This window comes from Hermetia illucens, chromosome 1 (genome assembly GCF_905115235.1).
Source record: "Hermetia illucens chromosome 1, iHerIll2.2.curated.20191125, whole genome shotgun sequence".
Lineage (NCBI taxonomy): Eukaryota > Metazoa > Arthropoda > Insecta > Diptera > Stratiomyidae > Hermetia > Hermetia illucens.
The window spans coordinates 57,344,711-57,609,451 of record NC_051849.1 but is presented as its reverse complement, the minus strand read 5'-3'; the positions used below and the strand labels follow the sequence as shown (position 1 = coordinate 57,609,451).

The 264,741-nt window shown below is 41.4% G+C and overlaps 2 protein-coding genes across 7 annotated transcripts; one reads left to right on the top strand and one right to left on the bottom strand.

Moving 5' to 3' along the window:
- Window positions 1-30,517: 30,517 nt before the first annotated feature.
- LOC119647207 (syntaxin-1A) lies at window positions 30,518-243,287 on the bottom strand. Of its 4 annotated transcripts, none has more exons than XR_005248812.1 (9): window positions 243,188-243,287; window positions 122,729-122,918; window positions 101,241-101,314; window positions 100,993-101,176; window positions 100,836-100,909; window positions 99,478-99,615; window positions 93,389-93,499; window positions 54,190-54,478; window positions 30,518-43,669 (listed from the first exon to the last, which is right to left on the bottom strand). XR_005248812.1 is itself a non-coding variant. In XM_038048029.1 (8 exons), exons 1-8 carry the CDS (start codon window positions 243,218-243,220, stop codon window positions 76,293-76,295), a joined length of 882 nt encoding a protein of 293 aa, XP_037903957.1. In that variant the 5' UTR covers window positions 243,221-243,287; the 3' UTR covers window positions 73,623-76,292. The 4 variants fall into 4 exon arrangements, 2 of the variants coding, with proteins under 2 accessions (XP_037903957.1, XP_037903958.1); XR_005248811.1 differs by lacking the exon at window positions 54,190-54,478 and adding an exon at window positions 53,530-53,725; XM_038048029.1 differs by lacking the exons at window positions 30,518-43,669; window positions 54,190-54,478 and adding an exon at window positions 73,623-76,370.
- A 7,127-nt stretch (window positions 243,288-250,414) lies between these two features.
- On the top strand, window positions 250,415-260,222 carry LOC119647208 (GTP-binding nuclear protein Ran). 3 transcript variants are annotated; one of them, XM_038048031.1, is made up of 3 exons: window positions 250,415-250,570; window positions 259,064-259,506; window positions 259,598-260,222. In XM_038048031.1, the coding sequence occupies exons 2-3, from the start codon at window positions 259,075-259,077 to the stop codon at window positions 259,811-259,813; spliced, it is 648 nt and encodes a 215-aa protein (XP_037903959.1). In that variant the 5' UTR covers window positions 250,415-250,570; window positions 259,064-259,074; the 3' UTR covers window positions 259,814-260,222. The 3 variants fall into 3 exon arrangements, with proteins under 3 accessions (XP_037903959.1, XP_037903960.1, XP_037903961.1); XM_038048032.1 differs by lacking the exon at window positions 250,415-250,570 and adding an exon at window positions 250,712-250,860; XM_038048033.1 differs by lacking the exon at window positions 250,415-250,570 and adding an exon at window positions 250,739-250,879.
- The last annotated feature ends 4,519 nt before the right edge of the window (window positions 260,223-264,741 follow it).

The following is a 264,741-nucleotide window of genomic DNA, read 5'->3' as shown; positions in this document are numbered from 1 at the left end:
CCTTTCAGCTGAATTCTCTTTATTATTAAAAAAGAATGGAGAATGCTGGAAGATTTGCTTATTTATTAGAAAAAAACAGTAAACAGAAAAGATAAATTCACATATATACTGCCTTTGAGAAGAAAGGAAAAATAAGGGACTTACATAAATCAAGGGGTACGGGTGTAGGGCGTTATAGCACCTCGGAAACTGGAAGTGAAAATAGATATTGAGCCTCCACAAATGAACCGTCAAAAATCTCGATAATGTCAAAATTGGCGGAGCAGTCCATCAGGCATCAGATTGAAAAGGATAAAAATACCAACGGAAGTTCGACCTTGTTGCAAGTAAGAACAATTGGAAATACGGAGGTGAATGGGGTGGTCCACGCAAAAGAAACTCTTGAGGGGGGTCATGTGACTTAATCACAGAACGGCGATAAAATTACGGTACAATGTTTAAGACTCTTTTTTTAATTAGAGCGATGATGGATATCAAGGAGAGCTGGATCGAAATCAGAGCAGATTGGCAGAATAAAACTAAACATTTGAAAAGTACGATTGACGATATTGAGGGAATGATAATTGAACCGAAGCTTATCGTCGAAGGTTTCACCCAGCTATTGGAATGACCTTAGATATGATAAAGGTTGTTCACCAAGAGAATAGGAAACAGAAATTGAAAAGGATTTGAGCGAGTAACACATCAAATCCCATTTGCTTACGTTTAGTAGACAAGGATTAGCTTTTCTCAAACTACAATTTGTTTTAAACGTATGTACATATATTTCGGGAGCGACACACCCCCATCTTCAGTACAAAGCTACTAAAAACAATTTCGATTATAAGATTCTTTTATACTTAATTCATTTATTTATTACTTAACTAAAGAATCTTATAATCGCAATTGTTTTTAGTAGTTTTGTACTGAAGAAGGGGGTATGTCGCTCACTAGATTTATATATATACGTTAAAACAAAGAATTGTTGTTTAGTAAAAGCTAATCCTTGTCTATTAATTTCAGGTCGTACTACAAGTAGCAAATGAAAATCTAATCTCTTACGTTTAGTGTGAAAATATTCTTAGCACATAAGCGAATCGAAATTACTTAGTTGGATTGGCTCCTAGTCTAATGGGGAAAGCAGAACAGTTAAGGTTCATCAGCTTGGCGCTGGCGAAGAAAAACGGAGGTCATTAATAAAATGTAGAAATAAAAAGCGGTCCAATTGTGGAAACTTTAGAAAATATAATTAGGCGAGAAATGCTACTTTAATAGTTGATAAATTGATGAAGGGAGGTGGGGGCGGTCAATAGTGTCAAGCAGCTTTGATCACAAGTGTCATATAGTCAGCTGAGCCAAAAGCTTTAGAAAAATCGGAAAGAAAAGATTGTTTTTTGATTGAGACAACCCTATTGCTGCTTACAATCCAGATGCATATTGTAAGCACTGAAATAGGAAACAACTGGTTCCCGAAATATAGATATATGCTAATAGAAACAACAGGGTTGTCTCAATCAAAAAACAATCTTTTCTTTTATTTGAATTCTCCGCTCCGCTCGAAACGTCTTACCATAAGGGCAAAAATCTTCCTGTATGTAATGATGTAATGAACTTGTCAGTCCTCATATATGTTAACTCTTAGCCACTTTCGAAGTGGTTCGAAGAGTCCTCTGAAGAATTCAGAGAATGAAGAAATCCGGTAGAAAAAAAGACGAGGCAGACTTTGCCTCAGATGGAGCGATGGTGTGAACCAGGAAGCTAAACAGTTTTTAGGACTAACAAATTTGTAGACCACAGCGCAAAAACGAGATGCCTGCAGTTCGTTATAAAAGCAGACCTAGACCGTATAACGGTTGTTGCACCGTCGATGATGAGGATATTTTTGTCTTTCATGTTTTGCTTTCCTTTTGGCACACAGAAGGCGCATTATGGAGTTGCTAATGAGCGCCGAGGATTTCTTCGTGCAGTCGGGGATAGAAGTGTTGATAATTCTGCACAAATTCTGAAAGTGTCCTTCCGATTCTCTAAGGATTTTTGGAAATTATTAGGTTTGATAGTAAAAAAAAAAGTAATATTAGTTGGCGAGTAATCTGAAGGGAGGTCTCTGGTAATTTCTACTTTGACCTTAAGTTCCTCCTTCCATGACTGCAAAGACAATCAGGTCAGAAATTTTCCGATGGAAGCTTGCTTTGAAACCAAATAAATAGGCGACATGCCTTTGGGAGATGTTAAACGTGATCCCAAAGACCTCACTACAAGAGTGAAGAGCAGAGTGCCATGTAGGTGACGACAGATGTCATATTTTAAGTAGAAAAAAGTGAAGACTGACAAAATGTCTAGCTGGGACTGGGAATCCTAAGGAATAATTGATTAAAAAGCTGTATTCGTTCTTAATTACAATTATATTGCAAATAAATATAGTGTTCTTAATTACAACAATAAGGACGTTCCGGAAAAACCATTAATTATTATTAGAGCGACGTATGATGGCGGAAAATGTCACGTTCTGCATCGAAGTAAAATTGCAGCGAAATTTGATGTCCATAACGGATTTCGTCAGGGTCAGGGTCTCACCGGTATTATTTTTTCTTGTTATAGGTCAAGTTCTTCATGCTGCCTTGTCCGGAGGACGTGGAAGAGTTCAATGGACTATAGTATTTTTCCTCAAACATCTCGACTACGCTTATGGCATTGTTTGCTCTCTCAAGGGCTCGTTGATCTTAACCTCGATCTTGACCGTATGGGTCTGGATTTGGAAAGAAAGGCAAGCAGAGTTGGGCTGAAGATAACCACCAACAAAACCAAGGTTCTCAGTTTGGCGGATCATCGCAGTCTCTCTACCTCCCTATCGATATTAATGGGCAATGCATCGAAGGCGTCGATCAATTTGTATATTTGGGAAACGTTGTGCCTTATCAAGAATCTACAAATGCACTTCAACATCAAGATCAAGTTGACACTGTTCTGTGCTAGTGTTCTTTCTGTATTGCTATATGGGAGCAGCACATGGAAAGTTACTACCAATGTCACTCGAAAGCTCCAACCTTTGTCAAGTCTTGTTTGCAACGAATCATCACTTTGCCAAAGATGGCCAGCAAGTGGTTCGCCTCTTGGGCTTGGCGCAAAATAAGAAAATAGGAATGTTGGCTTTTCAGGAAATCCTGAAGGGAGTTAAACCACACAGGGAGTGAATGGCATATATATTGTGTTTGTACCAAGCAGAGTTATGTTACCTCCTTTGACTACATCTTCCTATAATACTTTTCGCAAACGCTGCGTCTGAGAAAAAATACCTTGACCAAGGTTTTGAGATGATGATGTGTTGGTTTCTGATGCTGCCTCGCAACTGAAGGAAAGTGAAATTCAGGATGACGAATTGATGGCTTGCCTCTAACATTCGGTATATGGTTGCCGTTACCGTGACTGCATCGTTCTGCTTCCGATTTTTTTTATTGTTGTCACACTTACTAGATGAACCTCGCTGCCGTTTACGCTATATATTGCCATTTACCTTTTGGTGGGGTGTAGCGTGTTAACCACAGTTACGGCCCATTGCTCACGGTTACCTGAAATGCATTACAGTTCCTCATGATACTCGTGTGCTAGAGAATCTGTAATCTGTTTTTGGGTGCCCACATTCTTGGTAATTTAGGCTTTAAACCACAGAGTTTTTTGCGATTCCAGTTTGCGTGCATCCAGCCTTTTGTTTCTTTGCTGGCTTGCGAGGTCACCCTGAACATGCGCTGCGGAGTTTTGATTCTATTCGCAACATTGTGAGCATGTTTGACTTTAAAACCTCGAAATTTACTGGAGTGAATCGTATGTAGGTCCGCACACTTCTATTACACTCCTCTCAGGCAATTCAGTTATCTGGTCCCTTACGTCACTTCATGCAACAATATCCAGTATATGGCAGTAGATTTAACGTTGCCTTCCCCATGTGTCCCGTTGTTAACTATATTATTGGTTAAGTAGATGTGTGATGACGTCATCATCACATATCAATTGGTCAATACCACACGAAGTAAGTTCGTATGAATTGGGTGGAAAAGAATTATTTTGTTTTAGTTCTTTAATCATTTGTATATGAATATCAATTATTCCAACGAGACATGTGTGTATGTATAATAAGTATATAGTATATGCGTGCTAATGAACTTTGCTGGTAAAGCTTAATTCGGATAGATATAAGAAGTAAATCGGAAATATGGGTACGATCAATTTATATACGTGCCTATATGTGTACAGTATTCGAAAATAGGCAGTTTGTTTGTTTAGGGTGAGCGTAACATCTACGGCTGTAATATGTACGTATGTCTCGTAGTTTTGTAGCTGTATACGGATAGAAAAATGTGCGTTGAAATTTCTTAGATAAGATGAACACAAAACCTTTATACCAGAAGCACGAGCTTCCGGTATTCCGACTTGTTTATGCTTCACGACATTAAATGTAACGCCGTCATAAAGAATCACTTTCTGAGCAGTCACCTTAAAAAATTTTACGAAAACTAGTGAGCTGTTATTGTTGAGCAGGAGAATATTCTCATCAAAATCTATAGATGACGAAACCGGTTTTTATTGACAATGGGAAAGCAGTATAAGGATAGAATACTACTGGGGCATAAAACGAAATCGGCATGTACATAATGGCAAAATCTGCAAAGGCAAATTTTTACCACAATTGAATCTAAACTGGTGTTCTGGTTGGTTAAGGTTGTCCTAGCAAAAAGTCCTCACACGCCCTCCTCGTGGCGGCCGCATGAAACTGTCTTCTGAGAAGGCAAGAATGTGTTATGTCATCTTTTCTTTCTTTCATGGATGGAGGTGGAAATTTGCTGCGCCAGATTACCGCAGTGTGTGGGATTCTCACCCACTAAATCCATCCCCACTTCTCCGCCCATATATCCGCGGGGCCACCGTGAACCATTACTTCACGAGGAGGGCTCTGGTTTACACCCGCACAACTAAGTCACGGATCCTTACCAGCTCTTTCACGGAATTATGGGATCCGTTAACTGCGTTGAGGGCGTCATCTAACCTCTCTCTTTCCTACGCGAATTTCTGACAGTGGAACATGTTCCGGGCCCTCGAGTGTAGCGGCGCATTCGGGACAATCTGATGACTCATCCAATTCGAAGCGATACGAGTACTTTCTATATCTACCGTGTCCCGTAAAAAACTACGTTAGGTAGTAATTCAGTTTTCCATATTTGCACTCGATCCATCTCTCAATACATGGGATCAGTGTATGGGTCCAACGGCCTTTTTTGGAATTATCCCACCGTTGCTGCCATCTCCTGTACAGTTCCTTCCTAGTGGCCTTTCGGAAGCCCGCAGTCACTTCGGCCGGATTTACCCTTCTTCACCGGTAGAGACAGTGTGTCTAATTCGCTAGAAGATCGAAGGGAATCAACCCTACGATGATACTCACCTGATACCGTCCTACATGCATTGCATACCCTCAACGCGATTGGCCGGTATGCCGAAGTTACCCTTCTCTAGCTCAGTGTGTTATCTAGTGCGCACACCCAGACAGAAACCGTGTATAGCAGGATGAATTCCACCACCCCTGCGATAAGCAGCCGGCGACTAGCTTTTCAAGCGCATAGTCTAGGCGTCCCTTGAAGCTCAATTTGACACTGACCATCGATCATTACTCCCAGGTGTCTGATAGATCGATTTTGAAGCGACCTCGTGATTACCGAACCTGATTTTGATAGTGTTGTATTTCTTGTGATTGGTAATAAAGACCGCCTCAGTTTTATTTTCCGCCGGGTCTAATTTCACCATTTGGAGCTATGCTTTGATAGCATGAATGGTTTCGCTTGCATACAGTTCCACGTCATGCGGGTGTTTCGCAACTACTACCACTGCCAGGTGGTCTGCCTCTTACCAAAGAAGTTCCTCCGAGAGGTAATTCTCGATTATGCGAGCTAAGCAACCAGGCGCATCAAATTTGGGTGACTTTAATCCATCCGAGTTGGCCGAGTTAAAGTCATTCCTGACATCCAGCGTCACCACCGCGATATGTACTAGGTTCATCTAACTAACGAGTAGGCTGCTAGTTAACGGATAGATAAACTGAAGCAGCTGAAGAACTGTTCCGCCTTGTGCTTTGGAAGGCGGTTTCACCGATGGATCAAAAATGAACTGTGGAGCAGGAACGAAAGTTTTCTCGGGTAGAAACAATATATCTTAACCATACGGTTGTTAAGGTATGGCTTCGAACGAACAAAATATTCTCAACCCTTCATTCTCTTTCCTCTGGATTCCCGAACCCAGGAATGTGGATGGGAACGAGCAGGACGACAAGCTGGGTAAAAGGGGTTGCATTCTAGACTTTTTGCAGACGGGCGCAGTCTGCGTCTTGCTGGCTTTAGTGAGGAGTGGAATTTGCTGACCCTATATAGCATATGCTAACTACTCGTGCTTAGTCATGGAAGTCAAAATGCGAGCATGGGGGCTTAGAAACCAAACACGTATGAATGCTTACAGGGTTACAGCGATCCGCGTGAACCACTGGCCAATATGGGCTCATCCCGACATATTCGGCACACTCTAATGTATGCCCAGCCGAAACCGCGGTAAGACAAGCAAGACCCTGTTGACATCTTTGCTGTTGCCTATCTCTGGCTAAAGATAACTTTTAAGACTCCGCAAAGCCTCCTTAAATCTAAAATGATATTCTTCAATGCGCGCATTGAGGGTTCACAGTTCCAATATGTAATGATATGAGTACAATTTGTAAACCAGCATCATCCCGAGCTCGGAGTGACGACCTGGGTAAGTCATTGTTTTTTTTTCTATTTTCTTTTTATTATTTTATTTCTTTTTGCTTTCACATATTTCTTTTGGTTTTCTCCTTTATTCTGACCTTAAATTTAACATATTGTTTATTTTTATTTTATTTTATTATAATTCATGTTTAGAAGTTTGTTTGAATAATGAATAATTATGTTTGAATAATCCAATCGTAATTTGAGGACTTCCTCCCTTTCTTGTCCTTCTTTCTCCCGCGGAATTTCTATAAGGGACATCCTCAAAATGAATAACTGGCCTGAGGATGTCGAGGAAGGGTGGGAACCTCAGGGGCCGCGCCTCATACAAGATCTGAGGCAGAAAAGGTCGTGGATCTTCCCCTACTTGATCGCGTCACTCGGGTCCGGAGACTTACGGGTCCACGCGCGCGGTCGAGCCGTTTTTTTTCTTTTCTATTTTCCAATTTTAGTTCGCGTTCTGTTTATCATTCGGTAGGCCGTCGCGAAATCCGTATTAATGTCTACTTTAGAATCCGGTGCGGACCTACGCATCGGAATAGACACGTTATTTTGTAGTAATGAAGCGTGAGTGATCACAGCGCTCAAAGGACTCCCCCCCTCATTCCCGAGCCTGGCTAGCACAGAGGCGTCCAAGAACGCGTCGACCGAGCACTTTGATGGTCGGCCCTCCCTGATCTCCTATTTCCACTCATATCATTACAAATATTTCTACCAAATTTGTGTCAATAAGCCAGGTAGACAGCGAGATAGTGATCCGATTTTAATAAGGTTTTGTTTTGCAGACAACTTTAAAACGCGTATAATCAAACTAACTAAAATTAGCTTTCAAAAGTTATGTATAACGCGACAATTACAAATATGGTATATAATATACAATCGTGATTGCTTTATTTTCACCAAACACTCCCCTAGACAGTTCTTTCGATTACCAATATTGGAATATACCAGAACGAGTTACTTTTGTTTCAATGGGCATTTCAAGTGTCAGCTTAGTTGGACAAATATAGGTACATTTCGTTCGCGCGCCTGTCTACATTTATGGTGAAAGTTTTTCCTTATTTTCACCGACGTTTTTTTTTATCAGTATTTCTCCAAAGGTTGAACATGACACATGGCCTAGTTAAACATCAAAAATCCCTCTATTTGTTGATAAGATAGTTCCCTCAATGTTGCTGGTTCCGCCGCACTTTATTGGGCTCACAACGTGTACATATAATAAATTGATAACCGAATTTAATTGGCTGCCTTCTATCTGGAATTTACTAGCGCGGAGAGCTATTGATTGAAATCAGTTCGACCCAATGATATGTAAACACTCACGCGAACTTGATCATGAACTTCTTCTTATACCTTCGACATGAAACCATATTAGCGCATCAAACAAACACTGGATGGTGGTGTGAAACAAATTAGGAAACAACCGCAGGTGCTAAACGTAGATATCAATATCGTTTCTGGTGCAGTGAATAAATTTAATTGTTCAGTTGGATATCACTAGCAAGGCAATTGCTTCAAGTTAGAATGCTTACACACGAGGTTACACGAATCTACTAAAGTCACGGTAGATCGTAAATTGCAATTAAATATATCTTAATTACCATTTGGAAATCTTTCAAAAAGTTAGGAGTCATTTTGAGTTGATTAGAATCCAAAAGACGTCAAAGATTTTTCTCAGAGTGTCAATTCGTTAATTAAAAAAATTGAAAACTTTTCCTCGTGCGACCTTCATAGATGCAGAGAAATTTTGTGATAAAATTAATTCTCTGAACAGGTTTCATAGTACTAAGCTTTGTAACCAAAAATTAGTCGAATGTTCTCAAATTAATATCAACTGAAAATTACATTTTTCTTTTGCTGAATGCTTCTCATTAATGTTTAGTGCTAAGAATACCAAAGCATCTTCCTATATACTAGCCAGCAAGGCTGGCAAAGTTGCAGGACTGTCCTTATATTCAATATTTCTGGCACAAGAACCATGGGTTCGTTTTTACAAAATCTGTGATATTGGATCAGTAAAGGGGACTAGGATCTTTTTCGGCGAGAGATCCTGGAGAGATCCTGATGTCAGAACTGATAGAGGAAATCATGCTGAGACAATTCTATTCCCAGGATCTAGTTGTAGTTAACTTACAATACCAGGGTTATGTCAAGAGAAGAAACCGCATAGTTGCCTCTGCTTCTATGCGGTACAGAGTCCTTAAACAGGAAGATTCGGCCAAGTTGGACTCTCTTAGAAAATCGGATGGAACTTTAACGAATTCCAGAGTTGAGTCTATACAGACTCTCTTGGAAATACTCCACCCAGGAGAACAGGTGTGAAGAAGTGGGAGAGAGAAAATTTGTGGTTTCTGCAAACCCTTCAGCATGAAGCATGAGCGGTTGTTACTAATGAAAATACGAGAGGTGCCATACTGTCCTTTGAATACATCAAAGCACCTGGCATGGATGGCATCTAGCGAGCGATGCTAAAGGAGGACATTGAACACTTAGAGCAGCTTCTAAGAAACAACAACAACAACAATTCTTTATCTCTCCGAAGAAGTCAAATATTTGGGAGTTATTCTAGACAAGAAGTTTCTCTGGATCAAACATATAGAGGCAAAGATGAAACGGGCTTATGGGCTGCCGACACACCTATGCCTCGAGATGAGAACTTCAACCACAGTTAGTAATATGGATAGACGCTGTTACCATTAGACCGATATTCATCTATGCATCCGTAGTGTGGTGGATTAATGAGAAACAGAAGGTTTTTCGCTGTAGACTAGCCACACTGCAAAAAACTGCGTTTCTGGGTATTACTGGTGCAGCTCAAAATGTATTACTCAATTTGTAGCCCTTGGATTTATTTATTCAGAGCACTGCAATGAGAGCAGCGATTAGATCTATAAGAAAACAATGGGCGAACAGGGTTATGAAGCAGAAATTTACCCCTGAAGTAAAAGCGAAAAGTGAGCTTTTCCCTTGCGGCAATATGAATCGGTATTTCAGGTTGCAGTGTATGCGACCCTAAGGGCTACAACCTGGGTGATTGAAGAGCGGTTGTAGGGCAAGCTTATCGCAATCTGTAGCGATATTCAAAACGGCATTAAGGGCGTTGAGCAGTTCTTTGATTGCTTGAAAAATTATCCAGCAATGTATTATAGAAACCGATTGAACTCTTCTAGATTCAATACGGTGGAACTACTCTGAGTACCTGGTCATTGTGGTGTAGAGGGAAATGAAATCTCGGATGCCTTAGCAAATGAGGGTTCAATTTCCTCCATGCCCGGACCGGAACCAGCAATTGAAGTATCAGTGGCATTGGGTAATGCTGGGAACAATCGTCCCAAAATGGCAATTGGCAGAGCCTTAATGTTGCTAGACACACCAAACTTTTCCTGTCAGAACTAAACAACGATATCGCAAAGTTTATCCTGTCGATTCTTCAATAGGACACGCGTCCATCCTGTGGCAAGGAAGCGGGATCCACAGAACATTTTCTATACATGAGTGCCCCGCCTATGAACGCATCAGACATCACATTTTTGGTGCTGATGTGCTGCAACTGCAACGGGTAGCGTCATATCCACTAACGGAAATCCTGTGATGCATAAACGAAATTGGAATATACCGTTAGACGGGGGAATCGAGTACAATGGATCACTAGGGCCTGAGTGCTCAGAGGCTTTGTCTCTCCCCGCCTCATACACACACACACACATAAACACGCTGGCAAGAATGAGCCCGGGATTACGAGAGGATCAGCATTTGTGTCCTGCTTCTGTAAACTTAACTCTTTCACAGCATTAAGTTTGGTGATACTAAAACTGAACCACCATGGTGAAACTGAACCACAATCTCATTGAAAATCTAATGAGGAAGGAGCAATAATACGAAAAAGAGACTGGATGTCGTATACTCTACAAAGGAGTGATCCTTAGAGTTTACTTCTTTAAATGAAAAACTTGTGTTGTCAATATTATTTACTAGTTCCATGCCTTAGTGAGGAACTTCAAACATCTATGCTTTTCGCAGAGGTCCACCAATTCGATATCCCTAAACGCTGTCTCGCGTCCTGGCCAACACCATCGCTCCATCTATGGTAGCAACTGCCACGTCTTCCTTTCTTACCATATAGACTTTCAAAGCTGGATTATCCTCACCCATACGAATTAAGTAACCCGCCCACCGTAACCAATTGAGCCGAATTTTATCCCCAATTACATGGTCGGGGTATCGCTTATAAATTTCGTCGTTAAAAAAATCTGATCTGTTACTGATTTGCCTGGAGTGAAGCCTCTTTAGTATTGGCCGATGAATTCCTGGACGTATGAGGCTATCCGGTCAAACAAGAAAGCAGAGAATATCGTGTAGATAGTACTCAGCAACGTGATACCTCTATAATTGCAGCACTGCATGATATCCTCCTTTTTATGTATGGGACAGATAATGGTTATATTTGCTTGTCATCTTCACTTGGCAACGCCTATAACTTGCCGATATTTTGGTTGTTGGGCAGTTCATCGAAATACTCAACCCATCGTTCCACTGGCCAGAAATCAGATTTTCCTCCTTTTTCTCGACAGGATGAGCGTCGAGGTGTAAAAGTCTTCATCCTGTTGACTTGTTAATAAAACTTCCGCGCCTGGTGCGGTTGCTCTCTACACTTTTCGAGTTCACAGACCTGTCGGTTCTCCCAGGTTTCCTTCTTCTGTCTGTGAAGTCGCTTCTTCGCTCGGCGTAGTTCGTGATACATTTCTGTGGTTGTTTGCGTTTTTTGAGACTATTCCATTGTCCGATATGCAACATTCTTCCATTTCATTAATAGCTTAAATTCATCGTCAAGCTAGTCGGTCTGACATTTTTTGACTGAGGCCAAGTATATTTGTGGTCGTATAAATGATAACGTTCTTCAGGTGGTTGTGAAAATGATTTATCAAGGCTTCATCCCCAGGACCGCTGTTAGCTGCGATTATTACGGTATCCATTTTCCTGTATGGATGTTACAGACGGCTTCCTTCTGGATGACTTCTATATTCAATCTCACCTGATTGTCAAATGTGCTTTAATTCAAGCTAAAAGCATTATACCAAGGAGATAGTGATCCGATTCTTTATGGGCTTATATGCTCTAATATTCATGCTGAGGTGTCGGAGTTCAATCAACAAGTGATCAATTTGCATGAAAGTATCGCTGAATACGGGCTCCGTTCCTACTTGGCTATTAAAATCTCCAAGTATGATTTTGATATCTACTACCTATAGGAGGCATCCTTCTTCAACTCTGCAGTCTTCTCTGTAAGGACGTGAATATTAATGAGGCTTACATTTGGGAATTTGCCTCGCAATCGTAGAGTGCATACCCTTTCGCTTATGTTTGAAAGCTAGCGCTCACATGGTTTATTGGATGGTCACTATATGGTATGTATATGGCGTAGTAGCTCTTCCCCAGTAAACCCTTTCCTATCCATCGCATCACCCTTATATTAGGACAAGCTATTGACTAGCTGAGTGGCTTTGCGAAATACGAGTAGGTAAAGTTTCACCGTACAGATTACTTCCCCACTAAGTCCTTCTCTGCGAAAACTTCTATTGATTTGCGAGTGTTTTTTGCGTGTCAGTGCTCCTACGTCTTATAATCTTAATTATACAATTGAATTGGCCTATGCACGTATAAATCCTTTTCTAGTGCTTCTTCTTTTGCAGAACGTTTCAGTACACTGGACCCTCTCAGTTCCAGCCCGCGGACATAATCGTCTCCTTAATCACTATTTTTTTTTTCAGACCAATTTCGATCCCACTAAGCGGTACACCCAGGGCCCTACTGTCTACTGTGGAAAACCTCCGGTGCGAGGTGTATTGTCCTGGTTTAAACTCACATACGTTTCGAACTGCTTCTGTAGCCTTTTTATGCCTATAGGGAGGTATAGACATCTTAGAAAGACACGTCTGCTCCAGCTCAATCACACGAGCATTTAAGCTAGAGCGACCGCATGTGGGACTCACGCCTATTTAAAACCACCCCCGGCCACTCTAGCACCAGCCCTGGGCATCATCATTTAAGTTATGTTTCTGCTCCTTTTTGCTTTCCTCCTTACTTCCTTCACCAATCCGTTCTGTATTTTTACAACTGCGGAGGAAACTATAACCCAGCTCAGACTCGACTTCAACATCTCCGCAACTATATTCCCCGAGCTAACAACCCTTCCCTGGGCTTAATTCAGTTTCCTTCTCTCTATCGCGAATCTTGCTACATGGGACTCTGACCTTACCGCAGCGCTATGTTCTGTGTACCCCTCGTCTTGCATGAGATAGCACACTCATTTCATTCATTAAAATGCCAATTGGGGCCATGTCCGCTACCACCAGTTTTGCTTCATCTGACGTAGTTCCAAAAGCGTTGCAAACCCTCAGGGTCATCAGCCGGTAAATCGAATTCGCCCGCACCCTTCTCTGGGCGCTTGCAAGTCCCAACACCCACACAGGGAAAGCGTATTTGACAACATTTTTCCAAGCACCACTTGGTGCTCAGACGGTGAGGAAGACGAGACAGTAACCCTTTCGGCCAAACCAAAACCAAGTGGCCGAGATGAACCTCCATAGTGATGACACCGGGAAACGCTGTATTCACTTTGGTTTGTTGGCCATGACGCAGTAGGCGAATGTTCCAAAGGCCTATAAGGGCGGTCAGACTCGAGTCTGCCCGAAGTGCATCGGTAATGGTAGCAGGTCACGAAACCTTACCAGGAATATACTGGTACCATGGGAACCGGGATAGCCGCTGAATTCACATGTTTGAGGAAAATTCCAGTGCCAGGCGTTTTCAGCTCGGTTGTTGCGGTTGGCACCCTAGTGGGAGTTTCGTGGGGGTTGTGGTTACATTCAAGCGACCAGAGATTTTCGGGCCTCAAACGTGGTGTTGCATCGCAACACGGGTGCCGTACTCCAAAGTTCGGTAAATATTTAGGTAGGTCTTGTATTCACCAATATGAATAAAATGTATAGACCGGTACCGTTATGCTTGCCTCAGCGGGCTCTGATTGTGGTCACAAAATCAATCCGTGTCTTAAGAAGACCCTGGGATTAAGTCTATGAGACAGGTACTTACGTTAAACCACAGAGACGTAACTGCAAGTACTGCAGTGGCAGTAGCCATCTTCTAATATGGATACTCTTGGGACTACATAAATCTCAGTTTAACGTCAATTATCACGACCAGGTACTGGATAGTAGGCAAGGTTTCCACAACTGAAGCACTGCTGACGTTGCATGTCCACTACCAAAAACCGTTGCTACTGCGTTTCCGAACTGCAGCACCAGAACTTTATCTCTCCTCCAAGTTTGATTTTCTTTCCGGGTTTCGTCCCCATAGTCAATTTTTATCTACTGGTGGGTGTTTCTGCTCCCATTTAGCCTCCACCATAACGAATAGCGGAGAATATGCAATGAAAAGTTAAATTAAAACAGTTTGGTAAACTAGAATAAGCTTTCTTGAATGGTGTACGGAAATATTTTTTCAAATCTATTATATAACTTTGTAGCGATTCTAGGATGAACTTAAGGGGGTTTTCTACTCAATTACTAAAAATTGTAGTAATATAATTATTATTTACTTTATTTGAGCAGATATCGGTATAAGGGTATTTCGGAGCCTAGGTAACATATAGTGGTAACCTATTCATTTTTTTCAGTTTTTTGAGTTGGGTAGTTTCTGAAAATGGGTCCGTGAAAGAAATGATCACTTTCTTCTCCCACACTTCCCACCTTTCCAACAAATGTCAAAACTAAGGCCGGTTTACGAAAGTACTAACCGAGACCTTTCATTTGATACTCCACACGACTATATTTGGTGAAAAAAATATACACATGCATGACCCCCCTTTAATTGAATATGCATGAGCTTTCGCAGTTCCCACCTTTCCACAAAATTTTATGTCAATCGCTATAACCGTTACTGAGAAAAACGCATAGGATAGACAGAGAGACAAACAGGCAGACAGTCAGGCTGGCAGACAGACCGTAAATCGATTTTAATACATAATGTTTTACACAAAACCTTAAAAATGGAAGGTGTTTTCATATACATATATCAATTTGTAATAGATAGACTACGAAATCCATTTTCCCATGAAAAATATTTTGGTCTCATCCACGTTCACTAGATGGCGCTGCGAAAGATCAACTGCTATATCATTCATATACCGCTATGAAAATTGAGATGGATATTGAATTTTCAACCCCTTCCCCGTCGTAGGGGGCGAGGAGTCTATGTATCAATCCTGATAAAAGCTCGTGGCTGTCAGCCTTCTTAAAAAGTTACGGCCGTTCAAAGTGGGTTTTTTCTGTTTAGCCGTGGTAATGTTCTAATTTTTCACTTTACGTCATTAATGAGAAAGGATGAAGGGGAAAGTCCTCATCTCTAGCATCGTTGGCAAATTGCAACGACCATCCTCCCTTCCCTCAAGGATGAAAGGAGGGTATGAATTGAGCAGCGGGTGATTTTCTCTCTCAAAGCCCATTGGAAAATCGCAGCGGTAATCTCCCTTAAAAAGTAAAGGGGGGAGGTATTTTGATATCATTATGATGAAATTAAATTTATCAGGGCCACCCCCAAGAGGGCACGCATCCTTATGAGAACAATGCACCCCTTTCTAACATCGTCAAAGAATTGAGGCAGTCATCATCCGTGCAAGTGTAGTTCCAGCGGGGGCGGAAGGGGTTATAAGGGCAAGGTGCAGATCTTTCTGCGATGATGATTGCCCTACCAATTAGCTGATTAATGTTGCGAAAATAGCCTCTTTTCAGGGCATTGTATCTTTTTAAGAAAATGCAACCGTTAGCGGGGGTAGAAAGGAAGATTTTCTTCCAGATGATATCAAAATATTTCCTATTTGTAACGACTTAACTTTCTAAGGGGGCTGACCTATGCGCTTTTTCGAACATTGGGAGATCAACAGATATGTACGGCAATTGTCAGCCAAAAGAGCTGCTGAAATATCTGAAAAATAAGACCCGCCACTGGAAACAGAACGAATAAAAGCCTCTATTTCGAGAGCTGCTGAAACATGAGGAAAGCAAGATGTATGATTTAATATCCTGCGAGTTTGAGCTTGTACTTTAAGTGTCATCAGTTTGGTTCACATCTTCCAGTACTTGATGAAAATCCGCAGTTTTTGCAAATATACACAGCCAGAACAAGGTCTGGCGATTTCAGCTAGTAATGTGCAGAGATTATATGACCCGAACGGATCCAGAAGTTCTACCAATTTATTTTTCAAAATCAAATTGGATCCATTCTCCACGTTCCTTTCATTTTAGCTTCAACTGACTTAGTAAGATCTGTACTTAGGGTTCGAAATTTTCACCTTAGCCTTCTCTCTCACTGGGAGATATACCTTCTTGACCTTAGGTCATTTGTTGATTGTCTACAGGGCCTTCCCGTAAAGCTCTGGTTGCGGATGCGGATGCGAGACGTAACACTTGTCTAATTCTTGAGACAGAACGGTGGGAGTTAGTTTGAGTCCTTCGAGTGTTTCCCTCCGTCTAACTTATTGGGAAGTGCCCTGATTATTTTTACGGTATCCTTAACGCAAAAGGGTTGAACCATAGAGACGGACGCAAGGCTTTAGCATATTTATATGTAAGTATGCATTTGGTGAATTATTTAGACATGAGTATGAAGATAGATAGCGATTCTCATAAAATATCTTTATTTAATAATATTAGATTACCTTGAAAGCATGGACATATCCATGTAGTTTTTATCAGTTATTATTGAATAATTGCTGCCCTCTTTCCCATCAAAACAACAATGATGAATAAATTATTGCGTTTTACTCTTGGACCAGCACGTTCATATGTATGTATGCATGTATCTATAAATACATTACTCTACACATGAATACCTTTACCAAAGTGAACAGAGAAGAAAAGATTTAATAGTGCTCCAGCTACGTAAAGGGCGTACGTTGAGTCATAGCTATAGTTCACTTCCATTTGGATGATCACCGACCTTTGCCGAGGGCCTCAACTTCCGAGTGGGAAACGGACGAACCGTTACTCCGCCATGTACAGCCTACTTGCATGCAATTGTGAATTTACCTTCCCAACGTGGGCATTTCTTCTCCATTTCATTGTGCAAACATGCAAAGTGAGTGCTCATGAATATTAAAACGCACATACAGACGCTCGTATGTAGCGTATGTATACGAATGTGTTCAACGTGCGATGAACTATCTTTCCCCAGGTAGTGCTGAGGTAAATTTGAGAGAAGGCAGATAAATAATAACTTCTTTTCGATAACACTTTTAACCCTTTGCTGCAAGCCCGGGAGGTTCCTATCTAAAAGGTAGTGTGATGTCTCAGAAAATAATAAACAGATAAATGGAGAAAATTCGAACTATTGATAAAAAATGTAATCTAGATCTATCTTAAGCTGCCGCTTCCTTCGGCGAATTTTTGCAGCAATACTTTAAACCAGACGATGAGCGGAAGTACATTCTTGATACCTACTTTAAGTATGTCTGCTTTTTAGGACGTTGTGAAGAACAAAACCTTTGTTTGTTGGTTGTTGGTTGTTCTTCATAAACGTAAAAGAGGAGTACAGTATTTGTTCCACCGAATGCAGCTATGTAGGGTGTCAAATGAAAGGTCTCGATTGATAGTTTTCGAAGCAGATGCTAGTTTGGACATTGATTTCAAAGGAGAGAAGTATTGGAATCCGAAAGGAGTCAATTACAGAAATACGTCGACTCACGACGCTAATTGGTGAAAGTGTGTCTTATGTCGAAAATAACATATATCGAAGCGTAACAAATACTTGTGTGTATAGGGAATAATGCTGCATGTTCTTTTTAAAGTACTAACATTAATATTTGGAAAATAAATGCGTATACCCCTTGTGTGCGTAAGGTGGAGGAGAAGCTACCGCTTCTGAGCACTCAAGCGTGTTGGCCCATTGTACTCACCACCCCCGTCTAACGGAATATTCCGGATTCGTTAACGTATCGCAGGATTTCCGTTAGTGGATGTGATGCTACCCGTCGCAATTGGAAAACCTCGGCACCAAACATCTGGTACCTGATGCGTGCATAGGCGGGGCATTCACATAGGAAATGCTCCGTGAATTCCGCTTCCTCATTACAGGAGGGACACGTATCATCTTCGGTAATTCCTATTCTGAACATATGCTCAGCTAGTGAATTATGGCCTGTCAGAATGCCCACAATACACCTGCAAGTCCTCCTGCTTTTCGACAGGATAAACTTTGCGGTACGCAAGTTCGATTCTGGCAGGAAAAGTTTGGTGTGTCGAGCAGCATTTAGGCTCGGCCACCTGTCATTGTGGGAATATTGTTCCCAGTTTTTGAAAACTGACTTAGCCAATGCTACTGATACTCCAACTGCTGGCTACGGTCCCGCCATAGGGGAGATTGACCCCTCTTTCGCTAAAGCATCCGAGATTTCATTTCCCTTTACGCCACAGTGACCGGGCACCCAGAGTAGTTCCACCGCATTGAATCTAGAGAGTTCAAACGGTTTCTGCATTCCTAAACGATTTTCGAGGTGATCAAAGGACTATTCAATGCCCTCAGTGCAGCTTGGCTGTCACTGCAAATTGCGATGCGCCTGCCCTGAAGGTTGAACCGGTCGTCAATTAACCAGTTTGCCGCCCTTAGGATCGCATAAACTTCGGCTTGAAAAACCGTCGCATATTGTCCCAAAGGAAAAGCCCACTTCTCGTTTTTATTCGAGAGGTAGACTCCGGCTCCAGAACCCTCTTCTGTTTTTGAGCCGTCGGTGTAGAAGACTTCCGTATATCCGTATATGGGACCTGAGTCCCCATGTCGAGGCAAAGGTCCGTCTGCACAGCCCATAAGCTGTGAGAGCTCGTTTCATCTTTACCTCTACATGTTTGTTCCAAAGAAGTTTTTTATCTAGAGTGACTCCCAGATATTTCACTTCTTCGGAGAGTTGAAGAGTAGTACCCCTCATCTTAGGGAGGCAAAGTTCATCCAATTTTCTCCTTTTTGTGAGTAAAACCGTTGTGGTTTTATTTGGATTAATTGAAAGACTACGTCTGAGGCACCAGCTGTCTATCAAATCAACGGCACGTAGTATATTCCTACACGCCGTTCCAAGATCCCGATCAACAGCAAGCACAGCCACGTGATCGGCATAAGCTTGAGCGTGTATTGGCAAATTTTGCAGTTCGCATAGTAGTGAGTCGATCAGTATACTCCACAGAAGTGGCGAAAGCACACCTCCTTAGGGGCAGCCCTTCGTTGCTTCTGCAGTCAGGTAGCGATCGACACCCACCTGAGCGCACAGCAATCTCTGTGTTAGCATGGCATAAATCCACTTAATTAAAGCATCATCAGCACCATGCGCTCTGACGGCATCACAAAGTTTTTGAAAAGGCACACAGTCAAAAGCCCCTTCAATGTTCACGAACACCCCCATCGCGTACTCACCATTCAAAGTTGCATCCTCTATCTTCGTGACCAAAGAATGAAGAGCAGACTGACAGGACTTTCCACGTTGGTAAGCATGTTGGTTTTCACTAAATGGGTATGACCTAAATGCGTTTCCACGAATGTGACGCTCCACCAACCTCTCCAAGCCTTTTAGCAAGAATGAAATCAAGCTGATATGTCTGAAGTTCTTTGGATTAGAATAGTCATCTTTTTCAGGATCCGGTATGAAAACTAGCTTAGCCTGTTGCCAAGAGAAACGCACGTAGCCCAGAGCAAGACATCCTCGAAAAAAATTTCTCAGAGGTCGCTCTAAATGCTCCACACCCTCCTTTAGCATTGCCGGATAGATGCCATCCATGCCAAGTGCTTTGAAATGTTCAAAGGACAGTATGACAGCTCTTACCTTTTCATGGGTAACAACCACTTTCGCAGTGTTCCAGTTCCCTTGCAGCACTTGCGTGTTGAAGGGGTTGCCAGAACCGTCAACTCTCTCCCTGCCACTTCTCTCACCGGTTCTCCCGGGTGGTATACTTCCACGAGGGTCTGTACTGAATCCAGTCTGGAGCTCATGAAAGTACCGTCGGGTTTTTTAAGAGAATCCCACTCCGCCGATTCATCCCTTTTTAGGACTCTGTACAGCCTTCAAGTCTCTCTTTCGCCTTCCAGTTCCTCACAGTACGGTCTAGAGGAGTCTCGTTTCGAACACCTAACTATATTCACGCTGTGAGTTCCTGAAATTTAACCAGTCTTCGTTCTAGTTACTTTTGCAAGCAGGGTTCCGAAGTTTCCTGGTTGATTTCCTGAGTTTTTGCAGTTCTCTGTTCCACCAAGGAACCGTTTTACCCATTTGGCCTCGGGAAATAGGACAAGCCTCTTCATAGCACTCTAAAAGTGTGCAGTTCAGAGGTTTCAATTCATCTTCCAGCACCAAAGGAGTCCTTAGTCGCCTAGGGAACTGTACTTTATTGCCAAGAAGTTCATTGAACTTTGTCCAATCCGTTTTCCTAGGATTCGCCCGCCATAGTCAGATTGAATTCTATATATCGGTGATCTGGCAGTGAGACCTCGTCTAGAACTCGCCAGCGTGTAATCAACTCTAACAATTTTGAGGTACAGATTGTTAGGTCAATTACTTCGCTTCTTCTCTTCTTAAAAATCAAATCAATTTAAACATTTTTAGTTTATACTATAATAAGAAAATTTTTTTAAGAGGTTGGAATCTTCAAAAGGCTAACCTCAGGGTTGAGAGTGTGGGATTTTTACCAACTAAAACCACCTCTCACCAAACTATGAGTGAGATTTCCCCATCCACCAGCTTTCTTTGCATATTTCGTTTTTATTGGGAGAAGACCCGGTGGTCCACCTCAGCACTTTGGTTGGCTTCGCTGAGGAACTGGCTGTTCTTTTATTTTTAGGTATCCTTTATGTTAGCAAGTCGTTTGGATTTACTCTTTTCAGTTGTCTCATTATATCAGCGATATCAGTCAATTTTTCAATTTTTGGGACTTCGTTATTCTCATGTGATCGTAGTCGGTGGCTACGTTTAATTGTTTGGTCTTTAAGACTTCACTAACCAACTTGACTTTCAGGTCCCTATGCAGATCCTCATTACGAATGAACAAAGGAGCGTCTACTATGCTTCTAAGTACTTTATTTTTTATTTTATTGTGTCCTTCTTTGTGTTCCTTTTATAGCTGAGCTTAGAATTGGGTGTCATACCTAAATATTTGGAAAGATGGAAACTGTGAACGCTCATATATACAATGAGTTACATAATTCTACACCGAATTTAAGGGGTGGTCCCTATACATGCAAAAAAGGGGTGTACGTCATACAGTTTTTGAAAGGCGCACATTCAAACGCGCTTTTAATGTTCAAGAACTCCACCATCGCCAACTAGACAAAACTCTAGGGAATAGTTTGACGAACAGACTGGGCAAGAATTGGAGGATGTCGGATGAGTCCTCTATGTCTGATCACAGTATAATCAGATTCGACATTGAGGGCAACTTCGATATAAAAAGGATAATACGTAATCCTAGGAGAATGAACTGGAACTCCTATTAACAATCAGGCGCAAACTGGAACTGGAAACGGTGGTGGAGGGCCTCAACAAAGTCGCCATTAGAGATATGACGCCAACTGTCCGGCTAAGATAGTGAAGTCATCAAGGGATGTTTTTTGGTAGAACTGGAACTTAGCCAGAATGAGAACAGACTTCCGAAAGCTCTTCAACTGGGCAGAACAAACCGGAGACTGGCGGAGGTATAAAACCGACTGCATATAGGAACGCGATTACGGAAGCAAAACGGAACAGCTTCAGGGAATTCTGTGAAAGAATGGAACACGCTGCAGAGCAGCCAGGCTATGCAAAGCTATAGCCGCAGACAGGCGAAATTTTCTGCCTATCTGAAGAAGTATATCTGCTTCTCAGAACTCATCTTCTGGGATCCTACCTCGTGACAGAAGGCAACAAGATTCTGTCTGGTACCCCAACAACAAACAAACGGGGAAAAACAAGCAAAACAAGCAAAAGAGGTTGGCTCGGAAGCTACAATAAGTTGGGTACTTGGAACCTTTAAACCACTGAAACCACCCGAAGTAGATGGAATCTTACCAGCACTACTCTAAAAAGACCTAGAAATCATCTTAAAGTCTCTTCTAAGGGTGGTAAAATGCAACATAAGGCTAATTGACTTTTAAATCTTTCAGACCCATTTGCCTAACATCGTTCGTACTCAAAACGATGGATCATGGACAACTGACAGAAATAAAAGAATAGCTCTGCGTGCGCTTTTAGGTATCGAAATCCCTGGAGGTCAGTCTGGGATTAACTCCTCTCCACCAGCACGTACAGATGCAGACAAAGAGCACGATCTTCAGAATGGCTTGGAGTATCAGTGAAGCAGGGAGCTGGCTAAATCGAAGGAAAATTAATATTCTTCTAGGCGGTACCCCGAATTACTAATATCAACGGATAACATAACAACTAGGCTTCATTTCGATAAGAAATTTGAAACAAATTGCAGAAACAGGGCAAACTGCGAGACAGTAGCACTGACGGATCCGTCACAGCAGAAGAGCGGGCGCCAAGCTCATTGGTCCCAGGAAAACATACTTTACACTAATGGGTAAGCACACTAGCATATACGCCATAGACAGACTTTACCTTCAAAACAGCTATAGGGGACAGAACATTGCATTCTGGTCCACACCCAAGCGGCGTTCAAGGCACTCAGGTATGAACAGATGAACTCCAACTCAAATTTAGTCAACGAATTCCTGTTTACACAAAAAATCAAAAGAATACCTTTCTTCCAGTGGAGAAAATTCTCTTCAAATGCAGAAAATTTAAATTAAGTTACGTTTACGTTATGATATTTTTAGGCTCCCTGGGACGGATATTTTAGGAAAAATAATTTTTAATATAAATCTTAAATCTTGAAGATTAAGGCGCCAGCAAGTCGGTTCTTCAACTGCTTTTCGGACCCTGCGGTAGGAGTCCATTCGCATCATGATCACTTAATTTTTGTATGACTTGATCAATCAACATGTTACAATTTTTTAAAGTGTCATTGATAAAATCTTCAGATAAGATCATTATTTATAAATTTCCAAATGATCTCACCATTGTTTACTTTTCATAAGGCACTACTATCAGAAAAATATTTCCATAAAAAACCAGTTTCGAAGTGAATCACGCCAATTAGTAAGTAAAAGATTATCTTCAAGATTACAAATATTCCTTAAGATAATAGACTTTCGGTTTAATTGCATTACGACTTTCAAATAATGAATCATCTAAACAGCAAGCTGGCATGAAATATAAAAAGTAACCGGAACACTCTTTGAACAAAATGATAAAAGGATCAATAATTATCACATGTCTTCCAATATTGAGTTTGCGGCTGCTTTTAATTTAAAATGTGGCCATGGTTTTGATTTAGCGGTCAAAGGGTAGTATTGGTTCCAGGGCGAAACGTGGATTGGTACCCACGGTGTGGCAAAAAACCTGGGAAACGCCTGCTGAACCACCACCAACAACTCTACTACCAAACCCTATCTCCACCTCCACGTGGTGATCACTGGGAGTTCTTTCTTCATGAAAAACTACAGACGAAAAAGGATGAAGGCGAGTCTCCCGCGCCTAAAAATGGGACAAAATGTACCAATTGATCCTCCAGGTTGGGGGTTGGGTAGGGCTGACAACCCTACATGGAAAACCGATGTTACGAAGCCACGAAAGGAGCCTCGGACAGGATGGATTTTACAACGACGAACCCGGCAACGACAACGGATTAACGATTTGCGCATTTTCTCATAGAACGTGCGCTCTCTGTACAGACCGAATGCTGCTGAGCAGCTAGCCGATACCCTGTCCCAATATAAGGTTGATGTAACAGCGATCCAAGAGATGCGATGGGCAGGGACCGGCTTCCTGGAGAAAAGTCACTACACCATATATTACAGCGGCCATCCAGTAAACCATGTGCTCTGAGTAGGTTTCTTAGTCAGCCAAAAAATGAAACCTGCTGTTATCGGCTTTGAAAATATAAGCGAAAGGCAATGCACTCTGCGTTTGCGAGGCAAGTTTAGAAATATAAGCCTCATTTAACGGTCACGTCACTACAGAGGAGACTGCAGAGTCGGAGAAGGATACCTTCTACGAGGCAATTGGGCGGACCCTTGAAGCCTGTCCCAAATATGATATCAAAATAATACTTGTAGATTTCAGCAGTCAAGTAGGGACGAAGCTGGTGTTCACATAAGGACACCAATGATAACGGACTGCAAATTGTTAACAGTATTGCACGAAATGGTTATCGGAAGTACCTGCTCTGCGCGGAAAGCGGAATTGACCACGTGCTGACTGAACGCCGCCACCTCTTAGCCTTGATGAAAGTCCGAACATATAGGGGGGTTAATATACTCGGATCACTATCTCGTTGGCATGGTGCTCCGAGCTCGAATAATGACACCCTCTGACAATCAGGTGAGAGTGAATACTGAAGCTCTTCACAACAAAGCCCTCCCTAACACCTATAAGAGCGAAGCGGATGCCGCACTAACCGCAGTCAACAGAGATCCTGAAGATGAAACATCATCAAATGATCTTCACAATCACGTAAAGAACGTTATCATTGATACGGCCGCAAACATACTTGGTCCCAGCCGCAAAAAAAGTCGGAACGGCTAGTTTGGCGATTAATTTAAGCTAGCAACGGTACGGAAGAATGCTGCATACCGAGTAATGTTGCATTCTCAAAGACTTCGGGCACGCGCAGAGACCTATCATGAACTCCGTCGAGATGAGACGCGACTTCACAGACGGAAAAAGAAAGCCCGGGAGAACCAACAAGTCTGTGAACTAGAAAAGTACAGGGAGCAACCGCACCAGGCGCGGAAAGTTTACCAACAAGTCAGGGGGATGAAGTACCACGTTGCTGAGTACCATCTATAAGATATTCTCCTCTATCTTGCTAGGCCGGATAGTCTCATACGCTTAGAATATCATTGGCCCATATCAAAGAGGTTTCGCTCCAGACAAATCAGCAACAGATCATATTTTCCTTCTGTGGCAAACGATGGAAAAAACTGTTGAAATATGGATATCAGTTACACTATCTATTCATCGACTTTAAAGCCGCCTGTGATAGCATAGCCAGAGTAAAACTATACACGGCCATGAGGGAATATGGTACCCCAACGAAATTGATAAGACTGACTAGGCTGACCCTGACCAATGTGTGAGGCCAGATACAAACAGCAGGATTACTCACGAGATCATTCAAGACCAACAACAGTCTAAGAGAACGGATGCCCTATCATGGGTCCTCTTTAACCTGGCCCTGGAGAAAGTGATTCGTGATGCCGATGTAATTGCGAGAGGCACCATCCTCTTCAAGGTCACCCAATTACTGGCTCACGCTGACGATATTGACATCATGGGAAGAACAACCCGAGATGTACAGTCTATCTCCATCCAGATCGAGGAGGCGGCGCGAGATATTGGGCTGCACACTAATGAAGGCAAGACAAAATATATGGTGACAACGTCAGAAAGAACGAACAACATCGCATCGCACTGGTCAGACGAAAGCAATGAAGATAGGAGGCTATAACTTTGAGACCGTTGAGAATTTCTCCTATATAGGGTCGAAAATCACAACCGATAACAGTTATGATGATTAAATCCGCGCACGGTTGTTGGCAACCAACGGAGCCTATTTCAACTTACAAAAACTGTTCCGCTCGAAACGTCTCATCTTAGGATCAAACCTCTTACTGTACAAGACTATGATCTTGCTAGCCCTTATGTATTCCTCGGAGATTTGAAATTGCAAACTCTTCGCCGCGTTCAAGAGAAGAATCCTCGGAAGAATTTTTAGCCCCCTGAGGATGGACGATTCCGTAGCCTACATAGTGTGAGCGGGTCATTTAACCCGTATGGATGAGGATGATCCAGCCCGGAAAGTCTATAAAGGCAATATCCATGGTAGAAGAAAAAGAAGACGAGGCAGACCCTGCCTGAGATGGATCGATGGCGTAGGTCACGACCCCAGACAGCTTTTAGGGATATCGAATTGGTGGACATGGGGGCGAAACCGAGATGTCCGGAGTGCCTTATTAAGGCAGGCCTAGACCGGATACCGGTCGTTGCGCCGTTGATGATGATGATGATGATTTGAATATATTGAATTTCTCGCGACAACTAACTATTTATTCTTGGGTGATTACTTCCATCTAGATAATAATTACTGTTAACAATCGTCTTATTCCTTGCCCATAAAATAAAATTACGGAAAATTTTTTTATTCGACTTGTTCATCGTGAAGGCGAATGTATTAATATAATTTTTGGATGTTCGCAGGAATGTAAAAATCAATACAATTCTGGAAAACTTACCCAAATTGTTTGCCAATCCTCGAAAATTATCCTTATTTATTTCGGAACTGGACCTTTTTTATTTGATTTGTATTTTTTTATTATCCTTATTTCGATCTGTAGCATTTGTATTTTCTCTTAAATTCTCATTCTTTTTTAATCTTTATTTTAATTTCATCAGCATTATTTTTTATTTATCCCCTTTCTTTTAAAATTTTTCATTTTATCTTTTTTCTAGTGTTTAGATTATTTACAATTACAATTACAACAATTCTTTTATTTTAGTTTAATTTATTAGATATTCATTTTAAGTTTTATTAAGTAATTTAAATTTTGCTTCTATTCTTCTATATTCTATATTTTTATCCGCCGCTGCAGAAAGTTTGTGTTTTTTTTTTCGGATTGAATAGGCAATCTCTCTTTGTTTTGAGGGCTTCTTCTCCCCTCCTCCTGTTTGACCACGCAAAACTCTCCTTATAAAGGAGCATCCTCAAATAGAATATCATCAGTACAAGGCGTGTGAATTTTTATATAATGACACGTAAGGGATCGAAGTGCTCAAAGGACCAACATCCGTCACATTCCCGAGCCTGGCTAGCATGGAGGCATGCAAGCACGTATCCATAGAGCTTCATTATTTGCGGGCGGAACTTCACGGTCAATTTCGTCATCTTTTTAGGTTTTCTTCTGTCCCTTAGAATGATCTTTGGTTATCGCTCTGTTTATCATTACACACTGTTTTAGAATCAAAATCGCATTTTATTTTTGGGGATCCGAAGGTTTTTCTAAACTATGTCTTCATCCCTAAATCACCTGTAAAACATTCTACGCCAACTAATACAATGAAACGATCCGACAATCATTAACCACAATAAGTACACATATGATTTATTTGAACTTCACTGCATTTTAAATGCATCAATCGGTTAATAATAATTAATAATAATAATGGTAATAATATATAATTATGTATATATAATAATTTTTCCTTTTTTGTTCTTTAATAATAATCACTTTATTCACAATTTTTTCTCCTTTTTTATCAATTAATATCTATTTTCACATTTAGATGTTAATTATTATATTTATTATTATTTATTATGTATAAATTAAAACAACTTCGATGTTTTTTTCTTGCCTTTCTTTTCATATGTATGGTATGTTTGCTTTTGTTTCTGTGTTTTATTTTGTTTATTTGCAGTTTATAGTTGTTCGCTCCTCACTTATTCATTTTTGTTGCGTAAAGGACATTTCGAAGTTGTTCCCAATTTTAAAGATTCCCTATGCGAATTTAAAGATTAAATGATGTTTTTTTATTTATTCATATATGCTTTTTAAATACCTTCTTCTTCTTCTTGTTTGTTTAGTTAGAATTGACACAAATATCAGATAAATTATACTATATAAGAGATAATATTTACTTGCTTTACTTTTTTTTGGATTTATAATATTTTTTTTCCTTTTTCGATAAATATACAGAGTATATATGAGAATAAATTTTATTGCAATTTTGTGTAAGGTCAATGTTGATAATGAAAAAACAGTATCTTCATCGTTTGTTTTTTTTTCCTATCGTAGAGTTTTTTTTCACATTTTGTTGTTAAGATGTGCGAAAGAGATTTAATTTTTGCAATTTTGAGAGTTATTTATATTTTATTCAGCGAAGGATTGTAATTGTATGTATAGGAATTTTAGTGCGCCAAATATTTCAAATAATCCTAACGATCAAATTAATTGAAAAATGGTTTTCTAGAATTGTAATATATTATAGAATGTACAGATGGTTTCTAGCGTTGATATTATTTACAATTGGTTGAATAGAACTCAAATCTGCCACAATCAAACTAGCAAGATGATACTATGGAGTAGGTAGTTTTGAATAGTCAGTTTCATAATGAACGGGAAATTAGTTTTATTGTAACTCGCTTCTTCTATGTTTAGAGTATATATCAGTTAGCTATTTGGGGATACCTAGTTTTCGGTGTATTTGAATTCCATTATTAGACCATTGTTGAAAAATGAATTATTTGTTTAGATCAATTTCGAACGTTGTCTACCTATTCTCATAGTCGCACTAAAATTGATTCAAAGTGTATCCTTTTCTCAATTCTAAATCTGTTTTAAATTCTAAATTTACAATTCATTTTCTTTTTCTACACGATGAGAGAAGAAAATTGAATGAGGTTTCTATATGATTTTTCTGCACTATGTGTAATTTTATGTTACAATCATAAAAATCTACATTACAAAAGGATTTCGACATCCAATTGAAATATTTTTAGTTGTTGTACTCGTATATAATCCATTTTTTCATTCCTATAGTAAAAGTTTATTTCACTCAGAATAAAAGTTTAGCCAAAGGATACGCCAAAACAATTGTGTCTCCACTTCCAATTGAAGTCTGTGCATGTTAACTATTATATACACCATTTGCAGGATGTGACATTATTCAAATTTCTGGTAGATGTTGTGCTAGAGCTTTGAATCAATTTTAAGATGCGTTACAGGAGTATATTATGGCTGAATTGATGATTGTATGATTCCTATTTTAGATTTTCTCATTTTCTATAGTTTGAATTATCAGTTTTCAATTGGGTTTCCAAAGTTTTTATCCGTAAGTAGTTCTAACAATGACTTGTTTCCAAAAGTCCGAACTTATAGCGATAATAATAAATCTTGATGATTGAAATGCATAAAATGCTTAATGGAGTGATATTGTTTAGTGTGTAGTAATCACAATTTATGCATTTCAAATGGCAGTTCAATGGGTGGCTCTCATACTCTTTTTGAAATTTATTGTATCAATGAAAACTCAAATACAAGATTATTCCGTTGAAAATCTCATCGAATTTTGCGTTTTTAGGGAAGACTAGAAGATTCTAATGTTATATTACATTAAAATAGCTTCAAATTTCAAAAGAATATAGTTGCAATACAAAAAAAAATATTTATAGACCAGCAATGGCATCAAAACTTATAAATCTAAAATGTATTTATATAATATAAAAACCATAGAATGTTCGGAGGAAGATTATATTCTTCAATCAACAGATTATTTATGAAGCATTTAAATTGTGTCATGCTCAGTTACTAAGAATAATTTAAAGGAGACTAATTCGCGCTTTCACCTTCTCATGAGTAACGCTATTTAATCTAACCACCAAAGGACCGGAAACCACTTTTGGTGTCAATCTACTACAAGCCCGTGCGCAAATGATAGCTTCATTTGCTTTTATTATCTTATTAAAACCATCTGGCAGTGGAACCCATTGACGATGGTGGGAGGATCAAAGTCTTTCCCCATAGGTAATACGGATGAAGCAATTGTGTAGAAAAATGCCGTCCGATTTACAGCCCTGTTACCAAAGCCTATTGTAAACTTCTGCATTGTGCCCGTGTTGGGAGGTGAAGGATGAAAGGCAAGTGTTCCAAAAATAATCAACGGTCTTATGTATGAGGCTGCTATTGGGCTACGAACAATGAATGCCGTTTTTGAATCCTGGATACTTGATTGCTAAATAGAAGAAAAGGCCGATAGCTGTGACCATAATGGTCCAGGAAATTGAACGCATAGGCAAACATAAAATCGCTCACAATCTTCAAAGTGTAAGGCCATCAGCAAACCTGATGTTTGAAATAACCTTAATAGTGAATAGGGAATTTAAACCAAATATCATCGACTTAAACTTGTGCACGATTAATGGTAAATATCTATGCGCCGTCAGGGAAAACTTTTATCACAGTCTGAGATGCCTATTTGATTTATTCTTGCCAAATAGTGTCAAAATACTGCTTGGTATTTTAAATACCGAAAAGATAGTCCGCAAGCATTCGTGACGCCACATCATATTGGGGCCCGGATTGGAACTCCAATCTCTACTCTACTCTGAGGTTCAACGCCTACAAAAAAGCCAGTACACGAGAAGTGCAGAAACAGTAAACTGAAGGAAATTCATTGATGACCCTCCCGGCACCATGTGAGAGAATGAAAATTAATCTATATGGAAAAAGTACATAACTCAAAACAGCAGCAAGGTTGGAAGCACTATAAAAATGGCAACAATGGTAGAACGACCACCCACCCACCAATGTCGTCCGTCCTGTCGCTCTCTATGGTTCTGAGTGTTGGCCGACTATAAATAACAATGAACGGCGCTTTGCAGTAATGGAGACGAAGATGTTGCCTTGGACTAATGGCGTGACACGGTTTGATCACATCCGAAATGAGGATATCCGCGATCATTATGCGGTTGCACCGATCATGAAAAAATTGGGAAAGAGGCGTCTTCGATGGTATGGTCATGTAATTCGTGCTAACAAGAATTCACTTGCCAAGATTGATCTGAACATCGAAGTTGAAGGTAGATGACCAAAAGGCAGGCCGAAACAACGGTTGCTTGATATGCTGGACGGGGATTTTAAAGCTTCGAGATTGCACCCAGATCAGGCATTCTATAGAGCTAAATGGCGAAATCGATCACGAAGAGCCGACCCCGGTTGTGAACGGGACAAAGGCTGAAGAAAAAGAAGAAGAAGAAGAATGGTAGAACGACCAACAAAAGAGCCAATGGCCCTACATTTTAATTTCCAGTATTAATAGGTAGATTTAGCCACGACATGTCGAATTGAACCATCATTTAACACAATTCCTGACGGTTTCTGAGTACACCTTAACTTCACTCAAATAAGAAGATACTCTGGAGGTTTGCACAACCTTGCAAAGCATTATGCTGAAGTCGGAGGAAACTGGCGCGCGGTGAATTTCATAATGGCAATGATTCATAAGGAGTTTAACAAGGCTTCGGTTTCATGTAAAACCTTAAAAGAGAAGCGACTACGAACGGAGAAAAACTGAAAACAATTTAGCGACTCAGAGCACTGGGCGAACCTACGAACTAGTGAAGAGACCAGGATGTGATTTCCAATATAAAATGTCATTTCGAAGGGGTCAATCTGCACTAGAGCATGCTAGACAGAAGTAAGTCAATGGTAGTTCAAATGGTGATAAGCATTCTGCTGCACTGTCGAGAAAAGGCCAAATGTAAGAAATATGAACAGCTATTGTACCGAATGCTCCTTGCCGTGACCACTCCATTCGTGATTATTGAAATATTAGGCACAGGATAATCGGGAGGAGTCTTACGCGCAAAGGGGAGATCAACCAAACTGACCTTGCAAGTTAGGAATTAGGCGAGAAGCTAAAACATCTTCTTACGAAAGGACACAGACTCGGATTAAGCGGATGATATGACAACGACTTGGACAACGAAAAATGGACCATACCTTTGGATCCTGGAATATGTGAGCCCTTTATCGAATAGTTGCTTGAAAGGAAAGAGTTTCCCCGTAATAATCAACGTCTTCACACTCCAAGAAATGAAGTGGCTTAGGGGCGAAGCTAACGACTGGGAATCTCATATTTTTACAAGAGGTTGCGGCAATGGTGTGAGGTTCGCTCGAGCACCTCGGAGGAGTCTCCGTTGTACAGCTAAAGAATTTCTTTCCGCATACTCTTTTATGTATTCGACCCTGAAAAAAGGGAAAATTGGTTTCCGAAATATTTGACGGAAATGAAACAAAACCTTTAGCCAAAAGGCTTTGACTCTCACTTGATACTTGATAGCAAAACTGTTCAGAAAATGACCCAAGAAAATGCCAGATTCTACCAGTGAGAAGAATGGATCTCTGCCTAAATTTAAAAGTGTTAAGAACGCAGTAGGCAGTAGGGCAAGGCTCAAAGCCTACTGTAAATTGTGCAAAGAGACCAGGGCACTTCGGGAGCGGATTATTCAAGCTATTTAAACTGCTTTGCGAAATGTAGGCCTGCGGACTTGAATGTGTAAATTTTAGTCTCCTATTATAAACCTACTTCGTTGAGTTTAATTTTGATGATAAATAAAAAAAGAGACACTTCCAAATAAACTCATTGTCAAAGTTCCTTTCCAATGATTCCAATGAAAATTTAAAGTAATTAAGATACTAAGTTTAAAAGTGGAAACAGCAAACTCAAACACATTGATTTTTAATTACAAATTAACTTTGAACAATCCCTGTCAAAACGAAGCTGAGCTACTAGTTTCATTTTCTGAATTTGGTAGCCCAGATTTCGTTTCCAATTAATGGCGAATCTGACCAGTTAGGGAGAAATTGTTCCCCATTCTTTTTGGTCTCCACGTTTCGGGAACAACAACCAGCTCTTCAAAAGTGAACATTGACGGTTCTGCTGATAGCAGAGGTAACTTACAAAAACGTCTACCTCACTACTGGCTTCGAAACAGCGTAGCCGAAAGTAGTTGCGACGTTCAGGATGAATCAGGCATAAAGCGATCGAAGTGCACCCAATTTTGTTTTAGGTATGGACCGAAAAAGTGAGAGGCATTTTCTCCTCTGTTGGTCCTGGCCGTCATCGAGTAGATGTATATTCCGGGGTCCCTTATTCCTAAAACAAAATTAGGTGTTTTGATACTGAATGGAATGAATTGAGTAGTTGCACGTCCATTACTTTACTATTTTTAATCGTATGGTGAATTTACAAAGGACCTCGATAAGTGGGCACTACATGAGTTGAGTATGCGAAATTTGCTCGACCGAATTTGCGCACACAATCAATTGCTGAAGAAGTCCAAAAGCAAGCACCTGAAACTTGGCCGACTGAAGGAAACATTTCTGATGCCAGGACTGGGAGTCTGACAGACTGACTCGCCAAGGGTCTGAAGGGGGAAATTCCACCCGGGGCGGCTAGAGCGGCCTGTTTATTGCCCCTTAAAAAGTGGGACATAAAAACTGTAGCAGGACTTTTAACGGGACGCTGTCCCTTAAGCTACCACATGGAAAAAATGGAATAATAGTCTCTGCTATATGCAACTAATATGAAGAGGAAGAAAAGACGGCCCTGCGCTTCATATGCAGCCGCCCGATTTCGTAAGACTTCAGATGAAGATACCTTGGTGAGGTTTTCTTCAACGAAGAGGCTCCGCATTCTCTATCTCTGGAGAATGTTTTCAAACTCATGAAAGCCTGCGAACGCCGTAGGCGAGAGGCCATTGAATAAGCGATCTCCGGGGGTAGTACAATAGACCTAACAAAGGTCTGATTGCTTAGAGCTGCGGTTCATCCACTAAACTAAACTAATAACCGCAGCTCACACCAAAGGAGATGCTAAGAGCCCTCAGAGCTAGTAACAAGACCACATCGACAACTGATCCACAGATTTTAGAATACTACTCCAAACTTAAAAGTCTATGTGGAGAAACAACAACATGGATCAGATTACTTAGATGGACAGACTGACGTCAGATGAAGTTAATCAAGCTTGTAGTGAAATCATTTTACTGCTCCAATCAACAGAATTTAGAGAAGAAATTGAAACTTCCATAGGGAGATTAAAGCAAATCCACCTTTTTTAGATGGAGAAGGAATTCTGTGAGTTGGTGGTAGACTCCGAAATGCAGACGTCTCGGAAGATGCACATTATCTCATTCTTCTTCTACAGAAAAGCAGATACGCGAGCTGAAACCATAAATTTACCTGCCTTCTGAATGAACCCCGCAAACTTCACTTATTGTGGTTTACATAGATTGTGCCGTAGGGCCATGGTATAATTATTTGACAGCTATTTTTCAAAATGAGTTTGGAATTATCAAGTTCCAGGACGTTTTTGAATAAGTTGTTTTATAGTAATAATTATCATTTTCCTTACTTTCAGTCCTTTTATAAAATTTTTAAAAAAATTGTAACTTATTTTACAAAAGTAAAGTGATAATGATATTTAAAAATTAATCTAAAATTTAACAAAATAAAAAATCTCCATTTAGGTATTTCTAAATTAAATTTGAAGCTTTAAAATTGTTGACACCATCGCCGCCGAAGAGGAAAAATAAAAATAAATGGCTTTCTTGCTTGATTTATACTAATTATATTACCGAAATTTACCATGTTGCTTCTGCAACACTTGAAATATTTGTTTCAAAAATAATAGACATTGTCGTAAAGCTAGTCAGTCATGAAAACGAAATTTCATGTATATATATGTATATATCTCTATCTTACTAAAGGACATTACTTTAAAGCCATAAATCATCCATTAAATTAATTACATACACATATAATTAAAAAAATGTGGCTATTTCGTTTTGATTTTTAAGTTATACTTATTTAGTTAACTATTCGTGTTTTACCTTCGTTCGTTACTATTTGAGATCATTCTCGCTTTAAATTATCTTTCTTTTTCTTGAGAAATATATGTTTTTGAGAGTATTGCATTTTTCTTGGACTTTCGAATGATTCTGAGATACTTAGGCAAATGGCTGTTAGTTTTTTTATTATTTTGGAATCATGATTACACTCCTGAATATAGAATTTTTCTGAGGGCAGAAATGAAATGAGATAGAATCAGTAGCTACAGAAATTTAGATTGTGTTGGATTGCACGCTAGTCGAGAAAATCAATAGGTTGATGCTACCAAGAGGATAGACAGAGAGACAGAGGAATATTATGATATTAATCGAATTCTAATGCTCTTGTTTCTATTGGTATGGAATCTCTATTTTAATCAATTTTTTCTTCTTGTAAACTTCAATTATATTATCTACAATATAAACAGTTTTAAAGTACAATTGTTGTTATGTTATTGCTAAATAAATGTACAATAGTATCATAGCATTTCATTTTTTCATTAATAATATTGCAATTGCCATGATAAACTTCCTAAAGGCTTTGGATAATATCACTTTTTTAATAATTTCTTGTTTTTACTTACTTCCGCTTTATCTCTTTAAATTTTAATGTTTTAATCACTGGTTTCTTCCTTTTCTTCCAACTTACTCTTCGCAAGATTGCGTATTTATTCTCAATATTATCTTTCAATTTGTTGATAACAGATTTCTTTCGCACTAATCGCTCCACTCAATTGTTTCCAACGTCTCTTATAATTGTCTAAATTAATTACGAGTTTATGCAAAATAATTGCATAATCATTATGTCTCTGTGTTGATAATGATCACTTTTCATTTAGTACTATTTATATTTTTTATTTTTTCTTGGTTTTTCTTGGTGTATGTAAATTTCATTCATTAATGCTATGTTAGCAAGAAGTTCTTATGAGGGTAGTTACAGTAAATAGCTTTCGTAGAACAGAATAGCAACAATGAAAAATGTTTTTTGTTTATACGAGTATATGTATATATTTTTTTCTTGAAATGTCTGCTACAAACATTCTATAATCATCCACGCATCTACTGTAACCGTTTTACGAGTACATGTGGTGAAAGCAATTGATGAAATCTTCAAGAAATCCACATTCTGTTCGCCAATCTACTATTTGTTTAGGGAAATGAAAAAGACCCTATGATTTGTTTGTAGTATAAAAAAGCCAATTAGATTGATGCCTCTACTGATTCGAATTAATTTCACTACTGTTTTGTCAATAAAATATCTTTCGATTCACTAAATTTACAAAATAGAACTACAATTATTTAGAAGTAAATCCAATTCAAGTTACATTTTGTACAACAAATGTAAATAGATAGTAGATAGATAAATAGATCAGTTTTATTTAATTTTAGATCTATATATCATTTTCTCCGTAGATTTTTTGTTTTAAATGTTACAGCCTTTTTCACAACGGAAAAGTTTAAATTAAATAATATATGAAACTACTGAATGTGTCTGTGCGCTTTTGTTTTATAGATTCTAACTTGAATGGCTAGCTAGCTACCTTATCTTTAGAAGACAACAAACATGTATAAGGTGTCAATGTTGCGATGGTAGTAATTAAAAGTATAATACAACCGACTTTGTTGGTAACAAAGTAATCATGTTAATGGGTGAAATCGATATCTTGTTTGATCAATCTACCAATTGTGGTTTACCTTTCAGACGAGTATTGATGCATTTTCGATGTTTCCGCCCAGATCGGAAATATATGACAGGGCCCGTGATTCATGTGAATTTTATTTTCAATTTATACCTCTTCTAGGCCAGAATAAGAAAATTGTCAAAAAAATGAAAATATCCGAATAGAATGTCCGTTTCTAAGATAGCTTTTAAATCTTCATACATTAGAAAGTGATCAATTTGATACTTTTCATTGAATTAATACCGCCAGGAATATAACAAAACGCCATAATCAGTTATTTTGTCAACCTTCTTTCACGCAGCCAGGCGGTGGTCATTGAACGTGGTTTTAATAGCAAAAGATGCTCAGACATTTTTTCTCTAAAAAATCGCTTTGCAAAGATAAATCATTATAATAAGTAAACAATTTCAACCACGAAAAGGGAGTATTTCTTTGGAATTTATGCAGAAGAAGGGTAATTTTAGTATAGTAAGGGAATAGGTGAACTTAGTTGCAAATGACAGATATCTTCACCCTAGCCCACAATATCTACCGGTGAGAAAAAGCTAATTATCTTATAAAACATCCGTCATGCTTATGGCCAACTAAACTTATAATAGAGAGAACGCAAGTCTGATTAATTTTTTACGTCAAGGATAAAATATTGAACGCAGATCCTGGAGAGGAGGGCATGCAGAAAAGGATCTAGATGCCATAGTAGACGTGAATAGAAGGCCCAGAGAGTTCAACTAACTGGTGGCGTTACAAATTTTAGGAAATCTAAGGAGGACCTTCGAATATGTTTTGGTTCGGGCTTTTACATTTGTGGTCCGATAATAATACCTCCGAGTAGAGAAGTAGCAATTACATATTTACCATAGAGGAATCTACCTGAGTTTCAATGATGTACCCTCTTTTCAAGCATGAATCCTAGTCGTTATTGGGGTTTGATGTGGATAGGGCAGTGACAATTACAGTTGGACCAATTGAAGTATTATTATTATTTTTAAACAAAGCAAAGTTATTGGCTGGCAACGATTTCTGTTTATTTCCAAACCTAGTCCACTCAGACCTCCTAGTTGGTAGTCTTCGATAGCCAAGAGGCAGACAAACCAACTTAACAATTTAACGTAACACAGATTTATGATTTGACAGACGATTAGAATTTATTTGGATATGAGCTAAAGTATCCCGTTGCCTTGGTACTCAGAATCAAATCTCATGGAAGTGATTCGTGGGCTAGTACTTTGTAGTTACCTCTGTGCCGAAAATATCCTTGGTGAGGCTGCAAGCACGCTATAGCTCCATTAAGTTCTTGGTACAGCCTCAGTTGTGACAGACTAGCTGAGCACAAACCCTCAGAAGAATTTGTGTCGGTGTGGACCTATGGGTAACGTACGAGCTCAGCCATATTTTAGGGGACGTATTTTAACATTGGAACCACAAAACTGACAAAGCCGAAATTTAAAAATAGGGGCAAAACTGGCGGATTTTATTACAAACCTCTATGCTCTTTGCAAAGTAATAGCGGTTACTTTCCTAGATCCCTTTGGAAATAGTAGACCACTGTACTAGTGGAAAAAAAAAGGAACTTGTGGTGAGAGGGAGAATAGCTCGATCAAAAATAATAACTCTGGCGGCCAAAAACTGGAGGCGCCATCGAGGTCGAGGTCTGAAAAAATGTCGTGAGCAAAAAAGCCAGATCTGAGTCGTATGATTCCTCTTGTCGAGCAAAACATAAAAAAGCCGTCAAATAGATGGGAAGCTATCTCATGGGAGAGGGTAGACCTTATCGTAGCAAGCAACCTTAAAGAAGAGGAAGGCTGCCACCATTGTTCAAGGAAATATAATACCTCCATGAACGGTAAAAACAGCTGAAACATATCAGTGAAGCTCCTGGTAGATTGCCAAATAGAGGCTAAGGGAAAAAGTAGAAAATCTTTCGCCAATAATGCAATGAGATAAATTTCGCGAGGTAGCAACTAAGCGGATCAAGAAGGGTCGAAAAGAAATGGAAATGCACAGCATCAATATAACCTGGAAAACGATCGTAGTGACTCTATCATAGCAAAATAGAAGTCAACTTCGAAAGCAACAACTGCAAAAAAAAAGATTCATTGCCCTAGATACCGATAGTAATACCATATGTTAATGCACTGGTAACGAGGGTACTGTCCTTGACTTGATCTTCGTTACAAAGTACTTACGACCAGCAGTGCAACATTGGAAGGCAAAAAAGGCAAAAAAGTTTACGCAGCCAATGATCAACCATGTATTTCCTTCGAAGCGACGAATGGCTCCAATCTACCGGATGGGAAGTTGAGGGAAATTATACGAGGTAAATTTCCGACGGTCTCCCGTTGTTAATGAGCCACTAGTTCCGGACACAAATGGCCTCCTCCCAGTAGCCTGCAATGTCCGCGGCGAAGGAGACCACGTCAGGAGAACTCCTCTATGTACTCCTGGATAACTAAAATTGCCAATTTGCTAAGAAATTGCTTCATATGTCGGGGGATCATACAATCCACGACAGACCAAGACGCAGTAAACCTTAAATCTGCAGAATATATAGCCACGAAAAAGAAACTACGCCATGTAACAAACAGGCGAAAAGTACAAGCTGGTCACTGAAATTTACATGTCTCTATGGGGCCTCAGGTATAAGCTGACCACTCCAAAAACCTAGAGTTTATTGGTCATCTTATTCCAAGGAAGCAGCTAAGATGGAAGAAATTGTACAAGCACTTTTTCTCTCCACCCTATTCAAGGTGACGTTATTGACAGGGAGTCATCGACAGTAGACTGCGCGCTCTTCACTGTAAAAGAATTAAAATTCATCTTGAGTCGTCCATGAGAAACAGAAAAGCGCCGGGACGCAATGATAAATCTTGTTACTAGGCAGAAGCCGGATCTGCTACTCAGTACAATCAATCTATGTTTCACTGCGGATCTTTCCCCCCTGCTAGAGGACTGCGAGACTCCTGGGGATATGGATTTATATTTAATGCCACTGAGGAAGCGGTCAGGCGACCTGAAGTTCACAATTTTCAATGTCGAAAAGAGGTGCTCTTCATAATGCTGCATTTAAAAAACGCCTTAAATTCTGCGAGATAAGCCGATATGAGTTAGAAAATCATTTGCATGTCGAGACTACCCTTTGCGTATGTCAAAGTCACATCCTTAATGCAAATCTCTAAAGCCCCTCATATAAGGATCTGATGTAGATTGAATTGTCTGGTCTGGTTGGATTCACAGATGATGTTACGACAATAGTCGTCGCACGTCCGGTCATACCAGCCCGACGGACCCTTTGAACGGGGATGCAGCAAATTAGTGCAAGTGATCGTCCTAATTAAAGGAAGGATTCCCATAGCCGTTCTTGTATAAGTTGAAGAGATTATAGCCTAAGCCGACAATAAAATGCTTCGGCATTACGACAGATTCCAGCATCAACTTCTTGAAGAAGATATCCACCAGTGTAGTCAGACTTTTTTAACCATCATTTCCTAGAGAAATAACAAAAATCCTGATTCTGTGGAGCTACAAACGGCTAAGCCTGGAAATTTTATTTTAACGGGAATTCCGGATAATAACATATATAATAAAAACCATTTTGAGATATGCTTGCATTGTCAAGGCTAGACTTTAACAATAACAGGAAACTGCTGGAGCAAATCCAAAATTTAATAAGATCATTTGTTGCACCCCCAAGACGTTATATATTTTTGGAGATGAATCGGAAAGCAACAAGGTAGATGCATGAGTACCATTTCAGCTTGAAATGAAGATCATTCGCATGGCTATGTGTTTCGAAATCTCCTAATAAATATCAGATGCTAAATCCCTCTTTGAGAAGATATATTCTTCCGAAGTCAACATAGTTGACTGACAAAGCTAGGCCCCTTGAGTTTAACGAGATATTTGTCTTCGCCGATGGGCCAGTCGTAGATGGAGGAAGAACGACCTCAGAGATATTTATGGGAAAATCTGGGAAGGAAACTGACCCAACTCCTCGCAAAATGGGGACCATATTTCGAATGAAGATATACAAAACAGCGGAATACTATCTGTGGAACGACTTGCATCCATTTGAAGTTGTGCGGCAGTTAGATAACGTCCAGTGCGCAATATGGCAAATCCATATCAAGCTAGTTAACCAATAATGAATTGACTCCAGGTGCTGCTCAAATTCAACCTACTGAATAAAATGATGTGATGTGAATACGAAAAGTTACGGCGAGCCGACTTGCTGGTGATGTTCTGCCCAACGTCAATCCCGTCTTTACCTTAATGGAAAAGTCCGTCCAAAACCCCTCGGAACATCTAGCACTTTTGTAGAATGATCTACTTTTGCATAATTTGAACCAAACCGTGTGAGCATTCCGGGACATTTAGAGAAACTGCAAGGGATTTAGGTACAATACCTGAAGTTGACCATATTATGGGAACTAGGATCAACCTCCCGAGACGACAAATCTGCTCGATTTCTCGAGCCAGTGGCTCATAATTCTTCTACTTCTCCACGTATTTCTGCCCAATGTTGGTATTATGGGGATGACAACATCAATAATATACGCGGAGCGCCCCGTCTTTTCAATTAAGGCCACGTCAAGTTGTTTTTGTGGAATATGGCGATCAGTTAAAGCAAGATATGCCGGCATCGGTAAATCACACATATTCCCGTGATTAGTTCATGCTTGTATGCAAGGTTTCGATAAATCACTTTGCATACAGTATCAGGCACAATACTGTATGATGAGATGATTCAACGTCTCTAACGCCGAACCACACATTCTGTAATGGAAATTTACTTAAGCCCAAATACATTTTCCCAGTTCGAAACAAACGAACCGCAGTGTTCCAGAGCAGCATGAAATTCTTAACAGTTTGCTCCTATTTTTCCATGAAATTTAATTAAGACCACCTTAATTTGGGGATTATTTAGATTATTTCTATATACTTTGCTTTGATGCTGGCTGTTGTAGCAGCTGTATTCAATCACCTATTTTATTTTTTCAGATGTCTATTTGAGGAGGGAACAAGGGTTCCTCCCAAGTTGATAGCCTAGAAGATACCGGAAAAAGGCTAAAACAAAAAAATACGGAATCATGCACTGATCTCCAGAAGCAAAATCGCCATAAAACAGCTATCAACACAGCGGCAATAGGTGGTCTATTTGTTGCCAATTTTCTTTGAATGCATGAAGTTAAACAAATGTGATATTATGGGTTATGTGCAAAAACCTCTCTTTAACGAAAAGGACCATAAGAAACACCGAACTTCCGTTAAAGAACATACAAATTTGTTTATAGAACCGATTTTCGAAATTTTTATTGATAGAATTTTTAGTAGCGGAAAGTCCGTTTTATACATGAATCGATTCAAAAGATATAATGGCGGGTAGCACGTTATTTTAAAATTGGCTGTACTTTGTCAAATAAGAGATCCTTTTGTGTCAGTTTTACCCTCTCAAATACGCCATACACAAATTATCCTGAAGAAATTTGGCTTTTGTTCTCTTCATCTGTTGAATAGAACGCTTGCAGTTCCCGTATTTTTTGCATTGGTAAACACTAATGAAACAAGAAAATAAATCAATAAATAATTTATTAACTTAATAAATGTAAAGCTAGATTACAGCAACAAAAATTGCTTTGTACAAATCTGGAAAATCATTTTTGACATCCTATTTGCGAAAAAGTATAATACTCGTGTCATTTGTTTCACCCTTCTTTATTTGAGGTTTTTCTAGAAAAAGAAGAACTGTAAAAAGTAAGAAAATTAAACAAATTATGAAATTGTGTCCAAAATATATTTACTGAGAGTATCCGTCCCCATTCCCATATAAAAACACGAAAGTTACCAACAAAGTGCGATGCTTTAGACTTGCTGTTGTGAGATTTTTTTAAATCACATATGGACTATGTTAGTAACGATCCTATCCCTTATCCGTATGTGCAGTGAATTGGGTAAAAGATGTTCCCTCCACAAGTGGGAAGATTTCGAAGCCTTACTGAACACAACACACTTCATGAAATCGAGTCAGAAGAAACAGAAGTCGGTTGAAACTAAATTTTGAACCCAACCGAATTTTGGAGAAAATAACCCAAATAAAAGATCACTATTTTTGTCACCTGCGATTTGTATATGTCTTTCATTTTCAATGTATTTATAACTAATCAGAAACTCAACGGCTTCCCTTAAAATTGAATACTTACCTCACATTTCAAATGAGATAGCTTTAGCTAATTGCAACGATTAAATAAAATTTAAGATAGAAAACCATTCAATTTACTAACTAAATTCGAGATGAACTTGGTAATTTTTATTCGAAAGATTGACGAGATAATCAATTAACTATCATTAAAATTTTGGAAATATTTTGAAACAGCTTCTGATTTGTTTCATTCATTACTTTTTCGTTCGTTTTGCAATCAAGTGTCCAATAAATTGCAGTTTTCGCCTATGAAATTGTTTTATTTTTTGTTCAAACTTCACTTCCAACACGTTTCAAGCATTTTTTGTCTTTTCAATTAACTAATAATTATTTATAATTCTTTAAGCTATTATTCTTATTCAACTCTCAACTGTTACCTTCAATTCTCACACGCAATGTAATGCTTTTGTATTAATTAGTAAAAAGTATCTAATTAGTATGTAATAAAGAGTTCAATTTTGTTTTAAATACGGTAAAACACTTTTGTTGATTACAAATTAATTAATTTAACGAAATTTACAACCTTATCTAATATATGTACTTATGTTTTTTTTAATTTATTTTTTCCGCCTTTAATCTCTTACTTAATAATTAATAATATATTATTTATATTTTTGAATGTTTGATTATATCACACATTTTCTTGAACAATTTTTTTTGTTATCAGAGAGAATTGATAGAAAATAATAATGTTTGTTGCATGATGTTTCGAATAATGTTTCTTTGGGTATTCCAGGTGTTTTGTAGGGTTATCTGTTTTAGTTGTTTCTTTGAGTGCTGGCCGTTTAAATGTTTGTTTGTGTTCTGTTTAAGCGTAGGTATTGGTTTCTTTCTTAGAGCAATGTTTATCCTGAGTGCGGTCTGCACTTGCTTTAACTTTCTTTTGTCCGATTTTGCATTTCGTCTGTATTATTAAGTGAAGTTCTATTTATGTATAAGAAGTATATCATTGTGTTTGTTTTACTGAAAGTACGAAGTTCGCAAGTTTCTGCTACTATGAAAAAAAATTATTCATCGATCAGAAAATGCGATTTTGCCTAAATCTATATAACAAATTTAATGAAAAATGAGTATTTGTAACGTACATTATATGTATTTGTTGTTTTGTTACTTATTTTTAAATGCCTTTTATAACTTATTATATTTATCAACAATATGAAAATCTCATTTTCTGATACAATTGCTTAATTTTCATTATATATATTTGTTTTTATTATAAATGTAATTTGTCGATGATGTTTAATGTAGCTGTGGTGGTTTCAATGATGCTTGACGTTGTTCCCAGCCCCTAACACTGGCTGAGTAACAAACTATTTAATTTGCTTGTATCTTATGAGCTTGGAATAATTTCTTGATATATTTATTTTTTAGCCAGATTGGCGCCATTGTTGTTATAGTTTGTATTTTATGTCTAGTGTTTACTAAGTCCTGATTGGGAAGTAGGTAGGTAGGTTCTTCGACTCTTTTTCTCCTGTGTTTGTTGTTTATTTGAAGCTTATGAAGAGTATGAGATAACATCTGTAAATATGTAAACGGTTAGTATTCGGAAAAAAATATGTTAAGCGAGTAGAAACGAAGCATAGTTGAAGGCGTTTGTGCTAATCATTACTCGGAGTGTCTGTGCATTTTGGAAAAGTTAATATAATTGCTCAGAGAAAAGTTACCCTAAAGTTATTCCAAATGTTTGCAAGATATTGGTTTTCCCTGAATATGGAAGTCTTTTCCCACTTAGATGATTAATTACTCAATTATGTAATTATGCGGTGTCTCCAGCGATTAATTATTTGAAATAATAAAAAACTTGTTTTTTCTTATTCGCTAGTGCTATTTTTGCAAATACCGATATTTCGGGAACCACTTGTTCCCTTCATCAGTGCTAACGAGACTTGCTGGGAGCAGAGCTTTCGGTGGAAAAATTAGCGAGGAATCTAATTTTGAAAACGAGACCGGTGCTAGTCACTTGCAAGCAATTTTGGCCTAAGGCAAAGTTACTCGCCCCCAGATGGTCCTATTACAGCCTCTTCCAGAAAAACGTTGACCAGATTTGGGAGCAGCGTTATGCACTCACATTTTTTCTCAAACTGGATAAAAACGGGTTGGAGACGCTCCAGATGCTTTGGAGATCCTACAACAGCGGGGAGCTGAAAAATAGCGAAACTTTCATGTGGCACAAGAAGCTTATGGAAGGTCTGGAATTCGCCAATGACAACGATCGCTCGGTGCAAGAAATGTGCCAAGTTTTGACAAAGACCGACTATTAAACACTTTATTTATTTGATTTAACCGACAACAGAGTAAATTCCAATTAATTATTGTCCTCAGCAGGAGGAGAAACCAAAAAGCTTATCCTACGTTTAAAACTACTTAAAGTAGAGAAGTTAAAAGGAGCTCTTCTGCGTTGTAATTTCGGCAAAGCCTAGGAATGGGGGAATGACAGTGGACTTCGAGCCCTGCGAAGGGCACGTTGACAATGTCTGTGCTACGTGTGTTATAAGACGCAGGACGGCAGGTGATGTCGTCAGCGGCGGAGCAGTCCATCAGACCCGAGGAAAGTTTGAAAATTGCGCATAGATCCAGATAGAATCTACGCTGTTGTAGGAAGGAAAGGTTCAGAAAGCGGAGGCGGGAAGGGTAGTCCACACGAGGGAAGCTTTCCTTAAAGAAGAAGGAACGGGTGAATTTACGTTGCACATTTTCAAGGGAAAGACAATCACAGTTACGGGTGGGTGACCAGATCACGGAGCAATACTCGAGGGAATTCCTCACGAGAGAATTGAAGAGAGTTAAGGAGGGTTGGATGGAGTCAAAATCAGAGGAGCGAAGTATAAAGCCTGAAAATGTTGCTGCTCGATTGATGACATCGAGGCAATGGGTGTCAAAGCGGAGCTTATTGTCGAAAATGACTCCGAGGTTTTGAGTGGAATTTAAGCCGGATAAGGAATGTCCGTTAAGAGAGTAGAAGAAAGAAGTGGGGGAGGATTTTACGGAGTAGCAAATAGAATGACACTTTCTGACATTTAGCGCTAAACCATTAGTCGAGCACCAACGAACCAGAGTGTCCAGGTTAGATTGAAGGGAAACACAGTCCATAGGCGACGATATAGCGGAAAACAACTTATGGTCGTCTGTATAGTGCAAACAGGGACAAGTAAGGAGGGGAGGAAGGTCGTTAATAAAAAATAAAAATGACAAAGGACCCAGAATAGATCCGTGTGGGATGCCAGAAGAGGGGGAGAAGGAGCGAGAAGTACAGCCGTCAAAACAGAGGCAGCAAGATCGGTCAGAAAGGTAAGAGGCAAGCCATAAAACAAGTGGTATGAGAACGTTTAGAGACGATAGTTTGTATAGAAGTATCTTGTTATTTACAGTGTCGAAGGCTTTAGCGAAGTCAGGGTAAATAGTATGCACTTCTTGCCGTGAATTTAGACATTTGGCGACAGAGTTGCTAAAGTCAAGCAGGTTGGAGGCAGTGGACCTACGTTTAACGAAGCCGTGTTGCTCTTTCACTATGTGTTGACTAATGTAGGCGGACAACCAGCCACTGACATACGAGTATCTTCCCAAAATTTCGGAACAGGAGGAGAGGAGGGAAATGGGATGGTAATTCTCGGCAAGCGTACGATCGTCACTTTTGTGAATGGAGACGATGAGAGCCTCTTTCCGAAAGGCAGGAAAATGATTCTCTTCGAGGCTTTTGTTGAAAATAAGAGATAGGGGAAGGGAGATGGACCTACCAGTTTTGAGCAAAAAGATTTTTGGAAGACCATCGTAGCCAGGTCTGACATTGGCATCAAGGTTGCCAATGAGGTACTCGACAAGGATGGGGGTAAGAAGTGGAATGGTAGGCGATGCGGGGCAGGCTACATCCTCTATCGAGAGGGATTCGGAGGAAGGAGGGGGAATATAGACTGAAGCCAGAGAATTTAATGGACGAAGGGGATAACTGGGCAGGGCAGCGGGAGTTGCGAATATGGGACCAGAAAGAATTCAGGTTTCCGCGCTTTAGTGAGTTTTCCACGCTAGACAAATATTCGTTTCTGGACGTACGTATTAAGGCTTTGACCGAGGAACGAAGAGATTTAAAAAAAAGTAAGTCAGCATCGTTTCTAGAAGACAGGAACTTCTTTCTCGCTGTCTGTTTTTGACGTAGTTTTTTGTGAATTTCAGTGGTGAACCAGACGGGGTAAAAACGTAAGCACTTAGGAGAGGAGGGAACGTAACAAGAAAGATAATCAGATAAAATGGTATAGAAAGTGTTGAGTGCTTGGTAACACGTAAATGGAAAGAGGAGAGGGACACAGTTGATTGATGTCAAGGATGAGTTCAGACCTTCGAAGTTCACCTTACGAAAGTTGAATTTGGTAGGCTTGCGAGCGACAGGAGAGGGGAGTCGGGATATCTGAACATTGAATTCGATAGCAGGATGGTGGGCGTCAGGGGCAACGTAAGACGGAGCATGAAGGGATTGGTAAAGACAACGCACAGGAAAGTTAGAGAGGACAAGGCCAAGAGTGCGATCTAAGTGGTTTCTAGAAAGGTTAAACTGGAGGGCGCCACAGATATACATGAAAGTGGATAGAGGAAGGGAAAGATGGGTCGAGTTATCGAGGAGGGAGGGAAAGTCAGGAATAATGGGTCAGGAGAGCATCGGAAGATGAAAGTCGCCACAGAGGATGAAAAGAAGTGAGGGAAACAAAACGATTAGGACCTCTGATAATCTGTCGAAGAAATCCTCGTACAGAAAAGGCGGGCTTAGGCAGGGAAAATATGCACACGATATGATAAAGGAAAGGGACATACGTGGAAAAGATGACTTCGGCATGGAGAGGGAACTTAACAGCTATTAGGGCTCCTCCACCAGTTGTCTTGCCAAGCACAGCGCAGTCTCTGTTACAATGAAGGACAAAGTAACTTTCGAGGAGCTCAGAATCTAAAATCCTGTCATCCAGCCAGGTTTCAGAAATGCAGATCACATGATGTTGGAATGCTAAGGCAGATAGTTTGAAATCCGACAGATTGGTCCTTAGACCCCTTACATTTTGATAAAATACCGTATAGTTATCGGAATCATTCAAGTTCGGCGAGGCAGGCGGGCCGGCCGGAAATTTTCACGAAGCTTAGTCCTCTGATAAGGCTTGACGAAGACCCCCAAAGCCAAAAAGAAAATTGGACGATAGCATCGAAGTCGTGGCGATATGTCACTTTAAAAGAAGCTATCACTCGGTCAGGAGAGCCATCCTTCGTCAGCTTCACACATGAAAGAGGTGACAAAGTTGAGTCAATTTTGCTTCTGATATAGGCCTATACTTGGACGATTGATAGGGAGTACGGGAAGTAATGAAATGGTTTTGCGTATGCTGAATGTTTGCTTAATTTCTGTGCGATGTTTATAATATGGTTCATTTTAGAGTCTTATTAATAATTAGAGAATTCATGCCTGATTCCCGTTTGAAGGGAAGGGCTCTTCGAAAGTTTCGACGTTACGGAGCCCTGCGGTAAATTATGTCAGTAAACGCGGTAGAGTCCAACAGGCCAATATAAATTTTAAAGAGAAAACACATATCGAGGAAGGTTCTGCATAATTTTCAATGATTAATGTTAAAAGAGGAAAGTTCTTCTTAATGAAGAAGGATCGGGTGAAATTGCGTTGAACATCTTCGAGGACAAGACAATCGCAGTTGCGGGAAGGGAACTAGATCACGGAGTTATACTCAAGAATGTTTCGAATGACGTAGTTGAAGAATGTTTAGGAGGGTTGGACACAGTCAATGTTAGCAATGGTACGTAATATGAAGACAGCATTCTGCAAGAACACTTGTTAATAAAGCATCATCGAGCTAGAGTGTTTAAGTTCGACTGTAGGCAGAAAAGAGGAAAGGCCCTTGATGAGGAATAAAAATATCAGTGAAGTCAGAACAGAATCTTGTGGACACCAGGGAGGGGAATGTGCAACCGTCGAAAGAAACACTGCAGGAACGATTAGAGAGGTAGGAGACATGTAATGAATGTTGAATGAGGGAAACGTTAAGAGAGATGCATTTGGATAAATACCGCGCGATTGACGGATTCTAAAGCCTTAGGGAAACCCATATAAATGACACGCACTTCCTGCCAAGAATTTGAACAACTCTAGAAGCTGTGTTACCTCATAGCTATAAGATGGTAAGCAATCAACTATTCGTTGACATATCCCACAAAGATTTTAGAACAGAAGGAGAAAAAGGAAATAAGATGGAAATTTTCGACAAAGTTGTCAATAAAGTACTCCACTGAGGAGAGAGGAAGGAGAAGTAGTACAAAAGATAAAGACAAAAGGACCAGAGGAGCCACCCAAAGGAAAAGTATTTACAAAGTAAATCATACGATAATTGAAGCGAGTCTGCAGAGCAGATGAAAGTTGAAAAAAGCTTCGTGAAGTAGGGAGTATTACAGATTTGAAACCAAAAGGGCTTGAAATTCAAGAGCAGGATGATAAACATCAGGAGCAACCTAAGGAGGAGGACCCAAAAACTGAGAAAAAATTCAGACAGATTGGAGAGGATAAATCAAGAGTACGTTTTAAGTAATTTCTGATGAACTAATAAGCGGACAGACATTCATGAAACTATGTAAAAGAATAGATGGGTGAAAGACGATATTTGATAGTCGTGGAGGGCCAAATTTTTTAGGGCCGTTGCACATAGGGACTTTAGAATAGCCGTAAAAAAATAGGAAACTACAGTTAGAATTTTTGACAATTTGTGCAATAATTCCTCGTACAAGTAAGAGAGAGAAGATATGTGTAGGAAATAAGAAATTGACCTTCGTTGGGCGGAGAAATACGGCAATACACAATCATAAGGGGAAGAGAAGGTAGAAAAGATAGATTTTACCAATAAGAAGGAATCCCAGTCACAATCTATAAAAAAACCACTTAATAATTTTTTATGAACAAAAAAAGAATTAATGGGATTAGAATTCTTTGAGGGGAAGGGAGTCTTGTCGTAGAATTGAATCACTTGTAGTCGAGTTCGCGATTAACCAGGCAGTTATGAAATCGATAAAAATGAAGAATGAACTTAAGAAATATTTACAGGAAATCGCCGAAATATATTCGAGGTTGGTGCCAAGTATGTGAATGGCATGTGGATTTATTCGTTGATTACCATCTTTGGATGCCAACTATTAGCTGAATTTATTCATTTAATTTTTTTTTAATTGTTTGGCAGCCTCTCGAAAACACGTACAAATCTAGCAGAAGTTTATTGCTGGCATTGCCTCCTTTATGTGCCGCGAATCGGATTTAGTAAATTTTGTCTGTCCAAGTTTCAAAGCACATCATTTCTATCACAGCGAAAGTACTTTATTTGTCTCGATTAAGGTCTGGAAGTGACATTTTATGTCGTAATGATGGACATATACCAAGTTTACAACCGTAAGGGCTTCAACTCTCACGTCGCAACAAAGTATGTTTTATCAAGGTTTTGACAACAAATAGCTACAAGGATTAAAAGATTGGGTAGGTTTGGAACAAGGAAAGGCCAAGTAAAAATGAAAAGCAAAAAATTAAAAACTAGTGTTCACAATCGGCCTAGATAATGCAATCTACTGACTTTTTGCCTCAAAGACGAACGGTCAACCGCGTCATTGCTACGATGTGCATGGAAAAAATCGTAATGCATAGTTCCGGCAGTGCGACAGTGCCCCCACCTATTTAGCTCTGTAAATTCACAAGTTTCGTGCGAAAGGTCGAATCACTATTCTCTTCTCAAAATCCTTACTCACTTAATCTTTCCCACAGATTTTGAAGGGGTCCCCAAAGCCTTTCATGAGCATTTCACAGTATGGAAATATCGTTGGGATGAGTGTACCTCTAGAGGAGAAGAACACTATGAAGAAAGTGAAGAAAGTAAAGACAGTTCTATTAAATCAGCTTTTTCTAACAAAGTTGGGTTACTTTTTGAATACAATGGGATCAGGATGCACGTCGTGTCTAAAGTATTCGCCGAGCTTAGGAGTATTGTGAGCACAAACATTTTCCAGGTAAGAGGCGCAGGGTCTATAGTAAATCTAATAAAAAAGGGACGCATAGATCGCCCAGCGCATTGGAAGATTGAATTATAAGAACTTTTTACGAGGACACGACCTTCAAACTTCACCCAATAGTTGAGTATAAGCAATTGCAAGGTAACCGTAAAAAAAGCATAGCATAACTATGTGAAGAGGCGGCAGGGTATGGCTTAGACTGGTAATAAAATCTCTGCGAAGAACAATATCATCACCGACATTCTGCTCGCTTCTTCCCGAAAAAAAATTGCAGCGACTCTCGGAATTTCCAATCACGATGAGGGAGCTGTAGAAAAGAAAGCAGTGAAGACTTGCTTCAACTTTTTAGCGAATACCTTCGATATCTGCCTAAAGAAAGGCCTGTTGGGTACAAAAAAAAATGTTGGCAGGCCCGGCAAGAGAGGGGAGGAGAGAGGAGGAGATTTCCCTCGGGACCTGGAATAGCGAACCGTTAACAGAATTATGCAATTTCCGGGAAATCTGAATGAGTTTCAGCCAGAAGACAATTTTTCCACCCTATAACCATGAATGATGGAAAAGGTTATTAACAACAGGTTTCGTTTCTAGCCATCTTTAAAAATAGCTGTGGCTTCCTTACATAACTGTATGGGTTTCGGGGGACCTAGCAGTAGAATCAGTCAATTCTGGCTAATTCTGTACCAGGTTGATACTGAATGAAAGAAATTGTATTCAACTCCACAAATTGCAGCACTTACAGGGATACCGAATATCAGCAGGTCGAAAAGCACTGTTACTCATAGCTGGAGTGATGCATGCAAATTTGGCTTATGGCCTGATGACTCTGGAGGATTTTGAAAAAAAAATCAGACAAGATAATAGTTGTGCCTAGAAGTAGCGCGCCCAGAACAAAAGCATATGGGTAGGTTTGCGTTGGATAATCACTGGTAGTACAGATGAAATGAAGGCGAGTAGGCAAGCAGTCGAATTCATCACTAATATGAGGAATAGAACGATGTACGGGGAAAAAACTACCTTCTTAGGCGATTTCTCATGGAATATGGAAGCTTTGAAGTAATAAAAACTTGCTGTTTCTTTTTCGTTGGTGTGGGTATTTATTCTTGCAAATACCGATATTTCGGGAACCACTTGTTCCCTTCATCAATGCAAACTTGTTTGCCAACTTGTTTGCACTGATGAAGGAAACAAGTGGTTCCCGAAATATCGGTATTTGCAAGAATAAATACCCACACCAACGAAAAAGAAACAACAAGTTTTTATTACTTCAATTAATTAATCGTTGGAAACACCGCATAATTTCACTCTGATATGGAAGCTGTCACTGGACTGCTTTGAAAGAGATGACTCTCTAAATTGCTCTCCCCAAATTTGACGCTGTAAAGAGGAGATTGAACGATGAAGGCGAACGTATGTCCTAAGCATATAGTTGGAGAGTCGTCCAAGTCGGAGGAAAATTGACTTGTAGTTATTCTCGCAACTGTAAAAGCTCAGCATGATCAGCTATTAAAGGAGAGATCGAATCATGTAGTCTCGCGCGTTGGAAGAGACAGGGGTGATCTTTAGTTGGTGCTACACACCCGCTCAGGTTCGAACATTGCCGATAGTCCCTCGAGCTGCCAAACCTTGAATATTGTTTATATTTCTTTATATGATTTTGTAGGCAGGAATACTCATTTGAGCGTCGCTGCTTAGTGCGGCATTCAGATTCAGAGAGAATATTGCGAAACTGACTGCAGTCCACATGGGACTGAAAATTTGCTGACATCTTTGTTATTTGCTGGGTTCTATTAAACTAGGGGAATCCGAAATCATCAGCTCGGAAGAGAAGCTATCTCAATTCGTGGATATGAGTTCGAAAAGATGGGATAAATCACTGAAAAAAATGAAAAAATTAAACAGATCAACCATTTTGCTCCGGAATTTCTTCGACAGTTTTGAGCAGGAAAGTAGAAGCGAATAACGATAAAGTATGTGATCTGTAGAGTGAATGGATGTTGATACTAAACTGCTTGCACAATAGATGAAGGATTGATGATTCATAAGTACGGCCAATCTTGGTATTCATTTCAATATTTTAGTTTCTTTCATACGGGGAATACCACTCTAAGTATGATCAAACCGTCCATTGTGGACGCAGCCTGACCATTTGCCTGTACGTCCGGATGACTCCAAGTAGTTAGAGCAATGGACTGTCATAGTGGAAGGTCGCGTTACAATTCTGACTGGTGCAGAGGGATTTCTTATCGTGACTGGATGTGGGATACCAGGCGACTCAGCTGTGAATGAGTACCTGAGTTAAATCAGGGTAACAATCTCGGGCGAGCGCAATGCTGACCATTTTGCGTCCTACAGTGTTCTGTAGGCCCTTATCTGTTTGGATTTTTGCGCGAACGATTATTATTATAGACTATCTAGAATTGGATGGACAGCTTTTTGATGTGATATGTCAATGTCCATTCTTCAAGTTCGGCTTTTCTGTGCTTAACTGCTATTTGCTTCGCTTTATTTGATATTTCAGCTCCTCATAAATCCGCTTCATAGAATTTGTCTGTAGAAATGAGGCTTTGTTTTTATTATTTGTCACCACGAAATTCTAGTTTTTTGCATGCCGTTAATATATACCTTTTGTTCCCTACTCCAGTACCGACGGTGGTAAAATAAAATTCGATGTGGGTAGTGTTGGTTTAATTAGCAGGCTGGTTTTGACTATGGTTACATCGCAATGTTTCTAAAACTTGGTTGAGAATTGCGTTTTTTCAAATCGCGTAGAATGCAAACTAAGTCGTGCATCCATTTGTAGATATGATAAGCATGTGCTTATAATCCCTTTTTCCATATAAAAATATAAGGATATTGACGAATATCTTTTATATGTTATTTGTATGCCCTCTCAAGTGATAGAGCGAAACTTCTCCCTGGGTATCAGCTTTCATTTTCAACTTTCCTTGTTGATTTATCAACAAAAAGGGCTTTGTAAAGAAATTTTGAATATTAAGCCATTTAAATGAATGCTAAAGTTGTCCCTTTTGTGGTTAGGTAACCAGTAGCGAGTTTTGTATGCTTCCGAGGTCCATTCTGTTCATATACTCACATCCAATATCTTGCAAACAATTTGATGTTCAATTTTTTGTTTTGAAATAACCTCAAGAACTATTTGAATTTATCTAAATTTTGAATCATTTGAAGTATATCACTGTGAATAATTGATATAATACAAAGAAAATACATTTAAGTGTCATAAGAAATTAAAACCAATAAAAGTGATCTTCATCTATCTGAAATTGAAAATTCTAGCAATACAAAAAACTATTGTTTTACTTTTGCATATTTTGAAAAAACTACTAAAATTTTACCCGATAAAAATTCATGTTATTTTTTAGTGCCGTTCTTTAAATGTTTTTCTTTTTTGTATCTTTTGCTTGACTTCAATGCGCACACATAAATACTGATTATTTCTTGGTTTTCCTAGATAAGTCCAAGATAGCCGGCTAACGTTGATCCAGCTACAATCAGTAGAATACTCAAACACACCAAGATAATGATTTTCTTCTGCACAATTTCAAAATTAAATTGAAATTTATTTGGAAAGATAGAATGAAAAGAAAAAAAAGAAATATTATTGTTTTTAAAGTTCTTTTGACGATTTAAAATGTTTTATTTTGACGATTTTTTTTTTATTTTATTTTAGATTCTTAATATATAATTTTTGGTAAATGTAATATCCACTGATAATCTTGAATCAAATGAATATAATTGCTGATATCAATTTTTGGATTTTGAACTGATAATAGGAGATGAATTCAACTAAAGTGTTACAATTAGCGATGATTCGAAATATGAGCAGGTGAGAAAGTCAAATTTTAGTGTATTTATATGTACTGTTTACTCGTCAAAGTACAACATTTTGCTACGTCTAGAATATAGCAATAAGGTAAAAAATGTATTGAGCGCTCTTAATCAAAGGACAGATAATGAATTAAATGCATTTTAAAGATAACAAAGTATAGCGATACCTGTAGCCATTTATTGTGTTGCGTTGTTTCTCTTTATCCTCCTATTACGATATTATTATTTTGATTTTTTTTTGTAGGACCATAGCAATATTTTGTCAATATTCTCTTTTAGATTTGTTTTTGTTTTTTCATTTTTTTATTTTATTATTTTAGAGTTTTCTTGTTATATTTTTATGATTTTCTTGAAGGTGGTGGTGGTGGTTGTTCGTGTTTACATAAAGTAACTACTGACGTATGCGGCCACAATTAGACCCAAGACAGTGAGACATATCAGAATCATGATCTTCTTCTGCGGTTGTGCAAATATTGTGCAAAAATGAATGAATATTACAATTAACAATATTATGAATGAGTATTGAGTATCGTTGAGTTGTACTTGAAATATTATTTTTTAAAGAACAATATATATTGAAAATATATCGGTTAAAATAATAAATTATTATAAAAGAAAGATTGGGGATATATTTGAAATAATTCAAATAGGGCACACTTAGTGGTCAGGGAAAAACAGATATACATGGAAAGAAACTATCAAACTCATTTTCTATATTTCATGCTTAAAAAAATAAAACTTAATATTAATAAGAACATTGGCAAGAATTCAACAAAAACTCCAACTTCCTTTAAGGATTATAAATATATTAATATATTATTAGATATTCTACTTGTAGTTTCATTCACAAAATTGTTAAATTGTTAATATTAATCAATAATTATTCAAATGCATAATTGTATAATTATATTTGTGTTTACATGCAAGTTATTGTTAGCGAAATGTTTTTTCCAATAATTCCAATGCAATGTTATCTCATTTCCCAAAGAGCCTCAGGATGCTGAGGCGACTTGCTATTTATCCAATATTATCTTATGTCTTAATCTGAAAGATTACTCGATTTTGTGTTTAACTTACAGAAAACATAAATTACTTGGGTAATTATAATTTTCCTTATGGATATCAGTTCCACTTCTACTGAACTAAAAAGCCAAATAAAAAATAAGTAGATGGCCGGAAAACTTTGCGTTCCGGAAATAACTTTGACGTTTCTTATCTCCATAGGCTTCGAATTGAATCGAATCCCTCGAATCAATCCATTGAGCTCTTGTTTTTATATTATTAGCAAACAAATTTGCTACATTTCATCTCGCTGTCCTCATTAAGCAAGACCCAACAATAAATGACATTGAATAAATTGAATGATATTCCCAATCAATTTTTGTTACCATGTCAGGAAAGCGCCTGCGATTATCTGAACGTATGAATAATTCTGGAAAGATGACTGTCATCCTTTTAGAGCTATCAGAGACTTTGCAAGGATTACTTATATCGTGGCTAAAGAACAAAAACTTCACCTTTTTTGGGGACCAGGTAGAACTATTACAGAATATTCCGACGAGATTCAGGAGCTTCTCCTCCTCGTCACTATAGCCTATTACGGTACGTAACATAATTCGCATTAGAAAGGTATTACTGTGATATAAACTTCTTCTTCCCGACTAAATTTATCGGTGTCAACTACACACTGTCAATGAAGCTATCATCGGCATTTATTCATTATTGCTGAAGATATTTAAGAAATACCTTTGCTAAACCGCATAAATCAGATTAAAGGGCAGATTTGTTTAGTTTCTATTATGTAGTATGTTAAATCAATTTCACCCCAGAAGTTGCACAAAAATAGACTTTCATGAGCTTCTTCTCACAGTTGAACCGGCTTTTAATTGTGTACATACAGGCATTGTTGACATATAAAGGCCATCGGCAGCTTACTCAGTAAAATAAAATTGCTAAGATTAGAGAAAATGGTCCCATGATGGGCCGACCAGAAAAATGTTGTTGGTAACGTTAAATTATGGAAATCCCACACAGTAGCCTTCGAAGAAATCCAGGGCATTGACAAGCAAGTAGCAAGCATTGTTGACCCAAAGGCAGCATATAAGACGTAAGCAAATCAGTCTAAAATGCAGGTCCTATGGGAGAGTCTGTATATCGGCCGCCAACACCCATGCGCAATGTGATCGGAGGGTCACACATTAAGGAAGGACGACAATTGTATTGTTGGCTATGTCATGCAGTGAAACCCACTCTCACAATATAGCCGGGAATATTACCTATGTCAACACAGCGTCAAAAAACCTAACAACGATAGTGATCCTTTCACCCCTCTTTAAGATGGGAGCTACGAATTTACCAAAGTACACTCTGCGTGTGGTGTGGTGTTCACTGAAGGCAGATAATAACCTATGACTCCTGCTCACTTCATTGTGGAGTATAGAACATCCGTACAGTTCTTTCCTGTATTGCTACATTTTTCCTATTTGATTTTCAATGAGACTATGCTTAATTTCATTATCACCCCACTTTGCAAGTGATAGACCTAGAGCAACGAGACAGCACAAAGACGAACACAAATATCCATAACCAAACGAGATTCGAACCCAGGATAGTGAAAGACTAAGAGGCTGACGCTTCGATATTTTTTGCTTTCTTCATGACTTTGACATATAGAAATCGGAGTATTCGAAGATGTGCAAGTCTTTATTACCGAGGACTCACGCATAAACTCCTATGATTCGAATTGTGGCTTATTCAATTTGTGGGTTCATAGAAATATTGTAGTAGCCACTAAAGTTACCATAATTGCGGTCATCACTGAGTAAATTTTGAAAGCGACTGAAGATTATTTCAGCCACCAAGATTATTCATATATTTTGTAGTGAAGCTACTTTTTTGTTTAAAACAGGTGTTTTGCCAAATTTAGGAAGATAGTCAGGATAATCTAGGCTCAATGTTTTTCTAGTATAATATTCCAAATAAGCAACTTGGCACAGTGAAAATTGGCCGGGATCGCTGCAGTGTTTTCAAAAACGCCACATCAGAAAAATTCTTTTGTAGCGTTCTTTTAAAACGTGGCAGCTAATCGCTCACTTCAGCTTCGAGTAAACATCATATAGTATAATCAGCAGAAACTACAAGACTAGAATCTATAATCAGAGTGAAATTATGCGGTGTTTCCAACGATTAATTAATTGAAATAATAAAAATTTGTTGTTTCTTTTTCGTTGGTGTGGGTATTTATTTTTGCAAATACCGATATTTCGGGAACCACTTGTTCCCTTCAATAAATACCCACACCAACGAAAAAGAAACAACAAGTTTTTATTACTTCAATAGAATCTATAACATACTCTCGTCAAACACGCCGATCAATAGAATTTTAGCCAGTTTGAATTTCAATTGTGTCACGGATATTTATCTTTGCCTTCGTGCTCGTCTCGTTTCTGGAAGCTTATGACGTATTACGACAAAGAAAAGAAATCAAAATGGAACAGAAGAAAAAAAAATAGCAATTAGATATATAGAAGGAAGGATCTTTTTCGGCTACATTTTTAAACGTTTCTTTTTCATGAGAAACATCTAGGAGTGAAGCGACTTCTAGAGAAATACTGGGAGAAAAGAAGAGCGCATATGTTATGTTAAACAATTACAGTAACTTTTCTGGCAAGGCGAATTATAATATATCACCGCCTGAAATGCACATGATCAGAGTAGAATAAGAGGATGCTCAACTAGAAGAAATTGCTGTGTTCGTTACCTTCGCTAAAAATCTGCTAAATTTCTTCGGCTCTTACTCGAACGAAGAGGAAAAGTTGATTCAACTCAAATTCCACTGAAAAATGTTGCCCAAGAGCAGTGAACAATTTCGAATATTCCTGACACTGATTCAGAGCTTCATTGCGAAAATTGCCACAATAAAACACCATATTTAATTGGAATCGATTTAACTAAAACGCTTTCAAATGGCTGAAAGAGGGGATTATAAGTCATCAACTTCTCATCCTTTTCGACCCTGGATTTCCGGTTTAACTGACATCTGATCTAGGTCCTCCTGGACTGGTAAGAGACCTGACACAAATAATTTACGATCAAGAAATACCAAATGTATTTACATCAAGAGTACTTGTGGCGCGGCAGGATCTGCAGCATTCGAAATTTATTTCGGATGTTGCGGATGCGGACGGGTAGCTGGCGCTGAACGCGGAAACTCTCCACTCACTCGTTTTCAGAACGCACCGGGGGAGTGGAGAGCCAGCGGTAAAAAATGCCGTTGGTTGGGACAGTAAGGACCGCATGGAAATAAGTCGGTCTCTTCTTTATCCAACCGTGGCGCGGAACACTTCGACTCGCGTTTTCCTCGTAAAGTCAAAATATTATAATCAAAAAAATAAGAGTTAAATAGTTAAAGTAAATCAAGTCAAATCATTACAAGTCCAACCTTTTCTTTGCTTTCGATCCGATCTCGACTTTTCTATTTACTGCCCTCGACACCCAAAAGTTACTACGAAAATTCCCCGGGCATCTCACAAGAGCGAGCTTGTCGTGCGAACGGACAATGTTCGATTCCAACAGTGAAGATTAATTAAAGTGGTGACCCCGATAGGAAAAAGTGACAAATTATCCGCCATCGCCGCCATTGGTGAAGTTCTATTGACGACAAAATTCGTCCGAGCAACACGGCAGAAATAGAACTTCCAAACACCTTTCACACACCGGACCAGCCATCATTGCCACGACCTTCCGACAATCTTTGCAGGAAATACTATCCGCGCTTCAGAAGTGTTCCCAAGGTGTGTGGGCGGATTAATGGCGTAAAAGTCTGACGACGTTCGTCAACAAAAAGAAAGTGTCTACGAGATCTCCATATTGCATTCCTGTAAACGCCAGAGTAGCGGACATTCTTGGTAATCGCTTTGAATTGTGGCTGTGTCGCTCGCAACTGTTCCGAGTCCGTGCCCAGCTCGCGCCGCTCTTTCGGCATTTTCTTTTCATCTTGGACAACGGCTCGTGGACAAAAGGAAAATCAGAATTGGGCAGAGTCCAGCCCGCGATCAGGTTCAGAGCAATTGGGCGCTGCAGGATTCGGAAAGGATAAGTTGAACAACCGCCCGGTCTCCTCGCAGTCAGTGGCCGCGTCATTGCCGTCGTCATTTTGCAGCAAACGGACGTCCCCAGCACCGCCAACGCCGCAGCTACAGCCCGGCGAATTTGATCCAGCGCCGCCGTCGAGGAGGACCCCAGCTCGACTGGAAATTATTAAATATATTTATCTCATCTCTATATTCATTTTATATTCAATTGTAGCATTAGTTGTGCAATATTTACACGAATTATTCATTATATTAAAAAGTGTTAATAAAATTAAAGCCGCTGCAAGAGACAGCGTTGAGGTGTTTCGAATCGCGAGTTCTCTGTTTTCCCGATGTTTTTGGTCTGCGCTGGAGAGCGTCCGCTTCGGTCGTCGTTTTTCTCGGTTCGTGCGTGCATTTGTGGGTACGGCCTGCCGTGTTGGTGTAAATTTCACCGCGTTTCAGTATAAACTCACCGCGTCTGCATCACAATCTCGTACTTCTCGGTAGGAAAAATGTCGTTTGACAGTAAAGACGCGGCAGGCCCATCGGACCCACAAGTGACCGCCCTCGCCGTACGCGTTCCTCCGTTTTGGCGTCGGAACCCCGAGCTGTGGTTCGTGCATTTGGAAGCACAGTTCCAAATGTCCGGCATCACATCGGACGCGACCCGTTTCAACTACGCGGTGGTCGGCCTGGACGAAGAGTCCATACTTCTGGTGTCCGACGTAGTGAAGTCGGCATCGTACGCTCAGCTCAAGAGCGAGTTGATCAGGCGCCTGTCGGCAAGCGAGTCGGCAAAATTAGACCACTTGCTGGCGGGTTTAACGTTGGGTGATCGAACTCCCAGCCAATTGCTTCGTGAAATGAGGCAATTGGGTGGGAGCAAGATCGGCGACGACCTGATCAAGTCGCTCTGGCTGCGTCGGCTCCCGGAGGGCACCCAGGCGATCCTAGCCTGCGTCTCCGGTTCCTTGGAGGAACTGGCAGCAACGGCCGATCAGGTACAGGAGGTGTACGTTCGCCCAACCATAGCGGCCGTTCAACCACCGTCGGATGAGGTCAGCGACTTACGGCGCGAGATCGCGGCCTTAACTGCCAGCGTGGCCGAGATGCGGGCGACGTTGGACGCTCAGCGTTCGAGTGCCAGGCCGCGAGCTCGCTCACGGTCTGCCACACGAAAAGGGCGTTCGGGTAGCAGGTCGTCAAGACAGCCTGCGGACCAGGGTATTTGCTGGTATCATCGTAACTTCGGAGATAAAGCGACAAGATGCACGCTACCTTGCAAATTCGCGCCTACCACAAAAAACTAGGTCCGCGGGGGGTCTTGGCGACTGCCACCCAGAGCGCAGCGCCACGTCGCCTAACTATTTTCGACCCCCTCAGCAGGCGCAACTACCTCGTCGACACGGGTGCGGAGGTTTCGGTTCTTCCCGTACCCCAGCATCATCGACTATACCCACAACCCCTCAAACTGGCGGCAGCAAATTCCTCCCGCATCAATACATACGGGTACAGGCAAGTGGACGTGAGTCTTGGCTTGCGTAGGACGTTTCCGTGGCGTTTCATCCTGGCGGATGTCAGCTTCCCCATATTAGGCGCAGACTTCTTGTGTCACTATGGGTTGCTGGTGGACTTGCAACATAAGTCCCTTATAGACCCCACAACCAAACTAAATTCGTCGGGCCAAATGGTATCTCACGCTGACAATAACCTTTCCGTTCTTTTGGAAGACATCTCCGACTCTCGTGTTCGGACACTCCTCCAAAAGTTCAGCCAGATAACTACCGAGTGTAGTCTCTCGAAACCAGTAAAGCACAATGTGCAGCACCACATAAATACTACTGGTTCCCCGATTTTCTCAAAGGTGCGTCCTCTACCACCCCAGAAACTGGCTATCGCGCGGAAAGAATTTGAACAACTTGTTCAACAGGGTATCTGCAGGCCCTCAAACAGCTGTTGGTCTTCCCCTTTACATATGGTTCCTAAGCCAAATGGCGAATGGCGTCCCTGTGGGGATTACAGAAGGCTAAACGCACAGACTGTTCCTGACCGATATCCGATTCCACTCATCCACGACTTTGCGCATCACCTCGCGAATTGCCGCATCTTTTCGACCTTGGACTTAGCCAAGGCATACCACCAAATCCCAGTAGCTCCTGAAGACATTCCAAAGACGGCAATATGCACACCCTTTGGACTCTTCGAGTTCACCCGAATGACTTTCGGATTGTGCAATGCGGCGCAAACCTTTCAAAGGTTCATTCACTCAGTCCTGCGAAACCTCGATTTCTGTTTCGTCTATTTGGATAATGTTTTGGTCGCTTCTTCTACTGAGTCTGAGCACTTAGCCCATCTCGAGTGCATTTTTCAACGTCTCCTTGAGGCCGGTTTAGTCTTAAACGTTGAGAAGTGCAAATTCCTTCAAAAACAGGTGAGATTCCTCGGCCACTCCATTTCCTCTGAAGGAATATAGCCCGACCCAGACAAGGTGCAAGCAATCACAAGCTTCCCGCGTCCAAAAACAGTGAGGGAGTTGAGGAGGTTCTTGGGCATGCTAAACTTTTACCGTCGTTTCCTGCCCAAGGCCGCCCATCGCCAGTCCGTTTTGAACGCGTACTTGTCTGGCCCCAAAACAAAAGACACGCGAGAGATTGTGTGGTCTGAAGAGGCTGTCTGCGCGTTCAATAAATCCAGACAGCAACTGGCTGATGCTACACTTTTGGCATTTCCTCATCAAGATGCACCCCTAGCCGTTTTTGTTGATGCCTCTGACATCGCAGTAGGTGCTGCCCTTCACCAAAAGGTGGACCAAGTTTGGCAGCCGTTGAGCTTCTTCTCGAAGCAGTTGAATCCCGCTCAACGGAACTACAGCACCTACGATCGCGAACTGCTCGCCGCATACCTGTCCATCAAATACTTCCGTTTCTCCCTAGAAGGCAGGCCGTTCACAGTGTTCACGGACCATAAGCCTCTCACGTTCGCTTTGAAACAGAAGCCCGACAAAGCGTCCCCTCGTCAGCTTCGACACCTGAGCTTCATAAGCCAGTTCACGTCAGACATCCAGCACGTGTCCGGGAAGGACAACATTGTTGCTGACGCTTTGTCTCGTGTCTCCGAAGTCAACATCCCCGCCTCACTCGATTTCTCGGCTATTGCCAAGGCGCAAGAGGATGACGCAGCACTTCAGAGCCTCAAGTCCAACCCCAAATACAAATTTCGGGAGTTGCCCATCTTCGGCTCAAACCTCTCGCTCTGCTGCGAAGACTCGGAAAAGGGACCTCGGCCATACATTCCGGCCACATTTCGCAAGGAAGTGTTCCACGCAGTTCACGACTTGGCGCATCCCGGCATCAGGACAACAAACCGGTTAGTCACCGGAAAATACTTCTGGCCCTCCATGAACAAGGATATCAATTCCTGGGCCAGAGAGTGCATCGCATGCCAGAAGTGTAAAGTCTCCAGGCATGGCTCATTCCCCCGCACTACCAAGCGTTTCCACACCATACACCTCGACATAATAGGGCCTTTGCGAGACTCGCACGGTTACAAGTATTGCCTCACAATCATCGACAGGTTCACGCGGTGGCCTGAGGCAATACCTCTGAAGGACATTACGGCGCAATCTTGTGCCGAAGCCCTCTGCCGAGAGTGGATACCTCGCTTTGGCGTCCCTGCAGTGATCATCACTGACCAGGGAATGCAATTTGAGTCCACCCTTTTCTCCGAGTTAGGCAAACTCCTGGGTTTTAAACGCCAGCGGACTACTGCATACCACCCGCAGTCCAATGGGATGCTAGAACGTTGGCACCGGACGCTGAAAGCCGCCATTGTGGCACGCGACGACCCGTCCTGGACTCAAGTCTTGCCTCTCGTCCTACTCGGCCTTCGTACAACCCGCCGAGAGGAATTTGCTGCCAGCCCCGCGGAGCTGGTTTACGGGGAGAACCCAAGACTCCCAAGCGATCCGGTCTTCGACAAGAGATCGGGTCTCACGGAGTCGGGGTTGGTGCGTCTGCTGAGGGACAATCTCCGACGCATCAAAGCGCCACCACCCATTCGACACTCGTCCATACCTGCTTGTTCGCCCAAGGAACTGGACACGTGCACGCACGTGCTGATCAGGACGGATGCCGTCCGGAAGCCGCTGCAGCCTCCATATGAGGGCCCGTATCGCGTTCTCGAGAGGGGAGAACATTTCTTCCAGCTCGAGATCGGTGGTCACAAAAAGGCGGTCTCTTTGTCCAGGCTGAAACCCGTGTGCGCCCCGAAGCAACGTCGTGTCCGCTTTGTGGATTAACGGCGAACGAAGTTCGGGGATCCGTCGCCGAAACCCCCTAGGTTTCGTCTGGGGGCGGAGTGATGTGGCGCGGCAGGATCTGCAGTATTCGAAATTTATTTCGGATGTTGCGGATGCGGACGGGTAGCTGGCGCTGAACGCGGAAACTCTCCACTCACTCGTTTTCAGAACGCACCGGGGGAGTGGAGAGCCAGCGGTAAAAAATGCCGTTGGTTGGGACAGTAAGGACCGCATGGAAATAAGTCGGTCTCTTCTTTATCCAACCGTGGCGCGGAACACTTCGACTCGTGTTTTCCTCGTAAAGTCAAAATATTATAATCAAAAAAATAAGAGTTAAATAGTTAAAGTAAATCAAGTCAAATCATTACAAGTCCAACCTTTTCTTTGCTTTCGATCCGATCTCGACTTTTCTATTTACTGCCCTCGACACCCAAAAGTTACTACGAAAATTCCCCGGGCATCTCACAAGAGCGAGCTTGTCGTGCGAACGGACAAGATTAATTAAATACTCAGAACTCTAATAAAAGTCGATGTCATTGACAGTTTTCTTCGGTATCTTTGCTAGAATATTCAAACTTATCACAGATAATTACCCCTCCGTAAGAAGTTACCACCAACACGTCAGAATTTTACCGATGATGGCAGGAAATTAGCTTTTTCGACCCTTGTCTAGTCTTTTGACTCAGGAGGAAAGCCAACAACCAAAATGACGGTTTGCCCAGAGCACCGATTTAGATAATATCAATTATCATCAACGCCATTACCTATGAATTACCTTAACTGTCATTTCTCATTTTTCGAATCATCACACATACCTCAAACCCGAGTCGACGCAGGATTGAGGAAAATCCTCATAAAGTGAGAAGAACCAACCATGGCCTGGTTTCACAATTGACAGCGGTGCCACTTTCAGAAGTCATTGCATCGCCATTCCAAAGCAACTCTAAAGCCATGTACTGCAAAACTTCGCCGAACTAAGGGTGGAGGAGGAGAGAAATCAGATGGAGCAACTGGCACAAGGATACGTATATTAGAAATTAACGGGCATGGGCAGCGAACGACCCTGGCGAAAGTGTATAGTCTGGACCAAAGGCCAAAATAGACTTCTCAACATCTCTAGCGGATCTGACGCAGATCAACATTCTTGAGTGGTGTGATGGTTGCTATTTATCCGCTGCCTCTTTAGTTGGAATTACTTTGAGGAAGTATCAGATGCAGTTCATGAATATCTATCCACCATGAAATAAACCCCAAGAAAACTCGCGGCATATCCTTACAAACTACACATACTTATAAACTACATAAGGCCTGTCATAAGACAGTCTTGCTCCTGATCATGCTAGATACAAAATCCATATGGTCAGAGATCAGATCATGTATATCAGCTCCTGTGTCTAGTTCCACAAGAGCATTGCTACAAGAAGTAAAACTCTTCAATAGGCCTGGTACCCAATTCACCTCTTTTCCGTGTAATGTCACAATTTTAACAAGCTTGAGATTTATGCGAGTAACCCGACATACATAGTGAAATCAATAAGTAGTAGGACTGACTTTTTTGAGCCAAACAAAGTGACGAACGGAGTCCGATCGGCCGGGAATGGCGACAGGAGCCTTAACAAACAGAACCCAACCTGCGTGTCGGTGTAGAGTGATCACACCATTTCTTGTGAACAGCTATTTAAAAGTGTCGTCATCTTGCAACGGAATCTCAAGCTATAGCGCTTTCTGCTTCAAACTTGGATCGTTCAAACAATCATCGTAGAAAACAAGTCTCAAAAATGTTGAGTGATGAACAAAAAGCGAATCGAATATTTTGAATTGCATTAGAGAAAACCCAAATTTCTAATATGGTTATCAGAAATGAAACCTATTCTTTTTTGTACGACGTGGAAACGAAACGCCACGTTTAGAATGACACACCATTAACTCTTCTCATCCAAAAAATCCCGAATTAGCGACTTCAAGGTAAAGACCATGCTTCTGGTCTCTTTTGATCTTCATGGTTTCACAAGCAGTTTTACCTCCTGGGCAAACCCTGAATGATCAGTTTTACGCGGAAATGATCAAGCAAGCAAGTTCAATTACAAACAGCACCAAAATTCAAAATTTAACTTGGTTATTTCAATCTTTTTGAGTTTCGGCATCTATGAAACATAACCAACAAGCAAAATACACCGTTAATAGTTCCGGACTATGTCCAGGTGCGCTACTAAAAAAACCATAAAAAGTTATCGAAGCTGGCGATGATATCATCCATGAAGGACTAGTGACGTGACACGTTTTGATCACATCCGAAATGAGGATATCCGCGATTGATATGGGATTGCACCGATCGTAGAAAAATTGCGAGAGAGGCGTTTTCGATGGAATAGTCACGTAGTTCGCGCTAACGAGAATTCACTTGCCAAGATTGATCTGAACATCGAAGCCCTTGGTAAACAACGGTGGCTTGATACGGTGGATGGGGATTTGAAAGCCTCCAAATCAGGCTTTTGATAGAACCAAATGGCAAAATGGATCACGATGGATTGGCCCTGCTTGTGAACGGGACAAAGACTGAAGAAAAAGAAGAATATATGGAGCTCAAAAATGACGCCATTATTAATACAGAACAACGATTTTGGGCTAAAAAACCCATTGCAATGATTCGCAAATTTATCAGACTGTTTTCCCCTTCATTGGACTCTATGCGTAACATTATGGTATTATTGATGGAATTGTTACCAAGAGAACAGTTAATAAATCGTGTGGGTAAGCAACACACATTATTAAAACTAAAATACCTATTTGTTTCTAATATAGTTTAGTTCATAATAATAGAATTTAATTTCATGCCGATCAACAATAATAAAATACACAACGAAGTGATATAACTAAAACAAATAAATAACATGCATCAAATGGAGTAATACTTGTATTTTTATTTGATCAATAATAATATTATAACGTCGCTTAATAAAAATTATAAAACAACTTTCCTAGATAAGTATAAATATAAACGTTCAATATGTTCCAATGTACTTAATATCGCTTTAGAAATATATAAATGTAATACTACGGTGTTGTTTGAAATAAATTATATAAATTGTAAAATAATCAGACAATTATCAAACGACGAAATTTAAATATCAAGGATTCAATAGCAGTAAAGCAAAATATTTTAAAACAATAGAATTCTCGTCGTTTGACAACCGCCCTAAGTGCGTATTATTTGAATGTTTTAAGGCTGACAGACATAGACAGTAATAGTTGAATAAATCTTTTCTTAAACACATCTAATATCCAAATGACTTAATGGCGAATGAAATATATGAATAATTATCTAACGGATAGAAACTAGTCAATTTCAATTCTAGATAAATCACAGAGAAATTAAATAAAATGATATTGCTTAAATTTTGAGAGAATTACTAGAGGCACATCGATATATGTGATCAAGAATTTTTGTGGAAAAATTAAATTGAATAGTAATTGCGATTGCTTTTAAAACGCACTCCAAGAAATATGCGAATTTGAATGAAATTTGGTAGAAGATATGAAGTTACCCTGAAGCGTAGAGAGGACTAGGAAGACCCCGTGGAATGCGTGGCGGGATATACGAAAGTCTTCTACACCGATGGCTCAAAAACAGAAGAGGGTTCTGGAGCCGGAGTCTACCTCTCGAATAAAAACGAGTCGGCTTTTCCTTTGGGACAATATGCAACGGGTTTTCAAGCCGAAGTTTATGCGAGCGGTTAAAGAGCAGGCGCATCGCAATCTGCAGTGACAGCCAAGCTGCATTGAGAGCATTGAGCAGTCCTTTCTCGAAAATCGAAAATCGTTCAGGAATGCAGAAACCGTTTGAACTCTATGTCTAGATTCAATACGGTGGAATTACTCTGGGTACCTGGTCACTGTGGCGTAGGGGGAAATGAAATCTCGGACGCTTTAGCGAAAGAGGGGTCAATCTCCCCTATGCCGGGATCGGAGCCAGCAATTGGCGTATCAGTAGCGTTGGCTAAGTGTGTTTTCAAAAACTGGGAACAAGCTTCTCATCCTGCCAGAACCGAACATACGTACCGCAAAGTTTATCCTGTCGAAAAGCGGGAGGATTTACAGGTGTATTGTGGGCATTCTAACAGGCCATAGTTCACTAGTTGGGCATATGTTCAGAATAGGGATTATTCAAGATGATACGTGTACCGCCTGTTATGAGCAAGCGGAATCCACGGAGCATTTCCTATGTGAATGCCTCGCCTATGGACGCATCAGGCATCAGATCTTTGGTGCCGATGTTCTCCAATTGCGACGAGTAGCATCACATCCACTAACGGAAATCCTTCGATACGTTAACGAATCCGTTAGACGGGGGTGGCGAGTACAATGGGCCAACACGGCCTGAGTGCTCAGAAGCTGTAGCTTCTCCCCCACCATACACACACACAGGGGACACTGGGAGATCGTCAACATATCGCTCATCGACGACCAAGCCGTTCCAATGGTTGAAACGGTCAAAAAGGACGTTGCCCAGAACCCAAAGGTGTCGTATCATCACCGCGCTCAGCATTTTGGCGTTAGTAGAACCACTTTGCGGCACATTTAGCGCAGTGGTTCCCGAAATATGCAAGAATAAATATCCACACCAACGAAAAAGAAGAAAAAGTTTTTTTATTATTTCAGATATTTGATCATTGGAAACACCGCATAATTTCACTCAGATAGTCCAGATAAATTGTATTCTTTTTAAATTATTTCATGTTTTTATCCCCACATAAAAGATGGCGAACCCTGTATGATGGCGCCATATTTTGTACATCAAGAATAAACTGAGGGGGGTTTTCAAGTAAAATTCTTAAATATGGCAATATGCTATTATTAACTTAATTTGAGCAGATATCGGAATGGGATGTATTTCCAGGCCTAGGTCATCATTGTGATTTTTTAGGGCACATTTTAAGCCCTCACTTCCCTATCAGAAATTAGACCAGTTTGGAAAAGTACTAATAGAGCTCTTTCATTTGCTACCATATTGTGGAGAAAAAATTTACCCACCTTTCGCATGCATGGCGTTGGATGTAAAGGGACTCACAGTTCATATATTCTCAACAAATTTCGTGATAACTACCTTAGCCGTTTCTGAGTAAATCGGATGTGACAGGCAGAGATATCTGACGAAACGGCTTGCGTGATCCCAGTTGATATTCTGACGAGAGAAAGACAACGCCTTTGTGATTGAGTGTATCTCACCAAAGAACCATTTGCCGCCGGCGGCAGAGAAGATTGATCGAATCGAAAAAAGGCCGATAGATCTACAAAATCATTTGGGATATTCGGAAATGGAGGGAGCAACCTCACGATGAAGCTTCTAACCTAACACAAGTTTTGAGCGGACACGGAGGTTATCGAGCATAGCTTTATCGATTTGGGCATGGCGATTCGCCTTATTGTCCAAAGTGCCCGAACATTGCAGAGGACACAGAGCACGACCAATTTCAATGCCCGAGATTCGTGTTTAAAGGAGCCGCATTAGAAACGCCAACTGGGGAGCACTTCACTCCAGAAAACATAATTAATTATATGCTGGAATAGAAGGAGATATGGACTGCTGTCGAAAAGGTGATCAAAGCTATCCGTAGGCACGAGTGACGAGTACAAACGTGAGCACAAATGCAGGATAAAATTCAGCCCTGCGACGGCGGGGAGTCCCGCGAGGAGAGTGGAAAGAGGTAGTTTTAGTTGGTAAGAATCCCACATACCGTCCATAACCGCAGGAGTCAACGGTGGTTTTTGAAGCTTTCCACCTTCCAACGAAAAAATACAGACAAACAAACATTGAATCGATTCTAATAAGATTTTAATTCACACAAAACCTTAAAAAAGTTTGACAATCAAGACATGTCAACGTGCCAAAGTAAAAATAGTGTCGCCTTCCGTGTGAAAAAAAATATTTTTGCGAATGATTTTACTGCAAGAAAAATCTGAAGCGTTTAATTTTTGTTAAGACGTTTAATTTTTGCGGGGGGTACCGAAAAAGTTTCGATATCAAAAAGCTGGATGGAGAAGTCCTTTAAAATCCTATTCAGAAATTAGCTGGGTTTATAGACTTATTACCAGTTACACAGACAACTTCTAACTGCATTTGGAAAGGCGAGAGTATTGAACAGCGTACAAACCGAAGTCGTGAAATGTTGCATTTTTGGGTCGTATCGTAATTACCGACGAAAAGTCGACATAATGCAATGACCAAGAAAAAGAGGTTGACAATGCATACTCCACATGGGACACTAATAAATAAGTTTAGAAGGAAACCTGCCAATATTGTATATAATTTTCATTTTTTCTGCTCCTGTAACTTATCTAAGGGCCATTATCATTCGAGGCATTGTGATGCGTTAATAAATTTATTAAGAGCAATAATTGGGGTTTTCCTGACAGGATAAGGGTTGAGTTCGAATTTTCTGATTTTTTAATGCACAAAATCCGGCAAGCATCATTGAATCTTTCCAACAGTTCGATTTGGTTCTACTTTCATAGATTGAACATCATTATCTAGATATTTAGTCCAAAAAGTGAATCAATTATTTGGAATAATAATTTTGAAAATCAATAAAAGTGAAAAGTGAATAGAGAAAACCCCTGAATCGCTCTGACGCCGTGAAATTTTGAAATCCCGGTTTCTGGCAGTATGTTTCCCTTCTTTCTAGAACTTAATAATATGCTACAAGAAACACCATTGAATAATAATCCCAAACATCAGGTACGAAAATCTGAAGATGATTTGAATGAATGTGAAATTGACAGCATTCAAGGAAGCACCGTGATTTTTGCTAATATTTTTTTTTAAGTCAAATTCCTTCTTTTTCTCGAATACAAATTCAAAGGATTCATCGACCCCATCTCTAAAATACGTCGAGCTCACAAGGACACCATCAAATAGTTAATTTTTCCAGAAGGAAGAAATGTGGAGGATAATTTTTGTAAAAATTTCAGACAATGAATTTTGGATTGCATAAAAAACAGGGGATAGCGCACAGCATGTGTCCCTTATAGTAAAATTATAAAAATTGACTTTTCTGTTTTCGAAAGAAAGAGATTAATAGAGTATTGTTGAAGTTATTCCACTATGCCAAATCCTACCTGATCTCTCTTGGTGACAGGTCCAGCGACAGGGCAACCAAGAAAATGCATACAATGTCGTTACAAACATGATGATCGGATTGAGTCACAAGCCTCGAAGAAATGCTAGGGCGTCCACCTCAGTCGACTCGGCAGGACGGGCCCCGGTCCTGTAGAGAAACGGGCAAGGGTTCTTCACGCATGGACGGCGTCAGGACGTAAGCAAGTTAGTCCGAATAAAACGAACAAACCAAATACGTGTCTGCACGTTAAATGTTGGTACCTTAACTGGAAAGACCGAGGAACTCGCAACAGCCCTTCGGAAAAGGCGCATTGATATCTGCGCTCTGCAAGAAACCCGATGGTCTGGTGCCAACATTGTACGCGAACGTGGTAAAAATGGCTATAAACTCCTCTATTTTAGTAGCCCACACACTCAATATGGTGTTGACATTGACATCTCAGAGGGTTTCCGTGATACCATTAAAGAAGTCAAACAATTTGATAATCGGCTAATGAAGCTCCCCATTTTATCAGCTGATCGCACTATTCACTTCGCACCACAGACAGGTCGACCTGATGCCGAGAAAGATGCCTTCTGGCAACTTCTCGATGAAAAGACTTGTCACGTGCCTGCTGACGACTATATTATCATTGCCGGCTACCTTAATGGTCATGTGGGTGAAAAGGCAGACGGTAACAGGTGCCATGGCGGAAAGGGGTTTGGAGCACGCAATGAGGGTGGCGAGCGTACAATCGATCTTGCGGACACACACGACCTCGTACTTATGAATACATGGTTCATCAAACGATTGTCTCATCTTCCTACATTTTATAGTGGGAGCGGTAAAACGCAAATCGACTATATTCTCATAAGACGCTGACATTTTACCACTGCCACTGATTGCAAAGCCGTTCCCCATGAGACCATAGCATCTCAACATCTCAACAACGCCGTCCTGCGAATTAAGCCGCCGGTAAAACAACGGGAGGAACGCACTGGCCCGCCGTGCACAAAATGGTGGCGATTTGGTGAGAAGAAAGAAGAAAAAGAATCGTGGAACCAAATGAAAGACACGATCCACAAAGAGGCCTCTCTCTGGGTTCACCAAGCCGGTTGAGCGGTACATCAACCGAGATACTTGGAATCTCTGGAATGATGATGTTGAAATGAAGGTCCGTGAAAAGAAACGCCTCTACCATAAATTTCTCAATGATAAAACGCCTGCTAATTGGCAAATTTATAAGAATGCCAACAGGGAAGCAAAGAAAGCAATCTCTGTCACCCGAGCGAACAATTGCAAAAATCTTTACGATAAACTGGACACTCGGGATGGCGAGAGGGATCTTTATCGACTTGCTAAAAGCCGTAACGAACGTACACAGAATATCGAACACTTCTGTTGCGTTAATGACAAGAACGGTACTTTGCTTACCAACCGTCGAGCCGCAACAGATAGATGGCGAGAATACTTCGAACAGACTTCAACTGAAGAATTTGTTCATCCTCCACTTCCACCACCATTGCGTCAGCGCAACTGAAGTCGAGGAGGCAATGAGACAAATGATATCGAGGAAAGCCACAGGACCTGACGACATTGCATCTGAGCTCTGGAAAGCGAAGAGCTGGGACCCAACACTGTAGCTCAGTGAATTCTTTAATCTGGTTATTCAAGAAGGAAAAACATCATCTGACTGGCAAGAAAGTACCACTGTTTCAATATGGAAAAAGAAAGGTAGTCCAGCGGAATGTTCAAATTACCGTCCGATCCGGTTACTTTCCAGATTTTTTGAACGCATTCTTGACAATCGTATTCGCGAAATCGTTGAAATAACCGTGAATCAAGACGGATTTACCAAAAACTGCGGAACTACTGACGCAATACACACTGCCCGGTTACTCATGGAGAAACACCTTGAGAAGCATTGCCCTCTTTACATTGCCTTTCTGGATCTAGAGAAAGCGTTTGACCGTGTGCCAAACAAACTCATCTAGTATTTTTTACGACAACACTTAATGCCAGAAGAACTCGTGCGCTGGGTTCAATTGCTCTACCACGATCCGTAAAGTAATGTTCGAAGTATGGCGGGTGTATGCAAACCGCTTCGTGTCTCTGTTGGTGTTCGTCAAGGAAGCGCCCTCTCACCACTCCTCTTTGTCCTTGTTATGGGCACCGTCACACGGGATATCCAACGTCCAGCGCCATATACACTGCTTTATACAGATGATGTTTTCCTAGCATCTGATAGCAAAAATGATTTCGAGCAACTTGTTCAAAAATATAATGATCGCCTCATGCAACACGGCCTCAGATTGAATTTAAACAAAACTGAATTTTTGACGACCGACCCCCATGAAACAGGCACATGCACTGTCAGCGACAGTGATCTGCCCAGAACTGAGCGATTTAAATACCTCGGATCAACGCTATCAGTAAATGGATGCGTTATGAAATTGTTTCACGCATTAACGCAACCTGGATGATGTGGCGTTCCACAACTGGTGTTCTTTGTGATCGACGTATCAACGAATGTCTCAAATCTAAAATTTATCGCAATGTCGTCCGTCCAGTCGCTCTCTATGGTTCTGAGTGTTGGCCGACTATAAAAGACAATGAACGGCGTCTTGCGATAATGGAGACGAAGATGCTACGTTGGACTAGTGGCGTCACACGTTTAGATCACATCCGAAATGAGGATATCCGCGATCGTTATGGGGTTGCACCGATCATGGAAAAGTTGCTAGAGACGCGCCTTCGATGGTATGGTCACGCAATTCGTGCTAACGAGAATTCACTTGCCAAGATTGGTCTGAACATCGAAGTCGATGGTAAACAACCAAAAGGCAGACCTAAACAACGGTGGCTTGATACGCTGGATGGGAGTTTAAATAAAGCCACGTTGGCTGCATCACCAGATTATAGTATGAAGTTTTCTTAATGTGCAGATTATAGAAAAAGATTAAAAAAAACAGAACGCTTTGCGGTTGAAGACTTTCAGATATCTCTGTATCGCAGCTGACTTGTTATGCTTCAGAGAAAGTATCCGAGTCAAATCAGAGTAATAATCTCGTCTTGAATGAAGTGCTCTAACACACTTCAGGCCCTGATCCAATTGGATTGTTGTGCCAACGTATATTAACTAAAGTTTACATCGATAAAATGAAGGAAATCATTATCAATACCGTTAACGGCCAAACAACCGATATCCGGTCTAGGCTTACCGTAATAAGGAACTCCAAACATCCCAATTTGGCGCAGAGGTCCCCGAATTCTATATCTTTAAAAATTATCTGGCGTCCTGGGATATATCATCGCTCCATCGAAGGCAAGATGTGCCACGTCTTCTTTTATCATAGATATGTATTGCCTTTATAGATTTTCCGGGATGGATCATCCTCACCCATATGGAGTAGGTAACCAGCCCACTCCAGGCTGTTCAGCCGGATTTTATCCACAATCAGAGGGTCGTGGTAACGCTTGTCTTTATGTAGGCTACGGAATCATCAATTCTCTTGTAGAGGACCCAAAATTATTCTGAGGATTCTTCTCTCGAGCGCGGCTAAATGTTCGCAAGTTTTCTGACCAAGAACCCAAGTCTCCACGGAATACATAGGTGAATGACTTCGAAAGGAGCTTACTTAAAAGGTCACACAATAAATTTGAATGAGTACTAAATATTTTATGTTTTATTGACCAATTCCTGGTATTTTTTGATAGAATGTATTTAATAGATAATATAAAAGACTCTTAACAAAATATCATTAAAGACAATAGGAAGAATTTTCACAATGGGATGATTGCAAAGTAGATGGTACCGAATGGAACATGAAAAAGTGGCGGTAACTTTAACTACAGGTGCCAAATTATAGAAGGCCATGTTCGTGATGTGATATTGTTGATAAATTTCACTACCGACCGTGACTTTGTTTCGCTGAATTGCTTTTTCGAAAATACTTTCACTGATTCGACAGAAAGTAAATCTATTTTGTTTCGATATTTGCAGTTAAAAAATATAAAATGCATAAAATAATGGTTTCAGTCAACAACTTGAAATAGAACATAATATATCAATCGATTTGTTTTGTTGATTTTTGGCTATGTATTTTTACTGTCGTCGGGGCTTTTCCAGGAGCTTCCAAACCTCTCTAACTATTCTTGGCTGTATAGACTTGACGCGCTGTACTTTTCGCCAGAAGTGAGAGCGAAATAAGCTGTTAGGCTAGCAAAAGCAGTAGCATGTCCCCCGCAATAGCCTATTATAATATATTTTTGTGGAGTTCAGGACAAAAGCTAAGGCCGAGCTTTTATCTCCTTCAGTGTCGTAACAATTTTACGAGTTTTATTGAATTTGAAGATACGAATCGCTGCAAAAGTACCATTATTCATATCAAGCTTCCTAAATTCAGAATAATCCATTAGCTTGGGACAGCGTTTATCGTTGCTGAATAAGTGTTCATTCCACTAAAACCAAATAAGACTACAACGTTTGATTTCGAATATTTTTACGAAATAAATCATATATACTTTTTTATTACTTTTAGCTATGAAAACAATGTATGTATGTATTATCGTTATATATATTTTTTGTTTGACTCTTTTCTTCTTCTTCTAAATATCAGTTAAGATTTTGCCATGCTTTATGCGAGTGCCATACTAGATGTAGTAAGATAAAACGAAACAAATACAAGACGGCAGTTGTTTCAGCAACAACAAAACTAGTTGATTGAAAAAACAAAATACTAAGTGGATTAGGTTAATATATAATTGTAATAATAAGAAAATTCTACATTGCTAAAAAAATTAAAGCTCTCATCTCAAATTTCAAATAACAAGATATGACAAATTCTATGAATTAATAAAACGGGTAAATTACGTCACTAGTCTGTGAAGTATATTATAAAAAATTTCTCAATTACTTCTAGTGAATTTTACTATTTGTAGAGAATAGAAAAAATGCATCGTTTTTAACGAGGTACTGATTTCGTTTTCCTCATGTTGTGAATTTGTATTTCTAGGAAGTATAGAAAAGGATGCGTTTTTCTTAGAACTACCATTTAAAAATTAAGAGGAAAACATATGTAACAATGAATTACTATAGTATCTAGTAATAAATCTTAAATAAAGGTATTTAATATTTGTATAAATAAATTAAGCTTAGCAAATATATCAAACATATCTGAATATGTATAACCTGTTTCTTGCTTAATTGTTTCCAAATACTCTTTACCTCTAAATTATTTAATATGTTATGATTAGTATTCACAATGATATTCAATCATGAACATTGCAGTTTTCCAATTATTATTAAATATATGACTAAGTTTACATTTAATAAGTAAAACTACTTATATACGTAGTCCGAATGCTAGAAATGTAGAATTGCATGAACACTGATTTATAAATATTGGACACGATTTTCAACTGGACCGCTGTTCTGGCAGAACAAAAATACGTTCACTAGTTCGCTTTTCACCTGGACGATAAGATTTGTTCGTGGCATTTCTGTTCTTTTTATTTTTATTATTTGTAAACGTGAATAGTTTTTCGTTTAATATTACAATAAAGTCGTCTTTAAGATAGTTATTCTTACAGCCATACGAATGAAAGAAATACACGTTTTAGCAATATAAGTTCTTCAAATTTACACATACGCTTGCTACTATAAATCACTGTTTTAGTACATTTCAATGTTTCTGCGCCTAGTCTGGCTTGTTTCTTTCATTCTTTCCTCAAATTTGTAAATCGCTATTACTATAATCCAAAAAACACTAAATATTCATCTATATTCCGCTTTATTTGGATTATGAAAGTGTGACGGCCAAGACAATTATTAAAACAACTAGGGTTATTAATAAACATATGGCTATCATGATCTTTTTCTGAAAATAAAAAAAGAGCGAAAAATATTTTTTTTAAAACAAATATCAAAGAAAAACCAAATTAAAATGAAATCTGAAGCCAAATTTGATTTTGAAAAACCACCAAAGGACAACATTATGGTGGTCGCATGGTAATTAGACTGAAAATAAAATTCAAAACGGAAACCGTAAAGCATTATGTGAGATATTTACAAAAAAATGAAATGAGACAGGTGAACCCAATTTTCCTATTTGAATTATAACACTTTCTTTTCATATGTACACACTTATAGATTTAGATTCTTAAACAAAAGTGTTTGCACCAGTGTTACACATTGGAAAGCCACTAGACAGACAATATCAATACACAGATCACACTCACATATATGGACAGCACTGTGCATCAAAAGATTATTCTTTACACAATATACACTACAATATTCCGTTCAGGGGGAAATTAATACATAATTTGGGACAATGCTGACAGATTAGTTTCTAATATAGAATGTAACTAAGAAAGTAAGATTTGTATTATAAGTTTGAGTTCAGTGTTTTGTTGTCTTCCTAATAAAACCTGGCTCTAATGGTCAGAAAGCAATCAATCAAAAATATTTCTCTTTTATATGAAATAATTGTAACAATTATATTTATAAAATGAGAATAAAACTAAATAAGAAGTATTAAGATTAAGTGAAAGGGGATTATTCCATGGTTAATTTAAAAGAGAAGCCGTAAAAATCGTTAAGTCAGTCTAGACAGTCAAATTAAATGTAGACGGCAAGAATGGAAACTGTAAAAACTGTTCTATTGTTCAGTTGGTGACATTTTTAACATCATTACATCAATAAATTTACTTAAGTAGTACATCTTCGTCTAAATAGAATTAGTAGTTGCCTCAACGATTTCTCCAGATTTAAACTGTCGAAAATCGTTTCGTATTCTGGAACGGGCACAATTATCGGTAACAGTATTAAGAGTTTCATCGCTTCTTAAACATCGCCATCCAACACCCATGCGTCTTAAGGACTCGGTTTGACTTTAACAATGTTCACTATTAATCCATTTCACTCGGCCAAAGACCTGCTCCGGATGAAGTCGCGAAGTTTCCAAATCACCATTCAGCGTATTTAGTCATTGCTGGCCGGGCTTTTGGTCGCTTCCTATCAATTTCGATGTTCAAACCAATCCTGGCAAGTACCATCGAGAAGTAGCAAACCTTCTATGTATTGGTGGACAGTGGAAATCGCAGATCTCCGGAAGGAGTGTCATAGGCTCCGCCGCTTAACACAACGTCTAAGCGACCGGGAGGGGGCATGTACCATAATGACGGAGTACAAATCAGCTAAAAGGCGACTCCGCAGTGCAATAAACAAGAGTGAAACTCGCTGCTGGATCTGGTCTGGTAACCCGATGGGGGCTCTGCGAAAACCCTGTTCACTCAAGACCGAGCAGTTGGACCGCATTGTAAGGGCACTATTCTCTGCGCACCCCATATGGGATGATAACGTCGGCACGGAGAACGCAGAGGACTGTCCACTTTTCTCTATAAAAGAGTTGGAACAGGCAGTCCTCTCTATGGAAAGCAAGAAGGCGCCAGGACGCGATGGTATTCCAGCAGAGGTATACAAACTGATATTTCAACACCGGCCAGACCTACTGCTCGGCGCATTCAACGCTCTCTTCCCTATGTTATAGTTCGTCGTAATGGATACCTTTCTGAGGATCCTGGAGGAGGAATGTCGGGTAGGGTAGCCATACGCTTCCCCTTTTAACCAGGGATGGAAATTTAGATGGTACAGTCAAGTATTTAGGAGTACATCTCAGCTCTGGTGTTGTAGACCTGCGTTAGGTAAGATCAGGTGGACTTTCTCCCGGGACGTTTCATTGGATATATATATCCATAATAAAACCCATTTTGATGTATGTATGTATTGTCTAGTGGCCGCGATTGAACTTTGCTAATAGCAGGAAGCAGCTGAAGCAGATACAAAGGCCCAGTTGCCTAAGTATTAGAGGAGTAATGAGTATTACACCGACCGCGGTACTCGAAGCTATCCTAAATCTACTCCATTCATTTGGAGTTGAAATGGAAGGCAGCCAACGACGCATATAGACTTGATACCATTGGCGCGTGGAAAGGCGGTTAATCATGCGCCCATCTTTCAGATTCGTCTTTGAAAAGATATATTCTGTCGTAATCACCAAAAGAGAAGAATGGTCGATAAATGGTCATGAGTCTCTCTTACAGACCTAACAATCTTCACGGATGGGTCAGTCATTGAAGACGATTCAGGCGCAGGGGTGTTCTCGGGTAATCTGATTATGGAACTAGTTGACGGCCATATTACATGCGGAGATATATGCTATTTCGTTGACAACAGAAGACCGCTTGCAACAAAAATGGGGGGATCGCACCATTCGAATCTGTTTCGTCAGTCGGGCAACATTATCAGCATTAAACAGCAAGAGCATATCAAACCAGTTAGTGTGGAGTTGTCATCCAGTGTTGCTGAAACTTGGCCCACTGAACGAAACATTCCTGATGTGGGTGCCAAGGCACTCGAAACATCGCTGGTAATGAGGAGACTGGTAGACTGACCCGCCAAGTGTCTGCATCTACAATGGTGTGACCAGAATCAGCTTTTGACATCCGGCTATCCACTGTTAAGTTTGCTCTGAAGGGTGAAATTGCAAGGATTTACGTAGCCGAGTTGATAAATGTAAACTCTTGCCGACAGGCAAAAATGTTTGTGAAGTAGCCCGAGGCCGCATTGCCGCATCTTTGTTGTCCCTTAATAAATGGGACATGAAAATGATAGTAGGTCTTTCAACGGGACACTGCTCCTTAAGCCACCGTATGGAAAATATTGGGATGATAGTTTCTGCTATATGCAGCCAATGTGAGGGGCAGAAAAAAAGGGCCCTGCATTTCATATGCAGCTGTCTGGCCTCCTCAGATCTCAGACGAAGACACCTTGGAAAGGTTTTCTTTAACGAACAATCTGCACACTCTCCGCTTCCGGAGAATGTTCTCAGATTCGCAAAAGCCTGCGAACACCGCATGAAGCCATTGAATAGGCGATTTACGGGGATAATACAATGACCTACAAAGGCCTGACTGCTCGGAGCTGTGGCTAGTCCATTTAACCTAAACTAGCTAGACTATGCTGCATCACTGAAGGTTCAATTTAAACAAATTTTGATTCCATAAAGTAAGAAACAGGCTAAATAAGTATAGTCAAAATAGTATAGTCAACCTAAGTATAGTTAAAATGGTGTGCGGTGAACGAGCTACCAAGCTATATAAACCATTTGAAGGTATCATTCCTCCTTCTTCAATATAGCAGAGAAAAGAAAAACCTGTAAACTTTACGTAGGAGAATATTCACGAACTTCTTCCAATATACAAACACGCTTCCGGCAAAAACTTGACCATACTCGTTCACATTCTTCCGAGTCCTCTACAGGAATCAAATTAGAAATACTCCATCAACTTTAAAGCTTCATCTCCCCAGTTTCGAACTAATTCGAAACGTAATAAAAGACTCATTACCGAAGAGACGGTTGAATTCCATAACTTGTGCTATTTGAGGAACAAATTGCCTTTATCAACGTTCCCAAGGCTGAAACGGTTCTCAAATTGCGCTGCAAAGGATTTTTTTTTGTTCCTTCCGACAAACGTCTCTAAATACATACAACGGTATAAGGACATTTTCCGAGTAGAAACAATGCAAAAACTTGGTGGAGCGAATGAAAACTATTTATTCTCCGATAGCAGGTTTAGCTGTAGTAGTAGTTCACCAAACTTATAACATTAACAGAGCATGAAAGTGCAGAGACTAATGTAAATAGTATTTTAAAGGGACTCCAGCGTTCTTGATGCTTTCCACTTCCCTTTCTTTGTTCCGTCGCTCCTTCAAATGACAATAGGGTAAGAGTTCTTATAATTATTATCCGATGCATTTCCACTTTATGCATTTTTCTTAAGTTATCCTTGCGAAGTTATGTCTTGCCTTTATATAACCTTTTGTAAGCAGATAGTAGATTACAAGGTGACATTGTGCGCTATTTATAGCTTGAAGTCGGAAGGACTTGAATTTCTTCCTTCGATACTAATCTTTTGGCAGAATAGGCAAGGAATGCAGTTGAATAGTTTCTTTTGTTTATCGGAAAAAGTCTAATTTAAGTTTTAAGGAAATTTTTGATTGATTGCTTTGTATTTAATGGAATTTGGATTAAAAAGTTTAAATTTATGATAGTTATGTAGATTATGGCTAGTTGGCTTTTTTATCGTACTAAACTTTAACTAACTTTTCAGCATATTGGATGAAATAGGTTTTTCTTATAAACTTACCTAAAAACGCGGCTATTGGCTTGAAAAAAATTAGATACATATACTAAGTTTTAATTTAACTTTTGTAGAGTATTTGAGGTAAACCCTAAGCTTAGTGTATGACATTTGCGAGAACATATCGGGATATATTTACAATCGAAATTCAGATGACCACAATTATTTGCAGAGGAAGGTTGATGACTATTACTGGACTATTCATTTGTCGCAATCGAACCGGTTGGCGCGTATGCACATGTGTAGTATACATCAGATCATCTAGGGGGTGAAGGTGCACGATTTTGATAACCAGTCCACAGTATACTACTGTCTTGGAACTCGAATTTGAACCTATGATTGGACCAGAAATGCAATGATGACTACGACAACGGGAAAAGATTAGATACGAATTCAATGCAAATGTCGCAGAGGAACTAGGTTACCACCGTGGAAGTATGTGGGGCGATATAACTAACGAAAATGAAAGCAGGCTCATCATAAGATTCAATTGTAGCAGAACCCTCAAATCTCATCGACTTGTTTCCGCCTCCTCAGGATCCACAAAAGAAGATGAGTCTCATCAGATGAAACGACGTTCAACAAGATTGGCCAAGTAACATTGCGGGGCAAATTACGACATCGAATAGTACCTCGTCAAAGCATGATATTGACACCGGATAGAAAATAATGGAGAAGAAAACCACAAACCGGCGCATAAACGATCCAAAACAACACCAGGATGGTCTGCAAAAGCGATGGATAAGCAAACATTCATGGAGGTGTTGTTGCCTAGCAAAGCAGGCATCTCCACGGATAGAGCTCTCCATGTCACACAAAGCATCTCTAAAGAATGTGACGCGTCGATGCTTAGGAGATGCTCATTCCCGACTAGGAAACCTAATTATTGGTGGAATAGTGAACTTGCCAGCCTTCGATCGATTTGCCACAGAGCCAGACGCACGGCTCAGAGGGCAGAATCGATTAAGAGCAAAAGGAGCATGCCTATAGGGAAGCTCGCAAGAACCTCAAGCTCATCATGCGGAGTAAAAAGGAATGTTTTAAGGAGCTCTGTTTGGAAGCGGACATAAATCCGTGGGGTAGCGACTATAAAATCGCTAAAATCAGGACGATTCAGGGGCCGGTCATCTTCACAGATTATGTGCCCTATGCTCTTGTTGAAAATAATCAAAGGATTATTTCCCCAACAAGAGGGGGGTTCTGCGTCCCCTGAATGTGACGCCAATTTCACCAGTCACCAGCGACGAGCTGCTGGAGATCTGCAGTCGAATAGACGACAACAAAGCCCCGGGTCTGGACGGCATACCGAATAAGGCCCTCAAACTTGCCGTTAAATGTAGACCGGATATGTTCGCGGAGCTGTTCGAAACGTGCTTGTCCGAGAGTATTTTACCTGCACCTCGGAAGCGACAGAAGGTGGTGCTGCTGCATAAGGCTGGCAAACCACCAGGGGAACCGTCCTCTTATAGACCCATATGTCTCTGAGACACTATGGGGAAAATGTTGGAGCGGATTATTCATAATAGATTACTCCCAGTCGTCGAGAGCCAAGATAAGATAGGCAGTATGAGCTCCGTAAAGCCAGATTAACCATTGATGCCATCAAAATGGTTACGGAAGGGGTTGTATCAGCAACTATTGCGTGGTGGTGACCCTGGTTTTGAGGAATGCATTCAACTTGGCCAATTGGAACCTTATACGAAAGTCTTTGGCGATGATTAGTGTTCACACCTACCTTGCCGTTATTGTCGATAGGTACTTGTATGAGCTAACACTCTGGTATAATACCGATGATGGACCCAAGGAGTACGTTGTCTCCGCGGGTGTCCCAGAGGGCTCTCTACTGGGCCCACTACTCTCAAGGATCCTGAGTTGTACTCAAGCGAAGCAATCAGTGTTGTTAATGCTTGGTTAGAGAGCGGTGGACTGGCACTCGCGGAGGAAAAGACGGAAGCGGTCCTCATCACTAAGCGCCGCAAAAGAAATTACACCTGCATTAGAATCCGGAATCGTATCATTACTTCCAAGCCGGCCATCAAATACTTGGGGGCGATGATAGAGGGAAAACTCAATTTTAAGCAGCACATAGAGCATCCTTGCGAAAATGCATCCACCACGAGTATGGATCTGGCAAAGATGATGCCGAACGTAGGAGGACCGCGGCATACTTACAGGCTGCTCATAGCCAGGGTGGTGAGTTCTATCATGCTGTATGCAGTCCCAGTTTGGGGAAACGCGCTGCAGATTTTAGGCAATGCATATAAACTGAGAACGCTTTACAGAAGAACAGCCTTAAGGATGTGTTCTGCCTTCACGACCGTCTCACACGATGCAGCGTTCGTCATCTCGAGAATGATGCCGATTGACATCCTGACAACCGAAATGATGAACATTTATAACACCAGGTCCATCTCTCCCTTATCGCAGGTGAAAAAAGCCGAAAAGGAGAGATCCATAAGCAGTTGCCAACAACGATGGGACAAGCCAGAAAAGGGTCGTTGGACTTACAGGTTGATCCCTTCCATCGGGGAGTGGCTGGAGAGAAAGCATGGGGAGATCAATTATAACCTCACCCAGCTTCTTACCGGCCATGGAGGATACCGTCAATACCTGTACAGGTTTAAATTGGACACCTCGCCTAATTGTCCAAACTGCGACGGGGCCCCAGAGAACCCAGCGCACGTATTCTTCCAGTGTCCTAGGTTCGTGGAAGAAAGGAGGAACCTAGAGGTAACTCTAGGTGAAATGCTATCACCGGAAAATTTTGTTCGGAGAATGGTAGCTTGCCAGGAAGACTGGAATGCGATCAATTCCATGATCGCAGTAATCCAGGATATACTACGAAAAGTAGAAGTGAGGAAGGGGCGGTTACGAACCCCCCGGGAAGACGGAAAGAGACCTAGCTTAAGTAAGCTAACTCCGCCCCGTGATGTAATACCTAAAGGTGGTTCCACGGGGTAGTGGGTAGTTAGGGGCGGTTTTAGTGGGTAAAAATCCCACACTCTGGCGTGCCCAGGCAAACAAAACCTTAAAAACAGAACACTGAACAATTACAACTTCGAACAAGTCGACTCTTATAAAAGACAATAACGAAATAGACGAAATCGACAGGCAGATCATGTTCAATCAAATCATTATCAAAAAAAAAAACATTTTACCTCGTCAGGCTTTGAGGAAAAAAATTAATGCTTTCGAACGTTGAGTCCTCAGAAGGATCTTAAGCCTAATATGGGCGGGACGGGAGATGCAACAACGAATTGCCCCCATTATACGATGCACCAGAAGCCGTCATCCATATTAAGGTTCGAAAACTCCAATAGGAAGGTCGTGTAGAAATGAAAAGTAAACGACCAATTGAAAATTCCGGAAACATATGGGGGACTCAGTGGACAATGTATGATGCACGATGCTCAGTTTTCGAAATTGGATAATGCCGTCTTTCCACCAAGAAGAAGGGAGGAGAAAACTTTGGAAGGCCAAGAGCCATCATCGGACTGCAGCGCCACTGACAAAAAAAAATCTCACCAGGCATTGCTGGAAATAAATTCAGATTCAATGAATATTAAAATGGGTCGAAAAAATGTTTACGCGAAGCTCTACTCAACCCTCTGAGTTAGTGCTTAAGAATACACTCAAAGTCATCTTGTCATAAGACGTGCCTGAAAGGGATAAAAATTTGTGGGCTAACAATCTGCAAATTTTGAAGCATTATTGCTACCGAAACGTCAATAATATCTCGGATAGGGACTGACATCCCGCTTTCGAAAACGGACTATGATTGGGTCCTCAGAATGCTCGCTTTCTCCATCTTGGGCGGGAATTCCAATGCTATAAGCTGGGCATTCTGCCTAAGCGAGGTAAGATAGTGGGACTATGGAGAGTACTCCTCTCCCACTTGCGGTAATGTGCTTCCGTACTTTGGAAAACCAAGTGGGTTGCCTCTCATGGCTGCTGCAAGGTGCGCTCTTGTCGTGGAAGCCGGTTTCAGACAGACTTCTAATTGCAAGATTCCGGTTCAGGTTAAGGATCATCACAATTGTACAATGCTGCGCTCCAACGGAGACTTTCAATGTAGTGGAGAAGGATGATTTCTACAAGGAACTAAATGCAGTTCAGAGGAGGGTTCGTAAAGGTGACATTGTGATCGTAATGGTCAATCCGAATGGCAAGGTGAGATTTGACAAGACCTTGCTCGGACATGTAATAGAGAAATATGGTCTTCGCGACCGTAACGACAATGGTGCGAGGTTCGTGGATTTATGGAACTTCCTCCGCCTCGTCATTGGTGGCACATTGTTCGAGCACAGAACCTGCCATAAGGTCAATTGGGTCGACCACTTTGCGATTAGCAAAAGATTTGGGAATTGTTTCCTGAATGTGAGTAACAAGACAGGCCTCGAAATGGATCACTATCTGATGGTGGCTTACGCTCGCTTGCGTGGTTCATCCGCAGCTTCTCGCAGTGTTGGGGAGCTGCGACCCTCTAAGTTCGAAATACGAACGATCGACTTTCCATCCACGATGACGAACAACTGAAGAGATGGAAAGAACACTTCACCACGATTCTTGAATGTATTACATCCGGTGAGGTTCCTCCACTCGTGAATGCCTTGTCACCGTAACATGCGAATACGGACTGCTCCTCCAAGCAGAAGAGAAATCATTTCGGCCATCAATGCACTCAAACGGAACAAAGCCGCTGAGCTTGACGGCCTCCCCGCGGAGTTAATTATAGCTGCAGCTGTAGTTACTGCAGTTCTGCTACTTAGACTCGTATGGAAACTTTGGGAATCGCATGATAGTAAAGATCCCAAAGAAGGGAACCGGTTTTAAGTGTGACAACTGGGAGGGTATCTGTGTACTCCCTACCGATAATGGCTGAAATAGTCCTGGAACACATCAAAGAACATCCTCCTCCATTGACCACATCAACACCCCACGGATCGATTCGGAACAATGCTGTTTAGATCAGCGCTGCACCTGCTCTTCGTCGATTCCGAAAAAGCGATGTTCTACGCAGGAAAAGCATTCCGAAGAAACTAATAGGACGCGGAAGGATTCAATGCACTATGACATCTTTCCTCAAATACCTCGTCTACGCCCATGACATCTGGTTGCACCGATAAAACCAAGGTTCTCGATCTGACGGGTCATCGTACTCCCCCTATCAGCATCAATGGGCAGAGAATCGAAGACATCGATCAATTTGTATACCTAAGAAGCGTAATTTCTGCCGTCGGTGGTATCGAACTGAATGTTGACCGATGCATTTTCAACCAATATTTGTATTAAGGGAAATTTTTGATATTTTCTAACATATTGCTGCAATTCGCTTATTATTTATGAATGAAAAATCATACATCTATGATTACTCTACGTAATTCAAGAAATTTAATTGGAGGCGCTCATTTGAAGGAAAAACCGAGACCCTGAAAAAAAGGATCACACAACAATCTTACAACTACTACAACTATTGTCTCGATGTGGTGAGAAATTAAAGATCCATTCTTTTTGCTTTACGATTGAAGAAGTCCCTAGTTCATCATACAAGTGATGGACAAAAACGCATAGCTATGGCGTCGTCGAACCTATATAAGGAAGCGAATAACATCTAGGAAGTACTTCGGTCACGCTGCTCCCAGGGCACAGGTGAGGCAGCGGTTGGTGAGTTGCCGCCACCCTGAACGAAACTGCAAATCGTCTGTTTTTTTAAAAACCCATAATCCCACTTGACAAAGAAAATATTCTTGCAACTCATTCGGAATTTTCGCTCCCAGGTGAAGCAACATCCGCACGTGTCTTTCCTAGAAAAAGAAGACTTGGCAGATCCTACTTACACAGCTTTAAGTGATATCGAATTGGTGGACCTCACTATGTTTTAAAAGATATTGAATAAGCAACAGAAGCCAGAAATTGTAAAACTCTCATATTAATCGCTATCCCTAATCAATCATGTCTAGTTGGTATATGCCCTGCAAGTAATTGTGGTAACCAAAATTCGCTATAGCTATCTATTTACAAAATTATTTAAAATTATCATTACCTCATATTCAAATCGTAGCCTTTTCTTCAAGAAAAGACTCAACCTCGACATCCTTATAATAAAATTATGTAATTTCTTCGAATTTATGTCCCTTTTACTATATGTAAGCTTGGCTTATGTGACATTTTTTTGTTATTATTGTATGGAAAATGTTCTTACATGTAAATCCAGGGGGTTTTAGGGTTCTATTCTATTTTTAATTAATAGTCATGCAACTAACAATTTCGTAAAATACTTAACGACTAGATCGGAACTAACCACTAGATATTCTAACATCCTGAAGGAAAAACGGGATACTGTTAAATTACAAGGACACGTTATTAAGGCAGTATATGTTTAAGAATATTCTGGGACTTTGAGATAGAAACGTAATGTAAGGACACACCAGTTTGCTTACAGTATCAATTCCAGGACAACTGAAAACCTAAAAAAGTAATTACCGCTGACAAACGCAAATATATATGGCAGGCAGTTCTATAGGTATGTATCTCTGATGTATTAATATGCCTTTTAAATCTAATTATTCAAACAAAATCGTGAAATTGGAAAGAAACTTTAATAATGATAAAACTAAAATCAAGGAAGGATTACAGGCACCAGCATTTCCGAATGGATAGTTTTTAAGAATGGCTCCTTACAATAAGCGATCTCTTTGAAATCTTTGAAAATCCTGAACGAAACACAGGCATTCGTTTGAAAAGTTTCGATCAGGAGATATGGGTCTTGAAAATGAGTCATGTGAACGACCTTAAGCAGCTATTGATAATAGTCAATTAAAGGCTTTCATCGAATCTGATTCAAAGTTTTAAAATTTGCACTGAAGTGACCACTGTGACTTACTATACTTTGCTAGTAATAGTGCGACTTCCACTACACGGTAAGATGTTTTAATTTACAGCAAAATTTCATGATTCTACGATGGCTTTCACTTTTCGGAGCCTAAGCACCGTATAGTGGTAGCTTCGAGATTTTTTTCAGATTTTTCGGTTGAGTAGGTTCTGAGAAAAGTACTAATCAAAACCTCTCATTTGATACCCCACAACTATATTTGATGAGAAAAAAATATCCACCGACGGCAGGGCTTCTATAGTGGACAACTTGGCTACCGTGGTACATAATGCCACAAGTAATTTGGAGAAGGAGATGCTCCAGCTTATCGAGAATTAGCCGATGACTGCTTTACGGTTTCTTACCAGGGCAGAAGCAAATCGTCAGACGCTGTCTCAACTCTGCCCTGGGAGCAGCGTGACCTAAGCGGCTCGCAAACGTGAAGTGCTTCTTATATAATTCGCAGAACACAACATGACTACGAATTATATTACTCCCTCTTTTTTTGGCCCATGGACCCCTCGTTTAGGGCAATTAGACAATGACGACTTTACCGTTTCTTACCAGGGCAGAGGCAAATCGTCGACGCTGTTTGGGTGCTAAGCCCTAAATGAGGGGTCCATGGACCAAAAAAGAGGGAGTAAGTTGCTTCCCATTTGGTTCGGTCCGGCATTAAGTTCATGCGGACTTAGGGCCCAAAAATTCTCCAAAAAAAAATTTAAAGAGAATACCGGTAATAAAACCAAACAAAGATGAGCTAAAGGCAGATCGTTGGATAACAAAAATGGTGATAACACCCACCACGTATATGCAAGAGGGGCGACAGCAGGAGATACTCCAGGATCAAGAAAGACACCCTTTCAGAAGAAGCTCGTCAACTCTGACGTCTCCACCAATGTCAAAGTCGGTAAAGAATAAGGTACTGGGAAGACCAATAAACGCCAACTGTGTCTAAATCCGGGAGAAATACTCTTCACCCAGCTTGGGGGCAAAATAGTTGAGCTGTCCGAGTTTAACAAGGCAAACACAAAGTGCATCAAACCATAAAGGAAGGGGCTAACGCAGGAGGTTGAAAGGAATACTAAGGGGACCTGTTGTCCCAACAATGTCACAAGTGGAGCAAATGAAGCTTAACAGTACTGGTATCGAATTACTTTAAGTAATGAAAAATCCCCTAAGGGAAAAAAGGCGAACAGGCGAGTCCGAAAATCGGCGCTAAAAGTTCAGAAGGGGAAAAGCCAAGTCAATGTACGAACGTCGGTGAGCGCTGTAAAGCCCAATCCGAACGAAAACAATCGATGGATTGAAGTTACCAACAAAAAAGCGAAAAGAAAAGCAGAATTGTGAATTCGTCCAGAGGCGATTGTTATCGTAGCAAGGGCAATCTGTCCTCCGCGGAGATACTCAAAAAGGTCAAAGCTAATCCCGATCTAAAAGATCTGAGCGGAAATGTGGACAGAAGCCGCAGAACTCAGAAAGAGGATCTCATGTTCGAGCTACAAAGATCCAGCGGAGGCAAAACCGATGACATTCGCACTCAAATTAACAACTGACTTGGGGGCAATGCCGTAGTATGTGCCCAAAAACATGAGATCCGCGTACAATGTAAGGATCTCGATGAAATGGCACCGAAGGAAGAAATTTCTACTGCCTCGAAGGAACAAGTCAAGTTGGAAGAAATTGCAAAGGAGTTCATTGTGAGATTACGAAAAGCCTACTCTAACGGCCACAATATGAGTACCAGCGGAGGCGGCGCAGAAGTTTTTGACCGCCGGAAAAGTTCGGATTGGATGGGTAGTCTGCCGTTTAAGAGAGCAGATTTACCGAAATAGGTGCTTTAAATGTCTTAGATTTGGGCAGTTCGCATAAGCATGCACCAGATCCGATCGATGTAAAAGTTATGGGGAGAAAGGCCATATTGCCAAAAAATACAAAAGTGACCCCAAACGCCTATTGTGCGAAAGAAAGGAGGAACGGAATAACCGGCATACTGCCGGAAGTGGTACATACTCCGAATTTAGAAAGCCGCTGACTGCAATGAGAAAATTAAAACCTCAATCATTGCAGGGTTGCGCTGGGTTTACTTGAGCTGGCCACCTAGGAATCTAAGATGTAAATGGAATAAGTTAACCGTGTAGAAACCGTCACATTGGCATATTGGTCACAGATTCGACTGATGGAGCGATGATATAAGAGTGCGTTCGAAAGCCATACAATGTACTGCGAATTAGACAGCCAGAGGCTTTGTATATGGAAATGATTTACAATCTTGTTCTTGACGAATGAGGACGAAATCCAAAGGTCATTGTCAATGACTTCAACGCATGTGCCCTTCAGTGGGGTAGCAGAGAAGCAAATGTAAGGGGGCGCAATTTATTAAAATCTTTTGCGAAGTTAAATATATTTCTGGCCAACGAATTTGCTGTAAGCACCTTTCGGAAAGGAAGGTCTTGCTCGAGTGTACAACTAACCTTTGTCAGCCCTGCACAGGCGCGTGGTATGTCCTGGTGCGTCAGGGAACGCTACACCCACAGCGATCACCAGGCAATCTTCTTTGAGCTGTGTGTGGAACCACCGGGCAGATAAATATCATGCCTGAAATGGAGAAAGATGTCAGGCTGGTCTGCTAAAGCTTTAGATGAGTAGACCTTCACAGAGGTGTAGTTCGACCAACCTGTTGCTCATTCACCAGTAGAAAGTCAAATTGCTGGTGGAATACTGAACTAGTGAGCCTTCGATCAGCCTGCCACCAAGCCAGACGAGCCGCCCAGAGGGGTAGGTAGAATCGATCAGGGGCAAAAAAAAAACATGCCACACACAAAACCCTCAAGTTCGCCACCTAGCGGAGCAAGAACAAATACTTTAAGGAGCTGTGCACAGTAACGGACGTAAACCCGCATGAGAGTGCCTATAGAATGGTGATGGGACGACTCAGAGATCGTTCATCTCCGCAAATCACGTGCCTTGTCCTCTTTCTGGGAATCATCCAGTTATTCCCCCAGCAAGAGAAAAATGCGGACAGCTTCCAGCGACCTCTAAATGTGACAGCAATTCCACCAGTTACCAGAAACGAGCTGCTGGAGACCTGGCGCTGAATTGGAGATAGTAAAAACATGAGCCTGGGCGGAATATCGAATAAGGCCCTTAGGCTTGCCGTAAAATCCACACCGGACATTTTCGCCGGAATCGAAACGACAGAAGCTGGTACTGCTGCCTAAGTCTGGTAAACCTCAAAATGAACCATCCTCATACAAACCCATATATCTTCTGGACACTGTGTGGAAAATGTTAGAGTGGGTAATCTATAATAGATTACTCCCGGTTGTCGAGAGCCAAGAAGGCCTTTCAGATCGGTAGTATGAGTTCCGTAAGGTCAGATCAACCATTAATGCCATCAAATTGGTTACTGGTTTAGCAATTCACGAGAAGGGTAGTGGTGGTGCCTCCGGACGTGAAACATTCAATTTGGTCAATTGGAATCTGATACGGAAATTCCTGGGAAGTATTAGTATTCGCGTCTACCTCGCTACTACCACCGATAGTTATTTAATAAAAGGGGACCCGTGGCCCGCATGGCTGCGTATTGGGCCCACTGCTGTGGAATATCATGCACAACGATGTACTTAATCTTCCAGTCTCGGAGGAAGCCAAGATGGTTGGTCATACTGACGATATAGCACTGTTTGTAGTCACAAGGCATCTCGAAGGTACTAAGTTATACTCATGCTAAGTAATCAGTGATGTTAAGGTTTGCTTAGAGAGTTTTGATCTGACACTAATATGTATTGTGTGTGTATGGTGGGGGAGAAGCTACAGCTTCTGAGCACTATTATTAGAATTTGTTTCACGAATTGTTAGTCAACAGATCAAATTCAGAAATACATTGAAATTTCATTACGTACGATGTGAAACAGGATCAACAGACGAAATAGTTCGAAGGGCTTATCCGAAATAAGGAGAAGAAAACATTAACTTTATAAAGTTACTGGCAGATATAGCTAAAAAGTTCCGATTAGAAAGCTCTTCCCAAAATTCTACGCAGGTCGTGACCTCTCAAATTTCAGAAGCCAAATCAAATTCCGTGACTAACTACACAGAAAAAGAGAAAATCTTGAAAATTATTAATACAATTACCATAGCTCACGTGCCTAGCAAGCGACCCGGAATAAGTGGTAGATATTTTCCACCCAATCTATAATGGGCGGGAAATGTATATCATTTTCTTGCTCTAGGAAACAAATGGTCTACCTCGCCAGTTCAGATTTAATTGCTTCCTGTCGGCTGTCGGTACATTACTTTGGAAAGTTACATTGACCCTTTCAAAGAATTTCTTTTGAAGAAAGGTCAGGTTTGATAGTTACTCTATGCTCAGAAAATTTGTTTTGCGAAAAGAAGCCTGTTAACAGGAAAACACTCAGGAGAATACTCATCTATTAATGATTACATATTTTAATAATCAAATAGATACTAAGAAGAAAACGATTTATTACTGAAAAATTCTAAGGAATACTTTTGACACTATTGGTTGGTACAGCAGATTTGAAGCCAGCATACCATAGAATTAAAGTCATATCTTTTTTTGGTAAAGTCCCAGATTTTTCTTAACATATACTTAGGATTCTAAGATTTCGCTTCGTTCATGCTTAAACCATCATGATTTTCTAGAGGGGACCATACTGAAATTAGATTGTTAATGTCACACTTATCTTAAGGTACTTTACGCGCATGCACTTTGCTGAAACTAAGATACTCTGCCTTCAAAGATATTTGAATTTTAATTTGGAATATAAAATTGTTAGAGTACATCTGTTTTATATACTTCGAATTATGATACACATTTATTATAAAATTCCTGTAAGAAAAATAATTGAAATTTACAACGCGTACCTTTCTAGCCTTTGACTGATACTCTCGAGCTTTCTCGAGTTCGAACTGACCGCTCGTAACGTAGCCGGCACTTTCGGCAACATGGTTTTCGATACGATCCACTAAATCTCCCTTTTTTGCAACATTATTTCATGTTGCAGTGTTGGTGAATGTATGTTGTTTATGATTGTGTAACATAAATGTTCGATGATCATGTACGGACGTTTCGGTATGACATTCGTTCACAAAGTGAATGAACCTTAAGGAAAAGGAGTAGGTGATTTGTGACGGGACAAGGGATCAATTTTAGGATTTCGATTTTCCAGTTTTTTAGAGACAGTGAAGTTTTAGCGAAGTACAAGTTTTTGTACAGTCCAAATTAAGTATTATTATTGGAGTGTTCGAAGAGAGTTTTTGTTTATTTATAGGAGAAATTTCACAAACGTGACGAGATTTTTACATTCCGATTTTTGTTGTTCAGTAATGGAAAAATATTATTATTTTCATACGAAGGAAATAGTTTCATTCAGTATAGTAGAAATTGTTTAAGAAAACATTTTAATGTGTCAATTTAAATAGCAATTTTTAGTGAGGTCGAAAAAAATTATAACACCAAGTGCAAGAAATTCGAAAAGTGGTTATATATCGATAAAGAACCCGTTCCGAAAGCAACATGCAACACACAGGCAAGCAATATCCAATCGAAGAAAATAAATAAAACAAACAACGACAATACAAACAGGCACCATGCATTTTTGGTATCAAATCAAATACGGTTAATATTTAAGTCAAAAAAAAAATTATTAAATTAAAAAAAACACCATAAATGGAGGATTGGAATTGATAAGGATATCATAGGGAAAATTGGATAAGGACAAAATAGTTACGAAAACAAACGGAAAAAAAAGAAAACGGAAAAAATACATTAGTAAATTCTGATAAAAAGAAACTTACCCGACGTGCTTTACTTTGATATTTGAGTGCTTTTTTCGTATCTTGTGTCGCCGTCTGGACATAGTCCATGGCGTGCTCAACATGATATTCTATACGATCTATCATTTCGCCCTGATGGCATTATTTTAATAGATTTTGTTTTGGATTTATAGAAATAAATAGATAAAATAATTTGATCGATTATAAAATTGTCTAGGAATTAGATATTTGTGTAAATAATGAAAATGGGCCATTTCGCTTCAATTTATTACGTTGATTCTGAAAACTATTGGAAGAGCAGTCTTTCCGTTAGATAGAATATATATGTCTTAAACTGTTTAAAATTATTTTTTTCCAAACTAGGATCTAGGGTTGAATTTGGAACCTAATACCGCTTGAAAATTCGTATTGTGTTGGACACATCTTCCCTCCTTAAGAGTAAAAGCTCGGGGACCGTTTTCTCTTTATTGTAAGAGATGATAATTAAACTTCAATACAAAGTGAAAAAGTACATGCCGGGGGCTACGTGGCCAAGGAGGAGCTTGGCCTCAAGTATGAGGACTCTGAATAGCTTGAGCACATTTAGTTTCAATTAACACCTTTACCCTGGTGGCCGGAACCGGATGAAAGATGAAGACGACGAAAAAGACTTTGCTAAATACCATGCAATTGTCGAGGAATACAACAACAAATGGCTTGAAAACCTCCAAAAGGAGAAACCTACCGAACAGCAACGGCCGTCAGAGCACGCATTACGAAACCCTTCAGCTACGTGTCACGTGCCACTTATGGGTCGTGTTGGTGGATGGTAATTATGGTAGCGGCAAACTAACACCGAAGGTGTGGACCAACGTTGAGGCCATGCTGTCGGAATGGCCTTCGAGCATCTTCTGGATGAAAAAGGGGAACAAATGGGATGTATCCCCTGTTTTGATTCTTTCCGTGTCCTAATATTACATATTGAGTTGGGGAAAAAGAAATGCCGTATTTTGTGAATAGATGGCGATAATTAAACATATCTTGTATTGTAATTATCGCATCGGGTCATACTATACGACGAGTGTAAAATTGCAACGAAGACGGTCGAAAAAATTTGTGAAGTTTATGGGCCCAATATTGTAACGATTCGCACAGCATAGCGTTGGTTCGATCGATTTCATTCTGGTGTAGTGGATGCCGCAAGTATTGCTAGGCCAATCGTCGTAGAAACCGATAAAATTGTCGAAATCATCCAAGTAAACCGGCATGTGTGCATTCGCTCGATTTGCCAGGAACTGGGTATAGACCATAAAACCGTTTGGAACCATTTGCAGAAGATTGGATTCCAAAAAAGCTGAATGTTTGAGAACCACACGAGTTGGCGCAAAAAAATCTCTCTGACCGAATTAACGCCTGCGATGCACTGCTGAAACGAAATGAATTCGATCCATTTTTGAAGCGGATGGTGACTGGTGATGAAAACTGGATCACGTACGTGAACCTCCAGCGAAAAAGATCGTGGTCGAAGGGCGGCGAGCCGGCCCAAACCATCGCCAAGCCCGGATTGACGGCCAGGAAGTTTCTGCTGGGTGTTTGGTGGGATTAGAAGGGAATCATCCACTGGGGCCAGACCCTCAATTCGGTCCTCTACTGTGAGCAACTAGACCGTTTGAAACAGGTGATTGACCAGAAGCGAGCATAATTGATCGATAGGAATGGTGTTGTGTTCCATCAGGACAACCCTCTGCCTCACACATCTTTGATGACCCGCCAGAAGCTACAGGAGCTCGGATGGGATGTCCTATTGCACCCACCGTATAGTCTGGACCTGGCACCAAGTGATTACCGTCTTTTCCGGTCCATGCAAAACGCAGCTATTACATCTTCATTTGATGATAATCGATATCCACGTAATTTTTTTTAGGCCTAGAAGCAGTTAGAAACCTAAGGCAGCTAAAGCTGACGAATAGGTTGTATGTTACAACAATTTGTACTGTAATTCCATGATTTTAGCTATGGTTCTCCGATCTGTATGAACAGGTGGTTTGTCTTATCGCGAAATTCGCTATTTTCTTCTGCAAACCGGTCCTCTTCACATCAATTTTCATATTCAGCTGGCCCAAAAAGTTACAGTAATAATCTTGGTTTATTGTTTAACCAGTTTGGAGGTAATCCACTAGCAAAATTCCTGTGCCATCCCAAAATACTGACCCTAATATGTTTTTAGCTGATTTCTGTTCACAAGCTCGCTTCGGTGCTGAAAATTCAAGTGGACACCTACCAATCCTTAGCCTCTTGTTTCAATTCAGAATCACGCCGATAGATCCATGTCCAATCGACGCACAAAAACCTGTTTTCTCCTTATACGATCCAAATTTTGCTGAAACTTGCACTGCTCACTGACACCTATAGCCTCCACTAATTTCTCAGTATCACTCAATGATTTTCCGAAACCATATCCTGTATTTTTTTTATGTCTTCTGAATTTGATGCACTTTTTGGGAGTCCTGCACGTGAATCCTCCTCAATGCTGGTACGAACTCTTTTAAATTCATCAGCCCATTTGTAAGTCATTGTTTTCGAAGGAACAAATTCACCTAACACATTTACCATTTAGGTATAAATCTCCATTAGCCTCAAACCTTTTTTACAAAAATTAGGACTCAGTCGTCGCCAACGAGATCTTGAAGAAAATGAAGATCGATAACTCGACCTGGACCAAGGATTTTCATACGTAAGGAAACACAACCGACCAGCCACTCAATTTGACGTTCATCATCGCAATAACGGAGGCCATTCTGTTAATAGGCTGCAACGCCGACGCGAGGCATATACTTTGGGCCAGCCCAAAATCATTCATACAAGCCCATGGGTAGCAGAGGTAGTACACCAAACTTCAATTTCCCCACGGACGGTTAGGTGGAAGTGCCTGGTGGATATCACCCTGCTAATCGATAACGGGACTTTCAAAGTGGAGAACTGGAGATTGTTTGATCAAAAATACAGCTGGATGTTTTTCAGCTCCAGTCCTGTGAAATTATCAATTGGCAATTACCGAGGATAAAATCAGGTAGGTTATAGAAAACTTCTCCGCATATAAGTCTCCTCTATTTCGTTTTCATACCGAAAGCAGACAGTCGCGAACATGAATCTGCGAAGCCCCACCTCTTCCGTATTGAAGACTCTAGAACGCTTCCTGAACATCCAATTAAGGATAATCTCGAAGAGGACGCCTTTCTCCGAATCTCAGCAACTCTGCCTCAAAGGCAAAACTACAGAAAACCTTCAACATACCTTAGTTGCTTTCGAGGATATAGAGGGAGCTTTCAAGAACTTAGTACCAAAGAAATCAAGAAAGTTCCAACAAGAATAAGACTAGAAATGTTTCTTACGAATTGGATGGCATCTATGTTAAGAACTAGAATAATAAAATCTGATCCTGGAAGTAGCCACTTAACCAAAGCTGTGAACAGAGGGACGAGCCCAGGGTGGCGGCAACTCTGTGGTGTTTTGGTTAATACTGATGGATGGCGTATGGCGTATGCCGATGACTTGGTGATGTTGGTGTCAGTAATGTTTCCCTCTGTTATGAGTGAAATTATGGACAAAACTGCTATCCTTCGTAAACGCTACGGATTGGCTCTGACGATCTGAGAAGATTACGCTCTCCTTGTCCTTCCCACAACAGGCACGATTTTAGAAGTTTTTTAATGCAAAGCTATTTTCATTTCACTCCAACAAAGTGAAATTTTAGAATTTTTTGAGAACAATCATAATCCCAGCTGGCTTACATTCAGAAATCAATTCATTCAATAATGCTGATAAACTGTCTCGCTTTACTTTTCGGGTGAGGACGAGTTTAAACAACAACTTGAAAAAATCCCAGATGTGTGTTCATTAGATCAATATTAAAACGACGTGTTCACTCATTAAAAAAAGACCCAGGCTTTTTATCCCCGATGATCTAAAAGTTGCAAATGCCAAATTTCAATGTCTAACAGGGCATCTGTAAGCTTTCAAAAAGTCAATTCATTACACTTAGCGCCCAAAAAGAACAAAGAGTGGAGGCACTGCGGTCTGTCATCTCTCCGAATTGGCACCCAGTACCACAAATCAAAGGTGCAAGATTTTTCAACCCTAGATCTTGTGCGGGCGTACATACTTATTGCCTCAAAATGTCTTACAAAAACAACCATAACAGCAAATTTTAGATTATTTCCACTCAACATCCAATCTACGTAACGCTGCAAAAGTTATGCAATGTCTCATGGACACCATACTATGAGTATTTATTTCGTGTTCGAAAGACTTATCAGGAGTAGGATCCCTGAAGTGATCCGCGCTGCTGGATACTTATCCCCAAGAAAGTTGAGAATAAGTTTAATGCTTGGCTCAAAGATGAGCTTCTTCAAGCAAATGAACGCTGCAGCAGACAGGGCTGCAGCTGGAGTTTCAACGCTGAATCGGCTAATGACGAATGCTGGGCGCTCTTTATCTACTAGGAGACGTCTGCTTATAGGAGCAACGCAGTCCGTTATGCTCTACGGCGCGGAAATATGAACTGATGCTTTGATAAGGAGGCGCATCGTAAGTGCCTTGCCAAAGTGCAGAGATGTGGCTTTACAAGTGGCGTCTGATTATAGTACTATCTCCAAACTCGCCGTGATGGTGATCGCGGGAGTTATTCCCGACGCCCTTCTTTCTAAAGAACTTAAGCCTGGACTGCGTGGCTCCTCGACAATTTAAATCCGTGACTGAACCAAACGTATGTCATGGTGGTAGTCCAACGGCGTACTCTTGCGAGAGTCCAACACTCTGTGCGTAAACGCGTACAAAACAAACAAAATGTGAGAAGGATCAACATTTGTCATTTTCTGCTTAGCTGTTTCATTCTGTAATTAGTAACAATCAACTGCACGAGAACTTTTAAGCTAATATCTCCGCTTGACACAATGGATTATTCTTCTTAGAGAGGTCATGAATTAGCAGTACAAACGAAAAAACACGAAGATTATCTGGAATCCTAGACAATTTCTCACGTCACTAGCGAACCTTACCTCTAGGCAAGCGTGTATTTTTTATGAATTGTTGTTCCCAGAGTATAAGTCAATGTTATCATAGCTCCTGAAATACGTATTTAGATGAAATAAGCAGGAAACCCTACGGGTTTGTTAATGCCCTTCATTCTTGTACAACCTCAGAGACAACAGTTCGTTTTCATTAATAAAACCGAGCGAACATACCGGTGCACTCATACTTGAAATAGAATGAAACCAAATTTCATTCAACTCACATACTTTGCACAAAGCAAACGTTCATTACAGAAATTTCATTCATGGCTGCTGATGAAATAAAACTAAAGATGTATAGCGTGTTTGCTGTGAATATCCGAGTGAATCCTCACTAGCGCATCAATTCAACAGATGAAATGGATTTACTGTGCCAGGTACTCTTCCCTCACGACATATTGTCTTTCTCAACAACGTTTGCCCTGAATATAGAAACCGACAATGCATCTGACGACAATCCCTTGTGGTTTCGAATTTATTAATTTAATTATAGAGATAATTATCTCAAGGACCTCCACCATAAACCATTTCAACTCCTCCTTGGGCTGAATTTCTCTAATTAGAAGAATTTTCCTTTTCTGACTTCATCTCCGTCTGGCTGATTATGACACGTATCAACCGCTCCAACTTATCTTCGCACCAATGCTTCTATCGAATTCTAATTTAATTAGAGGATTATCAAATCAATACCAGCTGTAGTAATTAGCGATTCTTATTCATCATAATACTTGTAAAAGTTCTGAGTGATGTTCAATTCATTTTCCAGGATACTAATCCTTGCATAATATTTTAGTGTTTGAATAAGCTGTTCCAAATCCATTAAATTCAACAAGTTGCGGACTCCACAACAGGAACCTTTAAAAAAAACTCTAATGAGCTCTGCACGTGATAAATTGAAAGGAAATGACCCAATTTTCGATGTTAGATGCCTTCTCGACAAAAGAATTTCATTTGACCTATCGATTCTCTCAGCGTGTAAGGCAGAAATCGATCTATATTCTTTTTATAGGCATATGTATCCGTCCTATATGTGTAGTTATAGTTTGTTAAATAGAAAAGTACCTGACTCTCTACAAGCATCGCCATATCCATGAACATATCATGAAGTTCCCTAATTGAGGTTTCCAATTTAATAATGTCAGCATGTCGTGCCTCAATATCTGCTAAAGTTTGTTTCGCTTGTTGCGTTTCCATTATAATCTACAACGGTACAATAAAACAACAACAATGGTGAAAATAAATTTACATGCATAAGTAATGCTTTTAAATTGTTTAGCGCCCACTTTTTGGCTATGACGAAGGACTCACATGAAATACAGAGTGGGGCAGGTCCTTAGCGACAAAGATGAATGAACGAATAAATGAAAAGTAATGCGACCTAAGATATGTGAAAATGGATAGAAAAAGTGGTTATTTATGTTAGTGTGCGGGACGTGTTGAAAGTGCTCTTAAGCGAATAGAATTTTTTATTGTGCCGTCACACTGAATAAAACTAGGACGAATTTCAAATTTGCGTTGGATCCTTTGTTTACATTGCTCGAGTATTTCCCTCGAACATCATTCTTTTTTCCTTCCTATGTAAATTATGGTGACATTGTGTGCTGCAATTACAGAACGAAAAACTGAAGGATCGAAAAAAGGAAAGGGTTCGTAGTTTCCTTTGTATACCATCCGATTCCATCGGAGAAAGTCATTCAAATTGAGTTTAAAGGTGAGACTAACATTATATTTGCGTAGGTAAAGTTGAGTCAAATGTCAAATTGGATTCCGCATATGTAAAGGCATCTGTTGATATTCAACATTGATGAATAAAATGCTAGCGTACTACAATGTTGTAGAACATTGTCAAATTCGCAATAGAAAATACTCAATGTTCATTTCCTAGGAAATGTTCCTTTGAATGGAAAAGAGGGAGTTCCCGAAAAACAAATATGTACCCTGCAAACATCCATTCATTCAAGAAAGAAACGAATGAATGAACCGAATGGGAGTAAAAAATAACTCCTACGCACAAAAAATCGATTTGATTCATTCAAGCCGTTTCGCTGTCGCTAAATTTAGTGTAAAAAATAAATAATAAGCAACCTAAAAAAACTCAACATCTCCACGCGAGAATCAAACAAAACCGTTTGCAAGTCATGTTACCAGTGAACGGATGCCTTGTAATCGTCAGAATAAATTTTTATTAATGAGACTTTCTAGCGATTACTCTGAAACCTTTGCACACGAGTCACAAGGGAACGGTATAAAGAAAAAGGACTCATTATCCAACCGTGTAAATGAATGTCATGGTATCTAATAGTCAGTAACATGAAGATGGATGAATAACATTACTTTTCATTCCTTCATATGTGTTCTATTTTCTTTGTCTCGGGACCGCTTAACGCTTTTCTTGGATATGTCATAAAGCGAATACTTACACCTTGTGTAAACACTGCAGGATTTCCTTGTTCTAACATATCTTCTAGTTCTTCATTTGTTGTAGTTCTGCCAGCTGGGAATGACGAAAGGTAAATGTTAGTTTTGTTTTGCTCGTTAGAATACTTCTTATAGACATTGAAAGATATTGTAACTTACTTATTTCTAACTGTCGCTGTATTCTGCCCTTACACCGTTCTCTGTAATCGGTTTGAGTCCTATTGTACTCTGTCATTACTTCTACGAATTTTCGTGATAGAGTTGAATGTTGAGTTTTTCGTATCCGAAGATCAGCACTGGATTTATTTGCTTGTTCCTCCTGTTCGATGTTTTGCTCAATACCCTGAAAGATGAAATGAAGAGTGTAAGTAGTTCTACAAAAAGCATATCTTGCAAACAAATGTTACCTTAAGTTTACCCCGAACTTTGTTCGCCGTTTTCTTAATATCAGCCATGAGATCTTCCAATTCCTGTTTGGTTTCTAAAAAGGAGAAGAAGATAAGTTAAATAAATAATGCATTCCTTCTCTTTAAAGATATAATGATCCTATAAAAAGCTCTAGGTGGGTTGTAACGTTATGCGTTTCTCCGAAAAATTCTAACTCCTGTTCAAATCTTCTATGGCCTTACCGTGAACTTGCCCTCGGCCTCATTATGAAAAGAATAGAACATTGATTTCACCTTGTAACCATAACAGAAATGGGGACATCACTACATGACTTAATCGCTATCATCAATCCTTTATATTCAACTTACCCTCAAGTATCTGACCTAAACATTGGCATAGTACTTCATTTAAAATCTGACAAACTAAAAGAATCTGATGGCGAGTCATAAGACGCATGCTGACGAAAGCTCAGACAGTTTCTAAGAGCTGACCTTTTACTATAGAACTGGTAGAAGGTGAGTGCAAATCAATGCAAAATTTTATTAATCTACGGTAAACTAAAAGAGAAGAGGATTTACAGTTAATTTTTTTTGCTAGGGAAAAAAGGAGCTGTTAGTTAAAAGAATCCCCTGCTATTCAGCCCCTATAACGACCGAGTTATATCTTCTTTGCAACAAAGAGAACCCGAACGTAATGTCAAAGTCGGCTCCACCTGTCACCACTCCATAGCATCTGCCCAACAATGTTATCCCCTGTGTTTAAATAAAGTTGTTGACGAATGCCATTCCACCTTCCACAAGAAAAGAAAGTATGAACGATATCGTCCACAACCCAATTGCAACACACACAGTTAAGATATCGTGCCTACCCAATCTTGTGCCGGTAAGATTGAAAAAATCCGTGCCCACTTAGAAGATGAGTAAGGAAATAATCAGTGCCACAACGCTTCCGATTCAGTTACGCACCTTAGTTGCTAATAAGCCTTGTAGTCTATTTGCCTCTTGTTTCGGTTTTTTCTCCCTTGAGTCTTCTCCATTGCATATGTGCTCCTTAGCAAAAAGGGCAACTGGACTCACTGTTGCGATCACTATCACAGCCAGTTCAGAGACAGTGCGATAGGTAGACATCACCCGCAACGCGATATCCCTCTTTGCCAAAAGTAACAGACCCCGTCCGCCGCGTCACCTAGGACCTGCAATGTTTGCTATTACCCAGAACTCCAGTTGCAACCTTGTCCGCTACTGCTTTGATTTGCTTGAAAAAGTTTACCTTGAGTTGAGTATCAATCCAACCATTGGTTTTGAGTTTATCGACTTATCGATCGATGGCTACTTCGTGTTTTCCAGCACAAGGCTGAAATTATGAGCAGTTCTTCATTCGCTTATCTGTCGCTTTAATATGCCAATTCTGATTTGTGTCTGTTTAAAAGCACAACGACAACAATTGCTGCAACATCATCTATATAACCAACTAGGCGCGACTCTTCTGACATGTCGAATCCTAGCAGACTCTCGTTAGGAGCGTTCTAGAGGTCCTCCGTTACCTCCATCCGTCTCATAGAGCAAAGAGCGGTTTTTCAGATAATCCCCCAGAAAATCGGAAGAAATTTCTGAAATCAAGTGACGCAAGGAACTCGACTTGTCGGTATCGGCGGCTGTGTGCCTTTACTTGATGAACCGCATTCACGACCTGCATGTCAGCATGCACTGTCGATCTGCCTGCTAAGAAAAACGAACTGTCTTGGGGATAAGTTTGCAGCAGCACGTATCGCTTCAGCGAGTCTAGCTCATTAGGGAGCTTTTCAAGCCCTTTTCCGGCCGTTCCAAGCATAAAAGGTGCAGATGACAACTCAGAATCGCCTTTCCCTTTGCTGATCAGCACAAGCCTTGCCACCGTCTAGTGGGAAGGAAAAGTGTCCTCTTGGAGGCAAGCGTTGAATGTACCGAACAGTAGGTCTGACTGATGTTTGTACATCTCTGACTGGATATTATCAGGTCCTGGCGCTTTTTTTTCGTAGAGAGATTGCCTTCCCATGTTGCTGTCGTCAACCCGTACGGGATATGTAGGGAATAATCTCCGCACAGCACAATGCATCTGCTCAGCCTTAATGGAAGAAGGGTTCCGCAGAACCCTGACTTTTGGGGTTACCAGTTTATAACCAGGTACTCATCTCATCTCATCGACTAGGCCCTGCTAGCAGCGAGTTTTGCTTCTGTTTATTGCACTTCGTAGTCTTCTCTTTGCTGATTTGTACTCTGTCATCGTGCTTTATCCCGATTGTTTAGACGTTGCGTCAAGCGGCGGAGTTTGTGACACTCCTTCTGGAGCTTGGCAATTTCCGCCAGCCACCAATGCATAGAAGGTTTACCACGTTTCTAGGCATGGAAGCACCGCAGGCTACCGTTATCAGATTCTTAACTGAATCTATAACAGGCTGCAGCGCGACCACCCTCACAAGTGCCCTTCAACGCGGACTCACCTACACCAATCTCCCGGTATTTACTTTCGCGACGTTCCACGCACAGAAAGAGCGCTAAGAGGTGGCGTCAACTACTTCAAACGCGATGTATTGAAGACTTCCAAAACTCACCACCCTTTCACCAACGATACCAGTCATTCGGATGCAAAGGTTATGGCAGGAAGCCTGCCTTCGCAGTCTGAACAACGAAACGTTTCCCTCTTTTGAATGGGGCATGCCCCATTCAAATGCCTAGGCATTTAAATCTCCGCAACCAGGATACCCCACTCCGTGCGCAAGACAGCGTCGTCCAGAGCATCAAACCTATGACGCAAGTCCAGCATTGTGTCATTCGGCATTAGATAAACGCTGAAAAACGTTATCCCTAAACAACAAATCTAGACAAAGCCATCCCTTTCACCTCCACTCAGATGGCAGTTCGTCCCAGATAAAGTCGGGGTGCCATGAAGCTGGGTCCCTGATGCAATACTGTCTACTGATGAGCACTAGATCAGCTTTTATCTTCGCAGCGAGGTGCGCCAGGAATTCATGGACAACTGGATTCCCGTGCATATTAATCCTTAGGGTGCGTATCATGTTAGCCGCATTCTAGCTCTTTGCCACATCTGCGCCATGCTGCCCTCCTGTCACGTTCCCGGCAAGTTAGAGACGTGATCTAACTATCTGAAGCACTTGTTGAGATAGCCCAAATTCCTATTCCGCATACTAGCCGGGCAATTCTAGTTTCCCCATTGTTAAGAAGTTTCATCGTGTATTGCTTGGCAACTTCCACGACGGCGAGTTTTTGGCCTCGAGAATTCGCAGAGGTGATACCAATTCAAGCATTGGTTACCTCCAGATATTCGCGTTTGATGGCCTCTTCTACTACGGTCTTTTCTGTGAGTTAGTCATGATATCGAATTTGCAAAGAACATGTAGTTTCAAGGTGAGAAACTTGAGCTTTCTCTCCCAATAGCCGCTTGACCGATTCCCAGAACATACCTTCATTTGTTGTCTTTGGACCTAATTCCACCGAATGGAAAACACTTCTACTTCACTGTCTTCAGACTTAATTCGAAAACGGGTCTCGCTTAGTTCTTCTGCAGAGGTCTTGCCTTCCCTCGGCTTAATAAGCATAGCTGCTGCTTCCTTTCGCTTTTTCCTGAGTTTGATCTGCAACTTGCTATCTGCGATCTGTTTAGCGTTTACGATGCTCTCAGTGAGGGACACTTCTGCTTTTCACGTATTTTCTGTTGCTCTCCATGTTCGCCTGTAGAAGGAAATACGATCAAGTTCCTTAAGCTTCATAAGCTCCTTTTTTACGCCTTTGCTGAAACTTTTGTGTATAAACATTGCAGATCGGATGTGCTTCACAATTTCCGATCATTTTCTGATAAGCCTTTCCTCTTCGGTTTTCGCAAAGATAGTCGACTGCGCTCCCATTCACTCATATTGAAAGCCATCTGCCCAATTTTAACGGATGCAGCATGTGTGCAGCAAATACACACAAATGCATGAAACGCACAGAATAACTCTAATTTTATTTTCATTTCGCAAGAGATCACTGCTGTGTATCCTATCCATTTCTTCGTATGGTATAGGGCATCAGCCCAGCTATTTGTTTATTGTTGTTGTTTTTGCTTACATTTTAATTTTCTGTGGGGAGTGCTTCAATTTCATGATCATTATATTTAAAGCTGTGCAAGTGATATGTTTCCAGTAGCGAGGCAAGCATAAAGGCCGACACAAACATCCATGACGACCAGGATTCAAACCCAGGACAATAAAGCTGAGAGCCTAGTGCCCCACCTCTTCGGCGATAGCTTTATTTTTATTAGTAGCTTTAAATCATATCCATATGTTGCGTCCTGAAGCACTGCATTGATAGGGAATAGAGCTTCAACAGATTTAGTACGATTTACAAGTTTTTAGAACGTTCCTCTCTATTGCTCATGATCGTTAATGAATACTGACAACTCACTTTATTGTCCTCTCGAAATATTTGTGATACTGCTATTTTTTCTGGTACTGACAAGTAAGGCATTATTTATTTCCGAGTTATTACAATCTCGGCTGATGCCGGATTTTACCTAATACTAGCACTAAGTGCCAAGCATTTAGGCTCGGACGATCCTACCTACTTAAAAACTAAAGGGGTACTGGTGGTGGTGGCCGGTGGTAGGTCAGTGGGAGAATCCGTCCAGTACTCCCCGCAACATCGAGCACGTATGCAGAATGGTGTACTTCTGCATGGTTTGAACCAGACTGTGCGAAAGTCCCAGGACATCAAGGGAAGCCGTGAGGGATTTAGGTACAATACCTGTAGCTGACAATATTATGGGAACTACAACCACCCGCTCGAGACGCCAAATTTCTTTGATTTCCCGAGCCAATGGCTCATAGTTCACCTTCTTCTCCACGTATTTCCGTTCAATGTTGCTATTATGGGGGATAGCAACATCAATAATATACGCGGAGCGACCTGTCTTGTCAACTAACAGTACGTCAGGCTTGTTGTGTGCGGTATGGCGATCAGTCAGAACTTGCCGGTCCCAATACATGCTGTAAGCAGAACTATCAAGTACTGCTTGCGGCTCATATCGGTAAACCGGACATGTCCCCGTGATCAGCCCATGCTTGTATGCAAGGTTTTGATGGATAACCTTACATACAGCATTATGCCTGGTGATGTACTGCACCGGTGCCATAACAGTACAGCCAGAAATGAGATGGTCCAACGTCTCTAACGCCGAACCACACATTCTGCACTGGTCGTTCTCCACCCGTTCTTTCATGATGAGCTTTTTATAAGCTCGGGTGGCGACCACGCCATCCTGAATGGCACACATGAACCCCTCCGTCTCAGCAAAGAGCTCCCCAGCACACAGCCATCTGTTCGACAGATGCAAATCGACAAATGGCTGCCAAAGACAATTCACGTGTTTACCGTGCATTGCCTTCGACTTCCATTCCTCGATCCGCTCTTGGTCCGACTTCACCCCACTCAGAGGATTGAAAGATCGATCCTTCAAGTTAAGTGGAGTCAGTCCACAGTCTGCCTTACAGACAGCCGCATGCAAGGGACTCGCCTGCTCTTTGCTGTAAAAATAAGCGCGCAGCGAGTCGACGTGGCGATGATGTTGTGCCGCCACGTCAACCACGCCCCTACCTCCCGATCTCACGAGGCAGGTTCATCCGCTCCACGGCAGACTTTGGGTGATGCATTCGGAATTTGGACATAGTTGTCCGTATCCGCCGCTGGACGTTTTCCAGGTCGGTCTTCGTCCACGGCAATATTCCGAATGCATAAGCCAGTGAAGGGATAGCGAATACATTCAACGCGCTTATTTTATTCTTCCCCGAGAGATGCGATTTCAGCACCAGCTTTACACGTCGCAGGAATTCGGACAGCAGAGCTTCCTTCAGATCACCAACTCGAGCATGGGTTCCTTGCAGAATTCCTAGGTACTTGTAGAAGTCTGTCTCGGTCATAGCTTCGATGTGGAGGTCACCAATGCTATGTCCGGCATGCGGCTCGTGATGACCTTTGCGGATGGCTTGGATTCGACATTTGTCTAATCCAAACTCCATCCGAATATCACGGCTGAACATGTCTATTATTCTCAACAGACTTCTAAGATGGTTGTCAGTACCAGCATACAGCTTGATGTCATCTAGGTACATCAAGTGTGTCAGTTCGCACTTAGCATGTAGGCCATATTTTATTGCAAAACCATGCCCTCTAGCATCATTCAGTAGCCATGAAAGGGGGTTCAGTGCCATACAAAACCAAAGAGGACTCAATGAATCCCCCTGGAAGATGCCCCTCCGTATACGGATGGGCTCTGTGGTATTAGCACCCTCAGATGTACGGACTGATAAGGTGGTATGCCACCCTTCCATGACTGTCGCCAAAAACTTTATTAGTTTCGGATCAATGCGATACAGATGTAGGATGTCGATTAGCCAGGTATGCGGAACGCTATCAAAAGCCTTGGCATAATCGATATAGCAACTGAAGAGGTTTCTTTGGCCTCTAGTTGCTTGTCCTACAACTACCGAGTCGATAATGAGTTGTTCTTTGCAACCCCTTGACCCAACTCGGCAGCCCTTCTGCTCCTCGGACAGAAGGTTGTTGGTCTCGAGGTGCGCATTGATCCTTCCACTAATAATGGACGTGATGAATTTGTAGAGGGTTGGTAAGCAAGTGATCGGTCTTGTGTCTGCGGGGTCCTGCACCGTGTCCTTCTTAGGGATAAGGTAGGTAGTCCCCGCAGTGAGGAAAGGTGGAAATTCCTCCGGCCGACTCATGACCTCATTTATACTGCGTGCCAACCGACTGTGTACGCTGGTAAATTTCTTATACCAGAAATTCTGCACCCGATCCAGACCTGGGCCCCTCCAGTTCTTCGAGCTGTTTATGGCTCGTCGAACTTCCTCTTCGGTAACATCCGCGAAATTCATGCCAGGTGTATTGACATGGCGGGTGCCTTCGGCGGTGATCCACTCAGCATGCTCAGCATGCTGGGCAGGTAACCCCCAAAGTCCACCCCAATACTCTTTCGCTTCCGTCACCGAGAACTGTATTGTCTGGGCGCTCTGTTGGGATTCGTTGAGAGATCTGAAAAAGCTCCGCTGGTTCCTCGCGTATGTTGCATTCTGGACACGTCTGGAATAACTTTCGCCATACCGCCGTAACCGACTGCATATGACAGAAAGTTTCTGTTTTAGTGTGTCCAGAATTTCAACAACGGGTGTCTCACAGGGGATGGCATAGTTCCGGTAAACCCTCTGCACTTTGTTTCTCACCCGTCGGCTGGCATTGCCAGTGCTGATTATTATTATATTATTTTCCGAATTATCACAATCTCGGCAGATGCCGGATTTTACCTAATACTAGCACTAAGTGCCAAGCATTTAGACTCGGACGATCCTACCTACTTAAAAACTAAAGGGGCACTGGTGGTGGTGGCCGGTGGTAGGTCAGTGGGAGAATCCGTCGAGTACCCCCCGCAACATCGAGCACGTATGCAGAATGGTGTACTTCTGCATGGTTTGAACCAGACTGTGCGAAAGTCCCAGGACATCAAGGGAAGCCGTGAGGGATTTAGGTACAATACCTGTAGCTGACAATATTATGGGAACTACAACCACCCGCTCGAGACGCCAAATTTCTTTGATTTCCCGAGCCAATGGCTCATAGTTCACCTTCTTCTCCACGTATTTCCGTTCAATGTTGCTATTATGGGGGATAGCAACATCAATAATATACGCGGAGCGACCCGTCTTGTCAACTAGCAGTACGTCAGGCTTATTGTGTGCGGTATGGCGATCAGTCAGAACTTGCCGGTCCCAATACATGCTGTAAGCAGAACTATCAAGTACTGCTTGCGGCTCATATCGGTAAACCGGACATGTTCCCGTGATCAGCCCATGCTTATATGCAAGGTTTTGATGGATAACCTTACATACAGCATTATTCCTGGTGATGTATTGCACCGGTGCCATAACAGTACAGCCAGAAATGAGATGGTCCAACGTCTCTAACGCCGAACCACACATTCTGCACTGGTCGTTCTCCACCCGTTCTTTCATGATGAGCTTTTTATAAGCTCGGGTGGCGACCACGCCATCCTGAATGGCACACATGAACCCCTCCGTCTCAGCAAAGAGCTCCCCAGCACACAGCCACCTGTTCGACAGATGCAAATCGACAAATGGCTGCCAAAGACAATTCACGTGTTTATATTATATTAGTTATTATTTACGCAAGTTTTACTTCCATCATCATCGCGATAATAAATTTCTTATTCTCGCGGAGATTACCACAATACAGAAAAAATAAAAATAGAGTCAAAAGCAAAAGACATGGATTTGAGGATAAGCAAGGATAAAATAACATTTTTGACGCAAACATGACACAGAGCACTAGTAGCATCACCTCTGACCATGGAAAATGGACGCAATGAAGCCGATGAAATCGAGAGATAATTCCTAAACGGGAACCAGAAGGAAGTAAGCCACCATTAAATGAGGATACGCATAATCGACCAGTCCAAACCTAACTTGACCTCATGGCAGGCTTTGTGCTTGAACAGCAACGAGGCAGCGAAAGTTGCAAATATCTACCAATTTTTCACAACTTTATTCTTTAAAAAATGTCAAGCGATCACGGCTTTACGGTTTCTTACCAAGGCAAGGTAAATCTCAAAAGAAAAATAACTTCATTCTTGTTCAACTCGGAGTTTTGGCCCCCTTTATTCGCCGCTTGCAACGACCAGAGAATACTTTTAATGTACCTATTCTTATACCTCATCTGCAATGGCTTCATCCCTCTCAGTCCACTTTTTATTGTTCTTTTAAGTTAGGAGAGTGCTAGTGGCTCAAAATTTCATTAAAAGCTAGGAAGCAAACAAGCCCCATCTGTAATTTCACTGTTCTGCAAAGGTTTAAGTTGATATGAATCAACCTTGTTTATCTCTACGGTTTCACGACTCGCTTCCAACTTTTTATTTTCATGTTCACCTGAATTGGTTACGGTAGCACCCATGCATGTCAACTCTGGATTCGCCTTCATTTTTCGAAGGATAATAGTATGAAACATCTCTTTTTTGGAATCGTTTATAGTCGGATACTTTCCTTTCCTTTTCAAGGTTTTTTGTAAAACAAAACACCATACATTGCAGAAGGGTTTTTTTTCACAAAATAAGATCATGTGAGATATAAAATGAAAGAATTAGATTAGTATTTTTTAAACTAGTCTTATTTTCGATAGTAGATAGAACATTGGGGAGGAGGGATTCAAAATGTGTCCTCTGAAAAGTATAACACGTGTCCTGAGAAACTGCCCAACCGAAAATTCTGAAAAAAAATCACTGTGGTGCATCTACATGTAGGCCTCAAAATACATCCCATTCTGTTATCTGCTCAACTAAATTGAATATTGCCATATTTAAAAAAAAAATTAAGGAAAAATATCCTTCAGTGCATCCTAGAAATACATCATTAAAAGTAATAATAAAATGTACAATTTTGGAAAGTTTGGAGGAAATCTAACTATTATTAACAAAATTATAGAAGGTCAAATTTTGTATTGCATGTAAATTTATCGCGCTCTAAGACGTATATATGATAATATCATCACATGTGAGCTAATATAAAAGACGAAGTTGAAAATTTGAAATACATACTATATATCAAGGAATATTTAAAATGTATAACGTGCGAATGAATGAATTCAAAACTCGGGTATAATCAAAGTACTCAGCTTCCGGTATTTCACCTTGTTTCTAGCTTTATCTATTGCAGACATTTCGTTTGGTAGATTCTTCTATTTTTGGTGATATTGGAGATGTGATAGATTCGTGTGCAATTGTTCACATTTTCCTAATCTTTTCTCCAGGCTTTGTCTTGAACATCTCAGTCATGAACCCCAGAACTTTCCATTCTCCTTTCCGATTTCTGCCACTAGTCCCGTTTGAAGATAGGGAAAATTCCCTAGTTGAAGATAGATAGATAGATAGAAGTAAGAATTAATCCATAGGTTCGTTATTTATACAAAAACTTCCGCATGAAAACGGCGACCGATGTTTATTGGTTTACATTCGTTATTTGCTGACCACCACGGATTACAACACCTTCAATTGAATGTATTAAAGTCTTACAATTTAATTATACCAAGGCTTTAATTTAGCTTGGCGGCCTTAATCGAATTAAGAGCGCAATTTCTATCGTACATATCGTATCAGCCCCTGATCCAACGAGGTGTTTTTCGATACCTACGGGAACTGCAAACCAGTTGAGTACATATTGAAGAAAACAATACTCCGAGAGTCGATGGAATCCCGAATAGAGTTTGGAAACTGGATGTTAAGGCCAGGCCCAAATGGAAAAGACACTAGTGTTCTCCAGTTCAGCGAGGAAGCCAATATGTGAGCCTCGGTAAATCCGCTTAATAGTTAATACGATAGCAAGGGTCTTGGGTCCACCTGGGGCTGAATTAAGAACAGTTAAGCAAAATTGGACGTTCCTAACTCTGGTAATCAAGAATTACTTCCGGAAATATTACGATAATGAGAGACGAATCAAGGGCCAGGGAAGAATCTGTTACGCAGAATTTCCCTAAGATTCAGTATTGGAACCTCTTTTATGGAACGTACTATGCGATGAAGTGTACGAATATCGGTTTGGCGGTGATTACAATCGCGAATCACACCAAAAACGTGGAAATGCACAAAGGAAACAATCGTTACATATTCTTGTTGAGAAGTTGAGAAAAAACGGAGGCAACTATTATCACAAAACGCAGGAAAGGTGACATTGTCAAAATCGATATTATATAACTGGAGGTGATTTCTATGCATGCCTGAATTTCCAAGGACACTTGAATTGTGCCTGGGAGAAGACGGCATGCAGTTGATTATGTTTAGGAAAGATAATGCCAAATATCAAAGGACCAACGTGCAGTCGCGGCAAGTTGTGGCCAGAATAGCACGTATGCGATTTCCACCTTGGCGGGAACATTAACTAGTGGCATAAATCAAAGAAAAATCATGTTGGCATACCGCCGGAAGGATCCTTATAAATCCTCAACGAGATCGTCAGATGACATTATGGTAAACCAGACTCATTATCTTGAAAATAACATTCCTCCATGGCCTCGCAGGAATAAGGCAGTGTTTCCAAGATTTTCATCTTCAAAAATTTAAATTGATTCGACGGGGCTAGACTTGTGTTCATATTCTCCTAAAATGTGATTTTTTTCACTTGAAAGTTCCCAAGCAAACTTACTGGAGGCATAAAATAATGCCAACACCAGTGAAGATAAAACCTTTTCAACATGATTTCTAGATAACAGGGAAACCATACATATAGATAATAGGTAGGGTGCAAACTCAGGTGCAATCTAGAAATACAATCGTTGTTTAGTTTTATTCTTCCAAGCATCTACCAAATATAATCACTTTCTCAGTGAGAGCCTAATAAGACGTTGAACTTCTTGCTTGTTGTAAAGTTCAAGAAAAGGATATACGTAAAGTAAACATTTTTTTGCTTGCACCTCTGACCAGTGTTTCTGTGTTTCAAACAAAAACCAGCTTTCAGTAGGAAATTACAGTAGAAAATATACCACCAAAATATAGTGAGCATTCTAAGTAGGTTTTATTTGTAACGCGAAACGATAAGCGAAAAGGGTTCAGGGTTATAATTGTTACTTTGAGGATTGAATGGGAATGATACTTTAGAATTTTGATAAAAGACGAATAATTTAAATTTCATCGGAAACCAACAGCCAATCGATAATTATCTTTGCACTTCGGCAAAGTCAAATTGTCGGACTTGAAGCTGAACTAGCAGAGTTATCTCATTTAGCACCTGTTGTCTTTGCAGAACTCAGTAATATGAAACGAGAAAATGGATAGAAAAGACAACAGCCATTCCGGAAACAAGCTGGAGTTTATTGTCAAACAACTGAAGATATAATTTTATCTTTGAAGATTGGCGGAGTCCTAATCCTCAAAAATAAAATTATTTTTGCTTCAACCAGATTAGATCTGAAACAGATGTTTTTCGTCCGTTACGATTCCTACCCATTTTTTGGTGGTGGTCCATTGTACTCCATCCTTCCGTCTGGGGAAACTTGTTCTCAAATTGAAACTTTTTTTGCTAAGGCATCTGGCGGATAACTACAGGCTCTCGGTCTTCTGGATCTTTCATCGTGAAGGATGCTAGCCCTCTTTACTGTTCTAATATCACAAATTTTGTTAAACGAAACTCAAGAATAGCGTTGCAAGTTTTCCAGCCTTGCTGCCAGTAGAAAGGCAGGCGCTTTGGCAGACTCCAAGTTAATTTGGTTAACCGTTATGTTTTTAGACATAAATATAATTTTATAGATGTGAAACCCTGCCATTAGTTAAAAAGTCTACTGCCTCCAGTATGGTTATCTCCAAAATTACCAGAATTGCTCATTTTCTGCAGAGGGTTGCGTCCCTTTTTTGCAGACCATAGGGACTAAGTGCAGGTTTTCCATTGAAATAGAGATCATGTCTTTTACAGATTTTACCGCGGAGAAACATGAATGCGTATCTCAGCGTAACCAGATAACTAAAATTCGTGTTACCCCTATATGACAACACAGGAACAACACTAGCATAGAACAGTCTCAACTTGATATTGGTGTTGAGATAACTACATTTCCAGATTTTAGATAGGGCAACGAAAACGGATCTAGCACTGTTAATACGTCGGGCAATATCCAGTTCGGTACCACAGTCGGCAGAAATCACACTTCCTGGCTATAGTAATTGACCGACGCCTTCAATGCTCTACCTATTAATGCAGATAGAGAGAGTGCGATTACCGAAAATTTAGCTTCGTTGGTGTTTACCTACAGTCCAACTCTACTTGCTTTTTCCAAATCCAAAGCCATTTCGCCAAGGACCATGACCCGGTGGGAGACCATACAGCGTGGTCGAGGTGTTTGAGGGAAGATGTCATAGTCCATTGAATTTCTCCATGTCCCCTCGACAAGGCGACATGGAAAACGTCACTGATAACAAGAAGAAATAATATCGGCGACAGGCGGACTCCGCTTTGGAACTCAAAACCCTCCGAGATTTTACTTCGGCGCAGGACGTGACATTGTGTGCCATCACTCTCGCCTCTGATAACGGCTATCCGTTTTTCCGGAATGCCCCTCCTGCCTAGAGCACACCAGATACACCCCCTGTTCACGCTATTGAAAGCGTTCTCGAAATCGATGAAGAGTAGGTGAAGCGATGATCTAAACTCCGCGCACTGTTTCAAAATTATCCGTATGGTGTTGGTGCGGTCAATGCAAGAGGATTAGGAGCGGAAACTAGCCTGCTCTCTGTCGATCAAGCTTTCGAGATGTTCTTTGTGCGGATTATTATAGCCATTGTTCCACTCAAAATGGAGGTCGTTCTCTGGAAGCTTAACGATCATCGTCTCAGGTTCCACCATCTTGAACTCTCAGGGAAGAGTCTCGAAATCACAAGATTTCCGTACGAGTGGAAGCATCAGATCTGCAGTAACTGAAGGTGCAGCGATAAATAACTCTGCGGGGAGACCGTCAAGCCCAGTATCTTTACTCCATTTGAGTGCATTGATAGCCGACATGATTTCTCTGCTACTCGGATGAACACTCCGTGTCCACCTATTAGGGTGACTAGCCATTTCATCCACAAGAGGCCCTTCACCGATTCGATTAAGAACCGTGATGAAGTGTTCTTGCCACCGTTTCAATGGCTCGTTGTCGTCGATAAGAAGTCGACCGTTGACGCCCTTCACAAGATCGTCGAAAGATTTGCAACCACATGTAAGCTCTTTGATGATGCGGTATACATTTTTTAAATCATTGCCTCTACGACTTGACCAGCGCAATGGCACGCCCGCCAGCATTCCCAGCGGTCAATGGAGCTTTCAACCATTTCCGTTCATGGATCCGCTTCCTCAGTCAGCCATATCTTATGACGCCCCTTCGGGACGTGGCCGAAGACCTGTGTAGCACCCGAGAAAATTACATTTTTGATGGCAGCCCAATGCTTCTAAGGCGGGGTACTCAGTATGTCTGCCGTTCGACCATCAATATAGGTCTCCCAATGTCGAGTAACAATTGGATTATACAAGCGATCAATGTGGAACTTAGGGGGTCGCAGTTCATCAACCGTGCCAAAAGTGGCGGACGCAACACGCAAGCGAACGTAAGCAACCATCAGATGGTGATCCATTTCGAGGCCGATGTAAGCGCCTCTCCTACTGGGCACATCCAGAAGACAATCACTGAATCTACTGTTGATCGCGATTAGTTGAAATCCAACCCTTGTGGCAGGCTCTGTAGGCGAACAATGTGCCACCAATGATGTGGCGGTGGAAGCTACTTCCATTGTTTTTAAGATAGAAAAACACATTCCGGCAAATGGGAGGGGACTACTCTCCAGAGCCTCACCGACTTACTTTGCTTAGACCCAGAATGTCCAGCTAATATTTTTGAATTTCTCGCTGGAATTGGTGGAAGCGAGCATTCTAGGGAGCCGCATTCTACGGTAGCTCTATTAAAAACTAGAGAAACAACACTGAGCAAAACCTCTCGTGATGAACGAATAAGGAAATTGCCAATTTCTTTCATTGCATTTATTTCTACATTATATGAAATAACTCAATTACTTTATAATATTTGCGGTGAATATTGAGAAGAAAGAAAAAAGCCCCCCCTCCCAAAAACTTTGCATATGACTTGATTAGCCTCCAAACTTCCCTAACCACGGGTGGAAGGCAAATATTACTGATCCAAACATCGGTCCCCTGTGTACAACTCATTAAATTTCACTTTACTTCCAAAGTCATTATCGGGAAAATTAAGCAATTTTTTTAATTTCGGAAATATTCTGTTTACTTTGCCACCTCCTCCCCCGACTAACGCTAAACTAAATACAATTAAGACGATAAGCACTTGACTCAATTTAAAGATAAAATCATCAACCCGCCTGATGGCATAATGAGCTTGATAAGTTAGCGAGCACTCTTTCAATATCACACAAAGTAATTTTTAGAGCAATTTCAGAAGATTTCTGTGTGGTTTTATAGAGTTTTGTATGTTTGTATCCTGCATCCACATAAATTCAGTCTCCAGCTGCTGTGTATGTAGCCCTGTCTACCCCTGCTAGTGGAATCAAGTATTGTAGGCCCGAAGCCGCACACAAGCCCGGCCATATCAACTAAATTAAAGGAAATAAAACGACACTACATTCACTTTAGAGTCCCATTCATTCAAATGTAATCAAATTAAAATGATATGATTTGAGAAAAGTTAAATTATTGTGGTAGCTAAGTGTTTAACAGTAACATGCCGACAACGTTCTTTCCACCGCCTCCAGTGGAGATGTGAAAATTGCCGGAAAATTTATGTTAATGTGACGAAGCGAAGAATGTTTTGACTTGACAGGATTGCGTTTTAATTTCAAATTTTACCATGGAAGAGTCTATTTCGGCGTTGGATCACGTAACTTCGATAAATTCAAAAGGGAGTAGCAGGAGGAATTTATAATTAAATGCAGGACTACCCTTAAGCACGATAGATCTATGGTTGCAACAGTTGGAGTTGAGTGAATTTCCTCCTTTACCGTGGAATAAATACGTGAGAAAATTGCAATAGTCACGCTAATCGTTTGTATCTTCACCTCCTTCGGTTCATTTTCTTATCTTTTCTACTTAACGAGAATCGTATCAGTCAAGATTAGGCTTATCTTCGGCATAACTTGGACGTTAGTCATGAAAAGTTGTGGGAGTTGGTAATCATATTGACCATTTCAATCCAGTTAAAAATTGATGGGTTCATTATTGAAATTTTGTCGATTGATATCTCTGAGAAATAAAGAGCTGCATTCAGATGTTACGTTTTTTAAGGGTTTATCTTCCTAAGGCCTTGTGTAAAACGTCGACACGAAATTCGATGGTTGTTTGTCAATTGAAAGCTATCGACTAGCCCTTTTTAAAAGCCACCTTCAATAGAACCACCTTCAAGAAAAAAGGAACCTTAGGTTAACAGCGCGGCATCGAAAATGATCGCCATGTTCTAATTCAACTCTAGACAATACAGTGGTGGTTTACTATGATTGCTGAGGCTATCTCTTCCCTGATTTTAACTTAACTCACTTTAGATAACGCAGCGAAAGCCGATCTAGTGCTGTTGAGGTTGTAGTTTTCAGTACAAATTTCAAAAAAATCTATCATTTATTTTTTGCGTTTTCCAAATTCTTATTTTATTTGTACATTTACCATGAATTTAAGTAGGATTTTGAGGTAAATTTCCAAAATATGGTATTATAGTATTATGAACTTTATTTGGACAGGTATCCAATGGAATGAATTTTGTATAGATACACTACTGTGATTTTTTCAGATTTTTCCGTTGGATAGGTTCTGAGAACGAGACCTGTTACACTTTTCGGGGCACATATTTTTATTTTGAACCCTCACTCCCCTATGTTTCACCCAAAATCCGAAATAAGATCAGAGTCGAAAAGTCAAGGCCTTTCATTTGATAACCCACATGGTCATATTTTGTAAAAAAAATTCACACGCCCCTTTCGCATGTATCAGGAGTTCCTTTGAAACTGAACAGAAAATGGCACCAATTAATATATGTAAGGCGATTCAGAGTCCACATATTCACACCAAATTTCATTAGAGTACCCTCAGCTGCTTCCGAATAAATCGGATGTGACAGACAGATAAATAAACGGACAGACAGACAGACATTGAATCGATTCTAATAAGTTTTTGATTCACGGAAAATCTTAAAAATGGGCGCTTTCTAAATTTTTTTTTTGTCCGAAATTCCGACATTTTTTTTTTCCTCGTCCATTTTTTAATTAACGCTGTCACGTAAGAAACCTTGTACTTTAAAATTCACTTTGAATTTATTGTTTCAGACTTGCCAATTTTGAGATTAACTGTCGATCATGCAATTTTGTGGTGTCAATTTTGGCACTCAAGTTATGAGCGATACCACGACCACCTGGTTGTGGATAAAATCCGGCCCAATGAGTTGCGGTGGGCGGGTCGCGTAATCCGTATGCCCGGAAAGTCTATAAGGGCAGTATCCATGGTAAAAAAAAGAAAACATGGTAGACCCTGCCTCAAATGGAGCGATGACGTAGGCCAGGACGCCAGACAGATTTGAAGGATAGGGAATTGGTGGACCTGGGCGCAAAACCGAGATGTCTGCAGTTATTTATATACTAGGCCTATACCGGATACCGGTTGTTGCGCCGTTGAAAATGATGATCAAGTAGCCAAATATTCTTACACAAAAAATCAACAAAACCTTTCATACCTGAAGCGTCCAACTTCCGGTTTCCCAACCTGTTCTAAACTAACCACGGATTCAATTGCTGGTACAATCGTAAATTTGTGGATAAAACAACTAAATATACCAGTCTATGCATTTTCAACACAAAAAACTAGGCTTGCTGTGTGCCTCGGCGGCGGCTACCCAGAGCGTAGTACCACGTCGCCGTACAATTTTTGACCCCCTGAGCAGACGTTGCTTTGTCATCGATACAGGCGCGGAGGTGTCGGTTCTTCCCGTATCCGGTCCAAACACACTAATACCACAGAACTTAAGACTGGCGGCTGCGAACTCCACTCCAATCCATACTTACGACTACAGACCTGAATCTCGGATTGTGCCGAACGTTTTCGTGGCGGCTCGTTTTGGCAGACATCAGCACCAACATTTTAAGCGCAGATTAACTTTGTTACTATGGGCTGCTGGTGAAACTGCAGAATAAAGCCTTACTAGAACCCGCAACCTCATTCAAGTCGTCAGGGAAAACACTTGAGCAAACGACACTCTTTCGATTGTTTTTGAGGACATTGTCGACCCTCACATTCGCACACTTCTTCGAGAATACAGTAACAACATTACTGAAAGTAGCTTACCACAGCCGGCTAAACACTATGTGCAGTACCATATCAACACTACCTTATCTTCCCAAAAGTGCACCCCCTATTACCCCAGAAGCTGGGTGTTGCAAAGAAAAAGTTTGCAGATCTCATGAAAGAGGGTATATGTAGACCATTCCAATAGCTCATAGTCCTTGCCACTCCACATGGCCCTTAAACCTTAAACGAATGAACACGGAGCGGAGATTACAGGCGACTGAATGCTCAGATAATTCCTGACCGATATTTATTCCACTCATCCATGATTTTGCGTAATATCTCACTAATTGCTATGTTTTCAAGAGAAGGGGGATCTGCCAAAGACGTATCATCAAATCCCCCTTAGCTCCCGAAGACATATCGAAAGCGATTATTTGCACATCTTTCGGACTATTCAAGTCCACCAGGATGATATTTGACCTGTGCAATGCAGCGCAAACATTCCACTCTGTTCTACAAGACTTGGACTTCTGTTTCGTCTACATGGAGGCTGTTTTAGTCGCCTCTTCTTCCGATTCTGAGCATATGGGCCATCTAGTGTGTATCTCCTTGAGGCCGGTCTTGTCCTAAACGTTGAAAAGTACAGATTCTTACAAAAGCAGGTGACATTTTTCGGCCATATGATCACCCCTGACGGAATTCAACCAGACCTGGGAAAGGTTAAAGCGATCAAAAACTTTTCCCTGTCGCTCACCATCAAACAATGCTTAATGCTTACTTGTCTGGACCTAAAATAAAAGGGGTTGCATGGTCTACAGACGCTGTCCGGGCATTGGAAACCGTTAAGCAATAGCTGGTTGATGTTCTGGCATTATTCTTCGATGCCTCAGACACAGCGGTAGGCGCTGTTTTTCAGCAACAGGTGAACCATACTTGGCAACCGTTGAGCTTCTTTTCTAAGCAATTAAACCCAACTCAACGCAACTACAGCCCCTGCGATCGTGAGCTACTCGCCGCGTACCTCTCCATGAAATACTTCCGTTTCTCCCATGAAAGCAGGCCGTTCGCTATATTCACGGACTACAAACACCTTACGTTCGCGCTTAAACAAAAGCCCGACAAAGCGTCTCCTAGCCAACTAATGGGATGGTGGAACGTTGGCCGCGTTAATGGATCGCGACGATCCGTCGTGGTTGCCTTTGCACAGTCCAGCGAGAGGAATTCATGGTAAGCGCCGCTGAAATGGCGTACGGAAAGAATATGCGTCTGCCCGCCGACCCTGTACTAGATACCAGATCACGATTAAGTGACTCCAGCATGCAGTGACTAGAACGCGGTTTCAAAACCGCGGTTTCAATACCTTTCCGATATACGACGCCGGAGGTTGACACCACCAGGAACCGCAGGACATGCTTGCGAACCCTCGTTATGGTGAACACTTTTCAAAAGCCGCTACAAGCACCATATGAGGGCTCCTTTAAAGTCCTGGGGCGACGGGCACATTCCTACAAGCTGGAATTTCAGGGCAGCCCTAAGTGGGTCCCGTTGCCCAGCCTGAAACCATTCGCCGAAACGGGGGACACTCCAACAAAGTGTTCACGAAGCATCAGATTCGCCCGGTAACATCATTGGCTGAATCGCCGTCCCAAGTTCCTCCGCGTAGTTCCAGCTGGAGTGATGTGGCGGTGTAGCGGAGATGCGAACCACATACTGCATTACCATCGCAATGAACGTACCTGCCGCTGATACACTGAACCAACTGGCACACGTATCGGCCTAGCACGAAACCCAAGTGGAATGGTCTTTCCTCCGTACCGCAACTATGAGCGAGGACGCGTTTTCATTCTTCTTCTTATATTTATATTTTCCATTGTACGTTTTCTTTTTGGGCGCTAGTCTATGTTGCATCTCCAATTTTACTAGCATTTAGCGATAAGAAAGACTATTGTGAACCCTTTGAAGTCTGATTTTTTATGAGAAATAATGTAATCTCTATAATAGTGTCAGCCCTTGGAAATAAATCAATATTACCCCTAGTTTGCTTTGAATAGTAGATCCACGCAGGGTAAGAATCCGAAGAAGAATAAAATTCCGTTTGGAGTGCTACAATTGAAAAGATATGTATTTGCGTGCTCCTTGATCGACAGCGAGCACACCGGTCTCCCTTCTGGATCATAACGTATCACACTGACAACCTTCAGATCATTGTGAACCAATGTGTCATGTTTAAATCTCTGCTGGCTGCAGGATGTGCAGTAATTCAATAGATTATGCCATCTTCCCTGAAACATCTCAACTTAGCTGATGACATTTGTTTATTCTCTCGTCATCGACCTTAACCAGATTTGGGAAAAGGAGGAAAAGAAAAGGCTCGAGATTTGGAAAAAGGAAGAAAAAAGAATACGCCCCGAGACCTATACCAAGAAAATTCAGTTTGAGAATATTGAAAGTGCCGAACAATTTCTCTATCTAGGTTCCTTTGTTTTTGCCAACATTGACCCGAACTTGATGTTAGTCGATGGATTACGAACGTTAAGTTCACCTTCGCTACACACATCAAGTTAAAGTTGACCTGCGACAATGCTCTCTCTCTGATGATATATCGGAGCAGTGTGAATGCCACTGTTACTTGAAAGATCCGAGCCTTTATCGACCCATCGTGCCGTCGGAGTAATCTGTCCAGAGATAATACTAAACGAAGAACTTCATCGACGTACATGTCAGATATCCGTCGACAAATTGACCAGTAGTTGACAGTGAATAGGTCACACATGGAAAAGATCGACAATTTCATTGCGGGCTATGGCATGCAATACAATCTACTATCTCATGAGGCTCGTCGTAGGATCACACGATAGGAAACAGTAGAGGAAATATTGGGGAAGCTGATGTACATTAGCGAAAACCGACTATAGCACGTAGATATGATCAACACGTTATTGCTAACATAGGGTTTATGGTGACCATATTATTGACTCGATTAACCTGAAACATACAGATTTGTGAAATTTTATTTGTGAAGTTTATCGATTTGACACCTAAGGTAGACACCGACCGAGATTATGAAAACGCAAAATTGGAAAACCGAATTATCGTAATAAATCACTTTCGCAACTCTTCAGCCGCCGTTAAATAATTTACAACAAACATGAAATCCTTCCTAACGAGCAATATATATTCTGAATGTAAAATGAATCCATCGTCGCGTTAAAAAATCAATTCGCAGACGAACAAGAGTTATGCCGCCCAAATAAAGTTGTTTCAGATATTAATGGAACAGCACTTCCACTCATAACGATTTGCAAATTAACCATGAAGCCATGTAGTCATATATTCCCAGGACATGGCCATGAATAGCATCACATGTTAACAACACACACATCGTCCTACAAAAACCCCATAATTTCCTAATAACGTAAAACATATCCTTTCATATCCCATGTCGTTCTTATCACATCTAATTATAATCAACTTAAAACATTTTTATCGAAACATTTCATTATCGCTTCCCCGAACAAGAATATGGAGTAATAGGCACAGCCATTTATGTACCTATGGGCCCGGGATCCTAACGAAAATGTGTTGTGTATGTACGAGAATATGTGGGTTTATGGCGATTGGTGGAAAGTTAAAGGAAAAACTTACTCTCATCGGATTGTGGCGCTGACAATATTGCGCTGTGTTTCTTTTTGACTTCTTCGACATTTGCCTGAATTTTGTCGATCATTTCCCGTATCTCTTCCACCTCGTTGAAGAAGTCGTCCATGAATCCATCGCGACCATCCACGTTGACGGCAACATCGTCCGGTCCACCATCATCGTCGTCGCTTTGAGCCTGTAATGGGGAGAAAGGAAAAGGTTATTAGTTAATGTTGTAATAGGATACATACTATCGCAAACAATGAGAAATAATGGGCAGGATAAGAACATATTAAGGGGATGGTCGTAGATGTTCGAGTGGAACCCTGCGAAACAAAAATTGTTGGCAATGCTTAGAATTAATTTCGAAGTCAGCCTTTGGAGATGAAGATTGTCAACTCTCAAGCGTTATAATTATCCAATGTTAGTAGATGTAGGATCCTCTTGGGAAAACCTGTTGGCTCAGATGAAAAGAAAAGAGCATCCAGGGGCGAAATTTGTAGATTATGCAGGTAAAAAAAAAGGAATTGTAGGGGTACATTTAAATTTTATTTTATTCAACACAGATTTTTAAGATTTTGTGTAAATACAAAACCTTATTAAAATCGGTTTACTGTTTGTCTGCCTGTCCGTCACACGCATTTTTCTCGGAGACGATTGTAGCGATTGGCACCAAATTTGGTAGAAAGGTGGAAACTGTGAACGCTCACGCATATAGTGAGCTACATCCTTGTACGTCGAATTTAAGGGGGCGATGGTCATCATACATGCAAAAGGGGGGAGTAAATTTTTTTTTCATCAAATATAATCATGTGGGATATCAATAGGTCTTGGTTAGTACTTTTCGAAGCCGGTCTCGGTTTTGACATTTGTTGAAAAGGTGGGGAGTGCGGGGGTTGAAAGTTATCATTTTTTAACGAACCCATTCTCAGAAACTACCAAACCGAAAAATCTGAAAAAAAATCAGGGGGCTGCCACTATATGGTGCCTAGGCTCCGAAATACCCTCCATACCGATACCTTTTCAAATAAAGTTAATACTAGTACATTACTATAATTTTTAGTAATTGACAGGAAAACCCCCCTTAAGTTCACCCTAGAATCATAAAAGCAGCAATGTAGGCTACAGCATAGAGCATGATCCTGCCAGATTTGGTGAAAATCGTACTATAACTAACAAAGTTATGCTAGGTCAAAACTTTCGCTCCTCCGCAAATTCAAGACTATGAATGTCAATATCACTTGAAAGTGGATATTTTCACATAATATATGCACATTTTACGTGCTACATGCTAATGGGACAAATGTACACTCAAATCTCTTTATAGAAGAAATACACAAAACCTTTCATACCTGAAGCGTCTAGCTTCCGGTTTCCCGACTTATTTTATTTGATTAAGGATGGAATCATATACTTGGTTATATTGATACTAATTCTCCCCTTCCACTGCACAGTGTTTACGAAACAGTTTCCATTCGACCGTAGTAATGGTCTACATAATTTTGCTCCATTGGTAAACCTAAGCATTCAGAAAATAGCGAACATAGAAACAGACAGAAGAACAGATATTTTCTTATTTGAGATCAAATTTGTATAGTTATTCAGTGTTGGAACCATACAGGTGGAGTAAATCTATTGGCCAGCATGTACAGATATTTTCAGCATTTGCACCAAATTTACCATTTTTAGTACTCATACAGTGTTTTCGATGGTAAAAATGTCATTGGATTCTTTAGTTAAAATTAAGAATACCGAAAATAACGAAAAATACCATAAAATGAAGCATTATTAAGTGGATATCGAAATAAACCCATCTTTGACTGTCTACAGGCTATAAATGGTATCGTCTTGATTTTGATCTCTATATAAGTTGATAAAGCAAGAGTAATGTAAGATAATTGCTTCCAGTGGACTACAGTGGTAAACTTCAAAACTGAAGGCGTACACCTTCAGTAATAGCTTGAGATGTTTACAGTAGACGCTGGTTTAAGGATTATTGGGAAGCAGAAAATTTGTAAAATTATCATTTGGTGACACTTGAAAGTCTGTATAACAGAGTTGTACCATCGTGGATCGGTATAGCCTACTTTATAATAAAGAATTTGAGTTTATGTAATCAAAGATCTTTCTCAAAAGAACACTTGACATTTAAATAGAACGAGGTACGCCCTTTTCTATACGTTGCCATTGGGATGAAAAAAAGAAGAAATACATCATACACCTTCAAAAGACGACAAAAATACAAGAAACAACCAATGGAGAGATAAGCTTGTAGTATACGCGATTTCTTAGTCTTGTAATAAAGACCTGTCACCGATCCATGGGCCCTACGTCGACCTTTACATTGCAACATTGCAACCGCTGGGAAAATAATTCCCACCTCAGGGTAAGCCATGTAAACATCAAGGTAGAGAGGAATTTAGGCGAGAATAGCAGTCAGCACACGGCGCTAAAATGGGATGTTCTGCAATAATAAAGTAATGTCGAAGCTCGTGGTACGCAAATTGATTGCTCTGCATGGGTCCCAGGAACAGGCGGATAAATTTTTTTATTTGGATTACCTCCGCAATCAACAACTTCAGTTCTTTGAGGGAACTCAACACGTTATAAGCGATTTTTCAGTATATCGCGCACAATTACAAATTCCTAGAAGTGATGACACCTGTCGGCAAATATATATATACTTTTAACTTATCCAGTAACTGCCTATGTTTCCGGGGGTTTTATGGTTTCCGATTCAATGCACTTGTCGAGTCGCGATACAGAAGTATGGCTCTGCCCACCATGCTCGCTATCAACCACCAAAGGATGAATCCATCGAAGGAGAATCAATTTGAAGCCTTTTTTGAAAAATCCTTCCTTCTGAGGAGCAGAAAAACGGCATTTGAATCATTTTGAGGAAGGAAATGTAAAGAAGAGGTTGCTTCGAAGGAATAAATAATTCTCGCTGGCGGAACGATTTCAAAAGATTTGATTTTACACTTATTTGATTAACAGTCTGAATTACGTGGATGCATTTTTTGTGTGCGGCTCAATTTCCAGGGATATCGACTCCAATTATATTTTGCGTCGAATTGTCTATTTTTTACGGTTTTGCGTGAAGCAAAACTTCATTAAAATCGACTCAATATCTGTTTGCCTGTTTGTTTATCACATCCAGTTTACTCTAAAACGGTTGAACCTATTGTCAGGAACTTTGCCGAGAACATGTGTTCTGCGAGTCCGTTTACATCTAACGAGTGCCATCATTTTCCGTTGGGATTAAAGGAAAACAGGAGATCGATTAAGTTGCGTGTACGTCCTATAAAATCCCGACGAAGATCATCGGGCGAAGATTGAAAATATACGGTGCCCAATTTAACATAGAGTAGCAAGCCGACTGAATCGAACAATACACCGTTGACTAGATATTTCCAGTTAAGCAAATTTTAAAGACAATCCAATCTTCATTAACGGCGTTTTTAACTGATCTTCGGGATCTAAGGTCCATAAAATTCAACTGTTAATAACTCAATCTTAAATTAACCGATGTCCTTCCTGCCTCTTGTACTTGTACTGCAGCTACGGAGTAGCTACGAACCTGTTTTACAAAATTTAAAATAGAAACTCCTAGGCCAAGGTTGTAACCCATTGTCATAGTTGAGGTCCGCGAAGGCGATTTCAACACCTACCGTATCTGTCCAAGAAGGACAACCGCCAAAGATTCTCCAAGATCAAGGGATTGGCCACTTCAGAAGAAGCTCTTCCATTTTTCGATCTCCATCAATGCTAAAGACATCAGATATGGTGAGGGCTCATAGAAAAAAGAGTCCTAAAGTTCGAATCGGATGGGTTTTCTGCCGTCTGAGAAAGCAGATCTCTTTAATGAGTGCTTCAAGTGCCTCATGTTTGTACACTTCGAGAAGGCATGCATCAACGACATCGATCGATCATTGCGGGGTCTTTCAGTATATGGGATTGCGGTAGGAAAGCTACACCATAAGTCAGTCGGCAAGTGGCTTTGTGTGGGTTAAAATAAGCGTATACAACTGCTACCTCCCACCCAGCCTCACATTGTCTTGTTCACTACCGAAAGGTATGAAGTCCGAAGGTGATTGCAAAGAGAATAACGCAAAGGGCCTAAATCAGTTAGAGGATTTTGCCCAGTTAGATATTGTTCCGGTCAGCGAAGGCAATGTAAGTATCTTCCGGAAAGAAGGGTCTGCCTCAATCGTAGACCTGACATTTATTAGCCTAGCGCTGATGCGTTGTATGTCTTGGCACGTTAGCGAGGATTACACCCACAGGCAATTAACTTCAAACTAAGGAACAGCCATACAATAGGCAGATAACGCACTCAAAGACGAGCGGGACATTAGGCTGATCCGCAAAAATAGTCGATGAGCAGATCTTCATGGAAGTATGGCTGGCTTAACTTGCTAGAGGTGTCGACACCACAGAAAAAGCTCTTCATGTCACCTAATGCATCTTCAAGGCATGTGACGTTGCCATGCCTAAAATATGCACATTCATCAGCAGAAGACCCAACTACTGGTGAAATAATAATCTGGCCTTCGATAAGTTTGCCACCGAGCCAGACGAACGACCCAGAGGCCGGTAGATAAGGACGATAAAGTCGATCGGGTGCTAAAAGGGTATATATACAATGAAAGTCACAAAAATTCCAAACTGGTCATTCAATGGAGCAAAAGAGAATGCTTTAAGGAGCTCTGCTCTGAAGAGAGTGTAAAGAGAGCATAAAGAGTTGTGGTGGGGCGACTTAGAGATTAGTCATCTCTGCAGATCACGTTCGTTACCGTCGTGTTGAAAATCATTCAGGGATTATTTCCCCAGCACGAGCGGTACAATATGGAAGCGGCCAAAGTTGATACTGTTGTCTAAGGCACGTAACCTCCTGGTCCTGATCCTCCAATAAACCTATATGTTTACTAGATACTATGAGGAAAATGTTGAAGCAAGTAATATATAATAGATTGCTTCCCGTCGTTGAGAGTCAAGGAGGCTTCTCAGATCGACAGTATGGGTTTGGTAAGGGCAGAGAAACCATTGATACTGTCTTGACCGAAGATCCAATTCATGGAAAGGGTAGTACCAGCAAGTGTTGCACTTGAAATAACAGTTTGTAGTAAATAATAATTAAATAATTCGCAATAAATTTTAAAAATAGCAGATCAGTGTGAAGGGTATTTCGGGGCCTAGGTGTCATCTAGGGGTATCATCATGATTTTTTCAGATTTTAATGCTGGGTAATTTCCGAGAATGACCCCTTAATTTAAGTGACCTATTTATGGCTCCCTCATTCCCTCCCTTGGAATCGGCTTCAAAACTAATACATGGTTCGGAAAGTAATAATCGAGACCTTTAAATTGATATCCCCCCCCCCGTTGAAAAAAATTGTACACCCCCGTTTCGCATGTATGGCGACCCTCCCTCATATTCAACGTAGAATGATGTAACTCACTGGAAGCGTGGGCGTTCATAGTTGCCACCTTTCTATCAAATTTCATGTTAATAGGCGTAACCATGTCTGAGAAAAGGTTGTGGGACAAACAGACGGACAAGCAGACAAACAGTAAACCGATTTTAATGTTTTGTTTTCAACAAAACCTAAAAAAGGATGATACAGACAGACAGACAAACCTTAAATATATAGGGAATACCCTGGTTTGATAACATGAAAAACGAATATTCAGCCAAATGCGAGGATATAGTTGACAGAATTGTTAAGCATTCTGATTCGTAAAAGTGTAGGAGACTGCAAGAGAGTTTATTACAATTTTAAAAGATATTGATTAATATTTATGAAAAATGATTCAGTAAAATGTGGACAACCTCAATAGTGAATATTTACAACAGTAGATTATAATGGAAGTGGGTCACCTGAGCACAATTTACTCTTTTTTATATATGAAAACCAGGAATAAAAATATTCTGTTTACCGGGCTGTTGTGGATGAAAGCGGGGTTTACATTAAATATATTTTAAAGTCAGATATGGATGGTGATGGATAAATTAAAAATTTAAAGCCGTTACATATCAATCTCATTTATTGCTAGCATGTCTAGAGGCCTATAAAAATGCAAAGCACGAAGGAAGAGGGAATGGTAAGTGAGCAAAGCACTACACGTTTGCTTCTAAATGTGGATTTGCTAAACAATAGCCACGGATAATATCCATACTATAAATCCCATATGTATGTTCTTGCCATATACATTATTCCAGCAGACAACTGGAACACCTCCCTTAAACAGGATGTTATCTAACAGTATGTATTTATGAGCTCACTGGCGACGGCCCACTAAAATATCCTCTGGGGGATAAAAAGCCTAACGGGATGGGAGTGAAATGTTCGTGAATGATGTAATATTGCCAGAAGAAATTACATTGCCGCCGATGGAATATTAAATATGAATAGTAGTGGGCTTAGTATTCAATTCGGCTCAAGCTATGTGCGCTCCATTTTTATCCCTCACACTATGGAAAACATCACTCCAAGGGAAAACATGAACTAACAAAATGATGGTTGGAGAAAAAGGAAGCAGAAAATGGTACGATTTTGTGACAGCAGCATATCGTTTCAGGAGCAGTGCATAAGAGATTTATGGATATTAAAAGTAGCACCTGACAACAGCGGAACTAAAAAGCCAACAAGGATACTTGGATGTAGCATGAATCCGGGTATAATGGGAAAAAGTGAAAAGATTTAAATTAGCATGAACTTCAATTTTGCGGATGCAGATTTATGGTGAATTTAAAGTGGGCTTAGAAAATGGATTTCGCAGCAGAAATGGAAACATTCAGGCTATGGCAGAGCAGAGATGTGCTGTATCTATTTATAATTCTACCATGGCCAACTACTCATGCTTTATAAATTTTCCTATGCTAGAAAAACGGCGGATGAATATGAATATGATATGAGTTTCCCCACATTCCCTTTTTAAATTATAAAAATAGTCGAGAGGGTAGCGCTTATCATTGACTTTTTCTCTCATCTCAAGCCAAGTTCAACTGAGAAATGGGAATTTCCCTATGATAGAACTGCATTTTTAAATATGTATACCCACTAACATTATAGAGTAACACTTATCACATAATAGTGTTAAACGAAGACATAACTTGACATCAAGAAACAAATTCTAAAACAAGAACGAGTGCAGTTACGTAGTGTATATAAACTATCTTCCGGAGCACATAATAGCATCTTGTCGTCCTCGACATTCATTCATATCTCCCTGATAATTTGATAGAATCATTTAGTTGTGTATCTAAGTCGTCGGAAAGATATTTATCCGCATGCAAGCGACAGAGGATATGGGAGAAAAAAAGAACAACTTTATTAACGATAGATAAAATTATCATGCCAGACACAGATCGTTTCGTTTGGAATATAAATTTAATAGCATCGTCACAAGGAATTCCGAAACATGGACCAGAAAGAGAAAGGGAGTGAGCCTTAGTAGGTTAGTAGAATGCAATTTTCTACAACAAAACCTAGGCAAATGCAATAAATTCGCCCCAAATGAAATGAATTGCTGTCCGTTCGGCCTAAATTACGGAGGACGAGGTTTGTTCGTTTGGAAATGATAAATTGCTCGTTGTTGATTCCAGTTTATGCGAACGGAAATTTATGTCTCTGCTATAGACTGTTAAGAGTTTCATCATCCATTTAGTGAATGGTCATCATCTCATAGATTTATATCCTCTATAGGATGTCAATCAAACTCATTTCGGTCCTTCTGAATGGAAAGCAACAAGACTGCGAATAGCAATCGATCTATAGTACAGCGACGCTTTTGATTATGTTGAGCATAATTATCAACATTTAAAATCTACCCGTTATGGAGAGAACTTTTAGAACGAACTTGAATTATTTCCAGATGAAAAAAACTCAAAACCTTACGCTTTGGATATCAAGGTTTTGCAGGACAAATATTTCAACGGCACCTTCTACACTGATTTGTCAATAAATCGGGCAAAAACCGCACTGAGGGTCACAGCAAATATTGTTTTACACATTGATTGAGTTTTTGGACACTTCAATCCCTCAAGTGTCAAGTGCGTCCAAAATAAGAACGCTGCGATGACTGGGGTTCGTCTCTGGGACACGACATTTTGGACATAGGGGCTTGGCGGTGTTTAAAAGCTCGCTACCGTAGCAAAAGATTAGCAGATAGTCCAAGCAGTCGTTTGACGTATGCCAGATCAGAAACAAAATCTTGGCTTTCAAACTGAGGATTTCCTGAAATGCATTGCATGCTCACTTTCGGCAGAAATACAGTGGGATTGTTCACAACCTCAGTTTGAGAGAAGCTCCTCTCAGTCTTCGATCAACTACATTAACTTCCGTAGCTCCCAAATCGCACTAGACAAAAAGTTGAGAAGTTTCTTCTGTACGTCGGACCTCAGTCCACACAGAACAGCTCTGCCAATTTTTCTTTCGTTAAGAAACTCTAGAAATCGGGACAATCTTAAGGCAACTGTCGACATCTCGCATGGACCTTGGGTGCAGCCTCGGATATCCCAATCATCTAATGTGTCTTTAAACTGTTGAGGAAGAGTCTCACGAAAAGAGGTCCACTCGATACGCCCAACAGACTGGAGGTACGTCTAGTATCAATTCGCTAGTCAATCTCCGAAAGGGATGTGTTCATAAGTGCACAGTCCCCTAGAATTCCCCTTCCTACTGATGTTTCTACGCGGAAAAGGAACTGGTTGATCGGCAAGGATGTCGATGTACCAGTTTGTAAAAGTTGTAATCATTCCGAAGATCGTCATATCTGTCATTTAATTGTGCCGCACGATTTGAAGCAGACAGCTGTTGTATGCGCTGAGGTACTGAATATGTATTCGAGTCCGAATATTTCAGCTCGTCAAACAGCACCCAGCTGCAACCTTCGTGGAACGATCAACCCAATTCGCAGGACATTTTCTCATGGCCTCGTGCCACCGCCAATCAGTGCGCAGCTTCGAAGAGTTTCGAAATCAAAATAGCCTGAATAACTCGGCAGAAAAACAGGAGGAAGACGACGTTGGTCGCGTGAAAAATTTTCTCGGTGATGCAACATATTCATATTATCCAAAATCGATCGGAAGCGAAAGAAAGAATCTGAATCATACGAAACAGTAAAACCAACTGTCAAAATAAACCAAAAGCATCCTCCATTTTGGATGGATTTTGGCGAGAGGATGCCAAGGAAGGGTGAGAACTCCAAAGACCGTAAAAACCGAATATTAGAGGCAGCGGAATCATCGACTGAGGATGTGATCCATCGGGGATTTTCCCTCTCGATCGTAGCTCTCAGGTTCTGGTCTTACAGTCTTTTTCGCCGAATCGAGTTCTTTGACCTTATGTACTAGAGCAAGATACTGCTGGAAATGCAACTCCTTAACAAAGAGAGACTTGATCAAACCTTTCGTAGGTAATGTCTTCCAGAATGTTTTTTCTTTTGGGAAATTTATAACCCAGAACTATTTTGAGACAAAAACACCTTTATTGTTAAAAAAGTATTTTCTTGTCCCTATGTCAATGAAACTGTCGCCATTTTAAACCCTGCAGCAGCGAAGACAGTTAGTTACCGCGCCGTTTTAAATGAATAGTCTGAAAAAGTTAATGGGAGAAAGCAGCTAAATAATTTTGAAATGTGTAAAGAACCATCTGAAAGTTTGATGCATAAGAACAAACAATCCGTCCTTTCGATGCGTCCAGTCTCGATTCCATTTCACTTCATCAATATGAAACACGTACGACTTTCTTATATAATAACCCTTGGATGTGTAACTGTTTCATTTCACAAAATCCGTGGATAGTAGCAGCTCTTTCTCTAAAGAACATTTTATTTATCGAACCAAGCAGGGTTCTAAAAATTTAAACACTGGAGTAAGGATACCCTCGTCGTATATACGAGCCCTTGGTGTGTCAGAAAATCCACTTTAATAGGGTATTGAGAAACTATAATGGCTTAGGGTGCACTAAATTCACGCAGAAATCATGACTGCAAATTCAAGATTAGGCATATTCAATTTAAAGCCAGACTGGGCACAATAACTATTAACGATAATTTAGAGAATACTAGATATTATATCAGGAGGCGCTATCCAATCCTAGATCGAATAGGAAAGGATCCGTCTCAAAGTCCTGGGAATGATTCAACTTAAAGCTGGTTTTTAAGCAGGCCACGTATATATGGTTCAGAAGGAGACCAAATGCCGGTAACTTCCATGTATTGCTACAGGAAATAGGAGAAATGGAGCCAGGAGATGAGAAAGACAGCGTAGAATAACACATGGCCTACATTCGTTATGAGTCGCAACCAAAAAGAGGTTTGAGAGTGGAGATTAAAAAAAAATGGACTTTTCTTAAAACACGTGAGGGAGCAGTACAACTTACGTGATTTAGTTGCAATCCCGCCTCTCATGCTCAATTTGTTACGCAAACAGAGAAGGATTTAAATAATTTCAATAACTTTTGGCCCATTTCTCTTTTGAGCGTGTTTATCATGCTGATCAACGCCATGAAGAAGTCAGAATTGTCTCCTTCATAGAGGATTACCGTTCATTATTTTACCTATAGAAGGCACATATAACCCACCTCGTGCATCAGTCAGCTATTGTTTTTTTACTTCTCTGGGTAAATGTCACAAAAAGTATGTCATCGGTCCATCTTTTGACATCAGTAAAGTAAATGGGAGACTCGATTTATGCGTGTTGAATATGACATATGACATCCTAATTTGGGTACTAAGGCCATTGGAGGAAACTACCAGTATTGTCAGAAACGGGAAAATGATGATACTAAAAAATATGACAAAAAGGTACTACATGGTAGTTTCATATGAGTGTACTTAGGTTCAAGCAAAAGGAAAAGATTTTCACCTCTTCTGAAATTGTACTTTGTGTCATATCTGTCAATAACGTGACTAACAATATTGTTGGTATATTGTTTTAAGAGAGGGGAGGTTGATCAACGCACGTCTGCTTGAGCGTTGCATGTATGACTTTATCGGATATTATACAATTCAAAATCGTGGTGAAGCGCTCCTTCCAGCTCTTTTGGCGGTCATCATCGTTGACGAGAAATCCACTCTTAGCGTCCCTTATGAGACCATCGAAAGGCTTACAACCAAAGAGGAACGATAGCAAAATTCTTTCTATTTGCGATAGTTTTTGGTTTTCTTACCAGCGCAATGGTACAACTCCTTTTGTCAAGGTATACTTATATGTACTTAAACGATTTCCCATAATTTTTCACAATAATGGAACTAAAGCGAGTACATTTCCCGCACCTTTACAAAATAATGCAGTTAAAGCAAGTTTCGCTCACCACTGCACTTAGTCGCTTCTTAGTTCACCGATTTACATCGACGTTTCTGCAGGTTTTGCAACGTTTTTTGGCACGTGGCCGACAAGTCCATATCCGCGCCATGGATAAAGACATTTTCAATGGCAACCCAGTGCATATCAATATTCTCCGGCGAGTTGTTTGGTCGTTTAATTTTTAGGCCATTATTCTGGACACATGAGGTCATGCGTTGTCATGAAGTAGTATCACTATATTTCTGTTGAGCAACCTAGGCTGTTGAATACGCAATTTCCGATGCATTTTCTCTGCATTAATCATTTCACCACATGGAAAAAAGAATAGTGGATACTTCACCAGTGCTAACAAGAAACTTGTTAGCACTGATGAAGGAAACAAGTGGTTCCCGAAATATCGGTATTTGCAATAATAAATATTCACACCAACGAAAAAGAAACAAGTTTTTATTATTTCAAATAATTAATCGTTGGAAACACCGCATAATTTCACTCGGGATCCTTTCTGTTTCGGGATAGCAAAGAACTGCAAATTTCCACTCGAACCGCCATGTTTTGCTCTGTAAATTCATACGGAACCTTTGTACCGCACACTTCATCTTTCCAAACTGTTACAGGTGCCGGGAAACTATTGAATAGTGGAAGCCCGATTTCTCTGCAATGTCTCTTACAGATACGTGTGTGTCAGATTTCCCCACCAAACGCAGCTGGTCCTTGTCAATCAATCGTCCCGGGTGTCGTCATGGCTTGCCTTGTCCACTCATATCGCCCGGCCGAAATTTTTCGAACCACAGCTGTATGGTTCGTTCGTTCGTTCGAGCGGTGAAAATTGTCGAAATCTCATCGGTGCTGTTACGGTCTCCAAAAACATTGCTTCCCATCGCATGCGCCAGCAATGTTTTGTTATAGCCCAACTTGTCATTTAGATCACCCATTGTGACTATATATGACCTTTACCTAAACCACTCTTGAACTGCGTATAGTTGCTAATAGAAAGACTCCATCTTTTCTATATTAAAAATTGCTGTTAGTGTAGTACCGCACAATTTCGATGCTCTTTAACCTGGACCGAAATCTTGCAGTGAGGAACTGCCAGAAACCGACTTCTACAATATAGCCAACCTATCTCAGGAGTCATCTTGAGCGTCCGGAGTCTCCGGAGGACCAAACCAACAAACACACACATACTTTGATACGAATGACCGTAATTACATGGGTGTTAAATGTCAAGTTTTTTCAGAATTCGATTTACCACAAAAGCCGCAAGGCGCGTTATAAAACATCAAAATAATAATCAATATCACAATTAATTTGAAAATTTAATTTCACAATTGCTGATGCATGAAAAAATTAAAGTCATACTCCCACTATGAAAGGATAATTCTGAAACGCATGAAGCTGAACTAAATTATAATAACTTTCCTCTTTGCAAGGCTAAAAAAATACTGGAAAATCCCAGCAACTTTCAAATGAAATTTATTACTGGCCGAAAACAACACGTTATATCTATACAGATCCGAATTTATGAATTATTTAAATTGGTTTTGCATCCGCACACATAACCCTGGCCCTTCACCCTCAATCTAGATAAATGAATATTGTCTAAAGCAGAATTGAGAGAAAGTTCGCGATATATGGGCCAGCGTAGCCATCCACACACACAAATTCCATCCCCTGAAATATTTAGCGCCCTTGGCAAGGCTCCGATGAAACATCCTGGAACAAATATAGACGGAGTGGTCGGTCGATTGCTGACGAACAAAATTACCACTGGAATGGAACAAATTAAATAATTCATTCCATATCGACGACTTTAAGCCAAAAGTTTCATTGAAACGTAAAACCAGTGCGAACTACACAAGGGAGAAATATGCATGGCTATTTTGGGCAACAGAACTATGTGCTTGTATCCTCAATAAACAGTTTTACGTAAATTTCGTTATTTTGAAACCCCCCTGTGTATCAGAGGGTTTAATTCGTTCCAAGGGATTTATCGAAGATGAAAATTGAAAAATATTATAAAGTCATTAGTCGATTCTGAAATGATGTGAACTAAAGCGAGGATTTGATCGTATCTGGGGGACTTCAAAGGATATGTGAAGTGTTCTCCCTTTGGGGACTATAAGGTAATGAAGTTTGGATAGGATGTATTCCAAAATGGAAGAATTGGTAACGTTTCTCAATACTAATATACGATACGTAATGAACGGAAATAAATATCTTTAGATTGCTTGTTCGTAAATGTTAACGTTATCTACTTGAATAAGCATTTAGGATAAAATGTTAAAAGAACACTTCATGCCTAGGATAATCTTCAAGACGATTTCAAGATTAAAACGCAATAGATAGACAGTTTGGCAAAAGAAAAGCGAAAATATTCAAAAATGTTAATTTATTACCAATACAAAATAAAAATTATCGACTGAGCATTAAAATTAATTTTGAGGTTTTATTTCAATACATAAAAAAACCCCAATACTTCTAAATTTAGATAAACATTTTATGGTGAATAATAACTGCTATGTAAAATATAATTATTTCTGATAAAACCATCAGCTATGCCTCACAATGGGATATGACTCATTCTGTTAATAACTTTTCAGTGCACGAGTAAATATTTTTAGCAAAACCACAAGTGGAAAGTTTATCGTTTGACTCAGAAAAAGATTTCAGATAGCTTAAATTTTTACAATTCTTATCAGTCAAGTTGCTGATTACAGTAAATTATAATTATTAAATCAAGATAACCAGAATTCTCGTATCACTCTTTAACGTATTAAGAGTCGCTTATACACCAATTGCATAATAACAACAATAAATGATAAATATAATGCATCTGATAGGCGATTTGCGTAATCATCAAATCAGATGGTCGAAATCTAGAGTACTGAAAAAATATACATAGATTTGGAGGAAAGAAATAGGAAAATTTCTTTGCGAATCAAAGTTTCAATCTAGGAAGCTGCGCTGGAAAGTTTCAGAGAGGATACTTTCTCTTTTTGTATAGAGACATATTTATTTTATTGAATCTTTCTATAGAATAGAAACTAACAATAAGTTTTCCAATCCGAGAGTTAGGTGGGTAGGTATCAGTGGCGCCTCCAATTGCCCAATTAGTGCTGTGGTGCGCCGTTTTGATGCCACAAACTCCTAAGACCGGGACTGCTGTTATGAGAGCAGGGAGGCAGAGTCCAGCCTGATCTTCAGAGCCACCCCTTGGCATTCATGAAGAAAAGCACCTCTCCCATCCTGCAGCTGGAAATCTCTCTGATGTTCCCAAAGAAAGGTTAAGGTGTCCGGAGCCTGACTCTCTCTCTTCTTCGCAGCTTCGACAATGCGAATTGTAGGGTATGCCCTAGCGACCAGTACCCCATATAGACCGCCGCAATCTTGTATACATTTGCACGCGTCTGATAAGGAGCTCTCGTGGTTGCCTCGATTAGTAAAACTGACCGTATCGTGTTACGGGGGACTATGGCACGGAGGACCTCCTAGCGCTCGTAGTCGTGGGATTCAAATAAATAATCTGTGAGGGAGAAAAATATTAAAAACAACAAACAAGCTGGACTACACAGAAACTGACCCATCAAGCGAAGGCACATCTCCGTAAGACTAAAAGGCAGGTAAGTAGAAGTTGGGACGCCAAGAAGTGAAGTCAACATCCACATTAGTCTACTGCAAAGATAGCAACCAAGAAAAGGTCTCGCTCAAAAGGCAGGGGCGAGCACGGGAACGTTTCACCATATCAGACATCAGGAAGGAGACAGGCTTCAGAGGCGCAGGTGCTAAACGGTATCTATGTTACCTGAAGGAATGCCTGAAACCAGAGGAGATCCTTAAGAAGGTTCAGGACAAATCTAAGCCTTGAGTACCAGAAACAGCCGCCCGTAAGGCGAAAGAGGCGAGTCCAAGAAAGCGGAAATATCAGCGAAGCTTTCACGCCTACTCTTCACTCAAAACACGGATCTCCACACACGATTATGGAGAGTTTTTAGAAGCAAGGAGGAGAACAAAAGAAACTCCTCACAATCGGGGTAGACAATCAATCCCTAGAGGCAATTAACCGTCGAACCGCCTCATAAATTTGAGATATGGTAGCATACGTCTGCACGTGCACAGAGAGAAACCAAGGAAGAATACTTCGAAGGGCACGTCGGGTGAAAACCATACCGAGGTTCAGGAAGGAATTAATATGGCTCAAAGGACAGGACCGAGCGGAGAAATGAGCCTGCTGCCCATGGAAGAGGAGAAGGTGAACGACCTTGACCTAGACCTACTAATGCTTAAGTCGGACAGCGAGATACAAGGAAGTGCAATGTCAGACGGCGAAACGCAAGGAAGTGCAATGTCGGAAGAGGAGGACAATATTCCGACATTAGACAAGAGCTCCAAGCGCTAATGGAGTCGATGACCCTCACTAAAATAGCTCAAGTAAACCTCCACCATGCAAAAACTGCGTCTGCAGTAATCCCAACAAGGGCGAGTTTCAGGTATAACATTGGAATAGTGCTGGCTGAAGTGCCCTGGATATACCGGATCAGAATCGCGGTCTGCAAGGAGGGAGTATGCAGGTAATTTGGGATTCCTCTTGTGAAAAACAAAGAGCTTGCATGATGAGAGCCAATCGTGGCCTGAGGATACTTTCCAGGAGACGAAATCCGGATCCCACAGGAATTAGTCGTAAAACTAGCGAAGTTCTGCAAGAGGAATGCGCGACTACTTCTTCTCGGCTGTGATTCCAACGCCCACCATGAAGTCTGGGGAAGCAGCAACACTAATCGAAGAGGTGAATACCTTGAGGAATTCATTCCCAATAATAAGTTAGAAATACATAACATAGGGAACACACTAACATCCATGACCAGCACCAGACAAGAGGTAGTAAACGTTATGTCTGTATAAATTATTTTAGGTAACACTGATGAGCGGCTTCGTCAAGAATTGAAGGATGGCAGATGAGTTTTTTATGCCGGATCACAAAATAATCAGATTCGAGATTGAGGGCAACTTGAAAGTAAATAGAACAATAGGAAATTCTAGTAGAACAAACTGACACTCCTACATAAGAGAACTGAGGAACGAAGTGGTTCATCTACAGGTGAGTGGTGACAACAGGAGGAAAATAGAACTAGAAAAGTCATCATTGAGGCCAGTTATACGGCCAAGACAGGATGTACCCTGGTGGAACAGCCTAGCCAAAATGAGAAAAGAGATGCAAAAACTCGTTAACCGAGCGAAACAAACCGAGGAATGATAGAAGTACAAACGAGCACTGACGAAGTATAGCAACGCAATCATGGAAGCAAAATGAAACACCTTCAGGGAATTCTGTGATGGAATAAAACAAACCACAGACGCATTGAGGCTATATAAAGCTGTAGCCAAAGGCAAGGCCAATCTGCTATCTGTCTGAAGAAAGAAGACGATACATTGACCGAGAATAACGGGAATAGGGTACATCTGCTTGTCAGAATTCATTTCCCAGGGTCGTACCCTTGGGGTAATTCAATAGTATTCTAGTGGACACCCAGAAACGGACAGAAGAAGGATATAGACGAGAATATACTCGGAAGCTAGAGCAAGATGGGCAATAGGAACCCTTAAACCACTGAAATCAGCCCGGAGTAGATGATGTTTTCCTAACACTACTCCAGAGAGGCCTTGAAATCATCTTAGCATCTCTCTTAAGAGTGGTAAGGGGCAGCATTGCTTTTGAATACGTACCAAAAGCATGGAGACGGGAGAGTGAACCTTATTGCGAGAGCGAGTAAAAAGGATACTTTTCACCTTGAATCTTTCCGACCAATCTGACTGACATCGTTTAAACACCCAAGTCAGTACCGCTACCTGACAGGACGATCTACCAAAACTACCCTGTATCAACTGACGGATGAATTACGGGATGCCATAAAAACAAAAGAAATACCACTGTGTGCTTTTGTGGACAGCGAAGGAGCGTTCGATCGCACACAGACGCGGGACTTCGCTTCAATCCATCCAAAACCACCATAGTACTATTCACTAAGAAGCGTAAGCTTGATCACCTGAGAGCCATTAGGTTACATGGCATGGAGGTGAAAAGAGAAACAGAAGTCAAATATTTAGGAATTACACCAGACTAAAAATTTCTCTGGATGGTGCATATCGGAAACACTTGTCGGAAAGCTACGAGGGTTCTGACGACCTGCAGGTTCACAGCAGGAAAAAAATGGGATTGCACCCCGGATATACACTACAATAGTAAGTCCTATGGTTTCCTATGGGGCGGTAATCTAAACAGAAAAAAGCAGAACTCAGCACAAGTGTCAGGGAGTTACAAAAACTTCAACGAATAGCTTGTGTGTGTATCTGTGGGAAAATTGGAGAGATCCTTCTGGAATTAATTCCTCCCCATCCACACATACAAATACAGGCAAGGACAGCGATCTTCAGGATGGTTGGTTATAACAGTGAGGCAGCGAGTTGCCTAAATTGAAGGAGGGTTGGTGTTCTTTCTAGGCGGTACCCCGAATTATTGATACCAAGGGATAGCATGACAACAAAGTTTCACTTCGATGAGAAGTTGAAACATGTTGGAGTGACAGGGCAAACTGGGAGAGCGTGGCTGTAACACACGGCTTAAACCAACAACTGATTCCCCGGTACACTAATAGATTCCTCACAGTAGAGAGAGCGGGCGCCGGGGTCATTAGTCCATGGAAAATGTACTTGGCACACTAGCATATTCCAGGCGGAAATATACGCAATAAACAGATGTTCCTCCTCCAACCTCCAAATGAACTAAACGGGGTAGAACATTGCTATTCTGACCGACAGCCAAGCGGCGATCGAAGCACTAGGTCCTGGGTATGTTAACGCCTTGAGAGTCTAAATACGCTCGGCTCGCACAATAAAGCCTGAATACTTAGGATTGCAGGCCATGACGAGTTGGAAGGCAATGAAGCATACTGGCCAGGAAGGAAGCAGTGACAACTCTACACGGGTCAGATCCGTTCAGTGAAATCGGAAACGGATTCGTGGCTATGACGTTAAAAAAATAAAGAAGAATGGCTGAGGGAACTATACTGGGCGACTCTACCAGTAATGGAGCAGTCCAGGGGAGACAAGAACCCAAGCGAACAAAGGACTGTTTAAACCTCACCAATAAATACCTCCGACTAAACAATCACCATGGGAAGCTAGAGACATCTATGGACACTGTCTGCAGGTTCTGTGCGGAGCGTGTCGTTCAGGGACGAGGTACCTGGGGGAATATTTAATATCAGATGTCAAGTTGAAATACTTGATAGTGGTGATTTCGCTTTACAGAATACTAAATACTGATCAGATTACAATACACGATAGCGCTTAAACTTAATGCCACGCAAATTTATGAATATCTTATGTGAGGGTGGTTCTTTTTCTTTTTCTTCAGCCTTTGTCCCGTTCACAAGCGGTGTCGGCCCGTCTTCCCCTCCATTACCGCAATACGCCGTTCATTGTCTGTTATAGTCGGTAAACACTCCCTTGAGTCCCTTGCATGCGGCTGTCTGTAAGGCAGACTGTGGACTGACTCCACTTAACTTGAAGAATCGATCCTTCAATCCTCTGAGTGGGGTGAAGTCGGACCAAGAGCGGATCGATGAATGGAAGTCGAAGGCAATGCACGGTAAACACGTGAATTGTCTTTGGCAGCCATTTGTCGATTTGCATCTGTCGAACAGATGGCTGTGTGCTGGGGAGCTCTTTGCTGAGACGGAGGGGTTCATGTGTACCATTCAGGATGGCGTGGTCGCCACCCGAGCTTATAAAAAGCTCATCATGAAAGAACGGGTGGAGAACGACCAGTGCAGAATGTGTGGTTCGGCGTTAGAGACGTTGGACCATCTCATTTCTGGCTGTACTGTTATGGCACCGGTGCAATACATCACCAGGAATAATGCTGTATGTAAGGTTATCCATCAAAACCTTGCATATAAACATGGGCTGATCACGGGAACATGTCCGGTTTACCGATATGAGCCGCAAGCAGTACTTGATAGTTCTGCTTACAGCATGTATTGGGACCCCGCAAGTTCTGACTGATCGCCATACCGCACACAATAAGCCTGACGTACTGCTAGTTGACAAGACGGGTCGCTCCGCGTATATTATTGATGTTGCTATCCCCCATAATAGCAACATTGAACGGAAATACGTGGAGAAGAAGGTGAACTATGAGCCATTGGCTCGGGAAATCAAAGAAATTTGGCGTCTCGAGCGGGTGGTTGTAGTTCCCATAATATTGTCAGCTACAGGTATTGTACCTAAAACCCTCACGGCTTCCCTTGATGTCCTGGGACTATCGCACAGTCTGGTTCAAACCATGCAGAAGTACACCAATCTGCATACGTGCTCGATGCAGATTGGGAGGATTTCACGAATTCTTCCACTGACCTACCACCGGCCATCACCACCAGCGCCCCTTTAGTTTTTAAGTAGGTAGGATTGTCCGAGCCTAAATGCTTAGCACTTAGTGCTAGTATTAGGTAAAATCCGGCATCTGCCGAGATTGTGATAACTCGAAAATAAAATGTTCCCTTCTGGTCTCCCATCTAAGTACTAAGCATTCTTAGTAGCACTTAACTTTGTTAATAGAGCGAGAATAGTTCTTTGAGTTCAACTAAGTAGACTTAAAACGAAAGAAATTCAAATCTATTATTTTGTTTTTATCCGTTTGACAATAATTGCATAAGCAAATTACAAAGTAGAAACGAATGCACTGACAGACAAAATCTTATTGGCTTGCTAAAAAGAAAGAACCTGAAAAAATCAGCGACTAGCTTCATATTGGCTTGTCTATATTTCCATTAAGAAAATGTTTCCGCAAAAATAATTGTAATCTGCCTATGGCGTTCAAAAACATCTGTGTACACTCTAAAAACACTTCCATTAACATTGTGTAACCACGCAACTACCTCCCACCTTTTACATACTGATAACACCCCATGGCCATCGCATTCACACAAGTTGTAAAATTAGCATTTACTATGCATAAGCGCCCTTGAGTCGTCATTACCATGTAACGCGGCGTGACTCAATGCTAATAAATAATTAATCATAGTCTAAAAGGGGCCTGCCCTAAGCAAGTAGTACCAGTACATACTCACTTTCAGCAGGGTGCCGTGTCAAATATAATAAAAAATACCGATCCGTCAATTTTATTTATTCCAGGTTAATTCCAGAGTTCCTAGAATAAAAACACATCCAGCTATAGCTTCTTCTAGCATACTCGGATGTGAACTGGAAGTAAAGGTCCCGTGTTACAACCTATGTGTATAGTGCTTGCTTTTTTCAAGAGCACTAGCCAGGAGCTGACTCTTTAGACTTGCTCAAAGGATAATTTTACGCAGGGATTATGTTCCTTGATGGAATGGTCGATAATCATTGAATTGCTAATTTTCCACGCAAGCTCTTTGATTTTCTATTTTAGGCTTCACGTAATAATTATGCCAAAGTAATAGCGCTACAAGTAAGTCAAGGAGGCAGAGTTTGAACCCCGTGAAAAAGGATGAAATAGGAATTTAGACTAGCCAGTTGAAATGCACCTGGGAAATTCCTATGATTGGTGAAGCAAATTCGACGAACTACAGGGAAACTTTTTAGAGGCCTTTTGAATACTTTCACTTGAAAATATTTCTATTAAAAACCACTGACACAGCAATAAATATTTGTAATTGAAAATCTATTTTACATCAGTCATACAATGTGAATGTCTGCTTCCATATTTGCTACTAAAATCTCAAAAAGTGGTAACAGTTTAAGCAAATTACATGCGCCAGTTAAAAACGATAAACGTCTATGCATGACATCGAAATTTTTAAATCAAATACAAACGAAAAATACTTTCCACTGGATAGAAACGAATTCCACGAAGTTTGAGAAAATTCATCACTGGGACGGGGGCTTAATTTTGCGTATCTGTTTAGAACTAATAAAAGGTAACTCTTCGGGCACTCACTACTCAGAACATCCTCAAATTCAAAACCACTAGTCGGAAATAGATAAACTAATAAAACTGCCAAATTTGAAAGCAATCATAGTTGGATGCCTCCGATATTTTCGCACCTGAATGCCTATTAGCGGCACATATTCCAAGCGTGTAGCCCAATTAGTGTGTAGGAAGAGTGCAGCCAACTATGATACCTTCTTGTGACTTTTCCAAATGTATCTTGCTACATTTTCTTCTAATTTTCTTGATAAATAACGCCGTCATAGTGTACACTTTATTGTGAGTACACAACGAGATGATAATGAAAAATCATTGTGATAAATTGCTCGGCTCGGCCCAGGCTTTCTATGGACATAACGTTGCTATTATTTCTGTTGTTGCCGCTGCTATTCGTTGCTGTCGGTCTTCGATAAAAGGAGAGATTCTTGAAAAATTTATTGTTACGTATCTATCTGGTAACAAGTTAAGAATGACGTAAACGAAAAGTCTTTTTTCAGCCTCGTTATGTATTAGGTCACAACTATTTTTTGCCACAAGATTGGTTAATGGCTACCAAAATTGGTCAAAGAGCCAGAGTGCACAATGAATGAGTTTTTTCTTCTGTCGGCGGCACTATAGAGATAATTTGGATGGAGTTTGATGAACTTACTAATGTGGTGGGAGATTAATTAATTAATCTGCGAATCTATTGGAATACTTTCCTCAGAGTATGGGAATGTTCAAGATAATGTGATCCAATCAATTCTATGGTGCTTTACTTATCTAAATTGTTTCAGAAAGAAAAAGTCATATGTTCATCCCCTCCTTAAGATCAACATGAACCAAAAATACAAATCAAGGAGACTTTTGATATTAAACAACGACACGATTCGCAGTACAGTAGCGCAAATATACGTAGAAAGTTGGCCCCACATTGCCTTTACTTCAAGCCGCAATGCAATTTCATAGTAGAACCACTGTAAACTGCCACAAACCCCCTTAAGGACGAAAAATTGTCAATTTGGGTCGGATAATTATCCTGAAGTCCTAATATGGTTATTTTTCGTGCTGTCGTGGTGGGATAACCAGTACTAGTTTACTACTATACTAAGAGTGTCCAAAACATGATATGGAAGCTACGAATATTGACTCACTAAATGGTACGGAGTCATATATATCGAATCCACCCGCAATTTCGAGCAATCAAGTCACAGCCGAGCACACTTAATATTTATTTTCCCCCATGGAGAAATCTGTTGAAGACACGCTCTCCACTTCAGTGAGAACCTTGCATTCTGTATCTATATCAACTGTATCAACTCCCATAATAAGGGGAACTGGAAACCCCACTACTACTGATCTGTCAGTGGCGCTGTTACTTAATTCTTCCAGAAAGCGAGCGAGAAAAACTCGGGAAAACGAAACTTTAACTGCAAACGAGAGGACTACAGGTTAAATCTTATCTTATCAGAACTTTCTCCCCTACCTCTAACAGGAAAAGCGAAAGAAAGGGAAGTTGGCGATTTGAAAGAAGTTGGTCTAATACCGGTATATACAGCCTGGACACCGTGAAACCGAGGAATCTGCAAGACGACGACAACGGAAGGTACCGCAAAAGAAGACGAACCTTCTTGGAAACAAGGACATGCGCGACTCGGTGCGACAATATCCAGATAAATCAGACGCAAGAATACAAAACTTTCTGCAGAAAGTCGGGATGACCCCAGTGTAACCCACACTTGACTTAGCTGACAGTTGCGAGGGTTTTCACATTATATTAGTACTTATGTCTATGAATATGAAGGTTAGTCAAATTAATGTAAAATATGCCAAAGCCTCCTCCTATCTACTGGCAGTAAGGCTGCCAAAGTTCCATAATTGCTGTTATATATTTCTGGTACCGGAGAGCAGGTAACAAAATCAGTGGTATTGAATCAATAAAGAGGACTAAGATTTTCTTCGATACGAGATCATCAAGACCGAGTGACTATGTCCTTTTGTCAAAATTATTAGAGGCAACCAACCACGCTGAGACAACTTTATTCCCAGGAGTTAGTTGGGATCTCCTTACAATACCAGATTAACGGGAAGAGGAGGAACGTCATAGTTGCCTCTGTTAACTAATCCTATGATTTTTTGTGTTTTCGATCGACACAAGAACAAGGATGTGGTAATGAATGCAGAATCAGGTGGCCATGAACTCTTAATATATTGCGATGCGAACACTCAGCATATTTGTTAGGACAGTTAAAAATATGTATAAACCAAGAGGTGAGCAGCTATTGGATTTCATCACTTTAACTGGCCTGATGACTTTGAACGCATGGTGCACCCCTACATTCCTGGGACCAAGAAAAAGTGAAGCAATTGACCTAACAATCTGCACTTTAAAGGTGTTAAGAATTGATTACAGACTATCGATGCTACACGAAGTCTTACTGTCAGACCAACGATATTTAGGATTCAGTGTGACTATTGCACGCGAACAACCTGTAATACGAAAACAGAATGCATTGATTGGCGATAGAAGATCAATTGGGAACTCTGAATCGCACACTTTTAGAGTACCTTAAAAAGGCTTGTCCTACGGCCCGAGGCAAACGTGTCAAAATGGTTTCCAGGTGAAACCGACAACTGCAAAGGCTGAGTCTGCTTTTCCCTCTTTATTTTCAGAAATAGAGGACACAACTCTAAAAGGCGGGCACACGATGGGGGTATTCCTGGATACTGAAGGGGCGTTTGGTTAGGCGTCGGTGTCAATGAAGCTGGATCTAGGCTATGAAGTGGGTGTTGATCACTATCTGAAACAGAAGCAACGAAAGGCTGCCCCAAAAGAAGTGTGCTATCGCCACGCAGAATATGTCCATCGATTCACTGCTATGCGAACTGCAAACTAATAATAACTCCAAAGGTTATGCGGATGACGAGGTTATGCCAGCTGTTGGACGAAAACTCAGAACGGTGTGCAGAAATATACAACGCGGCGTTGATTCGATTGAAACAAACTCGTAGAGATAAAGATGAAATAACAGTCTATGAGCGGCGCAAGTGAACTTTTGCCTTGACATAGGCACTTAGGCCTGTGGATATATGTTGCTATCATTAGCCCATGTTCGCTTAAACATTCGTAGTGGATTAAAGTGAAACAAAAGAGTTTTCACTGGAAGCTGACCTCACTGCAAAGATATGTATGACTGGGTATTACCAGCGCCATGAGCCCCACATCCGGTGCAACTCGAAAAGCATTACTAAAATTCGCAGCCCTTGGATTTATTTATTCAGAATACTATCATACAATGAAACCAGCTCATAAACTAATTCGATTAGATCTATGGGAAAACAACGAACGTGACGGGGACACAGCATTGGAAGTGTTATTGGGAGAAGTGACTCCAGTTTTAACATTACCTTCTGCTTCTCGTTTCCCATATATCTGTTTGATAGAAGATATAAAGTTATCCTGAAATGTAGAAAACACTGGAACAAATTAGCAGAATATACTAAGATGTTCTGCACCGTTGGCTCAAAACAAAACAAAATTCTGGGAAAGAATTCTACCTCTCAAATAAAAACGAGAAGCGGGTTTTTTCCTTCCCGCGTAAGGGCAAAAACCTGGGTTATTGACGAACGGTTGAAGAATAGACGCATTCTAATCTGCAACGAAAGTCAAATTGCATTGAAGAGCAGTCCTTTGATCACGTTGAAAATCGGTCAAGAATGTAGAAATCGATTTAGCGCTATTTCTAGATTCAGTACGATAGAACTACTTCTGATGCGTAGTCACTGTTTTGTAAAGAGAAATAAAATCTCGGATGTCTTAGCAAAAGTTGTATTTCCCCCATTTTCGGACCCGAGCTAGAGTTTAGAGTGTCAGTAGCATTGGATATTACTGCTATCAAAAACTGCGAACAAGCCAAAATAGCAAGTAGCAGAGCCTTAATGCTGGTAGACACACCAAACTATTCCTGTCAGAGCCAAACAAACGTACTGCAAAGTTCATCTTCTCGAAAATCAAGAAGGTTGACAGAAGTATCGTGGGCACTTTGACTGCCGATAATTCAGAATAGGGACTTTCCAAGATGATACGTGTCCATCACGTAATGAGGAAGCAGGTTTCACTTTTTATATGAGGGTCCCAAATTTTTAGTACTGATGTGTTCCAGTTACAACGGGTAGCATTACATTCACTACCAGAACTGTGAAATTAAAATAAGAAGAACAAAAAGTGAAACTTCGATTCTGATAATCAAGCCGTGACCGAGACGACTAGTCTAAGCGATATTACCTAAACATTCAGTTGGGAACGAACTCCACTCATACCATAGGAACTCAGCCAAAGAAGCCGAGATACGTCTCCTCAGTCAGCGTTACTGCAGACGTCGAAAGTGGTCATCAAAGGGGAAAGTTTTAGTCTCCAGGCAAAACCACGTATTCGGATAAACTGTTGTCCAATACGAAGTTGAGAGAAAGTAATCCTTCAAGGCATCCAGGACCAAGGTTAAACAAAAGGGGCAGCAGTCTTCTGATAATTTTAACTGGTGAATCTAACCGAAAATTCAGACTTCATTGCAACCAAGGCAATTAAAGTCGATAGATGGCTCTTATATGACGCCACCAATACAAATACATCAGGTTGTAGATGTGAAACTGACCAGGAAACTTCTCCCGCTAGAACGCTAGACATCTCCGACAACTTCGAGCAAGAAAGAATCCATATCCACTTTTAGAAATAGTCGCAGAAGCTTGGAGGACGAGATTCGACAGGGAGGGTTCTATTTCGAAAAGACTTAAATGCTAAGTCTTCGAATGTACGGCTCAATCAGATTTTCGGGGAACAAATTTTGGATATGGCCGCCAGGACAGGACTTATTGTACTAGATATCGGTAGCACTCCGACATTCCGGCGCCCTGCATGAAGGGGCACTTTTCCTGACGTAATCTTTGCTGCGAAATCCTTAGCATCAACGGGGCTATGATTGACTGTACTGGAAGATTTCCCGTACGGTGTTCAACAGTAAATTTCCTTGCAGGTCTACGAAGAAACTACCTCAAAATTCGGCGGATTATATAGCGTGTGAGATCCACAGGAAAAAAGAAAGCGAAAAAATATTCCGCCACGAAATCAACAGGCAAAAAGCAGTAACATTAATAGGAACCTATGAGGCTTCGAATAAGTTCAATTCCAAAAAAATTGATGTTCAACGATCACACTATTTTTGCTGCCAACCTGCTCCAAACTAGCTCAATGAGAGGCGGATCATTGGAGAATGCCTATTCTTCACCGTAAAGGAACTGTAAGAGGCGGTCTTATCCATGAAATACAAAAAAGCATCGGTAGAGCATGGTATTCACACCAAAAGTGGTATTCGAATTTAAGCCGGACTTGTAACTTGTAACGTGTTTAACGCGATTTGCTAGCTGATGATCAATGTCCCAAGGTATGGCCCGTAGTAAGAAAAACCAGACACGAGTTGAAAGTCACATGCAGAAAAATGGGGCTGGAATGTAAAAATTATATAAGTCTGGGGTATCAATTACGTGACCCCCTATCATACCCATCTCCACCAAAGACGTACAGCCGTGATCAAATTGAAAACATGACGGGGTTGATTATTACCTATAATTAAGGCTATCTCGTAACGGAACGGTGCTTCCAATTAATGTCTTCGTAGATATACTTCGTGTATCACTGGTGCGATCTGTGATGAATGAATGAATGAAGTGATATTCTACAATTGTCATCATTTGAGTGACTGCACTGGAATCCTCTCTCGTTTGCCCCGCCCCCTTTCGGCTTCCGGGCAACGACTAAAAAGAACCAACATCGCTTCGCGGTTATGAAACCGAAGGGTATTGTGCTGAATTCCTGACATCGCACTCAATATGGCGTTCACGCTGACAATAGCTCACTAGAAACGACCCTAAAGCCAACCGAAACAACAATAGTTTGGCATGCTAGACGGTAACGGTAAAACTTCTTGACTTCGCCAAGAACAAGCTTACGATGAAAGGAGGTCGATTCAGACAAACGACGTTAGAGGCTCCCCATAACGAAAGATTTTGTCTACCAGATTCATTCACCAGGCTAGATAGGACTACAACTGGATTTTTGTGGCAAGTCATGCACTGTTTATTCTGCAGGATGAAGTTCCAAATATTCACAGAGCCGGATAGACAAATTTTAACCCTTACCTGCTTCCCCAAAGAAAAACATTTCGTTCTTCTGCGCATTACTGCCTTTAGTGAAGGCCATAAGATTTTCTAAAGCCTGCGAGAGAGACCAGAAACCATCCAAATATACGTATCAAGGATAGTACAATGGGGAGAGAGACCTAATTGCTAAGAGCTACTCGCAGTTGCTCCTATTTGATTTGCAACGAAACTATTCTTCAATTCCACCCAAGCACAAATGGCCCCAGTGGCGATTGACTCATAAACCTACCCTGTCTATTGAAAATTAAGATGAGCGATGACACGGGTTGTACCCGGATGACTCAAGTGGGTAGAGCCCTGAGCTGCCATAGTGGAAGGTCGCGATTCAAATCTCACCGGTGGCAGAGGGATTTGTTATCGTGACTGGACATCGGATAATAGTCAACTCAGCGGTGAATGAATCCCCGAGTGAAATAAGGGCAATAATCTCGGGCGGGCCCGACATTACTTCCTAGAGTATACCGTAACGGTTTTAAATGAAGTGTTCTAATACACTTCAAGACCCTGATCCAATATGGATTGTTGCACCAACAATGACACAGAGAATTAAAATACCACCAGACAAAGTTCGATATGGGACGCTGGTTACAGGAAATATTTGCATCGCTTTTGATTGAACGAGTCTTCCAACTATCCCGAATGCATCGCTACACCTGAGGCGCGGGGAAGATAATATTCCATTGTACAATGCCTTCAACGTAGACATCGAAAGTTGTAACCTTATGGAGGAGACTCTATTCCAATAAGTTGTGATTTCTTTTCTACAAAGGGTTACCCTTTTCCTTTATGACCTTAGTAAAAAGTTTCTTAATAGTCGATTAGCAAAATCAACACCGCTTGGAGTCTTAGGAAATTGGCCTATTCTCAACAGACCTCTAAATTTAGCAATGCAAATTTCTCTGACGGTATTAGATGACCTGGAGCCCCTATTTCTTTTCGGCTTTTACATGGAAACTTAGGTCTGAAAAAACTACAATATTCAACTGACTTCGAAAGTCAACGCCCTTATTTCCTAACTTCAAAATGGGAATGATGATTCTATTTTTAAAAGTTAACATAAATACGAGTATATTAAACAGTAGATAACCGTCTACATATTCCATCCCAGTATTTCGGAATAACCACATTTCAGCCTCTCTCACTTCAGAAACTCTTTTGAAATAAGGAAGAATTCTCACGACCTTTGAATTCCACTACAATTTTAACGCATTAGATATAAAGAGCTATAGCTAACTCGAATGCATTTAGAGTGAAAGGAACTAGAGAAATGCATTACGCCCGTAAGGCTTCATGGTAACTAACCGAATTCGTCTGGTCTGGATCTCAGCATGCAGCGATGCGACAAAAAAGACAATCCTTTGCTATCAGAAAGAGAGTTCCAACTCTGAGATGAAAAATAAGATACCAAAAACATTTGTCCGGCAGTGAAAGGTATCAATTTAAAAATGATAAGCATATGGATGGATAAAAGCGGATTTTTTTCCATAACACTGTGATTATCCTGAAGCACTCCTGTCAGTGTTATTACTCTTCCGATAGAGTCTGATTTCAAACGAAGAACAAAAACGAATATTAGGAAATTTTAGTTTTTTTATTTGCGTAAAGGAAGAAAGGAAGCACAATGGCAAAAGGGATTTCAAAAAATATAAATGCTTGGACATATTCAATATTTGAGGATATGCACTTTACACAACGAGTGAATATTCGCATCTGGAACTGTGACCTTCCTCTCTTTGAATTACCCCTGGGGACGAAAAATTTTTCACCTGCGATAACATCTTTGGGAAGTTGCCATAGGTCAACGGAAAACGTCTCGAAAGCAGAATCTACTTCCTTTGATCATTTTGTTGCGAGTAACATTGTTTATTGTAAACTGTTTCCAAGGAAGGCAACGATAAATTCAAAATCAATAAGGCAACGAAAAAACTTACAGGGGCTTCGCACAATTCCAGTATCTTGTGGGAGATAATCGAAGTTTATTGATGGAGAAATGATATCGCATCCCTCACAGGGCTGTGACCTTTATAATCTCCGAATCATGCCAGGAAAATATCAAGAAAAAATAATAAATTAGAAAAACATAAAAAACTCCCTTTACCCTTCCAATACATTTCAAAACTTTTCGACAGTACACTCATTTGATTTGGTGGTTCCTCAGATCCTGCTTCTCTTCACTATTGCAAATAGTATGTAAGCGCCAGCTAAATAATGTCCAAACTTAATTTGAATCGTAGGAGTACAATAAGATTGTAATTCATATAATAATGCCTATTAAAGGCGCATTTATGAAGCTTTAATTAAATGACTGTTTTTTAAGGTTTTGTGTAAAGCAAAACCTTATTAAAATTGATTCACTGTTTGTCTGGCTGTGACACGCAGTGGACAGGTTGGAACTATGAAATCCCACGCATACGTGAGTGACGTAAATTTTTAATTCACACAAAGGGGGATGCGAACATTTTTTTCACCGTATATCGTCATGTGGGGTATCAAATGAAAGGGCCCGATGATTACTTTCCAAGACTGATATTAGTTTTGACATACATTGCAAAATGCACGAATAAGAAACCAAAATGGGCACACTTGATACAGAACTTATTTTCGAAAACTAGACAACCAAAAAAAAATGGGAAAAATCAGGGTGATGCGCTTATACGAAATCTAGGCCTCAAAATATGTCCCACCTCGATATCTGCTCAAATAAACTTAATAATAGTATACCACCAACTTTTGGAAATTGACTCAAAACCCTCCTTAAGTTCATCCTAGAAGTATCTATCCATCTATCTATCACCGGCATAGAAAACAGTATCACGCATACGCACGCCAAGTTTCATGGAACTCCGAACTCCAGATCAATTTTTGTATGTAAATGGAGGAAAGATAGGGCGCAGTTGATTATTTAACAAAGTACACCCGGAAATCTCCTGCACTCATCGTTCTTCGCATACCGAAACAGAAACCTTTTATATCTGAAGCGTTTAACTTCCGGTTTCCCGACTTGTGGAAAGGTTTGCTATATTCCTGTCACATCTTTCCGGTAGCATTCGGATTCCGCGTCGGAAGAACTCCTTATTTTGGCTGGCCATCCAGCACTTGCTGCAAACTTGGAACGCTGGTTAGCTAATCAGTGGGCAATCAACTGAAACAAATAGTAGTCTGATGGGCCACCCTCGATAGGCCTACCAGCCGAGTACTCGCAGTATTTCCTGGACAGCTTTTGTCTTGCAGTATCGTGCTACAAAATGACCTTATCATGTCTCTTTTCATTGTGGCCGTTTTCCTTGCAGCCCTTGGTTCAGACACAATAGTTACTGTCGGTAAAGGTCTGCCGTCACTGTTTGACCAGGCTTCAAGACCTTGTGGTGAATCACTCCTTTCAGGTCCCACCAGATGCACAGCAATGTCTTCTTACCGTGAATGTCCTTTTTGGCTGGGATTTTCATGTGACATCCACTTCCCTTCTTTCTGAATCTTTCTTATAGCTTTCAGGCGGTATACAATAGATGATCGATCGCCCTCAATGCGTCAGCAAGCTGCTGTTGCGTTTTACGGTAGCCTGCATCCAATACTGCCAGCAATTTTACAACTTCGAACTTCTTCTCCGGTCGTCCCTGATCTTTGTCTTCTACACTGAAGTCGCCACCTCTGAACCGCTGAAACCATTTTTGGTACATGAGAACTGTTGGAGCATCATCGCCGTATACTTTTACAAACAGTCAATGTGATTCCGACACACTTTTCTTCACGCAAAAATAATACAGAAATTGCCTAGGCAAGCCTTGAAATTTTGTGGGACAAAAAATGTAGCGTCCGGTGGGCGGGGCTTTTCAGTCAGGATCGCAGTTGCGTTCTACGAATCATAATGGTTCCCATGGGATGGTGTGTGCGATGGTGTTAGTGCATCTAGCCACGTTTGATATAGAAATTTTCCAGCCTGGTGACAAAACCAATCGTAGCAGCCGGCAATCCGGAAAATATTGCAATGACACTTTATCAATTTCCTATTATATTTATATATGTATGTATTAGCTGTTTACTGTTGATTGCTTAGTTACATGGATTCGCACACCTAAAAGCCCTATAGAACCATGAGACATAATACATTAACATTTGCACAAAACTCACAACTGACTCAGCCTCAAACCGCTTTTTTTGACAAGTTTCACCTCCTGTGTATAGCCTTCTTAGTAGCAACCCCTCCCGCAAATGACGTTTTGCGGCCACAAAACTTGACATTTTCAACCCGGTACAAACACACTGGTCTGGAAAGTCAAATGGAAGCAGACGCGCATTCGGGTTGTTTCTGACGGCTACAGCAGGGAGGTGCTCTATCGACCTGGGAGCTGGTTTCTGATTCAGATTTCAAACTGCAAGATTCTGATCCAGATTAAGGAGATCTTAATTGTACAATGCTACACACCAACGGCGATTTCTGACATAATGGAGAAGGATGCTTTGTACGAGCAATTGAACGCTCAGTTCAGGGCTCGTGGCGGGTGATCTGAATGCCAAGGTGGGAGCTGACAACACCTTATGCGGACATGTGTTGGGGAAACATGATCATGGGAACTTCCACCGCCTTGTCATTGTCCGTTGTTCAACCCCAGAGCCTGCCATAAGCTCAGTTGGGTTTCAACTGGTCGACAGAGTATGACCAATAAGATCGACCACTTTGCGAGAAGATTTAGGAATTGTGCGTAACAAGAGAGATGCTGACATAGGCCTCGAGAGGTCACCACCTGAAGGTAGCTAACGCACGCTTGCGTGTTGCGTACGCCACTTCCCACAGGGTTGAAGAGCTGCTACCCTCTAAGTTCAAAATCGACTGCTTACATTATCCAATTGTCTCCCGACAGCTACGGTGCTGACCGAACGGTAGATATACTGAATGACCCGCCCGAGAACATCGATGAGCATTGGGCTTCTATAAAAATGCCCTTTTCTCGAGTGCTACATAGGTCGTCGGCCTAGTCCCGAAGGGCGTCATAAAATTTGGCTGATTGCGGAATCGTGGAAGCGGATCGATGAACGGAAACGGTTGAAGGCTCTACTGACCGCTGCAAACGACCGCGGGTAGGACGTGCTCGAACTCCGATACCGAGCGAAATCCCAAGAAGTTCAGCGTAGAGTACGTCGTGACAAGAGGGAATTTGGTATTGCGCTGGCCAAGGAAGAGAAAAATGCCGTAGATCGTAATGATTTCAAAAATGTACACCGCAGTACGGAAGCTTGCCTGTGGACGCAAATTTTTCTTGTGAAAGACGTTAAGGATCGACTTCTCATCCAGGGTGACGAACAACTGAAAAGATGAAAAAAAGGGTCCACCAGATCTGCTACTTTCACTCGTACGGAAATCATGGAAATCCGAGAGCTTTCCCAGAGAATAGAGGAAGGAAATGAATGTGACAATTGGAGGGGTATTTGCGTCTCTCTACCGTCGCACAGATAATAGCTAAAATAATCCTGCAACCCATCAAAGAACATCTCGAAAGCTTGATCGACAAAGAACAGACTAATTTCCGCTCGAGATCCTTCTTTATTGACCACATCAACACTCTACGGACCATTTCAGGACAGTGCGCGGAGTATAAACCATGGCTGCGCCTGTTTTTCATCGATTTCAAAGAAGCTTTCGATAGCGAGAGCAGGGAAGCGGAAGCGAATAGCCATCATCAGAATGGCATATGATGGTGCAAAATGTCACGTGCGGCACCGAGGAGTTCGCCAGAATTCCATCCTGTCACCGATATAATTTCTTCTTGTTATCGGTGACGTTCTTTATGCTGTATTGTCCGGACGAGGTGGAAGAATTCAATGAACAATGGCATCTTTCCTCAAACACCTCGACCACGCTGACGACATCTGTTTCCTCTCTCACGGGGTCATGGACCTTGGCCAAATGGGTCTGGATTTGCAAAAGGAGGCAGGTAGAGTTGGACTGAAAATAAACACCGACAAAGCCAAGGTTCTCAATCTGACCGGTTATCGAACTCTCCCTATCTGCATTAATGACCAGAAGATCAAAGGTGTCGATCAATCTGAATGTTTAGGAATCTTGGTTTTTGCCGACGGTGGCACCGAGCTGGATGTCGCCCGAAGCATTAACAGCAGTGGAAGCGCTTTGGCTGTCCCGTCCAAAATCTGTAAATTTAGTCAGTTCTTTTTGTGTTGATATATAGAAGCAGCACATGGAAAGCGAACCCCACTGCCACTCAAAAGCACCAAGCCGTCAACACCTGTTTGCGTAGTACCATCGGAGTACGCTGACCTGACACCATTCTACATGAAGGACTCGGTCGGCGCGCAGGCCTATCAATCGTTCGCGATGTGGACGGAAGGCACATCAAGAAGGAACGACAATTACATTACGGACTACGCCTTGCAGTGGAGTCCACTCTCCCAAGATAATCGATGAGTGAATCCCTCCAAGATCATTTGATGCAGAACTGTAAAGGAAAAATGCCCACCTCACGTGAACTCCTGGGTAGTTCAAGCGTATCTTGAATCACTATACCCCACCACGGGGATATGTTATGATACGGTATGACACCTATAGATAGTATTAAGATGTAGACTCCAGTTATTTGTTATTGAATTGAATTGAGCAATATTCATGCACATATATTTACATATGTATATATCCAACACAATAAATCCGAAATGGTCTTACAGTACTAACCAATAAGTAGCTTTACTTAGCAGGGGTCGGATTCATTCTACAATTTTCACCAATTTTTAATGCCCCTGCCCTCGTGATGAACAACAGTTAACTCGGGATGATAGTCTGATCACTCATTAACACCCAGGTTCATTCTCGCGTATCCGAGAAAGCAGGCTCGAATCCAGTCTGAACTGACGTAGATCACGAGGACTCAGGAAAGGTTCTTTCATGTCATTGGAATCAGCCAAGTTCTCTGAAGCATTGCGCTTGTTTCCTGGAAATTCTACATTCAGAGCATTTCGGTAATTGGTACCTTTTTAATACTGGCAAGAGAAAGAAGAATGGAGGAAGAGCTCTATATAAATGCCGGAGCCTTCATTTTATGAGGACCAATATCGGTACCGCCTTGGTATTATACATTGGAAATTTGGTTTTCATCACGGAATTGGTCCTCGCCCATAGAAAATAGTGGTATTTTACACATATAGCACGAGTTTATCCTCAATCCACAGCAAAGCGCCTACGCAAATAGTGTAGAAAGCTCAGCCTAAATTCCAATAAATTTACCAAAGCAACAGCCGTCGCTCTAAATTACATAATAACCACGACAAAAACGGAAAAAAACGCAACATGGGAGAAATATATTCATCAAATGCCTAATTGTTCTAATTAATTTTCAAGCGCGACAAGCTGTTATCAATATGAATCAACCGTTTGATGTAACTTTATATTAAGCAATTTAATCGCGGTTTAATCTTGTTCTACACTAGCGCTAATAGTATTATTTATTAATGAATCACAGCGTGGCGTTCATTTTGCTATGTATTTTGCCTTTTTCTGTAGGGGCTAATAGTGAGAGCTAAGAATGTTGACACAAACACGTTTTATTAGTTCACAAGTCGCACTGCTGTTAGCCCGTCGAGGTTAAATAAATATCAATTTACAAACAATATGAATAAGACAATATTCACTGTTTCAGAGATATATAATAGAACCATGTGTGTATAAATAGGAGGCACGTAGAGCCATCGGAATGGAATGGGTGTGTATGGTTGAGAGTGTTTGCATTCGGGGCGTATGTTCTGTTTCTAATAAGTTTCAGTTTGGTGCACGCCGGTTGCTAATTTGTTTTAGCATTTTATAAGGTCAAGCTCGAACCAAATGCGTAAGATCGGTGCACTGGGCGGACTGCAAAAGCGGCAATGGAAGCCCAAAGTTGGCCTCTTTCATATAGAATTGATTGATAGCATCAGTTCGTGCTATCGTCCCAGATTCAACGGAGCAATGTGAAGAGTCATTCCTAAATTATTATACATGAAGGCTAATGGCCATTAATTCACTTATCAATTAATCTAATCAAATGAATAGTTTATGTTGGTATTGCCGGAGGATCCAATGTCTGGCGGTGAAGTTTGAAATGACTGAGCTCTTAAGGGTACTCATTAAACTCTTCTCAACCGGACTTCCGTAAATCATGTAAATGGATCCTGTAATTACTGACCTATATTTAGTTCCTATTCAGTTCGGTATTCTCTTCAATGTAGGCAGATTCTAGTTCCAAGTATACTTTTTAAGACCAAAAGGCCATAATGGTTCGACACCCTACTAAGGTAGACGGAACTAAAGGCAATTCGGATGTTAAGAGATTCTAATTCGCTAATGAAATGAAATTTCTGGAAAGACAAGCCTTCTAAAAGTCAGAAATACTAAAACTAAATCCTCCCCTAAAGTAGAAGTACATATTAAAATAGAAACATACAAGAATGCATGAGAGCAATCTGTAGTTTGGGATTAAATACCATCGACATCTATTTGAGGTACTACGAGCGGAAGAATACGAGAAGCACCAACCTAGCCTGACTCTTTTATATAAGGAAAGCTTCCAACTGGTCTATAAGCTAAAAAAGTTCCTTCACTTCCGTCCGCACCTCTGTAAGCCAATCACTTGCTTCCTAGGTAAGCGGCGACCCCAAGCTGAGGTTCACTAATAGTTATTTTCACATATTAATCCTGATGGAATCCCACAAGGCACCAATTCACCCAGTGGAAAATTACCCTCTTCCTAAGAGTATGAGACATAGTCTTTCGCAGGAACATAATGAGAATGACTTCCAATACAAAAAGCCTGTTCTCCAACATCAATTCAACGCTTATCCTCACCGTTAACCGAATTCTTTAACTAGGTTTTACAAATAACTCCAACCTGTCCAATATCCCACACATCAACAAGGTATTAAGCTATGTAAACGGATTGTCCTTAGTTCATTACAACCTATTATCCGTTAATTAGACCTTCTAGACGTTCTAATTCATCTTTTCTCGCGACACATGAAGAAATTACGTCAAAGGAACTGTACCGGTATAAAATTATGATGGTAAGAAGTACATGTACACCCAGATCCTTTACGATTCCACCAAATAGCGGGCATCACCGCTGTCGTGGATAGATATGCAATAAACTTTCCTAAAAGGTGTTTGTTACATCCCAACCAAAATTGAAATTGGCGGGGAACTTCTCCGAAGAAAGGAATGATTGCCGTAATTCTTCACCACCTATAACACTAATAACACTGTTTAAAACAAAACGTCTGCCTGTGTGTCTATATATCCGCCTGACTATCATTGACCAATTTACTCAGGAACGACTGGACCTCACAGAGGAAGTGTGGTCTGCAGATTATTCAATTAGCAGTAAACCAGCAAGTCTGTCAGCTCGTAACCGCACCAAGTGCACAGGTTTTACCAACAAGTTGGGAGGGTGAAACTTAGACACCTTATTATTATTATTATTTTGTTAAGGGAAAGTCGCACCGCGTCCTTGAAGAACTATTGTGCCCCTTTTACTGGTTATAGTGTACCTGTTGATCATAGTATCTCAAGCAGGCCAGTAACCGTTAGGAACTTTAGTATGTTCCCCACTTCCAGAAGTTTCAGCTTTGCATCTGGTATTAAGTGTTCTCCCAGATGTATCGACCTGCTTTGCACAAGTGCTGGACACTGTCCCAGGACGTGCATAGAGGTTTCGTCCTCCTCCTCACAGAACCTGCAGGCAGTGTCCGTAGATATCCCTAGCTTCCCTAGGTGGTAGTTCAGCCGACAATGACCAGTGAGAATTCCCACTATGATTCGGAGGTTCTTTTTGGTGAGGTTTAAGCAATCCTTTGTGCGCATGGGTTCGTATCCCCCAATAAGCACCCTGGACTGCTCCATCCCTGGTAGGCCCGCCCAATATAGTTCCCTCAGCCGTTTTTCTTCGTTTCTTAGATTCATAGCCATGAAACCGTTTCCGATTCCACAGAAGGGTTCTGGCCCGTATAAAGGCATCCCTGCTCCCTTCTTGGCTAGTTCATCCGCTACCCCATTGCCTTCCAGCCCAGCATGGCCTGGAACCCAAAGTATCCAGACCTTGTTGGACGAGCCGAGTGTATTCAGTCTCTCAAGGCATTCCCATACCAGTTTAGAGTTCACCTGGTTGGACCTAAGTGCCTTGATCGCTGCTTGGCTATCGGTGAGAATAGCTATGTTCTGCCCCCTGTAGTTCCTTTGCAGATTAAAGGAGGCACATTTGTCTATGGCGTAAATTTCCGCCTGGAATATGCTAGTGTACCTGCCCATTGGCTCAAAGTACATTTTCCTTGGACCAATGACACCGGCACCCGCTCCCTCTGCTGTGAGGGATCCGTCAGTGTACCAAGTAATCAGTTGCTGGTTTAAGCCGTATGTCACAGCCACGCTTTCCCAGTTTGTCTTGTTACTCCAACGTGTTTCAAACTTCTTATCGAAGTGAAACCTCGTTGTCATGTTGTCCCTCGGTATCAGTAATTCGGGATACCGCCTAGAAAGGATATCAATCTTCCTTCGATTTAGGCAGCTCCCCGCCTCACTCATGCTACCGGCCATCCTGAATATTGATCTCCTTGCCTGCATCTGTATGTGCAGATGGAGAGGGGTTAATCCCAGAAGGACCTCCAGGGATGCCGTTGGGCATGTCCTCATTGCCCCACTGATACACACGCAAGCCAGCCTTTGGAGCTTATGTAATTCCCTGGCTTGTGTGCTGAGTTGGGTTCTTTCTGCCCAGATTACCGCTCCATAGGTAATCATTGGTCTTACTATTGCAGTATATATCCAAAGTAGTATCTTCGGGCTACAACCCCATTTTTTTCCTGCTATGGATCTGCAAGTCATCAGAGCCCTCGTGGCTTTCCGACAAGTGTTTCCGACATGTGTCTTCCAGAGTAATTTTTGGTCTAGCGTGATTCCCAAGTATTTGACCTCTGTTTCTCGTTTCACCTCCATATCATGTAATGTTATGGCTTTCAGGTGATCCAGCTTACGCCTCCTAGTGAATGGTACTATGGTGGTTTTGGTTGGGTTGATCCGCAGTCCCACCTTCCTGCACCAGGCACTAGTAACCCTTAATCCAGTTTGGATTCTATCACATAGGGTATCTTCATATTTGCCCCTACAGATTAGAACAATGTCGTCCGCGTAGCCCTGGACTTGTATTCCAGTATTAGTTAACACGTCCAGGAGTTCATCCACTACCATACTCCACATCAGCGGCGATAGTACTCCGCCCTGTGGACAGCCTTGAGTGGTGTTCATGATAATAGAATTTGTACCTGTTTGTACCTCTATTTGTCTGCTTTCTAGCATTTTGCCCATCCAGAGTGCCAGGGTGTTTCCCACTCCTTTGCGGCTCAGGGCATCCTGTATCTCTGTGTGCGATGTGTTGTCGAATGCTCCTTCGATATCCAAGAACGCGCACAGTGCAATTTCTTTTGTTTCAATGGCGTCCCGTAGTACCTCTGTCAGCTGATACAGAGCAGTTTCAGTTGACCTTCCTGCCCGGTAAGCGTGTTGACAGTGATGTAAGGGATTACGCTTTAGAACGTTAGTTCTAATATAGTTGTCTATGACCTTCTCCACCGTTTTGAGTACGAACGATGTTAGGCAGATTGGTCTGAAAGATTTAGGGTGAAAAGGATCCTTTTTACCCGCCTTCGGAATAAAGACCACTTTTGCCCGTCTCCATGCCCTTGGTATGTAACCCAGTGCTATGCTCCCCCTTACCACCCTCAGAAGAGACTCTAGGATAATTCCTAGGCCCCTCTGGATAAGTGCAGGGAAAATGCCATCTGCTCCGGGAGATTTCAATGGTTGAAAGGTTCCCACTGCCCATCTTAGCCTAGCTTCCGAGCATACCTCTTTTGCTAGTTTCCAGCTCTCTTTCCTTCCCCTTCTATTCGTTGTTGGGGTGTCAGGCAGATTATTGTCGCCTGCCGCCGAGGGGTAGGACCCCGGGAAATGAGTTCTGAGAAGCAGGTGTACCCTGTCCTCCTCATTCTCGGTGAATGTCCCATCTTCCTTTTTCAAGCAGACAGAGGATATTCTCCCGTCTTTGGCTACAGCCTTGTACAGCCTAGTTGCTTCTGTGATCTGTTCAATCCCTTCACAGAATTCCCTAAAGCTGTTCCGTTTCGCTTCCCTGATGGCGTTGCTATACGCAGTCAGTGCATTTTTATACCTCCGCCAGTCCCCGGTTCGTTTTGCCCGGTTAAAGAGTTTTCGTACCTCCGTTCTCATTCTGGCTAAGTTTCTGTTCCACCATGGTACATCCCTTGATGACTTGACTGTCTTGGCCGGACAGCTGGCCTCATATGCGTCAATGACGATTGTGTTGAGGTCTTCCACCACCGTTTCTAATTCTAATTCGCTCCTGATGTCACCGCTCCCTTGAAGGTGGGCAATGTTGTTGCTCAGGTGCATTGTGTAGGATTCCCAATCCGTTCTCTTGGGATTCCTTATTATTCTTTTTATTTCGGAGTTACCCTCAATGTCGAATCTGATTATCCTGTGATCAGACATTGAGGGTTCATCCGACACCCTCCAATTCCTGACCATCCCGTTCATTAGGGTATTTCCTAGAGTTATATCTAGTACCTCTTGTCTGGTGCTGGTCACAAATGTTGGAGTGTTCCCTACGTTGTATATTTCTAACTTATTACTAAGAATAAATTCGAGAAGGTACTCACCTCTACGATTAGTGTCACTGCTTCCCCACACTACGTGGTGGGCGTTGGCATCGCAGCCGAGAAGAAGTGGTAACGCCCTCTCCTCGCAATACTCCGTCAGCTTTGCGACTTGTTCCGGTGGAGCCCGGCTCTCGTCTCCTGGGAAGTATCCCGATGCTACCACTACCTTTCGAGTGCTCCTCCCGGCTTCCAATGAGACTTGGATAGCCACAAGGTCCCCGGTTAAGAACTCTGAAAGACATATGTATTTTAGATTACGTTTGAGAATTATGCAAGCTCTTGGTTTTTCACAAGACGAGTCCCAAATTACCTGCATGTCTCCTCCTTGCAGACCGCGAATCTGCCCCCGGTACACCCAGGGCTCCTGAGCCAGCACTATTCCAATGTTCTCCTTGGAATTTGCCCTTGCAATCACTGCAGATGCAGCTCTCGCATGGTGGAGGTTTATCTGGGCTATCCTAGTGCTGGCCATTGGCTCCGTTATTGTTTGGAGCTCTTCTCCACTGTCGGAGTGTCACCCTCCTCCTCCGACATGGCGCTTTCCTGCGCGTCGCTGTCCACCCCGAGCCCTAGCAGTCCTAGGTCTAGGTCGTCCAGCTTCTGTTCTTCACTGGGCAGCAGGTCTATTTCCCTGGTTGATCCCGTTCTTTCCGCCTCTATGGCTTCCGCGACTTCTTCAGGGACCTCGGTAAGTTTTCCACCCGATGCCTCCTCCGAGGTTTCTTTCCTTGGCTTTTCCTTGTGCACATGCACGGGTATGTTGCCAAATCGGTAGTTGATATGACAACTCCGACGTTTAATTGCCTCTAGGGATCGGTCATCTACCCCGATCGTGAGGAGTTTACCCTTGCCCTCCACCTTGCTTCTGAAGACTCTCCATAGTCGAGTATGGAGATCTTCGTTCTGAGCAATTAGGAGTCTCATGAGGTCTTCTGTTACTATTGCCGCGGCCTTTGGGAGAAAAACTGTCACCATGTGGGCTCCTGGTATATCATCTCCAGCACATGTTGACAGTTCCACCCCTTCCCAGCCTGGCAATCTAGGAATTATGGTTCTGACCCATTCTGCGGTACCTTCCGTCGCGCAGTCCACCAGTATAAGGCCTGGTCGAAAGCGTATCCCGGTGAACACCAGTTTCGACGTCCATCCCTTGATCATCTGTTTGACGACCAGTTCTTCAATGGTTTCCTGTTCCTCCCGAGTGAGTATTTGCTCGGGAAACCTTTTTGGCAGTATGGCCAGCCGAATGCCCTTGACCGCACTAGCATAGCTAATGCCGGGCTTCCTGGGTCCTGCCTTCACTCCTGACCTGCCCGGGTTTTCTCCTCCCGTGGGTTCAGGTCTGGGTTTTTTGGGGGCATTCCCTTCATGCGGGCTGATCTCTGCTGCTCCCCGCTTTCTCGGCTCCGGTAGAGATGGCTTAGGTCTGTCCTGAGCCTTCTTAAGGGCCTCTTCTGGTTTCAGGCCTTCCTTCAGATAGCGCAGGTACCATTTAACCCCGGCGCCACTGAGACCTGTCTCCTTCCTGACGTCTGTTATGTTTATCTCAGACGTGCTTTTGCTGGTCCCTGCTCTTTGAGCAGTGGTGTTCGTTGGCTGTAGTCCATGCAGTATACCAATGGTCACCTTGGATCCACTGCTTGACGTCCCAACTTCTCCCTTCTTGGGTGTAGTCACCTGGCTTTCAGTAATTCGGAGACGTGCCTCCACCTGATTAACCAGTTTTGGTGCGGTACGGGGCCCCGCTTTTTTGGTTTTTGTTTTTTTTTTCCAATTTAGTACTCATTTGATTCCCACGAGTATGGGGGTTAAGAGGTCCGCCGTGCCATAGCCCCCCGTAGCACGGTAAGATCTAACTTACTCACTGAGGCGACCAGGTATCAGTGAGGCTCCGTTCGAATACAGTCAGTTACCCCCGACTGCAAACTATCCAATGGGCACGGTTCGCATGACACCCTGGATTGGGGGAGGTGTTTTTCGACTCCCCAGTCTAGATCCGTAGCGTTTTGTTAATAGTAGGGTCACCTCGTACAGGGTGTGGCTATCACCACTCACTAACGGTCTTGGTAGACGAGAGGCTTGGCCCCTGAAAAGGCACACACCGTCCCAGAGGAGAGACAACTCATCCTTAGACAAAGATAGGTTGGCCTCAGGGAGCTATGTTCCGCATCAGTCTATCCTGCAGTACACTGCTAGACACCTTGCTCATAATGCCGAGACAAAGAGGAAAATCTGATTTCCGACCGTATGGGTATATTAGAGCGATGGGTGGAATATTTTGTTGAACTGCTCCACAACCAAGATATCCGCGAGCGGGAGATCTCACTAACTAAAGACGGCGGACAAATGCTGCCACAACCAACCAGGGAAGAAGCAGCCCGTCCAATCCATAGGCTTAAGAATTATAATTCGGTAATAGCCGATCGAATTACAGCCGAATTAATGTTCAAGGTGTGAGACAGCGAATCAGTGCCTGATGACTGACAAAAAGGCAGAATCATATACATAAAAAGGGAACATCAGGGTTGTGTAGCAATTATAGAGCTGTCACGTTGCTGAGTACAATCTATAAGATATTTTTCGCTATCTTCTTTGGCCGGGTAGCCCAGACCATCATCCCTTAAAACTTACCCTGGAGGTAAAAGCGAGAGACATCCTCTTCAAACCCACGCAATTACTGCCCAATGCTGATGATATTGACATCATAGGAAGACCAACCAGAAATATACAAACTGCCTTCATCCAGATCGAGCATATCAATGAAGGCAACACGAAGCACATGGTGGCAACGTCGGCACCAAACAAGGAAGCAACGACATCAAATGGCACCGGTCAACTGAGAACAATAAAGAAAGAAGACTACAACTTTGAGACCATTGATAATTTCCACTATCTAGTGGCAAAAGTAACAACCGATAACAGTTGTGACGGTGGAATCCGGGCACAATTGTTGGCAGCCAGCAGAACCTATTTCAGCTTACAAAAACTGTTTTACCCGAAATGTCTCACCATAGGATCATAGCTCTTATTGTACAAGAGAATCTTTCCAGTTCTCATTCAAGTCTCCGAGGAGCTTGAATTCTTAGCAAGAAAAATTGCCGCGTTCGAGAGGAACCTTTGGCCCCCTACAAGAGGGTGGACGATTCCTGAGACTATATATGGATGAAATCTATGAACGATACCACCACCATCTGGTTGTTGATCAAATCCGGCTCACTTAACCCTATGGAGGAGGATGATTCAGCCCGAAAAGTCCATAAGGGCTACATCGATGGTAGAAAAGATCTTGGCGCAAAACTAGGATGTTTGAAGTTCCTTATTAAGACAGGCCTAGGGCAGATATCGATTGTTACACGATTGATGATAATGAAATAGAGACATTTTCTGTTAAATTTAAGAGAGAAAGGTTAGATGTATATCTTTTATAAAGACCTTTGAGTGTGAATTTGTCCCATTAGTACGTAACACGTAATCTTGAAATTCCCCTTAAAATCTTACATTTCAAAAGAAATTACAACTTTGACCAAAGTTATAATAGGCTGTTAGTAATAGTGCCATTTCCACCAAACTTGGTAGGATCAAGCTCTATATTATAACCTGCATTGCTGCATTTCGTGGTTGAACTGTAGGGAGTTCTGCGGTCTAGCCACCATATAGTGGCAGCCTCTTGATTTTTTTCCAGATTTTTCGATTCAGCAGTTTCTGAGAATGGCCCCGTTAAATACATTATCACTTTCGACCTTTCGTACGACAACCTTGTGCTCTAACCACTCAGCTATCCGGACACTTAATATATATGACCAAATAAAATTATATTACTGCATTTTGTAAATTTGTCAGAAAACCTCCCCTTCTTCGGTATGTGTATCTCAAAATTGGGAAATTCACGAAGGAATATTTTTAACTTTTAACTATGTATAAATCGAAATTTTCGTACATAGGGAAAACACAAAACCCTTGAACCTGAAACATTCAGTATCCAGGAATATAATTGATGACATCAAAAAGAACTGTCTGGCAGCGTAGGAGAAGACCGCATCGGATAAGACGACTAGCGCATGAAATGGGAATCTATCAACCGACGGATCAGGTGCTCCAATTTATGGCAACATGGTGAAAAGGAGCAGTAGTTAGATCCAGGTAATTTTTCCGCTATAACGAGCAAACAAGGCCATAGCGAAATCGAGTAATCCTTGCAAACGTTTGTAATATTGTTTTGGAGATCAGGTGGTCCTGAGCCCGCCATCTACATATACTTAATGGCGGGCCACACTAATTTGAGGAGCAACTCACTTCTTTTATGTACTGCACGGACCACTCTTTTCTTGGGCAATCAAACATTTTTAATGATCGATTTCGATCGAAAGATCGAGAGGATCTCATCAGACGAAGCCTCGCGTTTCTACCCTGCGCAGTAGTGTGGATCAACCTAGTTGGTCTTACTAATTTTTATAGAATGAATGCAATAACTCCTAAACTGATGTGATGTCATTAGTCTCCTCTGTCTGCAGAACTCCCAGTGATCACCACGCAGGGGCGAAGATAGTTGGAGCTCGATGTTGGAAATCGATCAACAAACGGTTTCCCCCGCTTTATGCTCCATCGTTGATACCAGTCCGTGCTTCCGTTCGGGGACCATTACTACCCTTTGACCTCGCTCGCAAAATCGATATTATAACTTTAGAGAATTAGCTTGTGCACTGAATACCTCTCACTTTTGCATGAGAATTTTCAAGTTAAATTCATCGTGCAGACGGTGGTTTACATATCTGGGCAAAAATTGGTTCACAGGAATTGTTCGGTTCCGGTCCAGGTTAAGGAACATCACAATTATACAATTCTATGCACCAACGGAGACTTCCGATTTAGTGGAGAAGGATATTTTCTGCGATCAATTACACGCAGTGGAAGGGAGGCTTCCTAAAGATGACATTGTGATCGTGATGAGTGATCTGAATGTCAAGGTGGATTCTGACCTTGCTCGGACATGTGGGGAAGCAACAAAAATGGTGGGAGGTTCTTGAATTTCTGCAACTCCCACATTGTTCAAACACAAAGCCTTCCATAAAGTCAATTGGTTTTCAACTGACCGACACAGTAAGACCAATCAGATTGACCATCTCGTGACCAACAGTAGATTTAGGAGTTGACTCCTGGATGTGCATAACAAGAAAGGCGCTAACATCGACCCCGAAAGGGATCACCATCTGATAGTCACCCACGTTCGCTTGTGTGTTGCCTATGCCACTTCTCGCTCAATTGAGAAACTACGACTCCCCAAGTTCAACATCAACAGTTGTCATTCGACAGTGGAAGAGCTATCTTGCTGATCGGATGGCAGATGTACTGAGTAACCCGTCTGAGAATATTGATGACCATTGGGCCGACAAGAAAAATTATTTTTTTGGACGGCCTCGGCCCAAAGAGACGTCATACTGCGAAATCACAAAAGCGGATCGATAAAGAGAAGGTGCTGAAAGCTCTATTGACCGCTGCTACGGCGGACGCGATACGCTCGAACTTTGATACCGACCGAAGTCACAAGAAGTTCAGCGTAGTGTGCACAGTGGCAAGAGAGAATTTGCTATTTCGCTGGTCTGGAAAGTGGAAGATGCCGCAGACCGCAATGAACGCAAGAAGTGTATACCACAAAATGAAAGAGCTTGTGAAGGACGCTAACAGTCGACTTCCCATCCACGTTGACGCACAACTGCAAAAGTGCAAAGAACACTTTACCACGGTTTTTAACCGTATATATAATATAAAATATATAATAATTTCGGCCATCAATGCATGGCACTCGTGCGCACAGTGATATGAAGGCGAAAGTGGCAGTTGATAGGTCAGACATTAAGGAGCGGCGGCAATAGAATTGCGGGCTACGCCATGCAGTAGCATTCACTCTCCCAAAATGACCGACGGAGGGTCGTCCCAAGGGCATTTGGTAGGTGTGGTTGACGCGATATACCCCACACAAGGGTGATGGGCAACCATATAAAGCTGTGACAGTATCACGAAGCGTAACTTCTTTCATTGTTTCGGATTTATTGTGGAAAGAAAACATATCATTAGTTAGTTATCAAATAACAAGAAAAAATATAATAGAAGTCAATGAAAGTCTGAATAACACATGTTATTCAATGCAATTTGAAGAATGCTATGGAGGCGCAGTTGATGAACGGCAGCAGAGCTAGATTTTGGGTTAACCTCCTCAACCTGCAGAGATGGTGTTTGGAAAATTCTACAAAACTTTAATGCAATTCCATCTGAAGATTTCCTCTTTTCTACTTGAAAACTGTGCGATTTGTCCAGCAACATGGACTACTTTCCAGAAACCGGCTCCTTCTTCAGAGTGAGTAGCACTATCGAATATTTAACCCCCCGAACAGCTGTCAGTATACGAAATCACCTTTTCTTATTACCCAATTTTCAGAAAGCAGATTTCTGTTTCTTAAGCGTAATACGTATGCAAATACTGATATGTTTTTTAGCAAAGATTACGCTGAAGTCGCCTCTTTTATCAGGGATTATATGCAAATATATACATAGCACATACCGGGTACGAAACTAAAATACAGAAATCTTCCAGGTAACATATGCATTCTCCCTTCCAAATTGTTATAAAGGTTTCCCTATATATACATATGTTGCCCTCCCTCTAAAGTTCCGATTGGTGGAGTCCAATCAATTCAAGGGAAAAATATGGATACGATTTCCGTAAACATGATAATTTTTGCTGTTTTATACAATTTCTAAACAAAACAACCATAAATAAAGGTCTGAATACGATGAACCCCCCAATGGTATCACGCAAAAATTGAAACGAAAACATAAAAAAGTACGTACATATCTATCCGCGTACATTGCGTGTATATATTATATCGTCAAACAATTCCATTCTCCCTCCACACGCAGCACAAACATTCCTTACGCATTCAACATAAGACGCCAAACATAAAGACGAAGGACTATAAATTTAATTGTGCCTAGAGCTCCGAGCCCAAATGTTAGCCATAAAAGAACTGTTTTTATTCCCCATCACTGCAGCCCCAGCCAATACGTTCCTGTGTGTCTCCTGCTTGTGCCCCACAGCGACCCCCAGCACTATTCCCTAATCCGTCTCCTTCTCTCCACTTTTTTTCCATACAACCAGGGATGAAATTATTGATTAGGGTTGTGTGAAATGTCGAAGGGGCCAAACAACCAACCGGCGACCACCAACCAGCAAAGTATTGAATCAAAAAGGCATCAAAACAGTAATCGAACTTTGAAAGAAAAATCTGCTCTGTTTTCATTTTCTTCGTGACCCATTTGCTGTACGAACGTATCCTTGCAAACTCACACATATACCCATACATATAGAACGATATACTACGTGGGTGGAGGACGAACAGACGAAGGAGGAATGATAAGATTCTAATCAGGATAATTTTAGCCAGGGATAATTTTAGTTCGACACGAGGTACCCTGAACAGATTTAATGATTTTGTTATGAACGTGGGAGAATCAATGTTGACGTTTGCGTAGGATTCTAGCGATTTAGTCAGCCCCAAGTAGGAATGATCTGCTTGAAAGTAGAAAATACCAGATGAAATCCGAAGGCGTATTCTGTATCTAATTAGAATGGATAACTTTTCAACTGCATTGCGACGTTTTACAATGAAAGATGTTGCTCTGCCAGATGAGGTCAGGATCAGAGTCTAATGAATCGTAACGGTTCCAGCTCCCAAGTTTACAAGTTCAGCTTTTTTATTGCAAGTCATTATTCCAATTGCAAAAATATAGGATGGAAGCAGTTAAAAAGAAAATTACCCAACTTTCGCTAAGACCATTAATATTCTCCTTCAAAAAAATATTGGTTCCCACTCCGCTCGATATTCACCCAAAAAACAATTCCCCACTCTTTAAAATTTATGCACATGCCCACGTACTACATTAAATTGCACTTAGACAAAACGAATAAATCAGCAAATTTGCACCCTTTCCCAACATGTATGACATGCATCGATTCGTAAGTCCTATGCCACGCCGACACTGAATAAGAATGGAGCACACATGGCTTCTTTTGATTCGTCCTAGAATCTTGACCTCAATCTCAAAAACGTGAAAGTGTCATTTAGTTCCTTGTCTTGAAATTTTTTTCCCTCTTCAGATGATTATATAAAGGCGCTTGGTCTCAAAACTCTAGAATAGACGATGGGGTTGAAATCACTTACAGTCGCAAAGGGCTCTTTTAAGTTTCCGCCACAAATAGAATTTATATCAACGAAGGAGGGTGGCTATATGGTAAATCGAAAACGGTTGCATGTCTTATCGTTTTGGGGATATTTTCGAGCTGGCTGGCTTGGGAAATTTAATTATTTCCGGTAGAAATTTGTCCATTTGATTGCGAAATTGCCTGTTCGGTGGTTTGTCTTTGTATCGGGAATTCAGTAAAGGAGTTGGATAATTTCTACTGAAAAAGGAAAAGTTCTTATATATATATAACAGTCTAGTATATCTTATATATATATAACAGTCCCGCAATCGTTTCAATCAAGGTATGCTTCATAGAAGAGGCATTATACAGTTACGATTATTTGTTCCTAAGCAATTCAGAAGAATTGGAGGGTTCTGGAGCTGGAGTCTACCTCTCGAATAAAAACGCGAAGTGGGCTTTTCCTTTGGGACAATATACAACGGTTTTTCAAGCCGAAGTTTATGCGATCCTAAGGGCGGTAAACTGGGATCGAAATCTGCAGCAACAGCCAAGCTGCATTGACTAGTCCTTTGATCATTTCGAAAATCGTTCAGGAATGCAGAAACCGTTTGAACTCTCTAGATTCAATGCGGTGGAACTACTCTGGGTACCCGGTCACTGTGGCGTAAAGGGAAATGAAATCTCGGATGCTTTAGCGAAAGAGGGGCCAATCTCCCCTATGGCGGGACCGTACCCAGCAATTGGAGTATCAGTAGCATTGGCTAAGTCTGTTTTCAAAAACTGAGAACAAGATTCCCACAATGATAGGTGGCAGAGCCTAAATGCTGCTCGAAACTCGAAACACCAAATTTTTCCTGCCAGAACCGAACTTGCGTACCGCAAAGTTTATCCTGTCGAAAAGCAGGACGACTTGCAGGTGTATTGTGGGCATTCTGACAGGCCATAATTCACTAGCTGGGCATATATTCAGAATAGGAATTACTCAAGATGATACGTGTCCCTCCTGTAATGAGGAAGCGGAATCCACGCAGCATTTCCTATGCGAATGTCCCGCCTATGGACGCATCAGGCATCAGATCTTTGATGCCGATGTTCCCCAATTGCGACGGGTAGCATCACAGCGATACGTTAACGAATCCGGAATCTTCCGTTAGCCGGGGTGGCGAGTACAATGGGCCAACATGGCCTGAGTGCTCAGAAGATGTAGCTTCTCCCTCACCATACACACACACACCTATCATCGATAATAAGGTGAAGTGATAAGACTTGTTATTCCAATGCCACACCAATTTAGGATTGGCCAAACTACTGTAATCATCTGAGGCCATAACTTTCACCCTGCGCCTACCAATGTATCAACGTCGAAAACGTTCCACGCCCAAACTATCGGGGCCAATTTTCACTCCGGACACTTCTCTTATTTACACCAATAATCTTCTATTGGAAGTGGCTTCTATACTCAGACACCTCGTCGTATATAAATTAGCTTACGCTACTTCCTCAGACGAAATTACGGAATATATCTGCCTGATCCATGACGCCTTTTTGTTATTGGTACCCGATGAAGGGTAGCAACTCGATCATGTTATATTGGGTTGGGCAAAAGTAGTGTCGTATTTGTGATCCAATTTTAACGCTTTATTTAACATACTTAAAATTATCCGATTTAAGTCAAATATGCGCCATTTTGTTTGTAAACTTGTTGCCATTTAGAAGGCAACTCCATTATCCCCCTCTTATAAAACCCCCCCTCCTTATTTGCAAAAAATTCAGACGCGAGTTTTCGCAAGCCTCTTTTGAAGCCAACTTAGTAGCACCAAGAACGTCTTGCATGGACTGGAAGAGATAGTAATCACTTGGTGCCAGGTCCGGACTATACGGTAGGTGCGATAGGACATCCCATCCGAGCTGCCGTAGCTTCTGGCGGGTCATCAAAGATATGTGAGGCCGAGCGTTGTCCTCGTGGAATCTGGCCACTTCTGGTCAATCGCCTGCTTCAAACGGTCGAGTTGCTCACAGTAGAGGACCGAATTGAGGGTCTGGCCATAGTTGAGCAGCTCATAGTGGAAGAGTCCCTTCCAATCCCACTAAACACACAGCAAAACCTTCCTGGCCGTCAATCCGGGCTTGGCGATGGTTTGGGCCGGCTCGCCGCCCTTCGACCACGATCTTTTTCGCTTGAGGTTGTCGTACGTGATCCACTTTTCATCACCAGTCGCCATCCGCTTCAAAAATGGGTCGAATTCGTTCCGTTTCAGCAGTGCATCGCAGGCGTTGGTTTGGTCCAAGAGATTTTTTTGCGTCAACTCGTGTGGCACCCAAACATCCACCTTTTTTTGGAATCCAATCATCTGCAAATAGTTCCATACGGTTTCATGGTCTATACCCAGTTCCTGGCCAATCGAGCAAATGCTCACATGCCGGTCTACTTGGATGATTTCGACGATTTTATCGGTTTCTACGACGATTGGCCTATCAGTACGAGGTGTATCTTCGACATCCACTACACCAGAACGAAATCGATCGAACCAACGCTGTGCTATGCGAATCGTTACAGTATCGGACCCATAAATGTCACAAATTTTTTTGGCCGCCTTCGTTGCATTTTTACCTCTTAGGTAGTAAAAATGTAAAATGTGACGAATTTCTTGCTTGGTGGACTCCATCTTTGACGCACTATAACTTGAGACTGAAACGTACGATCATAAAACTGTCAAAGAGACACTTGTAGCCCAGATTGTCGTCTTCAAATCGCCGTATAGTATGACCCGATGCGATAAGTACAACAGAAAATATATTTAAATGTCGCCATCTATTGACTAAATACGACATTACTTTTTCCCCAACCTAATATAATACCTCATTAGTATGACTTTGATGCCCAACCTTCGATTTGGTCAAAAGGAGTATTGAATAAAACTTAACGCAGAAGCAATGGCTTATTTGTCCTCCTACACAACCTATGTACAATAATTAAATCATTTATAGATAAGACCTTTTTACCGAAATGTAAAGAGTATAAAAACCAAGCAATCAAACTTCAATTTATCGATACTCCCTTCCTTTTCTGTATGGAGAATCCCCTGTGCTCCTCTTTAATTCTTTGTGAACATTTCAACCCCCGCATATTCAATTGACCCAACCAATTCGCCCTTACACTCCGCGCACAGTGCACTCCTGACGCTTTTCTAATTTACTCCCGATCCGTAAAATAGTAATAACATCAGTTTTGATATGAAGTACGATATTGGAAAGTTTGGTAAAAATCATATTATTATTAACAAGACTATAGTAAATCAAAGTTGCCTTTTCGCGTCAAATAACTACTCCCTAAGAGATAAAATGTCAGTAGCAGATGAAATTGAATATGGAGCATATTCAACGTGGTCCCCCCCAGACACCACCATCTCATGGTGGGGGAGCCTGTGGTAGTTTACTACTACACTAAAGGTGTCCAAAAATACATGAAGAAACAAAGGCTTGTAACTCGTCGAAACTACCCGCGACTTTGAGAAATCAGGTCGTAGCCGAGGTACGGATTTTGGAGGTCTCACCGAATTTATGTTCCCCCACAGAGAAATCTGTAGAAGATAGGCTCTCCACTTTAGTGGAAAACCTACACCCGGTGTCTACGGTGCGGTCGACCGTATGGATAGTACAGCAACTCCCTTAATAAGAGGAACTAGAAACCTGACTACGACCGGCCTGTCGGTGACACTGTTGCCTAATTCTTCCAAAATACAGAAGAGGAAGGCTCGGCAGAAGGAAACTTTAGCCGCAAGGGAGAAAGGGACTACAGGCTTGCCTGCCAGAACCTTCTCTTTTGTCTGTACCAATAAAAAGAAGAAAGGAAGGTGGTGATGTGGATGCAACTGGTTTAACGCCGATATGTGGAAACAGATCCATGCAGCCCGGACATTGTGAACCTGGGAGGGCTCCCAGCCGATGACAACGGAAGGCGAAGTTTCTTGGGTATGAGGACACGGACGTTGCTGCACCACCAAGTGTTGCGATATCCAGAGAAATCGGACGCAAGAAGGTGGAACTTTCATCGGAAGGTGAGGACACGCTAGTAACCCTGGTGAGATCCACACTGAACCCAGCAAACTTTTCAGTTAGAGGCGGTTTCATATTAGACTGCACTTATCGCTACAAACATAGAAGTTAGTCAAATTAACGTTTTAACAGAATCTATGGTAAAGATCCTCGAAACCAAGGGTCTGCGTTCTGATGTCAAAATTATTAGAGGCAATCATGCTGAGCAATTCTGTTCCCAGGTCCTTATTGCGGTCAACTTACAATACCAGGTTAATGGTAAGGGGAGAAACGACATAGATGCCTCTGCCTACTTATCCTATGATTCTTTAAGTCCTCCGCCGACGCGAAAACTAAGGGATCTGGTAGTGTATGCAGAATCAAGTGGCCTTGAACTTTCAATAGGTTGCGATGCGATCGCTTAGCATATCTATTGGGGCAATAGCAAATGCAATCCTAGAGGAGAAAAGCTGTTTGATTTTATCACTTCAGCTAGTCTGATGACCGCGAACGTAGGGTGGGCTCCTGCGTTCGTGGTACTAAGCAGAAATTAAGTAACAATCTGCACTTCAAAGTTGTTAGAGTTGATTAGAAACTAGCGGATGCTAGAGAAAGTATCACTTTCAGATCACCGTTACTTAGAATTTAATCTAGCTTTTGCAAGCGAACAGCCTGCAATACAAAGACAGAATCCTAGGAAAATGGATTGGACAAAGTTCAATGAACTTCTTGGGAAGAATGTTGAGCTCCGTAAGCTACTAAGGACTCCTTTGGCGATAGAAAATCAATTAGAAACTTTGAATCGCACCCTTTTGGAGTGCTTTGAAAAGGCTTGTCCTATTTCCCAACGCCAACATGGTAAAACGGTTCCATACTTGAACCGAGAACTACAAAGACTCAGGAAACAGCCAGTCGACTTCTAAATCGTCCTTGCAAAAGCAATAAAGATGAAGACTGGTTAAACTTTCGGAACGCATAGCGTAAATAAAAGAGGCTTGTAAAACGTTCGAAACCAGACTCTTTAGAGCATACTGTGAGGAACTGGGAGATGAAAGGGAGACTTCCAGGCTGTGCATAGTCCTTAAGAAGGATGAGTCGGCCAAGTTGCACTCTCTTAGAAAACCGGACGGTACTTTCACGAACTCCAGAGTTGAGGCTATACAGACACTTTTGGAAGTACACCACCCGAGTCTCAGAAGTGGGAAGAAGAGAATTGACGGTTTCTCAAACCTCATTCAACACGTAGATGGTCCAACGGGGATTGGGGCACTGCGAAAGTGGTTGTTACCGACGAAAAGGCAAAAGCTGCTATACTATCATTTGAAGACTTCAAAACACATGGCATGGATGGTGTTTACCCAGCGATGCTAAAGGAGGGGATAAAGCACTTAAAGCAACTTCTAAGAAATATTTTTCGAGGATGTCTTGCTCTCGGCTAAGTGTCTTCCTTTTGGCAGGTAGTCTTCATACCTAAGCCTGGAAAGATGACTATTCAAATCCAAAGAACTTCAGGCAAATTAGTTTCACATTTCATTCATTCATTTTCACTAAAATGTCTGGAGAGACTGGTTGAGCGCCACATTCGCTAGAAGACGCTAAGGTCGCACCCACTAAATGAAAACCAACATGCTTACCAACGTGGAAAGTCTTGTGAGTCTGTTTTTCATTCTTTGGTTTCAAAGGTAGACGAGGCAATTCTGAAAGGGGGTGTTCGTGGACATTGAAGGAACTTTTAACTGTGCGCCTTTCCAAACATCCTTTGATGCCGCCAGAGAACATGGTGTTGACGAAACTCTAATAAAATGGATTTACGCTATGATAACGCAGAGATTGAAATTAAGGTGAAACAAAAGAGTTTCCGCTGTAAACTCGCCACACTGCAAAGGACTGTGTGTCTGGATATCACCGTCCGGCGCAGCTCTGAATGCATTACTCAATTTGCAATTTGGATTTGTTTATTCAGAGCACTGCAATAAAAGCAGCTAATAGAATAATTCGATTAGATCTATGGGGAAACAATGACCGTGGGAGGCACAGAGCATTCGTGAGAGTCATTGGGAGAACTGAATTCATTTTTCGCAATACCTTCTGATTCTCTGATCCCCATATATCTGTTTGGTAGAAGATATGATATTATCTTGAAACGACGAGAAAACTGGGACGAACCAGAAGAATGCGTGTCAGGATATATTGACGTCTTCTACACCGATGACTCAAAAACAGAAAATGGTTCTGGAGCAGCAGCCTACCTCTCGAATAAAAACGAGAAGTGGGCTTTTTCCGCCGGACAATACACAACAATCTTTTAGACTGAAGTGTATGCAATACTAAGGGTATTGAACATTGAGTAGTACTTTGATCACTTCAAAAATCGTTCAGGAATGAAAAAACCGATTGAACTCTGTTTCTAAATTCAATACGGTGGAATTACTCAGGGTACCCAGCCATTGTGGTATAGAGGGAAATGAAATTTCGGATGCCTTAACAAAAGACGCTTCAATTTCCCAAAGCCCGGATCGATTGGAATGTCAACACCATTGACTGATGTTGCTATTAAAAACTGGAAACAAGCTTCCCATCATGACAGGTGGCTGAGCCTAAATGCTGCTAAACACACCAAACTTTTCCTGTCAGAACCACACAAACATACTGCAAAGTTTATCCTGTGGAAAGACTTCCAAAATACCAAGTTTCTCTCAGAAGAGAATATTTGCCACAAATTTTAGCCTAAAGTTCCTCATAAAGATTCCATTTTGATGCGGCTAAAAAAAAACTTATTTTGTCTAAACTAAATGGAATACCATTTCTGTCAATTAGGTGTTTCTACTATATTTTCACATCGACGTATGTGTTGCCTTTTGCCAATACACCTCCCCCTCCCCCAAATGCATACAAATATGTCGAAAATATACCAAATTAAGCTCTATTCTTTCATCTAACTTTCGTTTCTACACTATTTCATGGTTTCGAAAGCAATTGAAACAAAGAAGAAACAAAAAACAACAGCAACAAATTCCGAATTCAACAAAACTACAAGATAAGTTTAGAAGCGATCAACAGAAATGTCCAAAGAATTCAAACTTCTTCTTTATCAAAAAAAACCTAATTCGCCAGTTGAGAATTTGTGGAAATCATGTTATAAAACTCAGAAAATGTCGGCCCACTTAACACTTCCCAGCTGTTTGCGTTCAAACGAGTTGTTTCCATTCAATTCCTTCTTGAGACCATGCATATGCCCCTGAACGATTCGCAAAAATTTGCATTTGTTATTTCGTTGAAAGCAGCAATGGCTGCAAGATAGCATGCAGTTTCGTATGCAATCCCCACAACCGAAATAAATTCTGGAACTTTTCAATCTAACAGCGCTCACTTCTTCAAACATCCATTCAAACAGGAAGAAGGGACTTTGAATCTCCTTTTATGTAAGTTAATCTCGAATGATTGAATAAATAAATTGGAAAAATTCTTTTTAGATTGAAAATATGAAAAGAAAAATGTCTGTATTAATGTGCAATGTTTGCGGTAGTACACGTAGTTTTAGAGTGTTTCCATTAGACAGGGCGGATCGCGGAAAGAGTAACCAAAAAAAGAAACGGAAATTCCTCGGTGAACGCTCTTTAAACCGTTATTTAAGTTACTTAACATTGAATTTCTTCGAGTAAGACGACGAACAAATTTCTATTTATTTCTAAACTGGCGACTTTGAGGCGATATCGCATCTAAAGATTCACACTTGCCTGAAAATAATGTCACACCTTGCACTTGCAAATTTTCTTCAGAAATACCTGCTCCAAAACATATGATTTCAACTGAACATATACATAGATAAGACTATAGATTATCTTAACTAGTGAGACCTGGTTAGTATGTCATGTGAATCTTAAAAAAAAAAGAAATCACAATATATATTGAATTTATCATGATTTATCGTATTACTCAAATGGTATTTCTTAATGTGTATGTCATTATGCAAAATCATATCGCAACTTAATAAAGATCATTAAATATTTGACAGTGGAATGAAGCAGTCAAGACTGTCTCTTGAAATGCTTGTGAGTGTTGAAAATGACGTGAACAAAATTTCCTTGTTTGACACCGAAGATCGATGGTATCTCAATGATCCTCAGAACAGCATACACCTCATCATCTATCCAAAACTTTCTATCTTAATGGTGGCTAGAATATTCTGTGGTGTCGATAGCTTCTCAGCGCCCACATCATTTCGTTCCTTTTATCCTACGAAGAGATGATGGATTCATTCCTTGTATGCAGCATATTTCCTTTTCGCCTACTTAATTCCCTTCAGCACCTATTTACAAAAATCTCTCACTTCTTGACTTCCCACAACCCTAACCCTAAAATTTATTTAAATATTTTCAAGGTTAATCTAGGCAATTTCCAACATTTCGAAAATGAAATAAAATTTGTCAGAAGTTTTTACTAACGTTTTTGCTATTGTTTACACATAGTCATAATCTCGTTGAATTTTACGAAATTCATTACTAACGCGTGTTTCTGACTAAAGCGAAATTTCGCACATGTACTCCGCAGATTGGCAATCGACTTGGTAGTCATCGCGATAATCGTCGTCTGCAAGGGGGTTTCGTTCGTAATGGCTCCAAAACTGGCAATCAGCAAGTTAGTGGCATTCGTAAACAGAATGCCTTTGCTCGTGCCAAGAATTGGCAAAAGTATTCAACTAAATTGCGAACTCTTGGCCGCGTTCGAGAGAAGAATCCTCCGAAAAATTTTTTGCCCCCTACATGAAGATGGACGATTCCGTATTCTACATAACGACGAAATCTATGAGCGATACCATGACCGTCGAATTGTGGATAAAATCCAGCTCAATAGGTTACGGTGGGCGGGTCATTTAATCCGTATGGATGAGGATGATCCAGCTCAATATGTTACGGTGGGCGGGTCATTTAATCCGTATGGATGAAGATGATCCAGCCCGGAAAGTCTATAAGAGCAATATCCATGGTAGAAAAAGAAGACGAGTCAGACCTTGCCTGAAATGGAACGATGGCGTAGGTCAGGACGCTAGACAGCTTTTAGGGATATCGAATTGGTGGACCTCGCAGAACCCGGTTGTCTGGAGTTCCTTATTAAGGCAGGCCTAGATCGGATACCGGTTGTTGCGCCGTTGATGATGATGATTCTTTATTCTCAGGCTTATTTATATTTTTCCTTTCTCTTATTTTTAATTTACTTTCTTTAGAGATTTTTCTTAAAATATATTGTTTTTTTTTTTTGCTGCATCTTGCTATTCATCCTGCATTTTGCCTTTGGCATGAAGATGAATTAGGTTTTTGATTTCAGGACTCCCTCTTCCGCTCCACCTCTCTTACCCGCGAAACTCTCAGTAACAGAAGGTAGGGTGGGAACCCCAAAGAGCGTGTCTTATGGACATCTAAAACAGAAGCAACATCAATTGTTGATGTGATCCTTCGTGAATCTTTCCTTTCGATCACGCGACTCGGGTCCGGGGTTTTATGGCATCACCTGCTCAATCGAGTAATTTGATTTTATTTTTACTTCCAGTTTTACTTCCGTAATTACATCCGACAGGAACGCACGATGCTTCATGTTTGTTTGATGCTCAAGTTTTGGAGCGGACTCACGGATCATTATCAGGACGCGGGAAGTTTTTTCAAATAAAAATGAGGCACTGAAATAATCAAAGACCTCCCCTTCCTCACAATCTCGGGCCTGGCAACCAAAGAAGCAGGCACGCGCGTGTGGACGGAATACTTCGGTAGAGCTCAATATTTCCGGACGGAAGTTCGCGGTCAATTTTGCCAAATTTTTACATTGCTGGGATAGCTCTCCTCTCTTTGACAACTCCAGCCATTCAGGACGGTATTTTTGGTCACCACCAAATCCAATTAAGCCAATACAATTGTTATCAGTTTCATTGAGGTCCATCAGGAAAGATTCAGCCTTTATCATTGACCACGGTGACAACAGCGTCTACGAATTTTACTCAGGAACTAAATTTAACCCTTCATTTTCCATTTCTTCTTCAAATTTTTTTATCAAAACTTCATTCGTTGATGCTGAATGATGGAAGGTTTCTCATTGCGTCTTCTGTGGTCTAATTGAAGTACCTACTTCTAAAAATTAGTAATTGTCACTCATGCATTCATGGGTTATTTTTCTACGAGTAGGGGTGACTGCCATTTCTTTTTAAAAAACTTATCTCGGAGAGTAGCCAATGAAACACTAGGGCAAGGGTGGTCAGGTCGAATGATACTATCATCTCGTTGTTTAATATTTCTTTTTCATATTTCCTTAGACGCAAGTAATGAGGTCTTGGAGGAGGAGAAGAAAGGAAGCAAAGACTACTTCGGTCACTCTGCTCCCAGGGCAGAGATGAGGCACCATCTGATGAGTTGCCTCTGCCCTGGACGAAACCGCAAGTCATATCATTTTTAAGGTTTTGTGTGAAACAAAACCTTATTAGAATCGATTCGATGTCTGTCTGTCCGTCTGTCTGTCTGTCTGTCTGTCTGTCTGTCTGTCTGTCTGTCACAGCCGATTTATTCGGAAACGGCTGAACCGATTGTCACGAAAATTGGTAGGAGTATGTGATCTGCCGTTCCCTTTACATGCAGCAGCTGACGCCATTTTGCGTTAAGTTTAAGGGGGGGCTCCCCATACATGTAAAAGGAGGGTGCAAAATTTTTTTTCATAAAATGTGGCCATGTGGGGTATCAAATGAAAGGTCTCAATTAGTACTTTTCGAAACTGATCCAATATTTGATATTGGGTGAAACATAGGGGAGTGAGGGCTCAAAATATGACCCCCAAAAAGTGTAACAGGTCTCGTTCTCAGAACTTATCCAACCGAAAAATCTGAAAAAAATCTCAGTAGTGCATCTTTACGAAATCTAGGCCTCAAAATATATCCAGTTCCGATATCTGCACAAATAAAGTTAATAATAGTATATTTCCACATTTTAGAAATTTACCCGGCACCCCCCTTATGTTCATCCCAGAAGTACAAAATTTGGCATGCATATAATGAAGAACATAATGCACAATTTGGTCAAGTTTGAAGAAAATCCTACTATTATTAACAAAGTTATAGAGGGTAAAACTTTACAATTTTTTGTGAATTTCGTGCACTCTACAACCTGCACGACGTCATCATCACATATCAGTTCGTCCATACCACAACGAAGTAAGTTCGTATAAATTGGGTGGAAAAGAATTATTTTGTTTTAGTTCTTTAATCATTTGGATATGAATATCAATTATTCCAACGAGACATGTGTGTATGTAGGTATATAGTATATGCGTGCTAATAAACTTTGCGGGTAGAGCCTAATTCAGATAGATATAAGAAGTAAATCGGAAATATGGGTACGATCAATTTATATACGTGCCTATATGTGTACAGTTTTCGAAAATAGGCAGTTTGTTTGTTTACGGTGAGCGTAACATCTACGGCTGTAATATGTACGTATGTCTCGTAGTTTTGTAGCTGTATACGGGTAGAAAAATGTGCGTTGAAATTTCTTAGATAAGATGAACACAAAACCTTTATACCCGAAGCACGAGCTTCCGGTATTCCGACTTGTTATAACTTGTGTGGTTGCCCAAGAATGAGGTGTCCGCAGATCACAACCTTGGAAGTATGTTGGTTCCCAACTTATTCGGCTCGGCATCAAATGGATGGCGGACTTAGCACTGTCTCAATTCCTAAATAAAAATCTTTATTTACAACCATTTCGTTGGTTTACGGATGGATTTCTTTCACTTCGTCTATGATTTTGGAACAATATCAGTTCTTCGACATTTTTGGGGTGGAAGTTCTTGCAGTTGACAGTTTGCCGATGATAACTTCGCATTCTTCAACTGAATCTCCAACTAGTTGCGCCAACTGTTGTTTTCTTAAGATCAAAGTGTCCGTTGTTAAATTTACTAATAAATGCAGAGTCACGATTTCTTGTCCCTAAAAATCGTGTTTTCTCTGTCTGCATTCTGATAGTAAACAAAAATTTCCCTGACTTTTTTGTCAAAGCCCTCCTTTCCATTTCTCTACCCTGAATCTTGGAATACGCAAACTTAATTATTGTCATATATCAAAGCATCTTGTTATAGGATTCATGGCGATGAAGAGCTGGATCTTTTTGTGCACAATTGATTTAAGGCTCAACCTTAAACTTAAAGACGGATTCAGGAAACTTCCAAAATTCTATTAAAAATTTATTTGACTACAAGGGAATATGAAAGATTTTCTTTTAGAAATTATATCATTCTCAAAGAAATAAATACAAAAATACCGCTTATATTTGTCTGATCCTGTTGTATCTTAGTGGCAATTGCAGTATCCCTTAGTAAATTTCCGTTACATACCAACGAAGAATACATACTTCCTTCAAAGTTTCGTGCAGAAAAAGTGCCGGAGCAATCTTCAAAATAACTTACCTGAAAAAAAAAAAAATATTATTAGTTGAAATATAACAAATGGAAATATGAAAGCAAATTGATTTCTAATCTTTTTTAGAAGCGTTAAACACAATTTCCATAAAAAAAAAACAAAGTTAATGCAGCATCGTTTATTCAGTGGGATAATTCTGTAGATGGCTAATTTGTGTAAAACAAAACCTAAGTAAAATCGGTTTGCTGTCTGTCTGTCACACGCATATTTCTCGGAGCCAATTATAGCAATTGACACTAAATTTGGTGGAAAAGTGGGAACTGGACATGCAAAAGGGGGGTTTAAAGTTTTTTCCCACCAAATATAGTCATGTGGGGTATCAAATGAAAGGTCTTGATTAGTACTTTCTGAAGCCGGAGTGCGGGGGGTCGAAACTGATCATTTCTTTAATGGATCCATTCTCAGAAACTAGCCAAACGAAAAATCTGAAAAAACATCAAGAGGCTGCACAGTGCGGCCCAAGTGGACAAAAATTGGAAATGTGCATATTTTCTCGGTCGTTTAGAACTACGCAATTTATTTCATATATGTATGTATAAGGGTATATTAATGAATGTTCATAAACAAATGAAGAGCGTATTTGTATGCATGTGTGACTCGAAAAGTAAACATATAATTAATTGGATTGTAATTTTTTGTCAGTTGCGTTTTGAAATTTGTTTCAAAAACATCTTTGCGAATTGTAGTACGTTTAATTTAACGGTGTGAGAGTGTTTATTTTGCTAAAAATTTCTGGCAGAAGTCAGTTACGATATTAATATTTAAATTCAAATATCTTAATTTCGGCGCAAAACATCCTGTATTTTTAATTGATTTGGATACGTCCCTTATTCTAGTTTCTTCTTGTACAAAAATCATCTGCAATGAACTGCAACAATAATTTTATGGGGTTTAATTAAAAATTCCGATTAGTTGGAAATTTGGATTTCCAGCGACAGGAAAAAAAATTATCCGTCATTACCTCAAATTAAAGGATATTTTAAAAATATCAGACAAGTGTCCTGTTGCAGTGGAAAAAGAAATCGCTAAAATTTCGAAAAATTATTTCCTGCCTAGGCAAAAAATGGAAAGATTGCTTCCTGTGCAAAAAACATATTGTCAAGTCATTCTGAGTGGCTGGATAAATATATTTATGTTTCGGAAGAAGTTTCAAGCCTCAAGCTCAGCGAACCCCAACCAACCTGTAGTCGATGTAGGCCGGAAGTGCCATTTTCTGAAGCATCATTAAGAACTAAAAAACATCGTGTTTAAGACTTAGTGTCTTCTAGATGACCAAAAGAAGTTTTATTTGCTGCCGAAATCTTACAAACATTTCAACAATCTTTCTCAATAGCTCAACCACATTCAGAAATATCGCGATCACCTGCTGGTATGCTTGCTTTCGACTTAGAACTCAGTCCCTTCTGTAAAGATCTTAAGACAAATGAAAAGTACGTTTCTACCTCCTATAAATATACAACTGCAGAAGTATCCTTGCAGGATTTACAAAATTTTACAGCAATTAGTATTTTTAAAATGGTTGACACTCCCAAGTTCACTCCCAATTTAATTCTTATTTGTAAGTGAGGGTTTAAAGGAAGCTGAGGTCATAGCACGTACAAACGAAAATTCGTCAATTCTTCCACAAAAACAAACGAGTTTTTGGTTGTGGTTGCCTTAGTACCTCTTAGATTGAAAGACGTGAATAACCATGGCCTATTTTTGCCGGCCATGTAAATGAGATGAAGGAATGTGCATCATTAATAAAAGAACATAAACGTAACATAAATGATCAATTAAAAAACCTTTCTCCATGCACAACCAACTTAAGGGATTAAACTGTACAAATAAACTTTCACCTTCATTTCACAAGTAGACGGAAGTGTTAGCAACATTTGATCGAACACGAACTCTTCATCAAAATGTTATATTTGCGGGGCGACCCCAATGGAGATGAATTTAAAAAGAGTTACTAAGAAACCTTGAAATACTGACCATTATCATTTTGGTTTATCCACCTTACACTGCTGGACAAAATTTGCTTCAATGTTTGCTTCATATTTCGTATAGGTTGCCATTCAAGAAGTGACAAGTGCGAGGTAAGAAAAATAAGATAGTATTTGCTAACAATTAAAAAAAAACAAGAACAATTTAAGTCCCGTTTAGGCCTCGTTGTTAACAGAAAAAGCCGGGATATGACCACAAATGATGGGAATACTCCAATCTGTGTATTCGACGCTTACGATTTCACCTAAGGCTTATTTCAAGAGAACAAAATTTTTTTTTACATGCTTCCTCAAAGATGCACCTAATGCAACTGTTTCGATGAGCATCATGTCAAACAAGACACTTTGTCATTACGTCTTGTATAAAAAAAGCAAATATTCTAGTCGAATAAGCACCTCCTTTAATAAATTTACCCATATTTACTCAAAAAAAAAAACAATCAGCGGATACTAGTCAAAAAGCTGGAACCATTCTTGTTAGTGTATGTGTGTATGTGTTTTTTAATCCACCTTCCCTGAAGTGTTGGCGTAAAGCACACAAAACATTGAAAAATAGACTCTTGTGCTTGGTCATTACCATTGACATTCCTCTATTCCTCGCTATCATGACTAATGACTGTATGCGCGTCCTCTGCTAAATTAAGGAGAAAGGAGTGAACAAAAGTCAATTAACTCAATTACATACAAGGTAAGCCTTCCAACATAATAAAATATTCTTAAACTGTCTCTGTTAAGCTTTAGTTATTACCAAATCGATTTTAAGCACATAAACATGACCTCTTCCTATGAATACAAGTTTCAAAAATATAAGAATGCAAATGAGTCCAGCAGTCTACCACCGTGGACCATAATCTTGCACCCCGTTAAATATAAAAAATAGGCTTGCACTTCGCATTATTCTTCATTCTGAATATTCAAGAATAACTCTTCTTTATTGAGCCAATATCATACCTCGTACCATCATCCTTGTAAAATATATGACTTAAGTCGAACGACATTATACACCTTTCCTGCATGAAGTTTTGCCTGGTACGGAGAGAATGAACTGGTTGACAAGATATTAGAGAATAAGAATGTCCTTTGAGATCAGAGAAAAGTTGATGGACTGAGGAGGGGATCATAAACAAAGTGAAAAACTACGATTTTCAGATTCAGACCAGTTCTTTAGTAAAATTCACTACGTCGGGGTAGTAGATTCCTTTTACTGACCGGCTTCCCTATTTGTGAGGACATAAAATCAATTAATGAAATCATGAGCTGGGAGAAAATGGAAGTAGCCATACAGAACATGTACGTGAAGACAATCGCCAGTCTTCTAAATTGTGACACAGTAAAAGGGGTAAGCCCAGAGAGGTTAAAATTTTGAATATTTTCGGTGTCAGCCATGATAGTCGCTTCCAAATCACTCATCCGGAGTCCCTACATCAAAGTGATGATCATATCCATTATTACGAACTGGACACCATTTTCAATACTTGTTTTTGAAATGTTAGATCGTTTTTTCTTTTGCTCGTCGCTTAACTATTGCCTCCCTTTTGTCAATGTGAACGATGGTTCTATATGAAATTGGTTTGCTCAGCTACGACCAGGTCTTCAATATTTCCTACGTAATTTTCTAGTTGAAATGTGGATAGGCAACCTTCGAGGTGTTAGCTTTGGTGGATGTTCTAAACTTCTACCAACAATGAGCATTATTGTCTTTGTTGTTGTTGTTTGCCCACTGAGTCCCGGCAGGCTAACAGTCCAAACTCGACCTGACACCACCCACGAAGTACACCAACAGGACTGATGACAGGCACTTAGCCTATGTTAGTATAGAAAATGATGAGTTTCGGGAAGAACAGGATACATTGTAGAAGCGAGGGTCACTGAGGTTCGGAAAACCAAGATTCAGTATTCCTTCGGGTGAAATAAAAGGTTGCATGCATCCGCCATCCGAAAGGTCCTTCGCCCAGACAAGAAAGCCGGTAGCAACTTAATGCACAAACACATAGAGGCTGCTCGGTAGTTTAAAGGTATCTGACACCGTGGGTATCAGGTACTTCTCCGCAACTCTACTAACCATTGCGAACCATTGGAGCGCCGAGGGGTAATGATAAATTAATGCAAGAAAAAAGAACTGGAATGGCAGGAAATGCCACGCCGGGAAGAAACTGAAACTATATGTATTTGTTCGAGAAACGCTTCAAATGCAATGCGTTCTTTGAAAATACTAGAACCGGACTTCTTTCGACATTCAACCAAACTCACGGTTGGGTGAGAACGAGATGATATAACAAACAAAACGAAAGATTAGTTTTGATTAATTTTATTGCCCGCACAAAGCAGGATGAGAAGACAGAAAACGAAAACGAAAACGAGAAAACAGTAAACAGCGAATTGCGCGTGAAAGATATAATAAACGTCAAGCGGAGATGTAGAAAGAGAACCGCTGTAAATTTACACAAATAATCAGCGCTGACGCAGAGATGAGATGAGATGAGAAGCGGGAGATTTGAACAGTATAATAATCTGACTCTATCCTCCTTAAAGAAATATAAAAGGTCATCAATCATGCAAGGATCTCTACTCAAAAAGATTTGTTGAAGGTTAAAAAAACTTATTAAACCATCTACACTTAACCCGAGACCGGGCAGACCGAAGATTATATATTGGTTAATTTCTCTAACCACACAAGTGTTAGATTTGACTGAATCTATGTTTCAAAACCTTTTGAGAAAAACTTATGTGTGATTGGTTTGAAAACGATTCAGTAATTTTTCTTCGGAAGCTATAAGCGTACGTGTAGGCTCCGTCTTTTAAATCTCAGAAATTTTACCCTCTTTAGAAGACGCTGCACGCCTCCAGTAAATCATTCTCATCGTCTAAGCTCGCCTGATTCTCATGATGTAAAGAGCTGAAACCATATTAATCCTTCTTCTATAAAATGTAAACCACTCCATAGTAGCACATCGCATCTCCCTTCTAAGTTTTGGGCGGTGATTAAGAGACTTACGTAAAATGCTCGGTGCACACATTTTCGTGCAACAAAAAAGAAATGGATGTCGCTCAAAAATAGACCAATCCACTTTCAGACCGCATTTTATAAAGTACCGCGGCCATTCCATCTGCAGCATTCAACATTTCCTTACAACTACTAATTATCCCCAACTTCTGGAAAGACGAGTCATTACCAAAACCCCCCACCACCACTGCTACAGGAAATAATTTTTCATATCACCACACCGACAAATATACGTCGCATGTAGGGAAATCTCGTTAAGGATTGCACATCGGAACTGGCGGTCGTACGTATGCAGAGGAGCAGCAGCAGCAGTGGCAACAACAACGATCACGATAAGAGCTCTGCCAACTAAGATATCAAGGATAGTTTATAATGTGAATGGGGCGAGCACTGAAGAGCACCATCGACCGACAAAAACATGTAAGGGAATTCGCATTTTTTTTAAATGAGCAAGCAACAAATTATGCCAAGCTCTGCCAAGATGAAAGTTTTGTAGAGTAACCGCCATTTTGTGCTGTACGCTTAACCCGTCGTTATTCACTTCGCAGTTCGCCCGCCCTTCGTCCTTTCCAAACAAGCAAACAATATATTATATGGCTTTTGGCCAAGTTTTGTAGAGTTTTATTGATATATTACGTAGTACTTGGTAACAAGGAGGCTTAGCTTCACTGCTAGCGGGATTGATTTCATGGAAAGGAGCCTTACAGTTCGGAAATGCGATATTCAAGTTTTCGTGATAGTCTGCAGCAAACAGTTGGGCATTGTCTGGTAACTACTTCAGGAATTTTCGGATAGAAGAGTGCTCAAGTACGAGAAATGCAGAGTCATTCATCTGATGCCATTTTGGAAAATGGAATCTCAGCTCGCAGACTTGACTGCCAATTTGTTGGCAATCTTTGCATTCTTCAGAGCTATTTTGCATTGTGTTGAGTTCGTCTCTGGAAGTTCCAAGACAGACAACCAGGGAAAAATTAAAAAGGACCTCCCCAATTGGTATGGAAATCCGATTAAATAGCACCAATTTCTTCAACAATTCCATTTTACGATTCGTGATTTATACCCGAACAAATCCAACTTTAGGTCCTTTTTCTGATGAGAAGTTCTCACATGTTTCAGTGACATTCAGTGGAGGTTGACTGGTGTTGTTCAAGTGTCAGGCCACGCACTTTATCCGCAATATAGTAGCTACTACACGTCCTGTTCCCTGCTTGCTAATAGCTAAAAATATCCGCACGCCAGTAGAATCATAGAAAAAAGATGTGATATCAGTTTGATTGTTAACCAGCTCACAGCAGATAATGTCCATTTTTCACAGTGAATGGTTTGGACGGGAAGGACGAGAAACTCAACGTCGACGAGGAATTTAATGAATGCAATGTACATGGCTTGAAAGTTTGATTCGTTTAACTATGTCAAGAACATGCATGTTTGTTGGCAAAGTTATCGGAGAGAAGGAATAACGATAGACTGGTTCCAAGGGAGAACTTTCTCCGTAGTCGCCCGTTGTTTTTCAATCCTCCGTTGAATAGCGATCAAAATAAGGACTTGTTTTGAAATATACATAAATATGGATTATTTCAGCGGAATATATTAAATACTCATTATAAATGTTCCAATGCAAATGCTCTCCCAGGATCTGTAACAATTGCAATATTCGATTAAAATGACACGACTATAACGGAATCTGGTAAAGGATATTGGTCTGCTCCAATTATCAAACTATTATAAATCGACGGTTATTGAGCCAACGTAACCTTGAGACAGTTCGGTACTTTCATGAATATGGATGTGCCACTTCAGCGCACTTTCGCCCTCAGATCGGAAAAGATGATGGTCAGGAAGAGCAACAGCTCAAGAGTAACATATCAGCTGGTGATACTCCAGCTAGAGACCTCTAGCATTTCCTTAACTGATTTCGGGATATATAGTCAACACTCGCCGTCTCCAAAGTTTCGACTGTATTGCATCCATTAGTATTGGTAGCGCCATTTTTGATGATTTATGGAAGTGTGTTTCAGTTCCCTCCAGGACTTCTCGAGAAGCTTGCACTCCTCTTGTTTATAGGGCGACTCATCTTGGAATGGTAAATTCTGTAAATTCCAGAAGTTGCAGCCTTCCCTTAATGTGTGACCTAACGACAGCCACTTCCGTCTTCTCATCAATACGTCTACGAATATCTGACATATTCGCTGACGTACATCTTCGTTCGAAATTAGAGTAGGCCTCAATCACGCGACGCACAAAATTGTTGATGAAGGTTTGGAACTTTTGCGTAATAATGGAGGTCAAATTCTTTGTGCCACTACCATATAGCAACACAGAAAGAACATTGGCACAGAACAGTTTCAACTTAATGCTGGTGTTAAAATAACAACATTTCCAGCGAAGGTGGATCTAGTACGTCTAGCGATATCAAGTTCGATGCTTCCGTCGGTAGAAACAACGTATCCGAGATATAGGAATTGATCAATGTCTTCGATGTTCTGTCCAATAATGCAGATAGGAAGAGTGGAACGTCCCGTCGGACTGTAAACCTTGGTTTTAGCAATGTTTATCTTCGGTCCAACGCTACTTGCCTTTTTTTCCAAATCCAAACTCATTTGGCCAAAATGATCGAGCAAGCAGATGTGATTAGCGTAGCCGAGGTGTTTGCGCGCAGATTGTATAGTCCATTGAAGTCCCCGCCGTCCTCGCAGGACTCCGCTTCAGTACGGCAAGTGAAACCATATATCAATCTGATACTAAGTATCAATTTCTCTTAAATGACCCTCCTGCTTAGAACTACCCGATATCCGATTTCTGTTCACGCTGTCGAATGCCTTCTCGAAATGCAATGATCCCAGGGATGTTGATGTGGGCAATGCAGGAGGATCCAGGACGGAAACCAACCTGGTACCTGTGGATCAGTTTCGAGGTGTTCCTTCCACGCACGCAAATATCCTTCCAATTGTTGCACTCAAGACAGGCGCCCTTTTCCGGAAATTTAACGTTCATTGCCTTTTTCCCCTCTGTGGGAAATATCACAGATTCGCATGATTTATTTACAAGTGGAAGTAGTAACACTGCAGAATCTACAGGAGCGGCAATGAATAGCACTGGGAGAAAAACGTCAAGCCCAGTAGTTTTGCAGATATCGATATTTCGGGAGCCAGAGAAAGGGAGCAACTGGCTCTAGAAATATCGATATATGCATTAACTTGAAAAAGCAGTCTGCTCTTTTTACTCATGTGACATAGTATTCTTCACTGGTGTATCAAAGATGGCCTGCGGAGTCGACGCGATCATTTTGCCGGATATGGAATGTGGTCGAGTTGTACCGTCTTCCACGGTTCGCCAGTGTATTTCAAACGGAAATAACATTGACAAGTCTATGAGATACTGAAGATTTGTTGATGGCTCGGACATATTCCGAGCCCCAAGCGAACCATATTCATCCGGAAAGAGCAGGCTGACGCATTGGGCAGGCGGGGCCCCATTGTTAATAGTCCCTCGGCAGACACAATTGGCGTCCCGCTAGCGGTTGTGAAGGGTGGAGTCTATTCGACGGAGAAACCCTCAGGAACTGTCTTTGCGATTGTCCAGCTGCGTAAATTGCTCATTGAAAATATTTTTTACGATATATATACGAGGATTTTTTCAAAAATAGGGTTCCAAATGCTGTAACTTTGCCGTGCATGAGGCTAGGAAAAATCTGGCCACACTGCCTTGTTCGTTGGATCAACAACAATCGCCTGCCTTGGATGATTACTACCGGCCTGGTGGAGTCGTCCCCGCCAAGTGCGAAATTCGTGCGGTCATTCGATTTTTGCGCCCAAAAAGGTAATTCATCGGCAGTTAAGTGAAGTGAAGAGGAAACGTGTATAAGCATTTAACATGTCCGCAAATGGTGTAGGGAGTTCGCTCACAGCGGCACGCACATCCACGATGAACAACAGAGCGAGAGGCGAAGGACTTAATCGAGGGATTTGGCTGGGAAGTCATTGGCCGTACAGCCCTCATATTGCACCCGGCGATTTATATCTGTTTTCCTAGTTGAAGGAGCACCTAGGCGGTCAACGAGTTGCAAGGCATAGTTTCCAGTTTTCTCAACAGCTTAGCGACTATATAGAAAAATAGTTTAAAGCTCAACGTTTTCAATGGTGGATTCGTTCTTTGCGCCTGAAAAAAATATGGGAACCTTATTTTTGAAGGAACCCTCGCATACTACCAGATTGTGAAACGAAGCTCAATTAAGCCCCCACTAGAAAAAATGGTCCAACTTCATTATAGATTAAACTTACAACTTTTCCCTCCGCACCTAAAGAAAAACTGTACACATAGTAAGGATCACGAAAATGACTTGCGATGACGCGAAGCCATGGTTAATATGCTTTGCTCCACATAGCGAGTTTATGGCAGCCGTGTACCATTTGACGAAGCACAACTCTAACACTGTCCGTACTCCTCCAAACTAATGAGTATATTTTTTGGAAATCTAAACGTATAACTAATTTGAATCTAGACCTACAGCTGAAATACGCCATATAAATATATGTTCATGCACTATGCCTCTAGGTTCAGTCAGATGGGATAGACAAAGGCAACCACAATTAGGATATAATTTTGCAAGCGCATATATCTTGCGGTTCTTCATCTCCCTTTAGTGAGATACGGTACACTAATGTTGCATAGTCAAAGCAAAACCTTTTCTGGCTTTGGTTCACTAATATTCAACGGAAAATGCAAAATTTCAAAGGCAAGATGAGAGCTAAATGGATTCAACAAAAGGGTGAACATAGTGAATCACCTAAAAGAGCGCATTAAAAATGCAAACAACTCGGGAAGCTAGCACCTGAAAATCCATGGAAGTCTCACTATAAAACCACTTCCATTTTCCCGATTAACATGGTTAATCACATTCCTGAAAATCATTTGTCTTTTACACAGCTAACCAAAAAACACCCCGAAAACCCCCACGACTGACCTACAAACCTAAATTTCCCTACCCCAAAGCAAATTAGCTCTTCTAGAAACTTTTCTGTCGCTGAATTCGCTCCTTTCATTCCACCAACGAGTCTATCTGTTTTATTTTGCCGCGTTCTTGGCTCTCCTCTGCATTCGTACACTAATGAAATTAAAAGCATTCTCGTTGCTTTGTAAACCTACTAACAGCTTATGGGGGATGTGCACGACTATGAGAATTCTCTAAAGTGCACTAGATAATGCCATCAGCGCTGACTACAAAAGAAACAGGCAAAAAACTACAACTTTCTGGAACGCAAGACTCTGTCCCAGGCCAGAGAGACAACACCAAAAGCAACACGAAATGGCAGGAGTCAAGGGAAAATGTCATTTTCCCGCCGATCTATTCTTGTTGGACGGGCGAGGACTGAGTGCCATAGGAAAATTTTAGCATTTCAAATTTTCAGGGGCCAAACTTGTTTGTCGACAATTAGCAGAGTTACAAGAGTCAACTGTAAAAGTGCAGGAAGGAATGAATCAAAACGAAACACAACTGTTGCCTGAAAAGGATACAAGCGAATTACAGGAAGGAGGCAGATGTGATCACTTTATGGAAATCAACTGAATCTCCGGTGGAATGAAAGGCAAGTTGTTAAGTAGATTTCAAATTCAAATTGCAGTTAGTGAAGGCTTTTTCCGGTCCGCGATGTTGATGTTCTTTCCATTGGAATCCCGGACCAAGGAAGCAGAGCCAACGTAACAGAGGGGCGACTATTTGCAACCAACTAATTGATACAAGGTACTGAGTATCTTCTTGTAAGGAAATTGAATTTGACGAGGAGCAACACAATTTGCAGCAACACCGTTTAAAATTACAAGACATCCATTCATTCATCACTATCTATCACTACGCACAGTCAAATTCAAGGCTCAAGTCATTGATAGCATTATCCCCAATAAAAGGCATCATTAGTGACTTCCATTTGAAATTTAATTGAAGTACCAATCAATGAGTTCCTAATACTTAGTGAATACCTCCCATGATATCATCAAATATCTACAAACCTCCCATTAAGGATTACAACAAAGTTTACACCACGAAACAACTCTTGTGATCGACTTTTAATTAAGCCCCGCAGCCTAATTGAAACGCGACTTTTTGCACCCTACACGATACATGCAAGGATCAGATTTTCAATAGCTCCACTCGCCTAGATTGTCGCAATCAATTAACAATTACGCTCGACGCTCATTAATCATGAAACCTATCTGCAGTTCTCGATACTTCGTGACATTTACCGGCGAAGCCAGTCGAAAATGAAATTGTCCCAGGGCATATCCAACCAATCTATGTCAGCTATTCATGCTAGATGTATTCGCTCCGTGCGTCATGGGGTCTGCAATTTCGTCAGTTTATTCGCGTAGTTTAAACAAGTGCATGAAGCCAGCTATGGTGATGCGACAACATAAAAGTCAATGTGATGCAATAAAAGGGGCGACAGGGCGAGTCGTGAATCATATTCGCTGGCTTTTATGCACAATTAAGCAATATCCCTTTTTCGGGTGTACTCTCATGGGGCTTTCCAGGTTTATTCTATTGGAAATCAATAAATTTATGCTAATTGAAATGGCCAGGCAAAATCGAACCATCACCTCTCTTTGGTACTGACGGCAATAGTGGGTATGAAACGATACACTTCCATCCTAGTGAAGGGCATTTCTGATTTTATTATATTGCTATGGAATCTGCAGACTTGCAGCCTCGAAGCGAAAACATCATCAACAACGACCGTGCAAACGAAATATGGACGCTCCTCTTGGGACTTGCAAATTCTGAATAAACCGGCGGCTGTCAAGGCTCTTCTTTAATATGCTGGCAGTCCGGGAAACGAAAGGATTAGGTTACGATGTCAGAGACATGAGATGGTATGCGATATTGGAAAAAAGTCTTTGTTAATACATTAGTGTGCAGTTGCGTTTATTGTTGATAAATTGTTGAAATCTTAAGTATCAGATTTTAAATAGAAAGATTTATGTAATCCTGTAGTCCAGCAGAATGTTCAAATTACCGTCCAATTTGGTTGCTGTTCCATATCATGAAGATTTTTGAACGCATTCTTGACAGCCTTATTCGCGAAATCGTTCAAATAATAGTGAATCAAGCCGGTTTTTTCAGAAACATGCGAAACTACTGGCGCAATGCACGCTGCGCAGTTACTCATGGAGAAACACCTTGAAAAGCATCGCCCTTTTTACATTCCATTTCTGGATCTGGAAAAAGGATTTGACCGTTTGCCCCAAGAACTCATTTGGTATTGTCAACGATAACACCAAATGCCAGAAAAACTCGTGCGCAAGGTTAAATTGGTCTACCACGATCCCAAAAGTAAAGTTCGAAGTATGACAGGTGTATCAAAACCACTTTGTGTCTCTGTCAGTGTTCATCAACAAACCCCATCTCACCACTCGCACTGTCAAAAGGGACATCTAACGTCCAGCACCATATACACTGCTTTATGCAGATAATGTTTTTCTAGCGTCTGATAGTAAAAATGATCTAGACTCACTTGTCCAAAAACCAAATACGCGCTAACAAGAACTCACTTGCCACGATTGCTCTGATCATCGAAGTCGATGGTAAGCCACAAAAAAACTGGTAAAAACTACACGGGATGGGGATTTGAAAGCCTCCCGACTGCATTCAGATCAGGCGTCTGATAGAATAAATTGACGAAACCGATCACGACGAGCCGACCCCGCTTGTGAATGAGACAGAGGCTAAAGAAAAAGAAGATATACGTTAGAGGAAGAAGTTTCACCGCCTTTCAAAAAACTCTCCCACTGCCTTTGCGTTTGTCTCCCTGCTGTAGGCTTACAATTTGAACAACATGAGAATGAAATTGAATCACAGTCTCATTGACAATAAAATTGAGGAATAATAATAAGAAGCAAAATATTGTATGGATGTCCTATACGACACAAAGGAATGGAGAGAAAACACATAAACGCCAAAGGCGAAAACGAGAACAATCCTCGATAAACTACTGGAAAACCCCTTCTCCACGATATTAGCAACGATAATCGGCAAAACTTCATCGACTTCGCAGAGTGTAGTGATCTCACCAAAAGCAAATACCACATGAGTGGTTGAAATCTGTTATCTACCCTGCCCAAAAAAAGGTGCCAAGCTGCAGTATAAGAGTTACATGGAAGTGCCACAACTTTGTATGAGCCATGCGGCGACAGTTAAGACGAAGAACGGACTCAAATGGAGTAATGGACTGCCTCCACCTTTATTCAATATGTAGCAAGAGCACGTCGTACTAAAACTCTCACCAGAGGTCAAAGGAACGCTCTGCTAAAATTCCGACGAAATAGTGGACTACGCGACTAAAAATGCAAGAAAGAAAGAATTACGAATCAGTGTTACAATAATGTTACAAACCAGAAAAATAACACACCTCAAACAGAACATCACAATAGATGAATATAACATGTAAACTGACGAAACATTTTAGCGAGGTATTAGCGCAACGTGAATGAAGTGGCGCTAGATAACTGGTGTTTTCATAATCGACGCATCAACCAATGATGTCGTCCTCTATGGTCCTGAATGTTGACTGACTATAAAAGACAATGTACGGCACCTCGCGGTAATGGAGACGGAAATATTACGTTGGACCAGTGGCGTAACACGGCATGACCACATCAGAAATGAGGACATCCACAATCGATATGGGGTTGTATCCATAGTAGAGAAATAGCGAGATAGGCGTGATTTAAAAGCGTCGCGAGTACGTCCAGATCAGGCCTTTGACAGAGCAAAATGGCGCAACTGATCCAGATGAGCCGACCCCGAACAAAGAAGAATAAAGAACAATCACACGTCCTCCTAGTGCACTAGCATCCTAGTAATTTTGAAATTTATCTGTACATAAAAGTGCGACGCTCCGCATCTACAAATTAATAGTAAGACCTATCTTGGGTGCAAAACATGGACCCTAACGCAAGCACCCGAGAAAATACTAAATGCATTTGAAAGGAAAGTTTTGAGAATTTTTGGCGCGAAACGTGATGGAGACCAATGACGAATCAGATATAACCATGAGCCAAACGGGATATTTGATGAACCAGAAGTTTTCATTTTCATTGGCAGAAACCTAAAAGTCCTGTTTTGAACACTATTAAGGTTTCGTAATAACATAAACAAGAAATTAATTTTTATACAACCGGACTTACTATTTGTTGATCACACTATGTACAAATAATAATCTTAATCCTGACGGTGCGACGGACGAGAGGGGTGTCAATTTTGCGACCTCGACATCGTTCACCGGGTTCAAATCTCAGCCACAGCCATAGGTGATCTAAGGTTGATAGATATATAGTATAATAGATCTACATACTAAAAAGGCGAGGGTGCTAGCAATATGATCCCCCCTTTAAAAAAATTGGTGATATTCAGGTTAAAATTTTGCATTTTAGTCATCAAATGCCTGTCAAAATAAAACCATTATAGGTCCTTATGTCCATGCCCTTCCCCAATAGATTACACTGACATATCAGCCGCAAAAAACATGAAAACGGAAACTCGCGTTAAACTTTGGTGCAGCGGCTCTTGAAGGGCCCGAAAATCAAACGGAAGTATTGTTAACGTTCCCAGCCTAAGTCAGGAATTGTAATAAATGATTTTTGAATATTTCAACATGGCGTTTAAATCAATAAAACTTCATTTTCTGATGTATACAATATCGCTTTCGAAGTGATAGGCAAAGAGCTGCTTCACCCTTTTAGTTGGCGACTTTGAGAAAATATTGAAAATTTGTTCCAAATCAGCTACCCAACGAGTTAGATCTAGTACAGCCGTAAGTCCTGCCAATGTTTCAAAGATTTATTTAAAAAAGTAAAAATTTAAAATTCACATATACCGTAGTTTATCTGATATAAAATAAATAAAAAAATAATCCGCCACGACCTCAGACGCTTAGGTCATCCCTCGATCGACTCACAGAGCATTTTCAGGGGAAATTTTGTACCGCATTGGACATAGCTCTCCTTGATGAATCCAAATTGGGGTGCCCATGCTCGCAGATCACTAATTGAACGGACTGATATCCAGACTGACAAAACACATTCGCGATATCAACCACTACTATTTTTTTTGTTTTTTCTTTAAAAAAAAACATCTCCGAAGAAAACCGAACCACTTTATTCAACATATTCCGATAAACAAACCCATTCGTTTTCGTCCTTTTTGCAGTCCGCAGTTAACCCTTAAGAGTTAAGCTAAGTTACCCTTAAGAGAATAAAATCAATGAGAATACGCACGCAAATTACTCTCACTTTGAGCTGCAGCGAGAAAATTGAATCAGCTGTGTTTGTCAAGCCACACGAAATTGCCACTGTGTTGATGAGATCGGTGCTTTTTGTTTTTTAGAATTGAGACCTGACAGTTATAATACAAGCCAGCCATATTCTTGAAATGAATGGTAGATAATTTCATGGCATTTATTTTTTAAATATAATTTCCGGCATATGTCCGCCGTGGCTACGAGTTACAGTCGATCATTCCAATTCGTGATTACTTTTTCCTTCCAATTGGCTTCCAATGCTTCAAGACTTGCTAGTTTGTCGGCATAAACCAATGAAAAGTAATCGAGAGGCGTTAAATCGCCTGAATGAGGTGGCCAGTTAACAGGACCACTTCTGCACACAATTTATTTTATTCAAAGTAAATTTCCTCAATTTAGAAGCGTTGTTCTGGCATTAAACCATTCATGACGACTTACCAAACCTTATTGGACAGAAATGTCAACACAGTTTGGCATTCTCAGCTGTCAAACCATAGTTATCGATATCAAAAGTTCTCATGCAACTAAAAAATACCCATTATTAACGCCGCCATCCAGGATCAGACCGGCTTGTCAGTTACGTCTCAACAGCGATCGATTGAAAAATGATTTCGGCCATCTGGTCGGAAGGGGAATAAAGCAAACAGGTACTTGCGCGCGTTAACGTCACTTGTCAACGACATGCTGTTTAGGTAGTGGACGAGAATTTCATATGCACCTTCATCGTTGTTAAACATTTTCTATGAATGCTCAGACACAAAAATATCTTAAATTTGCGTCTCAACCACTTTCAAGATCAGAGTTAAATTGATGATGCCGTCCGGTTTGCCACTACTTGGATGATGTTTTCACTCCAACAGACGCGGAAACTGGCGAGAAATTAGACTTTCGACAGCTTTTAATAACGAAAAGTTTTCATCTGGAATTTTCAGAAAACTTGCTTTTTTACCAGGAAGACTTTCTTCTTAGACTAAGACTTCTAAGACTTGTTCTATTTTTTTTCCGTGGTATGAAAACCTTCACAAAGAAAAAAGAAATTGATGGTTGAAAAGAATGAAAATTTTTAATTCTCTTCGAATTTTTTTAAAAAATATAAACATGACAGGTAGGCAGGCAGTCAGCAACAACTTAAACCCAGAACGAATAGAATGCTAAAGCCGATATCAAAAGTTTCAAACTGGCTAGAGGACCAAGAAACACCCCCAAACACCGTAAGATGGAACTACCCAGAACTTCAGAGCTGATTCTTGAATTAGAAATATCAAATTGGTAGCAACCAAAACTTATGAGCCAACGAAAATTTAAAGAAAGAAATCGCCAAATTCCATACTGTAGAATACTCATACGTCGCGAAGCATCTTGGCTCAGATGCTTAATACGATGTGAAGTAAATTCTCTATGTCAACGGCATAATTGAAAGTAGTGACTGGTGGCAATGAACTAGAAGAGAATCTTGAAGGCAAATCCGCAGCTCCGCCAAAGAAAGATTTTACTGAAAGTTTGGTTGTAGTCATTATGGTTAACCAACCAAGAATCTTACTAAACCAGAATGGAACACCAATGTCTGGGACGTTGCTCTATGTTTCTACCATTTCCTTTAGTCGAGGAAGCACTTTCTCTGTGTTTGGGGCTCTTCAATTAATCAGGTCAAGGCGGCACTCAAAAAATCTAGTTTGCAGCTTACCAAATTTTACACTTTTGACAACCACTCAATGCTCACAAAGTGGGACAACGTCAACGATAATAATATTAGTTACGTCTTATGAGTCAGTCATGCTTCATTTGTCTTGTTGTTTTTGTTTTAATAGAATTTTGCTACAAAACTTAAATAGGATGCAAAATTCGATTGGAATAAAAATACATCCCTGACATATATAAATCAAAGTGAATAATAATTTCCAGCAGAAATCGGAAACTAGATTGTGAAAAAATTAAAGATACGTTCACCTAGAAATTAGTTTTGTTATTCAAAAACATACGGAGTCTCAGATGTTTCACAATGAAATTCTATTCTTCATTTTAATAGATTATAATTCAGCAGCCCTGACGCCACAAAAAAAAACCAAAAAACGGTCTGTTTTTTGCAGAGCTACAGACACGATTCCACATGGACATTTCCTATTAAACGGAAATATCTAAACGACTAATCTTCGCAGAAATAATTTATATGTACATATCAAGCACCTGACTCACATCTTATTCTTACTATTGTGCATTATTCCATAAGAGATCACGTAACCAGTCCGGTAACGATGACTACATCGCTTCCCAATATTCTTTTCTTAAATAATTCTACACTTTGTGAGAATCATATTAAATTGCCAGATAATAGGTGTATTGTTTGGCACGGGGGATACTTCTGCCCCATCTAACAGTGCAGTGTGCACTCAAGGTGAAAAAATTGCAAAAAGGTCCAAACAAATGGAAATTTCGCATAGTCGTCAAGATAGAGATAAGTTGAAGCTAACAAGATGTCAAGAGCAGTTGAACGTACTCGGAGATTAGATGAGGTAACATCTAGTAGAATGAAAAAAGAATGGAGAGCTTTATTGTCCCATTTATGGAGGCATTTCCATTCATTTGCAAACAGGAAATTTCTTTTTGAGATTGAAAATCAAATATAAAATTTGAGCTTTTGATTAGTAGGAAAACAATTGGATGACGACGTGCAGATTATCTCTCGAAGAAAGCGTTTCATCAAACTATTGATTTTGAAAGTATCTAACAAATTCATGGAGTACATTGAGGAGTACCTTGCGATTAAGATGAGAAAAGTATCATAGAGCCTTTCATCAATAAATTGTTTACCTATTTTATATGCAACAAACGAAAAATTCAATCCGTGATGGATACTGCAGTAGAATATCTTATAGTAATACATCTTCTAAATAACAAATAGATTTTTTCTAAATGTTCATACGACAAGGTCAGCGAACCAATGGCAGAAGGTTGTTCGTGCTGACGAAGGCTGACCGAGGCTGGTGTTGCCTAAAATTTGTAAATACAGATACCTCAATATCAATATCAAATTGTAGCTGTTTCGCACCAACGTTTTCCCTGTGCTGTTATATGGGAGCAGGAATGGAAAATAACCTCCACTGTTACTCGAAGATTCCTACTACTTATCAACGCTATGTCATCGACATAATCTCAACCAACAAACTACGTTAGAGAAACGAACGCAATGGGGCATAGTTTACTCGAGCTTCCTCGAAGCTATACACGGTCCTTGTCTTTGCGGTGAAGTCTAAATCGGACATGTTCGCAGAGTCATTCAAAGCGTGCATATCAGAAAGGATGTTTCTATTAAGGAAACATGTTTCTACATTTGCGCTCATGCTCAAAAGCGGTAGAACCTAATGCGAGAGTAACTGACCAATACAATACTCCCAGTCAAGCTGATATTGTCCACAACTTCTTCTTCTTTAGCCATTTTCCTGTTCGTTAGAAGCGTCGGTGAAACTAGCTCAGGGGGAGCGATATATTAGGAAAGGACATTATATACGATAATTCGTATCGTCAAGGGACTATGAAATATTTTTTAACTTTTTTACAATTTTCATTTTGAGATGAATCGGAGCAAAACTAAGGAAAATACAGAGGTTTAAGCAACTACGTCTCATATATGAATGAAAATTTGACCAAAGCACTTAAGTGGAGCTTTTATCATCGTTAAGATTGCAACTTATGTGGCAGTCTGTGCCTTCAAGGCAGGTCCTTTGCTTTACTAACTTTCATGCAATGCATGAGAATTAGCAGTGGGCCAAGCAACTGCTAGTGGGCCCGATAAACTGAATAAATATAAATAAAGAAGGCACGATTCGTCGCAGACAGAAGCAAAAAAATGCTTTAGACATCATGGATGATAGCAACATCCTTTATGGACCTGGGATCGATGATTTCATGTGAGCGAAACCGACAAAACTAGCTTATTAACATTTCATTCGAACTTTTTTATTGTTCAAAACTTTTGAGTTTTACCTAAAATTCATATTTTCAAAGTCGATGGCCTTCACAACTCCAAAGTTACTGCACCGATCGTTTTGAAATTTTGAACATTATTTCTGTACATAATTTACGAGGTAGCGCTGGAGAGATTTTCGCATAGTAGCTAATATTTTTTATTTTACAGTAACAAATTAGCGGATTTCCTTTCACAAAAATCGCGGTTTTCACTTTAAAGTGTTTCCAAAAAATGAAAACTTGAAATTTCGAAAAACCCTCCCAGCGTTACCTGAGGAGAGCGATTATCTAATGAAAGAACTTTGATTTTTTGATTTTTATGATTTAGCCCCGAGTTATGAGGGGCACCGCAATCCCACTTTTTTCCGAGATACTTCCAAATTATTGCTGCCATTGCCTTATTTGCAGTCAAAGGGTAGTATGGATCCCAGGGCGAAACGTGGATTGGTACCCACGATGGAGCATAAAACCTGGGAAATGCCTGTTGAACCAACACCAACAGCTCTACTACCAAACCCTATCTCCACCTTCACGTGGTGACCGCTGAGAGCTCTTTCTTAACGAAAAGCTGCAAACGGAGAAGGATGAAGGCGAGCCTCCCGCACCTAAAAACGGGACAAATTGTACCAACTGGTCCTCCAGGTTGGGGGTTGGGTACACGGAAAACAACTTGTTACGAAGTCACAACAGGAGCCTGGGACTGGACGGATAAAACAACGACAAACCCAGCAACGACAAAGGAACAACGATTTACACATTTTCTCATGGAACGTGCGCTCCCTGTACAGAGATGTAGTTTGATAAGCAGCTAGCCGATACCCTATCCCAATATAGGGCTGATATAACGGCGTTACAGGAGATGCGGTTGAACAGGGACCGCTTTCCTGGAGAAGAGTCGCCACACCATATATTATAGTGGCCATACAGCAAACCATTTGCAAGCAGGTTTCTTAGTCAGCCAAAAATGAAACCTGCTGTTATCGGCTTTGAAAACATAAGCGAACGCCTATTCACTCTGCGCTTGCGAGGCAAATTTAAAAATATAAGCCTCATTAACGTTCATGCCCCTACAGAGGAGACTGCAGAGTCGAAGAAGGATACCTTCTACAAGGCAGTAGAACGAACCCCTAGATATGATATCAAACATACTTGGGGATTTTAACAGCCAAGCAGGGAAGGAGACCGTATTCAGGCGATACGTTGGCTCCCATAGCTTACACAAAAATACAAAAAATAACGGACTGCAGATCATTCAATTAGCAGTGCACACGAAATGGTTGTTGGAACTAGCTGGTTTGCGCGGAAAGCGATCTACAAACATACGTGGGCCTCTCCAGACGAGACCACTTTCAACCAAATTGCCCATGTGTTGATCGAACGTCACTACCTATGAGCCTTGATGAATGTTAGAACATATAGGGGCGCCAATATAGACTCGGATCACTATCTCGTTAGCATGATGCTCCGAGCTCGAATAACAACACCACCCAGAATCCCCTCTGACAATCAGGTGAGAGTGAATACTGAAGCCTTCCACAACACAGCCCTCCGCAACACCTATAAGAGAGAAAAGGATGCCGCAATAACCGCAGTAAACACAGGTCCTGGAGATGAACCCCCAACAAATGATCTTCACAACCACCTGAAGAACGTTATCATAAATACGGCCACAAACATACTTGGTCCCAGTCGCAAAAAGAGTGGGAACGGTTGGTTTGACGATGAATGTAAGCTAGCAACGAAACGGAAGAATGCTGCATACCAAGTAATGCTGCGCTCTCAAAGAACGCGGGCATGCGCAGAGACGTATCACGAACTCCGTCGAATGGAGAAGCGACTTCACAGACGGAAAAAGGAAGCGTGGGAGAACCAACAGGTCTGTGAACTAGAAACCACACAAGGCGCGGAAGATTTACCAACAAGTCAGCAGGATGTAGCCTTATACACCTCGATTTTCCTCCTGCCAAGACAAAGACAGAATGGGCATATTGGAGCGATGGGTTGAGAACTTTGATGAACTATTGAACAACCAGAACATCGGCGCGTTGGAGGTCACGCCAACTGAAGACGACGGACAAGTATAGAAGAAACAGTCCGTGCAATTCATTGGCTTAAAAATCATAAGTCGCCAGGAGCCGATGGAATTACAGCCGAATTTGTTAAATATGGAGGCGACCAATTACACCCAGTAGTTCATCAACTGATACCCAAAGTATGGAACAGCGAATCAATGCCTGACGACTGGCAACGGCAATATGGACATCAGTTGCACCATCTGTTCATCGACTTTAAAGCCGCCTATGATAGGCATAGCCAGGGTAAAACTGTACACGGCCATGAGAGAATTCGGTATCCCGACGAAATTGATAAGACTGACTAGGTTGACCCTGACCAACGTACGAGGCCAGATAAAATAGCAAGATCAGTCTCAAGACCATTCGACATCAACAACAGTATACGACAAACGGATGCCCTATCATGCGTCCTCTTTAACCTGGCCCTCGAGAAAATGATCCGTGATGCTGAGGTAAATGCAAGAGGTATCCTCTCCTCTTTAAGTCCACCCAACTACTGGCCTATGTTGACGATATCGACATCATGGGAAGAACGACCCGAGACGTACAAACTGCCTTCATCCAGATCGAGCAGGCGCCGCGAGATCTTGGGCTGCACATCAATGAAGGCAAGACAAAGTATATGGTGACGACGTCAGCACCGAAAACCAGCCAACCAACAACATCAAATCGCACTGGTCAAACGGGAAGAATAAAGATAGGAGACTACAACTTTGAGACTGTTGATAATTTCTCCTATCTAGGGTCGAAAATCACAACCGATAACAGCTGCGATGATGAAATCAATGCACGGTTGTTGTCAGCCAACAGAGCCTATTTCAGCTTATAAAAACTGTTTCGCTCGAAACATCTCACGGGTCAAAGCTCTTACTGTACAAGACAATGATCTTCCCAATCCTCATGTATTCCTCGGAAACTTGGGTTTTTAGAAAGAAAAATTGCGGACTCTTGGCCCTGTTCGGGAGAAGAATCTTCCGAAGAATTTTTGGCCCCCATCCCTTGGAGGATGGATGATTCCGTAGCCTACAAGTAATAGCACAATATAAATATTTAGGGTATACATATAGAATAAATATTATTGGGTGCAGGCATAATGTATTTTATATTGCCTGTACCATAGTTGTAGACATATTCTTATCTTAAGATAATAACAGGACCTTGTTCGAAGAACGCATCTTGTTTTGTAACATGTGTGAACGGGCCTGATAATAAAAATGGTACAAGCATAATGTTATTTATATTGCTTGTACCCTATTTCGTAAGAAACGTGTGAAAACATTTTGACCTGCGCATTGTAAAATGCAATATGGACATGTGCGCGACACATGATAAAGATAGGATAATGTTTACAAGATAGGTTACTTTGTAAGGAATATTGTAAGTAGTCTTTAGTCTAAATTTGGAATTTAATATAGAATGGTCATACGATCCTTCCCAAACGGACTCAAAGTGAATTTTATTTTAATTGGCGCCCAACGTGGTTTGAACCACAATCTTTAATCCTTGTATAAGGAGTCGGTATTAATTTCGTAAAAAAGTGTGTGAAAATTTAGTTATATAAATGTTCACGATCGTGCGAATTTAAAACGAAACAATAATCGAGTGAAGCGGCTGGCAGCGGAGTTTTCAGACGTACCTACATATTGCAACAAGTGACTGTGACTGGGTGAACGAGATATCTAATCAAAGCGTATCGAATCAACTGGTGGCGTGTGTCTAACTTGCAAACAGATATGAATATCTGTACGAGTATTATGTATGTACAATTAATTTAAAAACATCCTAATATATTAAATTGAGAAATTTAAGCTTAAAAAGGGCCGATTACAGGGTTAACCGAATCGACAGTTTAAATTTTTTAAATCTCTTAGAAAAAAAGTAATAGAAATGTCTTTATCTGCCGAAGCTATTTCGAATATGATTGAAACCCTTTCATTAGCTGTTCAGCTTAGGAAGGAATTTCAAGACGCAATTGCGGAATTGAAATCTCAGCCAGGTCCGTCAACTCAAGGGAGTGACATTCACAGTGTTGTTTCTCAGTTAAGGCAGGAATTTCATTCTACCATACAGGAACTGCGAGCGTCAGCACCACCTGTTGAAAAACAGAGTGATATTAATGTGGTTGTTTCGCAATTAAGGGAAGAATTTCAGTCTTCTTTGCAGCAACTGAAGACACCAGGTCCTTCTGTACAGAGGTATGAGGAAATTGCCATCACAAGTAGGGTTGTTGGTGGTAATATGAGGCTTGACTTACCAAAATCAATGCACGAGTTTAGCGGTGTTATGGATAAGTATCCATCATGGCGACAGTCAGCCAAAGCTGCAATAAAGCCGTATCAACCATATGTTGGTTCTGACATATATTATCAAGCTGTTGCTATTATCCGCAACAAAATAACTGGTTCTGCTGATATGGTTTTATCGTCGTTCAGTACACCACTGAATTTTGACGCTATATTGGCTAGATTGGACCATACGTATTCCGATAAGAGACCACTGTATTTACTCGAGCAGGAATTGTCTACTCTTAGACAAGGTCGTTTTTCTATTCCACAATTTTATGATATGGTAGAAAAACAATTGACTTTAATAACCAATAAAGCTATTATGCAATATGGTGATGAAAGCGTAGTTTTGAAATCCTTGAATGAAAAGTATAGAGACGACGCATTGCGTATTTTCATTTCTGGTATTAAAAGACCTATCGGTGATACTCTCTTTGCGAGTCAACCAAAGGATTTACCATCTGCCTTGGCTCTCGCACAGGAACTAGAGTCTAACAGACAACGCTATAATTTCGCCGCTGCTTTTGCTAATTCGAACTCTGATAGGGAACATACGAGTAATTTGGGTAAAAGTCCACATTATAAAGTGGTTAACAAAACTACCCGAGATGAAGCTCAATCTCCACCTGAACCAATGGATGTAGATCCATCAACGTCTCGATTTAGACAAAATTCGGGAAAAAATAATAATTTTCGTTCGAAATCATCAAACAATAATTTTTCAAAAAGACATCAATTGAACACATTCCGGGTAGAGAAATTAAAGGATAGTTCTGTTGTAGACATTTTACAATCAAAAGCATGTCTTCCATACGTTCAACACACTTTGTTAAACGGTGAGAAAATTAAACTTCTTTTGGACACAGGTGCCGAAAGAAACTATGTGAAAAATCTTCCATTTCTAGTTGGTGTATCTAAATTAAAAAACGATGAATTTGATGTACATTCCATTCATGGGGAAACACGTATCACCGCGAAATGTCAGATAAGCATTATGGGACGTACTTCTGATTTTTATGTATTGTCTGAAATAAATGATATGGATGGAATTATAGGTTACAGATTTCTAAAGGAAATCAATGCAATGATTGATGTCACTGGTAGTAAACTTTATTATATAGGTGGAATTCAAGAGGTTTTTCCTTCTAATAGCACACAAATAAATCTCCTACAGGATTTAGATTACAATTCTATTCCTGAGGAAGGTGTAGACGGGTTTAAGAAAATCGTTACGGAAAATCAAAAAGCATTTGCTGATCCAAATGAAGCATTGCCTTATAATACTAACATTGTGGCTACGATTAAAACTACCACTGACGAAGCAATATATTCAAGGAGTTACCCATACCAGATGACGGCAACTAAATTTGTAAATTCTGAGGTTGAAACTATGCTACGTGATGGTATAATCAGAAAGAGTTCTTCTCCTTATAATAACCCAATTTGGGTAGTTAATAAAAAGGGTGTAGATGAAATGGGAAATCCTAAACTACGTCTGGTAATTGACTTTCGAAAACTAAATGCGAAAACTGTTTCGGATAAATATCCTATTCCAGATACTTCAGTTATATTGTCGAATTTAGGAAAATCCAAGTATTATTCTACTTTAGATTTAAAGTCAGGTTTTCATCAAATCTTGTTGTCAGAAAAAGATCGTAAGAAAACGGCGTTTTCCGTTAATAATGGCAAATACGAATATTGTCGAATGCCATTTGGTCTGAAAAATGCTCCGAGTATCTTTCAGAGAGCGATCGATGATGTATTAAGGGACGACATAGGAGTCCGTTGCCACGTCTACATTGATGACGTTATAATTTTTTCTTCCGATATTCAGAGTCATTTAAAAGATATTGAAATAGTAATAAAAAAGCTTCGAGATGCGAATATGCGCATTTCATTTGGAAAATGTAATTTTTTCAAAACGCAACTCGAGTTCTTGGGTTTCGTTGTATCTGAAAATGGTTTAAAAACTGCAGATAGCAAAGTAAGTGCTATTCTTAATTTCAAAGAGCCAACTACTATTAAGGGCCTTAGATCCTTCTTAGGATTATCGGGTTACTATCGACGGTTTATACGTGATTATGCAAAAATTGCAAAACCTTTGACTCAATTATTGCGAGGAGAAAATAGTAATGTTAGTGCAAAAAAGTCAGAAAAAAAGAAAATTACATTGTTGAAGGATGCTCAAGATGCCTTCAACAAGTTAAAGCAGATTTTAGTATCAAAGGACGTTACTTTACGTTTTCCGGATTTCAGCAGACCATTCGAGCTCACAACTGATGCCTCATCGGTAGCAATTGGTGCTGTGTTATCTCAGGACAAACATCCGATTACTTTCGTATCACGAACGCTTAGTGCGACTGAGCAAAACTATGCGACCAATGAGAGAGAAATGCTTGCCATAGTATGGGCATTGCAGTCTCTTAGAAATTATCTCTATGGAGTAAACAATCTTCACATTTATACCGATCATCAACCACTAACATTCGCGATATCTGATCGAAATCCTAACACCAAGCTAAAGCGTTGGAAAAGCTTTATCGAAGAATTCACACCGACTTTTCATTATAAGCCTGGGTCTCAAAATGTTGTCGCAGACGCGCTATCTCGCCAGTATATTCAGAATCTTACTGGAAATGGTGAATCTAGCGGAAATTGCTATAACAGTGAGGTATCTCTATCTCACGTCATAAGGACAGTGTCAACGCCTATAAATTGCTTTAAAAGTCAGATTATTCTTTCGGTGGGCAAGGATCTAAAAGTAACAACAATTAGATTGTTTAATGGGTACCTACGTCACGAAATTGATTTTTCGAACACCGAAAGTCTATATTCAAAGTTAAAGGAGATAGTTGACGCGAAGGTAGTTAATGGAGTCCACTGTTCTTTGGAAATTCTTGGAAAAATACAGAATGATATTATCAATCTGTTTCCCTCGGTTCGTTTTAAGCATACCGAAAAGATTGTGATGGATTTAATAAATGAAAATGATCAGCTGGAAACTATTGCAATGGAACACAATAGAGCGCATCGTTCAGCGAAGGAGAACTATGACCAAATTCTGGATACATACTTTTTTCCTGGACTTCGTAAGGAAATAAAAAAATTCGTTAGTAATTGTAAAATTTGCGTAGAGTCTAAATACCAAAGACATCCGAAAAGGCAAATTATGAAGTGTACGCCATTACCCAAATATCCTGGTGAAATCCTGCATATGGATATTTACAGTACTCAGAATAACTACTTCCTTACGTGCATAGACAAATTTTCAAAATATGCTCTAGTGGAACAAATTGATTCACGTTCAATTGTAGATATTAAAATTCCTCTTACGAAAATAATTGGTTTCTTCAAAAATCCGAAAACATTAGTTACGGATAATGAGCCATCACTCTGTTCAAATGTTATACAATCCCTTATTAGGGACCACTTTGGTATGTCTCACCATAAAGTTCCAGCTATGCACAGTACAAGCAATGGACAAGTCGAGAGATTCCATTCAACTCTAGCAGAAATATCGAGAGCGATAAAAAAGGATATGCAACTAACAGATCTTAGTGAAATTATCCAATTAGCGTTAATAAAGTATAACAATTCTATACACTCTGTAACAAAAGCAAGACCTATTGACTTACTTTGGAACATCTCTGATTCAAATAAACTTAATACGGAAAAACTTTTGTTAAATGCCCAAAAAGCTCAAAATAATTATCACAACAAAAAAAGGGTCAATAGAAAATTTAAAAAGGGGCAAGAAATATTTGTCAAAAGGAATAAACGTTGTGGGAATAAGCTTTCGAATAAGTATGATAGGAAAAATGTGCAGAAAGATTTAGGTACTGCGGTACTAGTAGATGGTAAAGAGGTGCACAAAGATAATATTCGTTAATGTTTCTCTATCCAGATTAACATTGGTCACCACCGTCGCCGGTAAAATCTTTGACTATAGTTCATCTAATTATATATCATTACGAAAAGGGGACGTGGGACTGTACGAAGATTATATATACCTTATCCATAATATAAATTTAACTGAATTTGAAAGTATAATAGGAGATATTAGTGATTTAAGAAAAATGTTTTCAATATCGGAACAGAAGGAATCACTGGACGCAGATGCGAATGAAATGTCTAGATTATTGTCGTCTCTAAAGCTTGGTGAACGCAGGCATAGACGATCAATCGACTTCCTTGGTTCTGCTATCAAATTTATTGCTGGTACACCTGATCACGATGACTTTGTTTTGTTAGGAGAACGACAGTCTAGGCTAGTAGGCGCACAAAATCAGCAGGTAGAAGTTAATTCTGAGCTAACTGAGAAAATTAATGAATTGACAGAGCGCATAAATTTAATAAAAAAAGAGTATTATGATATCAGCGAACCAAGATTTCCTGAGTTATTTCAAATTATTACCATTAGAAATCAAAGAGTAATATCCTTATTAACGAACGCTGTCTACTCGGTTACCCTTGCTCAATTAAACATTGTTAATCCTGTCATTTTAACAGACCAAGGGGTCCTCTCAATCGTAAAACAGGAAGAAATGCCCATTACTATAAGTGAATTGACTTCATCTTCTACTGTTAAAATATATATTAGTAATAATGTGTTTAAATATTTAGTTAAAGTACCAAATATAATTACTATTTGTTCTCTCATAGTTATGTACCCTGTAATTCATAACAATACCATATTAGATTTAAGTAATAGGTATGTTGCCGAGTGCAAAAAAAAAAAAAAACACACTGCCACTGGTTAATTGTAAGGAAGGTAAGGGCAAAGCAGTCTGCAAGCACGATCGTTTTGATAAATGCCTTGCAATGATCTTCAATGGAAACGTCGCAACGTGTAAAACGGTCACTTCATATCACATCTCACCAATCGAAAGGGTTGATGATGATACATTGATCATTAATGATGCAACAGCCACAATAGTAGAGAAAAATCACTCGGTGACTGTTACGGGTACATTCCTCGTACAGTTTGAAGAGGATATTCTCGTCAACGACACACTGTACAAAGTTACAGGTAAGGTGTCATCAGTGGTTCCGCAAATTTCAAAGCAGTTCCAGCTTAATGTGTCAGCACATTCGACACAGCTGACATTGCCGTACCTGCATAAGATACATCTCCGCAATTTGGAGAAGATCCGACAATTTGATGCCGACAAAGTCAACAACAATGAGTATGCATGGTATGCATTTGTCCTCGTCGTGGCAACAGTGATTCCGGCTGGTATCATAGTAATGCGTAGAAAATGCCGTGGTAAGCCGACGATCAGACGACCTAACCGACCTGTGAATTTCGACGTCGAAAATGAAATCGAACGTATCGTACGCTACATCGCCGATCACAAACAGATTCGGGACGAATCAGCTTAAGGGGAGGGGTAGTAATAGCACAATATAAATATTTAGGGTATACATATAGAATAAATATTATTGGGTGCAGGCATAATGTATTTTATATTGCCTGTACCATAGTTGTAGACATATTCTTATCTTAAGATAATAACAGGACCTTGTTCGAAGAACGCATCTTGTTTTGTAACATGTGTGAACGGGCCTGATAATAAAAATGGTACAAGCATAATGTTATTTATATTGCTTGTACCCTATTTCGTAAGAAACGTGTGAAAACATTTTGACCTGCGCATTGTAAAATGCAATATGGACATGTGCGCGACACATGATAAAGATAGGATAATGTTTACAAGATAGGTTACTTTGTAAGGAATATTGTAAGTAGTCTTTAGTCTAAATTTGGAATTTAATATAGAATGGTCATACGATCCTTCCCAAACGGACTCAAAGTGAATTTTATTTTAATTTACATAACGACGAAATCTATGAGCGATACCATCACCGTCAAGTTGTGGATAAAATCCGGCTGAATAGGTTACGGTGAGCGGGTCACTTAATCCGTATGGATGAGGTTGATCCAGCCCGAAAAGTCTATAAGGGTAACATCTCTGGTAGGAAAAGAAAACGAGCAGACCCTGCCTGAGATGGAGAGATAGCGTAGGTCAGGACGCCAGACAGCTTTTAGGGATATCGAATTGGTGGACCTCCGCGCAAAACTGGGATGTCTGGAGTTCCTTATTAAGGCAGGCCTAGACCGGATACCGGTTGTTGCGCCGTTAATGATGATGATGATTGTTTTTTTTATTATTAGCAGGTAGCTAGCAGCAGCTGCAATCGATAGTCGATAGTTTTGTGTTAAAATAAATTATTTTTCGAGTGATTTACCATGGGACGTGATTAAAGAAAGGTTTCAAGACAACTTCGAACTTCTGAAAATATATATGGCCCAGGAATAGATGACTCAGGGTAAGTAAATAAATCATTTGTATAACTCTACATAAATCAATAGCAAAACTTTAAATGCGTTTTTCTCAAAACTATGTTTTTTGAACTGGTGATCACTGTAACTTAAAAACCGCTCGGTAGATTCCAATAAAATTTATACTGCTTATGGAAAACATAAAAAACTCGTGCCTGATCGAAGGATTTTTTTTTCTTTCATAAATTTCGATTTTTTTTTAAGAATTAACTGTCGGTTTTTTTCTCGAAAATCTGAAAAAAATTTCCTGAGGCCGCCATTTTGTTAATTTTGAAAACAAAAAAAAAAGCTTCGATCAGGCACAAGATTATCTATTAGTAAAACGAATTTCTCTTATCCGATTGATTTCAGATGAATCTCCAAGGACTTGTGATGATCACCGCAAGGGACTTCTGGAGGAACGGGCTCCACACAAACAGCGATAACTTTTCAAATTATTAATTTTTTTTTTTTAAATTTTGGTGAAATCAAGTCGAAACATGATGTATTAAAGCTATGTTTTTATTTCTGTAAAATAAAGCAATGAACTAGAAAAAAAAAATTCTTGAAAATCATCATTTTTTCGGGCCTCTGACTACCCCTAACCCTTTAACTGCACCTTCGAAAAAAAATCTCAAAATTTTACTTTTCTTTGCACGAGTTAACGTTGCTGCCCAGTGACAAAAAACTTTACGAACTGGGAATTTCAAAAATAATTGAGAAGATACCTGATTTGACAAATTTTCCTAGTCACACATTAAATCACCAATTAAATATTTGGACAATTTTTTAAGCTACTACTTCAAGGTCTACAATCACCTATGAAATAGGATACAGTGAAGAGACACAGAAGTAAACCATTAAAAAGCAACAGAAGATTGACAGTCTCGGAGACTGTGAGGCGGCCGTCGTACGCCAAAGGGGTGCAATATCGATCGAAAACGATAGATTTTGGAGGCAACGTGAAATGGCTTCCAAGATCGCGCGATTTGCCCCCCCCCCCCCTCCCTTCGAATTGAAACCAGCCTCTGGCTTTTTTTACACACCAAAACCGTAAGCGCATTACCCATCCTCATCCCAACTCCATCACATTTGAAATCCACAAAAATGATTGCAAACTCCTCAGGATTCATTCCATATCGATAAAAAATACAGTCGATGAGGATCGCATCATTAGGTTAACCAGTGTGCAATGTAGGCCTACCTCAATAGAGAACTCTAAAAACCCGGAGTTTGCATCGAAGTCCGCCAATTCATTATTCGTAGCGATTATCTGGCGTCTTGACCTTAGCCATCGCTTCATCTGAGACAGGATAAGCCAAGCCTTCTTATCCTACCATAGTAGGAAGAAGTTATCGCGGTGCCAGAACCACCTTTCAAACTTTTGCTGTTTTACAAAAATAATAATTCATTCTTATGGAGTATCAAGAAGTCACCTAAATCGGACAGCAGATAATGAATACCTAGTTCATAAGATCATACACTATCTCCTGCCAATTGTTTCATGACAGAACACAACTATGTAAAAGTGTGATGGCTTACTTCAGAGACCGCAAGAAAAAAATAATTGAGACATTGTATCGAATTCTCATTTCAATTGTACTCTACCAATATATGCAATCTACGAAGCAGATTATGTATTACTATGCCTGCTTCCCCTGGGCCATTTAAATCGCTCAATATCATACGTGGTTCATCACTGAATTCAATATACTCAAATGAAGCATAAGTTCGATGGCCTTGCAATATGACCCCGGTATAAGTTTTTAATTGAACTAGTTAAAGCAGCTGGTGGAGGTGAAGACAGATTCAATACGGGTCGACAAACTATTATGCAGAAATGAAAACACCTTGAATTCGGAAGCATCTCATTATGCACCCCCAAACGAGCAAGGAGCTTGCGAAACAAACTTGCAAATACCATTCAAGTGACAACGATATTCATAAAAGCGTCTCCACACATTTTCATTTCGTCAACTCGTTCATTATTCATAAACATCGAATCATCGTCGCATCATGCAGTCCACATCCATGTTTTTCGCATTTTCACTCATTTCACTCCACACTTGCTGCAATAACTCTTCATTCAATCATAAACCATTTTACGGGGCCGTCAGACACATTTGATGGCAACCGTCTCATCGGAAAGTGTAGATTTTAAACTGAATTACAAATCTCATTACAATTGTGCCGGGGAATCACTCGAAAGGAAGCTTCACTACTTTCTACAATAGTGTCGAGATTACTATGCTCACATTTACCATGCCAACGGGTTTCCGCAGAAAGCATAACAGTTGGCGATGGTGGTTGATACGACTAATAAAGAAATATCGATTACCGACCGTGGCTTATGGGCATCACGGGGTTTTAGCTGTAAAAGCTGTCAGCTCATCGTAAAAAGGGGGTAGCATGTGAAAATAATAAAACTGCACCACTGCGCTTCATGAAATACTAAAAATTGAATGCTTTTCCATCGTAATTGCTGGGTCAGATTATCTGGTTATGGAAAAGTCCATAGCGGGCACTCATTGTTGGACCGGGGATCCTATGAGGTCCTGACGAATGAGTTGGTAACTCTACTAGAAACAGATAAACATCATCATGCATTTTGATGGCTTATTTTATTATATCTTCATATTTACTCAGGAAGTTTGTTTTGATGGGAATATGCAAATTGATTTTCCAATCAAATTGGAATTCAACGAATCGTTGTAGATTAAGGACAAACGGAACAAATTGAATCGTAAAAACAAATAAACTTTTTAATTTTGATGCATTTTAAAAGCAATAATTTTTGATGCCTTTTTTAGATTACTTCAAATTTGGCCAAGGTAAACGGGGGTAATACCGTTCTTCGTACTTGAGTCTTGGTTCTAGATGTTGTTACTTCCAACGGAAGTTGCCTGAACACTTGGTCGAAAATATTTGGATTGATAAGAAAACATGGCACCTTCTCAAATGCAGACTACTAAGTAGAAGATATCATCGGCCAACCTTCTCAAATATTTCATTCGAAGACGTCTGCAAGAGTCTGATATATCCTTGAAACTTAAAGCGGATAAAGTGAAAAGTTCCCATTTTCACAATCATCATCATCAACGGCACAACAGCCGGTACCCAGGGTAGGCCAGCATTAAAAAGAACTCCAGGCGTCCCGGTTTTACGTCAAAGTCTACTAATTCGAAATCACTAAAGGTTGTCTGACATCTTGGCTTATGCCATCGCTCCATCTTAGACAGGGTCTATCACTTTTTTTCTACCATAGATATTGCCTTTTCAGCCCTTCTCAGTCTCCGCCCTCCCACCTTATGTATCCAATGTCAGGACTGAGACCATCTTTAAAAAGTACTAATCGAGGCCTTTCATTTCATACTCCACATAATCATATTTGATGAAAAAAATGTACACCCTGTATTCATATGTATGGAGACCTCCTCCCCCCCCTTAAATTTCACGTAGAACGATGTGGCTTACTGTAAGCGTGGGCGTTCACAATTTCCACCTTTCCCCCAAATTCGGTGTCAACCGATATAACCGTTTCTGATAAAACAGAAAACTTAGAAACGCTGTACGATGTCTTAGAACGCTGTAGATGTTGCTCTCGGGAGTAATCCTGCTGGTTTCCACTGACTTCGCACACTGGTCAGGATCAGCCTAGCCAGTCTTCACAATTTAATCGGGATACCAAATTCCCTCATGGCCGGGTACAGTTTCACCTTGACTATGAAATCATAAGCGTCCTTGAAGTCGATGCAAATGCTGGCTATATTCCAACAGTTTGCCGATCGCTTGCTGCAAGGAAAAATTGTGATCCGTTGTTAATTTGTCGATTGCCGATGATGTCCTGGGCGAATGGAGCTATTCGGGCTAAGATAGCGCAGAATGTATTATAGATGGTAGTCACCAAAGTGATACCTCTATAACTGCTGCACTGTGTAATATCCCTCTTTTTATGTATGAGACAGATAATAGTTTCTTTGCCAATCATCAGGCATTGATTTGCTGTCCCACACCTTGAGCATAACCGCTTGATGTAGTTGGTGGCCTCCATATTTAACCATCAAGTCCTGGCGAGTTATCATTCTTAAGTCGATGAATTGCACAAACTGTTTATTCCCTGCTGGTGGCCGAATTTGTCCATCGCTTTCAATAGGCAGCACCTCCAATTCACCGATATTCTGGTCGTTAAGCAATTTGTCAAACTACTAAACCCATTTCTGACATCCTGTCGAGCATCGAGGTGCATACGGCTTCAAACTGCTGACTTGTTTGTAGAACTTCTGCGTCTGGTGTGGTTACTTCTCGAGTTTATAGACCTACTGATTCTCTCAGGCTTCCTGTTTCTGCCTATGAAGTCGCTTCTCCGCTCGACGAATTTCATGATAGATTTTTGGGGGTACAAGCGATCTTTGAGAGTACAGCATTGCCGGGTATACAACATTCCCCCGTTCGTTTGCTAAATTACATTCACCGTCAAACCAATCATTCCGACTTTCTCTTCCGAGGGGGGCAAGTATGTTTGTGAACGTATAACTTTCTTCAGATGGTTGTGAAAATCATTTGTCAACGCTGCAACTCCAGGGTCCTCCTGTTAGCTGCGGTTATTGTGCCATCTATTTCCCCTTATAGATAATGCTTAGGGGCTTGTTGTTGATACCTTCAGTGTTCACTCTCACTTGGCGATTATTTGAGCTCGGAGCACCAAGCCAACGGGGTAGCGCTCCGAGCCTATATTGGCCCCTTCCATAGTTCCGACATTCATCAAGTCCCACGTGGTCAGTTTACTTGAAAGGAGTCCCATCTGGAAAAGTCCACGTTTAATTGATTGATTGATTGATTATTTCCACGCAAACCAAGTACTTTCAGCAATTATTTCGTGCGACGCTGTTAACTAAATAGTCCGCAATCCGTTATCATTGATGTTTTTGTGTAAGCTATAGGAGCCAACGTACCACCTAAATACTACTTGGCTATTAAAATCTCCAAATATGATTTAGATACACATAACGGACACAGGCTTCGAGGTTCCGTTCTACCGCCTCGTAGAAGGCATCGTTCCCTGACTCTGTAGTCTCCTCTGTGGGGCATGAACGCTGCTTCGAAATTCGCCCCGCAAACGCAGTGTGCATAGCTCTTCGCTTACGTTTCAAAGTCGATAACAGCAAGTTCCATTTTTGGACTGACTAGAAAACCTACTCTGAGCACATAGTTTACTGGCTTGAGAACTCCTTTTCTATATAGGGAGAATGAGAAAACTCGCAAGTCATTCGTCCGTTTTCGTTGCCACATCCGTCATTGCAAAATACGAAGCTCCCTTTGTGGCTTCATAACAATTGTTTTCCATGTAGGGTTATCAGCTCTACCCAACCCCAACCTGGAGAAGCATTTGTTAGTTTATCCCGTGTTTATCGTAATGATAATATCGCAACATTCTTCTTTTCCAAAATGCGTTACTGCAGGGATTACGGGGTGTTTAGAGGATTCAGAAGATGATCCAAGTTAATTCTTGCCAGCCATGAAAGCAAAATTTCACTTCACTGTAGAATTTAGAAAATGCCAACTGTGCAGAACCATCTGCAGCAACTAACCGCAGTTCTGCAGAAGCATTCACTGACACGAGCTTGAATAATAATTCAAGTACACGAACGGGACCTTTAATGCTCCTACCCCTACACAAATATTGCCTCTGAAATCCGCAGCACGAGAGGTCATGAAACCCATAACCGAAAACCGTGATTATATCCGCGATAGAATTCCAAAAAGGTAAGAAATATGGAACGGAATTACCTTGAAAACAGTTAAAACCAGGGAAACAGGCGGTGAGCTGTACCTTCGTTTAATTCACCCTCGCAATAATGACCCACCTTACCTCATAGTGAACCAATTTAAGATGAAGTTCTCAGATCTAAATTCAAATCGAATTTGATTATTACTATTTAATTCAATGTCAGTGCTAAATATCATAAGGTAGAGGCATAGATTACCCTTCCCTTCTGCGTTCCTGGGGCTTTCAATGAGATACCCTTTAGTGGTTGACAAGAGTCAACTTGAATGGTCTTTTTGCCAATCCCATGTCTTTGTGTTTTGACTTGAAGTTACATGCGTCGCAAATAGCGGCCTTCAAGAGATCTCTGGAAGACTAGGCCTTTGCCGATATAAATTGAAAGTCCTCTGAAGCAATATAACGTTTTCAAATTTTCCGTTCAATTTGGGAACACCCCCATTCATTCAGCAAGTCTTTGGCAGTGATTGGTTGTTCAAACCAAAAGTCCTCCAGTGGCACAAATCGTTTAAAGGGTTCCGAGAGGGAGTCGCCCAACAAAAATGGAACACTTATGCGTGATAATTTAACTTTGGCCGACAATTGAACCTTCAATTGATAGCAGTTAGACTAAACATGACGAACACATCTATCATTGCACTGTAACCGTATGTTTGAACTTGAAAAAGTTGTACGATAGAAGATTCCAAAAGTATCCAAAAGAGATGTCATTGTGTTCGTCTCAAGCACTCTTGCGATAGGGTGACAACCATTTTAATTTTCAAAATTTAGATGTCACCACAGAAAACATTAACTCTAGTGAAAAGGTATCAGATTCATCATCATCAACGGCGCAACAACAACGGTCTAGGCATGCCTTAATAAGGAACCCCAGGCATCCCGGTTTTGCGCCGAGGTCCACCAATTCGATATCCCTAAAAGCAGTCTGGCGTATCTGATTCAGGGCTTGCTTTATTTCAGTTAGTTCCTAGTACGCCAGTGGAAAGGGCGGTCCCTCCAGTTTGTGTAGATAAGTTCTCATCTGTGAACCTATCATAATCGGGCGCCGAAGGGAGGATGGGTACTATAGCCTGCTAATAGCCCCCCCCCCCCCAGGCTATACATAAGGCCTGGCTCTTGAAGTTGAACTCATGGTGTGGATGTTTAGCAATAGAGACTTAGACTTTGGCTATAAAATAATATTGACGAATCTCTATTCTTCATAAACAGCAGCCTTAACGGACGCTTTCTTACCGTGGAACACCAATTCTCCTCTCAAAAAAGATCGTTATACGATATGCTAACAGGGGTATAGCGGGAACAGCAACACTTATGACCCTTCCGGCCCCTTTCTCAATTCTACAGCCTTGTTGGTTCGACAATCCAATTGGATCTGGGCCTTGAAGTCTCTTAGAGAACTTTATTTAAGACCGAACCGACACATTAGGAAGCAATGTGGTCAATGTTGAACTCGACCGTGATTATTACCGAGATCTAGAGTCTGTCATATTTGAAGGTTCATATTTCTCGGTTGTTTTTTTACTTATATCAAAATAAGATCCGCTCGAAGAAATACTCCATCAATACTTGTTAAGGGTATATTTGAAGAAACAAGATACAGCATCCTTCTGGATCTATGGAGACCCTCCCGACATGCACTGCATGCTTATATTATCATATTCAGAGTATGACCTCCCGAAATATCAACATATTCGGAAAATAAACACACAATGTCTGCCCCTTAATTGAAAAAATCATCTTTTAATTCCAAAATCAAGCAAACAAAAATTTGAAAAAAAACTATAAATCGCTTCGAAAAAAAAAAATACATTTGATGGTGCGATGGCAGACTTGCTTGAACATCAGCATCTTAACCTCGTTACTCCGAACTCGAACATCGGCTCGTCGTGGATGTTTATGTTCATCTTTGTGATGTCCCGCTGCTGCAGGCTTATCACTTGCCCTGCATTAAGTGATAATGAAGCTCAAGCACAGTATTATTCGAATTCAAATAAAAAAAAAACGAAAAGAAAAAATTTCTATGGGTACCTTATATTCCATAAAGTAAAAAATATAAAAAATAGCAATGGCGACACCGACTACTTTCCGTTATTTATATAGCAGCGAATAAAGCATACTTCCTTGAAGATTTTCCGAAGGATCCGTCGGAGAGGTTTAACTTACCTGGAAAAGAAGAAAGATATTATTAACTAAAATATAATAAACAGATGGAAATTTGAAATCATGTTAACTTTCTGAAACTTTGGTAAAACCCAGCTCATTGTGGATAATTGTGAAGATATTCCCAATGATGTTCCATTGGTTCCAGTGAAGTCAGTGGAAAGTGCCGTCAGTCAGTACTCGAATAGGGCGATCAGACCAGACCCCAGAATAACTCATATGAAGTGCACTTACCGCAAAGCCAAAACCAGAGGTTATGTGGTACCATGAAGCCGAGGATAACCCACTGAAATCATATGCTCCAGAAAAATTCTTGGATGATACGATTTCAAAGGGTTCATGGCGGTTATGGTTGCCAAAGCCACTTGTGGACTCAATGGAGCTGTACTTTACAATTCGCAGGTCATACCCCTGGATTATGGCCTCACATCCAGCTGTATGAATACCAAACCTGAATAATAAGAATAACTGGTACCACTATTCTGGTCGAAACGAGGGTTAATTTGTAAAACATCCATTCTAGTCCCAAGAAGGCCGTAAGTTTGTGCTGATATGGCATGCACTACTGCGTTAAATGCCACGCACCCTCATATCTCCCCCTTCCCTCCAGAAAAGTCTTGTGAAGGACTCCTTACTCCAAAGCTGGGACTGACTACTTACAGGACTGGCTAAAGTGAAATATAGTGCACCAACCATGTCTAAGCGCCATCGTCGCTAGTTCACTGAAATATGTTTCAGCTGCCTCCAGTACTGAACGGCAAGCCTACACCCTCCTTATACTGTTGTGCACCAAGTGACTCTAGGACGACCCACTCATGATCGTATATGGTTGTTCAACGTGTGTTCACGGTGTTTCTAGCGAAAAGGTTAAAGGATTGAAACGCAACACCGTCTCCCTCGCTAGTGGTGGTTTTTATTTGACAAATTCTGATATTTCGGGAGCAACTGGTTCCCTTCTTCAGTGCCGAGTGACTACTGGCCGATGCAAACAAATGTGCGAGGTAGAAACTCACGAGATGCAATTAAACTTTATAAAGAGCCTTCAGCCGAAATGCAGCTTAACGGATGGGCTTTAAATTATAGACTATTCTGTTCGATGTTTTTGATGTTCGACCAGCTCAACGTTAACTCAGCTATTTGACACACATCAACGCACCTATGGAAATAGCTGCGGCCAGCACTTTAAGTTACGAAGCAACCGCTACCCCTCAAAGCAAAGTGGTAACTAAAATTCCAATTTTACCCGGAATTGCTCGAATTCATAACCCACTTTGAGGCATTTCGCCCGTTGCCAACCGAGGAAAGATGCGACTAGCTGTGAATTCGGACTTAAAATTACACTCAAAGTCTTCTTTACATGTCATAAAAGCCGACTAAAGGGGATAGAAATTTTTAGGCTAGAAACCCGCAAATTTTGAAACTGTATTGCTACCGAAATGTTAACAATGCCTCAGAAGGGATTCAACTTACCGCCGTTGAAAACGAAATATGATTGATTTCTGCAATGCGCGCACGCACCTCGACAAGGGTATCGACGTCCCCTCAATACTCGCACAATATAAAGTGGACACTCTGGGCTTAAGCTAAATAAGATGGCACGACTCCTGCGGCAATGCGTTTTTAAACTCTGGAAAGCCAAGTGGTAGCAGATGTGACCTCAGTGTCGGATTGTTACTAACGGCTACCGCAAGGCAATAACACGCAGTACAGGACAGGCTTCCTAAAGGTGATATTGTGATCGTAATCGGTGATCTGAGTGTCGAAGTAGGCTCTGACAACCCCTTCCTCGGACATGTGATCGGTAAATATGGTCTTGAAGACCGTAGCAATAGTGGTGGGAAATTTGTGTATTTCGGCAGCTTCTCCGCTTGGCCATTGGTTGTATATTATTCGAACATAGAGTTTACCGTAACGTCAGCTCGGTCAATTGGCTGACATTATATATACGAACAATCGGATTGACCACTTTGCGATCAGCAGTAGATTTAGAAGTTGTCTGCTGGATGTGCATAACAAGAGAGATGCTGACATCGACCTCGGAAGGGATCACCACCTGATCGTTGCTTCCTTTGCTTACGTGTTGTTTCGTCATTTCTTTGAGGTTTGAATAGTTGGGACCCCCAAGGTCAGCATCGATCGCTTATATGATCCAGTTGTCGTTCGGCATTAGAACAACTATTTTGCTGATCGGACGGCAGATACAACGAGTAACTCGCCTGAGAATATCGACGAGCATTAGGCAGCCACCTAAAATGATCTTTTCTCGAGTGTCACACAGGTCGTCGTCCATGTGCCGGAAGGGCAGAATTGTGAAAACGGGTCGATTAACGGAAGGGGTTGAAGGCTCTATTGACCCCTTCTAGCGATGGTGAGCATGACGTGCTCCGATACCGTGCGAAATCCCAGGAAGTTGAAGATAGTGTGCGTCGTGACAAAAGGATAAGGGAAGCGGAAGCTGCTGCAGATCGCAGTGATTTCAGGCCTGTAAACCACATCACGAAAGGACTTGCAAATGGTCGCAAATCTTTCAATGGTCCTGTGAGGAACGTTAAGGATGGACTCCTCATCAACGATGATGAGCAGCTGAGGAAATGGAAGAAACACTTCACCACAGTTCTTAACCGTATCAAATCCGGTGAAGTTCCGCCTCTTGTGATGAAATGCCTAATCATCATAATATGCGGACACGGACTGTTCCCCCAATCAAAATGCCTAAATGCACTCAAACGGGGTAAAGCCGTTGAGATTGACGGTCTCTCCGCAAAGTTATTTATCGCTGCACCGGCAGTTCCTACAGATCTCATACTTCCACTTATACGAAAATCTTAGGAAAATCTAGGAAACTTTTCCCAGAGAGTGGAAGAAGGGAATGATCGTTAAGTTTCGAAAGAAGGGCACCGTTATGAGTCACATTTGGCGCGGTATCTGCGTGCTCTGCCGTCGCAAAGATAATAGTTAAAATAATACTCGAACGCATCAAAGAAGACCTCGAAAGCTTGATCGACCGAGAGTGGTTTTCACTGCGGATCTTCCTGCATTAATGACATCCACACCTGTGCACACAGTTCAGGTTTTCATTTTACCTACTCTTCATCGATTTCGAGAAAGCTTTCGACAGCGTAAACAAGAAGTGCATCTGCCGTGACCTATGCAGGAGGGGAATTCCGGAGAAACTAATAGCAATTATCAGAGCGACATATGATGGCGCAATATGGCACGGCCTGCATCGAGGGTTGCACCTTGTCACCAGCGGTGATGTTCTCCATGCTGCCTAGTCTGGAGGACGTGGAAGAGTTCAATAGATGATGATATCTTTCCATCAAATACCTCGACTACGCTGATTGCTCTCTCATCAAGTCACAGACTTTGGCCAAATGACTCCGGATTTAAAAAGAGAGACAAGTAGAGTCGGACTAAAGATAAATACCAACAACACTAAGGTTCTTAGTTTGACCGGCCAGCGTACTCTGCATATTTGCATTAATAGGCAGAGCATCCAAAGCGTTGACCAATTCGTATACCTAGGAAAACCTCGTTTCCTAGGTATACAAATTGGCACGAATTATATTTTGCCCCACCCATTAAGAGCGCTAGATCCGCATCCGTCGCCCAAGATCAAATTGAGATTGTTGTGTGTGTTGTTATTTGAAAGTAGCACATGTAAAGTGAACTCCACTGTTACCTAAAAGCTCGAATCCTTCCTCAACACTTGTCTGCGTCATGTCATCGGAGTACGCTGGCCTGATGCTATTGGGAACAAAGAACTTGATGGACGATGTGATCAGAACGCGGGAGTGACAATAGATAGGTTACACATTGAGGAAGGACAATTCCATTGCTGGCTGTGCCATGCAGTGGATCCCATTCCCCAAAGATTTCCCATGAGTAAGTTGCCCCAAGAATACTTGGCGCAGAACAGTAGAAGGGAAATGCTGGCGTGTTGGGAAGTTCTCGGAGGAGCACATTTCAGCGGACCGTCTGGGATGGCGCGTAGGGGTGATTGACGCGCTATGCCCCACCAAGGGGTGAATGGCAAACATATTAAAATTTGGAGGGAGTCAACTGGGATTCCTTTGGAGGTGCATCCAAACGAGCTTACTGCGCACCGCCTGGGTCACACTGGTCTCAAGACATAGGTGAAGCAGCGACGAGTTACCTCTGTTATGGTACGAAACCGTAAAGCCGCCTTCGCTTATTACTTTTTAGGAAAGTCTCGCTTCTTACAACTAAATGTAAAGTTGATCCTGTTGTAACCTAATTTTCTTAGCGAATTGACTTTTGATTATCTTCGTTCGTAGCTTCTTCAATTAACCAAGATAGCTCTTTTCAAGTAGGACTTTGACAGTCCCTTAAATTTCCTACTCCAAATTTAAATTTGAATTCGAAGTTTTTCGTTAGTTTCTTCGATTTCGAATTAACCAGTTCCGATTGTATTTAAAATGACACCGCTCATCATCTATCACAAGATCTGAAAAGTTTGGCTTCTTTTTCAAACGAAGCCTTATAGAAATCGGTTTAATGTCCATCGGACATTAAAAGAAAATGGCCATACTCTATTGACATGGTGAACGGTTCTATCTATTGCTGTGAAATAGCACTAAGTTGAATTGAAGGAAGGCCCTCATACGTATAAAAAAGGAATGTATTTGAATATACTCCTTGTATCAAATGAAAAGTACCGATTAGTACTTTCCGAAGCAATCCCCACTTTCACATAAATTGTAAAGAGATGGAATGAGGAGAATTAAAAAGGGCACACCTAAGAATTCCATTTCAGAAGCTATGCAGCCATGACATCTAGGCCACGAAATACTCCTTAATAAAATATCTATCTAAATAAAACTAATAACGATAAATTACAATATTGAAAATTTGCTGAAAACTTCCTTAAATTCAAAATAAAAGTACCAAATTTCGCAGTAATTAATAGAGCCCTTAGTATGGATCAAGATACTTGAAAGTTTGGCAGAAGCTCTATTACTAACAAATTTACAGTAGGTCAAAAATTGCCTTTTTCAGGTAAATTTGTTGCCTCCTAAGACATCATATATACACAGAATATCAATACCCTATTAAAATGGGAGTGTATGGTAGGGGAGAAGCTATAGCTTCTGAGCATTCAGAACGTGGCCGTGTCGTTAGTGGATGTGATGCTCCCCGTCGAAACTGGAGAACATCGGCATCGAAGATCTGATGCCTGATGCGTCCATAGACGGGGCATTTACATAGGAAATGCTCCATGGATTCCGCTCCCTCATTACAGGAGGGACAGGTGTCACCTTGAATAATTCCTATCCTAACAAATGCCCAGCTAGTGAATGTCAGAATGCCTGTAATGCTCCTGCAAGTCCTCCGGCCTTTCGACAGGATAAACTTTGCGGTTCGGTTCTGACAGGTAAAGTTTGGTGTGTCTAGCAGCATTTAAGCTCTGCCACCTGTCATTGTGGAAAGCTTGGTCCCAGTTTTTGACGACAGCCTTAGCCAATGCTACTGGTATTCGAATTGCTGGTTCCGATCCCGGCATGGGGGAGATTAAACCCTCTTTTGCTAAGGTATCCGAGGTATCATTTCCCTCTACGCCACAGTGACCAGATACTCGGAGTAGCTCTCTATTGAATCTAGAGAGAGAGTTCAAACGGTTTCTGCAGTCCTGAACGATTTTCAAGGTGATCAAAGGACTACTGAACTCCCTTCAATGCAGCCTGGCTATCACTGCATTACGATGTGCCTGCTCTTCAACCGCTCGTCAATCACTCAGTTCGCCGCTCTTAGGGCCGCATATACTTCGGCTTGAAAAATCATTGCGTATTGCCCCAAAGGAAAAGCCCACTTCTCATTTTTATTGGAGAGGTAGAATCCGGCTCCAGAACTCTGTTCTGTTTTTGAGCAATGGATGTAATCCCGCCACGCATTCCTCTGGGACTTCCCAGTTCTCCCATTGTAGGAACTGGAAAATGGGTAATCTGATATACTTGATGCATCAATACTACGAGTTATGTACAGATGGAACCGTCAAGACCTTTCATACCTGAAGCATGGTGCTTCCCGTTTCCTGTTTGTTGCCAAGCCTTTAGAATATTCCACTTCCTGTTCGTCTATATGCTTCTTTTGTTCAATTAACTCGTGAAAAGGGCATGAATCGTTCTTTTAGGCACGGTGAATTCCTCTGCCAATATCGTGCATGTCACATCCGTCGCATTCGGAGACGAGCTCATCGATAACGACTGCGTCAGTCAGCCTAGTTTTGAGATTGTTATCCAAGTCATTTCTGCCGTCCCTGAAGCATGCATCTACAAATGAACTTGGGGACAATGGGAAAAAATAATCCGAGCTGTACAGATTTTGTATTAAACTGGACAGTTCCGAATATTTTATACCAAATTTAAAACAAAATTTAATATTTGGTCATCATCTTTTTGTGGCAACATGTGCAAACTGTCACTGTCATTGAATACGTCATATCTCCTCCGCTGTTCAGCCGATTTTCACGAGAGTTTGACAGAAGGTAGTTGATGTCTCACTCCATGAATATCATCAGATGAAACAAGTACGAATGGTGTAAAAGTCCCATCCGGTTTTCCGAAGGACTTACTGTCTATTCCTAGCGAATTCCGTGATAGTGAGTCCAACCATTTTCGAGTAAATTGGGTATGACAGACAGATACAGGGACAGCTTTTGTATTTTATACAAAAATTTAAAAAGAACTGAAAAGAATTAAATGAAGCCGGAAAGAAGATTAACTGCCATTCATACCATTCGGAAATTGGCAGAAAAAAATGGCCCTGCATTCTTCTCTCCCGCATTAGAGGGCAAAATATTGAAGGCATCTAGCAGCTTCTGTAAAGTTGAATCCGCTGTGTGGCGATTTACTCCTGCAGCACCATAATTACTCAGATGCTTCTTATTTGTACAGGTATACAGGTCAGCTAATAGATGACATTTTATTAGCCTTATCAAATTCTATTGCTGGAATTTTCTATTATAAATAAATTTGAGTCCTTTGTCCATTCGCTACATCCACATTGGAATTCAAACAAGCAATTCTATTCTCTTTAAAAAAGAAAGCTATGCGCTGAAAATTCACAGGAAATTTTCATCTATTGGTCGTGTTCTTTGCAAACAATTGCTCCAGGCTCAGAACTCCGATTCATTCTCAGTAAAAAATTCCTTTTTCCTTGCCTAACCCAACTTTTTTCGGAGATCTCTGGATCGTTTGCCAGCATCAGTTTTACATTAAAACTACATTTGCAGTGCTATATATTCGAAACAACTTGAAGCTATCAGTTCAATTTTCCACAGAAGCCCTTCCTCTCATCCCGGAAAACATTTAATAGGAATAACCCTCGAAAAAAATGTTTCCAAAACTTCTTAATTTCTTTCCATTTCTACGAAAACTCCCGAAATCATCAACCAATCCAGGTTTTAATTTAACTTGAGGGAACAATAAATACAGCAGTCGACCCAACAGTATATCCTGACTATATACGTACAATGTTTCCTTGCCTTTGATTCTTCAAGGACAAATCTCGGACATAAAAATCATTTAAAGACATCATCAACCTGCAAACACAACAATTTCCAACGGAGCTTCAGTTGCGGAGAATAGAGAGCATAGTGAACAGCCACAGCAGCAGCACAGTCAGGTAATTGACCCCGAAAACTTAATCCATAACTCCATTTCATGTTATGATTGCGACCTTCTTCTTTTCTTCCAGGATACACCTTCAAGAATCCGCTCCTTTTCGTCGGAGTCATGCTGAAAATTTCCACCCACTTCAGACTATTAAATAAGCCAAGGAAGGAGCGAATGATGCTCTTCTCTTTCTACGCGTAATCGACGAATTACATAATCCTCAAATACTAAAATGCGGGAGCTTACATTTCCCCGAGAAGGGAAACGACAGCACAGTCCCAGGACTATAGGGGAGGAACGCCATTAACGACACAGTCGTTACGTAGTATCTTGAAATTTTTCGTATACAATAAAATCATCCTCTGTTTGCACTAAAAACGAACAGCAGTCCATTGCGAGCGAAACCCGAAACCATTAAATTAATATTCTTAAAATGACTTCTGGGCTACCGCCATTGAGGGCTGCTAAGGAAGCACAAGTGGGAGCAAAAAACGAGCAACAACAAAAGCGGCCAGTCCACAGGACTACGTAACAAGGAGCACAATTGGCAGTCGAGGCTCGGACCGTGTAGTTGGCTGTTGCGCTCTACCCTTCTTTCCCGTTTCAAATGGGATTTCCCCGTCAAATGACATGACTATGACTATGAAATCATTGTGGGCCAGCTCCCCCCATCCTCCCACACGGGAAACGGGACACCCCACTGTACAACAACGAAAAGGGCGAAAAGGAAAAAGGAAGGCAATTTTCAGGCAACCAATGAATCTAGGTGACATTTTAATGGATAAGCTTGTTAATGTTTGCCTAGCTACCACCCTCACACGGCTCGTCCGGGGCCGCCAGCGCTTTCGCGCCTACAGAGCCCCAACTGTAATGTTCAAAACAGCAAAATAAATAGCGAAACCTGAAACTCGACAATAACGTAGAACCTTCAAACCCACATACCAAGAATTTCGAGCAGGTGAATGGGAGTGTATTGATAAAATGTAAACTTGGAACGAAAATACCGAGCTGATAACAAGCGAAAATAATCGGAATCGACCATGAAACAGAACCCCATGCAGCTGTGAGCGTAGGTGTCGGTGGTGGTGGCAACGGCATCTGCGACAGGTGGAGCGATATATTGCAATCAGAAAACCCACATCCAACTGCCGATGACGACGGAGCTGGTGATGAATCCGCCGGACCGGTGACTGTAGTTGAATCATCGCAGTCATCGGCCGATGATCGGGGACTCGCAATCAGCCAGCGAGGGAGAAATCCGAATTGAACTAAGGGGGGTGATCAGGGATGGCACTTGAAAGCTTCAATGTTTTTTGTATAATTCTTGTGACTCAATGGTTGCTAGATTATTTGTTCGAAATGAATCATCCTTAATTGATGATGGAGTGGGAATGTGAAAAGGCTCACTCGGCTATGAGTCAATTTACTGAGCCATGAATGATGGTTGTTATTCTTCGACAACAATATTTATACTTACACATTAGATGCAAATTTATTTGTTCATTTATATAAAGTAGACAATGTACCAAGTTCATCCAATTATATATTACCTCCCTTGTTGCCCAGTGAGTTGGGGCTTAAGAATACACTCAAAGTCTTCCCTGCTTCTCGTAAGATGCGAATTAAAGGGATAGACCTCTGTGGGCTAACAACCTGCAAATTTTGAAAATTTACTGCTACCGAAACGTTAACAACGCTTCTGGTAGGAACTGACCTCATGGTAGCGAGGGTCTCAGAATGCCAGCTTTCTACGACTTAAGCGGGAATTCCAGCGATTTAAAATGGTGGGACTCATGAATGTACTCCGCTCCCTCTTGCCGCACTAGCGCATTAGCGCTTTTGTACACTTGTAGCCAAGTGATAGTAGACGCGAATCCGGTATCGGGTTGCTTCTGACTTCAACCACAAGGTGCGCTCTCTTCGCCTGAGAACCGGTTTCTGACAATTGTACAATGTTACGTACCAAAGGAGACTGTCGACGTAGTGGAGAAGGATGCTTTCTACGAGCAATTAAAAGCAGTTCAGGGGAGACTTCCCAAAGATGACATTGTGATCGTGATGAGTGATTTGAATTCCAGGGTGGGAACTGACAACACCTTCGGACATATGATGGGGAAACACTGCCTTGGCGAGTGCAACAGTAATGGTGGGAGGCTCGTGGATGTCAGCAGCTTCCACCGCCTTATCATTGGTGGCACGTTGCTCTAGCAGAGGCTGTCATAAGGTCAACTGGGTTTCATCTAACCGACGTCGTACGAGCAATCAGATCGACCACTTCGCGATCAGCAGTCGATTTAGGAGTTATCTGCTGAATTTAATAAGAGAATCGCTGATATAGGCCTCAAAGTGGATCTGATGGTCGCTTACGTTCGTTTGCGTATTGCGTCCGTCACTTTCCGCAGAATTGGAGACTTGCGACCCCTAACTTCAACATCGACCACTTGCATGGCCCAGGTATCGCTTGGCAGTCGGAGAACTATCATGCTGATCGAACCGCAGATATACTGAATAACCCGCCTGAAAATATCGATGGGCTGCTATCAAAAGTGCTCTTTCTCAGATACTACACAGGTTGTCAGCCACGTCCCGAAAAGGCGTGATAAGATCTGGCTGATTACGGAATCAAGGAAGCGGATCGATGAACGGAAGGGATTCAAGGCTCTATTAACCACTGCGAAAAATACGGGCATAACGCGCTCCAATTCCGATACCGAGCGTGACAAGAGAGAATTTGCTATTGCGCTGGTCAGGGAAGCGGAAGATGGCGCATTTCGCAATGATTTCAGGAATGCAAACCCCATCACGAAGGTCATGTGAAGGACGTCAACTCTCAACTTCTCATCCTCGATAATGAAAAACTGAAAAAGTGTTAAATAAGACTCCAAAACGATTCTTAACCGCATCATATCCGATGGATGCGGATACGGATTTCAAGCAGAAGAGAAATCATTTCTGCCATCAATGCGCTCAAACGGAGTAAAGCGGCTGGGCTTGGCGGCCTCCACGCAGAGATATTCATCGCTGTACGCTGTACTGTTGCAAAGATATAAGCTAAAATAATTCAGGAACGCATCAAAGATCTGGAAAGCTTGATCGACAGAGCAGGCTAGTTTCGAGTGCGCAGGGTTTAGATCTTCGATGCACCTGTTCTTCATCGATTTGAGAAGGCTTTCTATAACGTGAACAGGGATTGTGTCAGAAGTGCTCTACGCAGGAGGACATTTCGAGAAATGGCACCAAATGTCAACTGCACCTAGATAAAATCTCGGAGGATTTTGAGAGTCAAAGCAAGGTCCGCCAAGGTTGCATCCTGTCACCGATATTATTTCTTCTTGTTGTCGGTGATGTTTTTCATGCTGTCCAGATGACGTGAAGGAATTCAAGGAACGATGACATTGAATGTCAGACATATTAACACTGAGGAAGGGAACAAGTGGTTTCCGAAATATCGGTTTTACAAGAATAAATATCTACACCAGCGAAAAAGAAACAACAAGTTTTTTTTTATTATTTCAGATGACATCTTTCCTCAAACACCTCAGCTACGCTGATGACAACTGCTTGTTCTCTCACCGGGTCATGGACCTTGGCCAAATGGTTCTGGATTTGGAAAGAGAGGCAAGGAGAATTAGACTGAATACAAATACCAACAAAACCAAAAGTTTTGAGTCTGACGGGACAACGCACTCTCCCTACTTGCATTAATAGGCACAGCATCGAAAGCGTTGATCAATTTGTAGATCAAGAAAGCGTAGTTTCTGCCGACGATGGCACCAAACTGAATGTTTTCCGATGCATTAACAACGCTAGATCAGCTTTCGCAGCCTTGTCTAAAATCTGGAAATACAGTTATCTCAACACCAAGATCAAATTGGGGCTGCTGTGCTAGTGTTCTTTCTGTATTGCGATATGCAAATAGCACATGGAAAGTGAAGTCTACTGTTACCCAAAAGATTCAAGCTTCCGTCAATATTTGTCTGCATCGTGTCATCGGAGTTCGCTGGCCTGACACTATCTTGAATGGAGAAATTGGTCGGCGCACTGACCTGCCACTCGTACGCACTGTGATCGGAAAACGGAAGTGGCAGTGGATCACACTTTAAGGAGGGACAGGAATTGTATTGCGGACTACGTCATGCAGTGGAATGCGCTTTCCCAAGATGGCCGACGAGTGGGCCACCTGGCGAAAAACAGTAGAGGAGTCCGAGCGTCCCGAGTCATGGGGGCTCTGAAGCGCATTTCAGGTAACCGCCAGCGATGGCGCGTAGTGTAATTGACGCGCTATACCCCATCAAGGAGAGAATGGCCCCCGGATATATATGAAGCCAGAAGAAAAACGCAGAATGAAGCCCGACATTCTGGAAGCACAACTGACTGTCAAAGCGGAGCTTCTTATCTGAAGTTGCAATTCTGGACAGAGAGACACAATCCAATGGGAAAAAGAAACAAGAAAAGAGCTGAAACTCGCCAGCGTAAAGCCAGCAAGAGCAAATGAAGAGGGAAAGAAGATCTGTGGTGAAGAATAAAAATAGTTGAGCACCCGAGCGCATCCTTATCATATACCAGAAAAAAGTCATAGTGAAAGGGGTCTACCTCCACACTGATTCCTTTCTGAGCTTAGTTCAGTTTATCGAAGATTGATTTATGGAAGAGATATATTTTTTCCTGGCTGCTGGACCAGACGAAGCATTTCATTAATGTTAGTAGTGACTCAAAAGGAATAAGAACGCAGATACTTGGGGAAAAAATGGGTGTAACAAAGAAGCATGTTAGATAAAATGATAGAAAAGGTGTGGGAGACTTCCCACGATAAGAGAGTGAGGATAAAATTTTAGTTGTTAGTCGCCAGGGCCTAGCTTAGATCTTTGAAAGTTGACCTATCTTAACTTAGCGAATCGAATTCAAGTGCAGGATAACGGGCATCGGGACATTGCAAAGTGCATCTAAAAATGGCGATAACTAACGCCCCGGCAGATTGGAGAACCTTGATTTGAGGCTTCGATTTAAATGATTTCTGATGAGGTAAAAGGAATTCTTGGGAAATGATGAAGAGCCAGAACGTTAGACCAGGTGATCATCGTAAGCGAAGAAGGGGAGAGGGGTAAAGCTACAATTAGGATTTTCGATATTGTATGAAGGATTCCTCGTACAGCGGGGCTTGCATTGGACGGGTAAATACGTGAGGTGATACAATCATAGGGATAACAGGAGTAGTGAACAATGGATTCAGCGCGGAGGAGTACTTTACAGCGACCAGGACACTTGGGAATCAGAACCCGGCTTAAATAGTATGCAATCCCACCCGCTTGAGAATATACAATCGATCGGAATCATCATCAACGGCGCAACAACCGATAACGGATCTAGGTCTGTCTTAATAAGGAACTACAGATATCCTGGTTTTCTGCCGAGTTCCACCAATTCGCTCCATCTGAGGAAAAGTCTGCCTAGTCCTCTTTTTGTACCGTAGATATTGCCCTTATATCATCCTCGCCCATACGGATTCAGTGACCCGACCATCACAACCTATTCAGCCGGATTTTATCCACAACCTGACGGCTCCCATTTTCGTCTTTATATAGACTACGGAATCGTCCATCCTCCTGTAGGGTGCCAACAATTTTTCGGAGAATTCTTCTCTCGAGCGCAGCTAAGAGTTGACGATTTTTCTTGCTAAGAACCCAAATCTCCAAAGAATTCTTGAGGACTGACAGCACCACTGTGCTGTACAGTAAAAGCTGGATCCCTACGGTGAGACGTTTCGAGCGGAACAATTTTTGTAAGCTGAACTAGACTGTTAGCAGACAACAACTCTGGTTGTTCTCCTCATGATGCCGATATTCTCAAAATAGGCCAGTAGTTCGCCGGACTTGAAGAGGATGATAGCTCTCGCATTTACATCAGCATCATGGATCTTTTTTCGAGGCTAGGTTAAAGAAGATGCTCAACAGGATATCTCCTTGTTTTAGACCTATGTTGATATCGAATTGTCTCGAGAGTAATCCGATTTTTCCAGCCTCAGAAAGCTAACCAGGGTGGTCCTCAATATCTGCTGCAAGTACAAATACTGACAGCAATGCAAAGACTACTTGAAGAGGTACTTGTCGGCCATTAAGACTGCCAAGAAGCGGTCCTGGTTGGACTATTGCCATAACATTGAAAGCTCCAGTGAATTTGCGACTGAGTTTGAGATACTGTTCAATAAACCCATCTTTTCTTAAAAAGTCGGAAGGCTCCTGAACGTAATCTTCTAATGAGACCCTGAATCTGCACTTCCCCGCCAGCGAGAAGGACTGTGAAAGAACCTTGCTTGGAGGGTACGCAACCCCAGTCGTGTGAATTTGTCAAATCGGTTATTACCGAGGATACAATCGGCTGGGCTATAAACAACTTCTCCGCATATGAATCCTTAGGCCCATAGGACATAATGGCAATCATGCTACGGAAACAGCAAGAAGGGTTGTGCCGTGGCTTGTCGAAATTTACTGGAGCTGCATTTCTTTGGAATATATACCACAGTCTTGTAGACGCGCGCACGTCTGCTAAGAACTTTCGACCAATCAGCGTCACCTATTTAGTGTTAAAAAGCGTAGAGGGTGTGATCGACATCCACTTAAGGACAATTATGGGGAGAACGGCCTTCCCCAAGTACAACTAAATCAAAGGCAAATCCTCAAAAACCGCTGCTCACGAGGTAATTAGCACGATTGAACAGTCGCTACAGTACAAGTAATATTCTGAACGTGCCGACCTAGATATAGAGAGAGCAGTCGACGTTAGTATCAACTTCATCAAGGAAGCCTTAATCAGAATTGGTTTGGAGGGGTAAGATACCCGCTAAGAACTAGGATAATCCAGTCTGATCTGGGAGGTAGCCACTTGATCAAAACTGTGAGCAGAGGTACGCCCCAGGGTGAGGCCATCTCTCCGGTGCTCTGGTTGGTAGTGAAGAGCGAAATTCTAGGTATATTGGACATATTCCTTATGACTTTAATCATGAAGAGAGCGTTAGGAAAGGTGTACTTGTGGGCTGCAAAATGTAGATTCGGCTCTAGTATTAGTCGCGCGCAAAATCGTACAAGGTTAAGGCGGTTAAACAAAAATTGGAAATATATATAAATATAATTATATATTATTCATGATTTTTTTCACATTTTCCGGTTGCTTAGATTCTGAGAACGAGACCTGTTACACTTTTCGGGGCTTACATATTGAGTCCTTACTCCCTCATGCTTCTCCCAATATAAAAAATAAGATCAGTCCCTAAAAGCACTTATCAAGCCCTTTCATTTGATACCCCGCATGAAGATACTCTTCTTCACCCCCCTTCCGCCTGCATGCCCCCCCCCCCCTTAAACTCAACACTAAATGGTGCCATTTGCTGTACATTCTCTTTAAATTTCGTGGCAATAACTTCAGCCATTTCCAAGTAAATCAGAGTGACAGACAGATGAATGATTTTAATAAGGTTTGGTTTCACACAAAGCCTTAAAATCGAATTTCACTCCAGCGGTTAAATTGACAAAGATTGTCAATTTTCTCCAATGTAGAGTATCTAATTGTGATCCTGGATCCTATGTTAAATTGCAGATTAAGCATAAAAGTGTGATTTATGAAGGCCTGTGTAGCCTTCCAAGCCCGCAAGAAAACCTTCGGAAGAAAATGGGATCTTAATCCAAGGATGGTTCTTTAAATGTATACAATTATATGTTGTCCCGTCTTAACATACGGTTGTGTGGTGCCGGTGCCAAGCAAGAAATGCGACAATACCAAGCTTGATAGGATTCAAAGGGTGCTGTCAGGGCTCTGATGTTTTACCCGGCAGATGCCCTTAATGGATTTTGACCGAAACATTCATATTAAATGCACTGTATCGTATAGTACTGGTCCACGGGGAATTTTACGGCAGTTTCTCCAACCAGAGCACAGTGGAAGACCAGCGATGAGGTGCAGGGTTGCAACACGGTATTCTTTACTAACGGATCATGAGTCGTAGCTCAGCTTAGCAGTTTTCCAAGATATGCCACCGTATTGGAAACGGAGGTACCGGTGAAACTGGACGGCCTGTCGAATGAGGCGTGACCCATGCCCCAAGCGTGCATAATTATTCTGACCGACAGCCATGCTCAGGGGCAACATCCTCCAGACTGATGGGGCAATGAAGACACAAGCTGAACAGTCTGAGTTTTTGCTTCTATTGTCCTTCCCACAGAATTCACGCCCTTAGGAGCTCGTGCTATCAAAACGGCACACTACAGCTATATTCAAATTCGCGATGAAGTTACTACCTATTATTATCAACCAGCTGGTCGCGTTTGGGCATAATACAAAAATGCTCTCCTCACCGCAACACCCAGCTAAAGAGGTATCAAGCACTAAAACTTCCAAATTCTCGGATCCAAAAGCTTGCTGTGGTTGACGTTACAAAACAATACGTGAGGAAGTTTCTCTACAAATCAGAATTGGTTGAGTAGTATAACACTTAGGACACGTATGCAGGCCAGCCCCATCAAATGTAACTAGTGAATAGAGTATGGATGCACGTTTACAACCAGCCGGGGGTCTAATAGAAGGGGAAGTAAGTTAGAAAACGGAAACCTGCAACAAAAAGGAGGATCGCGTTCTCTGCAGAAATCGCAACGCATCTGGTTAATCGGTTGCACAGATTAGGGGCACTTGGCGGTGTCCCACTTTCAGGGAGGAACTGGAAAAAGTACTGCAAATTAACATGCATCGAAACGCAGTCGTTCACGAATCGCTAATAAAATTCACTGCGAAGGCAAAAGCTAATCTAATGCTAATCAGCCAACAGTACCGAAACAAGGACCGGCCACATACTATCTCGACTTATCAAATACCGCTACCATCTGGATTCGGGACGGCGCCCGACTTCGATCCGGTGTATAGGTATAAGGTTTTCTAGCGTTTATTTAGCACCGAATAAAATCATATCAGACTTTCGACGCATTCGATTTATGCTCTGGAAAATACTACCTTACACCATCAACAACGGTCTACGACAAGGGGATGCGCTATCATGCGTCCTCTTTAACCTGGCCCTCGAGAAGGTGATCCGTGATGCTGAGGTGAATGCAAGAGGTACGATCCTCTTCAAGTCCACCCAACTACTGGCCTATGCTGACGATATCGACATCATGGGAAGAACCACCCGAGACGTTCAAACTGCCTTCATCCAGATCGAGCAGGCGGCGCGAGATCTTGGGCTGCACATCAATGAAGGCAAGACAAAATACATGGTGGCAACGTCAGCACCGAAGACGAATCAACCAACAACATCAAACCGCACTGGTCAAACACAAGCACGAACAAGAATAAGGATAGGGGAATACAACTTTGAGACCGTTGACAATTTCTCCTATCTAGGGTCGAAAATCACAACCGATAACAACTACGATGATGAAATCCGTGCACGGTTGTTGTCAGCCAACAGAGCCTACTTCAGCTTACAAAGACTGTTCCGCTCGAAACGTCTCACCATAGGGTCAAAGCTCTTACTGTACAAGACTATGATCTTGCCAGTCCTCATGTATTCCTCGGAAACTTGGGTTCTTAGCAAGAAAAATTGCGAACTCTTGGCCGCATTCGAGAGAAGAACCCTCCGAAGAATTTTTGGCCCCCTACATGAGGATGGACGATTCCGTAGTCTACACAATGACGAAATCTATGAGCGATACCATGACCGTCCGGTTGTGGATAAAATCCGGCTCAATAGGTTACGGTGGGCGGGTCACTTAATCCGTATGGATGAAGATGATCTCACCCGGAAAGTCTATAAGGGCAATATCTATGGTAGGAAAAGAAGACGAGGCAGACCCTGCCTAAGATGGAGCGATGGCGTGGGCCAGGACGCCAGACAGCTTTTAGGGATATCGAATTGGTGGACCTCGGCGCAAAACCGGGATGTCTGGAGTTCCTTATTAAGGCAGGCCTAGACCGGATACCGGTTGTTGCGCCGTTGATGATGATGATGATGATGATGAAAATACTACCTTAAGCACGGAAGGGCGGATCCTGATAGTTTTAAACATCAGATCCATACCAACGTTTCGACTCTGAGACTGCGAAAGAAGTATTTCCCACGTAACCTTTGCGTTGTAATCACTGGTGTCGTCGGTATACGGGTGGGGAATTACTGGATTTTCGGGGTTGCGTTCGAAGTTTTTGAAGCTTCCTTTTGACGTGCTCTCCATGGGCATGGAACGCCGTGAAGGGGAACCTCAGGAGATTCGTTGATGTTCTTGTAACAGACAGAGCCACATTGAAGGACACTTAGGAGGATGGTGGTTCAAAAGCTAGCACTTTCATAAATTCCATTATGAACCCGATAACAGCAGCTTTTACTTTTTGGTAGACGGCGTTTGGTACGACATTTAAAAGGCCGGGAAGAGGCATCTACCACAGTGGCAGAGAACAGATCATCTAAAGGGAATTTCCGCAACACAATAAATAAAGGCAAGGCTCACTGCTTTCAGCAGCTAGTCGAAGTTAAGGCAAAGGAGATCCTGAACTGGCGCCTGCATACTGACAACTCTGTATGCTGCCCCAAAGAAAACACAACTCTGACTGGAGGCAAGTTTCCCTGAGAAGACAAACTAATTCACGCTACCATGCCTCGTCAGGATGAAACCCATCTCGAGTCCAAAGTTCACGATAGAGCCCCCTCTGACTACTCGACGTACTCATATATGACCGGACCTTTACCACTTTCGTTCCATCTAATATGCCACTTAGGAATAACACTAACATCTAACAACTTTTTGACCGCAAACATCCCTAATCCACCTGTCACCTCTAACTTAATCTGTTTACAGTGAAGGTACGTCCCTCCCTGTAGGCTGTGGCATGCCGCACTATCTCTAAATCAAGAGGAGGAACACCCTATGGTACCTGCTTATCGTCGGTCGAAACGGTGCGACTTACAGGAAGACACGCTAACAACACCTCTCGCTGACAGACGTAGAGCAGTTTCCTACCCTACACCGTCATCACAAAGTCATACAGCAGAGCGGACCCATAAGTAGAACAGGCATCAAAGAATCCCTTTGTATATGAATTTCGCAGCTTAGACCCCATTCACACTTCAACCTATACATCAATTTCGTTAAGCGCGTCTTGAGCTCGATCAGGTGCGGCTAGAAATACATGCGGTTCATGATTTTGACTCCTACTTCACCTCTTCGTCACTTTCTTCTGGTATTCTAAACTCGCTCCAATTCAACTTGACAAGTGGTAGACGACGCAAGTTGCCTTTGAGCAATATCGCGACGATTTTTTCTATTGAAAAGACGATACCGATTTTAAGTGAGAGCGCAATCCTGACTTTAAGAGACCATGCATGTCTTCCTCCAGATCGAGGAGACAACGAGAGATCTTGGACGGCCAGTCAATGAAGGCAAGACGAAATATATGCCAGCAACGTCAGCATCAAAAACGAACCAACCAACAACATCAAACCGCACTGATCAAACGAGAACAATAAAGATAGGAGACCATTGATAATTGCTCCTAGCTAGGGTCGAAAATCTGGCCGATAACAGCTACGACGATGAAATCCGCGCACGGTTGTTGGCAACCAACAAATCCTATTTCAGTTTACAAAAACTGTTCTGCTCGAAACGTCTCACCAAGCTCTTACTGTATAAGACAATGATCTTGCCAGTCCTCATGTATTCCTCGGAAACTTGGGTTCTTAGCGAGCTCTTGGCCGCGTTCGAGAGAAGAATCCTCCGAAGAATTTTCGGCCCCCTACATGTGGATGGACGATTCCGTAGGCTTCATAACGACGAAATCTACGAGCGAATTAGTGAACTTCAGCGAAAAACCAGACATCCCGATTTCTTATTAAGGCAAGCCTAGGCCGGATACCGGTTGTTTCGCCGATGATGATGATGATTGCCGTACGTCAGGACTCCAACCTTCGAATTGAAGGCGTACGGCGTCTGCGAAGGACACAGACGGTCGTGTGAAGGCGAAATTGGAAATGGAGTGTTGGGTTTTTCCGAGCTGGGCTAAGACAAGAGTGTGGTGCTCGTATAAGAGCATATCTTTTCGCCACAACTCTAACAAAATTCGAGCAGCTCCGATGGTTTGCGAATCAGTCCATTATATATCCGTTCCAACCGTTCATTTTTTTCCTTGATCATTCCCAACAGGTCCCCCACCTTCCCGATCCCACAAATATAGCATTTGAGGTTCTCCTGGTAGTCCTAAGTGCCTTGATAGCCTAGCTTCGCGGACGATCAAAATCGCAGGTAACTAAAAGAAGTTAAAGTAGGCGCACCTATCTATGACGTATATTTACGGCTAAATTATGAAGCAACCAACTAGACTGCACCAAGCAATCTAAAGGAAGGATCCCATTCTGATCGGAAAAGTGTAATTTTCCATCATAACAACGAGAAACCAGATGTTGCCAAACAAATTCATTAACACTTTTTGTTGTCAACCAGAGCAGATATTTCCGGCTTTCCTCGTTGTCTGAGTTCATCACGCGCTGATCGGTTACCAAGGCAGCCATCCCCTTACGTTTTGGAGGATGATGACTCTAGAAACTGGCCAGCTCTGGACGTGTAGAAGAGACTAAACCGATTCACCGGCCGACCCCGCCACGCCCATCGTGTTGTCCCGACCTTGCCTAATGCAATAATTATTCGCTCTGATTTCCGCGCGGTGGTATGGGGACCAAAACGTTTGAAACAACGAACATCACTTGCCAACTTTTTATGGAAAAAAACATTTGAAACTTTACGTTCAAAGAACCCGGAAGCATGTTGATCTCTGGATAATTGAGAACGATGGCAATTACATAACTGACTACTGGGTTAGCTCGTGAGCAACTTCCACTTCAAAAAATGAAAAAATTCTTACAATGAGGTGATGGTCTGTTACCATCCATGAAAACACAAAACCGCACCCTCATCAAAGGAAGTTGAAATCCATAAAAAGTACCTAAATCTGCTTGGTAAGCTCTTTGCCGAGAACCCCAATATCTATCGAATGATGAATAATCCTTGCAAAGATGTCCCAGAATCCGAAACCGTATTGGACAAAGACACCCCCTTAAACCTCTCACAAAATCTCCATCAATGAAAGTGCAAATTGGGCGCTCCCCAATTCATTGCACAGAAGTGCAAAAGTATGGAGAAACCATCCGGAAGCGCAGCCACCCGAGCAGCAAATTGGAAATGACCACAAACGTCCGCCCGGACAGCATTTCTTTCATTTTTGAATGCATTTCCCCGTCAGCTGCATGCCTGCACGCCAAATATCACGGCAAACGTGACTCTCATTTCTCCCAAAATCACAATTGATATAATCGCGCGCTGCGATGCAGAGAATGGAGAAATCGTCGAGCAACTTTACAAGCAGCGAAAACTTTTTATAACTTAAATTTGCGGTTACGCAAGGCAGGGCCTCGGCGAGCATGGGGGCGGGGGTCGGGCGGCGCGGATTGTGGAGTCGCGGTCGATAGATTTGGCGATTAGTCATAGCTCAGCGACAAGGGGCCTCTGGCCAGACGAAAACAAAATAAAGAACCAGCGAGCGAGCGGCGACGGAGTCACCGCGACCATCTCAACAGCATTTAAAGATTTCTGGGAAAGCGTCGACTACGATAATTATGCAAATTCGACAATGCAACTTGTGACAAGTGCCACCATAGTGGGCTGGTAGGGAAGTCACCCTACGCAGGAGTGGGTGGGGGAGTCCATTGGGAGCGTGCAGCCTTGTGGCTATTCCACGGAATTTCGTTCGTTTCATTCATAACCAGTTGACAGGAGCCCGTAAGTTCCTGGGCGAAATCGACTCCCTGGGCCTAGGGATACAGAGTGTGTAGGCGGCATTCCTCGAAATGTTTGAAGGCAGCGTGACGGGCGGAGCCTTCCCAGCAAGCAAAAATTGCGAACCGTCGAGTCTGGCAGACTGACGGGCACTAATCGATAATGCACGGAACTGTGACCTGCCAAAAGTTGGCGGGCAGCAAGTTTCCTCCTCTCACTTCCGCTGGCGACAGGACGCAGTTCCCGAATTTCACAAGGCCGTCGAGTCTGGGCTAATTTGACACTTTCTGGGATACATACCGCAACGAGGGCTGCAAGTCTGTCCTTCGTCATCCTGGCTGGATCCTCTCACCTACGCCTTCGCACTTTCTCACTCACTGACTGCTCCTGCAAGTCCCCCGGGGGGTAGTTCGCTCTGATGACGGCTCAGACGCTTCTGCCTGCCGGAGCCCCACGCAAGGATCGAGCCCTATCAATCAGCGGACGCGGTCAGCCACCAGAATCCTTAGCGCTCGGAATCCACTGCGAGCACTTGGCTGTTTTCACGCGAGACTTTCCGCGGACCTTTGAATCTGCCCGTCAAATTCGAATGAAATCGGGACGAGGTTTCCAGCACTTTTTCTCGACTCAGCTGCCGCGCTCCGCAACACTCTCGCACGCCTGGTCACTGGAGGCTCTTCTTGTCATAAAAACCGAGAAGACGACAGGTCGACACGGCGCGGACACTCAACCAGCACCACTGGCAGCAGAAAAGATATTCGCGAGACAGACGAGCGGAAAACACGGTCACACACTCGACATGAGACAACTTCCCTTGATTTCTACGCGACGGACACTCGCTGGGCCATTGACGGATGGACTCGACGGGATATCGATGGCTGATTCGGACCCGCTATCCCCAATTTCCTTGCGAATTGTAGAGGACGTTATTTCGACACGACGGAACCGAACTACCACAAAACTACTTCCATAAAAATCAATAATTTGACGCGACGTTCTGCAGTGGTTTTGCACTGTTGGTCACACTGCGCTTGCGTCAATGACGTCAGCGGCGAAATTCGCCCGATGGTCGGCACAATCGGGAGATTGTAAACTGTCAGTGATTCGACCAGATTTGGTGTATTTGGCGGGACATGTCTTTTGAATATTTGAAGTGATGAAGGACGTATTTAAACTTTGATTAAAAAAAAATTATCTAATAGTGTGCAAACTGTTGATTTAGCGAGTGCGGAATGCGAAAAGCAGTTCAGATATTGTACTAGAAATGAATAGATATTCATGTTCATAAACAGCTTATTGGCGCGAATCGAATCATATTTTTAGAGAATTTAAACTTAAGTTTTAGATAAAATCTGGACAAACGTTGTTTGGCTGTAAACTTATTGTATTGTGGTAAGTAATGCGGATTTTAATTTTTAGAAAGGGTATTGTCTAAATACCTTTTATTTTCTTGATATGACAAAATTTGTGGCGCGGCAGAAATTTGCGCCATTCGAAATTTATTTCGAATATTGCGAATATGAGCGGGTAGATGGCGCACCGGCGCCGTCCACGCTTTTTAGAACTCGTCACTGGAGTGGAGAGCTGGCGATGAGAAAGTGCTGTTGGTTGGAAACAGAAGGGCCGCATGGATAAGAACCGGTCTCTTCTGTCCCAGCCCTCGGCGACCGCACCACGAGCTCAGCAGTACTGAAAAAGAAATTTACTAAGTTTAGTGTTCAAATACTTCTTTAAAAATACGTAGTAAATTCAGCCACATTAAAGTCGTTCATCCTTTTTCGATTTAAGTAAGAGGTGTACGAATAAGCTTTCAACATTTCCAATTCGATCTTATTGAAGCTATTTAAAGCTGACGCTGAATAAATGGATCAGTGCATAAATGAAAACTAAAAATTCAAAAACCGTTGCCTTTTTCTTTGCTCCTTTTATTTTTCGTTAGTCGGTCTACTATCGAGATACCTGGCTTTGGAATGACGACGTTCAAATGAAAGTCCATGAAAAGAAACGCTTCTGCCACAAGTTTCTCGACAATACAACGCTGCCCAATTGGCAAATTTATAAGAATACCAACCGAGAAGCAAAGAAAGCGATTGCTTTCAACCAAGAGGTCCATTACAAGAATCTTTACGATAAACTGGACAGTCGGGATGACGAGAGAGATCTGTATCAACTTGTCAAAAGCCGACACGACCGCACTCAGGATATCGGACACTTCCTTACTTGCTTACCGACCGTTGAGCCGCGACGGATAGATGGCGAGAATATTTCGAGCAAATTTCAACTGAAGAATTTGTTCATCTTCCACAATCATTGCCGATATTTGAAACAGTTCCACCTGTCAGTGCCACTGAAGTCGACGAGTTAGTAAGACGAATGAAATCCAGGAAAACAACAGGACCTGGCGAGCCTTCGCCATCTGAGGTTGGCGGCTGCTAAGTAGTGCGAGCAGATTCCGCCCTTGGCAGTCGTCAGCGAGACACAAACTGTACCCGCCAAAGAGCTGCCAACAGCACAGCCCCGCCTGGCCAATCCGTCAGCCCGTTCATTTCCCTCTATATTCCTATGACCGAGAACCTAGAGGAGGGTGCCCGTGAGCATGCTGCCCAGTCTGTTCAGCGCGATTTTGCACTGCCGACCAGTCTAGGGAATACCATCGCTAAGTACAATGCTTTAATGGTCACCTGGCTCAAGCCTCAGCCATCGACAAGCTTCTAGTATCGCCAGTATTTCCGCTTGGAATATACCGTCGAAACCAAGGACACCATGCGACTTGGATATACTCTATGCATTCGAGAAAACCCCAGCACCGACTCCAGACACTATCCGTTTATATGGAGCAGGAAAGGTTGGCTTTTCGTCTAGGATTCCTCCTCTTTGATAACTACCCAGCTGTCCATTAGAATCCTGGGGTTTTAAAGACGCAGGGATTGGATGAGCTCGTCCTTATCCATGCGGATCTTCGGTAACCATATGCGAGCAACCGGTCTCCTGGGGATCTTTGAGCTTTACGCGGTCCCAAGTGTCGCTAATTTCAGCGACACAGGAGCTGAGATAATTGGTCCTCACAAGCTATAACGTGGAACCCACGGACCACCTGAGAAAAATCAAAGCAGGGGATGGATCCCGTGTGTTCACCTTTGGGGTCCAGGAGAAGCTCAATGACCATCTCCGACCGCCTGGTCTCAATGCTGGTTCACACCTCCGGAGCTCCTATCCGCCAGCGCCACGTAAGTGTGGTCTACGACCACGCCGTAGAAGGGTTTCGCAGTTCGTGACTCGTCAGCTGGCTGTTGCTACTTACATTTCTGCGAAGGTTGAATAGCATCCGAGCCCTTGCACTCTCTCTCCGCTTGTGTTTTTGTTCGACCTCGTCTTGGGATCGATTGCGTTTGAGCGCATCTACGGCATCTTCCGCTGGTGCTCTGAGGTGGCGGGAGAGACGACGACAACCCTGTCGGCTGAACCAAAACCAAGTGGCCGAGGAGAACCTCCACAGTGGTGGCACCGGGAGACGCTGTATCGCATTGGTTTGCCGCCGTGATGCATTAGGCGAATGCTCCAAAGGCGTAATTAGGACGATCAGACCCGAGTCTGCACGGGGACTCATCTGAAGTGGCAATAGTCACGAAACCTTACCAGTGGTATACTGGTACCATGGGAACCGGAATAGCCCCTGAATTCACATACTTCAGTGAGCTCCTATTGTATGTGCGTTCAACTCGGTTGTTTGCGGTTGACCCCCTAGTGCGAACTTCATAGAGGTTGAGGTTGGGTTCAAGCGAACAGAGGCCTTCGGGTCTCAGCGTGGCGTTGCGGTTCAACACAGGTGCCGCACTCCTTAGTTCGGTAGAGATTTTGGTAGGTCTTGCATCCACCAGTATGAATGCTGGGCCATGCACTCGGTATAGGCTGGTACTGCCGTAGCTTGCTGCAGCGGGTCTCTGATTGTGGTCACAAGATCAATCCGTATCTTGAGAAGACCGCGACGAAACTTCCGCTTCCCCGACCAGTACAATAGCAAATTCTCTCTTTTCACGGCGTGTGATGTGGCCGACGACCTACGCAGCACTCGAGAAAAGAGCATTTTTGATGGCGACCCAATGCTCATCGATATTTTCCCGCTGTTGAGCGACAGCTGGATCATACAAGCGGCTGATGCTGAACTTAGAGGTCGCAGCTCTCCAATCCTGCGAGAAATGGCGGACACAACACACAAGCGAATATAAGCGACCATTAGATGGTGATCGATTTCGAGAACGCTGTCAACGCCTCTTTTGTTACGCACATCCAACAGACATTTCCTAAATCTACTGCTGATAGAAAAGTGTTCGATCTGATTGCTCATCCGGTGTCAGTCAGTTACCCAGCTGACCTTATAGCAGGTTTTGTGCTCGAACAACATTTGCCAACGACGACACGGTAGAAGCTGCAGAAATCCATGAACATGGTGCTCTGCTCTGTTTTGCCGCGTTACATGGCTGGGGAATTGTTTTTTTTAGAAAAAAAAAGAAGAGAAGAAGATGACAATTGCGAAGTGTCTTCCCCTTTTTTTTTGGAGATCGAAAATTGTAAGGATGGGTGATGGTTGGTGGCTCGGGAGAAAATTAACGAATAGTAAGCTCCGCCGGATCGAAGCCACTTAAATCTGAAAAGTGGATGGTGATTGTGTCGTCATTTCCATTCTTATTCCCGAATTATTGGTGATAATTTGTGCTTTACGAGCAAATAAATGCGTATCGCGCAGGAGAATGGGCCTTACCACTTTGGAAAGTGTTCGGCATACCTGGCTAATCGATGTCCTATATCTGTATAGCATTGATCCGAAATCAATAAAGCTTTCGCCGACAGTCATAGAAGGGTGGCATACCACCTTATCAGTGCGTACATCTGAGGGTGCCAATACCTCAGAGCGTATCCTAATACGTTGAGTCCCCTTTGGTTTTGTATGGCACTGAACCCCCTTTCATGGCTACTGAATGATGCTAGAGGGCATAGATGGCCTACGCGCTAAGTGAGAACTGACACACGTGATGTACTTAGAAGTACATCTTAGAAGTCTGTTGCGAATAGTAGAAATGTTCAGCCGTGATATTTGGATGGAGTTTGGATTAGACAAGTGTCGAATCCAAGCCATTCGCAAAGGTCGCGAGCCGCACGCCGGACATAGCGTTGGTGACCTCCACATCGAAACTATGACCAAGACAGACTTCTAGAAGTACCTAGGAATTCCGCAGAGAACTCATGTTCGAGTTGGTGATTTGAGGGATACTTTGCTGTCCGTAGCTGGTGCTGAAATCGCATCTCTCGGGGAAGAATAAGATAAGCGCATTCAATATATACACTATTCTTTCACTGGCTTATGCATTTGGAATATTGCCGCGGTCGAAAACCGATCTGGAAAACGTCCAGCGGCGGAATTCCGAATACATCAACCAAACTCTGTCATGGAGCGGATGAACCTGCCTCATGACATCGGAGGTAGGGGCGTGATTGACGTGGCGGTACAACATCATCGCCAAGTCGACTCGCTGCACACTTATTTTTACAGCAAAGTGTAGGCGAGTCTTTGCATGCGGCTATCTGTAAGGCAGACAGCACTTGAAGTGGTGAAGTCGGATCAAAAGCGGATCGATGAATGGAAATCGAAGGCAATGCACGGTAAACACGTGAATTTTCTCTGGCAGCCATTTGTCGAATCGCATTTTTCGAACAGATAGCTGTACCTAAATTCCTACCTAAATTCTTCACGGCTTCCCTTGATGCCCTGGGACTTTCGTACAGTCTGGTTCAAACCATGTAGAAGTACAACATTCTGCATACGTGCTCGATGTTGCGAGGAGTTCTCGACGGATTCCCCCATTGACCACTGGCCACCACCACCAGCGCCTCTTTAGTTTTTAAGTAGTCCGAGCCTAAATGCTTAGAAGTGCCAAGCAATGTGTTAGTATTAGGTAAAATCCGGTATCTGCCGAGATTGTGACAACTCGGAAATAATAATCCTTGGAGCAACAATCCAATTGAATGAGGGCCTTGAAGTGTGTTAGAGCACTTCATTGAAGATCGTTAACGTAAACAACAGGATAGCCTGAAGGAGGCAATGTGGTCAACACTGCGCTCGTCCGAGATTATTACCTTGATTTGTCCCAAGTACTCATTCACAGCTGAGCCCACTACAACCAGTGAAATTTGAACCGCGACCTTCCGTACGACGTACGCCTTGTGTTCTAACCACTCAGCCATCCGGACACTTACTGTTTATAGTTAGAGAAAAAAACATTAACTTGCCTTTGTACGTTTAAGAAGAAATAATTATTGTAATGTTTTGAGCTCTAGAGTTCTTATTGCTCTCTAGCCCTCTCCCAGGAAGCGTCAGTCCTCCCATGTTTAATTAGGGCTCCCCTCTTAATGTCTGAAGCGGTAGAGGGCGAACAATTAGGTCTTGGTGGGGTACCTTAGGGTCACCATATCATCTGGGCCCCCATGAAGAAGAAAGGAAGACGGGGGCCGCTCGTCGGGTAGATGTCTGAATCGGCTTAGAGCTGATCCTTCTCTGTCCATTCATTGCACGTTACATTTTTGTGAGTTAGAACTCTCCCTTATTAGGCTGTTTGGCATTTTAGCTCCTTTTGGGGTTGAAATCCTCGGTGGCATCATTCTGCCTCGAGACTTCATGTCTATTAGAATAGTTGACCCCGGGTGGCTTTTGTTTCGTTATTGAACCCCGGCCCACATATCGCCGAACTGCTAGCATTCGGGTTAGCTCCAACACGTACCGTCCGGTTCCCTGTATTATCTCATGCAATCAGTGTTCACGACTGGCAACCTTGTTAGAGGAGTTTGTTTGGTTGACAGCTTTGGTGACCGTGTTGATGCCTCGTAATAGAGTTGGCGCCCAACGTGGGGCCACAGCTTTTGCGTCCGTAACAATACCGGAGGATCCAGAACATGTAATGTTTCATTGCCCAAGGATCGCAACGGAGAAGAGTTAGATTCCTCTTCTCAAGGGTTGGGCAAGAACATGAGCCCGGAGAAGTAAATTGCGTAGATGTTGAGGTTGAAGGAGGACAGGCTTACGGTTTCCTGTGCAATCCTGAAAATATAGTGGAGTTACTGAAGGAGGAAAGAAGGACGAAAGGCGGAAGCATGAGAAGGACGAGTGCCTAAAGGCAAACCTACCCCGCGAAGTAAAACCCAGATGTTGGTCCCGCAGGGCTGGTGGTTGTTAGTAGGTGCGAATACCACACGGGCCCGCTCTACCTCCGGTGTTTGTGTAACGAGCTGGAGCGGGCGTATCTTTCGAAGATTTCCCATCTCCGTGTACATGTAAAAAAAATACCTTAACCGCTTCCGGTAGGACTTATTTTTCAAAATTATAATTCGTTTCATCATCAATTTTAGGAATTATCGTTTGCTAAAGACTCCATCCGTTAACTCCATCCGTTTTCGCATATTCAAACGCCAACCCGACCTTCAGTACTAAAACTCAATCTCAACTCACCACCACATCGCAACTCACCTCGGCGATATGTCATTGCGTACATGCCGGCAAAAATTCTCAAGGCATCCAATACGACGATAACTTCACAGTGTACTCAGCCACTGTGTGGAACGCCATTGTTGACCGAATCGACTTGTGCTTAGCGGAATATAAATCTTTAAATTTCCACTTCATCACAAAATAAGGTACGTTTAAATTAGCTAATTTTTTATCTTTCAATCGTCATTATCATTTTTCTCAAATTGTTTTCCGTGTCATTGTGTAAATAGTGAAGAAAATTGCATTTGAAAAATTCCAACAATGTCGAAATTCGCTTGTGGCTTGTGTTAGCGCAAATACCGATGACTTTGACTTTGAGCGGAATTTTCAATTTCAAGTTTGCCGGCCGAGCCTGGCGGGAAGACGTTGAACGGTTATTTCCCCGGGCGGCTAGTAAACTGTTTAGTTTGTGATTTTTGGTCTGTTCCGGCTCGAGGTAAACTCCGTGGATTCTAGTGATTTGAAAAGCATTTTTTCTGGTCGTGGGAAAGTGCGGAAAGTAGTTCGCAATCGATTGCGGGTTCGGTGACTCAATTCGTGAAGGTCTTTCTGGCGCTTTCGAGAAAATTCGGATTAGAACTTCTCTGGACGATCGAAGATTGGGACGGGCTCGTTGGAATAAAATTAGAAAGTGTCGGGGAAGTCGGTTGGCTTGAAAATCTGCAAATTGGGTTTGGTGATTGTGTCGGCGGCTGCATGGCGATGACGCCACTTGCAAGTGGCCGTTTGGCGCCCAAACATTGCGAACATCTGCAACGCTCCGCGATCTCACGCCGCCCGTTGCGAGGATGCTAATCATGACTCAAAGTGATTTTGTTTACCTCAGGGAATCCTGAGCACAACTTCGGAAATTGCGTCGCGTCTGTCATGAGTTCCGTTTGGGTGATCCTCATTCAAGGCCGGTGTCCGTTACTTCATGTTCAAATCCAAACCAATAAGGGACATTCGATCGGGAATTTCACAACCTCTAGTTGGTTCTTCTTATAATTCTTCGCTGTCGCCAGCGGCTAAAACCAGCCAGTTTCGAAATATTTCTCAAATTGTGAGACGTTGCTTGACTTGGGGATTGATCGTACACAAACACTTCGTATTGCGCCCTTGGCGCCCGTCCAAGTACTTCGAAATTTGTTTTGAACATGATCTTGCTTAGTAAACTTCAGTTTTTTGAATTTTGTGGTCGCGTTTCTTTGGTTGGACATTTCTCTTTACATCTCGAACTTCCTTCCCTTGCATCTCCAGTGTCTTCAATGTGAAGACTTCGTTATTTCAATGGCGCCCTCTATTCCGGAGATCTGGGTGTCGGTGTTTCCCTTCACTTTCTCGCTTCTCCGGTAGTGTTTACCCGCGCCTAAACTGTTGACAGTCGTATTGGGATGCGAGTGTAGTCCATCTCATCCTTTTGGAATGGTTAACTAATTAGCTTGAAGGGTTCCTTGAGGGTTAAAAGAGGGTCTCAAATCTGAGGCATGTGAGGATTTGTTTTGTGTAAGATGCCTCGAGTGCGCCATGAGCGACAACAGATGGGTTTTTAGTAAATTCGACAGTCTTTGTTGTTTTTGTGACGCAGATGTTACACTCTGATCCTTTTTTGTTGTTGCTTGGATATTCGTCATCAGAGAAATTGCCAAGGACCGTTTGATACATCACTTCGGGCTAGTCCTCTTGTTCTCAGGCTGTCTGCAAATCAGGGAATTCCTTTCGCCAAAGCGAGGCCATTGTTAGGTGAAGGTCAGCCTTTCTGGCAATAACAAAAACTCGCTTTATCTGTCATTGCTCCTCAGCATGTCTGAAGAGAGTTCCTCTGTATTTGCATAAAGTTGCTATCGAAACGCACCTCACCTTCCAAAAGAAAAAGGCGCGAACGCCGTTTTCCATCACCTTATGGAAGAACACATGGGTAATTATACCTTCTCAATCTTTTGCAGGTAAAACTGGAAGCATCCATGCTAGCTAATTAAAAAAATAATCTAATAATGATAAATAATCTAATCACCATGCCTTTGATTCAGCTACGAATCTAAATTGCCGATGAGCTGCGTAGTTTCCTTTCCTCTTGTCTCGCTTTGAAAAGAGAGTTGTCAGTCATTTAACGGTTGGGTTGAAAAGTTCGTTGGCTAGCATAGAAAAAAAATGTTTGTTGATAAAATTGTTTCCTATTATTCCATATAGTTGCCTGCGGTCGTATGATTTTTCGATACAATTTCTATAGTATATTTTGTCCTTAGCCTCAAAATAGGCCTCAGTTTCCGCGATTATCTCTCCATCGGCGCTAGATTTCTTTCCAGCGAGCATTGTCTTGAGGTCTGAGCAGATCTGATTCCCAGATCTGGAGAAATTTTGATATTGTTTTCATTGATGACACGTGCATCGTCTTGATGAAACTCAACTTCAACACTCCAATAACAGAATAGTTGCCGTTGATGGTTTTCCTCTTCTGAAAATGGTCGATGAATATCACACAAAGCGCATCCCCAAAATTCTCACCGAACATTACCTATCGTTGTAACGCCTACTGTGGCATCAGGCTATCATGCAATTCAATTGCTGCATTAACATCTGGCAACTTTATCGTCGATTCAATGCGCTTCATCGAGCGCCAGCGTACCATTGGCTTATGAGACGCCGCTGACTGTATCTGCTTATATATATACCCTGTCGGCGACTGGGGCCAACAATACTGGTGCCATATCTAAGTCACCCCGGTTGACTAATTCTCCGCTTCTATCTGCCTACGCAGTTCTGATGATTGTCCTACTGTCGCTGCATTAGCGCCACCACGCGCTTCCTCCTGCGCATCATCGACGTCTGCCACCGCTGAAACGCAAGCCTTTCTGGTTTCATGTCTGTCGAGCATTCCAACATCACGTCATCCGCATTTCTGAAACCTGGTTGGATGGCAGCTTTTTAGATTCCGAGCTCCCCGGAGGTTACTCCGTTTTTCATTGAGATTGTGCTGCGCTTGGCAAAACAACCGGCGTAGGTGCCCTAATAGCTGCTAGGTCCCCTCTCCGAGCCGAAATCATCTTTTCCTCCTTCACCTACGGTTCTGCATCATACAAGTCATTCCGTCAAACGTATGCCTCTATCGTATCCTATGTATATTTTCCCTGGCTCAGCCCCCCTTCTCTATGCAAGGATTTATCCGACATTGTCAGAAGTCCTAATCGTTTTATTCTCCTGGCCTGCCCTCTCTCCATAATCACTCCACCCACACTTCCTTTCGTCTATCCACTTTCATGTACATTTGTGCCGCCCTCCACTTTAACCTTCTTGTGCGTTGTCTTTCCCAATCTCCTCATGCCCCCTCTCCTGACTCCACTCCCCTGTTGCACGCAAACCTACCAAGTTCAAATTTCGTAAGGCGAACTTCCAAGGCCTGAACTTGCGGACATCAACTGGGTTCCCTTTCTGTCTCCATTATCGTTTGATCAGGCACTCAACACCTTCTATACCATTTTATCTTATCTACCCTGTTATGTTCCTTCCTCTCCTAAGTGTTTACGTTCTGACCCTGTCTGGTTCAAGTCCACAAACAATTCTTTAAAAAGATACTGCGAGGAAGAAGTCCCTGTCTCCTAGAACCTATGCTAATTCCGTTTTTTTTTTTTCAAAACTGGGTTTCTCGGTCAAATCCTTACTACCGTAAATCTGGAGACGATTATCTAACCAGTGTTGTGTCCCGTATCGCCTACCATTCCTCTTCTTACTCCTCTCCTTGTCGAGTACCTCATTGGCAAATTTAATGCCAATATCGGCCCTGGCCACGATAGTCTTCCAAACCTCTTTTCGCTTAAAACTGGTTAGTCCATCTGCCATCCCCTATCTCTTATTTTCAGCAAAAGCCTCGAGCAGAATCATTTTTCCGACTTGTGGAAAGAGGCTCTCATCATCCCCATTCACAAAAGTGACGATCACAAGCTTGCCGAGAATTATCGTCCCATTTTCCTCCTCTCCTTCTGTTCCAAAATCTTCGAAAGATATGTCAGCGGGGGTTGTCCGCCCACTTTGGTTACCACATAGTGAAAGAGCAACACAGCTTTTTTAAGAACAGGTGCAGTGCCTACAATTTGCTCGACTTTGCCAACTTTGTCGCCAAATGCCTAAATTCATGGGAAGAAATGCATACCATTTACAATGACTGCTAAAGCTTTCGACACTGTAAATAACAAGATACTTCTATGCAAACTATCGTCTCTAAGCGTTCCCATACCACTTGTTTTGTGGCTTGCCTCTTATCGATCCCGCCGCGTCTGTTTTGAGGGCTGCACATCCCGCTCCTTCCCCTCTGGTGTCCCCCAGGGATCTATTCTGGTCCTTTATTATTTTTATTTTATACCGACGACTTTATACTACGTTAGGCTTTATACTACGCTCCTCCTTTGATTTTGATTCCATCCAACCCTCCTTAACTCTCTTCAATTCCCTCGTGAGGATTATTCTCGAATACTGGTGCGTTATTTAATCACTTTCCCGTAATTGTGATTGTGCTCCCTTTGAAAATGTGCAACGTAAATCCACCCGTTCCCACTTCTTTAAGACAAATTCCTTTGTGTGGACTACCCCTCTCGCTTTCGCTTTCTAGACCTCCTCTTCCTATAACAGCGTAGACCCTTCTCGGATTTATGCACATTTTTTAAACTTTCTTCGGATCTGATGGACTGCACCGCCTCTAACGACATCACATACCGTCCTGCGTCTATAACACACGTAACGTAGAAATTTTCAACGTGGCCTTCGCAAAGCTCAAAGTCTTCTTCCATTATCTGATTCCTGCGCTTTTAACTTTTCTTTAAGTCATTTTAAGCATAGGATAAGATTATTGCTTTCTCCTTTTCTTGAGGGCAATAAGTAATTGGAGTTTACTGATGCCGTAGCCTTGTCAACCGACTGTTGCGTCTTTGCACGCATTCACTGCATGCATCGTCCTCGGTGCTCATTTTACCTCGTTTAAAGTTAGCAAATCACTTCTCAGTAAAATAGTTATCGTTCCGATTCCACCTTCCTCGCCACCACCTCAGAGAAACAACATATTGTGGTGTACATTTTGTGTATGAGACGTGTTGCATCCCGGCTCGTTCTAGAAGACCTGAATTTCATGCAAAAACAACATCGAAACACGATTTCTGAGGACATGACTTCTGGTCACTCTCCTGCTATAAAGCATTGAACCGCGGGGCTGGAACAGTTCTTCACTGGGGCTTGTGGTTCTTTCCCTTTCTTGTTTTCTTCGCAACTCTTCTTACCTAAGTTGCTGATGAATAGTTTTCAACTCCTTTACAACTTGATTCCAATTCATCGTTATCTCCAGCATGAACTCAAGAATACTTTCGGGTGTTGGGGTGCATTCCTAGTTTTCCAGAGTTTTCTAGAACCGTTGCCCAAACTGTAGGTGCGTAGAGTAGCATGGAACTAACTACCCTTGAAATAAGACGACGTCAACTTTGTCTTGATCTACCAATGTTCGGTAGTATCTTTGAGATCGTTACCGCGATGGGAGATGTTTTAGTTGCAGCGCACTGTGTTTTTTGAAGTTGAGCCTTTGGTCAGTCATTACTCCCAAGTATTTAAGCGATGGTTGAGAGCACATTGATTGTTCACCAACTTTAATTTTCACGGTTGTGTCTTCTTTCTTTTGCCGATTAGCATAATTTCCATTTTATGTTCAGCAAGTAATAGGTCGGATTTGTTCAAATTGATCTCCCAAATCGCTTCGTTTCTGTAGATCTCGATCTGGTCTAGGCGTTTTGCGACTTGTTATCGCGATATCATCCAATGGTTGTCGCGTTGTTAGTGTAGTGTCAACACTCCATTGTACATAGTTAACCACAGGAGGGACCTAAGGCAGAATCCTGCGGCACCCGCACGTTCTCGGGAATAATTTTAACTCATCGTCCGCGTCGCAGTGCAATCTTCTCCCAAGAAAAAATTCAACAACTATACGTAGAATGTACTTCGGGGCCTGTATTTTGGCTAGAACCTCTACGATTTTCGTCCACTTTGCACTGTTGAACGCGTTTTTACATTGAGAGTTACCACCGCGCAGCATTTGTCATCTTGTATTGCAACCCGAGCCAGGCTAGTGACCATGTCGATTGCGTTGACGGTTTATCTCTCCCTACAAAATCCGAATTGCTTGTCAGAAAGATATTGCTTTTCTGCAATAACGAACAGTATATTATATATTATTCTGTCAGTTTTTCAATAGTATTGACCAAACATATCGGTCGATATGTAAAGGGGCCGGCCTCGGAATTAGTATCAACTTTAGTAGCTTCCATTGCTCGGGAAGAGATTTACATGTACTGCAGGGAGGAGACTTATATAGCTCACATCCTCTGTGAAGGGAATGTTCACTATATTCTGCAGCAACGTAGGACAAGTAATCGGTGGGGAGCGTTTGCCTTTCAGTGATGACATTACCGATCTGTATGCACCTCTCCATGGATCAGTCAGCTTCAGTACATTCGCTTGAAATATATCTCAGTGAATTCTTTAATCGGGTTATTCAGGAAGGTAGAATATCATCTGAATGGTAAGAAAGCACTACAGATCCAATATGGAAAAAGAAAGGTAGTTCAGCAGTTATGTTCAAATTACCGTCCGATTTGGTTACTTTCGCATACCGTGAAGATTTTTGAACACATTTTCGACAACCGCGAAATTCGCGAAATCGTTGAAATAACCATGATTCAAGCCGAGTTTGTCAAGAACTGTGGAACTACTGACGCAATACATGCTGGGCGGTTACTCATGGAGATGCATCGTCCTTTCTACATTCTTCTTTTTCTTCAGCCTTTGTCCCGTTCAACAGCGGTGTTGGCTCGTTATGATCGCTTTCGCCATTTAGTTCTATCGAAGCCTGATCTGGGTGCAATTTTGAGGCTTTTAAATCCCCATCCAGGGTATCAAGCCATCGTTGTTTCGGCCTGCCTTTTGGTCGTTTATAAACTCAAATCAAATCTAAAATTTACCGCAGTCATTCGTCCTGTCGCTCTTTATGGTTCTGAGTGTTGACGGGCTATAAAAGACAATGAACGGCATCTTGCGGTAATGGAGACGAAGATGTTGCTTTGTACTAGTGGCGTGACACGTTTTGATCACATTTGAAATGGGGATATCCGTGATCGGAAAAACTGCGAGAGAGGCATCTTCAATGGTATGGTAACGTAATTTGCGCTAACGAGAATTCACGTGCCAAGATTGTCTGAACATCGAAGTTGATTGTAAGCGACCAGAAGGAAGGCCGAAACAACGGTGGCTTGATTCGCTGGATGGGGATTTAAAAGCGTCGCGATTGCATTCAGATCAGGCATTTGATAGAGTCAAATGACGAATCCGACGAGCCGACCTCACTTGTGAACGGGGCAAAGGCAGAAGAAAGCTGCTTGTATAATAATTTTTTCTTCGCATTTCTGCATTGCAAGTGTAGCTCCACGAATTTGGGTCGATTTCTTCTGCGCTAGGAGTATTTTTGTGAATTTCTTTCAATTCACTTCCAGCTTTGAAGCAGTTTTTCTGACATTCCTCTAATTGTTGGTTTGGAAGATGGTAGCCTGATGATCTCTGTGACGCTCATTGACATGCCACTGCAAGTATTTGATAAGGGTGTCGTTGACGAAAGTGAGGTCTATAATCGATTGTAATTCTCCCTTCCGATATGTGTTGACTCCCTCAGAGTTCACAAGCACCACATTCAAGCGCGAGAATGTCTCTTGCAGTATTCGTCGCCTTGCTTCCCCATTCTTTTGCTCCTCTAATGTGAGGCTCAGTGCTTCGTAACAGCTAAAGATATATATATCTCATATCTTGACATGTGTAAGTCCGTCCTCTGGATGTTTTTTCGCATCTTCTATAACTCGACTTCCTCAACTCCATATCGCTGTTTTGCTATTTTTGTCTGTTACCCATACTCTGCTATGCACATTTTCATATTGTTCAGATACGATAGCTATATCAACATTGCTTTCGAAGACGCTCTGGGAAAGTAGGTCTTTGGCCGCCCGACATTAATTCAGATTAACTTGCATAAACTTCATTTATGAGAGTCTTTCTGAACACTGTGCTTTTACTGCTCCCTGCAATGTGGGCGCTGTCGCCATTTTTTATTTCCACAGAGAACACGCATTTGGGGTTCCCATCGCAATCCTCCGCAAAATGGCGTTGTTCTCCGCATTTGGGTCACAGACTGGATCTGTCTTGCGACCTAGTGGAGGCTTTCGCTATGTCGTCAAACTGCTAGCACATTCGGCTGATTAACCTTCCCGCGAGGTTCCACTTTATAGTCAAAGGGGTTTAACGTGTCTTTGACATTCTTCTGTCTGTACTGTTCGATTTGACCTGTCTCACTTTCCAACTCCCACTTCTACAAATGCCCAAATGTGACCCCCGCGACCTTGTGTTACTTACCATTTCTGTCATTCTTTGGTCTAATATTGTAAATGCCCCTTATTGGAATTTTTGCTAGATAAGCTTTCATCAGTGAAGTTTTTTGGTTACTCCTGGAGTTCCTCAGTTCGTCACAAATGGGTCGCTTTCTATAGTAGCCCGGCCAATATTCGACTTTGGAAAAATATTTTCACTTCACTAAAAATACTTTTTAAGTTGCGGTGCTCTAAATATCTCTATTTGTTTTCTTACAGACATTTAGAAAATGGCTCAGGAAGCAGATATTCCAACTTTCAAATGCGTATTAGTTGGTGATGGTGGTACTGGCAAAACAACATTCGTCAAACGCCACATGACCGGTGAATTCGAAAAGAAATACGTTGCAACTCTCGGTGTCGAGGTACATCCACTTGTATTCCACACTAATCGCGGCGCTATTCGATTCAACGTCTGGGATACAGCTGGCCAAGAGAAATTCGGTGGACTGCGCGATGGCTACTACATTCAGGGACAGTGCGCCATCATCATGTTCGACGTAACATCGCGTGTTACATACAAAAACGTCCCGAATTGGCACAGAGATTTAGTTCGTGTCTGCGAGAATATTCCAATTGTACTGTGTGGCAATAAAGTCGACATTAAGGATCGTAAAGTGAAAGCCAAAAGCATCGTTTTCCACAGAAAGAAGAATCTTCAGGTGAGGGACCCTTGCCCTATCTCTAACTTTGTTTAGAATGTTCTTGCTCGTCTAGATAATAAACTAATCTTCGTTTCTTGTCCTCTTTCAGTATTACGACATCTCAGCCAAATCGAACTACAACTTCGAGAAACCCTTCTTATGGTTGGCCCGCAAACTCGTCGGCGATCCAAACCTAGAATTCGTTGCAATGCCAGCTCTTCTCCCGCCCGAGGTCAAAATGGACAAGGAATGGCAGATCCAGATCGAGAAGGATTTGCAAGAGGCACAGGAAACCGCTCTGCCCGAAGAGGATGAAGACTTGTAGAAGAAAGAAAGAATAAAACCAAACTTTAAAATTAAAAACAAATTTAACATTATTATTTCATTCGTGGAACTAGTTCTCGAGCTCCCCATTCTGTTGCACCTTTCAACGTTTTATTTGAGGGCGATTTTACTCAGAATCGGTTCGCTTCATTGGGGAAGGGAGAATTGAGATCTCTCTCAGCAGTTTTTTCGAGTTTACGCCATATTTCCAGTTGAAGTTCTTTTTTGTATTAGTTACTATTTTTTTTCTTTAGAAAATGGTGTGAACGCAATTGTTATGTCTTGATTAAAGTGTTAACGAACGTAGGAGTGGTTTAAACTTCTAATGCACTTTTTCGACTATATTGTAAGATTTTTATGTGGAATGAACCATTCGTTTGAGAATAAATAAGAGTAATTTAAACGATAAAGTTGCCTTTCGATATTTTTGAAAATAAACACTTAGTAATTTTGAAATTGTGACCCCATACCAGCCTCCTTTGACGACTCCATTCGCTTCTGCTTACATTTTATTTTGAGTTTCAATTTTTGGCGAGGGGGGCATATTCTTCCTTTTCTTTTTCTTCAGCCTTTGTCCCGCTCACAAGCGGAGTGGGTTCGTCGTAATTGGTTTCGCCATTTGGCCCTATCAAATGCCTGACCTGGATGCAATCTAAAGGCTTTTAAATCCCCATCTAGCGTATCGAGCCACCATTGTCCATTTTTGGACAAGTTGCTCAAGATCACTTTTGCTATTAGATGCTAGGAAAACATCTGCATAGAGCAGTGTATAGGGCGCTGGACGTTAGATGTCCCGTGTGAGGGTGTCCATAACAAGAATAAAGAGAAGTGGTGAGAGGGCGCTACCTTGATGAACGCCAACAGAGACACGAAGCGGTTTTGATAGACCCGTGACTTCGAACTTTCCTTTTCGGATCGTAGTAGAGCAATTGAACCCAGCACACGAGTTCTTCTGCTTCCTCTAGATCCAAAAATGCAATGTTTCTCACGGTGCTTCTCCATGAGTAACCGCGCAGCGAGTGTTGCGTCAGTAGTTCCCCAGTTCTTGACAAACAAATTTCGCGAATATGATTGTCAAGAATGCGTTCAAAAATCTTCACGATATGGGAAAGTAGCCGGATCGGACGGTAATTTGAACATTCTGCTGGACTATTATACCTTTCCATATTAGCACTGTTGTACTTTCTTGTCAGTCAGATGGTGTTCTACCTTCCTGAATAACCTGATTAAAGAATTCATTGAGCCACAGTGTTGGGTCCCAGCCCTTCGGTTTCCAGAGCTCAGATGCGATGTCGTCAGGTCCTGTGGCTCTCCCCGATTTCATTCGTTTTATTGCCCTTCTCGACTTGAGTTGCGCTGACAGTGAGTCCTAAGGGTTTTACGTGAGGACCTGTCTCGTGGACTTAATCCCACGGTCTTCTTAAGATACGGATTGATTTTGTGACCACAATCAGAGCCCCGCTGTGACAAGCAACAACGGTACCAGTCTATACCAAGTGCATGGCTCAGCATTCATATTAGTGTTTGCAAGACTTACCAAAATCTCTACCGAACTAAGGGGAACGGCACCCGTGTTGAAAGCAACATCACGCTGAGACCCGAACGTCTCTGTTCGCTTGCACGCAACCACAACCCCCATGAAGCTCCCACTAGGGGGCCAACTGAAATATGTGAGTCCAGGGCCTATCCCGGTTCCCATGGTACTAGTATAGGTTTCGTGACTATTGCCACTTCAGATGAGTCCTCGTGCAGACTCGGATCTGATCGCCCTAAGCCTTTGGAGCAATCCCACGGTCCTCTTTGGACACGGATTGATTTTGGGATCACAATTAGAGCCCCGCCATGCAAGCACAGCGGTCCTGGTTTATACTGAGTGCAAGCTCAGCATTCATACCAGTGGAGGCGAGGCCTATCTAACACCTCTGCCGCAACTAAGGAGTATGGCACCCGAGTTGTACAGCACAACTCCACGCTCGAGCTCCGAGGAGCTCTGCCCGCGATGTAGGCATAACCACAACCACCATGAAACTCCCACTAGGGAAAAGGAAAGTAGAATCTGTTTATTTGTTCGGACATGAATTCTGTCAATGCAAACACGCCGGGCGCAAATAACATTTCAGAAAGGCATGCAAAGAGAAAATTACTTTGCGCTCTTGGACAAGATCTCCTTATTTAGTTATGATAATCACTAATAATGTCATATGAGTCCCACTGTTATACAATTTCGGTGTCATGGCAAATTGTCATTACTACGATTCAAACTGACGTCACATGCATTTTCCCTAAAGTGATTTTCGTCACACTGCCCACTGCCTAAACTTGTTGGTCCCAGACAAGAATCGCTATTATCCTCCGGATGTTTTAAAGCCTCTTCAGGTGTACTATTTTCCAGTTCGTCTTTTTATTCCCAAACCTTTGGATCCGATTGATGACCTAATTTATTCTTCCCATTGTGACTGCAGCTTTGGCGATTTACCTTTTCTACGTTGTGGGTTATGAAGCAATACCAGTTGTCCTTAGAGAAAGCCGGCAGAATTTGCCCTTAAGTCTTACCTTGCCCCCATACTGTCACTTCCGATTCGTAATTGTTCCCTGACTATTTCGTGGATCATATCGAGTTTCCTATACTTCTTTAGCAAAAAATCTTCGCTGCTTTCCTCCGTCGTGCGAGAAATTTCGAATTTTAAAACCGCTGGGAGCCGTAAATCAAACCCGAAGATTATTTTTGTTGGAGTATTTAACGTTGTATCATGAATTGCCGATCGGTATGCCATTAAAAGTAGTGATATTGGTACGTCGCAGTTCTTCTGATTCTTGTCAACGACCTTCTTAAGATGTTCTTCCAGCGTTCGATTAAATTTGTCCATCATCCCTTCTGATTGTGGATGCATTGCAGTTTTTCAGGATGCCTAACGATTCATATCAACTTTTGAAAAACTCCGATTCAAAGTTTCTTCCCCAGTCTGTGTATAATTTTAATGGAACTCCAAACCGTCATACCCAATTTTCCGGTTCTGTCTCCTGGTTGGGTATGGGATATACTTCTGTCCATTTACTAAAATAGTCGAGTAATAGACGAACTAATACTTATGTCCTTCGGTGCTCGTTGGAAAGGGTCTGGCTGTATTCACGGTAATGCGCTCGTATGGTGCTCCTGCGTTATATTCCCATAGGGTTCCCCGATTTCGTGTTTGCGGCCCTATTGCTGATATACATACATTGCACGCATGTTCTTATTCAGTCGGCCAGGGACTGTCGGTATCCAATCCAATAAAATCGAAGCCTAATTTTCTCAACGGTTTTGGCTATATCGCTTGTTCTGTTGGGGTATTCCTTAATGATTTCATTTATTTTCGCCTTCGGAACGATGATCAGCTTTTGTAATGTTTCTCCATCTTCGCTTTCCCAGACACGATAAAGACGTCCATCTTCGAAGAGGAGGTTCTACCATTGAGCCCAATAAGCCTTTGCGGTTGGAATTTCATCTGAAATTTCTTCCCAGATAGGCTTCTGATTTTCCTCCTTAAACTCTACTATATGGCTAGATCAGAATCACCTTTCTGGTCTTTAGTCCATTCTTCATCGGGTAAAATCTTTAGTAGACGAATCTCGATGATTCCGGTATCCGCATCACACGGTGGTCTTGACAATACATCCGCGTTCCCGTGTTGGCCTCCTTTACGATGTTCAATATGAACCCGCATGGTCCGTCATCAAATGAAATGGTTGCCCATAGCGGTACTTGTGGTAATGTTTCACCGTTTCAACTACTACCAACAACTCTCGTCGCGTCACACAATAGTTTCTTTCAGGTTTTCCCAGAACTTTGCTAAAATACCCTATAATTGTCCTTCAATAACTTGTGACTCCCCCAATTTCGTAATTGTTTGCATCAACTTCTCTTTCGGAATAGGGTATGCCAACATCGGTTGACTGCAGTCTTTCTTTCAGTTGCAAGAATGATTCCGCTTGTTCCTTTCCCCACTCGTATTTGCGACCCTTTCTCGTAAGCTCATGTAAACAGCTAGCAACATCTGCAAAGCTGGTTAGAAATCGGCGATAGTACGTATACAAGCCAAGAAAACTTCGAAGCTCGTACAAGTTATTGCGTCTTGGCCAGCTTTCCACTGCTGCAATCTTCTCTTCATCGGTACCTACTCCTTCTGTTGTAATTTTATGGCGCAGGTACCTCACCTCTTTCTGGAACAGCGAACACTTCTTTGCACTCAGCGTGTGCCCGGCATCTTGAATTTGTTGGAATACTTCCCGTAAGTTCTTCAGATGGTCGTTGAAGTCTTCCCATAACAATAATGTTGTCCAGGTAGACTAAGCATGTTTTCCACTGCAATCCCTTCAATACATGCTCCATTAATCTTTCGAAAGTTGCTGGGGTATATCCAAATACATCATTAAAAATTGCCATAATTCATTGCCATGTCCTATATCATCATCATCATGAACAGCGCAACAACCGGTATCCGGTCTAGGCCTGCCTTAATAAGGAAGTCCAGACATCCCGGTTTTGCGCCGAGGTCCACCAATTCGATATTCCTAAAAGTTGCCTAGCGTCCTGGCCTACGCCATTGCTTCATCTCAGGCAGGGTTTGCCTCGTATTCTTTTTTTACCATAGATGTTACCCTTATAGACTTTCGTGGCTGGATTGACTGGTATCCAACGTCAAATTACGATACAAATTCCACTGCTATCAGTGAGATTTGAACCGTGATTTTCTGTACGATAGCCTTGTGTTCTAACCACTCAGCTATCCAGATACAAGTTTTGTCTTCAATAATGTGCCCTTGTGCAGCCCAAGATCTCGCGCCACCTGCTCGATCTGGATGAAGATTGACTGAAAATCTCGGGTTGTCCTACCCATGATGTCAATATCGTCAGCGAAGGCCAGTAGTTGGGTGGACTTGAAGAGGTTG

Bases quoted from the DNA above. Each gene is read 5' to 3' on its own strand.
- LOC119647208 (XM_038048031.1), top strand. From the start codon at position 259,075: ATGGCTCAGGAAGCAGATATTCCAACTTTCAAATGCGTATTAGTTGGT. The intron at 259,507-259,597 runs GTGAGGGACCCT...GTCCTCTTTCAG, and splicing joins ACAGAAAGAAGAATCTTCAG to TATTACGACATCTCAGCCAA.
- LOC119647207 (XM_038048029.1), bottom strand. From the start codon at position 243,220: ATGACGAAGGACAGACTTGCAGCCCTCGTTGCG. The intron at 101,315-122,728 runs GTAAGTTTTTCC...TCTCCTTTTTAG, and splicing joins AGCGCCACAATCCGATGAGA to AAACCAAACAGGAATTGGAA. The intron at 100,910-100,992 runs GTAAGTTACAAT...CGTCATTCCCAG, and splicing joins ACAGCGACAGTTAGAAATAA to CTGGCAGAACTACAACAAAT.